At 37.1% G+C, this 274,476-nt stretch overlaps 16 protein-coding genes across 20 annotated transcripts in view; 9 read left to right on the top strand and 7 right to left on the bottom strand.

Moving 5' to 3' along the window:
- LOC137399703 (cysteine-rich, acidic integral membrane protein-like) overlaps window positions 1-5,107 on the bottom strand; it is a 12,055-nt gene extending 6,948 nt beyond the window's left edge. The window contains exons 1-3 of the mRNA XM_068085903.1: window positions 3,670-5,107; window positions 3,163-3,489; window positions 373-462 (exon numbers count right to left, since the gene is read on the bottom strand). Of these exons, the coding sequence (XP_067942004.1) occupies window positions 373-462; window positions 3,163-3,489; window positions 3,670-5,107 (1,855 nt within the window). The remainder of the gene's footprint in view (window positions 1-372; window positions 463-3,162; window positions 3,490-3,669) is intronic.
- Window positions 5,108-14,588: 9,481 nt separating this feature from the next.
- On the top strand, window positions 14,589-32,860 carry LOC137399701 (monocarboxylate transporter 9-like). The gene is made up of 9 exons (XM_068085901.1): window positions 14,589-14,772; window positions 16,542-16,685; window positions 16,762-16,944; window positions 25,220-25,425; window positions 25,573-25,689; window positions 25,783-25,890; window positions 28,310-28,472; window positions 28,925-29,092; window positions 32,317-32,860. Exons 1-9 carry the CDS (start codon window positions 14,589-14,591, stop codon window positions 32,493-32,495), a joined length of 1,452 nt encoding a protein of 483 aa, XP_067942002.1. The 3' UTR covers window positions 32,496-32,860.
- A 20,218-nt stretch (window positions 32,861-53,078) lies between these two features.
- LOC137400048 (monocarboxylate transporter 9-like) lies at window positions 53,079-68,297 on the top strand. Its single transcript, XM_068086359.1, has 10 exons — window positions 53,079-53,141; window positions 57,142-57,331; window positions 58,416-58,559; window positions 58,636-58,818; window positions 62,313-62,527; window positions 62,675-62,791; window positions 62,902-63,009; window positions 66,019-66,181; window positions 66,602-66,769; window positions 67,521-68,297. Exons 2-10 carry the CDS (start codon window positions 57,148-57,150, stop codon window positions 67,697-67,699), a joined length of 1,461 nt encoding a protein of 486 aa, XP_067942460.1. The 5' UTR covers window positions 53,079-53,141; window positions 57,142-57,147; the 3' UTR covers window positions 67,700-68,297.
- Window positions 68,298-73,564: 5,267 nt separating this feature from the next.
- Window positions 73,565-90,091, top strand: LOC137399699 (monocarboxylate transporter 9-like). Its single transcript, XM_068085899.1, has 5 exons — window positions 73,565-73,748; window positions 86,035-86,178; window positions 86,255-86,437; window positions 88,358-88,431; window positions 90,080-90,091. Exons 1-5 carry the CDS (start codon window positions 73,565-73,567, stop codon window positions 90,089-90,091), a joined length of 597 nt encoding a protein of 198 aa, XP_067942000.1.
- A 76-nt stretch (window positions 90,092-90,167) lies between these two features.
- Window positions 90,168-94,455, top strand: LOC137399642 (uncharacterized). Of its 2 annotated transcripts, none has more exons than XM_068085831.1 (6): window positions 90,168-90,294; window positions 90,441-90,557; window positions 90,668-90,775; window positions 92,770-92,932; window positions 93,389-93,556; window positions 93,877-94,455. In XM_068085831.1, the coding sequence occupies exons 1-6, from the start codon at window positions 90,259-90,261 to the stop codon at window positions 94,053-94,055; spliced, it is 771 nt and encodes a 256-aa protein (XP_067941932.1). In that variant the 5' UTR covers window positions 90,168-90,258; the 3' UTR covers window positions 94,056-94,455. The 2 variants fall into 2 exon arrangements, with proteins under 2 accessions (XP_067941932.1, XP_067941931.1); XM_068085830.1 differs by having other exon boundaries at window positions 93,389-93,559.
- A 3,160-nt stretch (window positions 94,456-97,615) lies between these two features.
- Window positions 97,616-100,642, top strand: LOC137399697 (monocarboxylate transporter 9-like). Its single transcript, XM_068085897.1, has 6 exons — window positions 97,616-97,799; window positions 98,275-98,418; window positions 98,579-98,761; window positions 99,050-99,264; window positions 100,341-100,451; window positions 100,637-100,642. The coding sequence occupies exons 1-6, from the start codon at window positions 97,616-97,618 to the stop codon at window positions 100,640-100,642; spliced, it is 843 nt and encodes a 280-aa protein (XP_067941998.1).
- A 9,293-nt stretch (window positions 100,643-109,935) lies between these two features.
- On the bottom strand, window positions 109,936-119,104 carry LOC137399826 (uncharacterized). 2 transcript variants are annotated; one of them, XM_068086060.1, is made up of 6 exons: window positions 118,966-119,104; window positions 118,114-118,401; window positions 117,086-117,320; window positions 112,812-112,947; window positions 112,328-112,464; window positions 109,936-110,554 (listed from the first exon to the last, which is right to left on the bottom strand). In XM_068086060.1, exons 2-6 carry the CDS (start codon window positions 118,391-118,393, stop codon window positions 110,410-110,412), a joined length of 933 nt encoding a protein of 310 aa, XP_067942161.1. In that variant the 5' UTR covers window positions 118,394-118,401; window positions 118,966-119,104; the 3' UTR covers window positions 109,936-110,409. The 2 variants fall into 2 exon arrangements, with proteins under 2 accessions (XP_067942161.1, XP_067942162.1); XM_068086061.1 differs by having other exon boundaries at window positions 118,948-119,065.
- A 4,207-nt stretch (window positions 119,105-123,311) lies between these two features.
- Window positions 123,312-138,245, top strand: LOC137399696 (uncharacterized). The gene is made up of 14 exons (XM_068085895.1): window positions 123,312-123,404; window positions 123,954-124,034; window positions 125,002-125,090; window positions 125,635-125,797; window positions 128,927-129,010; window positions 129,600-129,803; window positions 130,383-130,527; window positions 130,642-130,754; window positions 130,921-131,013; window positions 131,204-131,339; window positions 131,529-131,605; window positions 133,224-133,301; window positions 136,038-136,175; window positions 137,847-138,245. Exons 1-14 carry the CDS (start codon window positions 123,312-123,314, stop codon window positions 137,970-137,972), a joined length of 1,620 nt encoding a protein of 539 aa, XP_067941996.1. The 3' UTR covers window positions 137,973-138,245.
- A 3,944-nt stretch (window positions 138,246-142,189) lies between these two features.
- On the top strand, window positions 142,190-166,522 carry LOC137399280 (uncharacterized). 2 transcript variants are annotated; one of them, XM_068085315.1, is made up of 14 exons: window positions 142,190-142,343; window positions 145,396-145,571; window positions 154,295-154,428; window positions 156,721-156,841; window positions 158,602-158,670; window positions 159,772-159,872; window positions 160,174-160,252; window positions 161,353-161,526; window positions 162,324-162,410; window positions 162,826-163,031; window positions 163,288-163,456; window positions 164,261-164,397; window positions 165,510-165,679; window positions 165,888-166,522. In XM_068085315.1, exons 1-14 carry the CDS (start codon window positions 142,307-142,309, stop codon window positions 166,070-166,072), a joined length of 1,845 nt encoding a protein of 614 aa, XP_067941416.1. In that variant the 5' UTR covers window positions 142,190-142,306; the 3' UTR covers window positions 166,073-166,522. The 2 variants fall into 2 exon arrangements, with proteins under 2 accessions (XP_067941416.1, XP_067941417.1); XM_068085316.1 differs by lacking the exons at window positions 165,510-165,679; window positions 165,888-166,522 and having other exon boundaries at window positions 164,261-164,401.
- Window positions 166,303-204,195, bottom strand: LOC137399279 (WD repeat-containing protein 81-like). The gene is made up of 30 exons (XM_068085314.1): window positions 204,070-204,195; window positions 201,023-201,149; window positions 200,499-200,648; window positions 199,678-199,728; window positions 198,070-198,267; window positions 197,789-197,875; window positions 197,343-197,488; window positions 196,397-196,593; window positions 195,993-196,242; window positions 194,466-194,591; window positions 194,025-194,203; window positions 190,657-190,771; window positions 189,443-189,631; window positions 188,868-189,057; window positions 188,583-188,752; window positions 185,916-186,090; window positions 185,377-185,525; window positions 184,170-184,292; window positions 183,512-183,776; window positions 181,784-181,921; window positions 181,420-181,630; window positions 180,760-180,863; window positions 176,856-177,039; window positions 176,329-176,462; window positions 172,795-172,915; window positions 169,249-169,351; window positions 168,204-168,343; window positions 167,554-167,764; window positions 167,042-167,245; window positions 166,303-166,672 (listed from the first exon to the last, which is right to left on the bottom strand). Exons 1-30 carry the CDS (start codon window positions 204,139-204,141, stop codon window positions 166,535-166,537), a joined length of 4,647 nt encoding a protein of 1,548 aa, XP_067941415.1. The 5' UTR covers window positions 204,142-204,195; the 3' UTR covers window positions 166,303-166,534.
- A 7,272-nt stretch (window positions 204,196-211,467) lies between these two features.
- Window positions 211,468-213,391, top strand: LOC137399694 (uncharacterized). Its single transcript, XM_068085893.1, has 2 exons — window positions 211,468-213,126; window positions 213,341-213,391. The coding sequence occupies exons 1-2, from the start codon at window positions 211,468-211,470 to the stop codon at window positions 213,389-213,391; spliced, it is 1,710 nt and encodes a 569-aa protein (XP_067941994.1).
- A 20,072-nt stretch (window positions 213,392-233,463) lies between these two features.
- On the top strand, window positions 233,464-243,875 carry LOC137399231 (glycine amidinotransferase, mitochondrial-like). Of its 2 annotated transcripts, none has more exons than XM_068085245.1 (9): window positions 233,464-233,607; window positions 235,632-235,727; window positions 239,865-240,011; window positions 240,616-240,811; window positions 242,062-242,252; window positions 242,580-242,717; window positions 243,057-243,288; window positions 243,379-243,512; window positions 243,737-243,875. In XM_068085245.1, the coding sequence occupies exons 1-9, from the start codon at window positions 233,548-233,550 to the stop codon at window positions 243,827-243,829; spliced, it is 1,287 nt and encodes a 428-aa protein (XP_067941346.1). In that variant the 5' UTR covers window positions 233,464-233,547; the 3' UTR covers window positions 243,830-243,875. The 2 variants fall into 2 exon arrangements, with proteins under 2 accessions (XP_067941346.1, XP_067941347.1); XM_068085246.1 differs by having other exon boundaries at window positions 233,483-233,584.
- Window positions 243,876-243,884: 9 nt separating this feature from the next.
- LOC137399230 (polypeptide N-acetylgalactosaminyltransferase 1-like) lies at window positions 243,885-249,721 on the bottom strand. The gene is made up of 7 exons (XM_068085244.1): window positions 248,763-249,721; window positions 247,247-247,425; window positions 246,491-246,671; window positions 246,116-246,241; window positions 245,279-245,405; window positions 244,751-244,931; window positions 243,885-244,238 (listed from the first exon to the last, which is right to left on the bottom strand). Exons 1-7 carry the CDS (start codon window positions 249,602-249,604, stop codon window positions 244,012-244,014), a joined length of 1,863 nt encoding a protein of 620 aa, XP_067941345.1. The 5' UTR covers window positions 249,605-249,721; the 3' UTR covers window positions 243,885-244,011.
- Window positions 249,722-253,031: 3,310 nt separating this feature from the next.
- On the bottom strand, window positions 253,032-257,220 carry LOC137399414 (chorion peroxidase-like). Its single transcript, XM_068085516.1, has 13 exons — window positions 257,149-257,220; window positions 256,728-256,946; window positions 256,299-256,529; window positions 256,089-256,192; window positions 255,758-255,900; window positions 255,407-255,546; window positions 255,209-255,279; window positions 254,989-255,083; window positions 254,624-254,748; window positions 254,378-254,509; window positions 254,038-254,137; window positions 253,799-253,923; window positions 253,032-253,686 (listed from the first exon to the last, which is right to left on the bottom strand). The coding sequence occupies exons 1-13, from the start codon at window positions 257,201-257,203 to the stop codon at window positions 253,535-253,537; spliced, it is 1,692 nt and encodes a 563-aa protein (XP_067941617.1). The 5' UTR covers window positions 257,204-257,220; the 3' UTR covers window positions 253,032-253,534.
- A 120-nt stretch (window positions 257,221-257,340) lies between these two features.
- On the bottom strand, window positions 257,341-259,034 carry LOC137399415 (chorion peroxidase-like). Its single transcript, XM_068085517.1, has 7 exons — window positions 259,019-259,034; window positions 258,830-258,872; window positions 258,668-258,684; window positions 258,437-258,465; window positions 258,099-258,243; window positions 257,784-257,839; window positions 257,341-257,672 (listed from the first exon to the last, which is right to left on the bottom strand). Exons 5-7 carry the CDS (start codon window positions 258,236-258,238, stop codon window positions 257,467-257,469), a joined length of 402 nt encoding a protein of 133 aa, XP_067941618.1. The 5' UTR covers window positions 258,239-258,243; window positions 258,437-258,465; window positions 258,668-258,684; window positions 258,830-258,872; window positions 259,019-259,034; the 3' UTR covers window positions 257,341-257,466.
- Window positions 259,035-263,978: 4,944 nt separating this feature from the next.
- On the bottom strand, window positions 263,979-269,713 carry LOC137399695 (chorion peroxidase-like). The gene is made up of 19 exons (XM_068085894.1): window positions 269,658-269,713; window positions 269,472-269,514; window positions 269,083-269,326; window positions 268,745-268,889; window positions 268,419-268,474; window positions 268,121-268,303; window positions 267,781-267,960; window positions 267,360-267,578; window positions 266,931-267,161; window positions 266,721-266,824; window positions 266,387-266,499; window positions 266,036-266,175; window positions 265,839-265,909; window positions 265,619-265,713; window positions 265,334-265,458; window positions 265,088-265,219; window positions 264,755-264,854; window positions 264,516-264,640; window positions 263,979-264,403 (listed from the first exon to the last, which is right to left on the bottom strand). The coding sequence occupies exons 3-19, from the start codon at window positions 269,174-269,176 to the stop codon at window positions 264,252-264,254; spliced, it is 2,265 nt and encodes a 754-aa protein (XP_067941995.1). The 5' UTR covers window positions 269,177-269,326; window positions 269,472-269,514; window positions 269,658-269,713; the 3' UTR covers window positions 263,979-264,251.
- Between the last annotated feature and the right edge of the window lie 4,763 nt (window positions 269,714-274,476).

Below are 274,476 nucleotides of genomic sequence, written 5' to 3'. Positions count from 1 at the left end.
CTACATGTAAGTGTCTATATAAAAAGATTTACTGTTGCAGCAAAAGCTCGTGTATTCAAAGCTTTCCTGTATGAATCTAGTAACTTTCGATGCTGGTACAAGCATAAAAATGAGATATCGGACTTTCTTTGTCTGATACTTTGTTTGACCGAATGGAGAGAGAATGTAGAGGCAATTCCTACTCTAGATAATACGCCCTTACTCCTTTGTGCCCTTGCACCTTTATGCTCTTGCGCCCATATGCCCTTATTCCTTTATAGCTACAGGTCTCATAGTCCTGTAGTTTTGTAGTCTTGTCTTTTTATAGCCTTCTACTCTTGTAGTCATATAGTCTTACAGTCATACAGTCGAGGCAAATACAGTAACACTTACTTTTACTTCCTTTGAAACACATCACAATGATGGCTACTGTTGCAATAAAAGTAGCACCTCCAGTGAGACCTCCAAAGACTAGCGTTGAAGCTGAAAATGCCAAGACCATTTCCGGCACTGTGGTTGCTAAGTTTCACAATCTATGCCAATTGTCTGCCTCAAGCCCAGACTACATCTAACTAAAATAAAATCTTCCATGTAAAATTGATGCATGTTAGAGCCAGCTAAGCCGCTGTTAAAAGCTTTGCTACTTTTGGTGATAGGTGAAGAAATCAGCTGCCCTAGTGTTACTGTTAAGCATCATTTTACAAATTGTATCTTGATTGAGCTGGCAGGAAGTAAGTCTCAAGGTGCATCTCAAAGTAAGTTTCAAGGTAAGTATCAAAGTAAGTCTCAAGGTAAGTCTCAAGGTATATATCAAAGCAAGCCTCAAGATAAATCTCAAGGAGTTCAGAATAATTTTCAAGGTAAGTCTCAAGGTATGTCTCAAAGTAAGTATTGGCGTAAGTCTCAAGGTAAATCTTAAGATAAGTCTCAAGGTATATTTTGAGGTAAGTATTAAGATAAGTCTTAAAACAAATATTGGGATCAGTCTCAAGGCAAGTTTCAAAGTAAATCTCAAAATATATCGCAAGGTAAATCTTGAGATGAGTCTCAAAGTAAATCTTAGAGAAAGGTTTAATGTAAGTATCAAAATAAGTCTCAAGATAAGTATCAAAGTAAGCCTCAAAATAAGTTTTAAAGTAAGTCTCACGGTAAGTTCCAAGGTAAGTATTAAAGTAAGTCTCAAGGTAAGTCTTGTGATAAATCTCAAAGTAAGTCTCAAAGTATATCTCAAAGTCAACTTAGAGGTGAGTCTCAAAATAAGTTTCAAGGTAAGTTTCGAGGTAAGTCACAAAGTAAGTCTCAAGGTAAGTCTCAAAGGTAGTCAAAAAGTAAGTATCAAAGTTATTCTCAAGGTGAATCTCAAAATAAGTTTCCTGGTAAGTCATGGTAAGACCTTTATGGTAAGTGCAAGTGTAACATAGACCTCTACTGTAAGTGCAAGTGTATCACAGACCTCTACTGTAAGTGCAAGTGTATTATATACCTCTGCTGTAAGTGCAAGCGTATCATAGACCTCTACTGTAGGTGCAAGCGTATCATAGACTTCTACTGTAGGTGCAAGTGTATCATAGACCTCTACTGTAAGTGCAAGTGTATAATAGACCTCTGCTGTAAGTGCAAGCGTATCATAGACCTCTACTGTAGGTGCAAGCGTATCATAGACTTCTACTGTAGGTGCAAGTGTATCACAGACCTCTACTGTAAGTGTAAGTGTATCATAGACCTCTACTGTAAGTGCAAGTGTATCACAGACCTCTACTGTAAGTGCAAGTGTATCATAGACCTCTGCTGTAAGTGCAAGCGTATCATAGACCTCTACTGTAGGTGCAAGCGTATCATAGACTTCTACTGTAGGTGCAAGTGTATCACAGACCTCTACTGTAAGTGTAAGTGTATCATAGACCTCTGCTGTAAGTGCAAGCGTATCATAGACTTCTACTGTAGGTGCAAGTGTATCACAGACTTCTACTGTAGGTGCAAGTGTATCATAGACCTCTACTGTAAGTGCAAGTGTATTATAGACCTCTGCTGTAAGTGCAAGCGTATCATAGACCTCTACTGTAAGTGCAAGCGTATCATAGACTTCTACTGTAGGTGCAAGTGTATCATAGACCTCTACTGTAAGTGCAAGTGTATAATAGACCTCTGCTGTAAGTGCAAGCGTATAATAGACCTCTACTGTAGGTGCAAGCGTATCATAGACTTCTACTGTAGGTGCAAGTGTATCACAGACCTCTACTGTAAGTGTAAGTGTATCATAGACCTCTACTGTAAGTGCAAGTGTATCACAGACCTCTACTGTAAGTGCAAGTGTATCATAGACCTCTGCTGTAAGTGCAAGCGTATCATAGACTTCTACTGTAGGTGCAGGTGTATCATAGACTTCTACTGTAGGTGCAAGTGTATCATAGATCTCTACTGTAGGTGCAAGTGTATCACAGACCTTGATTGTAGATGAAACTATATCATATATATTTATTTTAATTACAATGTATTTAGGTTTTGAGAAATGTAACAGTATCTTATAGAACGACTCTGAGATTAGGCTGTTAATTTGGGAACAATCGCTGAAATGCTTTATAAATGTGTCGGCCAGACAGCTTGATTGGTCGGCAATCAATGAATGAGGATAATTAATAAAAAAATGCACAACTGGATTTATTAATAAAATGCATTTTATATAAACTTGATTATAAGATAATCGTCTCTAGCCGAAGACCTCAGTGGATGATCATAGTCCATGATCATGGACCTCAATTTCTTATTCGTAAGACAAACTTTTAAAAGAGAAATAAATCATTGGAAAGGCTTAAATATTGACAAAACATTTAGTCATGCTTGCTAATGTAACCTTGACATTAGTAGCAGTTTCAGGGAAACCACAAAGAGATGGCCGACACGGAGGTAAATTTTTAGAAACAGTAGACAACACAGATAACTACATGCACATCATATGTAAATGCTACACTGGTGTGAATAAAGCAACACATTATCAACACCTTTGGCTATGTTACCGTATTACTAAATACTTTGATAACTACACGTGAATAGAAATATACAACAGCAGGAAACGCATGCAATTAAAAACTAACAAAATGATTATTTCATTCTAGTTTCCACGCTTATTAGGAGTCTGGAGGAATCAGAAGAGAACGTGTGCAGATGCTGAACTTACAAACTTACATATTTTTCTTTTTTTCGCACCGCTGGTTACATTCGCACCAGAGGTTGCATTCACACCAGAGGTTACATTCACACCAGTGGTTACATTCACACCAGTGGTTACATTCACACCAGTGGTTACATTCACACCAGAGGTTACATTCACACCAGAGGTTACATTCACACCATGGGTTACATTCACACCAGTGGTTACATTCACACCAGAGGTTACATTCGCACCGCTGGTTACATTCACACCAGAGGTTACATTCACACCGGTGGTTACATTCGCACCGCTGGTTACATTCACACCAGAGGTTACATTCACATCAGAGGTTACATTCACACCTGAGGTTACATTCACACCGGTGGTTACATTCACACCAGAGGTTACATTCACACCAGTGGTTACATTCACACCGGTGGTTACATTCACACCGGTGGTTACATTCACACCGGTGGTTACATTCACACCAGAGGTTACATTCACACTGGTGGTTACATTCACACCGGTGGTTACATTCACACCAGAGGTTACATTCACACCAGTGGTTACATTCACACCAGTGGTTACATTCACACCAGAGGTTACATTCGCACCGCTGGTTACATTCACACCAGAGGTTACATTCACACCGGTGGTTACATTCGCACCGCTGGTTACATTCACACCAGAGGTTACATTCACACCAGAGGTTACATTCACACCAGAGGTTACATTCACACCGGTGGTTACATTCACACCAGAGGTTACATTCGCACCGCTGGTTACATTCACACCAGAGGTTACATTCACACTGGTGGTTTCATTCACACCGGTGGTTACATTCATACCGGTGGTTACATTCACACCGGTGGTTACATTCACACCAGAGGTTACATTCACACCAGTGGTTACATTCACACCAGAGGTTACATTCACACCATGGGTTACATTCACACCAGTGGTTACATTCACACCAGAGGTTACATTCGCACTGCTGGTTACATTCACACCAGAGGTTACATTCACACCGGTGGTTACATTCACACCGGTGGTTACATTCACACCAGAGGTTACATTCACACCAGTGGTTACATTCACACCAGTGGTTACATTCACACCAGTGGTTACATTCACACCAGAGGTTACATTCGCACCGCTGGTTACATTCACACCAGAGGTTACATTCACACCGGTGGTTACATTCGCACCGCTGGTTACATTCACACCAGAGGTTACATTCGCACCGCTGGTTACATTCACACCAGAGGTTACATTCACACTGGTGGTTACATTCACACCGGTGGTTACATTCATACCGGTGGTTACATTCACACCGGTGGTTACATTCACACCAGAGGTTACATTCACACCAGTGGTTACATTCACACCAGAGGTTACATTCACACCAGTGGTTACATTCACACCAGAGGTTACAATCACACCAGTGGTTACATTCACACCAGAGGTTACATTCATACCAGAGGTTACATTCACACCAGAGGTTACATTCGCACCGCTGGTTACATTTACACCAGTGGTTACATTCACACCAGTGGTTACATTCACACCAGAGGTTACAATCACACCAGTGGTTACATTCACACCAGAGGTTACATTCATACCAGAGGTTACATTCACACCAGAGGTTACATTCGCACCGCTGGTTACATTTACACCAGAGGTTACATTCGCACCGCTGGTTACATTTACACCAGTGGTTACATTCACACCAGTGGTTACATTTACACCAGAGGTTACATTCACACCAGTGGTTACATTCACACCAGAGGTTACAATCACACCAGTGGTTACATTCACACCAGAGGTTACATTCATACCAGAGGTTACATTCACACCAGAGGTTACATTCGCACCGCTGGTTACATTTACACCAGTGGTTACATTCACACCAGTGGTTACATTTACACCAGAGGTTACATTCACACCAGTGGTTACATTCACACCAGAGGTTACATTCATACCAGAGGTTACATTCACACCAGAGGTTACATTCACACCAGAGGTTACATTCACACCAGTGGTTACATTCACACCAGAGGTTACATTCACACCAGTGGTTACATTCACACCAGTGGTTACATTCACACCAGTGGTTACATTCACACCAGTGGTTACATTCACACCAGTGGTTACATTCACACCAGAGGTTACATTCACACCAGTGGTTACATTCACACCAGTGGTTACATTCACACCAGTGGTTACATTCACACCAGTGGTTACATTCACACCAGAGGTTACATTCATACCAGAGGTTACATTCACACCAGAGGTTACATTCGCACCGCTGGTTACATTTACACCAGAGGTTACATTCGCACCGCTGGTTACATTTACACCAGTGGTTACATTCACACCAGTGGTTACATTTACACCAGAGGTTACATTCACACCAGTGGTTACATTCACACCAGAGGTTACAATCACACCAGTGGTTACATTCACACCAGAGGTTACATTCATACCAGAGGTTACATTCACACCAGAGGTTACATTCGCACCGCTGGTTACATTTACACCAGTGGTTACATTCACACCAGTGGTTACATTTACACCAGAGGTTACATTCACACCAGTGGTTACATTCACACCAGAGGTTACATTCATACCAGAGGTTACATTCACACCAGAGGTTACATTCACACCAGAGGTTACATTCACACCAGTGGTTACATTCACACCAGAGGTTACATTCACACCAGTGGTTACATTCACACCAGTGGTTACATTCACACCAGTGGTTACATTCACACCAGTGGTTACATTCACACCAGTGGTTACATTCACACCAGAGGTTACATTTACACCAGAGGTTACATTCACACCAGTGGTTACATTCACACCGGTGGTTACATTCATACCAGAGGTTACATTCACACCAGAGGTTACATTCGCACCGCTGGTTACATTTACACCAGTGGTTACATTCACACCAGTGGTTACATTTACACCAGAGGTTACATTCACACCAGTGGTTACATTCACACCAGAGGTTACATTCATACCAGAGGTTACATTCACACCAGAGGTTACATTCACACCAGAGGTTACATTCACACCAGTGGTTACATTCACACCAGAGGTTACATTCACACCAGTGGTTACATTCACACCAGTGGTTACATTCACACCAGTGGTTACATTCACACCAGTGGTTACATTCACACCAGTGGTTACATTCACACCAGAGGTTACATTTACACCAGAGGTTACATTCACACCGGTGGTCACATTCACACCAGAGGTTACATTTACACCAGAGGTTACATTCACACCAGTGGTTACATTCACACCAGTGGTTACATTCACACCGGTGGTCACATTCACACCAGTGGTTACATTTACACCAGAGGTTACATTCACACCAGTGGTTACATTCACACCAGTGGTTACATTCACACCAGTGGTTACATTCACACCAGTGGTTACATTCACACCAGTGGTTACATTCACACCAGAGGTTACATTTACACCAGAGGTTACATTCACACCAGTGGTTACATTCACACCAGTGGTTACATTCACACCGGTGGTCACATTCACACCAGTGGTTACATTTACACCAGAGGTTACATTCACACCAGTGGTTACATTCACACCAGTGGTTACATTCATACCAGTGGTTACATTCACACCAGTGGTTACATTCACACCAGTGGTTACATTCACACCAGTGGTTACATTCACACCAGAGGTTACATTTACACCAGAGGTTACATTCACACCAGTGGTTACATTCACACCAGTGGTTACATTCACACCGGTGGTCACATTCACACCAGTGGTTACATTTACACCAGAGGTTACATTCACACCAGTGGTTACATTCACACCAGTGGTTACATTCACACCAGTGGTTACATTCACACCAGTGGTTACATTCACACCAGTGGTTACATTCACACCAGAGGTTACATTTACACCAGAGGTTACATTCACACCAGTGGTTACATTCACACCAGTGGTTACATTCACACCGGTGGTCACATTCACACCAGTGGTTACATTTACACCAGAGGTTACATTCACACCAGTGGTTACATTCACACCAGTGGTTACATTCATACCAGTGGTTACATTCACACCAGTGGTTACATTCACACCAGTGGTTACATTCACACCAGTGGTTACATTCACACCAGAGGTTACATTTACACCAGAGGTTACATTCACACCAGTGGTTACATTCACACCAGTGGTTACATTCACACCGGTGGTCACATTCACACCAGTGGTTACATTTACACCAGAGGTTACATTCACACCAGTGGTTACATTCACACCAGTGGTTACATTCATACCAGTGGTTACATTCACACCAGTGGTTACATTCACACCAGAGGTTACATTCACACCAGTGGTTACATTCACACCAGAGGTTACATTCACACCAGAGGTTACATTCACACCAGAGGTTACATTCACACCATTGGTGTTGCTCGACTTTCCTAGTTTTTGAACTTTACTTTTAACAACTGAACTAAGGATACCTGATCTAGATCATAAATACAAATAGCAATTTTAACGAGGCTCATGACTGTGCCCTCCAAACGATCTACGACCCATCCAAACAATACCGGTTTGTATGGTAGCTAAGGCTACACTTGAATGCACCTCAGCTATTTCATCATCATTCAATAGATTATGACGCTCCTAGAGAGTAACCAACTATTGGCAAAAGAGATAACAATTGTAGACTGACCGTGTACATTAGTGATCACCTCACTATGATTAAATGTGTTTAGTCGTCATTCTGGACTTAAAATAATTCTAAAATAAGAAAGTTTTTTAATTTGTGCAATATTCATCGCCGAAACAAATGGCTGTAAAACAAAATCGTATCAGTTTTGACTCAATTTTAACTGTTTGAGCTGCGCTACTTTTTTTCGAGTGAATGCTGCTTCCATTTTAGCTAATGACTACAGCTCTTCAATGATACTCCAAAAGTAGTGAAATGGCATTCGATTTTGATGAGTATGGAACAGCTAGTTTCAGTGGTAGCCTTGTACAGCTAGTTACAGTGGTAGCCTTGTACAGCTAGTTAAAGTAGTAGCCTTGCACACGAACCACGAACGAGTTTTACTTTTCAGCTATTTAAAAAACAGTTAACCAGCGTTACATCTGTCGCTGTGTGTTTCACTCTGACAGGGTTCAGATTGAGACATATATAATTAGAAATTCTATAGATTTAGTTTGATTTTACAAGTATAAACTTACTAGTGGTGCTTGTGAGTACTCAATAAGTATTCCCTGTGTGATAGGCAGGCTATAGCCTAATGTAACAAGTTTATTTCATTGCAGATCATGTGAAGTGGTCTGAGATTCTTTAAATTCTTTAACATGTCAGAAATACTTGTAAACAGCTCCTAGGGACTGAAGATATTTTAGTAGGCCAAGTATGTTTATGTTAGAATCTAAATCTCTATATATAAATCTGAGTGTTTGTCTTTTTGTTAAACCCTGTGTCCGGTTATAGCAATTAAAATCTAGCAAAGAAAAATCTGCACGGCACTAGTTTTGATCTAGGAACCTCGGGATCTCGAGGCTGTGAACTTAACCATTAAGCTACACTGGGCACTGGGCAAATAGCCATTACATTGGTTAACATACCCACTTTTAAAACGCTTCTTGAGGTTAATAACTAGCACTGTTGACCATTACATGTGGGTGTAACAAAAATGTGGGTGTTATTTTAGCAAAGATTTTGGTAAAAATCTAGCTTTTCAGGCAAGTAAGTCAAATTAATTGGGTAATTATTCTATTACCCTTGCAATGCCGAGAATTCGGCTAATCTGAGTATCAACTCTGTTATAGCCCCGAGTCAATTGTCCCATTTAAAGAACCTTTGATTTCTCTAAGAAAATTATATTCATTTTGTGAACTCACAATTTCAGCACAATTCAAAAAGATGACAAAAAACTTCTACTAAAAGTTGACAGAAATTAGTTGCTTCAATTCCGCGCTAATTCTTGAACCGAGAGAGAGAGAGTTTAGCATCCTGTAATCGAAACAATAGTGTTGCTCATATTATAATTGTATATAGTAAAAAGTCAAGGTCATTTGTTAAATGGTTTGTTCAAGACAAAAATATGTCCAGGGTTTTAGATATTAATAATGTAACAGTTTTAAGCCTGGTTCTTACCCCACCATGAACAGCCGGCAATGTGCCTGCAATCATCAACAATATCTAATGAGGCTATGTTCTCAGCACCTATGGTAGCGGTGGTGATCACGCAATGAAGGATTTTTTTGCTCCTAGACAATATATTATAGCATCTTTTACGCATGGAGTTAAGACATAACGTATGTGCCTAGGTCAAAGTCGTATAAATTCCTTTATGCCCGGGTCGAAGGGATGAAAAAATTTGTAGTATGGTAGAACGGTAACTGGTGTATTGCTAAACTTTTGAGCAAAACTCCTTGTGGAATTTGTATGCACAATGCATTCTGGGTGCGCGGGCCGCTGGTGCCAAGTTTGCACTACTGGCAACATCCGGCAACATCCGGCAACTTGCGCTTGGGACTGTAAAAAAGTTCAACTTGCTGGCGACTGGCAAAAGATTTTTTGCCAGTCGCCGGCAAAAAAATTGTCACCGACTTCCACCAACCAGCCTGCTGGTTTTCAGCAACCGCTGACAGCCACCGGTTGCACCGTCACCATTCCTTACGGTGAGGTGAGAATCAGGCTTTAGCTAGAGCAGTGTTGTTATTTCACATGTAATATGTGCTTGTACTTATCAATCAATTTATACTGTATATAGACAATCACATCTACAGATAGCAGAGACAACTGGTTCAATCTGCGGAGACAGACTACACCTCCATCTCTAAAGTTCATTTAGTCTTCAAGGCAATTAATTTACTGAGATAAAGTTGTCCAACTCTGCATAAGAACACACTCAAGTGTAACTGAATGATCCCAGTTAAAGCTAAGAAGTCTCCTCCAGCCAAGCAGAGCCCGGAGTGTGTTTATCATTACAATTTTCGCTGAGTTATTCTTGAAATTCATCTAAATTCCTTCAGGAAATGCTAAAGCTGAGCACGCCTTACTCTTGCCTAAAAGGAGGAAACAACTCCAAGATCATTACTCACTACATGTCTTTCAGCTATACATACATGTATATGTAGACACAGGCACGCGCACAGGCACGCACACAGGCACGCACACGCGTGTATGGCCACACCTGCACACATGTACGCACGGGCATTTGCATACATCTATAATTTCTGCCATTGTGTGATTATTGAAGGGTTAGTCAATTTCCACCACCTACTAATCCACAGCCTGTGTTACAAATGAAACTGTATTCAAACCATTTTTGATTTCCTGATTTTTTGTATTGAAGAATTCTTACATGCGGCAAAATTCTTCACTCCTTTTTTTCTATTTGGTTACATTTAATCCGCTGCCGTCAGCAGCTCTTGCCAATGCAAATTTTACCCCTCCTGTATTATAGATCTGTAGTTTGTCCACCTGTGACTACAGTAAAATGGACACAACACTGACTCATGAATTATATGCTCTCTGTGCCTTGCCTTTCGTTACAGAATCTCTTCTCTGCAATCTTATGTGAATAAGCAGGACTACAATTCCTCAGTTGTTTACTAATAAATATCAATGCTAATTGTGGAATGTACACTTAACTTAGCAAAAAATCTTGTGCGTAACTATGACAACTAATAAGGATTGCATTTCTTAAAAATAAATATATACTTCAGTTTTACCCTAATCATGCAAACCATTTAAAACTGCCTGACACCTGCATCTACTTGTCATATTACAGCCAGTTGTAAGTTTGTTGATGTTTATATGTCTTCGTTTATTTTGGTTTTGCTCTGATAACATCAGGACTTAAACATTTGAGCTCGGTTTGTTATTTATTTACATTTCAAAGGTTTAATTTATGATAAAATTTATAAATAGCGTTCTTTCAATATTAAGCCTTTGCAGATGTTTGATTTTGCTGTATGTTTAGTGGTGATCAACTGTAGAATATATTTAAACATTTGCTGTATTTTACGGTAAAATGATGACAAGTGTAGCAACTTTTGAAAGCAGCTGGAGAGTAAGAATGCTTCGTTTGTGCACCATAAATACTCATTACCTTTGTATCTAAGTCTTAAAGAGACGTACACGTATAAGCCTGGTTGTAGCCTAGTAAAATACACCACTTTTTATCTATATATGGCCGTGTTCATAAATAATTATGGGAAATTTAGAGTTATTTGATGCCAACTACACATACACATTTTGCCCCATTATAAAATTCTTTAAATTAATTGATGCAGTATTTCCTTGGCTTTCAGATAATATAAAGTTTACTGCTTTAAAAATAGTAGTTTCGGAGCTATGAAGTGCAACATGCGTAAATGATGGGACACCACAAAACATTGTTATTTATGCCTTGTATTCAACTTTGTAAAACTTTTGTGATTTGGTTTAGTTTTTCAGCCTTTCAGGCTGACGCTCAATCAACTGAGCTATTCAGCCAGCTTTTGAAACCCAAAAATAATTTAGCCATCTCCTTTACGTAAGTTGCTTATTTCAGAATTTTAAAAATATTTCTAAATTTCAAAATGTACCATAAGTGGGTATTAGAACGCATAACTACGTTGTGGAGAGGGAAAGCCTAATTAGAATACATTTTAGACCTCTGCTATAGGTAAGTGCGTATTAGAACGCATCACTACATTGGGGAGAGGGAGAGCCTTAGAATATTCTTAAATAGCCTGAAACTCTGTCAGAATAGCCTTAGGTAAACTCTGTCGGAATAGCCTTAGGTAAACCAAATTCTGAAAGAGATCTTTTGATCTTCCCTCTTTTGAGATTGATGAAACAAAAATGTTTTTTGCTCTTTGTACTCAGGAGTTATCTGCTCTACACCACAATATGCAGTAGGTCAAACCAGAGTTGAGCAGCACACATGTATAAATAAATAATACCTTTATTTACACTGGCCCATGTCATTCAATGCAAATTAGATCATTAGACAAAAACAGAAAATAGTAAATTAAATTATGTGTTTCGAAATAGAAAGCTATTTTTGTATAACTCTGTTGTATAATGTAAATTGGCAATGTGTTGGTATCTGGTATAAGGTGCAGTGGTTTTTTGGGGAAGTAGGAATGTAATTAATAGTCAGACAGATTTAAGATATGGTTTAAGTATTTTTAACACAAGACTTGATATAAAATGCATACTCTCAAATAAAAAGCTATTAACTGAAGCCATTTAAGAAGACATATTTATTGGAGATGGTTTAACCTTAACTACAGCTCAATAGTATAACACAGCCTATACTGCTACCAATATTATTTGAATCCTTGGGAAAAACTACTTAATGTTTATTTACTTAAAAACCAGAACTTTTCGGCTATAGTGACATTGACCAAGGTGACTTTTGCTGAACTGGCATCTAATACAAATAGAATATTGGTTACAAGATAAATAACAAGATTATGGTTAAAGTGAGGCATTGAGGTCATCTTTTAACACAGGTAATTCATGGAAAGAGTGAGTTAATATTTATATTTTTTATCTATTGCCTAGTTTATCACAGTTTTTTGCTTTTCTTGCGAAATATCAGCTATAAATATTTTTTCAGAGCTGTTTTGCTAAAGCTATGAAGAATTGAATGTTTGTTTTTAAGTATTTAGTCTTTTGCCAAAAGTAGCCCACATTCTAGTATAACTGGTCTCAACCTTTTTACTATTCCAAACAGCACATATAATTGGATCTTTCTACCTCCACTTCCTGACCTCTCTCCCTCCTTCATCTTCCTCCCTCCTACCTCTCACCTTTTCCCTACTTTCTATCCCTCTCCACCTCACTCTTTTTTATATTTCTCTGTTTGAAGATGAATTTTGGCATATGGAATTTTAATAAAATCTAGTAATATACAATAACGCACTCAGTTGCAGTATAGCATTAAATACAATACTGTATATCTGTTGTTCAAATCTACATACATGTGCATCTATGCAAATGCAGTCTGTTGGCATAGTTATAAAAATATAGTATAACATAGCTAAAGTACATATAACACATAGGAACCCTAACCAGACCACCACAATCTGAAAAATTTATAGCTGTGTATGAGAGCTTATCTTGTTAAAGCTCAGCCAACTCATTGCAAAAATGTGCAGATTTCAACCACGCCTGTTACCACTTAAAAACGATGAAAAGGCTTGGGTGCACCTTAAATTTAACAAAGCATTTCTTGGAATAAACAGCCACTGACTGACATATATAAAAGGGTACTAAAGATAGGGGTAAGTCAGTACATCAGTTAAACTCACTGAGTGACATGTATAAAGGAGTACTAAAGATAGGGGTAAGTCAATACATCAGTTAAACTCACTGAGTGACATGTATAAAGGGGTACTAAAGATAAGAGTAAGTCAGTACATCAGTTAAACTCACTGAGTGACATCTATAAAGGGGTACTAAAGATACGGGTAAATCAGTACACCAGTTAAACTCACTGAGTGACATCTATAAAGGGATACTAAAGATATGGGAAAATCAGTACATCGGTTAAACTCACTGAGTGACATGTATAAAGGAGTACTAAAGATAGGGGTAAGTCAGTACATCAGTTAAACTCACTGAGTGACATGTATAAAGGAGTACTAAAGATAGGGGTAAGTCAGTACATCAGTTAAACTCACTGAGTGACATCTATAAAGGAATAATAAAGATAAGGGTAAGTCAGTACATCAGTTAAACTCACTGAGTGACATTTATAAAGGGGTACTAAAGATATGGGTAAATCAGTACATCAGTTAAACTCACTGAGTGACATGTATAAAGGAGGACTAAAGATAGGGGTAAGTCAGTACATCAGTTAAACTCACTGAGTGACATCTATAAAGGAATAATAAAGATAAGGGTAAGTCAGTACATCAGTTAAACTCACTGAGTGACATTTATAAAGGGGTACTAAAGATATGGGTAAATCAGTACATCAGTTAAACTCACTGAGTGACATCTATAAAGGGATACTAAAAATAGAGGTGAGTCAGTACACCAGTTAAACTTATTGAGTGACATGTATAAAGGAATACTAAAGATAAGGGTAAGTCAGTACATCAGTTAAACTCACTGAGTGACATGTATAAAGGAGTACTAAAAATAGGGGTAAGTCCGTACATCAGTTAAACTCACTGAGTGACATGTATAAAAGAGTACTAAAGATAGGGGTAAGTCAGTACATCAGTTAAACTCACTGAGTGACGTGTATAAATCTAGGTAATAGCTAGACAGTACCCGTAGAAACTGGTATGTGCTTGCAATCACTTCACAAAATAAAATAAGTACTATCTTGTCTGAACATACAGAACTTGACAGCATTTTGTGACATTGGCTACAAACTACATTTTATTTTGGTTCAACCATGAATCTTGTGATTGCTGTACATTCTAATCATCATAGCTGACGATGGCAGAGCCGATATGGTATAAGTGGGTGATTCTGTTGGCAACTAGCGTCAGCACCTTTGCCTCCTACGGCTACATCACTGGCAGCTCCTCTATCGGGACTGTCTACTACATTCAGATATACAATGAGAGGATTGTCAGCAGTATGGTTGGCCCGATTCAGACAAGCATGCACAAGATATCATGTACGCTGATTAATATTGTCTTGAAATTTTTATCTTCCAATTACGTGCACTATATGCTACAACACATATTTCCTATATACCAGCCATATGTATTATATGCTACAGCACATACTTCATGTGTACCAGCCATGTGTACTATATGCTACAACACATGCTTCCTATGCACCAGCCATATATACTATATGCTACAACACATACCTCCTATGCACCAGCCATATATACTATATGCTACAACACATACTTCTTATGTACCAGCCATATGTACTATATGCTACAACACATGCTTCCTATGCACCAGCCATATATACTATATGTTACAACACATACTTCCATGTACCAGCCATATGTACATAGTGACATAGTGACATATTGACACATGTGTAGAAATATTAGTATGACAGCAGTAGCTAGTGACATAGTGACACATGTGTAGAAATATTAGCATGACAGCAGTAGCTAGTGACATAGTGACACATGTGTAGAAATATTAGCATGACAGCAGTAGCTAGTGACATATTGACACATGTGTAGAAATATTGGCATGACAGCAGTAGCTAGTGAAATATTGACACATGTGTAAAAATATTAGCATGAGAGTAGTAGCTAGTGACATAGTGACACATGTATAGAAATATTAGCATGACAGCAGTAACTAGTGACATAGTGACACATGTGTAGAAATATTAGCATGACAGCAGTAGCTAGTGACACATGTGTGGAAATATTAGCATGACAGCAGTAGCTAGTGACATATTGACACATGTGTAGAAATATTGTCATGACAGCAGTAGCTAGTGACATAGTGACACATCTGTAGAAATATTAGCATGAGAGTAGTAGCTAGTGACATAGTGACACTTGTGTAGGAATATTGTCATGACAGCAGTAGCTAGTGACATATTGACACATGTGTAGAAATATTAGCATAACAGCAGTAGCTAGTGACATATTGACACATTTGTAGAAATATTAGCATGACAGCAGTAGCTAGTGACATAGTGACACATGTATAGAAATATTAGCATGACAGCAGTAGCTAGTGACATAGTGACACATCTGTAGAAATATTAGCAGGACAGTAGTAGCTAGTGACATAGTGACATGTGTAGAAATATTAGCATGACAGCAGTAGCTAGTGACATAGTGACACATGTGTAGAAATATTAGCATGACAGTAGTAGCTAGTGACATAGTGACACGTGTGTAGAAATATTAGCATGACCGCAGTAGCTAGTGACATAGTGACACATGTGTAGAAATATTAGCATGACAGTAGTAGCTAGTGACATAGTGACACATGTGTAGAAATATTAGCATGACAGTAGTAGCTAGTGACATAGTGACACATGTGTAGAAATGTGTAGCTATTGACATAGTGGCATGTATTAGAAAACTTAGCAAGCTAAGTTTTCATAAGGCTGTTGACAGAAATTTGTTTTCACTTGTCCACTGTTAATTCAATAATGCTTGTCATGTCACTTTGGTAGCATCTAATCATCACAGCCTATTAATCTATAAAACAATTTGAAAAAGTTGGATGAATATTTACCAAATGCGTAAAGATTGCAAAGCACCTGGACTATCCAGTTGCGTGTGTTTTTAATGTTTTAGCTCAAAATATTCTCTCAATGTTTGTCTTAGCATATCATAGGAATATTATTACACCATCGTTTGACTCACTATTTATTCACCAGAGAACATTTACTAGGAACATAAGTAACAAACAGGTCATTTTCAGCAGTAGAACTTTATATTCAGCCGTGTTTCAGGCTTGCCCTCATTCTACCTACACAAGAAATTGGGTAGCAAGTGGCTGCAGCTGTTAGGAGGCACTTTTCTCTCAGGAGGGATAGCTCTAACGGCTGTCACTTCTTCCTCATGGCAAGCGCTGTTGCTGACCGGAATTGTCTCAGGTAAATCTGGCAGCATGTTTCCTCGGCATTAAACGATTCATATTTACCCAGTTTATAAAATGTACCGATATTGAAGGTTCTGGAAGTGGGATGGTACACGTAGCCACTACCAACATAATAAAAGAGCATTTTCCAGGCAAACAGATCGGGCCATTTGGTGCCACCTGCTTGTCGTTGTTCTTAGCTACAATAGTGGCCCCTCAACTCTGGAGATATTTGATGACTGCTCTGACCTGGCAACTGGCTCTCGTTACTATAGGTGAGTTTATCAACTTGCATTTCCATCGCCATCTTAGACAGGGTGCACCCTTTGCGTTTCATTTTAGCAGCGGTGTGACAGTCAATACCCTTTCAACAGTTTCAGTAATTAAGATGGTGGAGTGAGGCTATTGTGCGTCGCCTTGGTAACTACATAGCAGCCCCTACTAGAGATGGCAGCTAGACTAACAATAACACCAAATTTACAGCATGGTTGTGATAAACCTCAAACAGCTTAGCTGTTTAGATCAGGGCCCAACCTAACTGGTTAGAAGTGGCCCAGACAACATTTTCCTAGCAAATTTGTAAAACTCAAACCTTGACATATTGTTCCTGATTTGGTATATAATTGTAATTATATATTATATTATACGTACTACTAGCTAACGTCCGGTGTTACGTGAGTAATAAAAACAGCTAATAAACCTTGGCAGATAATGCAGTTGCCATTGGCTAAGCTGACTAATTAGCAAATGGAAAAATTAGCAACTTGGTTAGTTTGAGTAACTTAAGCTAGTAACTTAAGCTTGCTTATAAATATTATTAAACTTATTATAATAAGAGCTTTGAGCCGTGAGCCATGAAGCCAGCTTGTGTGACATTAAGCATCACACAACGTCATAATGTGTGTTTTACCTGATGTAATAAGTATGTTCACAATTATTTATCACTATGACCAATCGGATACGTAGTCTAGCAATTCGATTTAGCGTGCCTGTCTGCAGACTGGCAGACAAGCACGCTAAACAGGTGCATTGAATTTGAACTCGGAGGTTTCGAATTGAAATATATAAATTAAGATTTATATATATATAAGCAAGATATATATATATTTTTGTTGTTGTTAAGGAAACATATATATATATATATATATATATATATATATATATATATATATATATATATATATATATATATATATATATAGTAAATGTATATTACTAGACAATTTTTAACTAGTCTTTTTGCGGCAGCTACAATGTTGCTTTGTGTTTGGCACTGGTTAGGTTGTCACTGATGGTTTTGATAAGATGGCGCAGTGTAGAGGCAGTGCTTATAAAATTTCGAAATGATAACTCTTGGCATGCCTGCGTGTTGATATTAATTCATCCTTTCTGTTTAGTGTTGTTAGTTCTGGTTTGAATATTATATAACATTTTTAGTAGACATAACTTGCAGCAATGTTTTGGTTGTTGTCTTTCAAATTCCATATGTATTTATTAGGTTTTGTCTAATTTTGTTTACTGTTCTAATTGAATGAAGCTGTGGGGTTATTGTATTTGGATTTGCATTCTGTTGTACATAATCCAATGTATGATTCTGTTTTTATATCAGTTTTATTTGTTACTTCAGCTTGGTATATTATGTTTTTTGGGGATGTTTGATGTTTCTCTGGTGTTATTGTCGCTTTGTCTGCATTTGCAGTCTTTTTGTTTGCAATTGCAGATAAAAAGACCAACATGTCAACTAAAAACATAATATATATCTATATACACACAGTAGGTGCTCTTACAACGTAAATAATCTGTTCCAGGAATGTTTACGTTATAAGAACAGTAACATACATGTTGTTATATGTGTACTAAGTATGTGTGACCTTGAAGCAATGTTATGGGTGGTCTAGCTGATGTTATCTTTATGACTCATCAGTACCGATCAAGCAGCCTAGCTAAGCAGTCGTCTTGAATTATCCTTGTCAACATTCATACAATAAAACCACCTTGAGGAAACTCCACATTATAATATGGTGTCAGGACGTCTATAGTATATAGTGTGGATTATCGCTTCTGGATAGTAATGGCAGAGGGTGGTTTGCGAGCTCCAGGTTGCTTTATATCTAATGCTGGCAACCCCAGTGAGACTAGCAGAAGCTGGCACGAATGGCTTGAACAATTTAACTTTTATATGCTAGCAACAGAGAAGTCAACAAAAGGGGGAGAAATCCAAGTAGCCATACTGTTAACCCTACTTGGACCACAGGGTCAGGAGATATTCCGAACTTTCAATCTTCCTGAAGAAGACCGCAAGGATATTGAAAAGGTTAAGGAGGCATTCACCCGGCACTTTACACCACAAGTGAAAATTATCTATGAACGGTACAAGTTTCATAACAGAACACAGCTTCCAGGTGAATCATTCGACAATTTTTTAACTGCACTACGCGGACTCTTGTCTACTTGCAATATACATGCTGATGAACAAAATAGTGCTCTGATAGACAGAATTGTATGTGGCATTAACTCACCAGAAGTCAGAGAGGACATATTCAATTTAGATGGCAATCCGGATTTGAACAAAATTATACAGCTGTGTCGTCGGGCGGAAGCCACCAAACATTATCTTACAGATATGAAAATCGACAAAGAGAATGCTAATATTAATACAGTACAACAACCGAACCATCTAGCTCACAAGAATAAGAACGGCGCCAGAGTAAATAACTGTAAATACTGTAAGTCGAGTCACCCTAAAGGAGCATGCCCTGCATACGGCAAAGAGTGCCGAAATTGCCACAAGATGAATCATTTCAGCATAGCTTGTATGGCACCACAGCGTAAGTCTGCTGCCAAAGCTGCATATGAGCTAGTAGAGACCAGTGGACAACAGAATGACATAACTTTTACTGTGAACAACGACAAGAGCCGAAGAGAATGGTGCATCACCACAAGGTGCAATGAAAAGCCGCTACATCTCAAAGTTGACACGGGAGCTTCATGCAATGTCATGCCTAAAGGGATATTTGACTCTTTATCGGTGCATACACCTCTACAAAAGTATGGCAAGTCATTAGTTTCATTTAGCAACCATGAACTAGATGTACTAGGTAAAGTAACATTGTTGGTGGATGTTAGCGCTCGTTTTGTACCACTAGATTTTGTAATAGTGTCATCAAGTGCAGGTCAGAAGACCTTGTTAGGATTACCAAGTGCAATGGAATTGGGTTTGGTCAATGTCTCAAATACAGTCAGCGATGACCTTGCTAAAGCTTACCCAGATGTGTTCAGTGGTTTGGGGTGCCTCCCATGCAAACATGCTCTGCAACTGAAAGAAAATGTTTATAATAGAGTTTGGAGCTGAGTTAACTAAAATGTATGTCGGTGGATGTAGCTTACTAAGCGAGGTTAATGTTACATGCTCAATTTTTAAAATTAGTTTTCTGGCTGGGGGTACCTCACTGGTGGTTTGGATATGCGCCCTGACCTAGTTGTGTGCGTTTGCGCAGATGGAAGTGACTGATAATTACTACTAGGCTGGTGGGTGGTGTGTGAAGACTGTGAGGTATCTGATGAGGTTAAAGGCTGTGTGGCCTCTGACCTTGTGTCATTGTGGTCTACACCTTGTGCCGGTCTATGTTCCACTGCCATAAAATTACGCATGGTTATATTCTCTAATTGCAAAGATTGCAGGGTTGTTGGGGCTTCCTTGTATGGCCTCAAGAATTTTATGTTCCTTCTAAAAACTCTACCCTTGCCGATATTCACATAAAAACTCCTGGGTGTCTCTGCTCTCCGGATGATCACACCATCTACCCAACGCCGATGGCCTAGTTGGCACCAAACTCTCATGCCCACACACATCTCAATAGGTCGCCTAGCTGGGCTTGTGTTGAACATATCTTGCGACTGGCGCTCTCTGAAAGCTTTCTCAATCAGGTTAATGTCTACTTTTTGAAGTTTGAGCTGTTGAGGCATGAACTGAAGATTGTTTCTTAGATTTCTTGACTGTAATAGAACTGAAGGTGATGGTAATTTACCCCCCAGTGGTGTAGATCGAAGGGAGGCTAAGACATCAAACAATGTTTGATTTGACTCATGGGCCTTTTTCAGGCTGCTTTTGATAGTTTGATTCATCCTTTCAGCAAGGCCGTTAGAACGAGAATAGTACGGGCTAGATGTGATGTGCTGTATCTCAAGTTCTTTTAGAAACTGTTCAAATTCAAATGATGTAAAATACGAAGCATTATCAGAAACTAGGATCTCAGGTCTACCAAAGTCAAGGAACTGCCTACGCAGTATCTCGACAATGCTACTTGAGTTTGCATTCTTCAGCTCACAGCAGGTAGGCCATTTGGAATATCTGTCTACCGTGACTAGATACTCCTTGCCAGCTAAGTGAAAAACATCTATGCTTACTGATTGCATTGGATACTGCGGTGTGTCATATGGTTCGTAAGCACATTGTGCATTTGCCCTCACATTCTCCTGGCATGTTGCACAACTCAACACCACATCCTGTATCTGCCCCTGATAACCTGGCCAGTACACGGAATTTTTGGCTTTCTCTATGCACTTACTAACCCCTAAATGTCCTATGTGAATGATATCTATTACCTGCTTGCGCATAGACACTGGGATAACTATTTGACTGTTTTTAAGTATCAGACCATCGTGTGTCGTCAAATCATATCTCGCTGCCCAAAATGGTTTCAGTGGTTCAATGCACATTCTCCTCTTAGCTGGCCAGCCATTTCGTATGTAGCTGCTAAGGATTTGTAGAGTGCTGTCTGATTGCACTGTGCTAAGGAGCCGGTCTTTGAAGGTTGGGTTTTTAAGGACACCGCTAGTGACTGAATGGATTTGTTCTGTATCTAGTGAGCTTAGAGCTTCTGCATCTTCACATAAATCTGCCAAAAAGGCACGCGATAGTGTGTCTGCAAGAACTAGAGCTTTACCTGGTTTATGCACAAGTGTGTAATCATATAATTGATTGCGTAGTCTCATTCTCAATAGTGTAATTGAGATAAGTGCAATTGAGCGCAAATGAGACCGTATCAGAATGAGACCGCGAAAATGAGACCGCAAATGAGACCGCAAAATGAGTCCGCAAATGAGACCGCGTATCAGACCATCGTGTGTCGTCAAATCATATCTCGCTGCCCAAAATGGTTTCAGTGGTTCAATGCACATTCTCCTCTTAGCTGGCCAGCCATTTCGTATGTAGCTGCTAAGGATTTGTAGAGTGCTGTCTGATTGCACTGTGCTAAGGAGCCGGTCTTTGAAGGTCGGGTTTCTAAGGACACCGCTAGTGACTGAATGGATTTGTTCTGTATTTAGTGAGCTTAGAGCTTCTGCATCTTCACATAAATCTGCCAAAAAGGCACGCGATAGTGTGTCTGCAAGAACTAGAGCTTTACCTGGTTTATGCACAAGTGTGTAATCATATAATTGATTGCGTAGTCTCATTCTCAATAGTGTAATTGAGATAAGTGCAATTAAGTGCAAATGAGTGCAATTGCAGATAAAAAGACCAACATGTCAACTAAAAACATAATATATATCTATATACACACAGTAGGTGCTCTTACAACGTAAATAATCTGTTCCAGGAATGTTTACGTTATAAGAACAGTAACATACATGTAAATTACCTAATCTGATCCAAGATCTTTCCAAACTCCTTTCTTTGTAAAAAGAAAAACTAAACTTATTATTTTAATTTGTAAGCTGTACTGTAACTGCAGTATTATCAAATCGGACTGACAACTTTTCTCCTTTTTCTGACAAAGTTAACTGGTTTCATAGACAAAGATTGCGGTAATTTTGCAATAAGTTGATTGGGAGCCCACATCTTCCATGTTCAGCTACACTGATTTGCTTAGTTTTCTAAACAGCAAAGTCTATTCCACAAAATAAAACTAATAACAAATATTTTACACGTGTACAATAAAGCAAAACAAAATATATTTTTACTATAAAAAGAGTGGTAATAGCTGTTCATCGTCTACGTGTGTTCAGGGCTCAAAGTTAGGATAAAAGATAGCTTTCGACGATACCCAACTTGTGACATTCAGACTGGTAGACCAATACTATAACACCTGCACCAATCAATTGGCTTCAAGTATTTATGAATAATTGTGCAGTTACCTGTTCTTGTTTTTCGACACATCTGACAACTTATCACGATGAAGTAGAATGTCATGGAAGTTGTATACATAATAGACTAGCTGAATGCCCGGCGTGGCACTGGTGATAATATAGATGTAGTTACCCAATGAATTTGAGTAACTTACCTGGTTAACCAGTAAAGGTAAGCTTGCCTATACTAAAACAATTGCTGTGGTTGCAGATGGCTTAATAATCACTACGTTTAGCATAACTGCCATCTGTGCTAGTTAATGACCCCCAGAGATTCAAACATGATTATTTTAACTAATGTAATGAATGGTATGCTGTAGTTTACAGCAAAGGGATACATGTTTTCACAAATTTTTTATTCCAAAGGAAATGAAAGACTTTGAAGGCGATGTATGATTATTTGGTTTCCTGCTACAAAATTAGAAATATAGAATTAGTTTGTGTTGTCATAAGTGGTTAGGAAGAAATTATGTTATGCATAACTTTTCTGAATCCACACACAACATCAGTGTTGAAATTGTTTTGTCATTTTATTCTATTTTGAGTATATTTAGTTTGTGCATTTTTGCTTAGCTTGTGTGAACTGGTTTGATTATAACTGGTTCACGCACTAATGAAGGTGTTAAGGTCCGGCCACACGTAACGAATTATTCGTTCAATCTGACCGAATCCACGAATTTCACAGAATTCACAGATCTATTCTGCCGAATATCATAGATTCGTCTGAGCTGTGCATGCACACCGAATTCGTTACCAAAACGCGTTTAATTGGCTAACCAATTTTTTTAGCGAGCACGATTCTATTAGCTTTGACAAGTGATATAGTCCAAGACACGTACGACGACACACAATAAAAGTATCACCGCGATATGACTTGATACATACGATGCAACTGCCTATATGCGCTAGAGATAGCGACTGTTTTTGCGACGGAGCTTTTGCTGCATAAAAAGAAATTATTATTATTGAAAAAGAAATAATTCATAACTTCTAAAATATCTAAAAAAAAATTCTAGATACACGATGAGAAGTTCCTGTCATGGTGAACCAACGAGAGAGAACCAACAATAGCGCATATAGGCAGTTGCATCGTATGTATCAAGTCATATCGCGGTAAAACTTTTATTGTGGGTCGTCGTACGTGTCTTGGACTATATCACTTGTCAAAGCTAATAGAATCGTGCTCGCTAAAAAAATTGGTTAGCCAATTAAACGCGTTTCGGTAACGAATTCGGTGTGCATGCACAGCTCAGACGAATCTATCATATTCGGCAGAATAGATCTGTTAATTCTGTGAAATTCGTGGATTCGGTCAGATTGAACGAATAATTCGTTACGTGTGGCCGGACCTTAAAGCTATTATATCCAGTACTAATATTTCCCAGTAAAGGTTACTTTTTTATTCTACAAGTTCAACAATTAAATACACAACAAACAGAATTCTATCCAATAATATTAATGACAAAAAATTAAAACAACCAATTAAAGTTACACCCTTATTCGAACGGTTGTCCATGATTGCTTGCTCGGTCCTGTAGTGCTAGGAGTTTGACAGTCAAATGAAAGCCATGGCAGTCCTTAGATATAGAGGCTCGGCAGTTGAGATAGTTAAGTAGAAGAAAATCAGCTGATGATGGAGGAGGAGGTTCCGTAGGTAGAGAGAAGATAGAAGTTCCACGGGCAGAAGGAAGAGAGATGGAAGTGAGAGGAAAGAGGAATGGCAGAGAGATGGAAGAGAGAGGGAAGAGAGAGGGAAGTTAGAGGAAAGAGAGATGGAAGAGAGATGGAAGAGAGAGGTAAGAGAGAGGGAAGTGAGAGAAAAGAGAGATGGAAGAGAGATGGAAGAGAGATGAAAGAGAGAGGGAAGTGAGAGGAAAGAGAGAGAAAAGAGAAAGGGAAGAGAGAAGAAAGAGAGAGGTAAAAGAGAGAAGAAAGAGACAGAAGGAAAAGAGAGGGGAGAGAGAGGGGAGAGGGATGGAAGAGAGATGGAAGAGAGAGAGAGAAGTGAGAGGAAAGAGAGAGGGAAGAGAAAGGGAAGAGAGAAGAAAAAGAGAGGTGAAAGAGAGAAGAAAGAGACAGAAGGAAAAGAGAAGGGAGAGAGAGGGGAGAGGGATGGAAGAGAGATGGAAGAGAGAGAGAAGTGAGAGGAAAGAGAGAGGGAAGAGAGAGAAGTAAGAGAGAGAAGTAAGAGAGAGAAGGAAGAGAGAGGGGAGAGAGAGGAAAGAGAAGAGAGAGGAAGGCTCCGGATGAGTATATGATGACTGTCTTTATTGCTGGTCCTTTAATGTATTAGGTGTCATATTCATAGTAATATTGCGTACATCTCCGGTGTTTAGACGTTTCTCCATTATGCTATCTGCTTTTGCTAATAGTTTCATACAAGACTGTAATTATCTGTGAGACAAGTCTATGCTCTTGTAGGGTGTATGCTAACTGTCAACATAGCCTGTGGTCTTACATATGTCAAAAGACATAAGGACTTTCTTCGAGTAGACCAACAAAGGGAAGACAAGAAGCTCCAGCTCTTCCCAAAAAGAGCATCATCCAGCATTTACATCCCCGATTCATACGAGCTTGTTAATAGAACCAACATGGACATTCGTCTGTCTCAGAGAAGCCTTACTGGAGTAAGTGTTTATTTTCGGAGAAATTGCAATGCATGTCATGATAAATACAGTGAACGCATTCACAGGAAGTTGCTTCTGAGTAAGGAATTGAAGTTCTTGATGCCAGCTTACACTGCGGCCATTTGTAATTGTTCCTCATAATGACAGGAGGATGTTGGCTCCAAAGATAAGACTAAATTCTCGGAGGAAGAGCTATCAGATTTAGATGAAAACTCGGAGGAAGCGAAGGATGGTACCATGTTACAGACTTTGAGAAGACCTGAGGTAGGTCATTCAACAGTTGTTCCATTTTTCATATCACAATCAACAGCTTTTTCTGCTCAATGATCTCTCATCAGATCTGCCTGACTATTACAGTCAATAGCCCTGCTAGTGGTCTCTGGCTTGTACTCTGGCGGTGTTGACTCTTGCTTCACAGTACTGGGAGACTATGCAGAAAGGACACTTGGGCTGACTAATGACCAGGTAGATGTTAATAATAGTTATAATATACCACATAGTTTGTTAGACTGCGTTCAAGTGATAAAACTAGCTCTACCTTATGATAGAGTACTGATATATCTATTGGTGGTTGCAATGGTAGACTTTAGTTCAATTGTAATAGTCATTTTTTTCACCTTTTTTCATTATTAGAAATTTACTTAGTTCTTTTGATTAAGCATTAAGGAAAAATAATTCAATAAAAAATTGTAAGAATAAAAATATATGACATTTCGCATGAAAAAACCAAAATGTTACCTCAGGAAATCAATCAGAAGGAGTGATCAGGAACAACTCTATACCAGCTTATTCATATTTATTTTCTTCAGTTTCATCAACTGGTTACTATTTGACTCACGTTAGTATCTGACTCAGGTTACTATCTGACTCAGGCTAGTATCTGACTCAGGCTAGTATCTGACTCAGGTTAGTATCTGACTCAGGCTAGTATCTGACTCAGGTTACTATCTGACTCAGGTTGGTATCTGACTCAGGCTAGTATCTGACTCAGGTTACTATCTGACTCAGGCTAGTATCTGACTCAGGCTAGTATCTGACTCAGGCTAGTATGTGACTCAGGTTAGTATCTGACTCAGGTTAGTATCTGACTCAGGTTAGTATCTGACTTAGGTTAGTATCTGACTCAGGCTAGTATATGACTCAGGTTAGTATCTGACTTAGGCTAGTATCTGACTCAGGCTAGTATCTGACTCAGGTTAGTATCTGACTCAGGTTAGTATCTGACTCAGGCTAGTATCTGACTCAGGTTAGTATCTGACTCAGGCTAGTATATGACTCAGGTTAGTATCTGACTCAGGTTAGTATATGACTCAGGTTAGTACCTGACTCAGGTTAGTATCTGACTCAGGTTAGTATCTGACTCAGGTTAGTATCTGACTCAGGTTAGTATCTGACTCAGGTTAGTATCTGACTCAGGTTAGTGTTTGACTCAGGCTAGTATTTGACTCAAGTTAGTATATGACTCATGTTAGTATTTGACTCAGGCTAGTATCTGACTTAGGCTAGTATCTGACCAGGTTTTGATGTTCAACTGGCAAAAACACTGGTGTTACTCTGGAACACATTCGAAGGAGTTTTTGATCAGATATGAAGAAAAACAGAGTAAAACTCTCTAGACATCCTGGTTGGTACAGGATGCACTAGTAAATAATACACGCTTACATATTTGCCTATTGATATAGCGCACAAAATGCCTCCAACCATAAATCAAATATATTAGCTATTATCAAACTACGGTATGTAAATTCGTTTTTCATTGTTTTTTACCTCTGAAGTAGTTATTCATTCTAAGAGAGTTTTGTTTTCGAATAAAATTTAAAAATTAAAAGCTGCATTAAGTTTTATGCCGCTCGTGGAATTATAAATAAAGCAGCAAATTACCTATAAATAACTTTGATGCTTGGATACCTGATGAAACATGGGAGTGTATGAGCTATGGCTCATAGGCTACAAGCTCATTTATGGCTAATTCTTGCCAGTAATAGGTCACAGAGGTCGTGAGTGGGAGGGGGGTTTACGTACATTAAAGGCTATGTTGAAAGTATAAACGAATGATATAATGACTCTCTCTCTACATGGAGCAATCTACATGTAGTATAATTCACTACTTTGTAGTATAATATAGCAAAAACATAGTATAATATAATAGATTACAATATATTATGAAGTATAGTATATTATAGTATAATATAAAGTAATAAAATAGAATACAATATAAAATAAAACATGTTGTAAAACAGAATGATGTAATGTAATCTACTATAATATAATAGACCTACAATATAACATAGTATAATACAAAATAATATTATATGATGTGTTATAGTACAAAAATGTACAATAAAATATTACCAGTATAAGATAATATAATATTAGTTTATATAATTACAATTTAATCATCTACCATCAAATATTATGATGTAATACAATATAACAGAGTAAGGTTATAATATATTATAATATAGCATAATACAATTGAGTATAACATATCATTGTGCAGTATAAGATAATATAAGTTAATAAACACATTATTTAATACAATACGATACAAAATAATACAATATAGTACAATATATAACTTATTTATACCATGAAGTATAATATGTTGTAGGATAATACAATAAAATATAATTTCATATAACATCTTAGCATATAATATAGTATATCAAAGAATAGTTTGTAATAAATATTGTAATATGATATAACATATTAAAATACACTATATGACAAAATACCAAAAAACAATGTGTTATAATAGGATATGAAAAGATATATTATATTATAGTAAGTATATTATGATGTAATACAATATCATAGGACTATATAATATAATTAAATGTATTATGCTGAGATATTACGCATATACGTATATTCTTTTTTACAGATAGCCAATGCTCTATCCGTCCAAGGAATTACACAGATTATCTCTGCTGTTGTCTATCTTTTACTGACTGCCTGTACAGAGTTCAGTGCTGTCTTACTACAAACTGTCAGCATTTTTGTTCTCGCTATTTCCATCTTTACCTTGACCTTCATAAAGTCTGAAGGTATGTATAACTAAATTAAATACAAGGCCACTTGAGTATTGCCTATATTCGAATAACAGCTAATCGCTTTTTGGTTTAGAAAGGAAATTTGTACCTCATAACTTTACGCTGTACGTATGACCTTCTTGCTTATTCAAACTATTGGTTTTTTATTGTTCCGAACATCCAGAAGCTGTGGTTTAAATATCATACCGTTAAAAAATTATCATACCACTTCCTAATAGTTTTGTCACTCTGACGGCGGTGGAAAGTCATAGTAACTGTGATTATGAGCCTGGCTGTAGTTGAGATGAGTGTTTGTACTGACATCACAGACATCTTGTCACTTGAGTTACGTAACATTTCTTTATGTTTTCTGATAGGACCAGGCTGATGCTTCTCAACAGCACTTTAAATTTCACTGTTCTACTCCTAAATCCTTTGCCTCTCACTGCCTCTCTTTTCATTTACAGTGCAGCTTTATGTCATAATTGGAATCATAGGGTTCTTCAAAGCTTTTACCACAGGAAATGCTGTCCCTCTGACCTTAGAGTTATCCAGTCCCCAGAGAATGATGCGACTGTATGTAGTCAAGTGTCTTATAGATGGTTTGGGAGTCGCAGGAGTACCTTTCCTCGCAGGTGGTAACCGATGTATATTGGCTCTCTATCTATTTATCTATCTACTCATCTATCTCTTTAGCTATCTACTCATCTATCTGTTTATCTATTTAAATGAAGTGCCAGTTGAATTGAGGCCATCTCAGTGACTTGTATATGATATTAGTTGAATGCCAGAAGTTGTGTACTCTGTGTAACTGTGTACTTTAGGTCTTTAAAGATGACATGTATATGACAATGTTTAAACAGAAAACGCATACTATGGTATACTTACAACTAATTTATATATATATATATATTCTGCTCTAACTCGGGTCGGAGACCCGAGTTAGAGCAGAATTTACCACCCATACGGGGTATCCGGGGTGAGGAAACAATTTTTTTTTTTTTTTTTTTATATATATATATATATAAAATTTATTCATGTAAAACCTTAGATAAAAAACAACTTCATTACTATTAGGTTCATGTCTGTTACGCAGACAATCATCAGATAAAATTGTTTTGGTCCAACTGAGTTATATATGTAAGAGAGGTGTAATTACTATAACGACTGATAGCTATGTAATTGCATTTCGTAGTGTGTATTTAGTAGAATGACGGCATGTGGAAGCTAGCTCGTTACGCTTGTTGAGTGAGCTCATTTCTGGTTTTGTGAGGATGATGTACTTTTCTGATATGCACAGGTTACAACGCTTGGTGGCTGGGTCGTATGGCCTTGCGTGTTGAACGATTTTCCATTTAATTGTATACGGTGTGTTCAGGCCTTTTAGCTGCCAGATGTAGTTACTAAGCTCTGTGGCAGATTGCTTGTCCTGGTGCCTGAAAGATGATATGTGGCCGCTGAGTCGTGTCTTAAAGGTATTTTCTGTGAGGCCAATATAACTTTCTGTAGGTTTGCTACCGTCGTCTGCGGTGACTACAGCTTGGTAAATGAGCGACTTGCTAAGACAGTTTCCTCCGAGAGGGCATTCATTTGGTGCGCGACAGTTGCATGTTTTGTTGTTTGCTGGGTGCGTCGAGGCGTTGTTCAAGAGCTTCTTATTGTGATTGTTGATGGTTTGTTTGATGTTAGGCATGCAGCTGTAGCCAATCTTTGTGTTGTTTCTATTAAATAGCTTTCTTAGAGGGTGATTGCTCGGAAAAGATTTATTTAATATTTTGATGAATGTCTGGCCGATGTTATTTGCCACGTTTCTGCTATATGGTGGGTATATAGCAGCTGGTGTGTATATCCGCTTGCTGTCAATGCCTGCTGGTACGGTGGTGCTGCTCGGTTGAACTCATTAGCATGGGATGAGATTGCTGATAGTCGGTGGTTGATTGCTTGAGGTAGCTGCTTTATAATGTAGGGTGGGTGGTTGGATTGAGTGTGGATGTATAACGGGATGTTATTGGGTTTGTTGTACGGTGAGTATTTCCCAGTTGTTAGGTCGGAGGTGACGTCTAGGAAGTGTGTCACTTTTTTGTTGGTTTCGGCTGTGATGTTTAGTCCGTGCTTCTTGAATATAAGGCAGAGGTCTTTTTTATTTTTTCGGCTTGGCGGGGTGCAGATCCTGTTACTGCTAAACCGTCATCACTATACAGTCCTAGGTTGATGCTGTGCTTCTTACTGATCTCGTGTAGTAAGAATGAGTCAATTAATTCGCACGTTTCTGCTCCATCGTAACTCCCCATTGTCACGTCAAAATGGGAGTTTTCTCCCCTTTTGCCCCACATTGTATTTCCATTGAATAATACTGATTGTTTGGTGTGCATGATGATGTCTGTGTCCTCAGCTGTAATGTTATCGTAGTTCGATGCAAATTTCAATGCTGATTGGAGGAGTTCGGCGAGCTTAGTAACTACATCTGGCAGCTAAAAGGCCTGAACACACCGTATATAATTAAATGGAAAATCGTTCAACACGCAAGGCCATACGACCCAGCCACCAAGCGTTGTAACCTGTGCATATCAGAAAAGTACATCATCCTCACAAAACCAGAAATGAGCTCACTCAACAAGCGTAACGAGCTAGCTTCCACATGCCGGCATTCTACTAAATACACACTACGAAATGCAATTACATAGCTATCAGTCGTTATAGTAATTACACCTCTCTTACATATATAACTCAGTTGGACCAAAAAAATTTTATCTGATGATTGTCTGCGTAACAGACATGAAACTAATAGTAATGAAGTTGTTTTTTATCTAAGGTTTTACATGAATAAATTTTATATTTAAGCTCTGACCACTCATTGAGCACTATCTGGCAGCTTTGACACACTACATTGGAATATATATAAATATATATACACACATATATATATATATATATATATATATATATATATATATATATATATATATATATATATATATATATATATATATATATATATATATATATATATATATATATATGAGTACAAACAACATACATGTACATATATATTACCTATATATGTATGTTGTTTGATAAATGTGTAATATATATGTATGTTGAAGCAACATGTATGTAACATATATATGTAAGTTGCTTGTAATATTATATACTCGTATGTTATTATTATTATGTACATACGAAAGACTTATGTATTACAATGTATATACAGGAAACATATACTACATTTTATATACAACAAACATACATATTACAGTGTATATACAAAAAACATATATGTTACAGTTTTCATATGACAGCCATGTTTACAGTGACCCCCGGGTTATGGCTTACCTGCCTTACAGTTTTTCGCCTTACAAAGTGGAATGCCAAGTTTTTTCAGCCTACCGTTACAGCATTTTCCCCGCCATACGGCACTCACAAAATTAATTTTGAAATTCGAGTTTCGACAATATTGCACGGTCTTTCTTTTCGAATTATTTTGAAAAACATTTTAATAAGGTCGGCTAAAAGTTATAGTGAAAGTGAAGCAAACTGGACACAAACAGGTAATAAAAATTCAAGACGATAACAAAACTAAAGTAAATTTTGTAAAATATTAAAGCTTAGCTTCGTGTAAGTAATCTTTAGTAAGTTAAATTGATTTAAGTTAAATTTAAAGTTTATGCTGTGTTACATAGCGTCACAGAGAGCAAGTATTTAGCTCTTATTAGTAAGTTTACTCAAATTAGCCATTGAAAATGTGCCACACTAATAGCAAGTGGCAGGCAACTACATTACTTCTCATTGTATATAAGCTGATTTTTAATACCCGTGCAATGCCGGGCATTCCGCTAGTAAATACATGTATATATTACAGTGTACATACAAGAGACAGTCAATGAGAAAGCAGCTCTCTACCTAGGATCAGCAGCACTTCTTACCTCTGCCAGCGTACTCACACCTTTCCTAAAGAAAGTTCTTCAGAAGCCAAGACGAAAATGGAATAACGAAGTTACCCAAGACTCCATTGGGATCACCAGTTTTGTTAGCTATTAACAAAAGTTGGCTAGTCCTACACGTTTGTCTTACACTATAAATGCCAAAGTTGTTTGGTGTTATTAGACGAGGGAGAGAGCTACTGTATAGACCCATTTATCCTTTATGAATGTATTTTTGTGTCACATTGTTAGTGGCCTATCTGTTGTCTACTGAATTTCATAGAAGTATTTCTGTGTCACATTGTTGGTGACCTATTTGTTCTTTACTAAAATTCATAGAGGTATCTTTGTGTCACATTGTTAGTGGCCTAATCGTTCTCTACTGAAATTCATAGAAGTATCTTTGTGTCACACTGTTAGTGACCTAATCGTTCTCTACTGAAACCCATAGAAGTATCTTTGTGTCACACTTTTAGTGATCTATCTGTTGTCTACTAAATTTATAGTACAAGTATGTCAATCTATCCTGTTTACGAAAATGAATTAGAATAACACACAGAGACAACGATCAAACCCCTCAAAAGAGAGATACAAGGCTTGATAGGGAGAGCCTTATACAGCGCATCAGCCTTTGGACCAACAATGCTAAGCCTCAGTTTAGCGAAAATGTCCAAAGCAAGCTTGCCATTTAATGTTCTATATAAGGCTATGCTCTGCCATGTAAGTTTTACATCAAAAAGAAAAATAGCTGCGTATAAAGATGTATTTATATACATATTCACAAAATGACCCGTCTCAGAAACGACATGGCATGCTACACTGGTTAAAACAATAAAATCTCTTGTTTTTGTCAACAAAGCTGTGATCTCAGTCTAAAGAGATGCTGGGTTTCTATTCACTTGTCATTACATTCATTTCAATACATGACTCACTAACTCGATGAAAATCTTACATACCTCTCATTCTCTCTCACAGTCTTGTCTATTAAATATCAGCTTTGTCAACAAAGCTGTGATCTCAGTCTAAAGAGATGATGGGTTTCTATCCACTTGTCATTATTCATTTCAATACATGACTCACTAATTCTATGAAAATCTTACATACCTCTCATTCTCTCTCACAGTCTTGTCCCATAAAATACCATGCAGCAAACTCACTTTTGTCTTTGGGATCAATGTCTGATCGAACCACCATCCATATTGGCTAAGAAATCTTTACAATTATTTCAACTCTGTAATATATTTGCTTTATTAGAAGGTAAAGTGACGCCGTTGGCTGGCGGAGGTCATACCTTACGCAGCTTTTGTTGGTCTTTTCAAACACTGCAAGCAACGATTGTAACTGTTGCACCCGTGTGACAGGAGAGACTCATTATTTTAAATTCACACTTTCAGAAAATGATTAGGCTACTACTATTCCCATGACCAAACACGAGCGAAGCAATGGTTTGGGAGATTTATGATAAATGCATATGTGCACACAACTCCCGAAAAGTATTCATCAACAACGTCGCAAACCCTTGTACCGAAATCCCACCAATGAATTTAACCATTTTTCAATGTAGTCGTTAAAGTATAATAACGATACAAAACACATATAAACCTATTTAAATATGTTACCAAGTCTTTATTGTTTGTAAAAAATTTCCTAAACCTTACCCATCTGATCAGATTATACATAAATAGACAGATTATATCGGCCTAAAATCGTTATTAAAACTTGACAAGCCTTATTTTTTATCAAAAGTAAGACCGACAACCGAAATACCGAGCGACAGAGAATAGAACCATTAAGTCGTGCACATTTCACAAAAAAAACGGGCACATTTCACCAGTCTGTATCATTGTCCAATTGCCGAAGGTTTCTGTAATTAACGTAGAAGTTCTGAAAAGCAATCGTTTCTTTTTTGCCGATTTCAAAGTAACTGACATTTTGGACACTTATGAGTACTTTGGTATTTCAACTGATATCCAAAGCAGTGAAAGTGAAGGAAATGACGATGATAATTTTTTAACGATTCTTATGAGATTATTGCAATATTTAATAATTATAAGAATAGTTATTCAATTTTATAAGATTTAATTATTGTTGGCTGTACATAACTAGCTCATCTACTATTCTACTAACTCTATTATTATACTGAATGCCCTTGACCTTGTTATTATACATTGTTGTAACCTTGACCTGATTAAATAAAGAGAACTTCCTGTCTGAATATCTAACAATTATAGGAATAATTATTCGATTTTATAAGATTTAATTATAAGAATAAGCATTCGAATTTACAAGATCGAAGTATATAGTGACCGATGTTGGGCAATATATTACTGTTATTATTTTTTACTACTACATTGCTACTACAGCACCAGTTAACTATGGATTATGTATGTGCATGTATTACGGACCTGTATGTATGTACTGTAGGTTCTGGAAGCGGTATGCTTCATGTAGCGACCACCAACATCATTAAAGAATATTTCCCTGGGAAGCAGATTGGCCCCTTTGGTGCCGCTTGTTTGTCCTTGAACCTGGCTACCGTGGTTGTGCTCCAGCTGTGGAGATATTTAATGACTGCACTGAGTTGGTAACTCGCTCTCATCATTATAGGTAGGTCGTGAAAAAGCTTTCTGGCATTTATACAGCTGCAGACAGGTCGGAATGGGACCAGGATTTGAATAAAACCAACCTAGATATTCTTCTGTCTCAGAGTGAAGATGCTGAGGTAAGTGTGGTTTGTATCAGTTGAGCTTACTGCACGTCCAAATACATGTATACAATATCGCTGAACATTTTGTGCATAGAGACAGGCGCAAGTATAATTATTGTACAAATGCCTGGTCAAAGCTGAAATAAATATATATTAAAATTACCTTAACTAGGGTAAACAATACACAAATCTACAGCTTGCATCAAGGTGTTTTAGTAAAGGTTTCAGTCACTGCAACCAGCCTTATTGTTACTAATCCCTTAGTTGTGGGTAGCTAAGAGCACTTTTACACCAGCAACGATTCTGTGATCTTGGCTTGGCCCAGTTGCGACGGAACCGTGAGAGACGGAAGCATGCCCAGTTGCAGTTTGTGGTCTTAGCCCAGTTGCAACGAAACCGTGAGGGACGGAAGCATGCCCAGTTGCAGTTTGTGGTCATAGCCCAGTTGCAACGGAACCGTGAGGGACGGAAGCATGCTCAGTTGCAGTTTGTAGTCTTAGCCCAGTTGCAACGGAACCGTGAGGAATGGAAGCATGCCTAATTGCAGTTTGTGGTTCTTTTTAATTTGTTGCTATTAAGTATAATATACCATAAAAAACATAATTTAATTTACTAAATTCTGATATAATATAGTACAATACAATATATCATAATAAATCACTATATAATATAATAAATTGCAATATCATATTATATAATACTGTATAATATCATGTAATATACACGTTATATAGCATAGCATATGTTATACTAGTTGAATGCCAGGCATTGCCCAGGCAATAAAAGTCTTTGCACAAAAAACTTTTTTTCATTTAACATATAACAAAAGTTACCATTCTAACTTTCAAACTTCATATCATAAGAGAAGTGTTTTGTGTAGTTGAAATAAATTGAGAGAAAAAATAAAACAACTGCAAAAGTTTTCAAACTTTGTCAAACAACTGTAACTTTCGAAACTGTAACTAAAAAATGTTTGCTGCTGGTCAAATAAATTGAGAAACAAAATAAAACAACTATAATAGTGTTTAAATGTGAATGTGAAATAATTAGCAAGTAATAGCTAAATTAAGTTGGTTTAGCTGTGATTACAATAATAACGACTTGGTAATGATACAATTAGTACGAACTGAGAAAACAAAATAAAAATCCTGAATAGGTTGAATTAATAATAACCATTCGTTAACCATAGAAGTGTGTGTATAAACAAGGTTAGTGTTCCAGCAAAGAATATCTATCAAAACTTTGAATACGACGATACTGATACCTCTTGACACTGGTACCTTTTGATACTGGTACTTCTTGATACTGGTACCTCTTGATACTGGTACCTCTTGATACTGACACCTCTTGATACTGGTACAAATGTAAAAATGAGATACCGCACCGTCTTGTTTGGTACTTTGTCTGACCAAACAGAGAAAGAATGTAGAGGCTATTCCTACTTGAGATAATACAATTGCTCGCGTGAAACGTGTTGGCCTTGACCAATTTAGCAATTAAATCTATTAGACCAATTAAACCATATGTTATAACATAGTAAAATACACTATTATGACCAAAAATCATTAGATTTTAATAGGATAAGAAAAGATATATTATATTATAGTAAGTATATTATGATACAATACCATATCAAGTGACTGATATAATATAACTAAACATATTATAGTGAGATATTACACATGTATTATGTATATATTGATTTTTTTTTTTACTTACAGATAGCCAATGCTCTCTCCATCCAAGGAATTACACAGATTATCTCTGCTGTTGTCTATCTTCTACTGACTGCATGTACAGAGTTCAGTGCTGTCTTACTACAAACTGTCAGCATTTTTGTGCTCGGTATTTCCATCTTTACCTTGACCTTCATCAAGTCTGAAGGTGAGCTACTATCTAAAAGGTGAAGGTAATTTTGTCCTATGGACATCAGAAGCTTCCAGTAAACACTAATATGTCTCTTTAATAAGCAGTAATTATTACCAACTTAGAGAACTTCAGCTCTCTCAGCCAAGATTCTTGCTGAATGGACCTGACGCTATTATGAGAAAGTACTGTTGACATCTCATAAGACTACCAACTATTTACAATCCTGTCTTCTTGTGATATCACTATTTACGAGTTCAAAACCCATCCAATGTAATTTTTTTCTAACCGCCAACTGTTGCCTCAGACAGATGGATAAACGCCGCTCTTGCTATAATAAAAATTACTTCGGTACTTTTAAATTAGACTAATTCTGGTTGTTTCCGATTGTATTCTGAATTCAGAATGAAGGATTGGGTGGGCTAATAGTGACGAAAGCCAAGAGCTTGATATTAGTCAGGAGACAGTAGAGACATTCATCCAGGAGACAGTCAATGACAAAGCAGCTCTCTACCTAGCATCAGCATCACTTTTCACATCTGCCGGCATTTTCACACCTTTTTTAAAAAGATTTCTTCAGAAGCCAAGACAAAAGTTGAAAAGTGAAGTTACCCAAGACTCTATTGAATTCATCAGCTATGTTACCTGATAGCTGACTGCTCAGCTCTTAACTTCTTACAGTTCCTCAGAGCTCTAATAATTCTATTATCTTTTGGTTTGTTATTGACTAAATGCTGTTGGATTGCTTTTTGTTTAATCTATCCCCTATGCCTACCCCATGGACAGTCATATATTCCCTATGCCTACTCCATGGACAGTCATCTATGCACTATGCTTACCCCATAGACAGTCATATATGCCCTATGCTTACCCCATGGACAGTCATCTATGCACTATGCCTACTTCATGGACAGTCATATATGCCCTATGCTTACCCCATGGACAGTCATATATGCACTATGCCTATCCCATGGGCAGTCATCTATGCCCTATGCTTACCCAATAGACAGTCATATATGCCCTATTCTTACCCCATGGACAGTCATCTATGCACTATGCCTACTTCATGGACAGTCATATATGCCCTATGCTTACCCCATGGACAGTCATATATGCCCTATGCCTACCCCATGGACAGTCATATATGCCCTATGCTTACCTCAAGGACAGTCATATATGCCCTATGCCTATTCCATGGACAGTCATATATGCCCTATGCTTACCTCATGGACAGTCATCTATGCATTATGCCTAACCCATGGGCAGTCATCTATGCCCTATGCCTACTCCATGGACAGTCATCTATGCCCTATGCCTACCCCATGGACAGTCATCTATGCACTATGCCTATCCCATGGACAGTCATCTATGCCCTATGCTTACCCCATAGACAGTCATATATGCCCTATGCTTACCCCATGGACAGTCATCTATGCACTATGCCTACTTCATGGACAGTCATATATGCCCTATGCTTACCCCATGGACAGTCATATATGCACTATGCCTATCCCATGGACAGTCATCTATGCCCTATGCTTACCCAATAGACAGTCATATATGCCCTATTCTTACCCCATGGACAGTCATCTATGCACTATGCCTACTTCATGGACAGTCATATATGCCCTATGCTTACCCCATGGACAATCATCTACGCACTATGCCTACCTCATGGACAGTCATATATGCCTTATGCCTACCCCATGGACAGTCATATATGCACTATGCCTACCCCATAGACAGTCATATATGACCTATGCTTACTCTATGGACAGTCATCTATGCACTATGCCTATTCCGTGGACAGTCATCTATGCCTACCCCATAGACAGTCATATATGCCCTATGCCTACCCCATGGACAGTCATCTATGCACTATGCCTATCCCATAGACAGTCATATATGCACTATGCCTATCCCACGAACAGTCAGTCATATATGCCCCATGTCTATCACTTGGAAAAACATCAACGGTGTATAATGTATACTGTATACCTACCCCATAGAGAGACATCAATGCCTTATATCTATGCACTGGAAAGTCATTTCTGAGACAAAGTTTTTCAAGCACAGACAATATAGGAATTATGCCCCATCTACACAATTTTTCAAGTTAATGAGAAAATAATTTCACTCACTGAATTTGAGTTTTTCAAGGATAGCATACAAATAATTATACAATAGAACAGTTAGTCTGCTGCAATATGTACAGAGTATGGGACAATGCATAAGTTCATTTGATACTCTGACTCTTGCAGCAGGTGCTCCATTTAATAAAATAGTTGATAGTGCTGCCTTCAACCTGTTAAATAGTTTCCATTCTTTAGTCTGGGTAAACATCATTAAAGGATTTCTTTGTAATAGCGTGCTTCAAGAAGGGTGTTTCTGAAACTAAAACAATGTTTCGACTTATTGTGAATGTAACATGTGGATTTTAGTGCTGCGGGGGACAACAGCTCCTGCACCTAATAGTATTATTAAAGTTTATCTGCTTTTGTGATGTAATCGTTGCACAATTCTATATACTCCCATAATTGCTGTTCAGTTTCCTTTTATCAGCATACTGCTATCTGTGTACCCACTTTCTGTTGTGCCTTCTTCAGAGAACAGCCATGTTATCTGATTATTTAGAAAAGACAGCAGAGTTCAAACAAACGTGTTTATTCTTGAAGTTGTTTACACAGCTGAAACTTGACTCACTCATTAGACTAAGGACCTACCAGGTTTATTGTCTTTTTAAGCTGAAAGTGGGACAATCTATTAAAGGAGTAGAGCTGGATGGTCAAGGATGAAAGTCTTGCATGATAGGACAAAGTAGCTTACAACACACAAAAGCAGTGAGCCTACCTGATAGGCTTTAGAGATAGCCTCAGGATCTTGACTGTATTTCTAAATGAAGGGGATTACCTTTTTGCCTCGATAGCTCAGAGGTCACTCTTACAAACTGCTTGGTGTTTCTTAAATAAGTTCAAACCCTTTCTAAGCTGGAAAAAAAGAAGAAGCCTCTGCATGATCATCATAATAAGTGTTTCTAATTGTGAAAGCACAACTCCACATTAAGAAATGCCAAAGGGCTCGAGAGCACTCAAAAGCGGAAACAGTGATTAGTTTCAAACTGGAAAACACTTTTTAAGGTTTTCTTTCAGTGTGCAATGAGCTTCGTTTTCAATATTGAGACTATGTTGATATGTAATATCATTACACCAATAAAGGAGGAAGCATGTGACTTATAAATATACTTAGTTTAAACTCTAGATTTAGTATTGAGCAGATAACTCCAGCATACATACAGTCACCTTCAGTCAAAATAAATTGATGGCATGCAAGGCAAAGGAGTTGTGTTTCACCAACCTTTTGTAAAATATTTTCTCAAGCTATACTGCAGCTAAACATGGTGCATAGCAAATTGGTTATTATGGCCAGATACGAGCGCATATAAACTAGTATCATCCGAATCATAAAACGGTGTTTTTCATCTCTCAAATTAATTACAATAGTCGAGCCATTAAGTTGTCTTCAGGTTTGTTCCTCATGGTGTGCCTATGCTTGAGTCAATATTGAACAGGCTCAGTACAGTTACTTTTAAAACAGGCTACTAAATGCCACTTAGTGCCCATTATTATTACTAGAAATTCCCCTGTCATACAGCCCACGACCAAAGTGATATTCCACTGTCATACAGCCCACGACCAAAGTGATATTCCCCTGTCATACAGCCCACGACCAAAGTGATATTCCCCTGTCATACAGCCCACGACCAAAGTGATATTCCCCTGTCATACAGCCCACGACCAAAGTGATATTCCCCTGTCATACAGCCCACGACCAAAGTGATATTCCACTGTCATACAGCCCACGACCAAAGTGATATTCCCCTGTCATACAGCCCACAACCAAAGTGATATTCCACTGTCATACAGCCCACGACCAAAGTGATATTCCCCTGTCATACAGCCCATGACCAAAGTGATATTCCCCTGTCATACAGCCCACGACCAAAGTGATATTCCCCTGTCATACAGCCCATGACCAAAGTGATATTCCACTATCATACAGCCCACGACCAAAGTGATATTCTCCTGTCATACAGCCCACGACCAAAGTGATATTAGAAAAAGAAAGGGTACTGCTGGTTGAGAAATGCAATATTAGCAGTCAAATGGCGCTGCAGTGCAATAGGAGAACTGCAATGGTAGCTGCAATGGTAGCTGTAATGTACTGGGTGTTATTATGTACAACAAACAGCAATAATGAAAGGAAAAGATTATATGTTTATATCTCTCCCCTGCAATTGAAGAAATGCAATATTAGAAGTAAAATGACAAGCTGCTATGTAATATACACAGATTGAAAGTTGGTTGTGTCGAATGTAGAATGGTTTTGTTAGTATCTGTAACAGAAAGCAAGCATGTGTGTGTCTGGAAGTTTTTTGCAAACTGGAGCAAAATAAAGAAATAGGTCATGTCACAGAAACCATGGTTAAGTTAGGTGTGTGAGATTTAGAGTTATCTACACTAGCAGAAGGAGAAAACTCTCAGTTATTTTGCAAAAAAAAATTTGATTCCAGCTTAATTACAGCAGATTTTATGGTCAATAAACTGAATGCATGTTTACCATTAGTGCAAAAACATAGTTCTGAGAAAACCGGTGTTAAAGTTTGAGAAACGAAAACCAACGCACAATTTTGTTTACATTTCAAAACGTCATAGCAACCAATATTAAGAAGTTGTGATATTTATCTACATTTCTGTATTTATATCCAAAAAGTGATGCTGAATTTAAAAATCTAAACAGGTTTTAGCTGGTTGTCATAGAAATAGCTGTATATCTATAAGAAAATGTAGGCCTATTACTTAATTTTGCAAATATTAAAACGGCTTGGCAGTGCCGCGATATTGGGCACAGCCGTAGTATCATCAACAAAATCTTTAGAAAAATAATAACAGTAACATATTGCAAACCATCGGTCACTATATACTTCAATCTTGTAAATTCGAATGATTATTCTTATAACTAAATTTTATAATAATCTTGTAAAATCGAATAATTATTCTTATAATCAAATATTGTCTTATAAGAATCGTTAGAAAAAAATCCTCGTCATTTCTTTTACTCTCACTGCTTTTGATATCAGTTGAAATACCAGAGTGTTCATTATAAGTGTCCAAAATGTCAGGGTTATCTTTAAAATCGGCAAAAAATAAATGATTAATTTTCAGTATTTCTACGTTTATTACAGAAACCTTTGACAATTGGACAATGCCATAGATTGGTGAAATGTGCACGTTTTTCTTGTGAAATGCGCAAGGCTTTGTGGTTCTACCATCTGTCGCACGGCTTTTTGGGCGTTTTGTTGGCCGGTTTTAATTTTGATTAAATAAAGCTTGTCAGGTTTTAATGGCAATTTTAGGCCAAATTAACCTTTCTATTTATGTATAATCCGATCAGATGGGTAAGTTTTGGGATATTGTCTACACTTTTCAAAGACTTAAATTGGTAATATTTTTAAATAGGTTTATATGCGTTTTGTATCATTATTATACTTAAACGACTCCACACAGAAATGGTTGACTTTTTGAATGGGATTTCGATACAAGGGTTTAGGTACGGTCGTTGATAAATAATTTTTGAGAGTTGTGTGCATATATGCATTTATCATAAAGCTCCCAAACACTCGCTTCGCTCGTGTTTGGTCGTGGAATTATTATCAAATTCATATCTTCTCATTTTATCAATTAGGGCTAACGGATTGAGCCTGTCATAGGCTTCAGAAAAGTCAACTCCAGCCAATCAAATAAACGAGATTTTAGGCTGTACAAGTCAGGTGTCTAAGGTACTTGGAAATAGACTAATACTTAGAGATCTGTACTGTTGGTCTCTTTCGGAGACTAAAAAGATATTGGAGTGAACAGCAGGACAGCTGAAAGGTTTCGAAATAGTGAGGTATGTAATGCCATATCTGTTTAGTGACTAGTAGAGTTGATTATAAACAGGCAACATGAAATTTAATGTTCAACGTGCGAAGTTGTCTTATCTCTAGTCATTATTACTAAATATCTGGAAGATCTGATTAACTTGGGCTTACTTTCATTCTGCTAATAAATTATGAAAGGGTATCATGTTTATAAAAGCATAAAACAAGTGTATATTTTTGGTATGCAAGTGCATTACTACAACTGATACTAGAGCAGATCATAAGATTTGGAAATTTTGCTTTTTCATTTGAGCATAGTAACAGATAATGGTTGTGTGTTAAAGCTTCAGCAGAACTCAATGAATAATTGATATCATCAGAAGATCGAATTCTATACAAAAACACATAATTTCATACATAGTTAAACTGAATGAATGTGCTGTATCGCCTGGGTAATAAAAACACTACCTACTGAAATACTTGTAAACAGCTCCTAGGGACTGAAGATATTTTAGTAGGCCAAGTATGTTTATGTTAGAAATACTTGTAAACAGCTCCTAGGGACTGAAGATACTTTAGTAGGCCAAGTATGTTCATGTCAGAAATACTTGTAAACAGCTCCTAGGGACTGAAGATATTTTAGTAGGCCAAGTATGTTTATGTTAGAAATACTTGTAAACAGCTCCTAGGGACTGAAGATACTTTAGTAGGCCAAGTATGTTCATGTCAGAAATACTTGTAAACAGCTCCTAGGGACTGAAGATATTTTAGTAGGCCAAGTATGTTTATGTTAGAAATACTTGTAAACAGCTCCTAGGGACTGAAGATACTTTAGTAGGCCAAGTATGTTCATGTCAGAAATACTTGTAAACAGCTCCTAGGGACTGAAGATATTTTAGTAGGCCAAGTATGTTCATGTCAGAAATACTTGTAAACAGCTCCTAGGGACTGAAGATATTTTAGTAGGCCAAGTATGTTCATGTTAGAATCTAAATCTCTATATATAAATCTCAGTGTTTGTCTTTTTGTTAAACCCTGTGTCCGGTTATAGTAATTAGAATCCAGCAATGAAATATCCACACTATACTGGATTTAGTCTCCAAACCGCCAGACCTGGAGGCGACGAACTTAACCATTAAGCTACACAGAATACAATTGAGTCCTTGGACAAATAGTCATTACATTGGTTAAGATACTCGCGCTTCAAGCGAGATAAATAACTAGTACTGTTGACCGTTATGCGTAACGGTCAAAACCATTGATAGCCAAAATGTGGGTGTTGATTTAGCAAATATTTTAGTAAAGATCTAGCTTTCCAGGCAAGTAACTCAAATTCATTAGGTAATTATTTTATTACCCGTGCAACGAGAATTCGGCTAATCTTAGTATAAACTCTGTTATCGCTCCAAGTCAATTATCCCATTTAAAGAACCTTTGATTTCTCTAAGAAAATTTTTATTCATTCTGTGAACTCACAATTTCGGCACGATTCAAAAAGATGACAAGAAACTTCTACTAAAAGTTGACACAAGTTAGTTGCTTCAATTCCGCGCTAATTCTTGAACCAAAAGAGAGTTTAGCATACTGTAATCGAAACAATAGTGTTGCTCATATTATAATTGTATATAGTAAAAAATCAAGGTCATTTGTTAAATGGTTTGTTCAAGACAAAAATATGTCCAGGATTATAGATATTAATAATGTAACAGTTTTAAGCCTGGTTCTTACCCCACTGTAAACAGCCGGCGGTGTGCCTGCAATCATCAACGATATCCGACGAGGCTATGTTCTCAGTGCCTATGGTATCGGTGGTGATCACGCAATGAAGGATTTTTTTGCTCCTAGACAATATATTATAGTATCTTTTACGCATGGAATTAAAATATAATGGATGTGACTACACAGAGAGAAATTTTGATTGAATTTTAAATCATTAATAAATCTAAATTCAGGGTGACAAAACTGTACTCAAAATTGATTTAATTTGCATTTAATAATGATTTACCTATGCCAACGCATACTGTGGCTATTAAATCATATTATGATTGATAGCTGAGCTTTTGTACAGCTTTGCTAGTGCCTTTTCAATCATATAATGATTGATGGTTGAGCTTTTGTACAGGTATGCTAGTGCTTGTTCAATCATATAATGATTGAAAGTTGAGCTTTTGTACAGGTATGCTAGTGCCTGATCAATCATATAATGATTGAAAGTTGAGCTTTTGTACAGCTTTGCTAGTGCCTTTTCAATCATATTATGATTGATAGTCGAACTTTTGTACAGGTTTGCTAGTGCTTTTTCAATCCTATTATGATTGACTGTTGAGCTGTGGTACAGGTATAATAGGGCTTATTCAATCATATTATGATTGATAGTCGAGTTGTTGTACAGGGATGCTTTTTGTGGAAATAACCAAAACTAAATCATTCTGTGATTCAGTGCTGTGCTGCTATAGATGCTCCCTGTTCACTCATGGTACTGTCTGTTTAAATCACAATAAAATTGTAATTTTATACCAGGAGAAGACAATTACACACTTGAGTGAACTGATTACTATGAACTTCTTATTTTTATTTTCATGAAATACTGAGGTTAAATATATGTATAAGCAAAATATATTATGATAACTTTAAAGCTATAATATGAATAAAAAGGTTAAAAATGAACTGTTTTGCAATGAAGTATTTACATGTAAATGTTTACAAATAATTATAAAAGAGAAAATATTTTAATTGAGTACTAGCGACACCAGCCGAGATACCATCAGTTGGAGTTCTAGAGAAGCTGTTTCTTGACTATCCCCATCATTTAAAGAAGTCCCATCTGCAATGCAGAGGTTGTTGTCATCAATGATGAGAGCAGCCGTAACAGACGTTCCACCAGAACCCCAACTGATGAATGGGCTTGGATGTGGTACCTCTGGTTAACCACAAACAAACACTTAACATTGGCCAGACATGCATCTACCTCAGTTGCCATCAGGAACACTGCTCCCGTTGGCAAAACCAGGTAGATGCATTCCTGTTCATTTGTCAATACAATGGCTCCTCTGCTGGTTTCATCCAAGGTACTTTGCGAAAGTCTCTCCATAAACAGGCTGGTGGCTGTCGACTTGTCCCTCAAAACACATTGCTTTTCATCATCAAGCTTGTCACCTATAAAACCACAAAGGTAAATTGGTAATAATTGGTACAAAGGTAAAAATCATATAGGTAATAACACAGTTCCTAACTAATAGCTCATGTAAATGGGCTAAAACTAGCAATATAGTGATGTGGGTAGGTAGGATTAATGATTAGGAGTTACCTTACTCTGTGTTAAGGATTGAGTAATAATTATAATACAATTCATAACTAAGAGCTCTGGCTACAACTAGTAATATAGTTATGTGGGTAGGTAGGGTAAATGATTAGGAGTTATCTAGCTCTGCGTCAATGATTAGGAGCTATCTAACTCTGTGTTAAGGTCTGGGTGATGATAATAATACAAGTCATAACTAATAGCTCTGGCTACAACTAGTAATATAGTTATGTGGGTAGGTAGGGTAGATGTTTAGGAGTTATCTAACTTTGCGTTAATGATTCTGAGTTATCTAACTCAATGGGGAATATTGATTTACTCAACATACTCTTACAATTTGAATTAATTTTTTTCAACTTACTCGTTTTAACTCCTTCTGTTTCCTAATAAGGAGAGTTTGAGTTCTTGAGATCATGTTAGGCTGAAGGTTGGCCAGCTGGTGTTCCATCAGTTCTATAAAAATATCTTCATCGACGCCTTGGTCTAAAATTGATAGAAAAATTTAAATGATATATTCTGGTTGAATATGTGAGCAATTTCTTCATAGTTGTTCTGTTGTTTCTGTGAGGTTAAATATTTTACTATATGTTTTAAACAACAGACAATATACATTAAATTATAAAAGATTTGAGATTGTGAATATAGTCTTAAAAATCCCAATACAGCCACCATTACTCTTGCTCCAAGGGGTGTGCGTGTGTTCTATGATTTTTTGTGATATCCAATGATGTAGTTCTCAGAAATTTTACATTGCTTAGTGACAGAAACATTAGTATGACATTTATGATAAATTTTTGGCTAAATAGTGCCATGTTGTATGTTATACAAACTCACCATGGCAGGCTTTCACGATTGATTATCCAAATGACTGCAGAAAGTGTGATGGCACAGATGGCACAAGCTCTTCATGGTTACTTGCTTCAATATTGTCTATGTCGTCACTACGATATATTTTGTAATTATCTGAATAGTTGTCTATTGTGTTGTGTATCCTACTAGGTGATCGCTTTAACAGTATCAAGTGCAAAATGACCATTGCCAGCTTTAATTCTACAAGGATGATTTGAAAATGCCTCCCTTGTTTTCATTGGTCAATGCGATGAATAGGCTGCCCAGCGCCTGAGCCGCTTATCATCATCATAGATATTGGGTTTTTATAGCTTTAAAGCAAGGCATGGCCAATTTGTTGTACATGTATTGAGCAAAAATACTGTGAATAATAGTTAACCGTCGAATGCAATGATTTTAGTTTGTATTTTTAAGCTAGGAATACAGAGAATTTAAAAAACCCCAAGATGTCAACATAAGTAAAAAAAGACATAATGAATATGAGTTAGTCTGGATAGGCTCTCTTGGAGAGGGAAAGAGCCGTGCCTCTACCCCACCACGCAATATGTGTAGCGTAGCTACTTGAGTTGACTTAAAAACAAATTGCTTATCTTATACTGAATATTGTATTATGGATAAATTAATCATTTCAGTTGGGTTGAGTATCAGATAGATGTTGCAACAGTGGCGAAGATGTGCGGTGTTAGGAATGCATTACTATCAGGGTTTTTCCTTATTACCATGGAAATCAAATTTTGTGTATATACTGTATAGCACCAATAAACAGCGAAATCGACATCTATATGATACTGTGAATAAATGTCAGCTCATGGCAAACCATGGCCACCCCCTTGGCTCACATATAACCACCTTAACTCCATGTTTTAAGCAACACTTACAAAAGTCAAATAAACATACAGATTACAGATTTTCTGAGCACTACAAATGACGATGCAACTTAATAGGAGAAATCAATCTTCACTCAGTAAAATAAAATACACTAAAGGTTTCTATGTATCAGATTAAGTGAAAACAATTGCCAGATCATAGCTCCTAACCAAATGTTTCGCTGGTAATAAGTGTATTTTATCGATATCAAGCAAGGCAAAACATCCTAAATAAGTGTAATGTAGTAATTTAATCTAGTATTTCATCATTTTAGCTTTAGTAGAAAGCTTACAGATGGCTCAACTAATACTATACTATTCACTTATATTCGACTCCACAAACTACATTTTGTTTGTTGAATTAGGAAGTGGAATTAGGAGATTTGAGTCAGACAATGGCTATTGAATGGGTTGTTTGAAGCCATCATTCAAATAGTATTAATTATATCCATGAAGCATTGGTTAAACAACTGTGACTGCATTGCACAATAATTTTGTATGATTAGCTGAAACTTTATTTTTGTTTTCATTGATAATGGGAGAATGGCTTCAGTTGCTTCAAAACCTGACATACAATAAGCTCTACCAAAAACCACTTTTTCAAAAGGCCACCATAATTGAAGTGCCAAGCCATATAGAAATTTACATTTAAATCATAATCATTTCAAGGCATCATGAGTTTCGCTGTCGGTCAAGGGGTGGTTTCAACTACCTGTTTCTACTGCAAAAGCACATTACAGAATACTAGTATTATGGCTGCTTGGTATCATAGTGTACAGTGCTCAGCAAAACATCCTGATAGCTAAAAGAACAAAGTGACCAACAATAATAACTAAATGCTTGTCTATAAAATGTTCTTCTCAGCTGTGGTTGTAATATTACCAGGTCGCTCTAGTTGTTGCGCTGGCCCATACTGAAAGCAAGCACTCCCAATAACTCACAGCGTCATTGTTTCATATACAACATAAATCCCATCATTGAATTAAGTTATGTAACTCATAGCATCTGTTAATAATAAGACAAGGTATAACCATGCTATAAATAAGCAATCATATAGTATTAGATAATTGTAGTAGAAGATTGTGGAAGATAGCATTTTATGCACAATCCAACAGAGGTTTTAGGCATTGGCTAGTAGATAGTATTGGGCTCGCTGAATTAGGAAGGCTGTAGCATAACTGCCAATGAGTTTACCATCTAGCATGTATATAAAAATATATCAACTGCAACTAACCTGAGACAGGCTGAGCTTAGGCTACAATAAAACTAAATAATAAATAAAACAATAAAACCAATAATATTAGAGGGTTTTTACCATTGATATCAATTATATCTAAAACTGTCTACAAAAGCAATGTTTGACTGATTGCTTTGTTTTCAACATTCTTTTATTGTAGCTCATTCCAATTTTCTGCAAGTGTGAAAAGGTGTGATACTATAATTTTACTTGGTTTTACATGTACAACTATTTAGTCAAGAGATTCACAACACAATTCTATGTTTATCAAGAAGAATATATACAAAGCTCTAATTATTAATATGTACACAACTTAGTCATGCTTGTGAAATTTCAATTGCTTCAAAATAAATTTTTTCAATATCAAAGAAGTCTAATAATAATAATTATACTGTTAACATTCCAGAGTAGACCAATAATATGCAATAAGGCAATTTTTCAATTATTCCAGATTTGAAACTCAACAACATTCTGATCATAGCTATTTCCTTACTACAACAGTCCAAGGTTTAATAGAAAATTTAAAACAACTATTGCAAGTTGATCATGTCAGTCCTTGGCCAGCTATTTCATTGGATTCATTAGATAGAGAGCATGCCTAAAGAGCTTTCATTGCTTCTGCATAAGCTCGTTAATAAACAGCTTTGTAAATGACAGCTCAATTTTGTGTTGCTGGTAGAACGCGAGATATGACTTGCTGCAGTCTGTGCAGCTAAGTCGATGATATGGTGGTCTGGATTTATTAATGAGATCTCAGTATTGGCCCTTATATTACTAGACTTTTGACATCCAAGCTAAACATATTATGATGAGATAAGTTGCTAGAGGAAATTTCGTATTTTACCATTTTACATTTTTTAGGCAAAAGGTTAATGCAATTACCAAATTCTCAATAATTTACTCTGTTGTGTAGTCTTATTCCAGCATTTCATTACCCCAGCGATCAGACCAAAGCAGTCTTGGGCCAAAAACGGTGTTTGGCTACACACCATTTCTGCAAAGTTGTGCAAAGGAACCTTAGTTCAGTGAACTCAACAATGCCATGTTGAAAACCTTTCTTGAGAGAATATCTAGCTAGGTTTGAACAAAATGACGAATGAATATATTTATAATTCTCCAAATGTATAAATTGTTCATATGAATCAATCAAGGGGGCAGTGCCCAGATCTCAGCAAGGAAGGATGTCCAGTACTTTTTATTTATTGACTGTTAGTTTCCACTACCAAGTTCAAATCCAATGCTTCTGTCTAGTTCCAATTAGGGAACAGATAATTTCATGAACTAACCCCAGCTTGATGCGGTTCAAAATACAATGCATTGCATTTCTTAGCTCAGTTCACTAAACTGCCATGCAGGGCCGTATCCTTCTATACTGCGGTTTCTGCCATGGCAGTACCATTTTTTAAAACTCAAATCCTGGAATTCACGTCATTTTTGCTTGACTTCAACCCTTGGGCTGGGGAAAGGGTGTCATTTACCGTTTATCGTTTTAATGTCGTTTATCGGTTGCATGGAGAAATGAACTTTACGTCGCTTTCAGTAGACGTTTATAAAGCTGTCGTCTAGTAGCGTTAAACAAAGGATGTGAATGCTAGTAAGTTTTAAATATCATCAACAAGATATTAGTCGATGAATTACAATATGAAACGATTATCTGAGAGACGTTGCTTTGTGCTAAAAGCTAAAAAAATCGTGCCTTTTTGGAAAAGAATAAAAATTGAAAAACCTAGTCAACATAGGCTCAAATTTTAAAATGGTAAAATAAAAGTTATTTGATCCTGCGATCGTTAGTGATTTTTTGTCAGATAAGAATAAAAAATAATTCAGATGATAGAAATGATGTAAACTTATTGAACTTTTATTATATTTGGAATATACAGAGAAAAACAATTGTTATGGTAGCTCACACGGCAACTTTATAGCGTTAGACTCTAGCAAATTGAATGCTTGTAAGCATTTCATACAAAGACAATTGAACAATTTAACAATATTTAATATGTGTAACCAGATTAAAGTGGGAACAACTCTTGGTCTAAACTGCTGTGGATTGTGGAATCAATATTAAATGGCAACTGTTTGAAATTTGATTTATTTTAACAATGATTTAAAACAGATTCATGAGAAAGTATCTGATTGAATTTTGATAGTCCTGGCTGTCAACAATTAATTAGCGATCATAATTAAATCAATCTTCAGTGTCATATGATTGACTTTTTCATTTTGCTTCACTGATTTAAGAATGATCAGTTGTGATTGAAGTTTGAGTTGTCAGTTGAATGTAGGATAGACTCACTATTTACTCCAGCTCTTGATTAATTTGCCATTAATTATCATTATCAAATCATTTTTCAATCAGTATGGGTATGTGTTATGGGTAACAGTGACTTTTAGATCATTATCAACATAATATTAAATCTTAAGCCTGGCTAAATCAAATTACAATCATTTTTTTCTCTCTGTGTAGGTCAAAGTCATATAAATTCCTTTATCCCCGGGAAAAAAGACAAAAAAAATGTAGTATGGTAGAATGGTAGTTGACGTATTGCTAAATTTTTGAGTCAAACCCCTTGTGGAATTTGTACACCCAATACATTCTGGGGGCTCAAGTCGCCGCTGCACAAATTGCACTACCGGCGACATCATACAACATACGCTTGGCACCGTAAAAAAGTTCAACTTGCTAAGCTTTGCTGGCGACCACCGCTAGCAGAAAAATTGTCATCGACTCTGGCCATCCGGCTGGTTTTCAGCAACGCAGGCAGCCACCGGTTGCACCGTCGCCATTCCTTACGGTGAGGTGAGAATCAGGCTTTAGCTAGAGCAGCGTTGTTATTTCACATGTAATCTGTGCTTGTACTTGTCAATCAATTTATACTGTATATAGACAATCACATCTACAGATAGCAGAGACAACTGGTTCAACCTGCAGAGACAGACTACACCTTCATCTCTAAAATTCATTTAGTCTTCAAGGCAATTAATTTAGTGATAAAGTTGTTCAACTCTGCATAAGAACACACTGAAGTGTAACTGAATGATCTCAGTTAAAGCTAAGAGGTGCCAGCTAAGAGCTAAGTCCAGCCAAGCAGAGCCCGGAGTGTGTTTAGTATTGCAACTTTCGCTGGGTTATTCTTGAAATTTATCTAAATTCCTTCAGGAAATGCTAAAGCTGAGCACGCCTTACTCTTGCCTCAAAGGGGGAAACAACTCCAGGATCATTACTCACTACATGTCTTCCAGCTATACATACATGTATATGTAGACACAGGCACGCGCACAGGCATGCACACAGGCACGCACACGCGTGCATGGCCACACCTGCACACATGTACGCACGGGCATTTGCATACATCTATAATTTCTGCCATTGAGGGATTATTGAAGGGTTAGTCAATTTCCACCACCTACTAATCTATAGCCTGTGTTACAAAGAAACTGTATTCAAACTATTCTTGACCTCCAAACTTGTTGTATTAGAGAATTCTTATATACCGCAAAATTCTTTATTCCTTCACTCCTTCACTCCTTTTTTTCTATTTGGTTACATTTAATCTGCTGCCGTGAGCAGCTCTTGCCAATGCATATTTTACCCCTCCCGTATTATAGATCTGTAGTTTGTCCACCTGTGACTACAGTGAAATGGACACAACACTGACTCATGAATTATATGCTCTCTGTGCCTTGCCTTTCGTTACAGAATCTCTTCTCTGCAATCTTATGTGAATAAGCAGGACTACAATTCCTCAGTTGTTTACTAATAAATATCAATGTTTATTATTGTGGAATGTACATCAACTTAGCAAAAATTCTTGTGCGTAACTATGACAACTAATAAGGATTGCATTTCTTAAAAAGAAAATATATACTTCAGTTTTACCCTAATCATGCAAACCATTTAAAACTGCCTGACACCTGCATCTACTTGTCATATTACAGCCAGTCGTAAGTTTGTTGATGTTTATATGTCTTCGTTTATTTTGGTTTTGCTCTGATAACATCAGGACTTAAACATTTGAGCTCGGTTTGTCATTTATTTACATTTCAAAGGTTTAATTTATGATAAAATTTATAAATAGCGTTCTTTCAATATTAAGCCTTTGCAGATGTTTGATTTTGCTGTATGTTTAGTGGTGATCAACTGTAGAATATATTTAAACATTTGCTGTATTTTACGGTAACATGATGACAAGTGTGGCAACTTTTGAAAGCAGCTGGAGAGTAAGAATGCTTCGTTTGTGCACCATAAATGCTCATTACCTTTGTATCTAAGTCTTAAAGAGACGTACACGTATAAGCCTGGTTGTAGCCTAGTAAAATACACCACTTTTTATCTATATATGATTTGTTTTTATTTATCTGTCTTCTCTGGAAACTAACTTCTAGTTAAACAGTTTGTCTGAAAATTTGCATGTGACTTTTTTAGCAAACCTCCAGACTTTAGGCACAAAAAGGTATTGGTGTCACCACTCATATGGTGTGTCGTGGCCTACATGCGATTTTGCGACGACATGACTAAAAAGTTGCGCACTACAGGGTTTGATCCTATGACTGATGTTCAATCAACTGAGCTAATCAGCCACCTTTCATAATGCAAGAATAGTTTTAGCAGCTCCCTTAGGTAAATTACCTACTCCAGATTTTTAAAGATATTTCTAAGTTTTTTTAAAGGTATATAAGGGAAATATTTTGAGTTGTCAGCTTCATTTATAGTTTTTTATTGAACAGGACAACATAACTTCAAAGTATATCCAGTGATTGGTGTTTACAGTATATTCATTAGGAGTGATAATGATTTTGAAGCCATATGCAAATTTCATTTTTTGAAAGTGACCCAAACAACTGTGGGTATTTCTGTCAGTCCAGTTTTAAAAAGAACATAAATTGAAGTTTTTGTTACAATTTAACCAAAATACGTACTTGTAAAGTCTGAACCAGAGCTTTCATGTGTTTGTTTTACGGCACTCATTTCTGTGTTGCAATTTTATTTGGCAAATCAAGCAAAGTTAAGTTTCAAAAATATTCTGTGGTATAAATATAAGTAAACGATAACCTTAGAATATGTATTAGACCTATGTTATAGGTAAGTGCGTATTAGAATGCATCACTACATTGGGGAGAGGGAGAGCCTTAGAATATTCTTAAATAGCCTGAAACTCAGTCAGAATAGCTTTAAGTAAACTGAGTCTTGAAAGGGATCTTTTGATCTTCCCTCTTTTGAGATTGATGAAACAAAAATGTTTTTTGCTCTTTGTACTCAGGAGTTATCTGCTCTACACCACAATATGCAGTAGGTCAAACCAGAGTTGAGCAAAACACATGTATAAATAGATAATAAGTTTATTTACACTGGTTCATGTCATTCAATGCAAATTAGACCATTAGACAAAAACAGAAAATAGTAAAGTAATTTATATGTTTTGAAATAGAAAGCTATTTTTGCATAACTCTGTTCTATATTGTAACTTGGCAACTGTGTTGGTGTCTGGTATAAGGTGCAGTGGTTTTTTTGGGGAAGTAGGAATGTAATTAATAGTCAGATAGATTGAAGATATGGTTTAAGTATTTTTAACACAAGACTTGATATAAAATGCATATTCTCAAATAAAAAGCTATTAACTGAAGCCATTTAAGAAGACATATTTATTGGAGATGGTTTAACCTTAACTACAGCTCAATAGTATAACACAGCCTAAACTGCTACCAATATTATTTGAATACTTGTAAAAAACAACTTAACGTTTATCTACTTAAAAACCAGAACTTTCCGGCTATAATGCCATTGACTAAGGTGACCTCTGCTGAACTGGCATCAAATACAAATAGAGTATTGATTACAAAATAAATAACAAGATTATGGTTAAAGTGAGGTATTGAGGTCATCTTTTGACACAGATAATTTATGGAGAGAGAGGGAGTGATGTAATATTTATATTTTCCATCTATTGCCTAGTTTATCACAGTTTTTTGTTTTTCTTGCGAAAGATCAGCTGTAAATATTTTCCAGAAAATTTTTGTTTTGCCAAAACTGTGAATGGCTGAATGTTTACGTTTTTAAGTATTTAGCCTTTTGCCAAAACTGTGAATGGCTGAATGTTTACGTTTTTAAGTATTTAGTTTTTTGCCAAAATTAGCACACATTCTATTGTAATTGGTTCCAACTTTTTTTACTATTCCAAACAGCACATATAATTGGATTTTTCTACTTCCTGACCTCTCTTCCTCCTACCTCTTGCCCTTTCACCACTTTCTTTCCCTCCCCATCCCTCTCTTTGTTGCTTTCACTGTTTGCAAATAAATTATAAAAACATAGTATAACATAGCTATAGTACATATAACACATATGAACCCTCACCAGACCATCACAATCTGCAAAATTTATAGCTATGTATGAGAGCTTATCTTGTTAAAGCTCAGCCAACTCATTGCAAATCTGTGCAGATTTCCACCACGCCTGTTACTATTTAAAATGATGAAAAGGTTTGGGCGCACCTTAAATTAAACAAAGCATTTCTTTGAATAAACAGTCACTGACTGACAGATATAAAAGAGTATTAAAGATAGGGGAAGTCAGTGTAACGGTTAAACTTACTGGGTGACATGTATAAAGGAGTACTAAAGCAATGGGTAAGTCAATACATCAGTTAAACTCACTGAGTGACATGTATAAAGGGGTACTAAAGATAGGGGTAAGTCAGTGTATCAGTTAAACTCACTGAGTGACATGTATAAAGGAGTACTAAAGATATGGGTAAATCAGTACATCGGTTAAACTTACTGAGTGACATGTATAAAGGAGTACTAAAGATAGGAGTAAGTCAGTACATCAGTTAAACTTACTGAGTGACATGTATAAAGGAGTACTAAAGATATGGGTAAATCAGTACATCAGTTAAACTTACTGAGTGACATGTATAAAGGAGTACTAAAGATAGGAGTAAGTCAGTACATCAGTTAAACTCACTGAGTGACATCTACAAAGGGGTACTAAAGATAGGAGTAAGTCAGTACATCAGTTAAACTCACTGAGTGACATGTACATGTATAAAGGAGTGCTAAAGATAGGAGTAAGTCAGTACATCAGTTAAACTCACTGAGTGACATGTATAAAGGAGTACTAATGATATGGGTAAATCAGTAAAGCAGTTAAACTCACTGAGTGACATTTACAAAAGGGTACTAAAGATATGGGTAAATCAGTACATCAGTTAAACTTACTGAGTGACATGTATAAAGGGGTACTAAAGATATGGGTAAATCAGTAAATCAGTTAAACTCACTGAGTGACATCTACAAAGGGCTACTAAGGATAGGGGTAAGTCAGTGTATCAGTTAAACTTACTGAGTGACATGTATAAAGGAGTACTAAAGATAGGGGTAAGTCAGTACATCAGTTAAACTCACTGAGTGACATATATAAAAGGGTACTAAAGATAGGGGTAAATCAGTATATCAGTTAAACTCACTGAGTGACATGTATAAAAGAGTACTAAAGATAGGGGAAAGTCAGTGTATCAGTTAAACTTACTGAGTGACATGTATAAAGGAGTACTAAAGATAGGGGTAAGTCAGTACATCAGTTAAACTCACTGAGTGACATGTATAAAGGAGTACTAAAGATAGGGGTAAGTCAGTACATCAGTTAAACTCACTGAGTGACATGTATAAAGGAGTACTAAAGATTGGGGTAAGTCAGTACATCAGTTAAACTCACTGAGTGACATGTATAAAGGAGTATTAAAGATAGGGGTAAGTCAGTACATCAGTTAAACTCACTGAGTGACATGTACATGTATAAAGGAGTACTAAAGATAGGGGTAAGTCAGTGTATCAGTTAAACTCACTGAGTGACATGTATAAATCTAGGCAATAGCTAGACTTGCAATCACTTCACAACATGAAAGAGTTACTATCTTGTCTGAACATACAGAACTTGACAGCATTTTGTGACATTGGCTACAAACTACATTTTATTTTGGTTCAACCATGATTCTTATGATTGCTGTACATTCTAATCGCCATAGCTGACGATGGCAGTGCCGATATGGTATAAGTGGGTGATTCTGTTGGCAACTAGCATCAGCACCTTTGCCTCTTACGGCTACATCACCGGCAGCGTCTCTATCGGAACTGTCTACTACATTCAGATATACAATGAGAGGATTGTCAGCAGTATGGTTGGCCCGATTCAGGCGAGCATGCACAAGATAGCATGTACGCTGATTAATATTGTCTTGAATTTTATCTTCCAGTTACGTGCACTATATGCTACAACACATACTTCCTATATACCAGCCATATGTATTATATGCTACAACACATACTTCCTATATACCAGCCATATGTACTATATGCTACAACACATACTTCCTATGCACCAGCCATATGTACTATATGCTACAACACATACTTCTTATGTACCAGCCATATATATACATAAACACAAGACATGTTTAGCTAGTGTCATATTGACATATGTATAGAAATATTGTCATGACAGCAGTAGCTAGTGACATAGTGACACATGTGTAGAAATATTAGCATGACAGCAGTAGCTAGTGACATAGTGACACATGTGTAGAAATATTACCATGACAGCAGTAGCTAGTGACATAGTGACACATGTGTAGAAATATTAGCAGGACAGTAGTAGCTAGTGACATAGTGACACGTGTGTAGAAATATTAGCATGACAACAGTAGCTAGTGACATAGTGACACATGTGTAGAAATATTAGCATGACAGCAGTAGCTAGTGACATAGTGACACATGTGTAGAAATATTACCATGACAGTAGTAGCTAGTGACATAGTGACACATGTGTAGAAATATTAGCATGAGAGTAGTAGCTAGTGACATAGTGACACATGTGTAGAAATGTGTAGCTATTGACATAGTGGCATGTATTAGCAAACTTGGCAAGCTAAGTTTTCATAAGGCTGTTAACAGAAATTTGTTTTCACTTGTCCAACTGTTAATTCAATAATGCTTGTCATATCACTTTGGTAGCATCTATCCATCTCAACCTATTAAGCTATAAAACAATTTGAAAAAGTTGGATGAATAATTACCAAATGCGTAAAGATTGCAAAGCACCTGTACTATCCAGTTGCGTGGGTTTTTAATGTTTTAGCTTAAAAATATTCTCTCAATGTTCGTCTTAGCATGTCATATGATTAATACTACACCATCGTTGGACCCACTATTTATTCACCAGAGAACATTAAATTTTACTAGGAACATAAGTAACAAACAGGTCATTTTCAGCAGTAGAACTATATATTCAGCCGTGTTTTAGGCTTGCCCTCATTCTACCTACACAAGAAATTGGGTAGCAAGTGGCTGCAGCTGTTAGGAGGCATTTTTCTCTCAGGAGGGATAGCTTTAACGGCCGTCACTTCTTCCTCATGGCAAGCGCTGTTGCTGACCGGAATTGTCTCAGGTAAATCTGGCAGCATGTTTCCTCGGCATTAAACGATTCATATTTACCAAGTTTATAAAATGTACCGATATTGAAGGTTCTGGAAGTGGGATGGTACACGTAGCCACTACCAACATAATAAAAGAGCATTTTCCAGGCAAACAGATCGGGCCGTTTGGTGCCACCTGCTTGTCGTTGTTCTTAGCTACAATAGTGGCCCCTCAACTCTGGAGATATTTGATGACTGCTCTGACCTGGCAACTGGCTCTCGTTACTATAGGTGAGTTTATCAACTTGCATTTTTATCTCCATCTTAGTCAGGGTGCACCCTTTGTGTTTCATTTTAGCAGTGGTGTGGCAGTCAATACCCTTTCAACAGTTTCAGTAATTAAGATGTTGGAGTGAGGCTATTGTGCATCGCTTTGGGAACTACATGACAGCCCCTACTAGAGATGACAGCTAGACTAACAAGAACACCAAAGTTACGCCATAGTTGTGATAAACCTCAAACAACTTAGCTGTTTAGATCAGGGCCCAACCTAACTGGTTAAAAGGGGTTCCGACAACATTTCTCTAGCAGATTTGTAACACTCAAACCTTGACATAGTGTTCATGATTTAATTTATTTTTGTAAATATATATTATGTATCATATATATGATATATACATTGTATACTAGATGAATGCATGTTGTTGCATGGGTAATTAAACCAGCTTATAAACTGTTGCAGGTAATGCAGTTACCATTGGCTATGTTGACTAATTAGACAATGGAAAACAACTTGGTTAGTTTGAGTAACCTAAAGGTGGACTTGCAACAAAATTCACATTACAGTTATTTGGTATAAACAGATTCACCATGCCTTACTCTGTTGTGTTGTAAGTGCAAAATATGTGGGAATGTGATTACAAGCTCTTAAAAGCTAAAAAAACGAACAGTTTATCGCAGCCACAAAGACTGCCGTAGTTTGGATTCTCGTTCCAAAATGGCTCAAATGTGACGTAGTTGTGGTAGATGGTTTCTGTTCACACTTTCATGCAACCTTATTCGACGAAATATTTTCACAAATATAATTCACGCATTCAATAAAACCATGTCTATTGTTCTTACGCGTATGTTTTATCGTCATTGTAATGCAGTCACTTTCAGCACTGATATCTTATAACTTACCGTAAAAATTCATTTAATTTTTCAACCTTACTTTGAAGGAGTACATATCATTGTTTGATAAACAAGATGAGCCTGTTGGTCACCTGTGATAATCGAAAAGTGCTGCAAAAACTATTTGCGAAGTATTGGGTCACGTGATCAGATTACGACTTGAAGATTAGATCAAGCCGAAACAAAACTGTAAAGGAGCGAGTATCTATATTTGATACGGGGTCTTCAGTAAAACCCGGAGTGTTTGTCATAAACTATTGCTACGATAAGTTTTATATTGAGCTTTATACTGGCTTTTCAGTTCACGTGAGAACATCACGTGACAAGACAATAACCAAACTGTAATGACTACGTCAGAGAAATAAAGAGATTCCAATCTACGGCGGCTTTTCATTTTTGAGCTTTTAAGAGCTTGTAATCACATTTCCACATATGTGGCACCTACAACACAACAGAGTAAGACATGGTGAATCTTTTCATATCAAATAACTGTAATGTGAATTTTGTTGCAAGTCAACCTTTAAGCTAGTAACTTAAGCTTGCTTATAAATATTATTAAACTTATTATAATAAGAGCCTTGAGCCGTGAGCCATGAAGCCAGCTTGTGTGACATTAAGCATCACACAATGTCATAATGTGTATTTTATCTGATGTAATAAGTATGTTCACAATTATTCAACACTATGATCAGTTGGATACGTAGTCTAGAAATTTGGTTTAGCATGCCTGTCTGCAGGCTGGCAGACAGGCACGCTAAACAGGTGCATTGAATTTGAACTCGGAGGTTCCGAATTGAAATCTAGTGCAAAGCAGATTCTTCATTTCTAAGCTTTTATCGCTATAACTGGACACACAAACGACAGACCAACAAACAGACAGACAACAACCCCTAAGATTTGTATATATAAATAAGATATATATATATATATATATCTAGTATATGTATATTATTAGACAATTTTTAACTAAAGTCTTTTTGCGGCAGCTGCAATGTTGCTTTGTGTTTGGCATTGGTTAGGTTGTCACTGATGGTTTTGATAAGATGGCGCGGTGTAGGGACAGTGCTTATAAAATTTTGAAATGATAACTCCGTGCCTGCCTGCGTGCTGATATTAATTTATCCCTTTTGTTTAGTGTTGCTAATTCTCGTTTGAATATTATGTAATATCTTTTAATAGACATAAATTACAGCAACCTTTTGTTCTGTTGTTGTAGGGCTGGGTAAGTGCTTTTATTATCCAAGTTGCATGTATCTCAAAACTTTGGTCATTGTCTTTCAAATTCCATATGTATTTATTAAATGCTGTCTAATTTTGTTTACTGTTCTAATTTACTGACGCTGTGGTTATTGTATTTGGATTTGCATTCTGTCGTACATAATTCAATGTATGATTCTGTTTTTATATCAGTTTTATTTGTTACTTCAGCTTGGTATATTATGTTTTTTGGGGATGTTTGATATTTATCTGGTGTTATTGTCTTTTTATCTGCAATTGCAGACAAAAACACCGCATTAGAGACCAAACACATAATATATAAGTACAGTAGGCACTCCTACAACATAAATAATGCGTTCCAGGAACGTTTACGTTACGCTGTAGGGATTTTATGCTAAATGAACAGTAAAATACATTTAAATTACTTAATCTGTTCCAATATCTTTTCAAACTCACTCCTTTGGCCATGCAAAAAGGAAAAAATAGACTTAACTTTTTGATTTGTGGGCTGTACCATAACTGCAGTATTATCGGTTTGCCCCAACAACTTTTCTCTTTTTTTGACTAAGTTGACAGGTTTTATAGACAATGATTGCGGTAACTTTACAATAAGTTGATAAGGAGCGCACATCTTCCATATTCAGTTACAATGATTTGCTTATGTTTTTTAAACAGCAAAGTCTATTCCACAAAATAAAACTAATAACAAATATTTTACTCGTGTACAATAAAGCAAAACAAAATATATTTTACTATAAAATGAGTGGTAATAGCTGTTCATCGTCTACGTGTATTCAGGACTCAAGGTTAGGATAAAAGAAAACTTTCAACAGTACCCAACTCGTGACATTCAGACTGGTAGACCATTATACTGTAACACCTGCACCAATCAATTGGCTTCAAGTATTTATGAATAATTGTGCAGTTACCTGTTCTTGTTTTGCTACACATCTGACAACTTATCACGATGAAGTAGAATGTCATGGAAGTTGTATACATAATAGACTAGCTGAATGCTTGGCGTGGCACTGGTGATAATATACATGTACTTACCCAATGAATTTGAGTAACTTACCTCGTAAACCAGAAAAGGTAAGCTTAACTTTACTGAAACAATTACGTGCCTGCAGATGGCTTAATAATCGTTACGGTAAGCATAACTGACAACCATACTAGTTAATGACCCCCAGAGCTTCAGACGTGATTATTTTAACTAATGTAATAAATGCTATGCTGTAGTTTACGGCATAATTATAAAAGTTTTCACAACTGTTTTATTCCCAATCAGATGAAAGACTAATGAAGATGTAGGATTATTTTGTTTTCTGTTACAGAATCAGAAATATAGAATTGGTTTGTGTGTTTATCTCCAAGACAAGTCTATGCTCTTGTAGGGTGTGTACTAACTGTCAACATAGCCTGTGGTCTCACATATGTCAAAAGAGATAAGGACCTTCTTCAAGTAGACCACCAAAAGGAAAACAAGAAGCTTCAGCTCTTCCCACAAAGAGCATCATCCAGCATTTACATCATCCCAGACTCAGAGGGCAGCGAGCTTGTTATTAGAACCAATATGGACATACGTCTGTCTCAGAGAAGCCTTACTGGAGTAAGTGCTTGCTTTCGGAGAAATTGCAATGCGTACTATGATAAATATAGTGAAAGCATTCACAGACAGTTGCTTCTGAGTAAGGTGTTGAAGTTCTTAATGTCGACTTACACTGTGGCCATTTGTAATTGTTCCTCATAATGACAGGAGGAGGTTGGCTCCAAAGAGAGGACTAAATTCTCAGAGAAAAAGCTATCAGATTTAGATGAAGACTCAGAGGAAGCAAAGGATGATAACATGTTACAGACTTTGAGAAGACCCGAGGTAGCCTTCAAACTGTTAGCCATTCAACAGTTATTAAACTTTTCATATCATCACAATAAACAGCTTTGTTTGCTCACTGATCTCTCATCAGATCTGCCTGACTATTACAGTCAATAGCCCTGCTAGTGGTCTCTGGCTTGTACTCTGGCGGTGTTGACTCTTGCTTCACAGTACTGGGAGACTATGCAGAAAGGACACTTGGACTGACTAATGACCAGGTAGATGTTAATAATAGTCATAATATACCATGCACATAGTTTGTTAGACTGAGCATGTCTATGGGGACATTACAAAAAGTGAGCATGTCTATGGGAATATTATAGAAAGTGAGCATGTCTCTGGGGATATTACATATAGTGAGCATGTCTATGGGGATATTACAGAAAGTGAGCGTGTCTATGGGAATATTATAGAAAGTGAGCATGTCTCTGGGGATATTACATAGAGTGAGCATGTCTGTGGGGATATTACGGAGAGTGAGCATGTCTATGGGGATATTTCAGAAAGTGAGCATGTCTATGGGGACATTACAAAGAGTGAGCATGAGCAAAGAGTGATAAAACTAGTGCTACCTTATGATAGCGTACTGATTTATCTATTGGTGGCTACAATGGCAGACTTTAGTTCAATTGTCATAGTCATTTTTCACCATATTTTCATTGGTAAAAATTTACTTAGTTCTTTTGACTAAGCATTAAACAGAAAATAATTTACTAATAAATTGAAAAAATTAAAATTTATGGCATTTGCATGAAAAGACTAAAATGTTACCTCTGGAAGCCGACCAGAAAGAGTAATCAGGAACAACTCTATAATAGCTTATTCATATTTATTTTCAGTTTCATCAACTGGTTACTATTTGACTCAGGCTAGTATCTAACTCAGGCTAGTATATGACTCAGGTTAGTATCTAACTCAGGCTAGTATCTAACTCAGGCTAGTATATGACTCAGGCTAGTATCTGACGCAGGCTAGTATTTGACTCAGGCTAGTATATGACTCAGGTTAGTATCTGACCAAGGTTTTAGTATAATATAGCAAAACATAGTAGGCCTATAATATGATAGATTACAATTTAGTATAATAAATTACATTGTAACATAGTATAATTTTTGGTAATATAGTGAAATATAAAATAATAAAATAGATTACAATGTAAAATAAAAAAATAAATCATGTTGTAAAATAAAATGATATAACGTAATCTACTATAATATAATACAATATAACATAGTATGACACAAATACAATATAATATAAAATGTTATAGTACAAAATAGTACAATAAAATCTTACCAATGTAGAATAACATAAGATAACATAATATTAATTAATATACATGTAATTACAGTTTAATCATATACCATCAAATATTATAATGTAACACAATATAACAGAGTAAAGTTGTAATATATAATAATATAACATAATACAATTGAGTATAACATATCATTGCGCAGTATAAGATAATATAAGTTAATACCACATTATTTAATACATTATGATATAAAATAATACAATATAGTATAATATATAACATATATATCATAAGGTATAATATTTTATAGGATAATCCCACGACCAAACGAGCGGAGCGAATGTTTGAGAGTTATATGATAAATGCATGTGCACACAACTCACGAAAATTATTCATCAACAACGTCGCAAACCCTTGAACCGAAATCTCATCAACAAATTTAACCATTTTTGTGTAGAGTCGTTTAAGTATAATAACGATACAAAACACATAAAAACATACCATGTTACCATGTTACCAAGTCTTTGAAAATTGTTGACATATTCCTAAACCTTACCCATCTGATCGGATTATACACAAATAGACATTAATTTGGCCGAAAATCGTTATTAAAACTTGCCAAGCCTTGCTTTTATCAAAATTAAGACCGGCAAACGAACCGCTGAGCGACACAGAATAGAACCATTAAGTCGTGCGCATTTCATGAAAGAATAATGTGCACATTTCCCCAGTCTATAGCATTGGCGAATTGCCAAAGGTTTCTGTAATTATCGTAGAAGTACTGAAATATAATCGTTTCTTTTCTGCCGATTTCAAAGTAACTGACATTTTGGAAACTTTTGAGTACTTTGGTATTCTAACTGATGTCCAAAGCAGTGAAAGTAGAGGAAATGACGATGATGGTTTTTTCTAACGATTCTTATGAGATTATCACAATATTTAATTATAAGTTTGGATGACTATTGAAGTGTTATAGTCACACTAACAACATCGATGATGGGCAATATGTTACTGTGATTATTTTTTCTAAATAATTTTGTTAAATAGATTTTCTAAAAATCTATATAAATATCACAACTTCTTGATATTGTTAGCTATGACCTTTTGAAATGTAAACAAAATTGTGCATTGGTTTTCTATTATTACTGTATTACTATATTAATAATATTGGTTATTCTAATAATATCAGTGCACTTTACTTCTAATATTGCATTTCTCCTATTGCAGGGGGGGAGAGATATAAACATATAATCTTTTCTTTTTATTATTGCTGTTTGTCATGACCAAACATTTTTTAAAATAGATTTTTTAAAAATCTATATAATTATCACAACTTCTTGATATTGTTAGCTATGATGTTTTGAATTGTAAACAAAACTGTGCGTTGGTTTTTTATTATTACTATATTAATAATAATGGTTATTCTAATAATATCAGTGCATTTTACTTCTAATATTGGCCAATATTGCATGTCTCCTATTGCAGGGGGAGATATATAAACATATAATCTTTTCCTTTCATTATTGCTGTTTCTTGTATATAATAACACCCAGTACATTACAGGTACCATTGCAGCTACCATTGCAGTTATCCTATTGCACTGCAGTGCCATTTGACTGCTAATATTGCATTTTCAACCATCAGTACCCTTTCTTTTTTCCAATATCACTTTGGTCGTGGGCTGTATGACAGGAGATTTTCTAGTACAATAAAATATAATTTCATATAATATCATATCATATACATGTAACATAATATAATGCATCATAGAATAGTTTGTCATAAATATTGTAATATGATGGAACATAGTAAACTATATGACAAAATACCAAAATATAATATGCTATATGAGGATATGAACAGATATATTATAGTAAGTATATTATGATATAATATCATGTGACTGATGTAATATAACTAAACATGTTATACTGAGATATTAAACATATGTGTATATTCTTTATTACAGATAGCCAATACTCTATCCGTTCAAGGAATTACACAGATTATCTCTGCTGTTGTCTATCTTCTACTGACTGCCTGTACAGAGTTCAGTGCTGTCTTGCTACAAACTGTCAGCATTTTTGTGCTCGCTATTTCCATCTTTACCTTGACTTTCATAAAGTCTGAAGGTATGTATAACTAAATTAAATACAAGGCCACTCGAGTATTGCCTATATCAGAATAACAGCTAATCGCTCTTTGGTTTAGAAAGGAAATTTGTACCTCATAACTTTACGCTGTACGTATGACCTTCTTGCTCATTCAAACTATTGGTTTTTTATTGTTCCGAACATCCAGAAGCTGTGGTCTAATTATCATACCACTTCCTAATAGTTTTGTCACTCTGACGGCGGTGGAAAGTCATAGTAACTGTGATTATGAGCCTGGCTGTGGTTGAGATGAGTGTTTGTACTGACATCACAGACATCTTGTCGTAACATTTCTTTGTTTTCTGATAGGACCAGGCTGATGCTTCTCAACAGCACTTTAAATTTCACTGTTCTACTCCTAAACCCTTTGCCTCTCACTGCCTCTCTTTTCATTTACAGTGGAGCTTTATGTCATAATTGGAATCATAGGGTTCTTCAAAGCTTTTACCACAGGAAATGCTGTTCCTCTGACCTTAGAGTTATCCAGTCCCCAGAGAATGATGCGACTGTATGTAGTCAAGTGTCTTATAGATGGTTTGGGACTAGCAGGAGTACCTTTCCTTGCAGGTGGTAACCGACGTATATTGGCTCTCTATCTACTTATCTCCTTATCTACCTATCTACCTATTTATCTATCTACTCCTCTACCTGTTTTTCTATCTATCTATAACAGAAATATATATTACAGTGTACATGCATATATATTACAGTGTACATGCATGTGTATTACAGTGTACATACAACATACATATATATTACAGTGTACATACAATAGACATATATATTACAGTGTACATACAATAGACATATATATTACAGTGTACATACAACAGCCATATATATTACAGTATACATACAATAGACATATATATTACAGTTTACATACGACAGCCATATATTACAGTATACATACAATAGACATATATATTACAGTGTACATACAACAGACATATATATTATAGTTTCCCTACAACAGACATGTGTATTACAGTGTACATACAATAGACATATATATTACAGTGTACATACAACAGCCATATATATTACAGTATACATACAATAGACATATATATTACAGTTTACATACGACAGCCATATATTACAGTATACATACAATAGACATATATATTACAGTGTACATACAACAGACATATATATTATAGTTTCCCTACAACAGACATGTGTATTACAGTGCACATACAGGAAACATATATATTACAGTGTACATTCAACAGACATATATATATATTACAGTGTACATTCAACAGACATATATATTACAGTGTACATTGAACAGACATACATGTATATATTACAGTGTACATCCAGGAGACAGTCAATGAGAAAGCAGCTCTCTACCTAGCATCAGCAGCACTTCTTACCTCTGCCAGCGTACTCACACCTTTCCTCAAGAAAGTTCTTCAGGAGCCAAGACGAAAATGGAATAATGAAGTTACCCAAGATTCCATTGGGATCACCAGTTTTGTTAGCTATTAGCAAAAGTCGACTAGTCCTACACGTTTGCGTTACACTATTAATAAATGCCAAAGTTGTTCGGTGTTATTAGACGAGGGAGAGAGCTACTGTAGAGACCCATTTATCCATTATGAATGTATCTTTGTGTCACATTGTTAGTGGCCTATCTGTTGTCTATTAAAATCCATAGAAGTATCTTTGTGTCACATTGTTAGTGGCCTAACTGTTGTCTACTAAAGTTCATAGAAGTATTTTTGTGTCACATTGTTAGTGGCCTATTCTTTCTCTACTGAAATTCATAGAGGTATCTTTGTGTCACATTGTTAGTGGCCTATTCTTTCTCTACTGAAATTCATAGAAGTATCTTTGTGTCACACTGTTAGTGACCTATTTATTGTCTACTAAATTTATAGTACAAGTATGTCAATCTATCCTGTTTATGAAAATGAATTAGAATAACACACAGAGACAACGATCAAACCCTCAAGAGAGAGCTACAAGGCTTGATAGGGAGAGCCTTATACAGCGCATCAGCCTTTGGACCAACAATGCTAAGCCTCAGTTTAGTGAAAATGTCAAAAGCAAGCTTGCCATTTAACGTTCTATTTAAGGCTATGCTCTGCCATGTAAGTTTTACATAAAAAAGAAAAATAGCTGCGTATAAAGATGTATTTATATACATATTCATGAAATGACTCGTCTCAGAAAAGACTTGGCATGCTACACTGGTCAAAACAATAAAATATCTTGTTTTTGTCAAAAAAGCTGTGATCTCAGTCTAAAGAGATGATGGGTTTCTATCTACTTGTCAGTAACTATTGCAACCCACCATTTTAAGCCCTCAAACAAATGGACGTGCTTGGATCACATTTTGACAAACTTTGTTAGTCCGACAGTGACATCTGGAACTATAAGCGCAGACTTTAGTGACCACTTGCCCACATTTTCATTTTTTCACAAATTTAAAAATAATCAACCCATCTCCCGAAAAACTACTAATTCATATCCTGTAATTGATTATAAAAGTCTAAGAATCATGCTTGAAAACACTAATTGGGACAAAATCTTTTCAAATGATGTCGATTACTTCTATAACGCTTTTTTTGACAAATTATCTGATTGTTCCCAGAAATGTAAATACCAAAAATCAGTAAACACTAAATCTAATCAAACTTTCTTAAAGCCATGGATGACTGAAAACCTTTTGTTGAGCGTTAAAAAGAAATATCGTCTTCATAGAAAACTTCAATCTAACCCACTTAATTTAAAATTGAAGTGCCAATATAACAAACTTAGAAACGATGTTAGCAGGAATTTGAGGGACTCCAAATATAATTATTTTTCGCAAGCTTTCAATAGCTGCACCAGCTCAAAGCAGATTTGGCAGCTTGTAAACTATGAGCTTCTAGGAAAACAAAAGACAAATAGCCATAAACAGCCTTCTAAACTGATTTGTTATCTTAATCCTGATGAACTAGCCATAACGGATGTTGAAAAAGCTAATGAGCTCAATTCCTTTTTTAGTAATATTGGTAAAAGACTGGCCTTGAAATTTGTAAACTTAGTACCTCAACCCCCTATCCAAAATCAAGCATTGTGGCTTGAAAATAATGCTGGTGAAGCTTTTGAATTCCAATACATCGATATAACTGGTTTATTAAAAATTGTAGATACAATAAATTCAAACAAAGCCTCTGGCCTAGATCAAATTACTGCAAAATTTATGAAATCGGTTTCACAGAGTATTGCTTACCCTTTATGTAAGATTTTTAACAAATCACTAGAGACTGGGAAGGTACCTGATGCACTTAAAAAAGCTAAAATATTACCTTTGCACAAAGGGGGTTCTTTAAATGAATGCGGTAATTTTCGTCCAATTTCAATTCTACCAGTCTTTAGTAAAATATTGGAAAAACTTGTTAATCAACAAATTGTTGATTATTTAGAAAATAAATCACTTTTACATAAAAACCAATTTGGATTCAGAAGAGCTAGAGGCACATCTGATGCCATCTCAACTTTTACTAACCAAATTCTAGAATCGTTTGACCGAAGTGAATGTGTTATAGGAATTTTTATAGATTTCAGGAAGGCCTTTGATACGATCGATCACGCAATATTATTTAAAAAACTAGAGCAATTTAATTTTAGTGAGTTAACCATCAGATGGATACAAAGCTATTTAACCCGCCGAACCCAAACAACAAAAATTAATGATACTTTTTCTAACGCTGACAATTTGACTTGTGGCGTACCTCAGGGCTCGGTGCTAGGCCCGACTTTATTCTTAATTTACATAAATGATCTTTGTGATTGTTTAACTCATCTAACTCCTATATTGTATGCTGATGATACCAATTTGTTTATGAGTTCAAAGAACCTAAACGACGATTTACCTAAAGTCCAATCTGATCTTGAAAAACTAGCTGATTGGTGTCAAACGAACAAATTAACCATTAACTTTGACAAAACCTGTTTTACTGTTTTTAAAAATTACCAGAGCAAAATTAAATTTGATCAGCCTATTCTTTTTAATAACACTTTTATTAAAGCAATTGATGAAGTCAAATTTCTTGGAGTGTCAATTGATAAAAATTTGAACTGGTCTTCCCACGCTCGTAAGCTTTTATTAGATTTACGGCCTATATCAGGCATCTTTTACCGCATAAGTGCTTTCATTCCAAAAAAATTGCTGATTATGCTTTATTACACACTTATTCACTCCAAATTATGCTATTCAATAGAAACTTATGGCAATGCATCCAAAATTCAGCTTAGCAAAATAATACAGTTTCAAAAGAAAATTGTCAGAATCATTAACCGTAAGCCATTTGGATTTCCAACAAACGATTTATTTAAAACCTCTGATATTTTAACTATTGATAAATTGCATAAATATAAGTTGCTTATTCAAGCCCATAAATTATTTTACTCAAAATGTGATCCAGCACTGCCATTTTATAATACTCGTCATCAATTACTTTCTCTTCCCGTACCTAATCATCTAACTTTAGCCGGTCAACGATCCTCAAACTTTGCAACACCTGCGCTGTGGAATCGACTACCTAATTCAATAAGATCAATAAAATGTCTCGGTAAATATAAGGTGGAACTGAGGCACCATCTCCAGTCTGGAGAGTGAGTGTTACGGTCTGGTTTTTGTGCTGCTGACTCGGGCTCGCGTACCACTGGCTTTGCCATTTCGCAATGGGCCCCATCATCATTTCTTACTTATTGTTATTTTTTTCACGCATTGGTTAATTATATTTTGTCTCGAGTATTAATTCAATTGTGTAATCTTTAAAGGTGAAATAAAACACACACACACACACACACACACACACACACACACACACACACGCACACACACACACACACACACACACGCACGCACGCACGCACGCACGCACGCACGCACGCACGCACGCACGCACGCACGCACGCACGCACGCACGCACGCACGCACGCACGCACGCACGCACGCACACACACACACACACACACACACACGCACGCACGCACGCACACACACCCACACACACACACACACACACACACACACACACACACACACACACACACACGCACACACACACACACACACACACACACACACACACACACACATTCATTTCAATACATGACTCACTAATTCTATAAAAATCTTATATACCTCTCATCTTCTCTTACGGTCTCGGTCCTAATGAATATCATGCAACAAACTCACTTTTGTCCTTGGGATCAAAGTCTGATCGAACGACCATCCATATTGGCTAAGAAATCTTTACAATTATTTCAACTCTGTAATATATTTGCTTTATCAGAAGGTAAAGTGACGCCCTTGGCTGGCGGAGGTCATACCTTACGCAGCTTTTGTTGGTCTTTCCAAACACTGCAAGCAACGATTGTAACTGTTGCACCCGTGTGACAGGAGAGAGACTCATCATTTTAAATTCACACTTTCAGAAAATGATTAGGCTACTACTATTCCTAATATTGATTTTACATGATAGTTACACAATGACAGGAAGGGTAACCATCCACCCTACCTACTCAATGACTCACTCACTGGCTGCCCTAAAAACTGACAAATCTACACGAGTTACAGTTAACTCAAACTACTGCAAAAATATTACCAGTCGCGGTAAAAGATTGTTGCAAAAATCAATCTATGAATAATAACAAGTCCTGTTGTAGGGGTAGCTGAGGACCAGACAAGTAGCAGACTATGCCTCAATGTGACATCTGACATTTCATCCTTAAACTGCTTTGTCCATCTTATGCTGCGACAACTACGAATGAGATGAAGCCCTTGACCTTACTTGAGCATTTAAGAATGCTATAAAACGCTGACCTTTCATTTGAACTGTGTAAGGTTTGATTACATAATCAAGGTCAGCATATGACAGCATCTTTCGCAATGCATTCATCCTGCAGAATGTGAAATTCAAATCATATCAGTAAAGTATTTGGCGCTGTTTTGGACTGCAAGAAAGAAATGTATGTATACCTATTATATATTGCAAATATAACTATAATATATTACGAGTATAACTATTATATATTACAAGTATAACTATAATATATTATATGTATAACTCTTATTATTGAGAGCAAACTTAGTAGAGGTAAGCTCAAATGCTACTTTACCAACTGAAGCATTCCTATTTCTGTCTATCAACAACACACTCAGGTGTAACTATACCTTCCTAGACCAGAGGCTATTTCTCTCATTACTCAATAGACTGGGCTGACCTTTCCGGCAGCTGTGGTATGTTTGTGTGGATACCGGATGCAGCTATTACAGATTATCAGCCAGCCTCTTTGTATTTGCAGGCATTTACCCACTATCTACCCACTATCTACCCACTATTTACCCACCATCTACTCACTATCTAGCCACTATCTATCCAATAGCATACTAACTGTACACTGTTGTGCACCAATATACCGTCAATTGTCTGTCCACTATCTGTTCAACTATTTGTCTTCTTGTGATCAGCTAGCTACCAACTATCTGACTCCTTGCTCATCACTAACCACCAACTAGCTGTCCATATATTGGAGAAGAGGACAGGAGTGCAATTCTCAGTACCAAAACTGCCTTTCTCACCAGCCTTCTGATCACTATTGTTTGGCATCTACGCTAAACGTTAGTAGGCTTCATTCAACTACCAAACTAAATCAATTGATAAGATAGTCAAGTTAATATATTTCAAATCAGTTTAGTATATTTCTTTGTGACTACTAAACTATTTACAGGTCAGAAGAATGACTGCAGCATAAGTGAAACTTGTTTGTGTTGTGACATCATACATTAACTACTTGCATTCAGTTTAAAACCAAAATCTCCTATTGGTCGAATTGAGCTAACACAAACTTTATTTGCGTTCTTGTTTTGCGATGTCTTGGTTGTCAAATCTCTAAAAATTTGAATGATCAGACACCAGACAGCTTGTATCAGCAGTTTAAGCTATTTCCTGAATATCATTTAGACAGCAACTACTCAAGTTATTAGGGTGTGCAGAACATGCTGTATTGTCTCATCTCAACTTCTCCGGTTATCAGCAAGCAAACTTGATTTGTGGCAACTGTTGACTTGACTTCAGAATATATGATATAGTGTGATATACACAATACAACCTCTTCAGTTAATCATTGTGTAATGTTCACCCATAGACCTATTAACTATACTTAATAATAGTATAGTTAATAGGTCTATGTGTTCGCTATTGCTTCAGCAGGAGTGAATGATGAGATATCTGACAAGTGTAACTTCATGTGCCAGTGAGGGTTAAACTCGCTTTGATATTCAGAGATACCCATGCTGAATCTTATAATGTGCATCCTTCTTTATGTTGTGCTTGTTAGATAAATCAGGCTGAGATGGCAGTGCCGATATGGTATAAGTGGGTGATTCTGGCGGCAACTAGTATCAGCACCTTTGCATCCTACGGCTACATCACCGGCAGCGTCTCTATTGGGACTGTCTACTACATTCAGATATACAATGAGAGGATTGTCAGCAGTATAGTTGGACCGGTTCAGACGAGCATGCACAAGATAGCTTGTACGCTGATTAATATTGTCTTGAAATTTTTATCTTCCAATTACATGCACTATATGCTACAACACATACTTCCTATGTACCAGCCATATATACTATATGCTACAACACATACTTCTTATGTACCAGGCATATGTACTATATGTTACAACACATACTTCTTATATACTAGCCATATGTACTATATGCTACAACACATACTTCCTATGTACCAGCCATATATACTATATGCTACAACACATACTTCCTATGTACTAGCCATATGTACTATATGCTACAACACATACTTCTTATGTACCAGCCATATGTATTATATGCTACAACACATACTTCCTATGTACTAGCCATATATACTATATGCTACAACACATACTTCCTATATACTAGCCATATATACTATATGCTACAACACATACTTCTTATGTACCAGCCATATGTATTATATGCTACAACACATACTTCCTATGTACTAGCCATATATACTATATGCTACAACACATACTTCCTATGTACTAGCCATATATACTATATGCTACAACACATACTTCCTATGTACCAGCCATATATACTATATGCTACAACACATACTTCTTATGTACTAGCCATATGCACTATAAGCTACAACACATACTTCCTATGCACCAGCCATATATACTATATGCTACAACACATACTTCTTATGTACTAGCCATATATACTATATGCTACAACACATACTTCCTATGTACCAGCCATATGTACTATATGCTACAACACATACTTCTTATGTACTAGCCATATGCACTATAAGCTACAACACATACTTCCTATGCACCAGCCATATATACTATATGCTACAACACATACTTCTTATATACTAGCCATATGCACTATATGCTACAACACATACTTCCTATGTACTAGCCATATGTACTATAAGCTACAACACATACTTCCTATGCACCAGCCATATATACTATATGCTACAACACATACTTCCTATGTACCAGCCATATGTATTATATGCTACAACACATACTTCCTATGTACCAGCCATATGTACTATATGCTACAACACATACTTCCTGTGTACCAGCCATTTGTACTATATGCTACAACACATACTTCCTATGTACTAGCCATATATACTATATGCTACAACACATACTTCCTATGTACCAGCCATATGTACTATATGCTACAACACATACTTCCTATGCACCAGCCATATATACTATATGCTACAACACATACTTCCTATGTACTAGCCATATGTACTATATGCTACAACACATACTTCTTATGTACTAGCCATATGTACTATATGCTACAACACATACTTCCTATGTACTAGCCATATATACTATATGCTACAACACATACTTCCTATGTACTAGCCATATGTACTATATGCTACAACACATACTTCCTATGTACTAGCCATATATACTATATGCTACAACACATACTTCCTATGTACCAGCCATATGTACTATATGCTACAACACATACTTCCTATGCACCAGCCATATATACTATATGCTACAACACATACTTCCTATGTACTAGCCATATGTACTATATGCTACAACACATACTTCTTATGTACTAGCCATATGTACTATATGCTACAACACATACTTCCTATGTACTAGCCATATATACTATATGCTACAACACATACTTCCTATGTACTAGCCATATATACTATATGCTACAACACATACTTCCTATGTACTAGCCATATATACTATATGCTACAACACATACTTCCTATGTACTAGCCATATGTACTATATGCTACAACACATACTTCCTGTGTACCAGCCATATGTACTATATGCTACAACACATACTTCCTATATACCAGCCATATGTATTATATGCTACAACACATACTTCCTATGTACTAGCCATATATACTATATGCTACAACACATACTTCCTATGTACTAGCCATATGTACTATATGCTACAACACATACTTCTTATGTACTAGCCATATGTACTATATGCTACAACGCATACTTCCTATGTACTAGCCATATATACTATATGCTACAACACATACTTCCTATGTACTAGCCATATATACTATATGCTACAACACATACTTCCTATGTACTAGCCATATATACTATATGCTACAACACATGCTTCTTATGTACTAGCCATATGTACTATATGCTACAACACATACTTCCTATGTACCAGCCATATGTACTATATGCTACAACACATACTTCCTATGCACCAGCCATATATACTATATGCTACAACACATACTTCTTATGTACCAGCCATATGTATTATATGCTACAACACATACTTCCTATGTACCAGCCATATATACTATATGCTACAACACATACTTCCTATGTACCAGCCATATATACTATATGTTACAACACATACTTCTTATATACTAGCCATATGTACTATATGCTACAACACATACTTCCTATGTACTAGCCATATATACTATATGCTACAACACATACTTCTTATGTACTAGCCATATGCACTATATGCTACAACACATACTTCCTGTGTACCAGCCATATGTACTATATGCTACAACACATACTTCCTATGTACTAGCCATATGTACTATATGCTACAACACATACTTCCTATGTACTAGCCATATATACTATATGCTACAACACATACTTCCTATGTACTAGCCATATATACTATATGCTACAACACATACTTCCTATGTACTAGCCATATATACTATATGCTACAACACATACTTCTTATGTACTAGCCATATGTACTATATGCTACAACACATACTTCTTATGCACCAGCCATATATACTATATGCTACAACACATGCTTCCTATGTACCAGCCATATATACTATATGTTACAACACATACTTCCTATGTACCAGCCATATGTACTATATGCTACAACACATACTTCTTATGTACCAGGCATATGTACTATATGTTACAACACATACTTCTTATATACTAGCCATATGTACTTCATGCTACAACACATACTTCCTATGTACCAGCCATATGTACTATATGCTACAACACATACTTCTTATATACCAGCCATATGTATTATATGCTACAACACATACTTCCTATGTACCAGCCATATATACTATATGCTACAACACATACTTCCTATGTACCAGCCATATATACTATATGTTACAACACATACTTCCTATATACCAGGCATATGTACTATATGCTACAACACATACTTCCTATGTACCAGCCATATGTATTATATGCTACAACACATACTTCCTATGTACCAGCCATATGTATTATATGCTACAACACATACTTCCTATGTACTAGCCATATATACTATATGCTACAACACATACTTCCTATGTACTAGCCATATATACTATATGCTACAACACATACTTCCTATGTACCAGGCATATATACTATATGCTACAACACATACTTCCTATGTACTAGCCATATATACTATATGCTACAACACATACTTCTTATGTACCAGCCATATGTATTATATGCTACAACACATACTTCCTATGTACCAGCCATATGTATTATATGCTACAACACATACTTCCTATGTACTAGCCATATATACTATATGCTACAACACATACTTCCTATGTACTAGCCATATATACTATATGCTACAACACATACTTCCTATGTACCAGGCATATATACTATATGCTACAACACATACTTCCTATGTACCAGCCATATATACTATATGCTACAACACATACTTCTTATGTACCAGCCATATATACTATATGTTACAACACATACTTCTTATATACTAGCCATATGTACTATATGCTACAACACATACTTCCTATGTACCAGGCATATATACTATATGCTACAACACATACTTCCTATGTACTAGCCATATATACTATATGCTACAACACATACTTCCTATGTACTAGCCATATATACTATATGCTACAACACATACTTCCTATGTACTAGCCATATATACTATATGCTACAACACATACTTCCTATGTACTAGCCATATATACTATATGCTACAACACATACTTCTTATGTACCAGCCATATATACTATATGCTACAACACATACTTCCTATGCACCAGCCATATGTATTATATGCTACAACACATACTTCCTATGTACCAGCCATATATACTATATGCTACAACACATACTTCCTATGTACCAGCCATATATACTATATGTTACAACACATACTTCTTATATACTAGCCATATGTACTATATGCTACAACACATACTTCCTATGTACCAGGCATATATACTATATGCTACAACACATACTTCCTATGTACCAGCCATATGTACTATATGCTACAACACATACTTCCTATATACTAGCCATATGTACTATATGCTACAACACATACTTCCATGTACCAGGCATATGTACTATATGCTACAACACATACTTCCTATGTACCAGCCATATATACTATATGCTACAACACATACTTCCTATGTACCAGCCATATGTATTATATGCTACAACACATACTTCCTATGTACTAGCCATATATACTATATGCTACAACACATACTTCTTATGTACCAGGCATATGTACCATATGCTACAACACATACTTCTTATATACTAGCCATATGTATTATATGCTACAACACATACTTCCTATGTACCAGCCATATATACTATATGCTACAACACATACTTCCTATGTACCAGCCATATATACTATATGTTACAACACATACTTCTTATATACTAGCCATATGTACTATATGCTACAACACATACTTCCTATGTACTAGCCATATATACTATATGCTACAACACATACTTCCTATGTACTAGCCATATATACTATATGCTACAACACATACTTCCTATGTACTAGCCATATATACTATATGCTACAACACATACTTCTTATGTACCAGCCATATATACTATATGCTACAACACATACTTCCTATGCACCAGCCATATGTATTATATGCTACAACACATACTTCCTATGTACCAGCCATATATACTATATGCTACAACACATACTTCCTATGTACCAGCCATATATACTATATGTTACAACACATACTTCTTATATACTAGCCATATGTACTATATGCTACAACACATACTTCCTATGTACCAGGCATATATACTATATGCTACAACACATACTTCCTATGTACCAGCCATATGTACTATATGCTACAACACATACTTCCTATATACTAGCCATATGTACTATATGCTACAACACATACTTCCTATGTACCAGCCATATATACTATATGCTACAACACATACTTCCTATGTACCAGCCATATGTATTATATGCTACAACACATACTTCCTATGTACTAGCCATATATACTATATGCTACAACACATACTTCTTATGTACCAGGCATATGTACCATATGCTACAACACATACTTCTTATATACTAGCCATATGTATTATATGCTACAACACATACCTCCTGTGTACCAGCCATATGTACTATATGCTACAACACATACTTCCTATGTACCAGCCATATGTATTATATGCTACAACACATACTTCCTATGTACCAGCCATATGTACTATATGCTACAACACATACTTCTTATGTACCAGCCATATATACTATATGCTACAACACATACTTCTTATATACTAGCCATATGTACTATATGCTACAACACATACTTCCTATGTACTAGCCATATGTACTATATGCTACAACACATACTTCTTATGTACCAGGCATATGTACTATATGTTACAACACATACTTCTTATATACTAGCCATATGTACTATATGCTACAACACATACTTCCTATGTACCAGGCATATATACTATATGCTACAACACATACTTCTTATGTACCAGCCATATGTACTATATGCTACAACACATACTTCCTATGTACCAGGCATATGTACTATATGCTACAACACATACTTCTTATGTACCAGCCATATGTATTATATGCTACAACACATACTTCCTATGCACCAGCCATATGTACTATATGCTACAACACATACTTCTTATGTACCAGCCATATGTATTATATGCTACAACACATACTTCCTATGCACCAGCCATATGTACTATATGCTACAACACATACTTCCTATGTACCAGCCATATGTACTATATGCTACAACACATACTTCCTATGTACCAGGCATATATACTATATGCTACAACACATACTTCCTATGTACCAGCCATATATACTATATGCTACAACACATACTTCCTATGTACCAGGCATATATACTATATGCTACAACACATACTTCTTATATACTAGCCATATGTATTATATGCTACAACACATACTTCCTATGTACCAGCCATATGTACTATATGCTACAACACATACTTCCTATGCACCAGCCATATGTACTATATGCTACAGCACATACTTCCTATATACTAGCCATATATACTATATGCTACAACACATACTTCCTATGTACTAGCCATATGTACTATATGCTACAACACATACTTTCTATGTACCAGCCATATGTACTATATGCTACAACACATACTTCTTATGTACCAGGCATATGTACTATATGTTACAACACATACTTCTTATATACTAGCCATATGTACTTTATGCTACAACACATACTTCCTATGTACCAGCCATATGTACTATATGCTACAACACATACTTCTTATGTACTAGCCATATGCACTATATGCTACAACACATACTTCCTGTGTACCAGCCATATGTACTATATGCTACAACACATACTTCTTATGTACCAGCCATATGTACTATATGCTACAACACATACTTCCTATGTACCAGCCATATATACTATATGCTACAACACATACTTCCTATGTACCAGCCATATGTATTATATGCTACAACACATACTTCCTATGTACTAGCCATATATACTATATGCTACAACACATACTTCTTATGTACCAGCCATATATACTATATGCTACAACACATACTTCCTATGTACCAGCCATATGCACTATATGCTACAACACATACTTCCTATATACCAGCCATATATACTATATGCTACAACACATACTTCCTATGTACTAGCCATATGTACTATATGCTACAACACATACTTCCTATGTACCAGCCATATGTACTATATGCTACAACACATACTTCTTATGTACCAGGCATATGTACTATATGTTACAACACATACTTCTTATATACTAGCCATATGTACTTTATGCTACAACACATACTTCCTATGTACCAGCCATATGTACTATATGCTACAACACATACTTCTTATGTACCAGCCATATATACTATATGCTACAACACATACTTCTTATGTACTAGCCATATGCACTATATGCTACAACACATACTTCCTGTGTACCAGCCATATGCACTATATGCTACAACACATACTTCCTGTGTACCAGCCATATGTACTATATGCTACAACACATACTTCCTATGTACTAGCCATATATACTATATGCTACAACACATACTTCTTATGTACCAGGCATATGTACTATATGTTACAACACATACTTCCTATGTACCAGGCATATATACTATATGCTACAACACATACTTCTTATATACTAGCCATATGTACTATATGCTTCAACACATACTTCTTATGTACTAGCCATATATACTATATGCTACAACACATACTTCCTATGTACCAGCCATATGTATTATATGCTACAACACATACTTCCTATGTACCAGCCATATGTACTTTATGCTACAACACATACTTCCTATGTACTAGCCATATATACTATATGCTACAACACATACTTCCTATGTACCAGCCATATATACTATATGTTACAACACAAACTTCCATGTACCAGCCATATGTACTATATGCTACAACACATACTTCCTATGTACCAGCCATATGTACTATATGCTACAACACATACTTCTTATGTACTAGCCATATATACTATATGCTACAACACATACTTCCTATGTACTAGCCATATGTACTATATGCTACAACACATACTTCCTATGTACCAGCCATATGTACTATATGCTACAACACATACTTCATGTACCAGCCATATGTACTATATGCTACAACACATACTTCCTATGTACCAGGCATATATACTATATGCTACAACACATACTTCTTATGTACTAGCCATATATACTATATGCTACAACACATACTTCCTATGTACCAGCCATATATACTATATGCTACAACACATACTTCTTATGTACTAGCCATATATACTATATGCTACAACACATGCTTCCTATGTACTAGCCATATGTATTATATGCTACAACACATACTTCTTATATACTAGCCATATGTACTATATGCTACAACACATACTTCCTATGCACCAGCCATATATACTATATGCTACAACACATACTTCTTATGTACCAGGCATATGTACTATATGTTACAACACATACTTCCTATGTACCAGGCATATATACTATATGTTACAACACATACTTCTTATGTACCAGCCATATGTACTATATGCTACAACACATACTTCCTATGTACCAGCCATATGTATTATATGCTACAACACATACTTCCTATATACCAGCCATATATACTATATGCTACAACACATACTTCCTATGCACCAGGCATATATACTATATGCTACAACACATACTTCTTATATACTAGCCATATGTACTATATGTTACAACACATACTTCCTATGTACCAGCCATATATACTATATGCTACAACACATACTTCTTATGTACCAGGCATATGTACTATATGTTACAACACATACTTCCTATGTACCAGGCATATATACTATATGCTACAACACATACTTCTTATATACTAGCCATATGTACTATATGCTACAACACATGCTTCCTATGCACCAGGCATATATACTATATGCTACAACACATACTTCTTATGTACCAGCCATATATACTATATGCTACAACACATACTTCTTATATACTAGCCATATGTACTATATGCTACAACACATACTTCCTATGTACCAGCCATATATACTATATGCTACAACACATACTTCCTATGTACCAGCCATATGTACTATATGCTACAACACATACTTCCTGTGTACCAGCCATATATACTATATGCTACAACACATACTTCTTATGTACCAGGCATATGTACTATATGTTACAACACATACTTCCTATGTACCAGGCATATGTACTATATGCTACAACACATACTTCCTATATACCAGCCATATGTACTATATGCTACAACACATACTTCCTATGTACCAGCCATATATACTATATGCTACAACACATACTTCTTATATACTAGCCATATGTACTATATGCTTCAACACATACTTCTTATGTACTAGCCATATGTACTTTATGCTACAACACATACTTCCTATGTACCAGCCATATATACTATATGTTACAACACATACTTCCTATGTACCAGGCATATATACTATATGCTACAACACATACTTCTTATATACCAGGCATATGTACTATATGTTACAACACATACTTCCTATGTACCAGGCATATGTACTATATGCTACAACACATACTTCCTATATACCAGCCATATGTACTATATGCTACAACACATACTTCCTATGTACCAGCCATATATACTATATGCTACAACACATACTTCTTATATACTAGCCATATGTACTATATGCTTCAACACATACTTCTTATGTACTAGCCATATGTACTTTATGCTACAACACATACTTCCTATGTACCAGCCATATGTACTATATGCTACAACACATACTTCCTATGTACCAACCATATATACTATATGCTACAACACATGCTTCCTATGCACCAGCCATATGTACTATATGCTACAACACATACTTCTTATGTACCAGGCATATGTACTATATGCTACAACACATACTTCTTATATACTAGCCATATGTACTTTATGCTACAACACATACTTCTTATGTACCAGGCATATGTACTATATGCTACAACACATACTTCCTATGCACCAGCCATATGCACTATATGCTACAACACATACTTCCTATGCACCAGCCATATGTACTATATGCTACAACACATACTTCTTATGTACCAGCCATATGTATTATATGCTACAACACATACTTCCTATATACCAGCCATATGTATTATATGCTACAACACATACTTCCTATGTACCAGCCATATGCACTATATGCTACAACACATACTTCCTATGCACCAGCCATATGTACTATATGCTACAACACATACTTCTTATGTACCAGCCATATGTATTATATGCTACAACACATACTTCCTATATACCAGGCATATATACTATATGCTACAACACATACTTCCTATGTACTAGCCATATGTACTATATGCTACAACACATACTTCCTATGTACTAGCCATATATACTATATGCTACAACACATACTTCTTATATAATAGCCATATGTACTATATGTTACAACACATACTTCCTATGTACCAACCATATATACTATATGCTACAACACATGCTTCCTATGCACCAGCCATATGTACTATATGCTACAACACATACTTCTTATGTACCAACCATATATACTATATGCTACAACACATGCTTCCTATGCACCAGCCATATGTACTATATGCTACAACACATACTTCTTATGTACCAGGCATATGTACTATATGCTACAACACATACTTCTTATATACTAGCCATATGTACTTTATGCTACAACACATACTTCTTATGTACCAGGCATATGTACTATATGCTACAACACATACTTCCTATGTACCAGCCATATGTATTATATGCTACAACACATACTTCCTATGCACCAGCCATATGTACTATATGCTACAACACATACTTCCTATGCACCAGCCATATGCACTATATGCTACAACACATACTTCCTATGTACCAGCCATATATACTATATGCTACAACACATACTTCCTATGCACCAGCCATATGTACTATATGCTACAACACATACTTCTTATGTACCAGCCATATGTATTATATGCTACAACACATACTTCCTATATACCAGCCATATGTATTATATGCTACAACACATACTTCCTATGTACCAGCCATATGCACTATATGCTACAACACATACTTCCTATGCACCAGCCATATATACTATATGCTACAACACATACTTCTTATGTACCAGCCATATATACTATATGCTACAACACATACTTCTTATATAATAGCCATATGTACTATATGTTACAACACATACTTCCTATGTACTAGCCATATGTACTATATGCTACAACACATACTTCCTATGTACTAGCCATATATACTATATGCTACAACACATACTTCTTATATAATAGCCATATGTACTATATGTTACAACACATACTTCCTATGTACCAGGCATATGTACTATATGTTACAACACATACTTCCTATGTACCAGGCATATATACTATATGCTACAACACATACTTCTTATATACTAGCCATATGTACTATATGCTACAACACATACCTCCTGTGTACCAGCCATATGTACTTTATGCTACAACACATAATTTCTATGTACTAGCCATATATACTATATGCTACAACACATACCTCCTGTGTACCAGCCATATGTACTTTATGCTACAACACATAATTTTTATGTACCAGCCATATATACATAAACACAAGACATGTTTAGCTAGTGACATAGTGACATGTATAGAAATGTTCGAGTTGCAGATAAACACATGACCGCTGTAGCTAGCGTAATAGTGACACATGTGTAGAAATATTAGCATGACAGCAGCTGTAGCTAGCGTAATAGTGACACATGTGTAGAAATATTAGCATGACAGCAGCTGTAGCTAGCGTAATAGTGACACATGTGTAGAAATATTAGCATGACAGCAGCTGTAGCTAGCGTAATAGTGACACATGTGTAGAAATGTGTAGCTATTGACATAGTGGCATGTATTAGAAAACTTGGCAAGCTAAGTTTTCATAAGGCTGGTGACAGAAATTTGTTTTCACTTGTCCACTGCTACTTCAATAATGCTGGTCCTATTATTTTGCTAGCCTCAACTCGTTTCAACTTATAAAACAATTTGAAAAAGCTGGATAAAATATTACCAAGTATGAAAAGACCGCAAAGCAATTGGATTTTACAGTTGCGTGTGTTTTTAATGTTTCAGCTTGAAAATATTCCCTCAATGTTTGTCTTAGCATGTCATAGGAGTAATATTACACCATCGTTTGACCCACTATTTATTCACCAGAGAACATTTACTAGGAACACAAGTAACAAACAGGTCATTTTCAGCAGTAAGACTTTATATTCAGCCGTGTTTCAGGCTTGCCCTCATTCTACCTACACAAGAAATTGGGTAGCAAGTGGCTGCAGCTTATAGGAGGCATTTTTCTCTCAGGAGGGATAGCTCTAACGGCCGTCACTTCTTCTTCATGGCAAGCACTGTTGCTGACCGGAATCGTCTCAGGTAAATCTGGCAGCATGTTTCCTCGGCATTAAACGATTCATATTTACCCAGTTTATAAAATGTACCGATATTGAAGGTTCTGGAAGTGGGATGTTACACGTAGCCACTACCAACATAATAAAAGAACATTTTCCAGGCAAACAGATCGGGCCGTTTGGTGCCACCTGCTTGTCGTTGTTCTTGGCTACAATAGTGGCCCCTCAACTCTGGAGATATTTGATGACTGCTCTGACCTGGCAACTGGCTCTCGTTACTATAGGTGAGTTTATCAACTTGCATTTCCGTCTCCATCTTAGAAAGAGTGCACCCTTTGTGTTTCATTTTAGCAGAGGTGTGGCAGTCAATAATACCCTTTTAACAGTTTCAGTAATTAAGATGTTGGAGTGAGGCTATTGTGCGTCACTTTGGTAACTACATGACAGCCCCTACTAGATATGGCAGCTAGACTAACGATAACATCAAAGTTACACCATAGTTGTAATAAACCCTAAACAACTTAGTTGTTTAGATCAGAGCTCAACCTAACTGGTTAAAAGGGGTTCAGACAACATTTTTCTAGCAAATTTGTAACACTCAAACCTTGACATATTGTTCATGATTTAATGTATTTTTGTAAATATATATTATATATCATGCTACAGACAGTACTGTTTCGGCTATTTAAGCCTCATCAGTGCAGCTCAGAGCTTAGGCAAGGGACACAAATCCCATTACCCATGAGAGTTGACTTCCTGCCACGAAACAACTAAGTTGCCTCGCAGACTTTAAGAAAGTCAATGTGCTGACACCAGAGTGCTCAAATCACAAAAGTGATGAGCTTTGCACAAAGGCTAATAGTGCCGCACCTCTCACAGAGTGCTCAACCAAACCGAAGTGAGGGAGCATATACTCATATATATATTATATATCATATATATTATATATACAATGTATACTAGATGAATGCATGTAGTTGCATGGGTAATAAACGCAGCTTATAAACAGTAGCAGGTAATGCAGTTGCCATTGGCTAAGCTGACTAATTAGCAAATGGAAAAATTAGCAACTTGGTTAGTTTGAGTAACGTAAGCTAGTGACTTGAGCTTGCTTATAAATATTGTTAAACTTATTATAATAAGAACTTTGAGCCGTGAGCCATGAAGCCAGCTTGTGTGACATTAAGCATCACACAACGTCATAATGTGTACTTTACTTGATGTAATTGTGAAAGTTAGCTCTGTGTTCACGTATGCGTGTATGTCTATTATAGAAGAGCAGAAGAGGACAGCTGTATGTATAATGTATTGAACTGTAATGTAGAAGTGTAATACTGAACTGATTTGCCATAACCAGGAACTTTGCTCATATAGTAGGAAAACATGTTCTAGAATATGCCAGAATAATAGTAAACATGACTTGCGCAATTCTTGTCATGCACACAAGTGTATAACAGTATAACATATAAACAAGACTAGTAAATGATGCAATAATGTAAGCATGAGTAATAGTCTAGAAGGTTCTGGATTATACTATACTATGACAGTAATAAGTATGTTCACAATTATTCATCACTATGATCAGTTGGATACGTAGTCTAGCAATTTGATTTAGCGTGGCTGTCTGCAGACAGCCACGCTAAACAGGTGCACTCAATTTGAACTCGGAGGTTCCGAATTGAAATCTAGTGCAAAGCAGATTTTTCATTTCTAAACTTTTATCGCTATAACTGAACACACGAACGACAGACAAACAACAACCACTAAGATTTATATATATAAACAAGATATATATATATATATCTATATATATATCTAGTATATCTAGAGATCATTTTAATTTTACCTGATAAATGGTAACAACCATGAAACTTTAAGTAGTAAAATGTTTTAAAAGTTTTCAGTTCTTAATATATTTTATATCTAGTATATGTATATTATTAGACAACTTTTAACTAAAGTCTTTTTGCGGCAGCTACAATGTTGCTTTGTGTTTAGCACTGGTTAGGTTGTCACTGATGGTTTTAATAAGATGGTGCAGTGTAGGGGCAGTACTTATAAAATTTCGAAAGGATAGCTCTGTGCATGCCTGCCGTTGATATTAATTCATCCCTTTTATTTAGTGTTGCTAGTTCTGGTTTGAACATTATGTAATATCTTTTAATAGACATAAATTACAGCAGCCTTTTATTCTGTTGTTGTAGGGTTGGGCAAGTGCTTTTATTATCCAAGTTGCATGTATCTCAAAACTTTGGTTGTTGTTTTTGAAATTCCATATGTATTTATAAAGTTCTGTCTAATTTTATTTATTGTTTTTATTGAATAAAGCTGTGTGGTTATTGTATTTGGATTTGAATTCTGTTGTACATAATTCATTGTATGATTCTGTTTTTATATCAGTTTTATTTGTTATTTCAGCTTGGTATATTATGTTTTTTGGGGATGTTTGATATTTCTCCAGTGTTATTGTCTTTTTATCTGCAATTGCAGACAAAAATACCGCATTGCAGACCAAACATATAATATATAAGTACAGGCACTCCTACAACATTGCAGATCAAACACATAATATATAAGTACAGTAGGCACTCCTACAACATTGCAGACCAAACACATAATATATAAGTACAGGCACTCCTACAACATTGCAGATCAAACACATAATATATAAGTACAGTAGGCACTCCTACAACATTGCAGACCAAACACATAATATATAAGTACAGTAGGCACTCCTACAACATTGCAGATCAAACACATAATATATAAGTACAGTAGGCACTCCTACAACATTGCAGACCAAACACATAATATATAAGTACAGTAGGCACTCCTACAACATTGCAGACCAAACACATAATATATAAGTACAGTAGGCACTCCTACAACATAAATAATGCGTTCCAGGAACGTTTACGTTACGCTGTAGAGATTTTAAGCTAGATGAACAGTACATGCCTAATCTGTTCCAAGATCTTTCTTAACTCGCTCCTTTGGCAACACAAAAAGGAAAAACTAGACTTAACTTTTGATTTGTGGGCTGTACAGTAACTGCAGTATTATCGGTTTGCCCCAACAACTTTTCTCTTTTTTTGACTAAGTTGACAGGTTTTATAGACAATGATTGCGGTAATTTTACAATAAGTTGATAAGGAGCGCACATCTTCCATATTCAGTTACAATGATTTGCTTATGTTTTTTAAACAGCAAAGTCTATTCCACAAAATAAAACTAATAACAAATATTTTACTCGTGTACAATAAAGCAAAACAAAATATATTTTACTATAAAATGAGTGGTAATAGCTGTTCGTCGTCTACGTGTATTCAGGGCTCAAGGTTAGGATAAAAGAAAACTTTCAACAGTACCCAACTCGTGACATTCAGACTGGTAGACCATTATACTGTAACACCTGCACCAATCAATTGGCTTCAAGTATTTATGAATAATTGTGCAGTTACCTGTTCTTGTTTTTCTACACATCTGACAACTTATCACGATGAAGTAGAATGTCATGGAAGTTGTATACATAATAGACTAGCTGAATGCCCGGCGTGGCACTGGTGATAATATACATGTACTTACCCAATGAATTTGAGTAACTTACCTCGTGAACCAGAAAAGGTAAGCTTAACTTTACTGAAACAATTACGTGCCTGCAGATGGCTTAATAATCGTTACGGTAAGCATAACTGACAACCATACTAGTTAATGACCCCCAGAGCTTCAGACGTGATTATTTTAACTAATGTAATAAATGCTATGCTGTAGTTTACGGCATAATTATAAAAGTTTTCACAACTGTTTTATTCCCAATCAGATGAAAGACTGATGAAGATGTATGATTATTTTGTTTTCTTTTACAGAATCAGAAATATAGAATTAGTTTGTGTGTTTATCTCTAAGACAAGTCTATGCTCTTGTAGGGTGTGTACTAACTGTCAACATAGCCTGTGGTCTCACATATGTCAAAAGAGATAAGGACCTTCTTCAAGTAGACCACCAAAAGGAAGACAAGAAGCTCCAGCTCTTCCCAAAAAGAGCATCAACAAGCATTTACATCATCCCAGACTCAGAGGGAAACGAGCTTGTTAATAGAACAAACATGGACATTCGTCTGTCTCAGAGAAGCCTTACTGGAGTAAGTGCTTGCTTTCGGAGAAATTGTAATGCATGCCGTGATAAATATAGTAAAAGCATTCACAGGCTGTTGTTTCTGAGTAAGGAATTGAAGTTCTTGATGCCAGCTTACACTGCGGCCATTTGTAATTGGTTTTTTAATGACAGGATGATGTTGTCTCCAAAGATAAGACTAAATTCTCAGAGAAAAAGCTATCAGATTTAGATGAAGACTCAGAGGAAGCAAAGGATGATAACATGTTACAGACTTTGAGAAAACCCGAGGTAGCCTTCAAACTGTTAGTCATTCAACAGTTATTAAACTTTTCATATCATCACAATCAACAGCTTTGTGTGCTTACTGATATCTCATCAGATCTGCATGACTGTTACAGTCAATAGCCCTGCTAGTGGTTGCTGGCTTGTACTCTGGCGGTGTTGACTCTTGCTTCACAGTACTGGGGGACTATGCAGAAAGGACACTTGGACTGACTAATGACCAGGTAGACGTTAATAATAGTTATAATATACCACATAGTTTGTTAGACTGCGCGTAAGTGATAAAACTAGCTCTACCTTATAATAGAGTACTGATAAATCTATTGGCGCCTACAATGGCAGACTTTAGTTCAATTGTCATAGTCATTTTTCGCCATATTTTCATTGGTAAAAACTTACTTAGTTCTTTTGACTAAGCATTAAACAGAAAATAATTCACTAATAAACTGTAAAAATTAAAATTTATGACATGTCGCATGAAAAGACTAAAATGTTACCTCTGGAAGCCAACCAGAAAGAGTAATCAGGAACAACTCCATAATATCTTATTCATTTTTATTTTCAGTTCCATCAACTGGTTACTATCTGACTCGGGCTAGTATCTGACCCTGGCTAGTGTCTGACTCATGTTAGTATATGACTCAGGCTTTTATCTGACTCAGGTTAGTATTTGACTCAAGCTAGTATCTGACTCAGGTTCGTATCTGACTCAGGCTAGTATCTGACTCAGGTTATTATCTGACTCAGGCTAGTATCTGACTCAAGTTAGTATTTTACTCAGGTTAGTATCTGACTCAGGTTATTATCTGACTCAGGCTAGTATCTGACTCAAGTTACTATCTGACTCAGGTTAGTATCTGACTCAGGCTAGTAATTGACTCAGGTTACTATCTGAATCAGGCTAGTATATGACTCAGGCTAGTATATGACTCAGGCTATTATATGACTCAGGTTAGTATCTGACTCAGGTTAGTATATGACTCATGTTAGCATCTGACTCAGGCTAGTATCTAACTCAAGCTAGTATATGACTCAGGTTAGTATCTGACTCAGGCTAGCATCTTACTCAGGCTAGTATCTAACTCAGGTTAGTATCTGACTCAGGCTATTATCTGACTCAGGTTAGTATCTGACTTAGGCTAGTATCTTATTCAGGCTAGTATCTAGCTCAGGTTAGTATCTGACTCAGGCTAGTATCTGACTCAGGCTAGTATATGACTCAGGTTAGTATCTGACTCAGGTTAGTATATGACTCATGTCAGTATATAACTTAGGTTAGTGTCTGACTCAGGTTAGTATCTGACCAAGGTTTTGATTTTTGAAAAAGCTATAATGAAAGTATGAAATAAACAATGTAATTACTCTCTCGCTACTTGTAGTATAATTCACTCCTTTGTAGTATAATATAGCAAAACATAGTATAATATGATAGGTTACAATATATTACAATAAATTACATTGTAACATAGTATAATTTTCGATTGTATAGTAAAATATAAAGTAGTAAAATCGATTACAATGTAAAACAATAAAATAAATCATGTTGTAAAATAACATGATTTAATGTAATCTACTATAATATAATACAATATAACAAAGTATAACACAAAATTAATATAATATAAAATGGTATAGTACAAAATAGTACAATAAAATCTTACCAATATAAAATAGTATAAGATAATATAATATTAATTAATATAATTACAATTTAATCATATACATGTACCATCAAATATTATAATGTAACACAATATAACAGAGTAAGGTTATAATATATTATAATATCGCATAATACAGTTGAGCATAACATATCATTGTGCAGTATAAGATAATATAAGCTAATATCACATTATTTAATACAATATGATATAAAATAATACAATATAGTATAATATGTAACATATATATCATAAGGTGTAATATTTTATAGGATAATACAATAAAATATAATTTTGTATAATATCATATCATATACATGTAACATAATATAATGCATCATAGAATAGTTTGTAATAAAGATTGTAATATGATATAACATAGTAAAATACACTATATGACAAAATACCAAAATATAATATGCTATATGAGGGTATGAACAGATATATTATGTTATGGTAAGTATATTATGATATAATACAATATCATGAAACTGACATAATATAACTAAACATGTTATACTGAGATATTACACATATACGTATATTCTTTATTACAGATAGCCAATACTCTATCCATTCAAGGAATTACACAGATTATCTCTGCTGTTGTCTATCTTCTACTGACTGCCTGTACAGAGTTCAGTGCTGTCTTACTACAAACTGTCAGCATTTTTGTTCTCGCTATTTCCATCTTTACCTTGACCTTCATCAAGTCTGAAGGTATGTATAACTAAATTAAATACAAGGCCACTTCACTTGAGTATTGCCTACATCAGAATAACAGCTAATCGCTCTTTGGTTTAGAAAGGAAATTTGTACCTCATAACTTTACGCTGTACATATGACCTTCTTGCTATTCAAACTATTGGTTTTTATTGTTCCGAACATCCAGAAGCTGTGGTCTAATTATAATACCATTAAAAAAATTCTCTTACCACTTCCTAATAGTGTTGTCACCTTGACGGCGGTGGAAAGGCACAGTGACTGTGATTATGAGCCTGGCTGTTGTTGAGATGAGTGTTTGTACTGACATCACAGACATATTGTCACTTGAGTTACGTAACATTTCTTTATGTTTTCTGATAGGACCAGGCTGATGCTTCTCAACAGCACTTTAAATTTCACTGTTCTACTCCTAAACCCTTTGCCTCTCACTGCCTCTCTTTTCATTTACAGTGCAGCTTTATGTCATAATTGGAATCATAGGGTTCTTCAAAGCTTTTACCACAGGAAATGCTGTCCCTCTGACCTTAGAGTTATCCAGTCCCCAGAGAATGATGAGACTGTATGTAGTCAAGTGTCTTATAGATGGTTTGGGACTAGCAGGAGTACCTTTCCTCGCAGGTGGTAACCGGGATATTGGCTCTCTATCTACTTATCTCCTTATCTACCTTTCTACCTATTTATCTGTCTACTTCTCTATCTGTTTTTCTATGTATCTATAACAGACATATATATTACAGTGTACATACAACAGACATATATATTACAGTGTACATACAACAGACATATATATTACAGTGTACATACAACAGACATAAATATTACAGTGTACATACAACAGACATATATATTACAATGTACATCCAGGAGACATATATTACAGTGTACATACAATAGATATATATATTACCGTGTACATACAATAGACATATATATTACAGTGTACATCCAGGAGACAGTCAATGAGAAAGCAGCTCTCTACCTAGCATCAGCAGCACTTCTTACCTCTGCCGGTGTCCTCACACCTTTCCTCAAGAAAGTTCTTCAGAAGCCAAGACGAAAATGGAACAACGAAGTTACCCAAGATTCCATTGGGATCACCAGTTTTGTTAGCTATTAGCAAAAGTCGGCTAGTACTACACGTTTGTGTTACACTATAAATGCCAAAGTGGTTTGGTGTTATTAGAGGGAGAGAGAGAGAGAGCTACTGTATAGGCCCATTTATCCTTTATGAATGTATCTTTGTGCCACATTGTTACTGGCCTATCTGTTGTCTACTAAAGTTCATAGAAGTATTTTTGTGTCACATTGTTGGTGACCTATTTGTTCTCTACTAAAATTCATAGAGGTATCTTTGTGTCACATTGTTAGTGGCCTATTCTTTCTCTACTGAAATTCATAGAAGTATCTCTGTGTCACACTGTTAGTGACCTATTTGTTGTCTACTAAATTTATAGTACAAGTATTTCAATCTATCCTGTTTATGAAAATGAATTAGAATAACACACAGAGACAACAATCAAACCCTCAAGAGAGAGCTACAAGGCTTGATAGGGAGAGCCTTATACAGCGCATCAGCCTTTGGACCAACAATGCTAAGCCTCAGTTTAGCGAAAATGTCAAAAGCAAGCTTGCCATTTAACGTACTATATAAGGCTATGCTCTGCCATGTAAGTTTTACATAAAAAAGAAAATAGCTGCGTATAAAGATGTATTTATATACATATTCATGAAATGACCCGTCTCAGAAAAGACTTGGCATGCTACACTGGTCAAAACAATAAAATATCTTGTTTTTGTCAAAAAAAGCTGTGATCTCAGTCTAAAGAGATGCTGGGTTTCTATCCACTTGTCAGTACATTCATTTCAATACATGACTCACTAATTCTATAAAAATCTTATATACCTCTCATCTTCTCTTACGGTCTCGGTCCTAATGAATATCATGCAACTAACTCACTTTTGTCCTTGGGATCAAAGTCTGATCGAACGACCATCCATATTGGCTAAGAAATCTTTACAATTATTTCAACTCTGTAATATATTTGCTTTATCAGAAGGTAAAGTGACGCCCTTGGCTGGCGGAGGTTATACCTTACGCAGCTTTTGTTGGTCTTTTCAAACACTGCAAGCAACGATTGTAACTGTTGCACCCGTGTGACAGGAGAGAGACTCATCATTTTAAATTCACACTTTCAGAAAATGATTAGGCTACTACTATTCCCTAATATTGATTTTACATGATAGTTACACAATGACAGGAAGGGTAACCATCCACCCTACCTACTCAATGACTCACTCACTGGCTGCCCTAAAAACTGACAAACCTTAACTCAAACTACTGCAAAAATATTACCAGTCGCGGTAGGAGATTGTTGCAAAAATCAATTTACGAATAATACCAAGTCCTGGTGTAGGGGTAGCTGAGGACCAGACAAGTAGCAGACTAAGCCTCAATGTGACATCTGGCATTTAATCCTTAAACTGCTTTGTCCATCTTATGCTGCGACAACTACGAATGTGATGAAGCCCTTGACCTTACTTGCACATTTAAGAATGCTATAAATCGCTGACCTTTCATTTGAACTGTGTAAGGTTTGATTACATAATCAAGGTCAGCATATGACAGCATCCTTTGCAATGCATCCATCCTGCAGAATGTGAAATTCAAATCATATCAGTAAAGTATTTGGCGCTGTTTTGGACTGCAAGAAAGAAATGTATGTATACCTATTATATATTACAAGTATAACTATTACATATTACAAGTATAACTATTATCTATTACAAGTATAACTATTATATATTACAAGTATAACTATAATATATTACAAGTATGACTATTATATATTACAAGTATAACTATAATATATTACAAGTATAACTATTATATATTACAAGTATAACTATTATATATTACAAGTATAACTATTATATATTACAAGTATAATGATTATATATTACAAGTATAACTATTATATATTACAAGTATAACTATTATATATTACAAGTATAACTATTATATATTACAAGTATAACTATTATATATTACAAGTATAACGATTATATATTACAAGTATAACTATTATATATTACAAGTATAACTATTATATATTACAAGTATGACTATTATATATTACAAGTATAACTATTATATATTACAAGTATAAATATTATATATTACAAGTATAACTAGTATATATTACAAGTATAACTCTCGGAATTAAAAGCAAACCTAGTAGAGGTAAGCTCACATACTATTTTACCAACTGGAGCATTCCTACTTCTGTCTATTAGCAACACTCTTAGGAGTAACTATACCTTCCTAGACCAGAGGCTATTTCTCTCATTACTCAATAGACTGGGCTGACCTTTCCGGCAGCTGTGGTATGTTTGCGTGGATACCGGATGCAGCTATTACAGATTATCAGCCAGCCTCTTTGTATTTGCAGGCATTTGCTCACTATCTACCCACTATCTACCCACTATTTACCCACTATCTACTCACTATTTACCCACTATCTACTCACTATCTACCCACTTTCTACCCACTATCTACTCACTATATACCCACTATCTATCCACTATCTACCCACTATCTACTCACTGTTGACCCCCTATCAACCCACCATCTACCCGCTATCTATCTGCTATCAACCGACTATCTACCCACTGTTTACCCACTATCTAGCCACTATCTATCCAATAGCATACTAACTGTACACTGTTGTGCATCAATATACTGTTAATTGTCTGCCCACTATTTGTTCAACAATTTGTCTTCTTGTGTTCAGATAGTTACCAACTATCTGACTCCTTGCTCATCACTAACCACCAACTAGGTGTCCATACATTGGAGAAGAGGACAGGAGTGCAATTCTTAGCACCAAAACTGCCTTTCTCACCAGCCTTCTGATCACTATTGTTCGGCATCTAGGCTAAACGTTAGTAGGCTTCATTCAACTACCAAACTAAATCAATTGATAAGATAGTCAAGTTAGTATACTTCAAATCAGTTTAGTATATTTCTTTGTGACTACTAAACTATTTACAGGTCAGAAGAATGACTGCAGCATAAGTGAAACTTGTTTGTGTTGTGACATCATACATAAACTACTTGCATTCAGTTTAAAACCAAAATCTCCTATTGGTCGAATTGAGCTAACACAAACTTTATTTGCGTTCTTGTTTTGCGATGTCTTGGTTGTCAAATCTCTAAAAATTTGAATGATCAGACACCAGACAGCTTGTATCAGCAGTTTAAGCTATTTCCTGAATATCATTTAGACAGCAACTACTCAAGTTATTAGGGTGTGCAGAACATGCTGCATTGTCTCATCTCAACTTCTCCGGTTATCAGCAAGCAAACTTGATTTGTGGCAACTGTTGACTTGACTTCAGAATATATGATATAGTGTGATATACACAATACAACCTCTTCAGTTAATCATTGTGTAATGTTCACCCATAGACCTATTAACTGTACTTAATAATAGTATAGTTAATATGTCTATGTGTTTACTATATTGCTTCAGCAGGAGTGAATGATGAGATATCTGACAAGTGTAACTTCATGTGCCAGTGAGGGTTAAACTCGCTTTGATATTCAGAGATACCCATGCTGAATCTTATAATGTGCATCCTTCTTTATGTTGTGCTTGTTAGATAAATCAGGCTGAGATGGCAGTGCCGATATGGTATAAGTGGGTGATTCTGGCGGCAACTAGTATCAGCACCTTTGCATCCTATGGCTACATCACCGGCAGCTCTTCTATCGGGACTGTCTACTACATTCAGATATACAGTGAGAGGATTATCAGTGGTATAGTTGGACCCATTCAGATGAGCATGCACAAGATAGCATGTACGTTTCCTCTCCAGATGATTCGTACTTGCAAGTTTTGGTTTATTCCAGCATAAATAGCTCTACCTAAGGAAACAGACAGAGTCATAGAATGCCACAGCCCAGTACCATAGAGTTATATAACACCATAGAGTTATATAGTACCATAGAGTTATATAACACCATAGAGTTATATAGAACATCATGTCTTGTCTCGTGGTGATTCTTTCAACATTGCATCGTGTAACCAAAAACCATAAGTTTGACCCCTCTTATGGTAACCTATTGTTTAACTAGTTCAACCACTGAGCATCGTACTGAAAAACTGTGAATTTAAATTTTCAAATTTGAGTATTGAAATTTCTTGGGTGTAGCATGGGTAGAGAGAATAAAAAGTTTTAGCTTTACAGGCTCCCTAAGAGTTAGTAGTTGACACCATGTATAACTTTAAACTGTTATGACATTAGAGATCTTATATTCTCTTGGTATATATAAGGTCTCCCCGCATTCTACATGAATAAGAAATTAGGGAACAGGTGGCTGCAAGTGATAGGGGGAGTTCTTCTATCAGGAGGGATAGCCCTTACTGCTGTCACTTCTTTCTCATGGCAAGCATTGCTACTATCAGGGATTGTCTCGGGTAAGTCAATGAAATAACTCCTGTAGAATGATACACGTTTTGTGCAGAATGTAAAAAGGCTGAAAAATACAGCCTATCTATGCGCTGTAGGTAGCGCAGCACCAGTTAACTATGGATTATGTATGTGCATGTATTACGGACCTGTATGTATGTACTGTAGGTTCTGGAAGCGGTATGCTTCATGTAGCGACCACCAACATCATTAAAGAATATTTCCCTGGGAAGCAGATTGGCCCCTTTGGTGCCGCTTGTTTGTCCTTGAACCTGGCTACCGTGGTTGTGCCCCAGCTGTGGAGATATTTAATGACTGCACTGAGTTGGCAACTCGCTCTCATTACTATAGGTAGGTCGTGAAAAAGCTTTCTTCCACCGAAATCTGTTTCATCAAAATTATGAAGAATTAGTCAAATATATTTAAATAAAAGACAGACCTGGTAAACTATTACAACATAAAGAAACACGGATCAATAATATTCTAGAGAACTAAACTGATCATAAATACTTTATTGAGTATCTTTGATTGGCACTCAGAAATAAACAAAGTCCAATTATTATATTCTTATCTGCTTATAGAAAATATCAAGATGACAACTCCTTAAATGTTTAAGATAGTCGTAATGGAACATTTCAGGTGCGATACTGTCAATCAACATAGTCTGTGGCCTGACATTCTTAAAGTCAGATCACTTGTCAATGGGTGTCACATCGAAACCTAGACAAAAACTCAATCTATTTCTAAAAAGAAAGTCGTCTGGCATTTATACAGCTGCAGACAGGTCGGAATGGGACCAGGATTTGAATAAAACCAACCTAGATATTCTTCTGTCTCAGAGTGAAGATGCTGAGGTAAGTGTGGTTTGTATCAGTTAAGCTTACCGCACGTCCAAATACATGTATACAATATTGCTGAACATTTTGTGCATAGAGACAGGCGCGAGTGTAATTATTGTACGTATGCCTGGTCAAAGCTGAAATAACTATATATTAAAATTACCTTAACTAGGGTAAACAATACACAAATCTACAGCTTGCATAAAGGTGTTTTAGTAAAGGTTTCAGTCACTGCAACCAGCCTTATTGTTACTAATCCCTTAGTTGTGGGTAGCTAAGAGCACTTTCACACCATCAATGATTCTGTGATCTTGGCTTAGCCCAGCTGCAACAGAACCGTGAGAGACAGAGGCGTGCCCAGTTGCAGTTTGTGGTCTTAGCCCAGTTGCAACGGAACCGTGAGGGACGGAAGCATGCCCAGTTGCAGTTTGTGGTTCTTTTTAATTTGTTGCATTTGGCATATATGAAGCATTTTGAACTCGAATGCTTTGTTGTCCTCACTGGTGGCATTTCTAGTAATTGAACTTTGACCTGCAGTTCACAGGTCAAGGTCTTAAAATCAATTGATCTAAGCTGCTCTAATAGATATATATCATCATGGCAATATACTACATAGGTAATTACAGGGGGCAGTAAAACAGTTGTATGTGTGAATGCTATAGTCACAGTTGCTGAACAACCTAAGCAGCAAATGTTTTGGTTTTGCATCAACTGCTTTGGTAAGCAGCAAATGCTGCCAACCAATATTGCAAATGCTGAAATGATACTCAGAGCAAATGCTGAAATGATACTGTGCAAATTCCAAGTCATATATCTTGGAATTTACACAGAGCTCACACGTATGATTGCTAAGAGATTTACAACCCATGGAAGGACTGGTGAGAATGTGGGAAAAAACTAGAATGTGACATTAAACTGGAGTTGGAATATGAGAAGGCAGGGAATAGCTGGGTGCCTTACGGCGTCCTTACGGCGTTCTTGCGGCGCCCTCACGGCGTTCTTGCGACGTCCTTGCGACGTCTTTATGGTGTACTATGGGCTTTATGGTGTACTATGGTCTGTGCCCATTCATGTTCTTTCTGTTAAAACAGTTTGAGAAACTTTCGGAAGAAGCTGAGAAGCGATCAGGTAATGGGCTGCCAACTTCTAATAAAGAGGAAGGTAGTGATGACGGCATGCTACAAACTCTGAAAATGCCCGAGGTATGCTGGGTTCAGACTAGCCTCTCTAAAACCTAAAAATCTGGGCCCCCTTCTTGTTGACGGGCTGAGTAAAATCTGAAATGTTGATATCTGATACTTCGTATCTACTTAGCCTCTGAATGCCTCAAGCTAGAGATGTAAGCCACGCACCTGTACATCTTTTTTAGCTTTGAATTTATATGTAGGTGTAAGATGTTTAGCACTTTATACCAAGTTGCATGCTAGCTGTCAATTGGCGAAGGTAACATGGGGTTTGTCAATAGCTGTCGTAAAAATCACTAGTTTGGCAGGTAATAAACAGCTTTGATACACTCCACCCTGGAGGTCATCAAGGTCATCAGGGTCATTGGCTGTTGTAGTCCATAGCACTGTTGATGGTCTCGGGTCTATATGCAGGAGGCATAATTTCTTGTTTCACGGTCATGGGAGACTACGCTGAGAGAAGTCTTGGATTGACTAATGACCAGGTATGGATGTGATGGTATTGATGTATGTGAATGTGTTGTAATACGATTTAGTTCGACGATGAAACACAAGCTAGTTGATTGTGACACACTATAGTATAATATACCATAGAAAAATATAATTTAATTTGCTAAATTACGATATAATATAGTACAATAAAATTTATTATTATAAATAACTATATAATATTATTTAATGCTGTTTAATATCATGTAATATAATACAGCATAACATATTTTATATTAACATAGTATGTTATAACATGGTAAAATACACTATATGACAAAATACCAAAATACATTGTGCTATAACAGGATATGATAAGATATATTATAGTAAGTATATTATGATATAATACCATATCATGTAACTGGTGTAATATAACTAAACACGTTAGACTGAGATATTACACACACACACACACATATATATATATATATATATATATATATATATATATATATATATATATATATATATATATATATATATATATATATATATATATATATATATATATATATATATATATATATATATATATATGTATATATATATTCCTCATTTACAGATAGCCAATGCTCTCTCCATCCAAGGAATTACACAGATTATTTCTGCTGTTGTCTATCTTCTACTGACTGCCTGTACAGAGTTCAGTGCTGTCTTACTACAAACTGTCAGCATTTTTGTTCTCGCTATTTCCATCTTTACCTTGACCTTCATCAAGTCTGAAGGTGAGCTACTATCTAAAAGGTGAAGGTAATTTTGTCCTATGGACATCAGAAGCTTCCGGTAAACACTAAATGTCTCTTTAATAAGCAGTAATTATTACTAACTTAGAGAACTTCAGCTCTCTCAGCCAAGATTCTTGCTGAATGGACCTGACGCTATTATGAGAAAGTACTGTTGACATCTCATAAGACTACCAACTACTTACAATCCTGTCTTCTTGTGATATCACTATTTACGAGTTCAAAACCCATCCAATGTAATTTTTTCCAACCTCCAACTGTTGCCTCTGACAGATGGATAAACGCCGCTCTTGCTATAATAAAAATTACTTCGGTACTTTTAAATTACGCTATTTCTAGCTGTTTCTGATTGTATTCTGGCAAAGCTGTACTTTCAGTATGAAGGATTGGGTGGGCTTATAGTGACGAAAGCCAAGAGCTTGATATTTGTCGTATTTCTTACAGTCCAGTTCTGTGTACTAGTTGGGGCAATTGGATTCTTCAAAGCCATTACCACAGGAAATGCTGTCCCTCTGACCTTAGAGTTATCCAGTCCTCAAAGAATGATGAGATTGTATGTAGTCAAGTGTCTTATAGATGGTTTGGGAGTCGCTGGAATGCCTTTCTTCGCAGGTGACCACAAAGTATTTACTAGTTATTCTATGAAATTGTGAGTAAAATAGAATCCGGCCACACCCAATGACGTGTGTCAAGATAGTCACTCTGTCCAAGTTTTGTCAAATGCCACATTAATCAAATGGCATAATTATGAAAATGATAGCAGCAAGTTGTCATCTTAAGAAAACCTTGTAAACGTTAATGGACTTATCTTCTTTTAACTTACAGAGTAAGCAACTCCTGAATAATCAGCTTCTGGACAGCTAATTATACAACTACTGTACATACCATGTATATATTACACTGTACACACAACAGACATAATTATATATTACAATGTACTTACAACAGACATGTATATTACAGTGTACATACAATATACATGTGCGTTACGGTGTACATACAACAGACATATATATCACAGTGTACATACAATTGACATATATATTACAGTGTACCTACAACAGACATATATATGTTACAGTGTACATACAACAGACATGTGTATTACAGTGTACATACAACAGACATGTGTATTACAGGGTACATACAACAGACAGATATTACAGTGTACCTACAATAGACATGTGTGTTACGGTGTACATACAACAGACATATATATCACAGTGTACATACAATAGACATATATATTACAGAGTACCTACAACAGACATATACATGTTACAGTCTACATACAATAGACATATATATTACAGTGTACATCCAGGAGACAGTCAATGACAAAGCAGCTCTCTACCTAGCATCAGCATCACTTTTCACCTCTGCCGGCATTTTCACACCTTTTTTAAAAAGATTTCTTCAGAAGCCAAGACAAAAGTTGAAAAGTGAAGTTACCCAAGACTCTATTGAATTCATCAGCTATGTTACCTGATAGCTGACTGCTCAGCTCTTAACTTCTTACAGTTCCTCAGAGCTCTAATAATTCTATTACCTTTTGCTTTGTTATTGACTAGATGCTGTTGGATTGCTTTTTGTTTAATCTATCCCCTATGCCTACCCCATGGACAGTCATATATCCCCTATGCCTACCCCATGGACAGTCATCTATCCCATATGCCTACCCCATGGACAGTCATATATCCCATATGCCTACCCCATGGACAGTCATATATGCCCTATGCCTACCCCATGGACAGTCATATATGCCCTATGCTTACCCCATGGACAGTCATCTATGCACTATGCCTACCCCATGGACAGTAATATATTCCCTATGCCTACTCCATGGACAGTCATCTATGCACTATGCCTACCCCATGGACAGTCATATATGCCCTATGCCTACTCCATGGACAGTCATATATCCCCTATGCCTACTCCATGGACAGTCATATATGCCCTATGCCTACCCCATGGGCAGTCATATATGCCCTATGCTTACCCCATGGACAGTCATCTATGCACTATGCCTACTCCATGGACAGTCATCTATGCACTATGCCTACCCCATGGACAGTCATATATTCCCTATGCCTACTCCATGGACAGTCATATATGCTCTATGCTTACCCCATGGACAGTCATCTATGCACTATGCCTACCACATCACTGTCCATGATGGACAGTCATCTATGCACTATGCCTACCCCATCACTGTCCATGATGGACAGTCATTTATGCACTATGCCTACCCCATCACTGTCCATGATGGACAGTCATCTATGCACTATGCCTACCCCATCACTGTCCATGATGGACAGTCATCTATGCACTATGCCTACCCCATCACTGTCCATGATGGACAGTCATCTATGCACTATGCCTACCCCATGGGCAGTCATCTATGCACTATGCCTACCCCATGGACAGTCATATATGCTCTATGCCCACCCCATAGACAGTCGTCTATGCACTATGCCTACCACATCACTGTCCATGATGGACAGTCATCTATGCACTATGCCTACCCCATCACTGTCCATGATGGACAGTCATCTATGCACTATGCCTACCCCATCACTGTCCATGATGGACAGTCATCTATGCACTATGCCTACCCCATCACTGTCCATGATGGACAGTCATCTATGCACTATGCCTACCCCATCACTGTCCATGATGGACAGTCATCTATGCACTATGCCTACCCCATGGGCAGTCATCTATGCACTATGCCTACCCCATGGACAGTCATATATGCTCTATGCCCACCCCATAGACAGTCGTCTATGCACTATGCCTACCTCATGGACAGTCATATATGCCCTATGTCTATCCCATGGAAAGACATCAATGATAAAGTCATTTCTGACCTATGTCTATCTCATGGAAAGACACAAATATCCTATAACTCCCATTAAGAGTCATCAATGACCTATACGTAGCCATATAGACATAATTGCCCTACATTTACCCCTAGTGTGTTATCTATGCCATATACATAACCCTTGGAAAGTCATTTCTGAGACAAAGTTATTCAAGCACAGACAATATAGGAATTATGCCCCATCTACACAATTTTTCCAATTAATGGCAAAATAATTTTACTCACTGAATTTGAGCTTTTGAAGGATAGCGTACAAATAATTATACAATAAAACAGTTAGTCCGCTTCAATACGTACAGAGTATTGGACAATGCATAAGTTCATTTGATACTCTGACTCTTGCAGCAGGTGCTTCTTTTAATAATTATACAATAGAACAGTTAGTCTGCTGCAATATGTACAGAGTATGGGACAATGCATAAGTTCATTTGATACTCTGACGCTTGCAGCAGGTGCTTCTTTTAATAATTATACAATAGAACAGTTAGTCTGCTGCAATATGTACAGAGTATGGGACAATGCATAAGTTCATTTGATACTCTGACGCTTGCAGCAGGTGCTTCTTTTAATAATTATACAACAGAACAGTTAGCCTGCTGCAATATGTACAGAGTATGGGACAATGCATAAGTTCATTTGATACTCTGACGCTTGCAGCAGGTGCTCTATTTAATAATTATACAATAGAACAGTTAGTGCGCTGCAATATGTACAGAGTATGGGACAATGCATAAGTTCATTTGATACTCTGACGCTTGCAGCAGGTGCTTCTTTTAATAATTATACAATAGAACAGTTAGCCTGCTGCAATATGTACAGAGTATGGGACAATGCATAAGTTCATTTGATACTCTGACTCTTGCAGCAGGTGCTCCATTTAATAATTATACAATAGAACAGTTAGCCTGCTGCAATATGTACAGAGTATGGGACAATGCATAAGTTCATTCGATGCTCTGACGCTTGCAGCAGGTGCTCTATTTAATAATTATACAATAGAACAGTTAGTGCGCTGCAATATGTACAGAGTATGGGACAATGCATAAGTTCATTTGATACTCTGACTCTTGCAGCAGGTGCTCTATTTAATAATTATACAATAGAACAGTTAGTCTGCTGCAATATGTACAGAGTATGGGACAACGCATAAGTTCATTCGATGCTCTGACTCTTGCAGCAGGTGCTTCTTTTAATAATTATACAATAGAACAGTTAGTGCGCTGCAATATGTACAGAGTATGGGACAATGCATAAGTTCATTTGATACTCTGACTCTTGCAGCAGGTGCTCCATTTAATAATTATACAATAAAACAGTTAGCCTGCTGCAATATGTACAGAGTATGGGACAACGCATAAGTTCATTTGATACTCTGACTCTTGCAGCAGGTGCTCCATTTAATAAAATAGTTGATAGTGCTGCCTTCAACCTGTTAAATAGTTTCCATTCTTTAGTCTGGGTAAACATCATTAAAAGATTTCTTTGTAATAGCGTGCTTCAAGAAGGGTGTTTCTGAAACTAAAACAATGTTTCGACTTCTTGTGAATGTAACATGTGGCTTGTAGTGCTGTGGGGGACAACAGCTCCTGCACCTAATAGTATTGTTAAAGTTTATTTGCTTTTGTGATGTAATCATTGCGCAATCCTATATACTCCCATAATTACTGTTCAGTTTCCTTTTATCCGCATACTGGTATCTGTGTACCCACTTTCTGTGTTGCCTCCCTCATTCTGCAAACTAGAGAACAGCCATGTTATCTGCTTATTTAGAAAAGATAGCAGAGCTTAAACAAACTATTTATTTTTGAAGCTGTTTACACAACTGAAACTTGACTCACTCATTAGAGTAAGGACCTACCAGGTTTATTGCCTTTTTAAGCTGAAAGTGGCTCAATCTGTTAAAGGAGTAGAGCTGGATGGTCAAGGATGAAAGTCTTGCATGATAGGACAAAGTAGCTGAAAACACGCAAAAGCAGTGAGCCTACCCGATAGGCTTTAGAGATAGCCTCAGGACCTTAACTGTAGTGCTACGGCAAGGAGATTCCCTTTTTACCTTGATAGCTCAGAGGTCACTCTTACAAATTGCTTAGTGTTTCTTAAATAAGTTCAAACCCTTTCTAAGCTGAAAAAAAGGAAGAAACCCCTGCATGGTCATCATAATAAGTGTTTCTAATTGTAAAAGCACAACTCCACATTAAGAAATGCCAAAGGGCTCGGAGAGCACTCAAAAGTGGAAACAGTGATTAAAGCTTCAAACTGGTAGACACTCTTTAAGGTTTTCTTTCAGTGTGCAATGAGCTTTGTTTGCAATATTGAGACTACGTTGAGATGTAATATTATTGTGCTGGTAAAGGAGTAAGTCTGTGACTTATAAATAGTCTTAGTTTCAACTCTAGATCTAGTATTGAGCAGATAACTCCAGCACACATACAGTTATCTTCAGTCAAAATAAATTGATGGCATGCAAGCCAAAGGAATAGTGTTTCACCAACCTTTTTGTAAAATATTCTTTCAAGTAATACTGCAGCTAAACATGGTGCATAGCAAGTTGGTTATTATGGCCAGATACCAGCACATATAAACTAGTATCATCCGAATCATAACATCATGTTTTTTGTCTGTCAAATTACTTACAATAGTCAAGCCATTAAGTTGTCCTCAGGATTGTTCCTCATGGTGAGCCTATGCTTGAGTCAATATTGAACAGGCTCAGTACAGTTGCTTTTAAAACAGGCTACCAAATGCTACCTAGTCCCCATTATTATTATTATTACTATTATTAAATTCATATCTTCTCATCTTATCAATTAAGGCTAACGGCTTGAGCCTGTCATAGGCCTTGGAAAAGTCAACTCCAGCCAATTAAATAAACTTGGTTTTAGGCTGTACAAGTCAGGTGTTTAAGGTACTTAGAAATAGACTAATATTTAAAGATCTGGAGTGTTGGTCTCTTTAGGGCGGGAGCCTCTTGTGCCTGATCAGAGACTATGTGGGGTTACCATAAAAAAGCTTCCAATTTTCAATTTTGACTCACACAAAAAACTGATACATAAAAAATGCCTTTGGATGAGAGAGCAATTCTTTAAGTTTTTACTAGGCATAGATTTCAAGGTCTGACAGTTTCTAATGAGCTGCAACATCTCAGAGAACTACACGAGGTTGGTAGGGAAAGAGTGACGTGAGGGTGTGATATTATTTTAGCGAGCGGACAGCGTTGCTAAGATCTCCTACTTCTTGAGAGCTGAGTAAATATCACCTTCTTATCTCGGCAACAAACTAGAACCAGGTAATAAACACGGGGTATGATAGGGTTGCTCTGTAGCGAGTCCATTTCACAATCATTCTTGTAAACAGTGAGACGGCGAGAGGCGCTGACTCTTCCGTTGTCTCTCAACATGATTCCAATTAATACTATTAGAGAGCATCAAGAGGGCAACAATTTTTATGGCGCATCAGCTCCTAAAATCAACCTAGGTTCTTCTTTGGCGCGAGGAACTGAGGGCGTACCCCGAGCACCAACGACCGCTAAAACTTCCCCCAGAAGGTCAGTGAGTACGACTATCAAAAAAATAATCACCGCACGACGTGTGTCAGATGTATTCATCAGCGGACTGCCACGGCTGTCAGATAGTAGGCTGACAGAGAATAAGGATCAGCCAGACAATTCGAAGCCTACCAGGAGACACACACAGCTGGGAAGAGATGATTTGCGAATGCGAAGGCTTCGACTGAGAGATATCGGAGTGAACAGCAGGACAGCTGAAAGGTTTCGAAATAATGAGGTATGTAATGCCATATCTTTTTAGTAACTAGTAAAATTGATTATAAACCAACAACATGAAATTTAATGTTCAACGTGAAGTTGTCTTATCTCTAGTCATTATTACAAAGTATCTGGAAGACCTGACTAACTTGGGCTTACTTTCATTCTGCTAATAAAACTATGAAAGGGTATCATGTTCATAGAAACAATACAAGTCAGTGGATGTTTTGTATGCAAGTGCATTACTACAACTGATACTCAAGCAGATCATAAGATTTGGAAATTTTGCTTTTTCATTTGTGCATAGTAACAGATAATGGTTGTTTATTAAAGCTTCAGCAGAACTCAATGAATAATTGATATCATCAAAAAATTGAAGTATATACAAAAACACAAATAATTTCATATATAGTTACACTAAATGAATTCGTGGCATTGCATGGATAATAAAAACAGCTTATAAACAATGGCAAGTAATGCAGTTGCCATTTGCTAAGTTGACTAATTATCCAATGGCAAAATTAACAAATTTGAGGAACTTAAGCTAGTAACTAATTAACAATGCTAGTAACTTAAGCTTGTTTATATGGCTAAACTTTACATAACGAGTGCTGTGAGCCATGAAGCCGAATCGTGTGATTTTATGCGCCATGCAATGTCGTTATGCATATTTTAGCCGATATAGTAAGTATGTGTGCAATTAGTCCATTGTATAACAAGTAGGTCAATGGCTTAATGGATAAACTCGCCTGTCTTCATAACTGGAGGTAATGAGTTCAAATTTAGCGGAAGGCAGATTTTTCATTCCTAAAACTTCATCCCTATAACTGGACATGAACGACGGACCAGCAGACAAACATGGAGATATATATACATAGACGAGGCAATGATGCTGTACATTGGCTTTTTTTCTCTCTGCCAGACATAGATAATGCTTCTAGATTAAGCTACAATCATTTTCTCATGTTTTCAGTCATCTAGAAGATTCTACAAGATTGCCACCGCTATCAGAATCGTAATCAGACTCAACAAGTCATTGAAGAATTACCTGACGGAGGAGGCAAATCCCAACTGGTCACTTCTGGAAATGAAGTTGAACATTGAAAGCTATTTTGAGCGACTGTTGAGCTTCCGACCAAAAGAACGATGGGTGAGTGGGTTGATTGGTCGACATTGAGCTTATGGTGGATAGTAGCTAGTCCTATCCTGCCTGCTGATCCATTTAACATTTGAATTTCAAGGTACTTATTGATCATAAAGTCTATGATATTAGACATTGTGATTGCAGTTTCTGCTTTCTCAATTTTTAGATTGACATTTTGCGCTTGGTAATATTTTAAGTGGTTTTAAAACTTCAGACATTTCATATCATGTTAATAAGAAGCCATGCATTGTGACGGTTAGACAGGGACCATCACTGCCAATTCATATAGTTATTTACCGCTGCCAACTGGCCTATAGGTGAGAGCAATACTTTGGGCAAACAAATATATGATCTTGTTACATCTTATCTTAATATCTTAAGATATCTTAATTGATAACTTAGCATCAAAGTTGCTCAATGCTAGCTTCCATGTCTATAGCAAGTACAAGGCAAGTTAAACGTTGTTGAAAAAACAATTCATCGTACACCAACTTTTATTTATTTATAAAATGATTTTCTTAGAAATAGAGCACAGAAAATGTTTAATAAAATCAAATAGATACAAATAGCAACAATAAAAGACCTGAATGTCAATGTCCATGCATATAGCAGCTTTCTGGTGCTGTCAGGGTCAACCGGACAGACCTCTAAGGTGACCAAGTACAATGACAGTTATGGTAACCAACTAGAATAATGCCAAAGAGCTACACTTCGAACATAACAGCTTCTATTCGGACAATCATAGCCAATAATGCATGTGTCAATATCAACATGCACAATTAACCACCAATTAATGTAACAATATATCATATATAAATTGATCATTCTATAAATAAAAGCTACAAATTTAAAAAAAATGAATAAGTAAAGTCTGTTTTGTATTTCTTCAAGTGAATGTTGTGATACCATCATACTGAACAGGAGAACTTCAGTTAAAGACAAACGTTTTGCTAGTCATAAAAGTTATACGTCAGCTGTGGGGTCGTCGTGTGAAAACCAACTGGATTTCGCAGCACAAGAAATACATGTTTAGGATCATGGATATCCTCGGATTTCTTTTCACACTCTGAGCAGAGATCGTAGTCTGCACAGATTCTGAAAACAAACATTTATACAGCTCAGCAAACACCAGCCTCGATGAATTACACGTGAATGTCTCATTGATGTTTTAGCAGTTTTAAAGAGTGGTCTTGGAGACTGCCAAAACATCAACGGTATTTCATTTCTTGATGTATTTGCCAATACATTATGGTATCTATGGCATCTCGGTATCTATGGCATCTCGGTATCTATGGCATCTCGGTATCTATGGCATCTCGGTATCTATGGCATCTCGGTATCTATGGCATCATAGTGTCTATAGGCATCATAGTGTCTATAGGCATCATAGTGTCTATAGACATAATGGTGTCTATAGGCATCATAGTGTCTGTAGGCATCATAGTGTCTATAGGCATCATAGTGTCTATAGGCATCATGGTGTCTATAGGCATCATAGTGTCTATAGGCATCATAGTGTCTATAGGCATCATGGTGTCTATAGGCATCATGGTGTCTGTAGGCATCATAGTGTCTATAGGCATCATAGTGTCTATAGGCATCATAGTGTCTATAGGCATCATAGTGTCTATAGGCATCATAGTGTCTATAGGCATCATGGTCTCTATGGCATCATGGTGTCTATAGGCATCATGGTATCTATGGCATCATGGTGTATATAGGCATCATAGTGTCTATAGGCATCATGGTATCTATGGCATCATGGTGTCTATAGGCATCATGGTCTCTATGGCATCATGGTGTCTATAGGCCTACTCAAATGAGACATTCATAAACTTCATTTCAGGCAGCAATCTCACTGGTACCAGTCTTCTATATCAATTGAGCTGCTGCCATCTCCCAGCGCCATTTACATAAAACTTGCATGAGTGTGCCACACCATAACCCAAATTCTTAAGGTTAAACCATTTCAGGTTGGACACGAGTTACTGAGCCTTAAGCTTAAGTCCAACAGCGTCGACCATGCAAACTTTGGCTCAGTTGTGCACAACTGATCCTTGGGTTTGATCGGATCGCATATTTTTAGCGAACCAACTTTTTCTGCTATTTTTTCACTACTTGTTTGTTTAATTCGCTTTTTTGCTAAAACTAGAAATACTCAAAAATATAAAAAGAAATAACAGCAACAATATTGTTGAGAAGCCGACACTTTGATGAATTTGATGAAAAGATTTATTATTAGTGAACACAATTTTCACTTTTCAGTATTGGCTAAACATGTTCTTTGGTTCGTGTTTGTACAACAACTCAACATAAAGCGTTGTTGCATGACTTACAACCTGTAATGTTAGAAAGTACTGGTGTCTAGCCCCATGAGAGTGGGTGTCTAGCCCCATGAGGGTGGGTGTTTAGCCTCAGTGGACGGGTGTCTAGCCCCAGTGGACGGGTGTCTAGCCCCATGAGGGTGGGTGTCTAGACCCAGTGGGTGGGTGACTAGCCCCAGTGGGTGGGTGTCTAGCCCCAGTGGATGGGTGTCTAGCCCCAGTGAATGGGTGTCTAACATGAGAAAATAATTGGCCTCTGCGAGAAATAGGAGAAATGCTCAACTTCTTATCTTGATGAAGCCCAGTTTTGGTTACTTAAGATAAGAGACCTCGGACTTCATTTAAAAAGTGCAACAAGTCTTTGCTGTTTGATTAGCTCAACTATCTACACAGTGTGATATCATTCGTGTTTAATAACTCTATGGTTACTATGTCCATATACTCACATTATCAACATGCATATAGGTGCTAACTATATACACACCTACATTTTGTACCCGCATGCACTTGTAAGTATGCATGCAAGTGTTAGTTATACACTTACCCACACTTATACCGTGTTCCGACTATAGGAGACGTATGGCAGTTATCACAACGGTAAGTAATTGTTCTGCTGTCGCTGACCTTCAACTTGTGCGAGTTTGAGCTCATGTCCTGGCTCATTCCCATGACCACCGAGTCCTGGTGAGATGAAGATTGGTAAAGACTCTGAAGATTCACTCTCGTGAACCCAAACCTACTTTAATGTGTCTTACAGCTAGCAGCATTGAGCCATAGAGCTGGTATTGAAGCTTAGAGGGGAGATAACTTTTGAAATAACTGATAGAATTACAGGGGTGTTAACACAAGCAAACAATCTTAGTTAGAATGTTTTGGCGACAACTGGTGAAAGGCCTAGAGCCAGGTGAACCCTATATAACATGCTTGTAGAGAGAACCAATGTTAGTCTAGTTACTCTAGTAGACAGAAGTACAAGGTAACAACAAGAGGTAAAGAGAGAGCAGGTAATAATATCGTAGTGTGTGTACCTCATGCAAGATGGTTTTAAAAGGTGGAGGCGCGGTTCGAGGCTTCTTCATTTGAATGAAAAGGTGGTCCTCATCGTGCACCATACCTCGAGGTTTTGCTTCACACGCTTCGCACAGGTCGTAGTCTTCGCATATGCTGTCATAAGAATAAAGAGAAACATTATCAAGTCTCTTTCCGGCAGCGACAAAAACCTGTGAACTCAGTACAGCTGCCCCGACGCTAAGGTTGCTGAGAAACAGCTTCCATTCGTACCTATTTATAACTAGAGGCTACCACAGCTTGGTGATGACAAGGTGGGCTCAGATATTCCTTGTAAGAAATGGACACACCTCCGATTTGCCACAGCATTTTAGATGAAACTAAGGCTAAGGATGAGTAGGACTATGCAGGTCACACAACTCAAGGTCACTTTTGTGTAGGATCCCTGACAAGCAACTCTAGTATTTTGTGGCAACTTGGATCTCTTGCCATCTCCCTGCCTTACCTCTGTCCACTGCGAGTGGCGACTACTCAACCCTGTCAGCACCTCGCAAGCCTTCGCATGAGATATAACCCATGTTCCACGAGGCTGTACATCCGAACAAATCAAACAATTTTGTTACTCACAAATATTTATTGAATATTCTATGGTTGCAAAAGATGGAAATGGCACTTCGTTTGCGAATGATGCGCAAGAAAATGCCGCACAAGCTATTCTATTTGAAAGCTTTTAACACTTCTGTCATTTCTACTTTGAAAGCAAGACAGGAGTGTGCACTACGACTTCTGACATAGAATTCCATTTTTTTAACAAAGCGTCTGAGCCCACAACATCCGAATGTACATTAAAAAACTTATCGCATGGTAACTCAATGTGCACACAATTCCAAATTCACACAATGGAAACATAGATGATATATATTTATATATCACTATATATCGTGAAATAATATATCACTATGTACATGTATATTAATGATATATATCACTATATATAGATGATATGTATATATATATAGATTATGCATATACATATATATATATTAATGAACGCCGGGCATTGCCCTAGTAATTAAAAGGTTTTTGTGCAGAATACCTATTTTTATTCAACAGGTAAAATATTTACCATCGGACAAGGCCATTATTGGTGTGATTGTGACGCGCGAGACATTTGAATGCTTCCTCGCCCACTTTACAGCCCAGATGTAAACTTTTTCTGTCATTTATGCTGTTTTAGGCACCAACTATCACTGAAGGAGATCATCCTTGTCGCGCAATGCATTAAAGAATTATTAAATATTAAAGCTGGTGTGACGCGCGGGACCATAATTTGACATAAAAAACTAATTTGTGATCAATTGCAAAAATCTTCTTAAGTTTTTGACTCATGACATTATTGTTCGGCAAGCTCATATCTACTTCTATTAGAAATATGTACCGTTTTGTTTTCAGGCCCAAGTTTAATGATTCTGTGAGGTTTGAAAGAAGGCACCACCTGTAACGCGCGGGACTGTGACGCGTGAGACAAAAATAAAATTATGAGAAATCCAGAATTTTTCTACGTTTTGGCAGTTGTTAGACACCAAATTGTCATGATTTCGAGTTACAACATCTACCCATATACATGTAGTAAACCAACTAATAATTTAAACTTAGTAAACATTATACTTATTTCATTTAAACACGAAAAATTAAACACATACGACTAAAAGATTGTCAAACTTTTATGCAGTAAATCATTTTTTCTTAAAATCATTATATTCTGCCATTATTATTTCCTCATTTTCTAGTAAAAAAGTATCTCTGTGACCTAATAGTTCCCACTGGTGTAATAACTGGAGATACTTTATAAGGAAAGCTCCTCTGGGTGGTTCTATGTCGTTGGGGGTTGGCCACATGAAATTTTTGTATGCACGGTGCATGTACTTTATAGTGTAGCTACTTACATTCGCTTCCGCTGTGAGAATTTCTCCAATGTTGACTTCAAAAACAGGCCAATGCGACCAGCAATTGTGGTGAAAACTGAAAACTGTGTTAGTGAAATATCTCTTGTGGTTACCTCTTGACTAGGTTTGCTGAGCTGTGTGTGTTGAATTGGCTGCCAGGGGGAAGGACACCATTCCAACAGAAAAACATCACTATCTTTTTAATTGCTATGTGATGGCACAATCGAATGCCATGGATTAAAAACACCATGGACCAGGGTTCTTTGCAGATCTGTGCTGTTTCAGTAATCTTATCTTTCGAGATGGAGAATATCTTTATTGATTCCGCTGATTTGGAAGTTATTATTATTGCAGCTTCCGCCAATGACTTTGCCGAGTGTACGACATACTTTTTCCGGTACCCTGCCATTAGAACCTGTTTCCCTCAATACCATCTATTGAACCTTCGCCATGCGATGTAATTTTTGTAATCACACGTTAAAAACACACATTTGGTTCAAAGACTACCTCGTGATTTGACGGCACAACGCCAGGTGTGTGTATCAGTAGGGTAATCTTGACAAACTCCATGCTCTGGAGTTATAAATCATCACAAATTGATTGCAATTTTTCATTTCTTTCAAGGAAACTGGATTTTTTGACTTGGAATATCCAGCGTTGCTTTCACATGCAGACTATCAAAATGAAATCTCAAACAAATCGTCATATTATATTATTGAAAATGTCCCGCGCATCACAAATGCTCGACGTGCCTATAAAATGGAAACTTGCCATATTTTCAGCAAACTGAGAAGGTTGACTGAGACAGCAGCCCAAAATCGCAATACATGTATAGATAAAATCTTTTTACCTCAGATAGCTTAGGAAGAACAGACTGCAACTGAATGCACTAAAATTGCGACGCGCGGGACAAACAATTTTTTGCTCGTCTGAATGGCAAGGAAAAATAGTATTTGTTAGGAAAAAACACCTGGACTAAAAAATCTACTCTTGTATTGATTATAAAAGAAAAGCAAAATTTATTTCAGAATGAATAGAAGATTTGAGAGATGACCTATTGTCTCGCGTGTCACACACCATACTAGAAAAATCTACTTGCATACTTCATAAGAGAAAATTTTGTTATAAAATTTTTTATGTCTCTGTATGCCTGAATATGTTTACTCACTAATTGACAGAAAATTATGATCACAAAAGGTAGAAAAAAATGCCTATGTGAGTGACACTACGCTTGGCCTTGCCCCATTCTAACTTTTAAAATTTGTATCATGAGAAGTGTTTTTGTGCAGTTCGAATCAATTAAGAGAAAAAATAAACTCCTTTGTCTGACTGGATGGAGAGAGAATGCAAGGGCACTTCCTACTTCAGACAATATGACTGCCCACGTGATGGAGAGAGAAGGCAACTCCTACTTCAGATAATATAACTGCCCATGTGAAAAGCATTTAGCTTTTACAGATTTACCAAAACTGAAAATATGAGTGTAACGGCACATTTGAAAATCACAAATTAAAAAACTATGTTATGGCAAAAAAAGCCTTTGAAAATATTTCAAAAAATAACAAAAGGTAATATTAATTGAAAATAAAAAGTGCACATATACCGTGTGCAATCCGAAAAGGATATACAGTACATGGTAAGAGAAATGGGAATGATAAGAACAGCTTATCCTTGTAGTTACGCGTGCTGTTAGTAGACTTGCGATTTGAATGTCGGGAGTTCAAATCCCTTACGGAAATGATTTTTCTTTGCTAAAAGTTATTGCTATAACTGGACAGATGAATGACAAACAAACATCAAGATTTATGTATATCATCAAGCATTGTTCAACTCGTGTCACTTGTCACACAGTTTGTGATGACACTACTTTTCAGAATTCACTGATGTCTTCTATATCCCAAACTGAACACACAGACTACACAGTACAGATCCCACAGTACAGATCACGCAGTACCAATCACACAGTACAGATCCCACAGTACAGATCACACAGTACAGATCCCACAGTACAGATCCCCCAGTACAGATCCCCCAGTACAGATCCCACAGTACAGATCCCACAGTACAGATCACACAGTACAGATCACACAGTACAGATCCCACAGTACAGATCACACAGTACAGATCCCACAGTACAGATCACACAGTACAGATCACACAGTACATATCACACAGTATAGATCACACAGTACATATCACACAGTACAGATCTCCCTGCACAGATCACACAGTACAGGTCACACAGTACAGATCACATCACACTGCTTCAGTTTTTCCGCTAGTCAACCTATGACTGAACCTATAGGTATTTGGTAGAGCTCTTTAGAGAAACAGAGCTAAGCACCCACCCACACTTGTACCGATGTCCTTTAATGTTATCTCTCCTGCACTCATCGCAAGTGATATGCTTGTGCACAACATCTGAACCACTAGGGGGAGGGCCGCTAGGACGCTCACTTGAACGCTCACGTCTGTCCAGCTGCAAGCGCTGTAGCATCTCTAGCATTTGTTCTACACCCTGTCGTCTTTCAGTTCGAGCGGGGCGAGGAGCTTCTTTCTTTGGTTCCCATTTTACCGGAGGCTCTACGTAAAAATATACAGTTAATTGATCTTTTATACGTAAGAAGAGTAACATGCAATAAATTAGCTCTCTAGTAGGAACAAGGTAGTTTTGAAGTAATCTTTGATCTTCAAGTGTTGTCTTCTTTCTCTTTGTGTTACAAACACCGAGTGAATAGCGAAAGGGCTAGTAAAATAATTGCTGCCCTTGAGCTGACTCGAAAAATTTTCCGTGATGTTCAAAACATTTTATGAGGTACAATGACACAATGACACCCAGTTTTACTCCATTCCTCAGAACAAACTACGGTTTTGATTTCTTTGCTCAGCACACAATGGTTCTTGTAGTTCTGGCAAACAAGACAACAATGAATAGGAGCTGTTGACTGTTGGGGTGCTGCTTTTTCTGTGAGACACTTTTTCATCCAAAGCTTGAAAGCAGCTAGACAGGTTCTCCGTCAGTAATAAATAATATAAAATCAAACAAAGCAAAAAGTTTTTATAAAAATATCAAAAACATTTCTACTTTTATCTAAAGATGGAAACTACCTGGCTTATGAACAATTTGGCTCATTGCGATGCAACAACCTTTACCTCAACAGTGACAGATCCTTCTGTTGCTGTCCTAAACACAGCCTTCAAACCACGAGTCAATATCATCAATCCATTGCAAGCGATTATGTTTACCAAAACTAGTAACTCTGCACTCCTTGAGGATAATATCGGTCTAAGCCTGTGTTGTTTGGGTGGTACTTAATTTAACAGTTGATTTAATTAAAATTCATTTTCAATACGTTACTGAATGACCTTGACTTACCTTTGCTGCTTGGGTCATAGGTGTGAACTAGTTTAACGAGGTCAGATGCTAACTTGTTGACTGGCAGCAGATCGAGGTCTTGTTTGCCAGGAACCGTCATAGTCCTGCATAGCGGACACTCAGCTCTCTCTGTTGATCCTTGAAAGCCTTTAAGGCATGGTAGACAGTAAGTGTGACCGCAAGTCAAGGCTCTCGGATCAGAAACTAATTGAAGACAAATTCCACATGTGATAGACTGCTTGACATCCTCCAACTGTATATGTTGACCGGAGTCGGCCATCTTGCTGCCTGCCAACACCAAAGGCTTAAGGCTGTCGCAAATTCAATTGAATGACTGACAGGTAGTTGCCAAGGTAACTGGAAAGGCTGTTGCCCGTTAAGTAGCTGAGCTCACCAACAAGAGCATAATTTTCTTGATTAATTGTAAATGATAGACTTGACAACAAGCAATACATACTGAGCTAAGTCATAAGTGCATGTGACTCTTACTGAAAACAATGATACAAACCCCAACAGGTTTTATATCATTCCTGAAAATAACTTGCCACGCTCCAGCAACTATTTGCTTATTTCACTCACAAATACCAGAGCTCGTTAGCGAACACTTGTTTGAAATGTCAGCAGCAACGTACACTAGGAAAAACTACGTATCGAGAGAGACTACTATCAAACTAATGACCATTAATTTGAAATTAAAAAATATCTGATCATAATTTATAGCAAAGGCCAAATAGATAGTATAAACTATCAGATTCCAAGTTGCACCAAGTTAGATATACTTAGTTAAAAAATCTTATTTCTTAACAGTTAACCTACTAACAAAAAAGAACGCACAATTGTTCTTATCTGTACCTCTGGTCCTTCGACAGTTTCGCTTTAAGCTAGTGACTGTCAAGCCAGCCTAGTTGAGCGTTACAGCTCATTCAACTAAACTATAGAAATGTTATCACAGCTTTGTTACGGGAAATACCGTATATTCACTATACTTCGTGCTATTCAATCAATGGCGTGAACATTGCGTAAGCAACCAATTTGATTGGTTATTCTTCTATCATTACTCGCAAGGAAGCCGAGTGCTACAGTAGCTGCGCCTGATTATGATTCTATCACACCCGCCAGTCGTGCAATTGGGAAAGAATAAAGTTTACCAACTAGCTAATGGCTTTTCCAATTGTCAGGCCAGATGGATGAATCCGGCTTACAAATTGTGCCCAACCATAGAGTTATCTCCCCCTAGAGTGATAACTACACGAGCGTTTCCGGTGCCATCGAGGAGCGTCTAGGCCACGCCCCTTTTTTGTGTTAGTCAGTCGTAGTGATTGACTAGATCAATAACATCAGCCATGAGAAGGGTTAAACAAGGATCATGAATTTCCAGTTAAGATTGTAATTAATGCTCATATTAAAGAAATGATGAGTATATTTTATTACTCTAATATATGCTTATTATTTAAAGCAATTCAATACCTACCAGGGATCGCTAAACATATTATGGGAATGTTTACTTTTTCATATCCATTTCCATCAATGATATGCGGCCCCCCACAGCCCCATACAGCAATAATATACAGCCAATGATATACAGCCCCCTGTCTATCATTGTTTCCATAAGCATAAATATTTCCATAATTCTAGGGAGCTGGATATGGAAATTTTATTTTAGAAATATGGAAATGTTATTGAAATGGAAATAATATGGAACTGTTATTGAAATGGAAGTAATATGGAAATGAAAATAATATGGAAATGAAGTAGGGAAATGTTATGGAAATGGAAATAATATGTAAATGAGTTAAGGAAATGTTATGGAAATGGAAATAATATGGAAATAAATTATGGAAATGTTATGAAAATGGAAATAATATGGAAATGAAGTAGGGAAATGTTATGGAAATAATATGGAAATGAATTATGGAAATGTTATGGAAATAGAATTAATATGGAAATAAATTATGGAAATTTTATGGAAATGATATGGAAATGAATTATGGAAATGGAAATTGTGACATACACGTAATCCCTGATACCTACTTGACTTGCAAAGGCACTGAATAGATAGTGTTAAGTAAGTGAGTTAATGCAATCAGTTACTCATAGATAAGATAGATAGTCATACTGGGGTTGTATTGCATTGGTGTGATGGGAAGCTAATCGACTGCCATCAACTATGAGCTGTACTACCCGAGTTGCCCGAGTAATAAAAAAGTCTTTGGACAGAAAATTTATTTTTATATAACATTTACCATTCTAACTTTTAAATTTCATATCATGAGAAAATATTTTTAAGCAGTTTAAATGAATTAAGAGGAAAAAGAAAACAACTGTAAAGATTTTCAAGCTTTTTCAAATAACTACAACTTTTAAATTTCATATCATGAAAGAAGTGTTTTGTTGAAATAAGTTAGGAAAAAAAACTGTAAATGTGTTTAAATATAAAATAATTAGCAAGTTATGGCTAAATATAATCTGTTTAGCTATGATTACAATGAAAAATTATTTAATAAATAAGGTAATAAAAGAGTCTATTTTATTTTTATATAATTATAATTTAGTATAATTAAGTACGTTATAATTTATTTTTATTGAACATATAACAACATTTGCCAATTTAACTTTCAAACTACATATTATGAGCAGTGTTTTGTGTAATTGAAATAAATTAAGAGAAGAGAGAAAATAAGAACAACTGTAAATGTTTTCAAGCTTTTTCAAACAACTACAACTTTTAAATTTCATATCATGAAAGAAGTTTTTTGTTGAAACGAATTAGGAAAAAAATGAAACTGCAAATGTGTTTAAATGTAAATGTGAAATAATTAGCAAGTGATGGCTAAATATAATCTGTTTAACTATGATTACAATAAAAAATTATTTAATAAATAAAGTAATAAAAAAGTCTTTTTTGATTTTTAAATAATTATAATTTAATATAATTAAGTATAATTTATTTTTATCTAACATAAAGCAACATTTACCACTCTAACTTTCAAACTTTTTGCTTGCTTACATCAAGCAAAGATGTCCACTAACTAGTGGACATTTTTGCTTCAAGCTAGTCTATGTATTTGATTGATATGTATTGAAATCTAATATTACATGCAAGGGCTGTTTGTGAACTGAGGTGACAATGAATCACTCTATCACCATGCAATGTCAATACTTTCAGTTGATGGCAGTCGATTAGCTTCCCATCACACCAATGTAATACAACCCCAGTATGACTATCTATCTTATCTATGAGTAACCAATGATATACAGCCCCCCATGTGTGGGGGCTGTATATCATTGGAGTAACCGATTGCATAAACTCACTTACTTAACACTATCTATTCAGTGCCTTTGAAATGCATGTAGGTATTGAATTGCTTTAATTAATAAGCATATATTAGAGTAATAAACTATAATCATCATTTCTTTAATATGAGCAATAATTACTATCTTAACTGTGGAAATTCATGATCATTCTGATGGCTGATGTTAGCGTTGTCAATCACTGCGATTGACTAGCACAAAAAAGGGGCGCGGCCTAAACGCTCCTTGTTGGCACCGGAAACGCTCGTGTTGTTGATGGCACAGTTATCCCTCTAGGGGGGAGATAACTCTATGTGCCCAACTAAAGCTCTCGCAAGTGTCTGCTTAGAGCCTTAGACCCACCGTTTAGTTAGGCATGACAAGTTTGGGCTACAGTCGAAAACAGACGTAGCGCAAAAAGAATGAGTGATAATGATATATCTTGCTTCACTGACTAACCTTTACCAAAAGTAGGTTGTCTTGGGCTGCTTTGAAACATTCAAACTACTCTATAGAGGAACTGTTACAATAGGTAAACTCTGTATCTGTTAACCAACTAGAACAGCTTGTAGGAAGATCTGGCTGATAATAACCTTTCTCAATGCTTATGATAAGCTTTGCTATTATTATGGTTACATTATTATGGTTATTATGTATCTGATTCACCACAGAACACCAGCTTAGTCATGCAATGCATAGTCTACCTATGGCCCAGTATGGATACACCTTTCCCCTCCCCTGAAGTAAGCTTTAACAGAACGTCTTAGTCATGTTGCCTCTTGCAATGTTAGATGAAAATGTGTCTGAACTTTTTGTAATATGTAACAAAAGTTTTGAACTGTTTGGTTGCTTTCGAGTGAAAATATGACTTCAATACAAAGTCCTCAGACCCGATGGATCACATTAAAATGGTGTAAGAAGTGAGAGAAACAGAGATAGCAAACAGCATTTGCCCTGAAAGTACAAACTAGGAGAACTAGAAGCCAAGATCTAGGATGTTGTACATCTTTCCCCGCACCATATAGAACCTTTTGCCATGACTCCCACAACTCTATTTAACTCTCTCCCTTCCTTATGAGAATCTTCACTCTTTATGTCTCCTTCCAACGCTCTTTTTCTTCCTTTTGCTACCCTAAAGCAAGCATACAAAATATTGTAAACATAATTATTAAAAATTTCTTATAGAGTTGGCATTGAAGTACATTGATTATCTGTCTATCTCTTGGACTGAGTTGCTACCTGCACATTATCTCACCCGCTAAAGTTGTCATTCTTTTGTGAATGATAGATAGTCTCTCCTGATAGCCCATACCTATGCTTCCTTACAAATATGACATCATTTTACACTACAATAGAGACACTAATCAAATCACCCCTTTGCAGTCTTTACCATGTTCTACATTAGAATGCAGCTAAATTTATCAGTTGTCCATTTGTTTTTCTGCCTTGTACACAGTCATAGTCATGCTTGTACATAGACCTATTAATTATACGTTAATATATACTATAGTATAGTTAATAGGTCTATGTAAAGTTAGACACCTTTGATTCCAGTTATGCATGTTTGTTAGTTTCTCCTTGTGTCTGTTTGATCCTGAAGAAGTTCCTTGATTTTGTCTTGATGCAGTGACCTCTGTAACCTCTGACCTCTATGGCCTCTGTACTGACATTTCAGAAGCACATCGGCAGCTCAGAACTAATACTTAATTTCGACTTAAAAGTTCAAGTATGCCCATAGAAACTCATCAGCTCACTCTAGTATATCACTATGGCTCATAATCCTCACTCAATAATCAAAGACTGGCCTTAGATGACAGGTTGCTGCCAACTCAGCATTTAGTTACACAGTAGGTGGTCTCACTACTCCAATTTATAATGTTATGTAGAGACCCTTTAGCATTCTGATGATGGCTGATGTAGAAGATGATTATTTCCTTAGCATTGAACTTCAGTCTAAGAAGGCCATGAACATTTTTAAAGATATGGACAATGTCCTGTTGGCTGGTTAGGACGACAGCTACACTTATCTGCCGGTACTGTTCTCAACCTCTGCTGTCAGTTTCATGATCCGTTTTGGTCAATTCTCAGTTAGATGTAACTGACAGGAGAGGATAATAACAAAACTAACAGTTAAACATATCTGCCTTATTAACCGGCTTATATTGCTCCGTGGAGTTTAATGCTGTGCCACCCTTAATTTGTAATTGCATTACTAACTACAAGGTAGTATTTTAATGTTTTTATATACAGCTGGATCTGAGATGGTTTTGCTAGCTCTTAAAATGGACTAACAAGAAGCGGATAGAATGTCAAACTTGAAGACCTTCTTGTCCCTGAAAAATGGCCATAATTGTCAGCCATTTTTATACTGAGCCATTAGTATTTGCACATTTAAAAATAAATAAAGGCTATGAAGGCAACTTAGTATATTACATTTGATATTATAGTTGTCACAGTCCTGTGTTACTACTGCTCCATGCATACATATATTAGACACTCCTTTAACAGCACTGCATAAAATCTTTCAATTTTGTGTTTTTACTTTTCAGACAACTCCAAGTTACAATGGAAGGTTGGCAACTGTGTTAACAGTTCCACCAAGGCTAAGAAGTGATGAGCACATTCGAACAGTAAGACATTTCTAATATTGCAATAAAGCTTGAAACAACAGGTTAAGTATTGAATACCTACACAATTGACACATGAGTTTGTAAACATTAGAGGGTATAATACAGTCAACTCAAACAAACGTCTATATTCAACTGTAGGTTGCTGTTTAGCCAATAACAACAGAGTTTACATTCAGCTATGGATTGCTGTTTAGCCAATAACAACAGAGCTTATATTCAGCCATGGGTTGCTGATCAGCCAATACCAACAGGGCTTATATTCAGCCATGGTTTGCTGTTCAGCGATACCAACTGAGTTTATATTCAGCCTTGAGTTGCTGTTCAGCCAATACCTACAGAGTTTATATCCAGTTATGAGTTGCTGTTCAGCCAATACAAAGAGAGTTTACATTCAGCTATGAGTTGCTGTACAGCCAATACAAAGAGAGTTTACTGTATATTCAGCCATGAGTTGCTGTTCAGCCAATACCAACAGAGCTTATATTCAGCTATGAGTTGCTGTACAGCCAATACAAATAGAGTTTACTGTATATTCAGCCATGAGTTGCTGTTCAGCCAATACCAACAGAGCTTATATTCAGCTATGAGTTGCTGTACAGCCAATACAAATAGAGTTTACTGTATATTCAGCCATGAGTTGCTAATCAGCCAATACCAACAGAGCTTATATTAAGCTATGGGTTGCTATTTAGCCTATTACAACAGAGTTTACATTCAGCCATGGGTTGCTGTTCAGCCAATACCAACAGAGCTTATATTCAGCTATGAGTTGTTGTACAGCCAATACCAACAGAGTTTACTGTATATTCAGCTAAGGGTTGCTGTTCAGCCAATACCAATAGAGCTTATATTCAGCTAAGGGTTGCTGTTCAGCCAATATACATGTATATGAAGTTTATGCCATAAAAGTCAGGGTATATACCGGTAACGTGCATTACAGCTGGTGGTTGCAATACTCTGTTTGTAGATAAAAGCATTATTGCGAGGCCACGCAGCATTTGAAGATTATCCTGACCATGTCAAGGATCAACTCTGCCAAGCTATGATTTATCAAAGGTAGTTGATTAGCTATCCACAGTGTACCAGTGTAGGTCGTCTTTTACTTTTTTGCTGCATGTATGCATAAAGCATACTTTGCTTACCTCTTACTATGGTTTGTTTGTATATATACAGTATGCGATACTTTCCTCTCATTGGGTTTATGTATGTATACAGTATAGGTTGCTCACCTCTCATCGGGGTATGTCTGTGTGTGTGCAGTATACATTGCTTAGCTCTCATTTGGGTATGTATGTGTGTATACAGTATACATTGCTTAGCTCTCACTGCAGTGTGTTTGTACATGTAGGCTCAGTATACATTGGTTAACTTTCATTGGGGTTTGTATATATGTTCGGTATACATGGTATATCATTGCAGTTTGTATGTGAGCTCAATATATATTGTTTACTTCTCATTGTAGTGTGTATGTCATCCTGCAGTAGTACTATTATAGTACTACTACAGGATGTCATATAGTACTACTATTATGTCATCCTGTCATCCTATTATAGTACTAAAGGCCAGTGTTTAATCCTCTCAGTGTACTTACACTTTGTAGGTATGAGGCGAGACGGGTTATCACAAGGTTGGGTCATGAGGCTAGAATATTTTACTTACTTCTCTCTGGAACCTTATTGGTGAACATCAAAGAGAGAAGCGAGCAGAATGGTCAAGAGTTCATGCGAACTGTAAACCAGCTAACAGGTGGAGAAGCATTTGGGGTAATTTTATGTTCAATTTATTATAAACACATCGTTTGCAGGATTAGCTGGAAGTCTTTCTTTCTGAGCTCTAGGCAAATGAGAAAACATATCTTTACATTTTGTCAGACGTGCTACGGTGCGTAGACAGAGATACCCGCTAATGGAACTATTATGTTTGCCCACTTTTGAGAGATTGCATTAGTTCTCAAGTCTCTCCTCACTGATTGTATCGATATTACAATAGCACACCGGTCTGCTGTCACCAGGATAGGGGGCCTGTTTCTTGGTATATTAGCTATGATAGCTGTAAGGTTTCTCAGCATTGACATTTCTAATGCTAAATTATTTTTCAAATTTGATGACTAGTGGTAAAACTGTCATCAAGGTATGAATCAATTACAAATCTAAGTAGATAAACCTGCGCCTCTAAATAGGAGTTTTCCGTCCCTACATGTATGTGCTGTCTTTTCAGCTTCACGACTCCTTACTTAAACTAGTCTAAAGATTGCCAGATTTTTCAGCTAGAAAAGTATGTCTATTGTTATTCAATCCTGATTAACTTCGGCTATACTGAAAGTACATCTATGGCTATTCAACTCTGATTAACTCTGGCTATACTGAAAGTATGTCTAATGTTATTCAATCCTGATTAACTCTGGTTATACTGAGAGTACATCTATGACTATTCAACCCTGATTAACTCTGGCTATACTGAGAGTACATCTATTACCGTTCAACCCTGATTAACTCTGGCTATACTGAGAGTACATCTATTACCATTCAACCCTGATTAACTCTGGCTATACTGAGAGTACATCTATGGCCATTCAACCCTGATTAACTCTGGCTACACCGAGTTGCTCATGTAGTAGGAGTAGACACATAGTGTAGCACACTCCACATGTGAGTGAGCAATGGAGGGGTGAAGTTGTTCGTGTTGAAAGTGATGAGTTTAAATTCCGCATGATGCAATATTTCTCTCAACTTCTAAGTGTGGCTTCAAACAGATGGACAAGTCTCTTATGATAGTAAAACTTACTACTAGTGCGGTGTTCTGCCCACTTTGAAGTCTGTTATTAGCATGGTACTACATCTGTTTCAAACCCTAAGGTTCCTAAGACCACATTCTCTATTTGTTCTTAGCTGTTGATCTCTAATGCCTTCTGGTAATCTCTGTGGTTTATAATGGAGCAGAGTTTCCTGCAGTCTAAAAAGAGAGATCATTACTCTCAACATAAACAGCAATCAGCTTTCAGCTGATTGCTGGACATAGTGCCAGTCTTGAGACCTCCTCTCTAGTTCTGATACATCTGTTGTTTCATCATTTTCTTTCATAGCTCCTACTATTCCTGTGACAACAGCATCAATGATGACACAGCCTGGATTATTTTAACTAGGAAGTCTGGCTAGATTGACCCTTTGAAGTTGTTGATACGAGCAATAAGGTTCTACAGACACTTTTATTTCCTCATTCTTTGCCTCCTCTTTAGCCCTAGATTCATGCCAATAGTTTGTGCGTAGTAGCACACGCACCTTCATGAGCAGTCAAATGGCTCATTTCTTCATATCTTCATGAAAAATGATAAATTTTCATCTTTTTAATAGCCTGTCTGTTCCACTTGACTGCCCGCCACTTATGTATTGCCATTTTATCCTCACCTGCTATCATTATCAATACTAATATCCTTATTAATATTATCATCAACTGTATTATTGAATAACTTAGTGAGGTTCCTCGTAACCGGGCTCTTTGCAGAACTTACTATGTTTACCTCAGTACCGTATATATAGGTTGAACTGTACGCACTGAACTCAGCTCTTCTGAACTGATACAATTGAAGCAAGAGCAACAAGGAACTAGGTCTGTCAGATGGTTACTAAGTCTATAAACTACTGTCATTGTTAATGCCGTAACACCTAATACAGGAGCTTGTCACCTTACTTACACCCAATACAGGAGCTTGTCACCTTACTTACACCCAATACCGGAGCTTGTCACCTTACTTACACCTAATGCAGGAGCTTGTCACCTTACTTACACCTAATACAGGAGCTTGTCACCTTACTTACACCTAATACAGAAACTTGTCACCTTACTTACACCTAATACAGGAACTTGTCACCTTACTTACACCTAATACAGGAACTTGTCACCTTACTTACACCTAATACAGAAACTTGTCACCTTACTTACACCTAATACAGGAACTTGTCACCTTACTTACACCTAATACAGAAACTTGTCACCTTACTTACACCTAATACCGGAACTTGTCACCTTACTCACACCTAATACAGGAACTTGTCACCTTACTTACACCTAATACAGAAACTTGTCACCTTACTTACACCTAATACAGGAACTTGTCACCTTACTTACACCTAATACAGAAACTTGTCACCTTACTTACACCTAATACCGGAACTTGTCACCTTACTCACACCTAATACAAGAACTGGTCACCTTACTTACACCTAAAACAGGAGTTTGTCACCTTACTTACACCTAATACAGGAGCTTGTCACCTTACTTACACCTAATACAAGAACTTGTCACCTTACTTACACCTAATACAGGAGTTTGTCACCTTACTTACACCTAATACAGGAACTTGTCACCTTACTTACACCTAATACAGAAACTTGTCACCTTACTTACACCTAATACAGGAACTTGTCACCTTACTTACATCTAATACAAGAACTTGTCACCTTACTTGCACCTAATACAGAAACTTGTCACCTTACTTACACCTAATACAGGAGCTTGTCACCTTACTTGTGAAATGCGGTGCCAAGGGATCATTTTTAGCTATTACTGCTTCGTATTTCTTTGCGGTTTGGGTGATGAGTGTTTGCAGACTGCAATGGAAAATAATTTCATTTTATTATTCCGGAAGCTCATGAATCCTAACAGCTTACGAGTTTGCACCAGATGGTGTACTTTTGGCTGACTAGCCCGGTGGGAAGGAGACTTCATGAGCAGTCACCTGTCTGACCTTGTTTAACCCAATAGGGAACAGTCACCTGATCGAGTGTCTGGCTGGTTTCAGTGAGGAGCAGTCACCTGTCTGATCTTATCTGACCTTGTCTGACTCAGTGATGAGCAGTCACCTGTTTTAAGTGTCAATTTGGTCTCGTTGACAGGAAGTTGGTCTGATTACTGGAAGTAAAAGAAATGCCACAATTATTTGCAAGACAGACACAGAGTTACTTCTTATTGAAAAAGAGGTACTTACCATTAAGTAAACTTTAGCTTATATTTTTACTGCAAAACCTGTAGCAAGTTTGGGTGGATGGGTAGGTGCGCTGTTAAAACTAGCAGCTAGGATGTGAGAGTTGCAAAAGGTCAGTAGGAAAACAACAGTTATTTTATGTGACAATAAATTTGAGGTAGGACGAGATATTGATAGAGTTGCCTTCCCTTAAGAGTACACGCGACTTCACCTCCTCAACATATTATAAAATGATCAGCAGAGATAAACAAGGATGCTGACTGGAAGGGGAGGTGAAGGTGTGATGTAGCCTATTCATTTAGGAAAAGATTGATAGAGCTTGATCAAACCAACTTTCCATATTTTACACGAAGAAGCAAAGTAGAAAAAAATCAATTCCTTACATATATTATAAAGAATTTGCATTGAGAAAACAACTCCATGAAACAAAGCCAGGCACAAAGCATAAGTAGGTTAGCAAGACACAATATCATACAGAAAGCGCTCTTCACCTTTACTTATAGGTTTAATATCAGAGGACTTTGAGTTTGTTCAGCAGAAATATTTGAACACAATCCTTTTACAGATTTGGCTGATGTTTGTAGGACTTTGATAAGATAATACGAAACCCACTGGCAAAGCAAAGAACTGGGCACGTTGAATACATTAAAGAAATGGAGCTGTTCAAGTACTTTCCATGTGAAGTGCTCGTCGATGACTCCCAAGATTTCTTCTATCAGTACTTCAAGCCAAATACATTAATACTGTCAGACTCGGTGGACAGTGACTACTTGGTAGTTGTCATCTCGGTGAGTAAATAGTTTTAGCACTCGTCTCAAAACTCGGTAAGATATGGTATGTAGGTGTGTTCCTACTGTACTTCAACTTGCAGACAATGGGGCTATTGAATAGAACTTTCACTAACTTCTACATGTATTAGCCGCACCACTTTGGGAACTGTAAGCGTACTTTGAGTGATGTAGTGTATAGCAGTGACTGCACACACTACAGTATATAGTAGCGATTACATACCACAGTATATCATAGTAGCGATTACATACCACATTATATCATAGTAGCGATTACATACCACAGTATATCATAGTAGCGATTACATACCACAGTATATCATAGTAGCGATTACATACCACAGTATATCATAGTAGCGATTGCATACCACAGTATATCATAGTAGCAATTACATACCACAGTATATCATAGTAGCGATTACATACCACAGTATATCATAGTAGCGATTACATACCACATTATATCATAGTAGCGATTACATACCACAGTATATCATAGTAGCGATTACATACCACAGTATATCATAGTAGCGATTACATACCACAGTATACATCATACATCGGTGACTGGAATTGCAGGGAAAGTGCAAAGCGGTAGTAGCATATGATGCCGAGCAACGACAGAATAAAAATAAGCGGAAGACGGAGCTCGGGAAGCAGCTAGAGGCAAAGTTCCCTCTCTACTCGCAGAAACTAAGACGAGAGCAGACGGACAACTTGAGGAGTGGGTCGTATCTCTAACTCTCATCATTTGGGCATCATAATGAATTTTTATCGCTGCTTCCACTACCTGCAAATTATTACTGTATTTGCTGACTCGCTGACGGTCATGTTTCAGGAGATGTTAGTGCTCTAGAGAACACAGCCGCACTTGAGTTTGACCTTAAAGCCAAAGGTGGTGTCAAGATTAACATGAATGTAGAACGATTCAATAAGGAATATCCTCCAACCGTAAGTTGTAAGGGCTTTTTCTTTGGCAATCTCTTCAAACTTCTAGATATATCCTGAATAGTTGTTAGTCAGGAAGAAGTTAATCTTTAGCCAGGTCCTTCGTAAGGTAATACGAATAACAGAGACAAAGAGTTGTGAGCCAACCTGTACTTTACGATATTGACAGGGTAGGGCTAAAGGACCCATAAAAAGGAGACGATCAAACTCTTTAACTGGTTTCTTTGACTTGATGGAAACCAAGAGAAAACAATCCGGAGAGGTAATGGTTCATATTTGGATAACTGCAGTAGACATGGTCTTACGCCGCATTACTGGATAATGCAATACATGGTTAGAGTAAATGTTGCTAGCATAAATGATAAAGAACTTGGAATTCTAGCTGCTAATGCATTGTAGGAAGAGATGTTTTGTTTCTAAGAAATTTTACGGTAGCTTATTGTTGGGTTTAGTTAAACACATCCTTCTGGTCAGAGGCACTCAGCGAAAAGAAACCAAAAAGCGTAACGATGCCGCCAATAGAGGAGCAAAAGGGAAGCAGCGAGGCAAAAAGTAAAAAGACCCCAAAACGAAAATGGACCCCATATGGTAGGTGAACCTGGACATAACTGTTTTTCATGCATTTTATATACATATAACTATAGTAGAAATAATTACTGCGCCTTTGCTACAATCATGGCATGGTGCTAGTATAAGCCCTCGCGATGCCATTGCATGTTTTGGTACCATAGCATGTGTTAGTACTATAGAATGTTTTATTACCATTGCATATTTTAGTACAAGAGCAGCCTAAAGTGACCCAAGGTGGAGTGAGAACGTGGAAGAGAGTTGCAGCAATGCTGGGGGCTCAAAAGGTAAGCTATGAGTGTCAATTAGTCTTAATGTATTATAAATGTTTAATCCACTTTCGTCACAGTGCAACAGGGTGAAGTCTCCAGTTCAGATTGGCGTCTACTAAAGATCTTTGATAGAAAGTTCACTTGAATTATGCCTAGTTCATATAATAACAGCTATGTATACGTATAGCATATATTGTAAGGCTTATCGTGAACAGAAAGCAGGGCTGCATGAGTTGGAAAGGAGGAGAGAAACTAAAATAAGGCACCGTGTACCGTTTTAGCTTCGACTCTTCAAATCAGTTAAGAAAGACATGCTATTTAAATACAGTCAAACATGGATAACTCGAACTTCACGGGACCGAGCGAAAGTGTTTGAATTATCAGAGCGTTCAAGTTATCAGAGCACTGTCACAAGTCCATGTATTTACTTATTTATTAGTAGATACATGTACATGTACATGTACATATACAAACTATAATATAAATCAAAAGCACAATTGGCTTGTTTCAAATTAAATGCTTCTAATGTAAAGTTTAAAACGTTTTTATGAAAAAGTATAGAGATTTTTCTATCACTTGAGATTGGTTTGTTGTTTGAGATGATGTTATTGCCAGGACGTTTTTTTAGATTGACATTGGCAAAACTTGGTCAAAAGAAAAGACATCTTTTTCTTTTGAGCGTTTTACCCACGATTAATTTTGCCGATTTTTCTTGAAGTTTATGCAAAGATTACCTTACTTTACCTGGGATTCGTTAAGAGCAACACTCCGAGGCAGTTCAATTAGAAGTTTTACGAGGTTTTACAGTACATTGTATATCATTCACGCTTTTTGAATGGATACTTATTGAATGTACACACGTATTCTGTGTTTAGGTCAAACGATGAATAGTTTTTTTTAACTAAGACAACGTATACGTTTAATTACAACAATTTTTAAGACGTTTTAAACATTCAACATTCCGACGTTGATTCAACACGGAATCAACGGCGGAAAACTATTCATCGTTGGACCTAAACACAGAATACATGTACATTCAATAAGTATCCATTCAAAAAGTGTGAATGATATACAATGTACCATAAAACCTCGTAAAACTTCTAATTTAACTGCCTCGGAGTGTTGCTCTTAACGAATACCACTTTCCTTGCTTCCGAAGAGCGATAGCTAAGCGGATGTTTGGTATAAATCAAATTTCACCAAACCTTTAGAAAAGTCATTGACAAAAATATTTTGCCGATAGTGGTAATAACGACGCTTATGAATTACGAAAAGATGAGGTTTACCTCTATGGCTTGGAATAAAGTGATTTTCTAAAGCGATAACAACCGTTTCGGTAGCCGTTGGGCAAGAAACAGTTCGAGTTAACAGTATTGAGTTCGAGTTATCTATAGCAATTTATCATTACATGGGAACGGACCAAAGAAACCGTTCAAATTAACCATGTGTTCGAGCTATCCGTGTGCCAGTTATCCATGTTTGACTGTATAAGATCTTATAGCTGATAATCTTGGTGATGGATGAGAAGATAACTCCCAAATGTTTAAGCAGACATTTATCCCTGACGTATGCATGTACCATCAATCACACTGATCGTGTCTGCTTGGCTACAAAACACTAATATTATTTACAGTCAGCAGAAGCCAAAGCTCGTGCAGCAGCTATGACCAGATTTGCTCAGTTGGCGGAATTCAATGAAGGCAAAGTGTTTGTGAGTGGCACTTGTTTCTCAGCTAGTTTATACACATCTCATTTCCTCAATTAGCTTTACGATTACAACCAGGTTCTGTCAGATTGTAAAGCTTTGAACAACTGGTTTATACAAGGAGACATAATCAGTCTACCATTGGTATATGGAAATTTTCAACTTGGACCAGTGATAGATTTGGGAAACCAGATGATTTGTTGAATTTTAGCCGACATTTCGGCGAATAGGGATAGATTACAACTGTGTATTGCAAGGAGTTGTCTTATCTTTTTCTAACAAGAAATAAGGTAAGAAAAGAATTCTTTAGTTTATATTTCAGTGATGAAAATGGACAACTATAATATTCCTTTCCTTCTGTCCCATTTGTCATACAACCACATTGATCTTCCATAACCATTTGTCAGACGGGTTACTAATGGTCAACTATTTAATGGTACTACAACATCATCAGAATCTTCGTAGACCAAAGTTTTATGAGCATGCACATAACAACTAGAGGTGGAACGAGACACGAGACGTCTCGAGTATCGACCTGTCTCGTCTCGTATCGGTCTCGTCTCGAGTTAACTATAGCCAAACTCGAGACAGGAAATAGAAATAAAGCGCCTGCGCACGGTCGTTAAAACATGGCTTCTTGCGGTAGCAACAACTCCATATATTGTAACGGATTGCGGGCAGCTGCCTTTAAAGTTATACCCAGTCCGTTACTACCTGTTGCTATTGATGATGTTGGCCACTGAGTCTAATCATGTAGTCCGGACAACGGCCCTGTTATATTTTAGTTCGATCTGTGTTCTTAAAACAGATACCGGGTCGTATCTAATTACTCTTCGGATAATTCAATTTAATAAATTGGATAACTTTTGCGGGTAAAATGTCTGTATTTTATCGTATCGTGTCTAAACACCAACTGACCTTCATAAAATTCGGGCCTCTTTTACGTATATACTACCAATCGCGGGTAAAACTTGCCCGGACACGGAGAAACGAACGAAAGGCCGTGTCGACCATAGTCCGTGTTCGGTTAACAATGACGTTTTGTTAACTCAAAATAAGAATATACATGTGCATGTATACAGTAATTGATATAATTTCATGAGTACAATTTAAATATAATTCACATACTACATTTAATACATAAACAAAACTTAACAATAATGAAACGATAAGAATGAAAGTGTTATCGTGTGTTCTTTTAGTTGCGGTATTTCTTTGTAGAGCGACGGCTATCGGTTTCATCACACATTACATTAAAAAGTAAGAACTATTCAATAGATGGTAAAAATATACATTGTACAAAGCAATATGTTTATAATAATTATGATCAATCAAGCTCAAAATTCTTAGAATATATAACTTCGGTATTTTAGAGCTGTTTGTGTCACTTTTGTTTACAAAAACTACATGCATATCACTATAATAATTAAAATGTTGTATTTAAATCGTTTACACCAGGTGAAAATTCAATTTAAAAATAGAATTATTAATTTATATATACCGAGTAGCTAGTACTTGTGTAGTGAAATCATCACCAAATGCTCATTATTTTACTGTCTCGTGTCTCGAGTCTCGAATTTTCACAAGACAGTGTCTCGAGTCTCGTCTCGAACTTAAAAAACCTGTCTCGTTCCACCTCTAATAACAACCACTTTTATTTTTCAAGGATGCTCAGTTGGGCTGAAAAAATTTCTTGTATTTTATAAATCTTAGTCTTCAAAAAGAAGGCAACTCCAACATAGTCAACTCCTGATCATGTACCGTATTTAAGCATGCAATTTTACTAGGAGGCTTAAAATGAACTTACACAGAATTCTAGTAGATTTTATCAGAAATTATTGGTATTTTTTATTATTTGCGAATCGTTTTGATTTTTGAAGTGATCTGACTGCCAGGATGTTTGAAGATTAAAATCCACAAAACTTGATCACAGTTGAAAGGCTCAGATCAAGCGAAAGTATGCTTATGACATCTATAGCTGTAAAGAGACCAACAGAATAGAAATGCGCAATGCTACAGCTTGAACGCAATAGCTAGTATCAACTATAACAACGATAGCAACTAGTCATTTTGTCACACTTTTTTTCTTCTGAGCTTTTTTTAACTGTAGTCAAAAACATTTAAAACTCTGAGCTAAAAAAAAAGCAATGACATTATCGAGCTTGCTTTGACGGAATTAACAAAATGTGTCTATCACCTGGAGTATACATAGACTCAGCATAAGCTAGCTAATACGGATGCAGTTACCCGTTGACTAATGTATCTGAATTAGCTAGGTAAACACCAGTATGTAAATAGTTTCACTCGTCAGTTAGACATCTCCTTTCGTATTCTACTGCTCTACTAGAAGTAAGGTAACCTTCAGTTAAGTACTTCATTTATACCGGACTTTATATAGTGACTTTTATGGAATAGCAGGCTATGCAATTGTATTCCTAGGTATGTGCTTATATGGTATGAGAGAAGTAAGAGTAATTTATTGTGAGAGAGAACAACTCCATAGTAACTTTTAGTTTTTCCTTCTGATTAGTAATAAGAAACTTTTATATTCTTTAAATTTAATAGTTCATATTCTAATAAATTAAAAGTAGCTATTAGTGAATTTTTGAAATAAAATTTGTATCGATGTCTTTATACGTTATTTTGAAAAATGTTCTACAATCGTTGATGCAGTAGGCCTTACTGTCTTGCAAAACTTACTTGCCCAAGACTAGTTTAAAAATGAATCATAAACTACTGTAGGGCTTGGAGACGCTGCTCCACAAGGATGCATCTCTTCCCATTGGCTTGGTGAGTGAAGGAGCGGAGTGCCTCTTCATCTCTAAAAAGATTTTTCTTGAACACGCCAACTCCAAAGTTCTGCGAGTCGTCAGCGATCTCGTATGTCACAAAGTATCTACGTAGGCTATGACTGCATTTCTGTTTTAGAAGAACGTCTTGATTTAGTTGGAAGTTAAACATAGATGAGCTGCCAGCAGCTTAGCATAACTTACCGACAGCATTGAATAAGCAGTATAGGCTCTTGCTGTTTTGGTATTTGCTGCTGGCAGTGTGGTGTATGATGCCATGTGGCTAATGCCTTACCAAGTGCACTTACTAGCTCCTTTCTAGAATTCCTTAATCATGTGAGATTCTCCAGTTTTTTTTTGTTTTGACAAGCATGCCTCTCATAAGAGTTCCTGGAAGGTTGAAAATGCTGCCGTATTGAGTAAGCTATAAAAGTTGAGTTGTGACTATGATATGTTTGGCATATCTGTCAGCTGTTAGAACAATCATATATCATTTGGGACACTCCACCAACCTAGGCACAGCTATGCTTTTCATGACTTGATAGAGCCTCAAATTTACCGTAGGTTGGTGGTAGCTCTGGCTGTGTGAGATGGGACATAGTTAGGTTGGTGATAGCTTTGGTTGTCTGAGATGGGACATAGTTAGGTTGGTGGGTAGCTTTGGCTGCGTAAGATGGGACATAGTTAGGTTGGTGGGTAGCTTTGGCTGTCTGAGATGGGACATAGTTAGTTTGATGGCAGCTTTGGCTGTCTGAGATGGGACATAGTTAGGTTGGTGATAGCTTTGGTTGTCTGAGATGGGACATAGTTAGGTTGGTGGGTAGCTTTGGCTGTGTAAGATGGGACATAGTTAGGTTGATGGTAGCTTTGGCTGTCTGAGATGGGACATAGTTAGGTTGGTGGTAGCTTTGGCTGTCTGAGATGGGACATAGTTAGGTTGGTAGGTAGCTTTGGCTGTGTAAGATGGGACATAGTTAGGTTGGTGGGTAGCTTTGGCTGTCTGAGATGGGACATAGTTAGGTTGGTAGGTAGCTTTGGCTGTCTGAGATGGGACATAGTTAGGTTGGTAGGTAGCTTTGGCTGTCTGAGATGGGACATAGTTAGGTTGATGGTAGCTGTGGCTGTCTGAGATGGGACATAGTTAGGTTGATGGTAGCTGTGGCTGTCTGAGATGGGCCATAGTTAGTTTGATGGCAGCTTTGGCTGTCAGGGAAGAAATGAAGCTAGATTTGTGGTAATGTTGCCTGTCTGAGAAGGGAGCAAAGATTCTTAACTCTTAAGCAATAATTTACTGAAGACAAAGGTGCATTGTCATCAGGTCGGCTCAAGAATATTACCTTTTGTGCCCTTATCCGAGGGAAGTAAACATTCTACAGTAGCTTCTGCTCAAAGGCTGTACATACAGTTTGTCTAAAACAGTGAGAGAAACCTAGAGACTCTGTTAGTGAATAAATAGGTCTGAGTACAGCACTGTATGACACTATAGCCTGTGTTCATATAGATTTCGTTGCTACTATTTACAAAGATGTTACAAGTTTGATGATGAATTTACGTGAACAACAATTATTGAGAGTAAACTGAGGCTCTTAGAAGCATTCCAATGATCTATAAGTTGATCATTTGAAAAACAAATTATAAATCAAAATTATTGCTCGAATGAATAGATCAAACATTCAGAGATATCAGGTCTATAGCTTTACTGCAGAGACCTTCATTCCACCCTAATTACAATTCATTTGCAGGTGATAATTTACATTTGCAGGTGGTAACCTATCCATCTCAGGAGTTTATTGGTACATACATACAGCGACAGAAGAAATGGAAAGAGTACAAAGCACTGCTGATCAAGAGGCATGCCAGGAATATCAACTCTGCATCTATCAACTGATGATGCAATACATGTTCCTCGCTGAGAAACTATTTACTAAGTTAGAAAGAGCTTTCGAGAATTTCTAAATACATATGATAAGTAGATTTTACTGCAATTTTGTTTTTGAGAAATACATTATAGAGCTTATTTTGTGTTTCATATTGTGTTTCATATCTTTTATTGTGTTCTGCGTTTCTAGCAGTTCTTCAAATAGACTTTGTAGTAAATCAGTTATCTCAAGTAAGTGTAATATTAGAAAGTAAGTTTATCTGAGAATATGGTAGTTCAAATAAATTAGGCACGCAAAAACGTCTACCAGTTTCTACTTAAATTCTAAAGATGCTATCAAAAAGAATCGCACAAAAGGAAAGAAAAGGAAGACCTTTAACCACAATGAATGGCGGCCTTACTTACGAATCATTCAAACACTTGTACACCTGCTTAGACCTGCTTACACACATCTAAATGTTTCTATGCCTGTGGGAATCATCTGGGCCCGGGTGCGTAGATGCTAATAATGGCCTGATCAAAAGGGGCAAGAGTAGTGTTTCCATATTTGACATCATACTACTGTATCTCCAGAAACTGTTTGATACATTTATGAAGAGCTAGTTTTCTCATTAACCACTTTGTCCTATTAATAAAAAACAAGCTTAAGGAATGGGTGTCTGTGGGGGCCCCCGTCCTTCTCACAAACTCTTAGATAAGCTACTTCATCTCTGTTGAATCTAAGGTTCTGTAGGTCTGATCAGTAGGTATTTTAGTTAAGATTTATTGCACAAATAAATCAACAGCATATAATATATATTATACACTGTTGATTTATATGTATGTGCCACTGAATGCCCAGAGTTGCCCGGTTAATAAAAAATGTCTTTGCATGGAAAATTTCTTTTTATTTGACGTATAACAACAATTACCATTCTAATTTTCATACTTCATATCATGAGAAAAGTGTTTTGTGCAGTTCAAATAAATTAAGAGAAAAATAAAACAACTGTAAAGATTTTCAAACTTTTTCAAACAACCAACTTTTAAATTTCAAATAATGAAAAAAGTGTTTTGTTTAAATAAATTAAGAGAACAAATAAAACAACTGTAAAGGTGTTTAAATGGGAATGAAAAATAATTAGCAAGTAATGTTATATAAAGCACGTAGATATAAATAAGGTAAATAAAGTTTGTTTTGCTATGATTACAATGAACGATTATTTGGTATACAGTTATATGACTTTAATTTGTTTCAGTGTTGGCATCGGTAAGGCGAAAATATTGTATAGAGTGGTATAGAAACCCACTAATAGTTATCTAATGCAAATACCAGCTGATAAAAATCTTTAAAATTTTCTATATGTGCTGTACATATTAAAACTTTATACAAGAGCTGTACATATTAAAAATTAATAACAAAACAATATGTTAACCTTAGTAACTATAGTTACCTACAGTAACTTTAATGGTTAAGATCTGCAAGAAAATATAACATTACAATGTACTACGCGCAGTATGGGCAGTAGGAAGTTCTTACCTTCAAGACAGACGTATAACATAAACGTTGAATTAAAGTTGAATAAATTTAGCTTACTAAACACATACTTGAAGGAAGTTTTAGTAAGTATTTTACTATGTTTCAACTTTCAAACTAAAATTCTATCACTATCTGTTATCGAATTCGTTTTTACTATAACTTATAATGCTGAACTGTAACCATAATATATCTTAATTTATAATCTATAATTTATCCAATTCACTACACTGTCCAACTGGCTATACCATGGGATAAGTTTGGAGCGTACTTGGAACACATGCCAATCTTTCATGACTTCACACTGCAGCTAGGGTTATGCATAAAGCCATACCAGAAGAAGAATCCGTGAAGCCATACCAAAAGAAAAATGCATACCCCTAAGTGAAGAACAATGCCTAAACTCATATAGCCAGCAAGGCTATTGCAATCAGTATAGATCTGTAATAGACACTGCAGCCAGTACAGTATGGATAACACAGAAATAAACACAGTATACTAATATAGCACAAACAATTTCATTTAAAAGTTAGAATGGTAAATGTTGATGTTGAATATAATTATTGATTCAAAGTAAGTTTTCTGTACAAAACCTTTTTTATTACCCGTGAAACGACTGGTATGCAGCTAGTGTACATATATATACACTAGCTGCAACGCAGGGCATGCAGCTAGTATATATATATATATATATTATATATATATATATGTAGGTAAATACCAAAGCTTGTCATCTATCCAGTTATAGTGATTTTGATCTGATTGAAAAATCCACAGCACAGATGATTTGAACTCACAGCCTCTCAGTCAGCAGACCAACGATACAGTAGCCACGATAGTAGTAACGATACTACAGTAGTCAAGCTGTCAATAACTATTATCACACCTATAAATTTCAAAGCCTGTAGTTCAGTTTGTCTAGCTATAGCTATTGAAATCTTGAAAATGATAGCTCACATCCTGCTGGGTTCAAACTAACGAAGATGGTAACCACAAGTTTCAAACCACGTGTTTAACCACTGAGCTATACAGTCCTTTGCATTCTATTGCTCTTATCATATACCATGTATACCGCATGCACACGCATACGGTGCAAAATTACGCGCCAAATGTGCACTTTTGATTATTAACTAATATCACCTTTAGCATTTACTATTTTTTGAAATTGTTTAAAAACTAATTTTTTCCTACTATTACCTGTTTTTTTAATTTGTATTTTTTAAATGGGCCGTTTCAATTTCAAATGTGCGTTAGTACCAGACAAAAACAGTCCGATATCTGATTTTTACCAGTATCTCATAGACAGTAACAAGAGGGATGAGTATCGTCGTATTCAAATTTTTGAAGAATAGCTTCTACTGTAACAGTAACCTTTTTTATTCACACAGACACTTCTATGCACGAATTGTTAGTAATTCAACATATTCAGGATTTTTATTCTGTTTTCTCAGTTCATATTAATTATATCATTACCAAATCGTCTTTTATCGTAATCATAGCAAAACAGACTTAATTTAGCTATCATTTGCTAATTATTTCATATTTATCTTTAAATAATTTTGTAGTTGTTTTAATTGGTTTCTTAATTTATTTGACCCGCACAAACCATTTTCCTCATGATATGAAGTTTGACAGTTACAGTTGTTTGACAAAGTTTGAAAACCTTTACAGTTGTTTTATTTTTTCTCTTAATTTATTTAAACTGCACAAAACGCTTTTTTCATGATATGAAGTTTGAAAGTTAGAATGGTATTTGTTGATATATGTTATATAAAAAGTAAATTTTCTGTGCAGAAACTTTATGTATGTATACACCAACAATAATCAAGTAGTTGAGAATTACGTCAACCAATCAATTTGCTTCAACTAGCTATGATTATTAAATATAAAACGTAAAAACTACTGCAAGTCAGTAAGGTCAAAGGTCAGCTAGTGGATGCTGTAGCTTTTACCTTACTGATACAAAGTATCTTTACCTTAAGATACAATGTAATGCATACTATAACTCCTATTAGGAAACATAAACATATGTCCATGTTTACAGCTGCTACAACCTCATGATATGCCCTCTGTTTGTGTAAGAGACCACAAGATAATTAACTTGGTACAAAACAGTAAAACGAGGACAGATCCTCAGCTGTGTAAACAAATAAGTTATTTATAGATTTTAGCTCAGTAGTAGTAGTAGTAGACATGTCAGTAGTAGACATGTCAGTAGTAGACATGTCAGTAGTAGACATGTCAGTAGTAGACATGTCAGTAGTAGACATGTCAGTAGTAGACATGTCAGTAGTAGACATGTCAGTAGTAGACATGTCAGTAGTAGACATGTCAGTAGTAGACATGTCACAGTTTGAACTGACTATCGCTGATCTGTCTTGGCATGATCACTGTGCTATCTCTACACTCTACAGTAGGTACACTCTATGTACCTACATACGTACTCTCTGTCTATAATTCATGATATATATATCTCTACAGCAAGGGATATGTACCTACATACCTACTCTCTGTCTACAATTCATGATCGCTGCGCTATCTCTACAGCAAGGGATATGTACCTACATACCTACTCTCTGTCTACAATTCATGATCGCTGTGCTATCTCTACAGCAAGGGATACGTACCTAAATACCTACTCTCTGTCTATAATTCATGCCAGGATGAAAAGCATTGGTTAGCACTGAGGTGAATAGATATGCCACAGTAAATGTGATGAGGCGTGTCCAATTACAGATCAACATTTGTATGCATATGTGGGCCTTCACTTGCATATGAAGATTTGGCAGCGCATATATGCATCAGGTTGCCAGCGGAAATAGTTGAGATGAGAATGCTGTCGATATGCTTGCTACTATTATTTCGTAAGTACATAGTTCTGCTGCTTCATAATCAATATATATTGAACCGCACAGCTATAGCTATATAGACAGTATAGCTATATAGACAGTATAGCTATATAGACAGTATAGCTATATAAACAGCTGTAGCTATATAAACAGCTGTAGCTATATCGGCAGCTATAGCTAAATCGGCAGCTATAGCTAAATAGACAGCTATAACTATAATATATAAAGCTATTGCTTTCTAGACAGCCATAGCTATATAGGCAGCTATAACAATAGTTATATTAGTGGTTTCATAGCCATAACCGTACATATATGCGTGTCTCAGCTGTCTGCGAAAGAGAGAGTGATGTCCTTGCCATTTCGATGGCATCATGTTAGTAAATTTTCAATGAATGAAGCTTAGAAATGATCAGTAATGGGCTAGCCTAAGGATTCTTGGAATGTTGTGAGAGTCGGTGACTTATAAAAACTAAGGCTATACGATTATAGCCTTAGTTTATGTACAGCATGTGTATTGTGTACAGCATGTGTATTGTGTACAGCATGTGTATTGTGTACAGCATGTGTATTGTGTACAGCATGTGTATTGTGTACAGCATGTGTATTGTGTACAGCATGTGTATTGTGTACAGATTATTAATACACCGTAGTTGTGACAACTTTTTACCTTTTTCTGCCCACTTCTGTTATACTTGTCTAACAACACAAGATACAGATCAGCTGGTAGTTGTTATCTAAACTGAATAGCCAACTAGTGGTGCTCGTCCTTAATGTTATATACTAAATTGTATTAAATATTATATTACCAGCATTTCCCTACTCTGTTACTCATTTCCGTCTCATGCTATTGCACCATTGATATTGTTATTTCCATTTTTTGTACTTGAATGTTTTATAAAATGATTGTGTAAAAATGCAAGTACAAAACAAACCTACAGAGTAGGGAAATACTGGTGATATAATATCTAACAAAATTTAGTACTTAATATAAATGACTGGTCACTGGTTAGTTATTCAGTTTAGACAACAATTAGCTGATGTGTATTTTGTGTTGCTAAACGGGTACCCAGAAAAGATTACACTAGTTCATTTAGCCAAACATTCTAACTTGAACAAATGTATTTGTAGATCATAAAAAAGTTGTTAAAACCACGGTGTAGCAGTAACCTGTACAAAATAATACATTCTGTACCAATATAATCATATAACCTTATTTCTCAAAAGTAAGTTTGTTAGCCTCACAAATTACTGGACTAGTCAAAATATTTAAAAGAATATCCATTACATGTACTTGCTTGTAGTTTCAACTGAGGATCCCGTTATTGAGAATTTCTGTTCCTTTTTGAATGATTTAGCAGAAAGTCTTCAAATTTTTTTAGCTCTTTTGCCTTGTTACTTCCTCAATCACAATTCCAGTATACATGTACGTATTGCATGTATTGTACGTATTGTATGTGTTGTACGTATTGTACGTATTGTACGTGTTGTACGTGTTGTATGTATTGTACGTGTTGTACGTGTTGTACGTATTGTATGTGTTGTACGTATTGTACGTGTTGTATGTATTGTACGTATTGTACGTGTTGTACGTGTTGTACGTATTGTACGTATCGTACGTGTTGTATGTATTGTACGTGTTGTACATATTGTACGTGTTGTACGTACTGTACGTATCGTACGTGTTGTATGTATTGTACGTGTTGTACATATTGTATGTGTTGTACGTATTGTACGTATTGTACGTGTTGTATGTATTGTACGTGTTGTACATATTGTATGTGTTGTACGTATTGTACGTATCGTACGTGTTGTATGTATTGTACGTGTTGTACATATTGTATGTGTTGTACATATTGTACGTATTGTACGTGTTGTATGTATTGTACGTGTTGTATGTGTTGTACGTATTGTACGTATTGTATGTGTTGTACGTATTGTATGTGTTGTATGTATTGTACGTGTTGTACGTATTGTACGTATTGTATGTGTTGTACGTATTGTACGTGTTGTACGTATTGTATGTGTTGTATGTATTGTACGTGTTGTACGTGTTGTATGTATTGTATGTGTTGTACGTGTTGTATGTATTGTACGTATTGTACGTGTTGTACGTATTGTATGTATTGTACGTAGTGTATGTATTGTATGTATTGTATGTGTTGTACGTATTGTACGTACTGTACGTATTACTGTTTAATTGACTTCCGTTGCTAACTTCGGCAACATGTCATACAGCGTCATTGCTGCCATTCATCAGATGCTTGGGAAAAGTGATGCGTCAACTAATATTGGAAATCATGTCGCTTTTGATAACTTTTCTGAACTGTTGTTGCTGCTAACCCTACTCTGCACCCTTTAGACAGCAATTAAAACACTTTTGATGTCCTTGATGAGTCTCTCACACCTCAGCAAACTATCAGAACAAATATATCACTGTTTATACCCTGTCTCACTTCAGGTGTTGCCGTAGTGGGAATAACTGTTTCTAGTCTTACTAAAGACAAGAATTGAAAGGATTTTTATGTTAGCACCTAACTTCTTGCATATATAAAGCTATTCACTCACCTAAATTTTTAAAAAGCAACAATTTTATGGCTTTTCCAGGTTTTGATGATGCAAATGTTATATGGTTTGCAATTTAATGGTATTTTCTGGTTTTCTCATATAACCTTACCCCTATCATAGAATGCTCCCATGAAAAGTACAATTATTTGAATGTTTTAGAAATTCTTTCCGCTCCCAGTTCAAAGCAAACGAACATGAATCGCTCAAAAAATATTGTGATTTTTAAGTTCTATATACCAGAAACCATAAATAAGGTTGGTTGGTGTACTGTTGTAGCTAGGTAGGTCACCACCAAAGTAGCATTTTCAACTTTTCAATTGCAATATGCGCTTGTCTCTTGCAACTTTGCTGGTAATGAAGCTTTTAAAAATTTGAAACTTATTCTATTGATAAGCGTCTATGTGTTACGGGAAAAGGTATCACTTGGTTTTGTAAATTTAACCCTGTCCTCAAAGCGGTCATACTTTGTTTCCATTGTTCATCATCAGCTTAACTTCTGCAGCCACCTTCAAACCGCTTAGTGGTAGCGATGTGAGCAAGGATGCAGCCAATAACTTTATAGAGGATTACTATGACTTTCGGCTGAGAGAGAACCCTGGCTATGCTCTTGACCATGGAATTGCCAAGTACCAAGACCAGGTTGAAGAGTGGAATTATGCTGCTTTTGACAGGAGGAAGGTAAGTAGTACCTACGGCAGTGTAAGTAAAGAGCTTTCGACAGGAGGAAGGTAAGTAGTACCTACGGCAGTGTAAGTAAAGAGCTTTCGACAGGAGGAAGGTAAGTAGTACCTACGGCAGTGTAAGTAAAGAGCTTTCGACAGGAGGAAGGTAAGTAGTACCTACGGCAGTGTAAGTAAAGAATATGGACATTGTATTTGTTTGTGCTCAAACATCCTTGCTTCACTTCTAATAGATTTGTTTGTTGAACAATCTAGTCAATCCTAGAGGAGCACATGTCTCGAGGTGTCTCGAGATCCTGCAGTAAACACCAGCCAAACATACTCAGCAAGTGGTCAATCCTAGAGGTGCACATGTCTCGAGGTGTCTCGAGATCCTGCAGTAAACACCAGCCAAACATACTCAGCAAGTGGTCAATCCTAGAGGTGCACATGTCTCGAGATCCTGCAGTAAACACCAGCCAAACATACTCAGCAAGTGGTCAATCCTAGAGGTGCACATGTCTCGAGGTGTCTCGAGATCCTGCAATAAACACCAGCCAAACATACTCAGCAAGTGCACATTTTACAATAAAAGAAAGAATAAACATTTTTTGGTTTAGTAGTCAAACTGCATGAAAGAGAAGACCCAAATCACATACCTGCAGTCACCTGCGTTATGAGTTGACCCAGATCACATATCTGCAGTCATGGTGCATCATCAGTTGGCCCAAATCAAATACCTGCAGTCATGGTGCATCATCAGTTGGCTCAAATCCCATATCTGCAGTCACGCTGTATTATGAGTTGACTCGAATCACAGCACTGTAGTCAGACTTCCGGAGAGACCTGATTTAGATCACACGACTATCAACAGACTGCAATCAAACAAATAGACACGCATTGCTTTCTAGTAACTCTTCAATTTGACTAAAAATGAAAATATGCATTGTATTAGCTCAACATTACGCAACAATAAAATAATTTTCAACAAAGAAAACTTAAAAAGTACAAAATTATTTAGTAACAACTGGATGGATCACCCAAAGGATCAACATCCTCATAATCGTCATCTACAGACCGATCACCTACGGGATTATCACTTACCAATTCACCAGCCACAGCATCCACAGAATCATCACCCACAGCACCTACAGACTCATCAACCGCAGACTCATCACCCACAGACTCATCACCCACAGACTCATCACCCATATCACCTGCAGACTCATCACCCACAGACTCATCACCCACATCACCTACAGACTCATCACACACAGCACCCACAGACTCATCCCCTACAGACTCATCACCCACAGACTCATCACCCACAGACTCATCACCCAAAGACTCATCACCCACAGACTCGTCACCCACAGACTCATCACCTACAGACTCATCACCCACAGCACCCACAGACTCATCACCCACAGACTCATCAACTACAGGCTCATAATCCACAGACTCATCACCCACAAAGTCATCGTCCACAGACTAACCACCCACACGACCCACAGATCCATCACCCACAGCACCTACAGGTTCATAACCCACAGCACAAACAGACTCATCACCAACAGCATCCACAAGTTTATCACCCACACACTCATCACCCACATACTCTCAAGCCACAACACCCACAGCCTTTGCATCCATAAAGTTATTGCCCATAGAGACATAATTCCTAAGCTCATCGCTGAAAAAAATGGGAAACCTTTTGTGTTTGATAAACGTTTCAATAGAAAGTAATATGGAAGATCACAAAATATAGGCATATGAATTGGCAGATTTTACTGTATTGACAGCAGAGTGCACTATTCCAGGGACCATTTATCAGATGACTTGAGCTGTGCTAGAAAAAAATACTTCCCTGAACTCTAACAAGCTACGGCAGGTGCTCTTAGCAAAGACAAACCTATCAATCTCAATATCACATTTGCTTCACTAGAAATCATAAACACATATTATATTTAATATATACTTTATATATTATAAGTAGTAGGTTATTCCACCCTCTACAACTTAACAACATAAATAAGATAAAGTAAAAGTAAAAGTAAAGACACTTGAGTACAGTGTTTTGACTCATAGCTGCTTCATGAGACACTCACCTTGAGTACAGTGTTTTGACTCATAGCTGCTTTTTTGAGGCAATCACCTTGAGTGAAGTCAGGACTCATAGCTACCTTTTGAGATACTTACCTGTACTGTACTTTTGAGTACAGTCATGACTCATAACTGCTTCATGAGACACCCACTTTGAGTACACTCATGACTCATAACTGCTTCATGAGACACTCACTTTGAGTACACTCATGACTCATAACTGCTTCATGAGACACTCACCTTGAGTACACTCATGACTCATAACTGCTTCATGAAACACTCACCTTGAGTACACTCATGACTCATAACTGCTTCATGAGACACTCACCTTGAGTACACTCATGACTCATAACTGCTTCATGAGACACTCACCTTGTGTACAATCATGACTCATAACCGCTTCATGAGACACTCACCTTGAGTACACTCATGACTCATAACTGCTTCATGAAACACTCACCTTGAGTACACTCATGACTCATAACTGCTTCGTGAGACACTCACCTTGAGTACACTCATGACTCATAACTGCTTTATGAGACACTCACCTCGTGTACAATCATGACCCATTACTGCTTCAGTCTAAAACCTGATCACAAGAAAATTTCTGAGTATTTTCAAGCTCTGGTTGTGCTAAATGTAAACTGATGCCTTTATAGTACATGTTGAGGACACAGATCTGCTACAGATACATATTCCTTTCCTCATTTAGCAAGTACTCATTTCTATAGCAAGTTCTATATTCATACAAAATGGCTTACAACTTGCAAAGGACAGAAAATCCGAAATCAGATTCCTGCTAATAGTAGAGACAACATCCAAGTTAAGTCAGCATCAGATTACGTCTTATTACTTGTTTGTCATTCTGATATTACTGTTGATAAACTCTTCTACCCTAAGAAACTTCATTGGATCAGCAAAGTCAAACTGTATCAGGTCACAAATAAAAGCTGGCTTGTAAGTCAATTGATATAGAGTTACTTTGGAACCAGTCTCTCAAGTTGATCTTTTCCCCGCCTTTGGACGCATGCAACTTTATATAATGTATTTGCTGTGTATATATACCTTCTCTTTACATAGTTTTGAAAATTAGCCTGCATATCCCATCATAGAAGTTTTAGAGATTTGAACGCGATAGACCTTTCATTAGCCGCTAGCTTGTTCCTCAGACCATCAAGATTCCACTTGAGAGACAAAAGTGGGTGTTTGGTTTCAGCTGTATCAGCCTAAGCTCATTTAGTCACTGACGAGGTCCCTCCAGAGTCAGGAAGCGTGCCTCATGCTGTATGGGCAGGCGTGTCTCATGCTGTATGGGTAGGCCCCCTCCAGAGTCAGGAGGCTTGCCTCATGCTGTATGGGTAGGCGTGCCTCATGCTGTATGGGTAGGCATGCCTCATGCTGTATGGGTAGGCGTGTCTCATGCTGCCTCATGCTGTATGGATAGGCGTAACCATACTGAAGGAATTTAGAGATGCTATTAAGTACAGAGTGCAAGCTCTAATATTTCCGCCTACATCAAAGGAGTGCAGTCAGTAAATCAACTCACCATTAGAAATGACCTTCACCTCTACAGTGAGGTTAATAACTAATAACTTAGTAATGTATGGCTGATTTCTGAGATACCAGATGCAAGTTATAGGATTCAGTTCGAATGCCATCAACCAGTAATACCCCAAAGCCATATTGGAGATTAATCCGATTACAGAATTAAAGCAGGTTTCCATCACCGCAGCAATACCCTGGCAGCTGTACCTCTGTTGAATGCAACTTGCAAAAGTTGAACAGTTTTCAACTCTTGCAATCATCATTGGCACTGACAATTCAGAGCAAAGGCAGCCTAGCGACCTACATAGGAGCCTTTATTTAAATACTTGTAATTAGCAGCAGGCTGCCTCAAGTTTTTCTAGTAGCTCCTGGCAGAAAGGCAGCCATAACTTATTTATTATCTATGAGGCTATTGTCTGGCTGCAACAATCTCTTCTGTAGCAGATGGTCAAGTTAGCAGCAAACACACGTAACTTTTTTATGCATTTGCTGACAAATTGTTCACCCGCCATAGACCGGGTGGAATGTGCGTGGCCTCAGTTGCTAATTGTTACAAGTTATGCTGAGAAGATAAAGAAGGCAATTAATTTACCCTAGGACACTTAAGTATTCGCGGCATCTAACTTTCGCGTTTTCGCGGAGTCATCATCACGCGAAAAATTCATGCGCGAAACTAAACTATCATAACGAACTAGCGAAAATTCGAAATTAAATAGCTATGTTCTACACAGGCCTGTATTCACTGGTTGCAAGTTGGGGGGCTAATGTTAGACGACTAGTTATGAACGTCTGGGGTGTGGAGAAGGAGGGGGGGTGCTGTAAGCTCCCAACAGGTTTCTCTTATGTAGGGCCTCAGCCGGGCCTCTCACGTAAAGTTTTAAAAGATTTTATTGGCAAGTATCAACATTTTTCTATTTTTTGAGATTTGCTTTGTTTTAGCTGATGTGACTGACAAAACATTTTAAAATTAAAACAGGCAAAACTTGTATGCAGTTAAAAAGCTCAGAAAGAAGACATCTTTTTCTTTTAAGCGTTTTAACAAAGATAATTTTTGCCGATTTTATTTTAAGTTCATTAAGTAGGATATGGGCAAGCAGATGTTTGCTAAAACTTGATATTTTGCAAACCTTTATAAAAGTCGTTAACAAGAATATTTTGCCGCTGATGAAGATAATAATGACGCCTAAGAACTACTAAAAGTTGATGTTTGTATCTATGGCTTCGAATAAAGTGATATTCTACAGCGATAAAAACCTTTCTATAGCCGTTGGACTATGAAATTCCTAAAAAGTTGGGGCGTCTTAGCCGGCCAGCTGTCCAAGGGAATACGGCCCTGTAGTTCATTGATATCCACAACAAAATCGTGATATTAGAAATGCAGATAATTTTGAGTGTGATTGAGCTCATTGGGAAATTTCTAGTAAATTCGTTAATACACCGAATGAGCAGCATGGCAAAGCAAATTAAGATAACAAGTTTTTTTGGAAAAGCCAAGACAAACGAAGAAGATGATGATATCAGTTTAGTCACCGAATTTGTAACTGATGAGGATGAAAGTCTGGTAGGTGAAGTCATACAATTAAATAATACTTATTGTAGTGATGAATTTTACTGCCAACCAAAAACGATAACAACCCTCACCAGGTCCAACCATGTTATACAGTTCTGGTTGTGATGTTGGTTGTTATCTATTTTCTTTTTTATGAGACATGTACTGTATTTAATATTTTTAAATTTGAAATATTGTGAACTCAAAACGTGCCATGGCCATCGCTTGCTATAAATACTTGAGATATAATATCGGTACCATATCGGTCACGACGGAAAGGACCGAGACGTCATTGATAGTCCAAGAAACAAATGGCAGCAAGCGATCACGTTGAATTATCGATTTCTGCCATACATTTATACCTGCGGGTTACAAATACAAACTAGTCGCAAATATAAAAACTTTTTTTACTAGAGGACCGGACCTGAGGAATCTAATTTGTTTGTTCCGCTGTATTTATTTTCACATCACTATATTTTCGCACTCATCAGAGCTGCGAAATTAAGTTGCAGCGAAATTTTAGTCTGTGTGCTACTCACGAAACTAAATACTAGCGAAATATAAGTGTCCTAGGGTATTGATGTTATCAGATCTGCTTGATCTGCTCCACATAATGGCAACATTGCTCTGAAGTCGGTAGGAATGGAATGGGAGGAGAATAGGAATGGAAATGGAGGGACTCTAGACTCCATGGGACACTCGTTGTCAAGTGCTTGCTGGTTTATGTAGATATCTCAACTAGTTTTCAAATTTGCCTCACAGTCGTTTCAATGCAGCGAACCTGGTAGTGAGCCTAACAATTGGTAGTTTTAAATGTGGGAGTATTTCTGTTAGATTGTGATACGAGAATTAGATTTGAAAAGCCAGTGTACTACTTATTAAATGACTGCAAATTAATTTAAATCTATAAAAAACAACAACAATGCAAAACGCGTTAATCACCTTACCTTAAACAACTAGCAATGCTGTTATTAAACAATTAGCTAGCTGCCTGTTGCAAAAGTATGAATGCACGAGAGACATGGAATATAGCAACCTTTTTGTTGTTCGTTAAAAATTTCGATAGGAAGTGAGTGGATGATAACAAAATATAGGCCTGTGAACTGATAGGTTTTACTGTATTGACAGTAGGAGAGTGCACTAGTCCAGGGGCCATTTATCAGACTGACTTGAGCTGTACTGGAAAAAAATACTTCCCTAAACTTTGACAAGCTATGACAGGTGCTCGTAGCAAAGGCAAACCTGAAAATCTCAAAACCGCATTCGCTTCACCATCACAAAACATAAATATACATTATATTAAATATGCACTTTATATATTATAAGTTGTGGGTCATCGTACCTTTATGTTCAAAAGTAGTCTTTGACTAAACGTAAATAAATAAGATGAAATAAAATTCAAAGCTACAGAAAAACTCTTCACTGACAGTAACTAGTGGTGACTGATCGTAACTAGTGGTGACTGATAGTAACTAGTGGTGACTGATAGTAACTAGTGAAGACTGATAGTTACTAGTGATGACTGATAGTAACTAGTGGTAACTGATAGTTACTAGTGCTGACAGATAATAACTAGTGGTGACTGATAGTAACTAGCGTTGACTAATAGTAACTAACAGTGACTGATAGTAATTAGCGGTGACTGATAGTAACTAGTTGTGACGGATAGTAACTAGTGGTGACTGATAGTAACTAGCATTGACTAATAGTAACTAGCAGTGACTGATAGTAACTAGCGGTGACTGATATTAACTAGCAGTGACTGATAGTAACTAGCGGTGGCTGATAGTAGCTAGTTGTGACTGATAATAACTAGTGGTGACTGATAGTAACTAGTGGTGATTAATAGTAATTAGTGGTGACTGATAGTAATTAGTGAAGACTGATAGTTACTAGTGATGACTGATAGTAACTAGTGTTGACAAATAATAACTAGTGGTGAACTGATAGTAACTAGCGTTGACTAATAGTAACTAGCAGTGACTGATCGTAACTAGTGGTGATTGATAGTAATTAGTGAAGACTGATAGTTACTAGTGATGACCGATAATAACTAGTGGTGACGGATAGTAACTAGTAGTGGCTGATAGTAACTAGTGGTGACTGATAGTAACTAGTGGTGATTGATAGTAACTAGTGGTGATTGATAGTAATTAGTGAAGACTGATAGTTACTAGTGATGACCGGTAGTAACTAGCGGTGATGGATAGTAACTAGTAGTGGCTGATAGTAACTAGTGGTGACTGATAGTAACTAGTTGTGACTGATAGTAACTAGCGGTGACTGATAGTAACTAGTTGTGACTGATAGTAACTAGCGGTGACTGATAGTAACTAGTTGTGACTGATAGTAACTAGCGGTGACTGATAGTAACTAGCGTTGACTAATAGTAACTAGCAGTGACTGATCGTAACTAGTGGTGATTGATAGTAATTAGTGAAGACTGATAGTTACTAGTGATGACCGATAGTAACTAGCGGTGACGGATAGTAACTAGTAGTGGCTGATAGTAACTAGCGGTGACTGATAGTAACTAGTTGTGACTGATAGTAACTAGTGGTGATTGATAGTAACTAGTGGTGACTGATAGTAACTAGTTGTGACTGATAGTAACTAGTGGTGACTGATGGTAACTAGTTGTGACTGATAGTAACTAGCGGTGACTTATAGTAACTAGTGGTGACTGATAGTAACTAGCGGTGACTGATAGTAACTAGCGGTGACTGATAGTAACTAGTTGTTACTGATAGTAACTAGCGGTGACTGATAGTAACTAGCGGTGACTGATAGTAACTAGCGGTGACTGATAGTAACTAGCGGTGACTGATAGTAACTAGCGGTGACTGATAATAACTAGCGGTGACTGATAGTAACTAGCGGTGACTGATAATAACTAGCGGTGGCAGATAGTAACTAGTAGTGGCTGATAGTAACTAGTAGTGGCTGATAGTAACTAGTGGTGACTGATAGTAACTAGTTGTGATTAATAGTAACTAGTGGTGACTGATAGTAACTAGTGGTGATTGATAGTAACTAGTGGTGACTGATAGTAACTAGTGGTGACTGATAATAACTAGTGGTGACTGATAGTAACTAGTGGTGTAATTGATTGAAGTACAAACAACATCTGAGAATTCAGATTTTTCTTCTTTGCTAATAACCTGTTCCTTAATGTCGCTTGTCAGGTCTCTATGTTTCCAGCATAGACACCTGACAAGCGACAACGTGAAACAAGTTTGTAGAGAAATCAAAAATCTGACTTTCCCGATGCAGTTTTACTTTACATATTACATAGTTATTTTATGAGGAAAATGACACACAATTTCACATTTGGCACAATAGTGAAGGTTTTAGAAGTTCCTATCATACATTGCTTTTAGTTTAATTTTTATGAAATAACTTGATAGTTTTTTTTTCTAAGAGAATTATTTAGGAAAGTGAAAAGAAAACAGAGTAGATATAAACATGTGGGAATACAAAGGTAAGAAAGTAAAAGTTTGGATACAGAGCTGGAAAGGTATAAGACTTGCATGGTTCAATTGCAGATGGAGTCAGAGGATCTCTATAGGAGAGTCAACTCATTGCTGGAAGATGGTGTCGAGAACAGAGATGATGAACTCTCCCTTAAGATCATCCAGTTTAATCTTCGAAAGTATATCGAGGGCTCCGCCTACTTAAAGTGAGTCTCTACATACCGGCATTTCCAGCCAGTCTTGCAAGTTCCAGTCTGAGTCTAACTTACCTTACTCTTACAAACTCACATTGCACTAGTTGGTAGGGGGAGCTAACTTACCTTACTCTTACAAACTCACATTGCGCTGGTTGGTAGGGAGAGCTAACTTACCTTACTCTTACAAACTCACATTGCGCTGGTTGGTAGGGGGAGCTAACTTACCTTACTCTTACAAACTCACATTGCGCTGGTTGGTAGGGGGAGATAACTTACCTTGCTCTTACAAACTCACATTGCGCTAGTTGGTAGGGGGAGCTAACTTACCTTACTCTTACAAACTCACATTGCGCTGGTTGGTAGGGGGAGCTAACTTACCTTACTCTTACAAACTCACATTGCGCTGGTTGGTAGGGGGAGCTAACTTACCTTACTCTTACAAACTCACATTGCGCTGGTTGGTAGGGGGAGATAACTTACCTTGCTCTTACAAACTCACATTGCGCTAGTTGGTAGGGGGAGTTAACTTACCTTACTCTTACAAACTCACATTGCGCTGGTTGGTAGGGGGAGCTAACTTACCTTACTCTTACAAACTCACATTGCGCTAGTTGGTAGGGGGAGCTAACTTACCTTGCTCTTACAAACTCACATTGCGCTAGTTGGTAGGGGCAGCTAACTTACCTTGCTCTTACAAACTCACTTTGCGCTAGTTGGTAGGGGGAGCTAACTTACCTTACTCTTACAAACTCACATTGCGCTGGTTGGTAGGGGGAGATAACTTACCTTGCTCTTACAAACTCACATTGCGCTAGTTGGTAGGGGGAGTTAACTTACCTTACTCTTACAAACTCACATTGCGCTGGTTGGTAGGGGGAGCTAACTTACCTTACTCTTACAAACTCACATTGCGCTAGTTGGTAGGGGGAGATATTGCTAAGAAGGTTTCGTCTGCTATTTCATTATTCTATTGGACAGATTAATTGTGCATTCCTGTGATTCACAACTTTCGGTTTGTAACCAAATACTGGTCAATTTTAATATTGAGTTTAATATTAATCCAGAGATATAATTACAATATTAACACAAGAGATATGCAGACATGACTGTTCTAATATGTCAGGTTTAGAGCATCATTATTATTATTATTTCGCCTCTTTAAGAATGTAAATGAAATTATCAAAATATCATATGCCTATGACATTAGTATTGCCAGTTTAGAGGAGCAACACAGACATTAATAAGGTAATCTTACTTATTAGTATTGGAAAATAAAACCTATATTGTATAATAGGTATATATTGTATATGCTTATAAAACCTGTTTTAAATTATATTGTAATTGTTCTATTTTGGTGGTATAATATAATTCAATTATATTATTGAAATATTAATGTATCATTATGCAATGTTTTACCATACTATATGATGTTATACTACATTATCATGCAATATGGTGTTATATTATATTATCATGCAATATTATGTTATATTACATTATCATACTATATGATGTTATACTATATTATCATACTATATGATGTTATACTACATTATCATACTATATGATGTTATACTATATTATCATACTATATGATGTTATACTATATTATCATACTATATGATGTTATACTACATTATCATACGATATGATGTTATACTATATTATCATACTATATGATGTTATACTATATTATTATACTATATGATGTTATATTACATTATCATACTATATGATGTTATACTACATTATCATACGATATGATGTTATACTATATTATCATACTATATGATGTCATACTATATTATCATACTATATGATGTTATACTACATTGTTATACTATATTATCATACTATATGATGTTATACTATATTATCATACTATATGATGTTATACTACATTATCATACGATATGATGTTATACTATATTATCATACTATATGATGTTATACTACATTGTTATACTATATTATCATACTATATGATGTTATACTATATTACCATACTATATGATGTTATACTATATTATCATACTATATGATGTTATATTACATTGTCATACTATATGATGTCATACTATATTATCATACTATATGATATTATATTATTATACCATATGATGCTATACAAAAACAGCTTTTCCTTTCAATACACATAATTTACTTTATTATTTTTTGTTTTAGTTTTTTGTTTCCTGTTCTAATTTGCTTTAAATGGCATTGACCAGTGTAAATAAGGTTGATATCTTACACCAAAGCTTGTTATTGCTAAAAGAGAGAAATAAAGAGTGAATGTTGTAGTTACACAGTGACGGTGAATGGTAACCTGGCTGCCATCGCTAACCAGATAACATTCGAGCCAATAGATTCAGTTGAAGAGCTAAGGAGGTGGTATAAGAAGGTTATTGCTTATCAGTCTGTTGTAAGTATCTACTACTCTGAGCCACTATAAACTACCTGTTGTGACCTACCACATCTCCAACTAATCTAGGCCTAACTGTACCTGCCATAACTGTACCTGCTATAGCTTGTCACATACCCACCTAGATTTGTTCTTGCCAAATGCCAGTGCACCATTTATTGTTGTTATAATGCGTGATATAACCACAGATGCACCAACAGGTACAACCACCTATAGAAGTCGCTTCTAGGAAACATTGGCATACCTTTGAAGGGCCCACCTACTGTAGCAGTAATTCTCAAGCATGCTTCCTGTTATCATTTCACCACTAAAATGAAACATGTGAAGTGTATTTAATCTTTATAAATTTTCATTTGTTAGTTTTGAGTAATTAATGCATTTTAACTTTATATGAAACCTAGCTTGAGATGCTTTTTACACCTCTTAAAAAGGTTCAGAGCCAGCTGTGGTAATTGGTATCACCGTAAAGAGTGAGGTCGGCCACTGAGCTGACCACGGTGTTATAAGAGCAGACCTAGCAGCTATCACCTTTGAACTGAGATCATCGTTTACTAAAGGTTGACTTGCAACAAAATTCACATTACAGTTATTTGATATGAAAAGATTCACCATGTCTCACTCTGTTTTGTTGTAGGTGCAAAATATGTGGAAATGTGATTACAAGCTCTTAAAAACTAAAAATCTTAAAAAATAAAAATGTTTTTGGTACAAGTTGAAGGTCAAGGTTTTTAATAGATTTATTAATAAATGCCACTTTGTTCACTGTATGCATGTCCGTTTGTCTGTCGATGTAAACGTTATTAATTTCCACATTTTTGGCTGATGTCATCAAAACTTTACATGCGCAGGCTCTATATGCTCCATGCGTTCTGTCAGGCCACTAAAACTCCTGGATCTCAAAACTCCATCTGGTCTCCGGTAACCAGCCTCTCAAATATCCAGCTGCAGCCTATCTGATTAAAAATTAAGGAAAGCCTGAACATCACCGGGCTTTCCGCTATTCATGACAAAATTCAGACAACCATTTATAGGACAGATAGCGCAGTTGGTATAGCTACCTACTGGTAACTATATACTTTGCATCAAATAGCTCTCCTACAAATAGCTCCGCTGTAGATATCTATTTTCATAAAATAAATTGTGTGATTATATGTATGTCAATCTGTCTGTTAGTCCATGTAGGCAATATCTTTGCCCAGTTTTATCCAAACTTCACACTCATATGCTCCATGCCTTCCGCCAGGTCGATAACAATATTTAGTTTCAAAATTCTGTCTGGTCTCTGAAAGTCGGCCTCTTTAGACACCCACCTGAAGGCTGTGAGTAAAATTGAAAGATATTCTGAGGATCGCCTGGTTTACTGCTTGCACTTTTACAAAAAAAACTTCAAGTACAAAATCATTAATAATAGATTGTCGCTACAAAGACCCGTTTAACAATTCTTTCAGGAAAAAATGTCAAAAAAGTTATGAAACAAGATTCCTCTGTTAATAAAGTGATAGTGAATACTTATAGCAAGTCTGAGGAAGTCACATTACGCTATAAGACTTCCTAAGGTTCTAAATCTCCGCGGTGAGGTTATCGATATAACTGGAGTATAACCTTGATGGGGCAGAGCTGAATATGACAACATAATCAACATCAACCTCGGTTTACCAGCTTCTACCCCTGGCATGAAACACAGAGCACAATTTTTTGTAAATTCAATTTAGTTGATGTCACAGATGATTGACTGACTGATGAGTTTGTGGCTATTGCAGTTTGCTGATCAGATAGGACTGCTGGATGTAGGGCTACAGTCAAGGCTGACACAGGCACAGCTAACAGTTGTGAGTATCACTCTAGCTGGCAGCGGTCAGCTCAATATGGTTTCAATTATTTTAATAAATTCCTTTCTCCCCATGTCGCTTTGACCATAAAATAAAATGTACCAGTAATGATTGTGTCAACAGCAAAACACTATTAAGTTATTGTGATAGGTTTATGTGATAAACTCACAACATGACGAAGGAGAGGTAGAAATATTACTATAAGAGTGGATATATAATATACTAGAGTGCTTATATGTAGCAGTTAAAACAGGATGTCAAACTATATGAAAATAGCAGCGTAATTTACAAATGATTTTGATCTACAATAGACGGTAACATAGAATATGTAATAGTTTCTGTAAGGCCACGATTTTATAATCATAACTTCGGGGTGATAACTCCAAGCTGTGTAAGTCCCAAACAAGTTTTACATTTGATTGGCTGTTGAAAACTGAAGGTTGGCACGGTAAACAATACATAATTCTATTTTCACATTTTTCTGTTTGCCAACCTTTCAATAAAATAACCAGATTCCAAATTTAAAAACTAAATATTGTGAGCCGCCAAGCGTAAGGGCATTAGGCGGTCATGGGAGAAAGAAAGAACACAAAGTTTACAGAAAATTTGTTATACAAAAAAGGCGCGTGACCGCATCACGTTTTACAATATATTTTATTGAACTCTCCAGACACAAAACTCTCATGATTTTCGATTCATTACAAATAAGATTGCTGACGCATTCTCTAACTAAACTCTTTATATGTATTTCTTCAGTATTTGTAAATTTAGAAAAAAAATCTTGGTTTCAATTTGAGCGATGTATTATTTTAGGAAGCAACTTTTGTGAAGGAATTGTATGATGGAAAAATAAACAAAACAGTTTATTAAAGTTGTCATTAGTGAGTTTGCTAGAAAGAAGTTACTCCTGTCTCTCTCGCTATAAGTAAGGCATACCTATAAGCATCTACTTACGTTTTGATATTTGAGTTGAAAGTTTGGCAATAAACTGAGCCATTACCCTGATATATTATACACATGGGCTATTGCATTTACATGTTATGCTATGCGCCCGCTTGCTAAAAGATAATGGGGTTATTGTAATGACCAGGCGTGTTGCAGCAAAAATATGTGACAAGCTACAAGGCAGCGATTGGAGATTCTTTTGACAATTTCTTTGCCTTTAAACCATGGAAAGACCTCAACATCGAAACCTCCAACAGGTGAGAATGTCCAAGTATTTAGAAAGGAAACAACTCCACATGTGGGTGTGTGTTACTGTGAGGTTATTACTAAATGTTTATTTCACTGTGAGCTTTAATACCAGAATATGCAAACCAGATGTCTTTAACCCGTTGTGGTTGGAATTAAAAACAAGGAATCATCTATGGTGCTGTTGTGCTTGCGTTTTTCCTGGACACTACTGCAGCACTTGCCACTTTAGCTTGCATATCTTCAATACACTAGCGTCATCTTTTCTTGAAAATAAAGAAGACTCACTGTCATGTTCTTGATACCCTGTAGGACCTTTTATGATGAGGGTAAAGAGGAATGTGAAAAACTCAGACAGCAAATGGAGAACTTTGTGAACAAACTGGAGAATGTAAGTGAAAAGCGTTGCCTTTGGGTCAAATCTGCTATCCTATTTTAAAAGCGCCGTACTTTAACTAGCTTATTAGTTAAGTTCACCGTTTTTCAGAAAAAAAAACAGTGAACTTTGAACGGCCAGGTCAATGTTAGCCGAGTTATGAGTTGGACAGTTTGCTTGCCAAGTCTGTTGATTGTAATTGAAAATGCAAACATTGGCTGACACCAGACAATGTGGAACGCTTGATGAATGTGCCAAGACTGATGCATCTTGTAAATATATCTGATAGGTCGTATCATTTTCATTACAAGTGCGGCATTTCGTATAGAGCTCAATGGGCTCCCAAGGTGAAACTTGTCAATGTGGCTTAGACTTTTGTGAAGCCAAGTCATTCCCAACATTCATGAAAATGTAATGTTTGTAGCCTGCGGTTTCTATGACCTTCCTAAATGAATAATACTGTTTAAAATCCAATCCATCTTCTTTGATGACAAATTTTTCAGTTTGTTGTGTTGACCATACTGACCAACACCACCTTCGACAAACAGCTGTATCTCAGGTTAAATTGCTTTGATTTCAATTTTGAAAACAGTTTTCACAAGCTGATAAATTTCTCTATTGCATAGGGCTAAAAAACAATTTTGTGATCAGACCTCATTTGTATTGAAAATGCTATGACCTGTAAATACATGATCTGCCTATAACAACTCCAGTATTACCATGGTTGTGTTAGCCATTTTAAAAAGCTATGTGGTAAACCTTAAAATACACGATGTAAGGTTGTTTATGAGACTTATTTAAGATATATGATAAAGTTATCCTCCCAAAGGTTTGTTATTGCCTGGTGTCGATGCAAAAACAAACAGGCTTTTTAGACTACGCCAACCAAACCTGAGCGCATGGAATTAGAGATTATTAGGACAAAATGAGGCTTGGTTTGAGATTTTGGATTATTCTAATGCTGGTTAAATAGCAAGCATTAGCTGTAATATCACATCCTATCAAAGATTGACCTTATTTGTGGTGCCTTACAAACTGTCAATGTAGTTTGAACTTTATTCCCTATAAACCAAAATAAAATTTCAAGACTGCCACTAAATCTCAGGTATTTTTAGGATTATCTCCCACAATGCAGAGATATAAACCATGCTGGTTTATCCTCACTACCAGGAGGAGATAAATTCTATGAAGCGACTTTGCAATATTACACATCTGATGAGACAACGTCTGAAATAGCTCATCAACTTGGTTTGGATGAAGTAGACAGAATTTCAGTTGCTATGCAGAAGGCTAGTTTGACAGATTAAGCAATAATGTCAAAGTATCAAAGCATTTGATTAATATTAGAGTATATAATAGTAGTAGAGTGATATCAGACTATATAATAGTAGTAGAGTGATATCAGACTATATAATAGTAGTTGAGTGATATCAAAGTATATAATAGTAGTAGAGTGATATCAGAGTATATAATAGTAGTAGAGTGATATCAGACTATATAATAGTAGTAGAGTGATATCAGAGTATATAATAGTAGTAGAGTGATATCAGACTATATAATAGTAGTAGAGTGATATCAGAGTATATAATAGTAGTAGAGTGATATCAGACTATATAATAGTAGTAGAGTGATATCAGACTATATAATAGTAGTAGAGTGATATCAGAGTATATAATAGTAGTAGAGTGATATCAGACTATATAATAGTAGTAGAGTGATATCAGACTATATAATAGTAGTTGAGTGATATCAGACTATATAATAGTAGTAGAATGATATCAGAGTATATAATAGTAGTAGAGTGATATCAGAGTATATAATAGTAGTAGAGTAATATCAGAGTATATAATAGTACTAGAGTAATATCAGAGTATATAATAGTAGTAGAGTAATATCAGAGTATATAATAGTAGTAGAGTAATATCAGAGTATATAATAGTAGTAAAGTGATATTAAAGTATATAATAGTGGTAGAGTGATATCAGAGTATATAATGGTAAGAGAGTGATATGTACAGTGTACATGTATGCTCATTTTGCCCGATTGTGAAAGCCTTGTCTTTTATGTTGGTTATTAAATCTTGTAGATAATAAGAAATGAGAATTTTCAGGGAACAATAAGAGACTTTGTGAACACACTCTACCAAGATCCAAATGAGTACTTTTCCACGCAGGTTAGGCTTAACTAACAGAGATAAGGTACTCTAGCCATTTGATTTTTATTGCAGCCCCTGGCTCCAAATGTGTATGCTAGCTGATACATGTTTTTGAAGCTATAATCTATAAGCTTTTGTTATAAAGCTACATACAGATTTGAAATCTTTCATTTTTAGGAAACTTTGCTTCAAGGTTAATTTGATCTTTTTTATTAACGGTTACTAGCATGCTTGAGCAGGTGAGCATTACCAGCTGTATATCTGGCTGTAGGCTTTGTGATACACACAAGCAGGTGCTTTTTATTGTAACTGCTTTGCGAGTTGATGATAAACTAGCACACTTGTTGTTCAAAGAAGCGCATAATAATATGCTGTCAATACAGAATGTGTTGAAAGATAATTTAGCTTGAAATTAAATTTATTTGGGTTGCAGTCAGCACTGAAGCAGGGCTATAAAGACATGTTGAATAAGCAAGTGCGACCAAAGCTTGGCAAAGAGTTCAACCCTGAGCCTCCCATAGCCTTGGAGCTAATAGATGACCCATATGGATCATTAGGCGTGTACAACTCTCCCAAATGGAATGGAACTGGCTGGACCCCAGGCATATTTATCTATGACGGTAGCAAGCCAACTGAAATGCAAGTATACTACCCTACATAGACCATGTAAAATATTTACTTCTCAGCTCTCGCGTATTTCTGGTATGACTTAATTTCAAAATTGGGATCACTGCCCGTTCAATGTTCACTGATCATTTAGTGAGTATTTTTTAAGAAGTTGGTTAGGCTACTAGCACAAAATATTTTAGGTTTTTATGAATTTATTCAACTCATCCAGCTGTGTTAGCTAAGCAATAGTATATTAACTCTTGTAACGCTATACATGATGCCACAGGCTCAAAATTACGATGCTCGCTGTGCTAGTACACGAAGCGCTGCCAGGACATCATTACCAGTTAGCCTCTGTACTCCTCACTGACCTACCCGACTTCAGGAAGTACTCCGAATACGCCCACCATGACCAGGGTGCATACAATGTTCCATACCACGGAGCTTACATTGAGGTATCTGCAGCGGTATTTAGTATACCTGGCAATGCCATAATTGTCAGCTAATGTATGTTTATACTATGGTATACTACGGTATACTTATGGTATACTACGGTATACTTATACTTACGGTATACTTATACTTACTGTATACTATGGTATACTTATACTTACGGTATACTTATACTTACGGTATACTCCAGTATACTTATACTTACGGTATACTCCGGTATATTTATACTTACGGTATACTATGGTATGCACTATGCTTACGGTATACCACGGTACACTTATACTTATGGTATACTATGGTATACTTATACTCATAGTCAGCCGAAAGCCTACCTAAGACTCTCTCGATTTTTACTAAGTAATTTTTTTGTAGAAAAGGCTCAGCAAATTCATGATAAGTTGTAAAACAAGGCCAAAATGGTACATGATTTCAAAATTGAAATTACACTCTAAAGTATTTTCTCCGATGCAATTAATAATTAATTATCTATGACATGGAACACTTTGACTGATATGTAACAGAATGGCTTTAATATTAGTATTAAAGCCATTCTGTTACAAAATTATGTATAGCAGAATTAGAGAAAAATTACAGAATTATGTCTGTGAAGTGAAATACATATCCCATACACACGATATACTATATGCAAGGATTTTTTAAAACTAATGTTGACATTATAGTAGAGGTCAGATAAATCCTACGAGGAAGAGACTACCTTTGTACTAATCATGTAAATAATTATATCTAGTACGGTAGTTTTCCAGAATTGCATTCCTGAATTTAATATTATATTAACCTACTTACAGGGCTGGGGCCTGTACTCAGAGTACATCAGCGAAGTTATGGGAATCATCAGCACTGATAGAGAAAAACTAGGGAGGCTCTCATTAGAGAGTCTGAGAGCCTCTCGCCTTGTTGTCGACACAGGTATTCACCACTACAAGTAAGTTACAGCAATAACATGATGGAAGATATAAATCGAGATTTAAAGTCCAGCCTGTTTATCTTAAGTTACTATTAGACTATATCTCCAAACCCTATATCTCTAGGGTATCTCTGACATTTGATAGAAACACTCAGCCTCTTCCTACGCAATAAACCTTACAGTTAAAATTTTTCTACAACTGTGAACATCATTATCTAGACATGAATAATTATGAGAAAATAGGTGGAATATTGATTCACATTTTATCAAAAGGAGGTTCAATGAGCTGTACATTATACGTAAGATAAAGTTATCAGTAGTATAGTATACATAAGATAAGGTTATCAGTAGTATAGTATACATAAGATAAGGTTTTCAGTAGTATAGTATACATAAGATAATGTTATCAGTAGTATAGTATACATAAGATAAGGTTATCAGTAGTATAGTATACATAAGATAAGGTTATAAGTAGTATAATATACATAAGATAATGTTATCAGTAGTATAGTATACATAAGATAAGGTTATCAGTAGTATAGTATACATAAGATAAGGTTATCAGTAGTATAGTATACATAAGATAAGGTTATAAGTAGTATAATATACATAAGATAATGTTATCAGTAGTATAGTATACATAAGATAAGGTTATCAGTAGTATAGTATACATAAGATAAGGTTATCAGTAGTATAGTATACATAAGATAAGGTTATCAGTAGTATAGTATACATAAGATAAGGTTATCAGTAGTATAATATACATAAGATAATGTTATCAGTAGTATAGTATACATAAGATAAGGTTATCAGTAGTATAGTATACATAAGATAAGGTTATCAGTAGTATAGTATACATAAGATAAGGTTATCAGTAGTATAGTATACATAAGATAAGGTTATCAGTAGTATAGTATACATAAGGTTATCAGTAGTATAGTATACATAAGATAAGGTTATCAGTAGTATAGTATACATAAGGTTATCAGTAGTATAGTATACATAAGATAAGGTTATCAACAGTATAATAGTATACATAAGATTATCATGAGTAGATCCAGTATATGCTACACGTTGTCCTGCATAGCAGCAGTGGTAGAAACTGAGTCTATGGTTTGCTGTTTCCATAGCTGGAGCTATGAGAGAGCAGTAGAATATTTAATAAACAACACCCTTCTCAGCCCAGACATGTGCCGTGACCAGATAACCAGGTATGTCAGGATGCCAGGCCAGGCTTGCGCTTACAAGATAGGGGAGTTGAAGATTAAGGAGATCAGAAGTGATGCGATGAAGAGACTGGGTAAGTGAATCGTGGCCAACAACTATCTATAGATCACTGAATTGCTAGTTGATACAGTAAGGGTACAAGTCAGTGTTTAGAACTTACCTTTGTCTTACTTATTTTACAAGAATACTCTGGACTAGTCTAAAAGTAATACTCAACCCATGAGAATATTTTAAAGTCAAATACTCGTAGGAGGTAAATTAACATTTCCTTTCTTTATCAGGAGATGACTTTGACCCCAAAGCGTTCCATCAAGCCATCATAGACTTAGGAGCAGTGCCCTTGCAAGTTCTTGAAGAGGAGATGAACTATTGGCTGGAACGACAGCCAATGGCAGCTATTGCTAGTCAAGACTGTCCAGGAATAGGAATGATGATTGCAGCATTTATTTTAGCATCAGTCATGTAGGCAGCTGCATAATATTACAAACCGAACTCAGTTTCACAGTCCCATTATTTTATTTTGTATTATTACTGAGCTGACAGTGCCATATGTATCTCTTCATGATAGTTTACCAGTTTGAACTTCTTCATTAAACAATCAATGAATTTAGCAAGTAATTTGTAAACCCATGCTTGCCATGGGACATACTAAGGCTGTCTCAGCCCACCACCCCTACCAATAAAAACTTAATCTCACTAGCTGAGGAATCTCTTTATTGTAGGATCCTTAAATTCACCGAACTGAAGTGATGAACTGTTTGAAGGCAAGTAAATGGTGGCTGCTATATAACTAGCAGTTTATCATACATAAAATAGGGCTGATTAGGGGTGTTGAGCATCATCACGCCACATATGAATAGAACATAATAAAAAGTAAAAAAATAAAATGCTGCTTAGTATCAACGACATCTGAAAGAGTCGCCGTCAGCTACGCCGTAAGATGGATGCTGCCATTGTCAGTACCGAGGATAAGCTGTCTGTTCATCGGTAGAATGTCCATTGATGTCAGAGTTCCTTTGAATATGTCTGCACGCAGTTTATCTCCCACGTCTGACTGCACTCTAGCCTACAAAAGCATCGGACCAGACCTTAGCCTTATGTCCATTAAGTTTGTAACTAACTACAGCCTAGTTAGACAGAATCAACAAGAGACCAGACTGGAAATTTGTTCAAAGGCCAAGCTGAAAACAAGAATTTCAAACAGAATCAAAGCTGCTATTGGTTTCATATGGCACACCCATTAAGACTGGAAGGTTGATCTCAGCAGCGCTGGCTTTCAAGCTGCCGATGAGTGTGACTTACCCTCCCCTATAACCTTCTGATCAGTAACTCTCCACTGTCTTGGATGATTCTGTGAAGCCATGATTCTTTCCAATGAACAAAGGCTCATTTCAATGACATTATTAGACAATGAGGCAAGGTGTGGCTACTGTACCTCTTGAAGGTAGGGCGTGTGCACAGATATCCTGTTTGCTTGGCTGGCACTAACTATTGAATTGGCGAACTTGCTCATAGAGCATATCTGCAACTCATTAGTTAACTTCGACTGACATAGAGGAGTTGAGGAATCACACCTCCAGAGTGCAAACTGGCCATCTGTTGAGCATGTCACCAGCTCTTTAGCCCCGTAGCTCACAATCTGTAAACGGAGATGTCAACAAACTGTAGCAGCATTGACATTCTAAATGATATGAAACGCTGACAACATGCTGCCAATAAAACAATTCTAGTGGATTGACACTCGCTTAACCATAGCAAGTACATTAGTCATGGAGTAATGCAAAAAAACTGAAAAACTAGTAATTGAAAAAACACTACTGTTGAAGTCGCGATACGTGGCAAGCAATTGCATCATATGGCAAGCTCTTGTACTGTATGACAAGTTCTGGTACACATCTTTACCATATACATGTAAGGTTCTTGGGCACACAAGTCCTAGGAAGTTACCTGATTCAGATCTCCCTCCACTCCTCTGCAAGGACAGCAGACGAGATTAAAACCAGTTCTGATGTCAAGAATGGAAAGGACCCCGATAGAATGAGTGACTGCCACCCAAGTAGAGCCGACAGCTATAGCAGATATGTATCCAAGTGTCGTAGCAGATGCACAGTTTAGGCGGAACTCATGCGCGAGCTTGTCCGACCGGACATCTATAAACCTTAAAAGAAAGGTACCAGCTCCAGAGATCAGTGGTGATAACTCACAGATACTTGTGGCCATGACACGAAGACGAAAAGGTAGAAAATACTGATCACTTGTGTCTGGTGTTTGCCAATGTTCATTCAGAACATAATTATGTAGAAGAGGAAGGAAACTGAAACTAACAAACAACGTTATGGATTGAAACTTAACACACAAGCCTTACTGGTGATATTACATCCTCAGTACCTTATCGTAGACTCGGTACCTTATCGTAGACTCGGTACCTTATCGTAGACTCGGTACCTTATCGTAGACTCGGTACCTTATCGTAGACTCGGTACCTTATCGTAGACTCGGTACTTTATCGTAGATTCGGTACCTTATCGTATACTCGGTACCTTATCGTATACTCGGTACCTTATCGTAGACTCGGTACCTTATCGTAGACTCGGTACCTTATCGTAGACTCAGATGTAGCTGCTACTATATAGTGATCCAAGAAAGGATTTTCAATTGTCTGCACAGCCGTGACTCCTCCTGGTGTTTTACTTGGTTCATACTGATTAAGGAGAGCACCTGTCACAGGATCCCAGACCTGCAACATTACAGGTGCTTACAGGTAGTCATAGGTAGTTACATGCAGTTAGAGCTACTTACAGGTTAGTTACAGGTGCTAATCACATGAGAAAAAAGTAGAGGTGCAATATGTGAACGCTAACTAAAGTACCACGGCTAAAACACTTGACAGAGGCTAGTCTTCAGTCTGTACATGTTTGAGTTGAGCACATACATGTGTGGCGGCGGATGATAGCTGGGCCCAGTACCATCATGACCGGCCAGCGATGCCACGGCAAAGAGGATGGCTTAGTCCCTGAGCTGCTAAAGACTCAGATAGGCCCCCGCCGGACTGAGGCAAGGAAAGGACTGAGCCAACCCTCAACCCGGCCAGAAGTACAGCCGGCAAGCCGTTGGCTAGTAGGGACAGCTGGGTTAACCACCGAACCGGTAAAAATGAAGACCTGCTACCGAGCCGGCAGATAAAAAACCATTTTGCAGATCATTTTTTCGTATCATGAAAAAAATCCCTTTCCTCATGATACGAAGTTTGAAATTTATGAACATACTGATTACTCATGATGATCTTTCACAATGCACAAGACGGCCAAGCATACTAGTAACAATAATAATAGATGATAAGGAGTGGCATCACAAATTAGGCACTTGTGGAATTATCTGCTCAGTAATAGACTGGACATGGATTCGCAATGCTGCCATGAACCAGTGAAGCGGATTTGTCTCTAGTTTGCAATAGACAAGCATGAATGTACTAACAAATTTGCAAAACAACTTACATTTAGACTTGAGTATTTTTGCTATTTATACAAACATGCGTGAAAACAACAGGCAGGTAGGAATAAGTGCATAGGTAAGATAAACAAAGTGTTGATCACAGATTGCAGATTGAGCGCAGAGGTAGGTATATGTATGGGGATTACGTACGTGTATTGCACCATCACACGAAGCTATAAGTTTAACCGAATCCAAATAAGCTGCGGAGAATACTGGCCTCTTGTGCTCTACGTAGGTGAACTGGGAGGTGCACCTGTTAAGAGAAAGCTATCCATGTATAACAGAAGGTGATACAGCGGTTTTTGCATGTCATTAGATGGTTATACTAGGAGTCCTCATATGTCAACTCAACTTGTCCTCAAGGATAAACCTGTACAAAGTTTTAGTGTTTTCATCAGAAAGTGTCGGTATTTTTTTATCATTTGTCATTGTTTCTGATGTTTCAGGTGATCTGACTGCCAGCATGTTTCAAGACTAAAATCGACAAAACTTGATCGCAATTAAAATGCTCAGAAGAAAAAAAACATGCTAAATGACGTCACTAGTTGTTATCATTGATATATGTAGTTGATATCGGTTATTATGTTCAAATTGCAGCGTTACGCGTCTCTATTCTGCCAATCTCTTTGCCGCTATAGACGTTATAATCACACTTGCGCTTTATATAAGCATGTTAACCGCGATCAAGGTAATGTCGATTTTAATTTTAAACTTGAAACATCCTGGCAGTCAGATCACCTCAAATATCAAAAACAATCACAAATGATAGAAAAATACTTATACTTTCTGATGCAATCTACTAAAACTTTGTGAAATTTCATCTTTAACTAGGAGTCCTCAACTAGTAGTCCTCAGCTAGGAGTCCTCAACTAGAAGTCCTCAACTAGGAGACCTCAGCTAGGAGTCCCAATTAGGAGTCCCCAATTAGGAGTCCTCAACTAGTAGTCCTCAGCTAGGAGTCCTCAACTAGAAGTCCTCAACTAGGAGACCTCAGCTAGGAGTCCCAATTAGGAGTCCCCAATTAGGAGTCCTCAACTAGGAGTCCTCAACTAGGAGTCCCCAACTAGGAGTCCCCAACTAGGAGTCCTCAACTAGGAGTCCTCAGCTAGGAGTCCCCAACTAGTAGTCCTCAGCTAGGAGTCCTCAACTAGGAGTCTCCAATTAGGATTTCTCAACTAGGTGTCCTCAACTAGGTGTCTTCAGGTAGGTGTCTTTGTCTAGGTGTCCTCGACTAGGAGTCCTCGACTAGAAGTCCTCGACTAGAAGTCCTTGACTAGAAGTCCTTAACTAGGAGTCCTCAACTAAGAGTCTCCAACTAGGAGTCCTCAACTAAGAGTCCCCAACTAGGAGTCCCCAACTAAGAGTCCTCAACTAGGTCTCCTCAACTAAGTGACCTCAACTAGGTGTCCTCAACTAGCAGTTTTCAACTAGATGTCGTCAACTAGGAGTCTTCAACTAGGTGTCCTCGACTAGGAGTCCTCAACTACATGTCCTCAACTAGGTGTCCTCGACTAGGAGTCCTCAACTACGTGTCCTCAACTATGTTACCAGCTGCTCAAGATAACAGCTATTGACAGCTGTTGAGATAACTTACCACGTTTGTTGTATCTATACGCATGATGAATATGCCAACAGCTTATCGCTATGAAGTGTTTCATAGACTAATCTTACAGATATACATGTACAACCAAAATAAAAGAACTATGGAAACATTTAATAATCACTGAAGCAAATTGCACAATTGTTTTATAAACACTGCATAGCTCTCCAATATAATACAAACACATACAGCAAGTTCTTCCGATCAATCATCTCTTTCTGTGAATTTTCCGATGTCTGTGCCTATTGACTGTTGTTCTCAACCTTTGAGTAAGATTATTTGCAGTAAATCATGAGCTCGATTGCGTTCAACCACTAATTTACATAGAAAACCTTTTCACATTAGGACTAAAACTGAGACTACAAAGCAGGCTAAGCAAGGGCATACTACAGAATTGGCAGGTGAACAACAGGTGTCATTTAATAACTGTAGTGTATTCCTCTTAAAGCAAATCAATTACATAATTTTTTTATGATGTATTTCAATACATCAGAGTCTTGGCTTTTGAATGAGCCCTTGTTTGACTTGATGAGACAGACATTGGTTAGTGTTTATAGGATTTCCCCAGAGCTCTACCGCAGAAACGTTCAATGGTATAGACTCGAAAATTGTGATGTCACAATTTTCCTATGCGGTGTTGTGTGTTCTTACCGCTTATTTTATTGCTTACCACTGATATTTATCAACTACGATAATGACGCTAGTGGCAGGCGAAGGTAGGACACTCCAGAGAACCAATGAAGATGACAACGGAATCAGTGTCATTAGCTCTCCATGTACAGATCATTTCTATGATAAATAACTCAGATTCCAAGCACCATACTATGTTTTCCCGACAATATTATGCACTAGCCCTCTCTTTTTATTGTGATGTTGAGGGTCACGACTGAGACTAATTAATTTCAAGCATTGCGTGATCTCGCGAAAACGTGATTGACATATAATCCTAGGGCCACGCAACCGCAGGTCACAATTTAATCGATATGATTTCATTACCTTATTCAAGGACAGTATATTTATTGAAGCATAATTAATTAACCCAAAACATACGTTTGTATTGGTCGTTTGTATTGGTCGGGCGTTAGCACGATCCCCGGGCATCGTTGATTATCTAGAATCCTAGTTTATTATTAGCGCTCTCTGAGTTTAACAGCACCGATTGTCACAGTAAAGCGCAGCCTCAATGGCAGCGAAAGGGATCGACTACCTAAGGCTAAATAATAATTGTGACATCACATTGTGGGAACCACAACCAAGTGTTTTTTATTGCAGGACATACTTTTGACACCCTGTTTTTCATAGTTCTATTATTCTTTGTGTATTGAATATAGGCTCATTTGAAAGCCAAGACTCTGATGTATTGAACTATACGTATAATAAAAAAATTATGTAATTTATGTGCTTTAATAAAGTTAGAGTCAATAGCTGGGAGTGGTGGTGCACTCTTGTAATCCAACTACTTGGAAGCTAGGTTTGGTGGTAGCATGTTCCAATAGCTTGTAGGCAGCTATTGGCACATGCTACAAGCTGTCATGACATCTATACTCTGTTGTACGCACATGATACAAGTCATCATGGCTTTATACACTGCTGTAAGCACACGCTACACGCTGTCATGACATGTACACTCTGTTATACGCACACGCTAGAAGCTGTCATGATATGTACACTCTGCTATAAGCACATGCTACAAGGTATCATGCCATATATACACAGCTGTAAACACAAGCTGCAAGCTGTCATGGCGTGTACACTCTGCTATAAGCACATGCTACAAATCATCATGACATTATATACTGCTGTAAGCACATGCCATAAGCCGTCATGACATGTACAGTCTGCTATAAGCACATGCTACAAGTCATCATGGCTTTATACACTGCTGTAAGCACACGCTACACGCTGTCATGACATGTACACTTTGTTATAAGCACACGACAGAAGCTGTCATGATATATACACTGGGCAATAAACACATGCTACAAAGTATCATCACATATACACATTGCTGCAAGCACATGCTACAAGCCGTCATGAAATGTATAGTCTGCTGTAAGCACATGCCAGAAGCTGCCATAACACATGTTCTCTGCTACCTCGTATCACCAGCGCCTGTGTTCCTTAATGACCATAGCCTCACTGTCTTGTCCTTTCCACCAGAAATAAAAGAATTCTCATTCTCCAGAGCATGTAGACTTTTTACAGCTCCGACATGACCTATTGAGAAAAACTGCTTTGTAAACACTTTGTGGTATGAACTGTGTTGTAAGTACTGTGTTGTATGTATGTGTTGTAAGTACTGTATTGTAAATACTGTATTGTATGTACTATGTTGTAAATACTGTGTTGCAAGTACTGTGTTGTATATACTGAATTGCATGTACTGTGTTGTATGTACTGCGCTGTATGCACTGTGTTGTAAGCACTGTAATATAAGTACTGTGTTGTATGTACTGTGTTGTATGTACTGTGTTGTAAGTATTGTGTTGTAACAGTACATATACAGACTAGAGTAGGAACTCTAAGAATTATACCAATATCATATATAGACTAGAATAGGAACTCTAACAATGAAACCAATATCATACATAGACTAGAGTCGGAACACTAACAATGTTACCAATCTAGTATATAAACGGCAAAAAATCGGTCTGTATATTTGTGTGCGCGTGTGTGTGTATGTGTGCGTTAGTCCACCTTATAGAGCAGTCTTTTCTTTTTTCGATTCGGTTGTATGAAGCGAACTGAATTGATATGAGTACCGTAATTTCGGACTATTAGCCGCTAATTTTTTCCGATGATTTGAGGCATGCGGCTTATATAAGGGTGCGGCTATTCTGTGGCCTTTTCTTTCACCGCTAGGGTGCATTAACCGGAATCTCCAGTTAGTACGCCTCTAGTGGTGAAAGAATAACGAAACAATACCTAACGGTACTGTTCCATTAGGCACTAGGTTAAAAAGCGCCGGTTAATACGGAACAGTGCCTAACGGCACTGTTCCGTTTTAAACAGCAAAGTTGCTGTCGTGTTAAAAAGCACCGTCCTGAGTTCTGCGGCCTATACAAAGGTGAATTAATATTAGTATATAAATCAATAAAATTAAATAAAATTTACTACTCATTAAATAAACTAATGAGTAGTAAATTTAATTAGTAAATGAGTAGTAAATTAATACTTGCTGCAAACGGAACGTCACGTGAACGTTTTTCTTTTCCGGCCACCTAAACAATTGTTTTTGCTTCAAAAATTACCTACTAAATTTCTACTTAAAAATGGGTAAGTACTTCTCATTCAATGTTGTATTGTCTATGAATTGCCACATCTCCATTACTTAAAAATGTTGCATTTGCCACAGTTGGTGATAGTAAACGTGTTCATTTCCTTCCGCAACTGAGTTACTTTTATTTTTTTCCAGCTACGAGTACTACAGCTACTACAGAACTTGCATGGGTACTCCTAGCGTTGCAATAGGCGACAGTGAGAAGAAAGAGAGCAGCTGGTATCGACTTACTGTCACCCTGCTTTAATTATGGCCAGCTGTACGTTGCCTGCTCAAAAGTAGGCACAGGCCGAAAACTGTTGGTTCATACACCCGACAGAAAAACAAAAAATGTTGTCTATCTACAAGTGTTGCATTGAATTAACATTGTGTTATTGTTATGTCATGCTTGCATTGAATTAACATTATGTTATTGTTATGTCATGCTATGTTCTTCATGTTCTGCTATACCTACATATTATCCATGTGCAGCATGTTCTAACATATTTTTAAGCATATATATATTTTCATGCATTCATTTTCCTCATTGTATCTCATAAAAAGGCTATTATGTTGGCGCTGTTTTAATATTGTAAGGTGCTAATGCTGTGTCTGCCTTGACATCATACTGTCTGTGCTGTTATATATATATAAATTTTATCTACACAACCACATTACTGCTGCACTGTTTGTGTATACCATGCCAAAACACAGGCTATTAATAGACGAAGAACTGGTGAGCCACGATTAGTGTTTTAAGCATGTTGAAGTCTCCATTCAATAAATGCTGGCAATTGCAAAATATTTTGTAGAATATCGTAAAAGATGCAAAAATTTTTAATACTGCCAGTTTGAAGAACTTCAGTTTGCCTAGCAATGTCAATTTCATTATCAGTTCTCTGCACAAAAATAGGACAACACCAATTTGAGTGGTTTGAGACTGATGCATTGTAGACTAGCTGTAAAACACATCGCAGATTTCTATTGTTCTCCCCAACATTATTGACATGTTTGACTGCATATGTGTATGCATACTCTGATCAGAGCAACAATTTCAGTAGACTGCATATTTGGAGTTGTTTTACAGTATGAAAGACAACTCTCAAGAAACCGCTTGCTGTATGTGAATCTGTTCCCATAGACGGGTAATGCAGCTAGTATCATATATAAACTAGAGTAGGAACTCCGACAATGATACTAATATCATATATAGACTGGTTAAATAAATGCCTGGCATTGCTCAGATAGTAAAAGTCTTTGCATAGAAAATTCGTGTTTATTAAACATATAACAACAGTTACTAAATTAACTTTCAAACTTCATATCATGAGAAAAGCGTTTTGTGCAGTTGAAATAAATTAAAAGAAACATGAAAACAACTGTGAAGGTTTTCAAACTTTGTCAAACAACTGTAACTTTCAAAGTTCATATCACGAGGAAAATGTTTTGTGCAGGTCAAATAAATTAAGAAACAAAATAAAATAACTATAAAAGTGTTTAAAGGTAAATGTGAATTAGCAAATAATAGCAAAATTAAGTCTGTCTCTGCTATGATTACAATAAAAGATGATTTGGTAATGATATAATTAATATGAACTGAAAAAACAAAATAAAATCCTAAATATGTTGAATTAATAATAACAATTCGTGCATAGAAGTGTTTGTGTATAAAAAGGTTACTGTTCCAGCAGAAGCTACCAATCAAAACTTTGAATACGCCGATACTGGTACCTCTCGATACTGGAACAAATGTAAAAATGAGGTATCGGACTGTTTTTGTCTGGTACTCTGTCTGATCGAACGGAAAGAGAATGTAGAGGCTATTCCTATTCGAAATAATACAATTGTCCACGTGAAAGTAGCCTTTACCGATTCAGCAATAAAACTTCACGAAAAACCGGAAATAGAAGGGTAACGGCACATTTGAACTTGAAACAGCACATTTACAAATTAAAAAAATAGGTTGTGGTAGCAAAAAATTAGTTTTTCAACAACTTCAAAAAACAACAAATGCAAAAGGTAATATTATTTAATAATCAAAAGTACACATTTAGCGTGAGCATACGGTATACGGCACTGGTATATAGTAAGAGCAATAGAATGCTAATGACTGTATAGCTCAGTGTTTAAATGCATGGTTTGAAACTTGTGGTTGCAGTCTCCGTGAGTTCAAATCCAGCACGCGGCGAGCTTTTAATTCTAAGATTTTAATAGATACAGCTGGACAAACGGAAGTACACACAGACACACACAAACTTTGAGATTTATATAGATAGATATAGAAGAAGCAGGAACTCTACCAATGTCAGATGTGTTGTAAACAGTGCAGTGTGACAGAGGATGCTAAAACTGGAAAGCTGTCAACACATACCTATGAAGCTCTGCAGTGCAATCTGCTTGAAGTTGAAAGGTCTGTTGGAGTGGTGACCATGACCCAGTTCGTGCTCCCAGTATGCTATCCAATCACCTTTCAGGTGCCGGAGGGTATCTGTCTCCATCTCACTCCTATACAATTGATGTTACAGACATGTTACAGAATGTTACAGACGTGATACAGATCATAATAAACAATGATAGAGTTCTAGTTTGAGCAAGTGATGACCTGTTCAGCATGTCATGGAAAATGATTGAAGATTTGGAAAAAATAAGGAGAATGGTTGGGCAGCCATTTGAAGTAGACCAATAGTGCAAATGAATATATGTCATGACAATCAAAAGCAGGCGCCTGTAGGAGTGAAAGCAGGCAAGAAGATGGCGAGGTAAAGAAAGTAGATTTTCCTGTTTAATAAAGGATAAGTAGTCCCTGATATAATCTTCTAAAGAAAGCATGATAAGCGACGAGGGTAAATGCTAGGAAACTAACATCTCTGACTTTATTATTGCTACTACTAGCCGCACCTCATGAGCTTGTCAGCTGATATAGCCCGATATTTTGATGAGGAGTCAGTCAAGAGAGTTGCGCTATCCGCCACAGGTCTCGCCTCCTCAGCGACTGGCGGAATGTAGACTAACTTGTTACCACTTACGGAGTCGTACGGGCTCCCAGACACTTGAGTGTCCGACTCCGTCTGACCCACTGGAACTGTATAAGAAACTCTCGATATATATCTAATAGTGACGAAATGTGATTCGCCATACAATGGGCTTCGTCAACACAAACTTTAAAGTGACTGCACTTTAGCGATAAACCTTGGAGAAATTTACAAAGATGTAAAACAGACTACAGAAATGAACAATGGCTGATGAATATGATACTAACTCATCTCCACTGGCTATAGGAAAAAAGAGGTAAGGGGCTGATTAGTGATAAGTGAAATGAACAGAAAGGCGGATAGCAGACTATATTGTCAGTAAGCAGTCAAACTATGACAAGTTGAAGTCATGTTACATTGAGGTAGTATTGTCAGTAAGCTGTCAAACTATGACAAGTTGAAGTCATGTTACATTGAGATAGTATTGTCAGTAAGCTGTCAAACTATGACAAGTTGAAGTCATGTTACATTGAGATAATATTGCCAGTAAGCTATCAAACTATGACAAGTTGAAGTCATGTTACATTGAGATAGTATTGTCAGTAAGCTGTCAAACTATGACAAGTTGAAGTCATGTTACATTGAGATAGTATTGTCAGTAAGTTGTTAAACTATGACAAGTTGAAGTCATGTTACATTGAGATAGTATTGTCAGTAAGCTGTCAAACTATGACAAGTTGATGTCATGTTACATTGAGATAGTATTGTCAGTAAGCTGTCAAACTATGACAAGTTGATGTCATGTTACATTGAGATAGTATTGTCAGTAAGCTGTTAAACTATGACAAGTTGAAGTCATGTTACATTGAGGTAGTATTGTCAGTAAGCTGTTAAACTATGACAAGTTGAAGTCATGTTACATTGAGGTAGTATTGTCAGTAAGCTGTTAAACTATGACAAGTTGAAGTCATGTTACATTGAGATAGTATTGTCAGTAAGCTGTCAAACTATGACAAGTTGAAGTCATGTTACATTGAGATAATATTGTCAGTAAGCTATCAAACTATGACAAGTTGAAGTCATGTTACATTGAGATAGTATTGTCAGTAAGCTGTCAAACTATGACAAGTTGAAGCCATGTTACATTGAGATAGTATTGTCAGTAAGTTGTTAAACTATGACAAGTTGAAGTCATGTTACATTGAGATAGTATTGTCAGTAAGCTGTCAAACTATGACAAGTTGATGTCATGTTACATTGAGATAGTATTGTCAGTAAGCTGTCAAACTATGACAAGTTGATGTCATGTTACATTGAGATAGTATTGTCAGTAAGCTGTTAAACTATGACAAGTTGAAGTCATGTTACATTGAGGTAGTATTGTCAGTAAGCTGTTAAACTATGACAAGTTGAAGTCATGTTACATTGAGATAGTATTGTCAGTAAGCTGTCAAACTATGACAAGTTGAAGTCATGTTACATTGAGATAGTATTGTCAGTAAGCTGTCAAACTATGACAAGTTGATGTCATGTTACATTGAGATAGTATTGTCAGTAAGCTGTCAAACTATGACAAGTTGAAGTCATGTTACATTGAGATAGTATTGTCAGTAAGCTGTCAGACTATGACAAGTTGAAGTCATGTTACATTGAGATAGTATTGTCAGTAAGCTGTCAAACTATGACTAGTTGAAGTCATGTTACATTGAGATAGTATTGTCAGTAAGCTGTTAAACTATGACAAGTTGAAGTCATGTTACATTGAGTATTTTTGCTTATAAAACCAAGACTTAGTAAAACATATCCAAGCAATGAAAGGTCATATTTATAGAAAGGAGAGTTAACTTTGTAAATTACAAAAAAGCCAACAAAATACTTTTATACCATTTAAATAAATTCACATAAATAGAGAATACATGAACCTGAAACCATACATAAGCCTCTGAGACAATTTAGCCTTAAACCCATGAAAGTACATACTCTTTTAAATCATCATTCCATCATGACATAGCCGAATAGATCAAGAGCTTACAACTGAACAAAACTATTATAATGCACCCATTAATTCCATTAATTCATTCTTCTGTTTTAATTAAAGCTTTAATCAATCAGCAATAATCAACTCAATAAACAAATTCAAAAATATCAAGTAATCAAATCTTGTGAACACAGATTTGTCAAAAGTTACATTCTTCTCTCAGGATGTTAAGATATGCATGGCAAAATCTTGGCATTTATGAGAATGTGTTATTACAATCAAAGAAAAAATAACTCCAGCAAAAGTGCTGTTAATAGTACTACCTCAGAATTTGAACTACTGTTCAATTGCTTGGCCGTCATTATCAAAAAACAAAAGCTAACTACCGTACAACCTTTATTTGAACACAAAGGTTTTCTATTTTTCAATTCTTCTCTTCGAGTGGTGCTTTATTAGAGGTGAAGTTCAATTAAAGGGCGGCATTGTATTTTTCAAATACCTTGTCAGAATGTTGAGAAGGTAAATTTAAACTTTTACAGGTGAATCGAATGTCGCCCATATTTTGCACTCTCCTTCAGGTGGTGCGAAATTAACCCTTTGAACGCAAGAAATTTGCTCACTTACCTCCAACTTGTAGTGGACCTTTAAATAAATATACATGAAGAAGCTGATAATGTATCTACCAGTTGATATCTATTGCGTACAATTAACCTACAACAATCTTATAGTCTGCCTTGCAATTTGTTGGAGCTTAAAAGTTTTTTATTTTAAATTTGAAAGCATATTTTCATTTTATAATTATATTTAACAATGTTGCATAAAAGTTCATTAGATTAATTGATATGTTGATTACAGTTTGCGGCCAAAACTGGTTTGTTATGTGCAATAGAACAGGAGTTACAATCGTCGAGCCATTGTAAGCTGAGTTCAGATTACCGCAATCATGCTATTAAATATGCTATAAATATGCAATTTTATAAGTTTTATAATAATAATTATCAAATGCTAAAATATGTATTAAAAAACAAATGGCATAAACAAAGCATAATTATAATACATGCAGAGCCAAAAATTAACCTTTTTGAAACAAAAATATTTGCATCATTTGCTCGGCAACTTGCGTTCTGATTGCCGCTTTCGTATGGAACCATTTCATTATCTTCTGGCTGTTCAATACCTTCCAGTGTCTGCTGACCTGAACTCTTCTTCTGCACTGCTGAACTAGTCGATATCAGCATCCAAACAATTTTTCGCAAAACAAAACTTTTACGCATTGCTATCTGAAAACTTTTTGCGAAAATAACGATGAACTTTTAGCCGGATGCGCCTAGTACAAGTCATCCAAAGCATCGTAATTGCTAAAACATTTTTCACATATGTCCAAAGTATCAAGACCGCGTTAAACATGGAACTACTGCTATAAGCCTGACACAGTTAGTGATTATTTTTATAGTGTTGCAATCAAAGATTTTAACGGAAAAACCTAAACTCGAAGTTGGCAATGGACTTCGATATGAACAGAAACAACGAATATTAAATGTAACTGTTGTTGATGTAATTGAGCCATTATTAGTATGGTTTTGTGGACACTTTTTTACTGATCACATGCTATTATTGACTCGTAAAGATTAAAAATGTTAAATAATGGCGGTCAAATAGAAGTGGCGTTCAAATAGAGGTGGCGTTCAATTAAAGGGTGGCACTCCATCATTCAACCTTCCCTCATATTAGCGCTCAAATAGAGGTGAAATTAAAATAAAGGTGGCGTTCAAATACAGGTTTTACGGTAAATGCAAACGGTAAACATATTTAGGAAGTTGTCTTCTTGATCAATAGTAATGAGGTCAATCACCTGGGACAAACCAATTAGTAGATTTTCTTTTCTCTTCATTCTTTTGCTTATCATCGGCAGTTCCTCCAGGCAGCTCACCAACGTCGAAATCTGTGTTACTCAGCCTATGTATAGTGATTTCAGTTATCAATATTATGTACTATTCATATGCTATCTACATTTATTTACTATATGTATACAGTATGTCTATATTTATATACTACATATATACAGTATGTCTAAATTTATATACTACATGTATACATTATATCTATAATTATGTACTACATGTATAGAGTATATCTATACTTATGTACTACATGTATGGAGTTTGTCTATAATTATGTACTACATGTATACAGTATATCTATATTTATATACTACATGTATATAGTAAGTCTATATTTATGTACTAAATATGTACAGTATGTCTATATTTATATACTACATATATAGTATATCTATATTTATGTACTACATGTATACAGTATGTCTGTATGTATTTACTACATGTATTTATATAATATGTCTATATTAAAACTCTTCGAAGGGTTTCCCTCTTTATAGATTATACTATTAGTATATTTACCTCTAAAAAGACAAACATGTCCCCTGGCTACTCACTACCACTCTCAGAGCCAGTGACTGGTTACTAGTGACCCTAGCAAAGGTTACACTCACCGCTTGTAATGCTTTTCCATCTGCAGCTCATGTTCAGTGCACAGTCTTCTGATGAGGTCATCATTAGCTAGTTTCTGTATGTAGAACCCCCCAGCCAGTTGGCAGCACTGAACATAGGCCCTGTGAGCCAACTCGGGAGTGAAAACTTTCTCCAATTCTGCCATCACCTCGAGCGCTACACTCGACCTAGATATGTCACTCTCAGAAAGACCTACAATTTAGGTTGTGTCAATTGATTATAAGTCTTCAATTGACAGCCGTCGACCACAAAACTTGAAGATATAATCAACCACCTGTGAACCACATAGCCTTTTAGCATCAATAAATATGATAGTTTCAAATACAAAGACTTGAGAACGCGTACCTTGTGAGTTAGAGGTCTCTTGTGGTGACTGACTGTAGATGGATACAGGAGTCCCGATATAATACTCATTAGTGTTAATAGCAGACTGTTTGATGTCCATGTACTCGCTAGAAGGACCTGTATCAAGCCCACTCTTACCTGTCATAAACACACCCCAAATTTTACTGCGCAGTAGTAAGCACTGCACATAACATGCTAAGAGTTATCTTCTCTCCACCTACGGCTGAACTACATGTATGCACACTGGAACCTCGAAGCTGTTTCATAAGTAGAAAACTTTGTAAGTAGAAACCAATTCTACCATATAAATGCCCTAATCCGTTCCAAGCTTCTACAAAACTTGGACATAATATTTATTTCTAGAAATTATAAATACATGCAATAATCAAAACCTGTAACAATTACTTGTTAGAACTATATTACTACATAATAAATAAAAAAGTACATTTGGAAAGAAGAAATAACAGAGAAACAACGAATACAAATTACGAACGTTTGTTTGCTTTTGGCGTGGGCCACGGAGAGTGGGAGGAAGGCAGTCAGGAGTTGGATATTGTATTGTTGTCTTGGTTTTGGCGTGGGCCACGGAGAGTGGGAGGAAGGCAGTCAGGAGTTGGATATTGTATTGTTGTCTTGGTTTTGGCGTGGGCCACGGAGAGTGGGAGGAAGGCAGTCAGGAGTTGGATATTGTATTGTTGTCTTGCTTTTGGCGTGGGCCACGGACAGTGAGAGGAAGGTGGTCAGGAGTTGGATATTGTATTGTTGTCTTGGTTTTGACGTGGGCCACGGAGAGTGGGAGGAAGGCAGTCAGGAGTTGGATATTGTATTGTTGTCTTGGTTTTGGCGTGGGCCACGGAGAGTGGGAGGAAGGCAGTCAGGAGTTGGATATTGTATTGTTGTCTTGGTTTTGGCGTGGGCCACGGAGAGTGAGAGGAAGGCAGTCAGGAGTTGGATATTGTATTGTTGTCTTGGTTTTGGCGTGGGCCACGGACAGTGAGAGGAAGGTGGTCAGGAGTTGGATATTGTATTGTTGTCTTGGTTTTGGCGTGGGCCACGGAGAGTGGGAGGAAGGTGGTCAGGAGTTGGATATTGTATTGTTGTCTTGCTTTTGTTCAGAATAAAAGTTTTGAGAGCGCGAGTAGAAAGATATAATTGCATCAACTCAAACTGAAAACACTTCGCTATTGTATTGCAAGAAACTAAAGTTGTCCTACTCAGTATGTTATATATGATAACTCCAAATTATACAACAGCGCAAGGAGGGGGCTAATGGTTGACAGCTGAGAGAAACCAACATATAGGAAAATGAGCACACACCATAGATATAGTAAACACCATAGATATAGATATAGTAGGGTTTACTATATCTATGGCACACACTAAATTCAAAACATACCGAGTAAATTCAAAATAAACACACAAAATGAAATCGATTTTTTTTCTTCTTTCTTCTTTTGCTTTTTTTTATTTTTGTTTCACTTTTCAATCAAATGAAACAAAGAGGCCAAAAGACGAAGCGCTTTTCATTCTTTCTAATCTAGAAACATCTTCATAGGCCGAAGCAATATTTCTACAAATTTTTATAATTTGAAAATTTCATGTCAGGTTTTTCCCAAGTAGAGGTTCCACTGTACAGGTGACTACTCTATTTTCAGTAACCAATTCATGAGCTCAACCTAGCAACCCGCTCATACTTGTCACGCATAGCGGAAACAAGAAGCGACCAACCTTCCTTGTACCGACACCATGTGCCTGTCTCCGAGTGTACAATGTCAAATGACCTGAAGAATGCGAGCAAAGTGCGTCGAAGGAAACGCCTCGTCTGGTCATAGCCAATCCGCTGACTCACGAGAATGATGAGGTCAAGGATTCTGAAGGCGAGCAGCCTACGACAGGAAGTGCCATCGTATGAGGAGTTGATCAACGGGAAACAGTGGAACGGAGAGGATACGATGGTTATTAATGGAAGCAATATCTCTCCAATAACCCGGATCTATAACAAGTTTCAAGTGCACATTTACAAACCTCACATGGAAGAGCGCGACACTGAAGATATTGGAGAGAAGATATTAAATTACTGATCAAAGCAAACCAGAATCAAAGATGACAACATGTACCAACATTCGAGTACTCGTGTAGTATACATAGCTTGATCTAAGTAAAGCACAAAGTAAACCTCACCCTGCTCTAGGTGCTTGAGAAGTACAAGAACATGGTTACATGTATCTCCAATGCTAATGCAAATAGTCTAAACAGCATTCACATTGTAAAACTCAGCGTTAAGGTAAATGGGTACAACAGAAATTGAAATACTGTTTCATAACAATCATTGCAATTGACCTCCACAATAAGAATAAAACTGAAACAAGGAATGGGAACTGCATACCTCTAGGAGGTCAAGCAAGGTGCTATCTGTTATGCAAGGTATGAGATGCAACAGCAAAGTGCAGCAAGATAGCAAGCTGGCTGGAGAAGATTCTTGGAGCTCATGAGTTTCACATGATGAAATCTGAAAAGAGACCATTAGATGAGGTAAATATGATCAAGGAGAGGACAATTACATGTAAGTATTGTCTTTCTTCTCTGACATTCTCAATTTACACTCGGAATGTTTAATGTCACAGCTTAGAAGCTAATAGAAGCGAATACTAAATAGACTGACATCAAGTTGGTTGATGCTGACAACATTCATCCTTTCGCATGAAACATAAGTAACTATCGTCTATAGAAACCTAAGTAACTATCATCTATGGAACAATGACACAAGTTATCTTACATTGTCACAAGAAAAACTGAAGAGTGATGAGTCTGCAATTTCTTAAACTGGAGGAAGGGGTGGGAATGGAGGTATATCGAAGGAAGGTGTATGGAAGGGGGTGTATGAAAAGAGTGGTGTATGAAGAAGGGGTCGTGAAGTGGGGTTATAATAATAGTGATGTATAGAAGGAGGGCTATATGGAAGAAGGGGTATGTGGAAAGAGGAGTGTATAAAAAGGAGGGTGTATGGAAGGGGGATATATGGAAGGAGAAGTGTATGGAAGGGGTGTATAGAAAGAGGAGTGTATGAAAGGGGTGTATGAAAGGGGTGTATAAAAAGATGGGTTATGGAAGTGGGTGTATGGAAAGAGGGGTTATAAAAGGAGCGATGTATGGAGGACGGGTGTATGGAATGAGTGGAGGGATAGAAAGAGGGGAGGGGGAATGAAAGGAGTGGAGGGGTGGGAAGAGGGGAGGGGAATGGGAGGGGAAAAAAACTAGAACTAAAAGCAAAACTATGTGAGGAGAAGCAACTGTTGAAATGAGGCAAGTCAGCAAATAATAGACTCACTTGGTGAGTTACAGATACAAGTAATCTGATACCTCACGTAATCAACAACCTGTAGTCTTGTATATAGCCTATAGCGCCATCTCACATAACCTCATCTCACGTAGCATCAAAGGGGAAGAATGATAATGTATCATAGACTCCATTAAGCATAGACAACATGCATCATGAGAAAGTAACTACTTTGGGAAGAATCATGAGCAGCAGATGGCAGCAGGTGAGAGTAGAGTGTGACAAGGTATGTCCTGGTGTAGGAGAGGTAACTTACAACACGCTTGATAGCAGGTATATATTGGAGAAGAATAAATTGCTCTCCATAGAGGAATGAAATCTCTTCTAGACATTGTATGGCAGGCATCAGCATCACATCTCCATACACCGTCTTTGATATCAGATCAGACGTCAGCCCTGTTCGACCTACAAATAACATTTCCTGCAGAGTAGCATGACCTACCTACCGTATTACCTAAAGAACACTTCGACCTACTTAGAGTATCGCCTATGGAGTAGCATGACCTACATACTGTATTACCTATAGAATACTTTGACCTACTTAGAGTATCACATATCGAATACCATGACCTACATACTGTATTACCTAACGAATACTTTGACCTACTTAGAGTATCGCCTATGGACTAGCATGACCTACATACTGCACTACCTAAAGAAAACTTTGACCTGCTTAGAGTATCCTTTATGGACTAGCCTGTATGTGAACAGAAGTGACTGAAAAAGTCACTTACGAATATAGTGCAACAAACTCTACTAAAGCATGCACAAAAAGATACAGTGTGAACAGCCTACCACTGGACTCAGCAAAGGCGAGGGGCGTGCTGTAGCTCTCCTTCATGGTCAGCAGAATTCGGGAGGTCAAGTATTTAGCGGTCAGCAAAGGTCCGAGTCTAGCAGCGAGCCAAATTACACAATCAACAAGGACAGAGGGCAGGTCCAGCCCATCCACTAGTGAGACAGATTTGCGCTATGGATATACATATAGAGTCTACGCTAACAGGACTTCCAAATATTGTAATTTCACACATACTGTGTGTTATAAGGTTCATAACATACCTTCACTAAATCACAAGGCATTGAGCATGGCCTAACCTGCCATAAACACACAATCACTCAATGGTAATCTTCCCATCCCTTCCTCTAATACTCTGGCTCCCAACCAGAAGTGCTACCACTCCCAGGGGGTGCTCGCACCCCCAGGGGGTGCGAGACATCCTTCCAAGGGGTGCGAGAAGCAGGGCTGCAACTTTTAAGAAATTTCCTTAGTTTAATGAATTGTTTTGCACTTTAAAGGATATCATATCTTTTGAGGAAACTCTTAAGAAAGTTTTCAAAAACTTAGGTCGATAACGTCACGGAAATCTTAAGTTAATAGTATTTTCATTTTTGATTTCTCTTTCATATGTACATTCACTACATTGATGATGAATTGATCTTAATCGGATAAAAACATCATGTCACCAAACAGAAAAAGGATTCCCAAGATGTTACTTCTTTGAGTCCTTGCTGAACGACTTTTCCGCGTTTAAGTGCGATACTGCAAAACATACAAAATTTCATCATATGATCTATATAAAGATATATATTTCTAAGTGTTGGTGTGTGCGTCCAGCTATAGATATAGCTATAGCCCACGCTGATTATTTTACAGATGCGGCCACGCGTTACGACGCCCCTGTTAAGAACTTTTTTCGTAAGGTTCGATTACAATAGCTGGGGTCAAGGCTAATTCTTCTCACGCGGACAATTACATTAAAATATTTTGGGACCCAAGTATATGCAACGTGATGCTTCTTCGTCTTTTTCCGTTAAAGCTAAGAGTTTCTTCGACCTGCGAGAAGGAATCAAAGTCTTTCTGGAGGAACGCCCGCTACTGTGATCTGCTTGAAGAGTTGAAATCGCAAGAATTCAACCAATTCTTAGTGTATTTGAGTGACATATTCACCCGTATGGATGATCTGAGTTTATCATTTCAAGGTAAAAATGTAAACATGTTGAATTGCTATGAAAAGCTAAATGCATTCATTGATAAGTTAAATCTGTGGTGTCGGAGAGTGAAAAATTGAAATGTTTCAACTTTTCCATCATTTGAAGAAATAGTTGATGGCAATGAATCTTCAAGTTTGATCCCTACTGTTTGTGGAGAAATTGTGGCTCCCTACTGTTTGTGGAGAAATTGTGGCTCCCTACTGTTTGTGGAGAAATTGTGGCTCCCTACTGTTTGTGGAGAAATTGTGGCTCCCTACTGTTTGTGGAGAAAGTGTGGCTCCCTACTGTTTGTAGAGAAATTGTGGCTCCCTACTGTTTGTGGAGAAATTGTGGCTCCCTACTGTTTGTGGAGAAATTGTGGCTCCCTACTGTTTGTGGAGAAATTGTGGCTCCCTACTGTTTGTGGAGAAATTTTGGCTCCCTACTGTTTGTGGAGAAATTTTGGCTCATTTGAAAGTGTTATCGACGTCATTTGATAGATATTTTGGAGTTGGGAAGCTGGAATCTTCTGAAGAATGGATTATGAATCCATATGCCTTCGATTTGAATAAAATGTCAGATGATGTAGAGCTGAAAGAAGATCTTATAGAACTGCATTCAAACCGTGCTCTTGAAATGCAATTTGAAAGTAAAACTTTGGAAGCGTATTAATGCTCGGCTATAGTTTCATTTCCAGGGCTTTGTGAAGCTGCACTTGCGGTGCTCATTCCATTTGCGATGACATGGTTATGCGAGTCAGGATTTAGCACCCTTTTGTCAATTAAGACAAAAATCCAGAAATTGTTTGAATGCACAAGCAGACATGCGTGTTGCTATCAGCAACATAGTTCCACGATTTCAAAGACTAATAAGCATGAACCAGGAACAAAAGAGTCATTGAGTTGAAATTAGCAAACGTTTTGGATGTCAGCCTTTTGATTCTATTATCTTTTACATATTTTAAGTAAGCAATTATTTTTTGTCAGGTATATTCAAATGTAGATCTGGGATATCCTTTCTAGTCCATATTTTTGATTTTTTTACATATTAAAAAAATAAATTCCTGTCTAAGTATTTCGAAGCTAGTTCCTGATTTTACTGTTTTACATTTCAAACATATGTTATTATTTTTGTAAAGTTTGTTCAAACATCAATCTGTGATGTTTCTTGTCTAAAAGTCTTTTTTACATATATTTCAGTAAAATAAATATCTTTTTTGATGAAATTTTGTACAATTCCACATCTTTTATCCTTGAACAAAAAATAAAATGTACGGGGTTCGAGGTTAGAGCAAAGTTTTTTCAGGGCTGCAGGAGTAAATAAAGGTTGGGAACCACTGCTCTAATAGGACCTAATACTTGGGTACTCAGGCTCGATGAAGGCACATAGTATTAAAAGTGTAGGACTGAACTGTTGTCTGACCTGCACTCCAAAACATTCCTAGTGCCGCTCAAACAGAAGTAGCAAGAACCCGCTGACACTTTTACCAACCTGTCCATGCTGTTCAAGGTCAGCTTCAACAGCGGCGAGTGAGGAGGCGCAAAGAGCTGAAGCGAGTGGAAGTGTGTATTCCTCAGCAAAGTGAGAGACACCGAGTTGCATGATAAGCTGTTGAATAAAGGCTTTGTGGAAAAGCTTGACTTTACGTACATTGCTGACATCTGAGGAGAATAAAAAGGGAAGTAACACTTAACTTGATGAGGCGCGGACCCGAAGGGGAATGAAGTAATGATCTATATTTGTTCTTTGATCTGCTGTCTAGACCAGTGAACTCACCTTTGTTGAAGAGATCAAGTATAAGACTAGAAACATATTTCCTAGTCAGGGACTTTCCAAGAATCTGTGAGAGCTGACCAAAGATATACCAAGCCGCCTGCATACAATGGTCTCCTTCCTGCATCGCCAGCAGTTCGGTGACATAAGGTAGGTAAAGCTCCATACCCTCCCACTGCAGCCTTGTCCCAAACTACCAACAACAATACCAGATGGTGATTGATCAGCACTCTTTAACCAGCCAGCATAAAAAGGTAAGATGTTAGAGTTGTAGTCAAATAAGACAGAGGTAAAATGTTAACATGTAGTAAACTGAGGCATAATTAGGACTTTATATTTCTAAATAAACAAGTTATAGATCTTACCAGCTACATATTTACAGCTCATGCATTTCCTAAGCATACAGATATTCGCAATTACATAGTTACAAACACTGTCAACCACGAATGAACTCCCGAACTGACCAATCATAGGATCATATATAGGATGCAGATAGCTTGCTTAGAACTCAAAATAAACTGTTGATCATCAGCCTATAGCTAAAATGGCGCAACTTGATCTTTAGGTTAAATATGTACTTCAGACAAAAATTGAGTGTGAAGGTTAATTCGCTCCTTTAACCTCAGTTCCACCTCTTCACGTTCGTTTTCTTTTTGTATGTAGCACAGCGCCGAAGTAAACTCATCCTTGTCTGAGAGAAAGCTAGTAAGACGATGGTAGGAAATCAGCTCATACATATGCTGGAAGTAGAAGGGGAATGGCAGCACCTAAAATATTATACGAGGTGGAATGTAAGGAGACAACACAGACTAGATGTGCCAACGAGCAAATGAGCACTTGATTTGCGCTTGACTTAAGGCTTGATTAGTTGAGTAAATGAAACCGCAACTCGCATATATGCAAGCCTGATACATGGGGACTGATTTGAGCAAAAGTTAAGTCTGACCAGAGTGGGCTGGCCATACGTGAAATCTACTAGGAGCCACTTGAATAAAGGTGTAATATATTATAATTAATTTAGTTAGAGGTGTGGTATATTAGAAGTAACTTGAATAGAGGTGTGATATATTGGAAGTAACTTGAATAGAGGTGTGGTATATTGGAAGTAACTTGAATAGAGGTGTGGTATATTAGAAGTAACTTGAATAGAGGTGTGGTATATTGGAAGTAACTTGAATAAAGGTGTGGTATATTAGAAGTAACTTGAATAGAGGTGTGGTATATTTGAAGTAACTTGAATAGAGGTGTGGTATATTACAAGTAACTTGAATGTAAGTGTAGTCTATGAACAGCAACCTGAATATCGGTTTGATCTACCAACTACGATCTATCAAAATCATATGAGCTTAGGCGTGGTCTATTAAGGATACTGTGAACATGGCTGTGGTGGAATGAAATAAATAAATCTAACTAAATTACTTATTCTATTAAACATGCATCACTAAAAATTTGATTTTTTTGATTTTTGATTCATATCCATCAACATCAGTAATAAAACAAAAAAAAAAAGCTGGAAGAGTGATGAAGCCCATAATACACATTAGCATAGCTCGCCGTAGCGTAGGGCTTGTAATCAAGATCAATTTTTATGAGTAATTAGGTTTTATTCACTTGTTAATAAAACCGAATTATATATATATATAGGTTTTATTAACAAGTGTATTTAATAGAACTAGATATAGTTCTATTAACTACACTAGATATAGTAATACCACAGGCTACCAATCACTCGGAGCAATGTATACAATACTAGAACAAAACGGAACAACACAGCATGTAAAAATAAAACTACCGATGGGGCAAGCAAAAGGTCAGGAATGACTGGAGGGAGTTGGTAGTTGCAGGTGAGATTAGTTTCAAAAGAGTCATCTATCTCCAAAGCTGTTCGCAGGATCTCATACAGAGCCCTACAACATTAAAATTTCTTTTTAACTTTAGATGCGGTTCTTAAATAGGGAAAATATTTTTATTAAATTGATTTCAGGTAAAACATGTTTCCTACACATATACCGTAAAACACTTATTTGAATGTCATGACGCCCTATTTTTCAACCCTTCTTCTATAGTGGCGCTTTATTAGAGGTGACGTTCAAATAAAGGGTCATGTTGTATTTTTCAAACACCTTGTCACAATTTTCAAAAGATAAACATGACCCTTACACGGGTGAAATGAATGTTGGAAACTCTCCTTTCTGCAGAGCGACATAAACCCTTTTGAATGCAAGAAATTTGCAGACTTACCTCCAACTTGTCATATATCTCTAAATAAATATGCACGGAGAAGCTGATACATATCTCTACCAGTTGATATCTATTGCTTGCAATTAACCTATTATGATCTTATATTCTGCGTTGTAATTTGTTGGAGCTTTCAAGTTTTTTATTTCATTTTAAATTTGAAGGCATATTTTCATTTTATATCTATATTTTACAAGTTTGCATAAAAGTTCATTGCGCCCATTGATATGTTTGCAACAATTGCAGCCAAAACTAGCTTTTTATGTGCAATAAAAGATGAGTTATGAGCGCCGATCCATTGTAAGCCGAGTTTATATAACCGCAACGGTGCTATCAAATAATATGCTATAAACCTGCAAGCTTCTAAGTTATATAATAATAATCTATCAAATGCTACAAATATATATTCAAAAACAAGTGACCTAAACAAACCATATTTATAATACATTTCGAAACCAAAACTAACATTTTTAAAACAAAAATATTAGCATTGTTTGCTCGACCAGCTGCGTTCTGATTGTTGCCTTAATTTGGAACCATCTCAGATTCTTCTGGCTGTTCAATGACTTCCACAGTGCCTTGTGACCTCAGCTCTTCTTCTGCACAGCTGAGCTAGTCGATATTAGCGTCCAAATAATTTAGAGCACAACAAAACTTTTACGCGATGCAATTTATACTTCTCGCGCAAATAAAGAGAAACCGCGTGTAATCAAAACCGCTCCAAAATTTTAGCCTCAAAATATGTAGTAGCAGATTCAATCGTAAATGAGTAAAACTTTTTCAAAGATACTAAAGTATCAAGACCGCATTAAACAAGGAACTACTATTAGCCTGATACAGTTACTTATTATTTTTATGGCATTGCATTCAAAGTTTTAATGAAAAAACTGTAAAAACTTAGAGTTAGAAAACGGACTTCGATACAAACAGCAACAACGAACGAATTAAATGTTATTGATGTAATCGAGTCTTTATTAGTCCGGCTTTGTGGACATTTTTTTACTGATCACTCGTTATTATGGGTTCGTAAAGACCAAGAATGTCTGATAATGGCGATCAAACAGAAGTGGCCTTCAAATAGAAGTGGCGTTCAATTAAAGGGTGGCGCTCTATTTTTCAACCCTTCTCTCAAAGGTGGCGTTCAAATACAGGTTTTACGGTATATTTGAAATATGATGGTTTTAATCATGTCACAAAACCATTTGAAGTAATGATATGTATACAATGAACTCACCATATGTATATCATACCATAAACTCGCTATATGTATACCATAAGCTCACCCTATGAGTACCATAAACTCGCTGAGTGTATACCGTAAGCTCACCCTATGTGTACCATAAACTCACTAAATGTATACCATAAGCTCACCATAGGTGTACCATAAACTCGCTAAATGTATACCATAAGCTCACCCTATGTGTACCATAAACTTGCTATATGTATACTATAACATGAGTTTTGTAACCATTTTCCTTGAAGCCTGATTTATGACAATATGGCCTTGAGATTTTTTATATGAATGTCTAAAAGGGGTAGGTCCAATTTTGATACTGAACAAGTTAACCCTGGCTTAGATAACACTTTCTGATTCTTACTAGCTCAAATTGGTTATTTCTATAAATGATGCTTAAAAATGTCATACACCAGAAGGTTATGAACTATAAAAAAGGATTTTTAATTTTGCAGACCATAAATTATTTCAAATTAATTCAGTTTTAAAATTTATTCTCAATAATTGAAATCATTTCAAAAACTTGTACCACATAACACAGTGGTAATAATTCAGTGCTACATAAATAGAAGGAAGGGGCCTCTTTGAGGCTCCCCTCTAACCTTTAGTTTGATTCTTGACTTGCTCCAACTACGGAGGTATAAAATAGGAACATATGTACAAGTTTTCCTAACATTTACAGTAAGTGGATACTAGACAATGCATACTCGCCTGTTTGTTAACATCTACAGTAAGTGGATACTACACAATGCATACTCACCTGTTTGTTAACATCTACAGTAAGTAGATACTACACAATGCATACTCACCTGTTTGTTAACATCTACAGTAAGTCGATACTACACAATGCATACTCACCTGTTTGTTAACATCTACAGTAAGTAGATACTAGACAATGCATACTCACCTGTTTGTTAACATCTACAGTAAGTAGATCCTAGACAATGCATACTCACCTGTTTGTTAACATCTACAGTAAGTCGATACTACACAATGCATACTCACCTGTTTGTCAACATCTACAGTAAGTAGATACTAGACAATGCATACTCACCTGTTTGTTAACATCTACAGTAAGTAGATACTAGACAATGCATACTCACCTGTTTGTTAACATCTACAGTAAGTCGATACTACACAATGCATACTCACCTGTTTGTTAACATCTACAGTAAGTCGATACTACACAATACATACTCACCTGTTTGTTAACATCTACAGTAAGTTGATACTAGACAATGCATACCTGTTTGTTAACATCTACAGTAAGTTGATACTAGACAATGCATACCTGTTTGTTAACATCTACAGTAAGTGGATACTAGTCAATGCATACTCACCTGTTTGTTAACATCTACAGTAAGTGGATACTAGACAATGCATACTCACCTGTTTGTTAACATCTACAGTAAGTAGATCCTAGACAATGCATACTCACCTGTTTGTTAACATCTACAGTAAGTCGATACTACACAATGCATACTCACCTGTTTGTTAACATCTACAGTAAGTAGATACTAGACAATGCATACTCACCTGTTTGTTAACATCTACAGTAAGTGGATACTAGTCAATGCATATTCACCTGTTTGTTAACATCTACAGTAAGTCGATACTAGACAATGCATACTCACCTGTTTGTTAACATCTACAGTAAGTCGATAATAGACAGGAGGTCGCATACTCACCTGGGAATAATCTGCTCATGTTTGAGTACAAGCTGCCGTATGCAGCTTAGATAGCCATCAAGGCTCATCGATGTGTGATCAGGTATCAGTCTTGTTTGCATAGGCAATATCATCTTAGCCAACAGACACCCGAGGTAGAGAGTGTCGTTATGAAATGGACAGTCACGGCAGGTGCAAGTCTATGACACAAGGAAAATGACATCCAGAAGACTGACAAACGTTTTAAAAAAATGTGAAGAAGCAAAAAAGCGCTTGATAAGAATGTAAGCGCAAGCCGAATGTTTATTCACGAAGTCAGATATTAACAATCACTCAGAGGAAGTAGGTGCTAGTAGTGACTAGTAGGTGCTAGTAGTGACTAGTAGATCAAAGGCAGCTGTAAGATGTAGTGAAAAGTCATAAAGAGGACTATGCTAGGGTAGCTGAGTTAGAGAGAGTCACCTTGGAAAGTGTGCGAGTCTGTGGATCCTTCTCTATCCTCTCTATCAGTTGGGTCGGGTCAAAGTCCGGTGGAAGGTGAATGGGCTCTGATGACAATGTCTCCATAGACTTTACTAAATTGTCAAACTGCAAAGGAGACACTGGAAGTGTAGTAGGATGGCATAGTTAGGTGGCTAGTACATAACTTCTATGACAGTAATGACATTAGCAATAAGACTACAGTTGGATTCGGGAACCATGCAAGCCACTCCAAAATAACAGAAATCTCATTAAGATATCTGTGAACATTTCGTGAGCCTGAGGGTATGTAATGAGTTCGCTCCGCTGCGTATGTTTCTCCCCTCCCTGTACATGAGGTTAATAAAGTCTGGTTCCCATATCGATTGTGAGACTCCAGTGGTAACTTGCGCAGCAAAACGTTTGCGACGTTTGGCTCGGCGGCATCTGTTCACATATAGGCTGCATCGCTAAACATAATCGCGTAATCAAATAAAATGTTCGCTCGCCATGCCGTTTCTATAATGGCGACCTTCACCTGTACAGTGCGTTTCGGGAAGGTTTTGCCTGCAGCCTTTTGCGAAATTTGAACAGCACTAAACTATTGCGTCACCGCCGGCAACTACCGGCCATCCTCGGCGGTACCCGGCGCATAGGTTCTCATTTCACTGCTAATAGCCTGCGGTGCTGTCGCCGGTGCTTTGCGACGTATATGGGAACCAGGCTTGAAGTCATTAAATGCACTAATGCTAAAGAGTATACTCTTCATGTTCATGTCATGTTCTTTATTCACAGATAAGCTAATATGCCCCCTAAATTAAATATGAGTAACAAATCTCTGTTAGATAAAGATAGAGTCTGTAGACTTGACTGCATGGAAAATTCAAAAAAAGTTTAGGTGTTTTAAATTAGCCTTTTCTTTGATTCCAAGAAGGGGTGAGAAGAAATGAGAGAGGGTGGGAAACCAAAAGAAGGGATGGGAGGGAATAAGAGGGATCAAAGGAGATGAGATGGAATGAGAGAGAATGAGATGGAATGAGAAGGAATGGAAGGGAGCAATAGGAGATGAAAAGGAAGAAGAGGGTATGGGAAGAAAAGAATTGAGAGGAAATGAAATAAGATGAGATGGGAAAGGATGGGCTGAAAAGACAAGATATAGAACGAGAAAGGGTGAGATAGAATGGGGAAAGGATGGGAAAGGATGGGCTGAAAAGACAAGATATAGAACGAGAAAGGGTGAGATAGAATGGGGAAAGGATGGGAAAGGATGGGCTGAAAAGACCAGATATAGAACGAGAAAGGGTGAGATAGAATGGGGAAAGGATGGGAAAGGATGGGCTGAAAAGACCAGATATAGAACGAGAAAGGGTGAGATAGAATGGGGAAAGGATGGGAAAGGATGGGCTGAAAAGACAAGATATAGAACGAGAAAGGGTGAGATAGAATGGGGAAAGAAGAAAAGAAGGAATATGGAATAGAAGATCAGAAAAGATATGGTGCAATAAGAAAGTGAATGGAGATAGAGTTCACCTCTGAACTATCCAATAGAGACTCTGGATTGTCTGCATTACGGGTTGTCATTGGCTGACGTGGTGGCAACTGTTTGTATAAAATATCTGGTGCCTTGCAAGAGATATACTTGCTAGATGCGCAGACTCTCTCAGGATGGGCTTTACTAAAAAGTTGGACAACTCCATGATCTGTAAAGGTCGTGTGACCGTCTACCAGCTCTAGACAGACATTCTTAGCGTCTACTGCGGCCTTTCCGCTCAGCTTGTACCTGTCAAGTTACAGTCATCTTGTTATATTCACAGCGAGGAATATGGATGAATAGATCACTCTTTATTATACACAAATACATTTCTGTAAACTCCTCAGTCTCCATTTTAATGACAAGTTACGATGGCAAAGTCTATGATGATGTTCTGTCACACCCGAAGGTCAGGTCTATCCAGTGATGAAGACTCTGGGAAACATAGTCACTCTCCAGAGCATTTCTATGCTTTTCTATAAAATCCTCCGGAGACTCGGCCCATGAAGGTACCTCGAGGTCAGGCAAGTCAGCGTGAATTGAACGAAAAATAGAAGGATCCGTAAAGAACTCGGGAATGCATTCATCTGGCGTCCACTCCTGCAATGAAAAGGCAGAAACCCTTGCTGTAATTCTCTGTTTGCTTTCTGACTAGTATGGCTATAGTAACAGCTACCATATGAAGCAATGGACTAAAAATTCGATATCGCTAGGCATCAAACAGGGAGAGTAAGTAGATGGTGGTAATGCACAACAACTACTAAAATATTCTAACAACTAATAAACTAGGTTTTCCTAGACATAACTGACCAATGGGATGACACAGGCTACGCAATTGTACTATCATGTGACTTACATTAAATAATTGGCCATAATGTGACACAGATTGCATAACTGACCAGCCATGTAACACAGGTAACACAACCAGCCAATTGTGTGGTATAGATTACATAACTGGCCAATGTGTGATACCGATTATATAGCTGGCGAATCGTGGTTGTGACACATTTCACATGACTAGCCAATCATGTGAAACAGGTTAAATCACTGGCCAATCATGTGACACAGGTCACATAATTAGAAAATCATGTGAAACAGGTTACATCACTGGCCAATCATGTGACACAAGTCACATAACAGGCCAATGGTATGTAATTTGCTGAAGCCAAATCAAGATAAGTTTCAAAGATTCAACACAGAAAAATACATCCTATATTTATCTTACACATCAAATATTTATTGAAAAAGCTACAAAATAAAAAAGTTTAAAATATTTAACCCTTCGCAATTCTACTCACAGTATTCTCATTATTAATCTACCCAAAAACCCTATTAAGGTGAATGAGTACCTGCAAACGTTGTACAGACAATGGATACTCATGGGGCACCCACTTCTGTCTAACAAACTGGCAAAGGGTCTCCTTTGGAGTTTTTCTGGCTTTGTATGTGTAGTAGGTGATGTCAGAGAGCACATCAGAGATGTGGTGTGGAAATACTACACGAATCAACCATTTCTTAGCTTAATACAGACTGATAGAGATGTGGTGTGGAAATACTACACGAATCAACCATTTCTTAGCTTAATACAGACTGATAGACAGTCTGACCACATGAACATTCTCATGGGAAAATGCAATAAATGGGGCTGCTGTGCTGCGACAGAACAGTTTGTTACCAGCAAGGGAATGCTCAGAATCTTTATGGTGTTAGGAAGGTTTACTGATGAAGTGACAAGTAAATGTGAAAAAATAGGGACAGATGGAAAAAAATGTGTGATTTAGACAGCATGACTGACCTGCGGGAGAATCCTCCTTCTCCTCATCCTGCTGCTCCTGCAAGACCTGCTGAGCCACTTCAAATGTCTGATCCAGTTGAGCATCACCTGGCAGCAAAAGCTTGTTGTGAAAGCACATGCTTTAGCATGTCTAGAGCGACAATCAGCAGAGAGCGTATTGTCAGCCATAGTCATGGTGAAATGAACAAATTTGGTTAGGACCTGATGATGGTAGGGTTGAAATACAATGCAGAGTTGACGTCTTACTATTAAAAATAAGCGGATATTTCAAACCTCCAAACCTTTGTTTAGACGGAATTTAGACTGTGTAAGATCTCTCCAACCTCCTAGTGGTTGAGAAAAGTCCATGATCCATGGAAAAACAGGGTGGTGGTTTGGGTGTCCCGACATCCTGCCACTGCATTTGTTGATATGCATGAGATAGTCAAAATTGGAGATATCCCCATGAACCCACTTCTCTGTCAGTTCTGACAAGCTACCTGCTTTGCATGCCAGAATAAGGTAGCATATAGATCTGATACCAACTTAATAGGCATCGTTGAATACGTTGCGCTTACACAATTAATCGGTGTTATATATAACAAAGATCCTTATATCCATATCAAGCAAATAAATCATATACTACAGACTAGAAATTCCACTGTCATACAGCCCACGACCAAAGTGATATTGGAAAAAAAGAAAGGGTACTGATGGTTGAGAAATGCAATATTAGCAGTCAAATGGCACTGCAGTGCAATAGGATAACTGCAATGGTAGCTGTAATGTACTGGGTGTGGGTGTTATTATACACAACAAACAGCAATAATGAAAGGAAAAGATTATATGTTTATATCTCTACCCCTGCAATAGGAGAAATGCAATATTGGCCAATATTAGAAGTAACATGCACTGATATTATTAGAATAACCAATATTATTAATATAGTAATAATATAAAACCAATGCACAATTTTGTTTACATTTCAAAACATCATAGCTAGCAATATCAAGAAGTTGTGATATTTATATAGATTTTTAGAAAATCTGTACTACGTAGTCATTGTTCTGTAGTCATCCAAACTTATAATTAAATATTGTAATAACCTCATAAAAATCGTTAGAAAAAAATATTGTCATTTCCTTTACTTACACTACGTTGGACATCAGTTAGAATACCAAAGTACTCAAAAAAAAACTCTAAAATGTCAGTTACTTTGAAATCGGCAAAAATGAAACGATTTCAGTACTCCTGCGTCAATTACAGAAACCTTCGGCAATTCGACAATACTATAGACTGGTGAAATGTGCACGTTATTTTTTTCATGAAATACGCACGACTTAATCGTTCCATTCTCTGTCGCTCGGTGTTTTAATTTCCGGTCTTAACTTTGATAAAAGTGAGGCTTAGCAAGTTTTAATAACGATTTTCGGCCAAATAAATCCGTCTATTTATGTATAATCCGATTAGATGGGTTAGTTTTAGGAATTTACGGTAACTTTTCAAAGGCTTGGTAACATATTTAAATAGGTTTATATGCGCTTTGTATCATTATTATACTTCAACAATTTTACAGAAAAATGGTTAAATTTGTTGGTAAGATTTCGTTACAAGGGTTTGGTGACGGCTGTTAACGGATAATTTTTCGGGAGTTGTGTGCACATGTGCATTTATTATAAATCTCCCAACCAATCGCTCCGCTCGTGTTTGGTCGGGGGAAAACCTGAGGAACTAAAACTCGCAATTAACACTTTAGAGGTAGGTTGTTACCTAGAATACACAAGTTTGGTGCCCAAAATAGGTTCATCAAGGGGTCGAGAATGAGTCAACTGAGAGCTATATGTAAAATATTCTAACAGCATACAAGTAGAAAAATTTAACAAGTTACCCTAGTCTTTATTCACTCTCACCTCTAATTATGTTGTTCATGTTTTCCAGTAATTTTCCTTCTGATGATTCGTCTGCAGTCAAAGAGAAATTCAAATATTCAGATCTATAGTAATGGCAGCCAGTCAAAGTCAGTGGTTGGCCAAGTTATTTACACATTCAGACACTAGCAGATTACTGAGTAAAGGAAACCTCAGTCATACACTAGTAAATAGATGAGATGTTAGACTAGAACTCTGCATGAGGAACTACAGCTATTGTTGCTTAGTAACCATATTAAACGAGTATTCAATGAATCTGAAGCGAGTGCTATATTATTGGCTTAACTTCTAACCTTCTGATGTCATAAATGACAAACCGCAATAAGAAAATAACTTGATGCTAGCCAAATACGGCAAGAATAAAAAGGATTCTTTTTACCATCTGGCAGATCATTGACTTAGTTGCTGTCATCTAGTGTTGGTTCACTCAAACATGGAACTTGGTTTCAATGTACAAATGTTAAGCAAAAGGCCGGACATAAAGTGCGAACATCATGATAAAACCTGATCAAATGATGGCAAATATGTAATTAATTATTTCCGATCAGACCAATATGGTGGAGGCCGACTAAATTACGATTTATGGCTGTCCGGGAAAAATAATAATAAACTTTGCGCAGTTAATTCATCCAGTTAAAACTGCTTTCGCAACACAAACATGTAGAAAGCTCAGTAAGTTGACTACGCGTACAGCCACTGGGCGAATGGGTTCATAACCACACATTTTCTAGTACTTTTTGTTGTATTTTACACTCTTGTTGTCTGGGCCTTTGCATTAAGAGGAACAATTGAAATAGACCTACCCGCTTCGTTATTCACTTGAGTTTGACTAGGGGAGTTATGTGATAGACTACGATCGTCCTCAGATGATGAGAGAAAGTCAGAGGAGAACTTCGGGCACATTGATATCCATAAGTTATCATCTAGGTAGATATCCTTTAGTGTAATGGTGCCTGGTCAGAGAAGGAAACAGATAGATTAACCTGGCTACTGGTCCTTATAAATAGCTTGTCATCCAAAATTGCGTATTCTGAATGAGCAAGCATATTCTATTGCCCGAGAAGAGGCGAGACCCTGGACTGACTCAGACTCTGCGATAGAGGTGTCTGTCAAATAAATTGTTACACATGACACGGCTCAGTAGAAAAACTATCTCAGCTTTGCCTCAGCTAAAAAAAGTTCAGATCCATTAAGACTGCACACTCATGAGCGACCATGCGATAGCATAGACATCAAAATTGCTACTGACTATACCAAAGCAATAGATATCAAGACTGTCACTCGCTAATGCTTATACAATGGCATAGACATCGCTATTGTTACTCACCCATGATTGTACCGTTGCTATGGAGGAAGTGCTGACACTGCAGCATCTGATAAATAACAAACTCGAGCTTAGCGAGAGAGTCTCGGAACACTGCAGGGCTGTAGGTGAGGGCATCATGAAGAGAGTACTGCAGGAACACAATCAGTCATGGTGAGTAACAATGAGGAATTCCTACAATTATTTGCTATGCTTACAGTGCTATGCTTACAGTGGTTGGCATATCATACATCATCTATATATTCTATATATATAATCAAGTGTCTGTCTGTCTGTCGTCATGGGTCCAGTTATAGCAGTAAAGTTATAGGAATGAAAAAACTGCCTCACATTGGATTTGAACTCGGACAGGTTTTGCATACAAGCACACTAACCCATAAGCCACGCTGCCACCTTGCCATACTATGGAATAATTGTTTGGTTGCTACAAGCATGCTTGAAGATCATGATGCATAACAACTGTACGTACAATTATTCCGCGTCCTGGCAAGCTGGCTGCATGGTTGGTGGTAATGCACATGGCTTAACATCCATGCATTCGAATGTACGGGTTTGATTCCAGTGAGGTGAAATTTTTTTTTTAACGCCCAGACAGAAGGACGGACACAGCTTTGATTATAGTAAAAACTTAGGCTAGCTTAAAGGTTGACTTGCAATAAAATTCACCTTACAGTTATTTGGTATCAAAAGATTCACCATGTCTTACTCTGTGGTGTTGTAAGTGCCAAATATGTGGAAATGTGATTACAAGCTCTTAAAAGCTCAAAAACGATAGATTGGAATCTCTTTATTTCGATGACGTAGCCATGAAATTTGGTTATTGTCTTGTCACATGATGTTCTCACGTGAATTGAAAGGCCAATAAAAAGCTCAATATAAAACTTATCGTAGCACTAGTTTATGACAAACACTTCGGGTTTCACCGAAGACCCCGTATCAAATATAGATGCACGCTACTTTACAGTTTTGTTTCGGCCTGGTCTAATTGGCAAGTCGTAATCTGTTCATGTGACCCAATGCTTCGCAAATAATCTTTGCAGCCTTTTTCGATTATCACAGGTGACCAACAGGCTCATCATGTTTATCAGAGGATGATATGCAATCGTTCAAGCTAAGATTAAAAAATTAAGCAGATTTTTATGGTAGGCTTTGAGATATCAGTGCTCAAAGTGGCAGCATTACGATGCCGATAAAATAGACGGGTAAGAACAATAGACATGGTTTTATTGAATGCGTGAAGTATATTTGTGAAAATATTTCGACGAATAAGGTTGCATGAAAGTGTAAACAGAAACCATCTCTCACAACTACGTCACATTTGAGCCGTTTTTGAAAGAGAATTCAAACTACGGCGGTCTCGAGTGGCGGCGATTAACTGTTCGTTTTGGAGCTTTTAAGAGCTTGTAATCACATTTCCACATATTTTGCACCTACAACACGACAGAGTAAGACATGGTGAATCTCTTGATATCAAATATCTGTAATGTGAATTTTGTTGCAAGTCAACCTTTAAGTTATTCAAATTTATTAAGAAACTTAACAAATGACAACTACATTGCCTGCCACTGTTTATAGGTTTTTTAAAATCTTGAACGAAAGTGTACAAGACGAAGAAATGTTTTTAACAATCTGTTTTACCTATGCCTCGAGCTACCTAATATTTAAATTTTGCATTGGCCGGACACACAGAAAAATAAACAAACACCTTCATTTAAAAGTTAGAATAGTAAATATTGTATATGTTGATTAAAAATAACTTTGTTATTGCTCATGAAACACCGGGCATTCACCAATTATTGTAATAAAATCCGTTTCACAAATAGCTTGCTCCGCTTTCCACCCGATTCATGTACCTATATGTCCTTCGTGTGTAAATGATGCTCAGCAAGCAGTATATAATCAACCCGGAGAGATTGTCGAGTCTTATTCCCTAACTGTGACACAAACGGTTGTACAAACCAAATCAGTTTCGTAATTTAGTACTAGTGGCATTCTAAACTGACAAATCATCGCTCGACAACTGAAATCCTTAGATAAAGAATTAAATTTATACCAAAGTTATGAGCAATAAATAAAATATTGACACAATAAGTCTCTCGCTATTATGGAATGCTTTGGGCCAGCTTTTTCTCTTTATGTGGATAAGCAGCAATTCAACACTTTCTCCAGAGTTGTCCAGAGCGCCGGATAATATTTGTCAAATTGAGTGCTCTTTTTAGCTGACACTCGCTTACCACTTAAGTGCTTCATAGTAAGTAGAAATGTTTGAGGTTGATAGCATTGCCTAGGCCTGAATCAACACAAGTCATAATATCGATACAGTTGTTTGCTGAGAGGAATTTCTTGCAATAATTTACTCAAAAATGGCATTCACAGGTTCCTTAGAAAATTTTTAGTATACATTGATTTGAAATCTTCATGGATAGATCTAATAATGTATCTTCTCAAAAATGTGTAGTAAACATTTTGTTTAAAAATAACTAAAATTACTAAAACACTAAGCAGCCCAAGTATGGGTAGTTGAAATTCCCTAGACATACCCCAGAGAGGGTATGCATACATACAGGGTTTTGTTGAATGATGGTATGCATACAATAAGAGGTCGGCCGGTGGCAAAGATACAACCGTTTCATCAGTTGGAACCAAAGGCTACATTCTAATTCGCTGATACTAAAGAGGGTCCTGTCCCACAGCTGTGGCTAGTCTAGTGTATCATTGCAGCTCTTGGTTTGCAGTAGGCATTTTCAGTATGTCCTGCATGTTATTTACATGTACTCTCCTAGTATATGAAGCCATAGATGATGTGATGCTCTGATAACTTGCGCTTTGCTACTATCTACTCAAAGAAGTGTCATGGTATTTCTCAACCCGTAATCTTTACAAAAGCACACAATAAAACGTGTGGTTATGCCAAACTCAAGATCCATTTTGCACGACAAACATTTCATGCATGTGACAATGTTTAACAGGAGGCGTGAAGCCGTCCAATATAAAATGTGTTACATCAGCCTCCGATAGTAGTCTCAGTCGAGCAAATAAGGAAGCCAAACCTTGGGTGCTTTAAATACGACGTCTATCGTTCCTCCCTTGTCCTCTATTGCACACACTGTTGGAATATTCATGCTAGAGCAACTAGCTAAAAGGGACTTCAAGTAACTCAGTAACTCATTCTCATCTTTCACCTAAACAGCAATAAATCTCTGAATAATTTAATACATTAACAAAACTTCGAAAAGCTTCACCTGAGCTGACTAGTCCAGCTTAGCATCTAATAGTCGATCTCAATAGAGCTAATGTATAGCTTTTTCCTTGACCTTACATTCAACGACGCTTACATAAAACGCTGGTAAGCGGGCAATAGATAACACAACAACTTGATATCGTCTCTGCAATGTCTAGGTTGTCAATAAGGGACTGGGAGGCAGGCTTTGGCAAAGACTACATAGGGAGCCAAAACAGCATCTAGCAAAACAGCAGTAGACTGTGTTTTCTCCAATACTAGTTCCTTAGAGGATTAAATTTAGCATGGCACAGAACTATGTCTAAATCAGATCCACTAAGCTAAAGGATATTAATGTGAATGCATAAAATTACAAGCTGACTAGATGAACGTTGATTTCCTACAGCAAATCAATAATATCATATAATTGTTCAAAATCAACCTCCTTGAATCCCTATAATAAGGAGAAAACAACCTACTTGAATCACTATAATGGGCAGAAAGCAACCCGCTTGAATCGCTAAAATGAAAAAATTTGAGAGGTGGTGCACCTGAGAGGTTCCTTCCGTAAGCCTGAAAGACAGAAGTTTCCCAGGGATGGTGAAGTAGGACACTAGGAAGAAGTCTAAGACAGTCTCCAAAACAATATCACACAAAACTTGATAGATCAGCAAGAAACATACATGTGTATCAAAACCTATGAAATGATCACTAAAGAATGTACCGGTTTAGCATGCTGAGCAGTATAAGTGGAACATTTGTGCAGATTAGCTCTATGAAATTGCTGTGACCAGACATCATTCTTTCTCTCCTGATCCATGTAGGCAAGGAGCTCAGCTACTGAGGAGGTCGGTGATATGTTTCGCCTGCTCAATGCTGCGCATCTGTGTAAAGATACAGCCATTAAATAAAGTAACACGTTAACAGAACTATATTTGTGTTCAAGTTTGGTTCTGTCATGTACTTACCTTTTGATGTCTGACTTGGTATAAGAATACTTGTGTGTCGTGAGAGACATGGTGGCAGACAACAAGGTTATGACCTATAAGTAGATAGGAATGCAACAACAGGCATGCTAAGGCACTAGCTGAGACTTATTAAATATCCTTTTACATGGCAAGTTCAACCTTCTAGTCATGTCATAACATGCCATGTTTTTTAAGGCTGGTTAGCACTACATAGCAGTATATGGGGGGGGTTAATTCCACAATACATCGGTGATCGTTTATGATAACATTGTTTATACTATAACAACCCCATCCGTGTTCACATCGGTGAATAGTCCATGACATAGCGTTTTCATTACATAACAACTAGTTTGACAACAATTATCATATCGTGAAAAGAAATATCAATTGAGCAATCGGAGACAACCAATCACCATTGCCCAAGTGCTGCAGGCTGTCGTGGATGCAGGGTGAAATATCGGGAAAGTGTGACAGTTGCAATGTTTCCCGACATATCCACATTGCCTAGGTGTTTCAACGGTTGACAGTGCATGTAGTTGACAAATAATTGCGGAAAAGACAACCTCAACATACGCCGGTACAGTGTGAACCAGCCTTTAGGAATATATCAAATGTTTCTGTTAGCAACAGCTTTAGTCTATAACTAGGGTGTATATCATGCATATTTTTGCAGTCACTGGCAGGTAAGACCTAGTATAACATATATCGGATAGGGCACAACTCTCTATGCTAATGTTTCAGTTTTTAAGATCCTCCACTAATCCCACCACATAGTAGCACATTAAGATAGCTCACCAACATAAGGCTAGCCTTTACTAGACTAGCCATTTTATATGACTGGCTCATAATAGAATTATTATAATAATTTATAAAACACTATTAAATATGATATACAGTGTATATGCAATATTATGGTTCTGTCTGATTTCTTGATTAAAGCAATGAATTTACCTATAACCATCATATGACTTAAGACAAATAGGAACTTTCTCACACCAGTATAACTTATGATTTGCCTCTGTCTAGTAGCGAGCAAAAACTACCGTTAAAATGTAAGTGGCCAAAGACTTTCTGAAAAAGACAGCATTAGTATTCACCTGAATTCACACGGTCACACGGTCTGACTTTTGCATGTGACTTGCAGGGTACCTTTATTTCCCAGTGTTATGATACAGGATACTTCACCCATCTATGTAAATCATGTAGGTTTATCAGCCTATGTAATTTTTAGTTAATTATCGATCAATTATCACACTCGCATGATAGTTCAAATTTCAATACCTACAGAGCACTGGTTTTTTATTATTTTTGTGTTAAAATAACAGAAAAGCTCATCTCTAACATGTGCCCATGTTGTAACTGCTTTGTTTTCTAAATTTCAGTGCCAATTTTTGACACTAAAACCTTAATTGAGTCACTCTTCTCTACAGATTGAAAGGTCATCTAGTGTGTCATCCAGCCTAGAGTGACAAACAGGGTTCAGATTCCTAATACACATGATGTGTATGCCAGGCTGAAAACCATGTTCACCAACAAACCAGTCACTCGTCTCAAGCACCGACTTTTTATTAAAACGTTATCACTAGTCTTCCGTGCATGTTTAGCCTCTACGACCGATTGACAACTTCATATCACCTTTAGTTCTAATTTTGGCATTATTCCTTATTTCCTAGGTATCCCGTCTTAAACCAGAGGTTCAAATGTCATTCTTTAAAGCTGTCAGTCCTTAGTATGCAATTTCCGAGATATTTTGACTAACTAAAACTTGGTGAATCCCGATAACATCAATAAAAAAACTCAAACGAGTCATTACTACTACTGAATACTACTATTGAATAACCATGTTGGTTTGTTCAAAATACATTGCAACTGCTGAGCAGCATGGTAAAACATGATTTTGGCATATAACTTCAGGTGCTCCTGCACAAACAAATATTGCGGAAACCAGGCCCTTCCGCACATTTTACTAACGAATATTTTATGAGAAAGTGGGTTTGGTAAAATAGCCATCGCCTACCTACACGCGCGGTTTAGGTTTTCTTATTTATTCGAAATGTTTCTCGTTTTCACCGACAGGACTCAGATCCAATGATCACAGGCTTCATAGGCTGAATGCAAATTAAATTGACTAATGTATGGTGCGTTAGGAGCATTACATGCATTCGCAAACGCCTCTGTATTGTTGTGATGCATAATTTATTATTGAACGCATGCAACTATAATATTCTGTTCTTCATTATTTTTTTGTTTTATAATTTTTTTTCTAAAACAACACCGTCAAAAAACTATCGAAAACTTGTAACAGTGCGTAAATCGTCTCGGCAGGTACAGAGCCTAAATATTTTTTGTGTGATAATTTGGAATATTTGCGAAATGTTTTGATAGTTCAAATTTTTTGTTATCTGTTTAGCGACTATTTCTCTTTGCTATTAAAAATACGTTTAATATTCACTGCTGTTTGTACAAGCTTTTGTCAAATCTGTATGATGTATTCTTTATGAACCATATTGTTTAGGCTGTTGTTTAGCAAAAGCAGATAGTGTAATGGAGAAACGACTAAACAAAGGAGAAAAACATATGCAATATCACATTGAACATAGTGCTGGGACGATATCAAAAGTTCGTTTCGGTACGATATGATGGCGTAGTCAACCGATATATCGAAACATTGGTTATGTTATTCAGAGTTGTCCTATCTGTCAGAAAAGGCTGCCATGAGAGAAGAACTCCCTAATAAATCTATGTACCAGTATAATTCTGTGAAGAATCGGGTGTCAAATAGAGTAGAATATCCATAGATATAGTAAACCCTAGATATGCGAATAATCAAAACAAGTGAGGCCTATAATTAGCATGACGCAACGTCACAGTGATGTGCAAAGCTAATCAGCTGATCTATTAACTCCTATTGACTTAGCACTCACTTAGCTGCTCAATTTTTCCATAGTTTGTGCATCTGAGACTGCATATTTTATTGATAACATATAAAACTGACTTTGGATGAGAAAGGCAAGAATCTTACACACATGGTAATGGATAATACCAATGATTTAGAAACTCCTATATCATTGATAATACAAAGAGTAACCAACTAGAAATTAAACTAATAACTACTGAATCAAATGAGATTTAGAAGCAGTTAAGTTGGACCACTGTATTAAACCATAACTGTCACGTACCACTTAAATTGTAGTTTATAGGTAAATCAGACATGCTGCTTCCGATTTTGTACTTAAAATAAAGATTGGTTCACTAACTTTCAAAGTCATGAAGCTTTTTACAGCGTTTTAATTTCGGTCTCAAAAACAACACAATCGGCACAACAAGCTCTGCCCATAGATATGTGATGTATGCTAGCTTTTTAGGATTGGAAGTTGGAAATGTTAGACGATGATGATAGACATGGGTGGCTCAAGACCCATTATTATCTAAATTCAGTCATCAAAATCTTCTCAGTTTTTTTATGAAAGGACTGAGAAGATATTTAACATTTACAATGTTATTTTAGGACATTTAAAATTTTAAATGTCATGAGAGAACATTTAAAATTGCTTGTAGCTTGTTACAGGATGTTTATATGCTGAACGCCAAGAAAAGCACAAGCTAGCGTTGATATTGTGCTTTTTTGAGATCATTTTTCTCGGCGTTCAGCCTATTAAACATCCTGTAACAAGCTATGAGCTGTAACAAGCCATGAGTTTTAAATAGTTTATCTACTTTTCCCAAAAGACTAAGTTAATTTTTAAGGCTGAATTTAGATAATAATGGGTTTTACGACACCCATCTTTATCATTCTAAACCGGACTAAACATATCCCCAACTTCTGTTCCTAAAAAGCTAGTATACGTCACATATATCTATATGGGCGAAACTTGTTGCGCCGAACGTGTTGTTTTCGAGACAGATATTGAAATGCTGTAAAAAAAGCCTTCATGAATTTGAAAGTTAGTAAGCCAATCTTTATTTTGAGTACCAAAACGGAATCGGCGTGTCTCATGTACATAGATGCAACGATAAAGGTTGTACTTGGCAGTTATGGTTTAAACACCCATTAGACATGACTGAAAATAACTAGACGAGATAGTTTTTAACCAATTGGGCTTCTCTGCCCCCCACATACTGGAACCAGAAGAAAGACTAAAGCTTCAGTTGCCATCATATTACTATCACCAATAGAAACATGACCTAGTACTTCATTTGTTGCCTTATCTACAATCAGTCGTTTACGAATTGCCATACTGTCAATGACAAGGCTGTACAGATCTGCGGTGGCATTCTTCAAATTCCTGATGACATCTGTCAAAAAGCCAGGCTGGCACTCTACTGTTTCAAACCATGATCGGATAGTGCGTGCATTTGGCAATGTAAACTGTGTCCGCAGGTATTCATAAGCCTTGGGAGAATAATAGAACAATGTTATGGCAAACTCTTTTACCTTTTTGCTGTAAGTCTTTTTAGTCTTTCTAGCTTTGTTTGTGGTTTCATTTGACAATAATTCTTCTAGACATCCATCCATCGATGTAAGCTCTATATTGTCAAGTTTATTGTCCTTTTTCAGTATTGTGATCAAATTATTTTGAATCCAATTCCTCTGCTCTAATCGACGGACTCTCTGCTGTAGAGTTTTGATTCTTCTTTTTAATATTGAGATACGTGTGACAGCAGGCTGTTTAGGTCTACCACCATGTCGGCAGCTCGTTGTTGAGGCTGTAGGGGTGTCCTGACTGCCAGAAACTGCAGGTTGCTCATCATCATGGATAGTAGTATCACCAGGTGTAGTATTGTCAGGGTTAGGTATTATGGTACTGGCTGCTGTCTGAGATGTTCTTCCACATTTTGGCAGGCTTTCTGTTCTTATGGTTGGTGTCCGTCTTTTCACAGCTTTTGGCTGAAGGTAGGTTGGATAAGCTGTAAATATTGTAGGTATTGCGTCAGATTTTAGCATTGGTTTTCTTCCAATACCTGGTGGAATCTTGTAGCAGTCTTTCTGAAAATGTCCACTGCATAATACAGCTTGATGTTGGAGTCCAATCCTGTTGTCGCACCGCCTTTACCCAAGCATTACGGGTTTCAGCACGTTTCTCGTTTGGAAACCGGTGAAACGCAAGATCTGGGCATTGCTTAGGATTGCTTGTACATCCATAGGCACAGCACCAGCTGCGGCTTAATTTTTTCTTAGCCTAAACATTAACAATACATACATGTAATAGAATGAATATCATTACATTACTTGGAATGAAACACAAAAGACATTTGATCAATCATACCAAGCTAGATTACAACCTTATCAGCTGAGAGACAAGTTTGTAATATTTGTTGTTGCAACCTGTCTAGACACTCGTTCTTTTGATAGTCCTAAGCATTCATTCACTTCACTTTCAATTCAGAACAATCATAGACCATGATAAGACAAATAAGTTCAGTTGAGTTGGTAATTAGTTTGTTTCCAGTGGTTTCTTACATAGTACAGTATAGTACATGTGCAAAGGTTAGGTTTACCAAGTATTTAAAATTTTTATTGTGGGTTCACATACCTGAGGTGTTGTAGTATCCTCTGATGACATTTCACCAAAAATTTGGTCTTATTGTAACGTTTATGGCTTACAAACTAGTAGGACAAGCGTGCTTTCATTACTAAACTCATTGCACGGCTGAATGCTCTGATGCTGGATGCACATCACTGCGACGTAACGTCGTGAGAACAACAGCCAATTATAGGCCTCACTTTTGCTGCATTGTAATGATAGCTATTCGCCAATCTAGGGTTTACTATATCTATGAGAATATCATTCGTTTTTCGTGACGTCATTCTATCGTTGTCCGCCGTCTTTATGGAAAACTTTTATCGTTAAAAACACGAAGCTTCTGCAATTAATTATTGCAAACAATGCTTTTGTTTGCAAATTTTTTATTTTAGTATCAAAACAACATCAAAAAATACTATTAATCATGTAAACATCAACGATACTTACACAGTCAGATGGTACAGACCATATTATAGTCATCATATTATTAGTAACAATAAATCTTGCCACAACCAATACTCATAGAAGATCTATTCTTCAGACCTGAATTCTTGTATATAGTGTTGTATAACTTGGTTATTCTATCGAGTCAAGGAATATGACTTGTAGAGAAGGGACTTCCGGTTGGGATCCGAAATAAAGTTGGCCGCACTATTCACTCTTATTAATTATTGATCCAGACGCATCGCCCTTACTACCCATATTCACACATGGTGGCAGCGATATATTTGTGAAATGGGAGATGAAGAAGACACCCAACAACCACAAACCGTTATCGTACAACGAAATGCTCCTAGAATTGAGCCTCCTGGTGAAATCGTTCTTGATTGTGAACGTGAGCTTAACTTTAGACGTTTTAAGAGCAGGTGGCAATCATATTACATTTTGTCTAGGCTTTCAGAAGAGAAGGAAGATTACCAGCGTGCTCTGCTATTATATACAATTGGTGACAATGCTGCTAGAGTAGTTGAAAATAGCGATAAATACACAACAGACCAGTCACTCAACACTATATTAGATATTCTTGAACAGTATTGTATAGGCGACAGAAACATTGTGCATGAGCGTTACAAATTTAATGTGCGAAATCAACTACCTAATGAGCCATTTGATGCTTTTTATGCTGACTTACGTTCGTTGGCAGACAAATGTGCATACAACTACCGTCCTGCAACTACAGGGGGAGTTGCTCCACTAGACGAGATGTTGAGAGATCGCATAGTGCTAGGTATTGTAGATGACAATGTAAGAAAGAAACTAATTTCTCAAGGCAACAATTTGACACTAGCTGAAGCAGTTAGGGTTTGCAGAAGCAATGAGGTTACGTCGGCTGTCATGCAATCGGTGGCAAAAAGCGCAGGTCCTGGGGCAATAGATGCTGTAGTAAAGAGGTCAAGTATTGCGTCGCAAGGACAGAGGCCTAGCCAACCAATGAGACAAAGAGACTATAACCAGCACACTTCACAAACACAACAGCAACAGCCTCGAGTTGCTCCACTCAGCACCAACACATACCAAAGCCAATGCTATCGATGTGGGAAGCAATCTCATGCTAAAAGAGATTGTCCTGCTAAAGAGGCGAAATGCAGAAACTGTGGCAAGCTTGGTCACTGGCAGGCTATGTGTAGGAGTAGAGCAATACATGAAGCTTCTGCAGAGATTGATCAGGAGTTCTTGTTTACTGGAGAACTCTGTATAAATCAAATTACAGAGAAGACCTGGATGGCTGAAGTAGATGTTAATGGAAATAAAACCAAATTCAAACTAGACACTGGTGCCGATGGTACCATTATTGGTGATCAAGAGGCATGGCTAAAAGACCAACAACTGGAGAAATCACATGTTACTTTACTAGGACCAGGTCGCAAACGGCTTCCTGTTCTAGGTACCCTGAAGACTCGGCTGACTTACAAGGAAAGATCTATAACAGAAACAGCATACGTCATCAAAGACCAACCAGTTTCGCTTCTGAGTAGACATGCCTGTGAGAAGCTAGAGCTGGTCACTTGTCACATCAAAGACCAACTGGAAGTGACAAAGGAAATTCGAGCTGATTTTCCAAATCTGTTTAGAGGGCTTGGACTTCTAAAAGGTTATTGTTACAAAATCTCACTTCAACATGAGAGCAAACCAGTCTGTATATTCACACCAAGGAAGGTACCACTGCCTCTAAGAGAAAAAGCTAGGCTAAAGCTTGAGGAGATGGTGCACCAAGGAGTGATATCCCCTATGACTGAGGCCACTGACTGGTGCAGTGGCATGGTGCCAGTTTTAAAACCTTCAGGCGAAGTACGAATCTGTGTGGACCTAACTGGCCTAAACAGAGCTGTTAGAAGAGAAATCTTTCCTATGCCAGCAGTTGATGATAGCATAGCTCTCTTAGGAAACAGCAAAGTATTTTCAAAACTTGATGCCAACAGTGGGTTTTGGCAGATATGTCTAGATGAAAGCTCCAGAAAGCTCACAACGTTTTTGACACCGTTTGGCCGGTACTGTTATAACAGATTACCTTTTGGAATCTCCAGTGCTCCTGAAATATTCTCCCGAGCCATGTCAGGGTTACTAACGGGCATAGATAATGTTATATGTCACATGGATGACATCTTAGTTCACGGTGCTGACGCCGAGAGTCATGACAGAACTCTGCGCTTGGTGTTAGCTAGGTTGGAACACGCAGGGCTCACCCTCAATGAAGCAAAATGTGACATCGGCAAGACTTCTGTAAAGTTTCTTGGTCACATAATTGATGCTGGAGGAGTGAGCGCAGATCCTGCTAAGATAAAGGCCATACAAGAGTATCCAGCGCCGACTAACAAGACTGAGCTAAGAAGATTAAATGGAATGCTCAATCAGCTAGCTCGCTTTATACCTCATCTTTCATCGATCAATGCACCAATGAGGGAATTGTTGAAAGAGAGCAAGACATGGGTCTGGGGACTCCCACAAGAAGCTTTCCAGGAGACTAAAAAGGTCCTCACCTCAACAGCAGTCATGTCTCATTATGACTGTTCACTACAAACCATTGTAACTACTGATGCTAGCCAATACGGAATCGGGGCCACCATGTTCCAGATTCAAAAGGATGGAACAAGGAGACCAGTTTATTATGCATCTAGATCTCTTACTGACGTCGAAAGAAACTATGCAGTGATTGAGAAGGAGGCCCTCGCGATGGCTTGGGCTTGCGACAAGTTAAATCAGTTCTTGAGAGGTCTAGTTTTTACTGTGGAAACTGACCACAAGCCGCTCGTTCAGCTTATGAATGTGAAAGACCTGGATCAGGTGCCAGCCAGAGTTTTGAGAATGCGTCTCAGATTGATGCGATATGCTCCCAAAGTTGAGTATGTTCGAGGCAGTCAGAATCATCTCTCTGACGCTCTATCTAGGGCACCTGTTGAGGAACCTTCTGTTGTAGATCTTGCCTTTGTCTCGGAACTGAATATCTGTACTACACCAATAGTAATTGAAGATCCACAGATTAGCAAGATCAAAGAAGCACAGCGTATTGACACTATTTGTCAGGAGGTTCTGAAGTCAATGAGACTAGGATGGTCCACTTACAAGACAGACGCCAACACGGCGTTACACCCGTACTGGGACGAGAAGGGACACTTCACGGAGGTTGATGGCTTACTGTTATATAATCAACGGATTGTTATTCCCATCGAGATGCGGCTAGAGGTTTTGGATCAGATTCACCAGGCTCACCAGGGCATTACAAAATGTCTGGGAAGAGCCAGGAGATCTGTTTGGTGGCCAGGAATGTCAGCTCAGATAAAAGAAATGGTACAAAGCTGCCGCCAATGCAAGATCAACTCACCCACTCCTGTTGAGCCTCTCAATCATTCAACGTTTCCTGACATTGCTTGGTCGAGACTGGGAACAGACATATTTGAGTTTAAGAAACAACAATATCTATTGGTTGTGGACTATTATAGTCGCTATATAGAGGTCAGACGATTGGACTCAATGGGGACTCTTACTGTCATAGACAAACTTAAGGCTATTTTTTCAGCGCATGGCATTCCACAAGTCATGATATCTGATAACGGTCCCCAGTTTAGCTCAAAAGAATTTTATGAGTTCTCTCGTTTTTATGGCTTTCAGCATATTACTAGCTCTCCCCGCTATCCTAAGTCAAACGGAGAAGCTGAGAGAGCTGTTGGCACTGTAAAGAGAATGTGGATGAAATCAGCAGATCCCTATTTGAGCTTAATGATCTACAAAGCTACACCCTTAGAGAATGGCTTTACTCCATCGGAGCTCTTGATGGGCCGACTTCTCAGAACTACTCTGCCGATCCTTCCTGCTCAATGTTCTCTGCAGAGGGGCACTGAATCAGTAGTTGACAAAGAGAAGGAAATAAGAGAAAGGACCATGACGAACTACAACAGAAGACACAGAGCACACCAGTTACCGGAGCTCAAGCCTGGCTCATCAGTTTATGTTAGGGACATGAAACGGGAAGGCACAGTACTAAGTAACATTGCTCCACGTTCTTACAATGTGCAAACTGCTAAGGGGACAATCAGAAGAAACAGGAGTGCTCTGGTGTCTGTCCGGGAAGAGAGCCCCGAGGTGCCATCACCTAAAGCTTCTCTGCCGGGTCCTGAGAGTACAGAGGTGCCAGGTCCTATGATTAACATTGAGGCCGACTCTTCAGGACTGCAGGCACCTGATCTGGATAGCGCAGAGGGCACGAGTTCGCATCTAACTCACTCCGCCAGTTATCCTAGATCAGGTAGAGGTTATGCTCTAGCTAGAGAGCGAAGAATACCTAAAAGACTAGAGGATTACCAGCTCTATTAATATGGACATGCATTCTAAAGACAATCAATGCTACATGCTACCGACCGCTTAACTTTCTTCAAAGATAGCTGACTCCTAATACTTGAGGATAGCAATTAACACAACCTTAACTAAGACTCTCATTTTACTGTTTACTTTAGTACTATTTGCTCAAATTGTATACTTACTTTATAAGCTTTCAAGTCGTACGCTTACTTTAGCCTCTGTATCTAGTTTTCCCCAAAAGTGCCTGTGCGATTCATTTAGTTCAGATGGTTACCCGCTTAGAAAGGGGGATGTTGTATAACTTGGTTATTCTATCGAGTCAAGGAATATGACTTGTAGAGAAGGGACTTCCGGTTGGGATCCGAAATAAAGTTGGCCGCACTATTCACTCTTATTAATTATTGATCCAGACGCATCGCCCTTACTACCCATATTCACACATATAGTATCGATCAATTTATTTTTTGTAAAAGTTATCCTGCATTACTTATTTGAAGTCATCATCTCATGTAAATTTTCTTTTAATTTTCACACCAATAATCTCAAACTAAACAAGAATTGTTCACTACTATCTTGCATTCAGGATACTTTCACAGTTTCCATTTTATTTGATAATATGCTTGCAAATAGAGGCTTTTTGTTATTTTGTTATCAGCAAAATTAAATATTACTAACTAACATACTATTAATCAAGAGAATGACGATAGTTTTCTACAAAGATGGCGGCTTTTTCGTAGACGGGCGCAAATTCAAACAGGTCGATGACGTCAACAAACCGATGGATCTATATTATCGTCGATATCGTCAAATATTGACGATATCCGATATTTCGATATGGGCAGAAAGCACTCGGTACGGTCGGTATCAGAAAGTGATATCGATGATATACCGAAATATCGTAATATCGTCCCAGCACTAATTGAACATGACACCTAATACATTAAAGAACCAGCAATAAAAACAGTCATCATATACTCATCTACAAGCAGCCCTGAAATAGGCCTGCCAACCCAAGTGTGGGGCAATGCTTGAGATTTGGTTTTAGGGCAATTGATGTATCAGTGATAGCATATATAAAATTGTGGAAATTGGGGCAAAAATCTCACGCATCTCTCACACGTTTTCAGTTTTTCTTTGGTGTAAGTCTCACGCCCAATGCTTGAGAGTTGGCAGGCCTGCTTAGAAACCTCCTGTGGAAGTAGCCCATGAGGAAAGAGATATCAATTGACATGCCAGAAAACCATTAAAAGATATCAGACCTGTACCAGACACGACCAAGACAATTGGAGCTAGTCATCATTTCCAATCATTATACTCTCATTATGTACTTAGACAAGTTCACTTGATTGCTAACCCTCTGAGACATAAAGAGCAGAGCCTGAGCGCCTAAACTCCTTCTCACAGGCTAACAGAGACATCTATAAAAGAAAACAGCTCTCACGACTCAGTGCAACAACTATCGAGCTCCAACAACTATCTGCGCTTGATCTATCCATCTCTCCTTTCTGGTGGACCTGCTGAGGCTCCCTCCGCCTGCTGAGGCGCGTTCATCTGCCTTTTGGAGCCTTCCTCTCTCTTTCCTTTGCCTCTGGAGCCTCCTTGGCCATCATCAGCTGATCCTCTTCTACTTCTCTATCTGAACTATCGAGCCTCTACATATAAGGACTGCCATGACTCTCATCTGACCATCTGATGTGATAAAGCCACAGCAAAGCAACCGGCAATCCTAGCATACTCTCTGCCAAGTTGAAGTAAACCTGTTTCACATTGAGTTATTTGTATGGATTTTTCTCAACCTTGAACACATAATTCTTTGTTCTACATGCCAAGTCAGTTGACAAGATCATATTTTCTTGGGCATACCTTCTGCTCAGGCCTTTATTTCTATGTTAGATATGCTTAAAATATAAACAAGTGATAATAGGCCTAATCGATGGTATTGTGATGAGTCTACATAAATGTTTTTTCTACATTTTATTTTAAAGTGGCCTATCAACTTTTTCTACTGTGTTATGAGAGTCCAGCTCGTTTTTAAAACTTACTATAGATTTATAAAGGTCAATGGAACTGATCGTCTCTACGGAAGCATTCTTGATTTCTACCTTCGGGAAGTTATCATCTCCTGCAGTCGTTGATTGTTTGCTGGTTGTTGGTAATAGCTTGCTGTCAAATAAACCAAGAGACTCCGTTGTAGCTAATGTGATTTGATTAGCACCAACCTTCATAGCTGGTTCTGCTGAATCTATCTTTTGTGTGCTTGATGGTTCAGCATGTACGCTTAATTTTGTAAGTAAGTGAGAATAGTCCTGCAATAATATGCCTCCACTAGTGATGGCGCCTAGTTGCTTGTTGTGCTCTGGGGTGTCCTTAGTAAGGCTCTCAAGTGTGTCTAGTGATTCATTTGGCTGTGCCACTGGTACCGAAATCTTAGGCTCATCCAAGACTTTTTCTGTCGAGTTTAAAACCGCTTCTTCTATTGTCCCATCAGTATCGAGCTGTCCAGATTGAACATCAGCCATAACCTTTTGTTCAGTATTGTTGTTACCACTCTGACTCGATGTTTTGTTGCTAGTTTTTTTATTTGAGCGTTTGTTAGTTTTGCCGCTGCTCGCTAAGTTGTCAGCAGCAAACCGATGCTGACTCGCTGGAATTGATGTCTCACCAGCTTGAATTGTGTCATTTCTGATGACATCATGAAACTTTATGCTTGTATCAGTTGATTTTTTCTTTTCTTTTTTTTCTGTGTTTTTTAGGCTATAGCGTTGTAAAGGGGAGCAGCAAGCGGCATTCTTTCGTATGTTGTACTTGGAATCATCTGGATGCTAAAAAGATAACAACTTCTTTCACATTAAGTATACCACTTGAATCCTATGTTTTATATATATAATATAAATAACACATATATAATATATTATATATATAATATATATATAAAACATAGGATACAATATAATTTATATATACTGTATATATAAATTGGAAAATTAAATAGTTCACTTATCTTTTTTTCAGCTACTGACAGTTTTCTGCTAGTGCCTTCTTCAGGCTGTAGACTTCAACCTATAAGTCTACAGCCTATTGAAGTCTGTAGACTTGTAGCCTAAGTTGAAGTCTACAGCCTGAAGAATGCACTAGCAGGAAACTGTCAGTAGCTGAAAAAAAGATAAGTGAACTATTTAATTTTCCAATTTATACTGCTCCCTCTTATGTTGAGCACTCTGATTTTAGTTCTAAGTATTATACATTTAAATATATATACATATATATATCTATATATATATATATTTCTCAAAGTCTGTGTGTCGTGTGTTCATCGGAAATCCGGCTATAGCTATTATTAGAACAGCTGAGCTGGCCAACAATACAGGCTCAAAGTCATGGCTTACCATCATTGGAAGTCTAACCTTATTAACTAGCTTAGTGGAGTTTTCCATTGACAATATGCCAGGCTACTAGCCTGAAAGGTACAGTTGTTTGACAAAGTTTTAAAACCTTTACAGTTGTTTTTATTTTTCTCTTAATTTATTTCAACTACATGACACACTTCTCTCATAATATGTACTATGAAAGTTATAATGGCAAATGTCGTTATATGTTAAATACAAATCAATTTTTTGTCCAAAGACTCTTCTATTACACGGGCAACGCCGGGTGGCACAGCTAGTATATATATATATATATATATATATATATATATATATATATATAAGCTTAGCAGGTGAGTGGCAGTAAGTCACTGTTAGCAGTATTTATGCAAATCCCCAGAAGATTTTAGCTGTCAAATATTGTATACATTCAGTCTTTAGATTTCTAGCGAATTTGGTTCGGTCGAGTCATCAGACTTGCGCACGCAGACCTAGGTGAAATGTATAGCAATCCGTTACATTGTCAGATAAGAGAGTACAGTAAACCCTTGGGATACAATTTAATATGTTCCAAGGTTGGCATCATACGCCGAAAAGATCGTAATTATATAATCCCTTGGTAGAAATCATCAAATTTTCATATAAGTATTTTACATATTAAAAATCAGTAACGAGATAGTAGATTAACCTTAGTAACTACAGTTACCTACAGTAACTTTAGTGTTTTTATTGGTTATGATCTGCATTAAAATGCAGCAATGCAATGTGCTATGTGCAGCACATACGAAAGACGTACGTATAACATGAACTTACTAAACACACGTACGTATAAAGACGTACGTATAACATGAACTTAGTAAATACACACTTAAAGCTAGGTTTTGGTAATTTGTAATTATTTTACTAAACGTCAACTTTGTATCACTAAAATTTTATCACAGTTTGCGGCTTCATTTTCATTATAACTTTTAGCTGACCTCATTAAAACCTTTTTCAACAAAGAAAGTCTGAGAATGTTGTTCTCGAAAACCTTCTGTTGAATACGCAATGAAGTGCCTTTTGGTTAGCAAGTTAAGAGAAGTTGTCTGAAAACTGACCTTTTGTTTGAAGAGATCGCAAATCCAACTTTGGTACTGTTTTAAATGGAAAACAACTGTTTTTCACACGAAAAAATCAGTCATCGTGTCTTTTTCAGGCATTGTGAAAATGTTCTCGGCAAACAGCATTTCGGTGTCTTTGTTATTTCAACATATGCAATAAGCACAGCGACTGCCAAATTTGAACTCGGCCGAATGTTTGGTTTAATTCGTATGGTGAAATAAGATTTGTATGGCGAGGTGGAAAAATCATCATGTTCCACTTTGCTAGGTGAGAACATCGTATAACAGGGTAACCGTATCCTAAGTGTGCGCTGTATTTGCTTGACCTTTGCTAGTTTCAGTCTAGGCTCCAAAACGCTGCAACTTGTTGTCTTTTATTAAAGTGTTTTCTAATATTTCATCAGAACGCCTCAGTTAATATTAGAAATGTAACAGTTTCTTTTTCCAATAAGAAAATTTGGTTTTGAACAATTTTTTTATAATTATAAAAATATATAATTTCAAACTTGTAACCCTCACATCAAGTGAGACAAGTGCTAATAAAGCGAGTCAAGTCTCGTTCAAGTGAGACAAGTGCTAATAAAGCGAGTCAAGTCTCGTTCAAGTGAGACAAGTGCTAATAAGGCGAGTCAAGTCTCGTTCAAGTGAGACAAGTGCTAATGAGGCGAGTCAAGTCTCGTTCAAGTGAGACAAGTGCTAATAAGGCGAGTCAAGTCTCGTTCAAGTGAGACAATTGCTGATAAGGCGAGTCAAGTCTCGTTCAAGTCAGACAAGTGCTAATAAGGCGAGTCAAGTCTCGTTCAAGTGAGACAAGTGCTAATAAGGCGAGTCAAGTCTCGTTCAAGTGAGACAAGTGCTAATAAGGCAAGTCAAGTCTCGTTCAAGTGAGATAAGTGCTAATAAGGCGAGTCAAGTCTCGTTCAAGTGAGACAAGTGCTAATAAGGCGAGTCAAGTCTCGTTCAAGTGAGACAAGTGCTAATAAGGATCTCGAGTCAAGTCTTGTTCAAGTGAGACAAGTGCTAATAAGGATCTCGAGTCAAGTCTTGTTCAAGTGAAACAAGTGTAAATAAGGATCTCGAGTCAAGTCTTGTTCAAGTAAGACAAGTGCTAATAAGGATCTCGAGTCAAGTCTTGTTCAAGTGAGACAAGTGCTAATCAGGATCTCGAGTCAAGTCTTGTTCAAGTGAGACAATTGCTAATAAGGATCTCGAGTCAAGTCTTGTTCAAGTGAGACAAGTGCTAATAAGGATCTCGAGTCAAGTCTTGTTCAAGTGAAACAAGTGCTAATAAGGATCTCGAGTCAAGTCTTGTTCAAGTGAGACAAGTGCTAATAAGGCGAGTCAAGTCTCGTTATGAGGCATAAATACAAACCAATAAATATTTAAGGAATTCTTCGTTAATGCTCTCGTCGTCTTGTTCATTGGATCTTTTTATCAATGTTGTTGTATTGATAATGCATGGTATTATCCCAAGGATTACAATAATGGCTGTGACCAGTAGCCAAAACTGCCAGCTTTTCTTCTTGACAACGCTCGCCACTTTACCTGTAAGAACAACACTCTGTCACTTTACCTGTAAGAGCAACACTCTAGTACTTTACCTGTAAGAACAACACTCTGTCACTTTACCTGTAATAGCAACACTCTATCACTTCACCTGTAATAGCAAAACTTCATCACATACAATAGCTAACCTTGGTAAACACGACAGTATAATAGAAACTACAAGCGCTTACTTTACTAGACAATCCAGTGTAACGGGAGTTGTGGGCACCTGCCACACAAGCCTGTTTTTTAATGAAAGTTGTGTGTCTGCAATTATTATTCATAAAGTTAAGCTCTCTTTTCTTTGTCAGTCAATTGTTATATGCAAACTCTGCTTTTATGTTGAGTTGAAGAATATGTGTTTTTAAGAGTATTCACTCAGACTATGCATTTAGTTGTAAGGCAGTGAAAGCTATTAGCTTTCATAGCTATTATGGTCACAAACTACAATCAGAATTCACTATATGCAGATGAACATACATAATGTAAAGGCACACAACATGCATACGTGTCACTTTTTTCATTAGCGCTAACAAGATTTTTGCTATAGCAAGATAATCTATAAAAGTATTTGTATTACGATTAAAAAGAGCAGGTAGTTGTTTGTCTTTAATTTAAGGCTATTTCCAATTTGTCTCATTTCTAATTCAACACATTATTTATTGAATTTTGACATAACATTTTTTAATAAATAAATTATAAAAGATGCCTTCCTAATGACAGCAAAAAAAGGTGAAGCAAGCAGTCGGTAGAGGCTACTTTTTGTGCCGTTGACAGTCTGTCCTGCTCAACATGGCAGCATAAGAGAGGAATGCGTAAGCGGCCGTACGCATAGATGATTATACATTCTGGGTATCTGAGGCAAATAGTCAACTCTACGGGGTATCGCCAAAGTGGAGGGTCATCCCTACGTGGTATCTGAAGCAAAGAGTCAACTCTACGTGGTATTGCCAAAATGGATGGTCAACCCTACGTGGTATCGGAGGTAGAGGGTCAACTCTACGGGGTATTGCCAAAGCAGAGGGTCAACTCTACGTGGTATCGGAGGCAGAGGGTCAACTCTATGGGGTATTGCCAAAGCGGAGGGTCAAGAGCGAGTTGTAGATTGAAATGTACGTGATCATATGCTAAGAGTGTGTAGATATCCGGCTCATTGTCAAAAAGTTAGCTACATTATTAACAGAATAAGTTCAACTGTCTACAGTGGAAGCAAAGTCAGCAACCAGATTTTATAGTGAGATTTAACATGTCAGTAAATTTGACCGTGGTCTGTTTATGTATGTCACGAGCGTGATACTGGCTGCAGAGGTTGTACTTGTACATCATATTATCTCTGCTGCATTGCGATACCTGCTGATAACACTGGCTGAGTGGACAGTCTTAAATGAACCGAGCAGCATTAACTAGGTCGTTGGTCATTAACTAGGTCGTTGGTCATTAACTAGTTCGTTGGTCATTAACTAGGTCTTCGTTCATTAACTAGATCTTTGTTCATTAACAAGGTTGTTTGAGTTGTTATATACAGTAAGTCACATTGGCTATGGCAAGGCAACCTAAGCAAATCAAGATCTGGATGCTGATATTTGCTGTTTTAGGTCTCTCGTAACGGCAGGACTGCAAAGTTGGTTACCATGGTACGAAACATGCCTAAAACTCAAGCTAATCCTGTCAAACTTTGGCGAATCTTGTATGATTATTGCACCATATTGTGGTTGAGTTCTAAAGATGCTGTAATTTTTCACTTGCATCGTTAATCACAATAAACATCCTATACTAGCCCCATTGTAATAAATACATGAAGTTCATAAAGCAGAAACTATCTTCTGTGTTATATTGCATTGCTGCCGAAACCTGTCAGACAACATACCAAAAATAAGAAAATGGTAATAGATACAATAGCTTAGCTTGGCAGCGTTCTGGAGTTGCTTCCCTACAAATGCTGGACCATCATTTTTTTTCATGGTGCTCACACAATACATCAAGCGCTGCTCTAAGAGCACCAGTAATGATTTGCCATAATCTATATACAATATATACATCTCAATGTCAGTCCAATTATAGCGATAACGTTTTAAAAACGAAAATTCCATTTTGCAGACGATTAAATCTTGGAACTTTCAGGAATGCAGACCCGGGAGGTAACCACTATGCTACATTGGCCTTGCCAAGCTGCGAATGTTTTGGGCAAATACTTATGCAGCGCTTGCTAAAATACTCGCGCGCTTGGTTGTTAGCTTGCCTGCCACTATCATTGAATATGAACAAAACATTGCCTCATCTATTTAGAGTTGTCGCATTATATTTTAGTTGAAACTAATTTTTTTATAATTATCTTTAATCAATATCATTTGAAACATTGTCATTTGTATGATTATTGTTTATTTAGTATGGCTATAGTATACCAACACACGCCATTTCCTTTTCTCAACAGTCGAATATTGAGGTCATTATGTACATTTATCGCAAAGTTCATTACAGTACTTGCACGTGTATTATTTACCTTTCATAATTTTTCCTTCAAATTCCATGAATTCGTAATTGAATCAAATTGTAGAACAAACATTCTTACTGTACTATATTACTGTACTATCGTATAAGGTTATAGTTTTCAGTTATTCCTCACTCTTATATTTGTTAAATAACTATTACAATTTTAAAATTTATATAAAATAATAAGTTTACAATATAAGTTTGTAAAGTTCGTTGTATTATTATTTCATTTGCCATTTGTGTAATAAACTCAACGTTCGTTTCATCGAACGTTGAGTTTATTACACACTTTCATTACGAAAGTTCATTACAGTATTTGCTTTGTGTATTACTGTAGCTTACACATTTTTTTCTTCGACTTCAACGAATTCGTAATTCGGGATTGAATTGGCTCAAGTAGGTGTCAGTCAGCTCAAACACATTGGCCGAATGTAAAAATAATCAAATATATAAATAAATAAACACCTATATTTAAAAGTTAAAATAGTAAATGTTGCATATGTTTAATAAAAATGAAATTTTTGTACAAAAATTGTTTTATTACCGGAGCAATGCCCTGTTAATTCACCTAGCAAACTATTACAAGAAATCAATTGATGATAGTGAACATTTTTGCCCCAGCTACTTCATATTGTAAAAACATTAGCTATGTCGATAATAATCTTTAATACAGCATTGCATGCATCAGCAATTTCTTTCCTGTTTATCTGGTACCAAGTCTACCAATAGGAATATTGACTCGCTGATTTATAGTAGCTACTCCATTTATCTCTTTTCTCACCTGGTTGATTGCAGTCCATCTCTTTCAGCCCCTTAAACATGCTCTTCAAGTACCCAACCAGGACCTTACTGTCACACAGCAATCTCTCAACTTTGAAAAAAAAGTTGCTCTGTTTGTTGAGCTGGCTGTCCACTATAAAAAGAGGAAATACTTCGTTGCTAGTTTTACCAACAGACGATTCAATCGCCAATTAAACACAAACTTCTCCCCCTGTTTGCTATCTAAGCTGATGACACTCGCTGTGATTATAATGAGTTCCTACTGATCTTATTCCAGAGGAACATAATACTAACAGTAGTTTACCGGGTGACATAGCACTGAGTCAATCTACAGCAGAGGAACATAACACTAACAGTTGTTCACCGGGTGTCATAGCATTGAGTCAATCTACAGGTTACATATTTTTAACTTTAGTTAATTGTTTACAATTACGGGGCCAGAAACTCAACAAAACAGTTTTATATTTACTGCTTTCGAAGACCCTGAAAGTTGTGAATACATTGGCTAAGCCACCTTTAGCTTGCATATATATATATATATATATATATTTATTGAGTAACGTGAGATGAGAATGGAGGGAATGCGGATACTGATTCAAACTAACTGTTTGGTAACCTTAACTTAAGACACTCTTCATCCGAGAATGTAATAGAACCAAGTAAAATTTCGCAATACTTGCATACATTGACCTACAAATCAGAAATGTCTATTTACCATTACTGTAGAACCGTAACTCGATCACTTTTGTATATTGTTTAGACAAGCAGAGTCAAGTCATAGAAACATTAGTCAGAGATTTTAGAGTTGTAGAGGCTTTAGAGTCATAAAACTTTAGACTAGTGTTGGGCGCGGGTAATAAAACCCGTTGAACTCGTGGGTTTATCTTCCCTCGGGTAATAGAAATATTTGAGTATTTCGATCTAGCGGATTCGAGTTTTGACTTGCGAGTCCGAGTTTTGGTACACGAATCCGTACACGAATACACGAATACACGAAGCACTTTTTAACATTCCGCCTGTTAACGTTGCTAGCACGAATATCGGTCAATGGAAAGTAGTAAAAATTATAAATAAATTGAACAGATTTATAATTGCATGGTAAATTTTAAGATGTGTTCAATGTTTGGAAATTTTCGACAAGAAATCTGTATCAACAAACCCAGCACCCGAAAAACCCGTTGGTCAAGTACTCGTGCCAATCACTACTAGCTACCCAATACTCTAAAAACTCAAACGGAAAGGCGTGAGTCTAAACTCGTTGGCCAAAAATTAATTGTGCCCAGCACTACTTTATAGTCGTAGAGGCTTTAGAGTTGTAGAGATTTTAGAGTTGTAGAGACTTTAGAGTCATAGAAACTTTAGAGTCATCAGGACTTTAGAGTCGTAGAGACTTTAGAGACATTATATTTATAGCCATGTTTACCCTGGTGTATGAATGTGTCATCTAATACAGTATCTCCTAGTATCCCAGCATTCAGGAGAAGTACTTAGCAGTAATTCGATAAGCAACATATTACAAGACTGACAGCAGCATCCTTACTCGGTAACAACAAGTTTAGCTATTTTCGGATTTCTTACACATTTTCTAGCTATGAAGATGCTCAAACCATGTTTTGTTTCAATGAACAACATCTATAAAGATCAGCCAAAAGTAATTTATTAATCATTTCATGAAAATAGGGAAACCTTTCTATTATTCTTTAATAGGGCCGCTCCCTTTCAATACTCAAGTTGGTCTTGATATAAAGCTTATAGAATAGAATGACCCACCTTGTTTGGAGTTGTCATAGCACTCGCAGTTTTTGGTAATTTCACCTATGCTACAATACTCATTGGTCTCTGTGCTGTTCGGAGATGTTACATTTTTCTTTATGCTGCACTCAACTGATATATTCCCTAAGATCATGGCTAAAACAGAATTCATGTACTCTCCTAGAAACAAAAGCAGAATTCATGTACTCTCCTAGAAACCAAAACAGAATTCATGTACTCTCCTAGAAACAAAAGCAGAATTTATGTACTCTCCTAGAAACAAAAACAGAATTCATGTATTCTTCTAAAAACAAAAGCAGAATTCATGTACTCTCCTAGAAACAAAAACAGAATTCATGCACTCTCCTAGAAACAAAAACAGAATTCATGTACTCTCTTAGATACAAAAACAGAATTCATGTATTCTCCTAGAAACAAAAACAGAATTCATGTACTCTCCTAGAAACAAAAACATAATTCATGTACTCTCTTAGAAACAAAAACAGAATTCATGTATTCTCCTACAATCAAAGTATGTTGTACAAGAGTTATGTGCACATTTTCTAGGGAATAGGTAGTCTTTCCTTACCCTTAAGATACCTACACTTGTTCATCTTTCTCTCTGTAGATTTACTTAAAATATCAAAGTACGTACCATAAAACCTTTAACTGAACGCCATGGTGCTCTATTTTTCAACCCTTCCTTTATAGTCGCATTCAAATGAAGGTGGCGTTCAATCAGAGGTTTTACGGTAATCATGTAAAAGGTTAAAAAGAGCAACCTGCAGTTTACGCTATGACTGGTTCCTCTGTTCTTCCTAAATACATTTCTGTCATATTTTTAAAAGTAAGCTGTACATATCCACTGTTAGCATGAGTTATGTGAAGTTGCTTGTACATATGTATCTAGCATCATTTAATACCATTATACAACTGGAAAACGTCAACTTATTACAATTAAATTGAGATTTTGCGAACAGTAGTAAGATGACTCCAAACATCCTGTTAACTATTAGAGATATTGTGACTCTCTGTTGAGGCAACTTTAATACTTAGCTTGATATCTATAGAGATTCATTTTCACAATGCGAAATAAACATTTTATATCAGCAGTTTTTATTGTTGCTTTAAACAAGAAGTTATAGGTTGTCCCCTCCACCTGCGACATCTTGGAAATACCATGTAAACACGAAGCCTCGTGATTATGACCCCGCCGGCTACTGGTGTAAGCCTTACAAGGTTACATATCTTACTTACGATAGACTGAGCAGTCACAATGCAGAGGATTGTTCTTTAGATTGATGTAAAAATAGACATCGGTGTCCTGTAGGGGACCGAGCTTGCACCTGTCTATGTGGACTATACTGTTTCCTTGCAGGTCAAGTGTTTGCAGCATGGTAAGATACTCGAATCCACCACAAGGTATCACTCTATGTAACAATAGACATAGAACACGTTTGCCATATGTGTAGGTAAGCGGATTAAGCTAAGCAGTTTTATTTAGTATTTGATACAGAAAGGTTATTTTGCTGCTTGTGCAAGACAAAAGCGAGAGTTTATAACAGAGAGGCCTGTGACTTACGAGATGTTGTTGAACGCGAGGTAGAGGTGTGTCAACTCACTTAGGTTGGCATTTCTTACAAAAGAAATATTTGCCAACTTACTATGATTTTCCACCGCTAAAATCCTTAATGAGGTGAAGTTTTCTACAAAAACAAAAATATTATTTTTGGAGTTATCATACCTTGGAACTCCTGTACATTCCATTCACTATGTTTCCATGGTGCGCAGTACTGCGAAGCAGCCCCCCTCCGAAGTCGAGGGGATTGTACGTTTCCATGCTGCGCAGTGGTTTTCAGAATTTCAGCAAATTAGCCAGAGAAGAGAAATTGTATAAATCGAATCGCCTGATGGAGAAATAGAATCGATCACGGATACCGAACGTCATAAACGGTCTTTTTATGATTCTGTCGTCATTATACTTTTATTTACAATACACATTCACAAGGTTTTACAAACCTTAACACACTTTTTACAAAATAATATATTTTTAATAAGTATTTTTAAGTAATATTTATACGTTAATTTAGGACTTGCCACCTATTTTTCGAAATGTGTTGGCATCGATAACAAAGTCCAGGAAAGTAATCACCTCATCATCCTCGTGAATGCAGATCATAATTAAATTTAGGTGAAAGAAGATCGGAAGAATAAAAAAACAAGATTAGCAGGACAACCTTTGTACTAGTGTATGGCCTTCGAAGAATCTGTATCCACGGCATGAGAGCTATGCGCAGCCACTGCGCAGTCGCTGTTTCTTTGCTGCGAATTTGCACTGGCTTCGCACTGATCAGTGCGCAGTGATTTCAGTGCGAAGACGCCGTTTCCATGATTCGGAGATAGCGCAACTCCGAAGCACTGCGCATCATGGAAACATAGTGATTGTTTCACGCGCTACAAATACAGCATAGGTTTAACAAAATCAATAACATAGTTAATTTGAATAACAAGTTCTCTTGATTTTTTGATATAATTGCTGTCTAGCTCTTGACTATGTACTGAATTACGCTGTTTGTGCAAATATAAATTGCACTGTCTGTATAACCCGTTAAAAGCTCCAGTTTATGGTGGATGTAGGGCTCCACTACGCACATTTCCACGATTAGCCTGTTTTTCATTGTTGTCCAATGATAGGTTAATATAACTAACCTTTAAATAGACTGATGTCCAGTGTTTGCAGTTTACTGTTGTCACGAATGTAAACTTCCTCTAATGAGGGAGCGATTGGCGTGAAGAAACGAGGCTCAATGTTTTGCAGGTTGCCCATATCTCTTATTAAGATGTGGTAAATACTCTGTTTGCATACTCCTATCAGGCTCTAGTAATTAGACATATTGACACTATGATACATTCTACTGAGGGGTAACAGTTGCTGAAAGATTAGACCTTGTCTCTTGGACAAACATCTAGTAGTAAACTCTGTCACGTCAACAAGAATAATTATAGCTAATTAAACTTACTCTTGATAATCGGTATTCTGACTTGTGGCTGGCTACTAAGGCCAATGCCCTTTTTAATTCATTTAATAATATTCACTCATAGCTCTATTACCATAGCAACCCTCACTAAATCGTTTATAAATATAGGTAAGCAAACCTTCGACGAGATGGCATTAGATTTCCTAGAATCGTCTGCTATCTAATCACTGAGCCTGTTTAATACCTATCAGTTAGAGTTGTCTGCTCTCTAATCACTGAGCACATATAATACTTATCAGTTAGAGTTGTGGGAAAGGTGATCAAACTAAATATCATACCTGTGAAGACAGAGTCGTGGCTTGTGGACCTATGTAGGATGTTAAGGTAAGCGTCCCCAAGCATACTGGATAGCCTTTAGAACATAAGACTACCGTCGACGTGCAGTCACACCCTTGCATGCAGCCAGGCAAGACAACTCCGGACTGGCAAACTACAACAATCACAAATAGTCATGTCTCTTATCAACCTGGATGTGAATTAAAGCAAGAAATACTGTCTGTGCATTATGGTAATAAGTTATGGCATGACTAAATTACTCATAGTTGTGAAAAGTTATGGCATGACTAAAGTGCTTCTTTGACACACCAAGAAGTGTTTGATCAGACAGGTCACTCAGATTTGTTCACTCCAGTGACACTCACGGCATATGTTTCTACATTTGTAAGCAATACTCTTTTTCTTTGCTAGGTTTAAAAGAAGGCAAAAAAGATAATTATTTGATTCCTTCATTTCATGGAAACGATGTTCATCGAATGCGTGCCCAGATTTTCAAATCCATTCGATATAAACACTTACAAAATTCTAATAAATATTTGACTGGCTGATCTCATCAGATTTTGACTAGAATCAAAAACACAAAGTAAAAATACAAAGGCTAAATGTTAGGTAAGGTTACAGAAGACATCAAAGGCTAGTGCAATACTTGGATACTGTTTCCAAGGAAATCAGCAACCAGTGTTGTCAAGGTAATTAAGGAGTGGTATAGTCAAGGAGAACTAGGAAAGGTGCTGTCAAGGAGACCAAGGAAGGATATTGTCAAGGAAACCAAAAAAAGATATTGTCTACGAAACCAATGAAGGGTGTTATCAAGGAGACCAATGAAGGGTGTTATCAAGGAGACCAAGGAAAGGTGTTATCAAGGAGACCAAGGAAGGGTGTTATCAAGGAGACCGAGGAAGGGTGTTATCAAGGAGACCAATGAAGGGTGTTATCAAGGAGACCAATGAAGGGTGTTATCAAGGAAACCAAGGTAAGGTGCTGTCAAGGAGACCATTGAAGGGTTTTGTCAAGGAGACCAAGGAAAGGTGTTGTCAAGGAGACCAATGAAGGGCGTTATCAAGGAGACCAAGGAAGGGTGTTATCAAGGAGACCGAGGAAGGGTGTTGTCAGAGAAACCAAGGAAAAAAAACCAAACTAATGCAAAATCTAATAATTGAACCATTCTTAGAAAGGAACACTCAGCTCTACGACCAGCAGTATCAGCTCTAGACTTGATCCAACTCTCCCGCTAGTCTAAGTGATCAGATGACATTACTAAAACTCGTCATGTTTGCATAGGCTGCTGTAGCCTGTGCGGCTGGTGCTCCAATGCTCCTAGCCAATAGACTGGGTTACAAGAAGGCCTGGGCTTGACAGATCACAGTGATCGCAGACAATGAGCACCTTGACAGCTAAACAAATTACTATATAGGCTATAGTAGTACATGTATGTGCTTTGAGAAATAAGTATAGTATAAAACAGTAGATACATGTATCTCAGCCTTATTATCAGAAGGGCTACTACTTTGTATTGTTTACCGACTGCAATGAAAATTCTCATGTAGTTTACTTTAACAGAAAATTTATTAAAGTTTGACCTCAAATCTCCTCGCTTACGTAATTGAAAATTTCGAGCATGTGTCTCATTTAAACAGCTGACATAAGATGTATAGTATTTTACGTAAGCTCTAGCTTAAGTTGGCCTTGATATATTATTTTGAACTTTAGGTAGAACTTGCTAAATGTCTGGTGTTGCACGGCTCATAGAATAATTACCTCATGAATTTGAGTAACTCGCCTGCAAAGTTAGATCTTTACTAAAAGCTGTACTAAAACAATACCTGTGTTTTGGGCAAGATTAACAATCATTACATGTAACAGTCAACTGTGCTAGATATTAACCCCAGCAAGTGCTTCAAGCGTGAGTATCTTACCACGGTAACGACCATTTGCCCAAAGCCTTTATTGTGGTACGTGTAGCTTAATGGTTAAGTTCACCGCCTTCAGAACCGGAGGTCCTGAGATCAAATTTAGTGCCGGTGCAGATTTTTCATTGCTAGGTTTTGTATCATTATAACTGGACACAGAGTTTAACAAAAAGACAAACATTGAGATTTGTATTTGTAAATTAGGAGAGGCAAAAGCAGGCTACAACCAGCAATCCCTTGAAAACTCATTATGAAAACAGGCTAATTAAACTTTACTGTACCGCAGCAATACTTAGATTGTTGCAGTCTGCGTAGATTAAAACACTTTCTTAAAATGGTTTCAAAAAGATCAATTACAATCTTGCAAGCAGCAGCTGCACCAGTCTTCCAACCTTTTTGCGGCAAGTCGAACCGCCAGTCTAAACAGAAAGTAGCAGAAGTTGAAATTTGGCTCGGAAGCTTTTCACCGATGCCGTTTTCTTTCCTGCAATTCAGTTTCGAGTGCTTGATTGAAGATTAATAAAGCTTGCTAAAAACTCACGAGATGCCCCCTTGCACGTGTCTTCAGCCTTCTCCATGGCAAAAAGCGTGACACAAATTATTCCTAGAGTGATATATTTCGCCATCATTGAAATATATCTTTGTTTATACGCTGTGTCATAACATTGCGTGAAAACGCAATGCCTGCTCACTGATGTTGTCTTAGCATGGCTACCTACTGTATATCCCTGGCTAGTGACCTTAGCATGGCTACCTACTGTATATCCCTGGCTAGTGACCTTAGCATGGCTACCTACTGTATATCCCTGGCTAGTGACCTTAGCATGGCTACCTACTGTATATCCCTGGCTAGTGACCTTAGCATGGCTACCTACTGTATATCCCTGGCTAGTGACCTTAGCATGGCTACCTACTGTATATCCCTGGCTAGTGACCTTAGCATGGCTACCTACTGTATATCCCTGGCTAGTGATTGGTGTCAATAGCTAACGTCTGTCAGCATTATTTTCACAGCGCTGATACTGATGTTTTTGGAAAAAGTGAAGCAGATTTTTCTTTTCAACAATAAAATATAAAGTTTGCTGTCAGGACTTGCCCTTGCACTTTTATTTATTCTACTGAATGATAAAAAGTTGTGTTCTCTCACCAGCTTGAAATACCTTTGATTTAGGGAGCGTGAGACTGCATGCTTAGCCAGAGTTGACAAACATTGGCAACAATCCAGTTTTGTTGCCGGCTTGTTGAGCTTTCGGCTAGAAATTGACTGGCCCATATAACTTCCTCGACAAAATAAAAGGAATGTCCAGTATTTTTAAGAATAAACCAAACTTACTGAGGGTTCACTTCTTGCCGAAGCAGCCTGCCACTCGCTTTTTTGTTAGATTGTTTTAAACACCCTCCTGCCCCGCGGTACCTTTTATTAAGTTACAAGAATACACTGGCACCCAGCTACGTAAACGTGGAAGACAAAAGCCTTCCTCTCTCTATCAGTTATGTAATATAATTATTATTCAACTAGTATGTGTATTATGCTGGCTGTGGGCCATCTAATAATCCTCCGCAACGGAGCACAGTTGAACTTGTGAAGGGCTACTTACCATTGGCCAGCGGACGTGACCTTTATCTAGGTGACATAAGATCACGCATGAGCTTACTGCGCTCATTTCTTGTTGGGCTGCTAGACAGTTAGCTGCATCACTGGCTTCCTCAACGCAGTTGCACTTTTGCAAGTTACTTTTTGGTGAATGATCTCTACCTCTCAAAGATGTTGGGAATTCGCACAAGACTTGGCGGATGCAGAGGTAGATTACCCCTTATTCCTCAGGTATGGTAGCAAGCCCTCGGTTTCTATGATAGCTAGCCCGTGTTTCCTATGATAGCCTTTGTTCCCTGTGTAGACCAGTCCTTGTTTTATACTAATCTGATTAGGAAGTGCTTCTCGATTTAGTTGATTAGCTTCTGCTTGTTAATAACTTTTTTGCAAAAAGCTTGCTGCTCTTTAATCAGATACGCTCAGTGAATAATGTTGTTGGAGCTCAGGCTATGCTGTCATAGGATTTGTAAACAAGACGCCTTACACTCAACTTGGTTGTATATTTTTTCAACTGCTAATTGATATTTTTGCACACTGACACATTCTGGTTGGCAATTCAAGTGAAGGTAAAAGTCTAAAATTATGCGTCATAAATTCTTCAAAGACATATGCTATCTTCTCCTTCTTACCATCGAGTACTGCAAGCGGTTATAACTGGTGGATGTCAAAAAAGTTGGCTTTATTTTTGTGGGCAGAATTGGCAAGCATGCTCTTTGCCCAAGTCTGCAAAAGCTGCATGTTTAAATCTATATACTATAGTGTTGGTTGTAAGCCAATAAGACATGAGTTTCCCGAGAATTAACCAATCAGACCGAATTGTGTAGTGGTTTGATGCATGAGCCTTAGGATCTGAATTGAGAATGGGCAGGTGAAATCTAAATGTGTGCAGAAGAGGAAAAAGTTCATAAAAACAAGGTAATATGATAGCTAGTGTTGATCGACAGAAACTACGACTGAAACTACGTGTAGTTCTAAGGCTAAGCTTATTGTAGGAGACAAGGATAAACATTCATGAATACATAATGCGTTAGGTCAGTAACAATTTAGAGAGACAATAATTAAAGTAAACAAACTGGTGGCTTAAGACAAATGTGATGGGTGGTAACTCCATCCTGTGAGTGCCATGTAGTACTAAGGTGAGGGAAGATCCGCTTGCATTCCTATCAATTGCTTCGAGCATGGTCCACGAGCTATGCGTGATGTTAGGCTAAGCAAACTTTTCAGTAGCCCACAGCAAGCAAACTATCTGATAGTGTAACTATTTGAAGGCAATTTTTGTCATCATAAACATTAAAGTGTATAATAAACAATAGATATATCATAAACAGTAGATATATCATAAACAGTAGATATATCATATACAGTAGATGTATCATAAACAGTAGATGTATCATAAACAGTAGATGTACCACAAACAGTAGATGTATCATAAACAGTAGATGTATCTTAAACAGTAGATGTATCATAAACAATAGATGTATCATAAACAGTAGATGTATCATAAACAGTAGATATATCATAAACAATAGATGTATCATAGACAGTAGATATATCAAGGAGAATAGATGTATCCTAAGCAATAGATATATAATAAACAATAGATGTACCATCAACCATAGATATATCATAAACTATAGATGTATCATAAAGTAGCAAGTAATTAACTTTCTATAAATTAAGACCTATCAGGTTATTCATTATAAGCAGCTGGTAGCACATCTGGCTCTTTCCTTTCTACATAGTAATACATCTTACTGTATCTAATTGAATATTATACGCAAATGTAAGTATTTCTTATTGTTATTGTATGGACGCCTCAAGATATCAATGTCTGTGAGCATGGAACTCAGCATATATATAAAGTTTTATAAGCTGAAAGGATGTGGAAAGGTATGAAGAGCTGGTTACAACAGCTGAAATGAGAGGAGATTAAAACCATATCAATAGGTGCTGCCGGATTAGGCAGAGAGTCAACTTGAGAGCAAAAGTACATTGTGAACTCAGTAGCCAGGACTCTGTAGCTAACCTTGGTGTAAGTTAAGGCGCCAAATGCAATATTTTGCTTTTCATAAGAAGCTATTGCTCAGGTTTATCCGTTGACTTTGGAGGTTTATATTCTTTGTTTAAAAATCGATGAAAAAGACAGTTATTTGACTTCTTTTACTTTTCTTGCATTTCCAGCCACTAAAACATTTCTGCGCGCGCTGACCTTTCTGACCTTGACCCGAAGCATAACCAATCAGTTGTTTTTGCAGCTTCGGTTGAGCAGCCAGACACCCTCCAAGAGGAACATCCATAGCAAGAGCGGGGATTTCCAAACAGGCCAGCTCAGCGCTGCGAGTGCTATCCAGGTAAGATTTCCCGCACTTTCAGTCAGCTGGTAGGCTATCATAAGAGTTGTGATGGTAGGATGGTAGGGGATGAGTTGTAGAGTTGTGGATAGTAGAAGGTGCTGCTGATGATGCCAAGAGATGCTGATGATGATGCCAAGAGGTGTTAGGCTGCATCTTAGATTATACTTGCACGTGTGTTCAGGCAGACCTCGATATGCGAACAGAATATTCAAGCAACCCTTACTAGGGATAAGCAATAACTAAATTTGGTGTCAAGTTGATTGATAAAACATTTTTTGTCAATGAGGGCTTGCCTATGTTAGTGTGCAACCCTTCTGTTCATGAAACAAGAGGCGACAAGTAATTGGATATTGCGGAAGTGGTGTGAATTACGTCTATAAAGAATCTACGTAGCCTTCGTGATGAGGAAATATTTACTAAATTGCTTTTGGCTGTCCCTAAAAAGATTTTCTCTGGTAATTTGCTGATCAAAGTTTTTGACCCCTACATTCATGAATCGCTTAGGCCAGGCGTCAGCAACCCGTGGCTCCGGAGCCACATGCGCCTCTTTCATCCCATCACCGCGGCTCCCTCTGACTTTGATTTTTTCCCTTTTTTACCATATGTTGAGTAATTCATAAAAATATAGAAGTTTTATCACTAAATTTTGTAATATAATTAAAAAAAATTGTAATTATGATAGCTGAAACATTTTTGCTTGTTATGCGTCATTATTTATGCGCCAATAAAACCGCCAAAAATACACCAGCTGGCACGACACTTATTGATTTTTTTACCCCAGGTAGGCAAACTATGGCGAATACTAAGGAAAGAGAAATGAGAGTGAAAATAGAACATTTAATCCTAGGTGGGCTGATTCTAATCCTAGGTGGGCTGATTCTAATCCTAGGTGGGCTGATTCTAATCCTAGGTGGGCTGATTCTAATCCTAGATGGGCTGATTCTAATCCTAGGTAGGCTGATTCTAATCCTAGGGGGTTGATTCTAATCCTAGGTGGGCTGATTCTAATCCTAGGTGGGCTGATTCTAATCCTAAGCGGACTGATTCTAATCCTAGGTGGGCTGATTCTAATCCTAAGCGGGCTGATTCTAATTCTAGGGGGCTGATTCTAATCCTAAGCGGGCTGATTCTAATCCTAGGTGGGCTGATTCTAATCCTAAGCGGGCTGATTGGTTTGCTTTCACTGCTCATGAGACTGGTTCACCAATTTGCTTAATATGTAATGAGAAATTTGCAAACAAAAAGTCAAATATCGCAATACACTTTCAGAATAAACACGCAGCCTTTGCTCAAAAATATCCAGAGGGAGATGAGAGAAAAAAGGCTATTTCGGAACTGATGCGTAAGGCTAATTTGAGCAAAAAATGCTGCATGAATGACATTTGTTGCAGTTAGAATTTAAGTTCAGCGTTTTATTAAAAGAAGGACTGAATTAAACATGAAATTGAAATTTTTCTTGAAAGTGACTTTATAAACAAACAAGTTATTATTATTATTGTTATCATTAGCTATTTTATTGTTATCATTAGCTATTTTATTGTTATCATTAGCTATTTTATTGTTATCATTAGCTATTTTATTGTTATCATTAGCTATTTTATTGTTATCATTAGCTATTTTATTGTTATCATTAGCTATTTTATTGTTATCATTAGCTATTTTATTGTTATCATTAGCTATTTTATTGTTATCATTAGCTATTTTATTGTTATCATTAGCTATTTTATTGTTATCATTAGCTATTTTATTGTTATCATTAGCTATTTTATTGTTATCATTAGCTATTTTATTGTTATCATTAGCTATTTTATTGTTATCATTAGCTATTTTATTGTTATCATTAGCTATTTTATTGTTATCATTAGCTATTTTATTGTTATCATTAGCTATTTTATTGTTATCATTAGCTATTTTATTGTTATCATTAGCTATTTTATTGTTATCATTAGCTATTTTATTGTTATCATTAGCTATTTTATTGTTATCATTAGCTATTTTATTGTTATCATTAGCTATTTTATTGTTATCATTAGCTATTTTATTGTTATCATTAGCTATTTTATTGTTATCATTAGCTATTTTATTGTTATCATTAGCTATTTTATTGTTATCATTAGCTATTTTATTGTTATCATTAGCTATTTTATTGTTATCATTAGCTATTTTATTGTTATCATTAGCTATTTTATTGTTATCATTAGCTATTTTATTGTTATTTGCAAAAGTATTAATTTTTGTTCTCAGCAGGTAAATCATTTTACATGCCACACTTTTTCGTTTTATGTTGTAAACATGGTATAAAAGCATTAATTTAAGCTAAACAAAAACGTTACATGTAGTATTTATGTATTTTTTAATTTAAAATATCAAAGGGGGTTTGTGGCTCCCATTGCGGGTCCAAATGGCTCTTTGAGTGGAAAAGGTTGCAGACCCCTGGCCTAGGCAATACTCGGCAGTCTGACAAAAATCACTGATGGGTGGTGCCATACGGAAATCATTTGCAAACATACCCTGGAGATAGCGGTAAATGTCTGATCATGCTCCCCCTTCATGATTCGAAATGGGCGTACGTGATGTGATGAAGATATGCATGAAAGAATGCAAGGTCATCCTATCTATTAGTGGATGACTCCATGCTCCAGCGGCACACATACTCCACAGGCTCACTACGCTGCTACAACCCTCAACCTTGTCATGAACCATAATTATTTATTTTGAGCATCTAAAAAATTAATTCTATTATGATTCATAAAATATATAATTTATTTTTGTAGTAATTGTTTCTAATAAATTTATTTATAAATAATTTTCTATTCAGGATGACATGATGTTATTTTATAGCGACAAGGTTTTGTATAAGTACCCTAGGACACTTATATTTCGCTAGTATTTAGTTTCGTGAGTAGCATACAAAGTAAAATTTCGCTGCAACTTAATTTCGCAGCTCTGATGAGTGCAAAAATATAGTGATATGAAAATAAATGCAGTGGAACAAACATAATTAGATTCCTCAGATTCAGTTTACCAATAAGAAAAATTTTTAATTTGGGACTAGTTTGTAATTGTAAACTGCGGGTAGAATGGTGTAGTTAAGATTGATAATGCAATTTGATCGCTTGCTGCCATTTGTTTCTTGGACTATCAATGAACAAAGCTATTTAATTTCGCGTTTTCGCTCGTTCGTTATGATAGTTTAGTTTCGCACATGAAATTTCCGTGAGAAGATGACTCCGCGAAAACGCTAAAGTTAGATGAGGCGAATACCTAAGTGTCCTAGGGTAAGACTAGTTTCTTTCAGTGCATTTTAAAACTTCGCCGCTGACGATCAGCTAGCCAATCATGAAGAAAGACATGTGTGTCGCTGATGATCAGCTAGCCAATCATAAAGAGAGACCTGTGTGTCGCTGATGATCAGCTAGCCAATCATAAAGAGAGACCTGTGAGTCACTGATGATCAGCTAGCCAATCATAAAGAGAGACCTACGAGTACGCCAGACCTCAACTCCAGCACACCGCCCACAAATTCGCTCACCGATTTGCTTGATAGTTTTCCAGTATGTTTCAGTTCTGCGCTAACCTCTCCCTCTAATTGTTTATCACCATTTCTTTTTTTGCTAAACTTTTTGTTCAGTAAAAAATCTGTCACATTTTCCTGATTTTAAACATTTTCATAATTTTGAAAAATACTCTAAAAGCTAGGACTCACACTTTAAACTAACCCATGAATAAAGCTGTGACTGAAATGATTTTGCCAAGATCTCAATCAGCTGACATATTTTAAAGAAACTTTACTATGGGGTGACTGAAATTGTCCCAAAAATTGACCTCACACTAGTTTGAACTAGGTCAATCTGCTGACTATGGTGTAGTTATAACAGCCTATCAGTGCAAAGCATGCTGGTTTCCAATTCTACCTTTTAATGCACTAACAACTAACAGTTTTGATTGGTTAACACACTCCCTTACAACAACAATTGGTTGTCTCCAAAGTCAGCTCATAACTAACAGAGGATCATTGGTTAAAGTACACGTAACTCCTATCGATTGGAGAACTATTCTTAAAAATTTGTTATGGAGAATTATTAACATGAATTATTACTATTTGTGTGCATATCAAGCCATCACTTTTCACAGCAAACAGCCGAGCGGAGGTTTCTGGAGGAGACGAGTCTACAGAGGAGCTCACCTGTTTGGTCTTGCAATGAGTGGGATCCACTAGAGGAAGTAATTGTTGGCCGAGTGGAAGGAGCTATGGTTCCTCAGTTTACTGTTGAAGTTAAGGTATTTATTTCAGGCTTATAAAGAATGCAATGCGGGTGTCAAGATTAGCACGGGGCAGATCATACAGCCAGTTATACGTGTTCTTTTCTGCTAAGATATCACATGAAAGTTTGCGATCATCTTATGGTATTATGTGGAATACTTATCAATAGTAGATGTTTACTGTTAACATCTGTAGGGTAACCACAGATAGCCTCAACTCTACCGGATTCCAATCTCTAGTATGCCCATTACCAACAGTTACGAGACCTATTTACTAGCTGTTGAGATATTCACCTGTACTATCCCGCATATTTTACTTTACTGATCCACTATTGTTAGTTTTCAATTCTGCGTTTTATAGATGTAGTGATTCCAGTTATCACATTTGAGGAGTTTTATGCATATTATATTTTAACACAAGTGTACATCACTGAGGTAAGTCACTAGCTGACAACGATAGGTGTTTCCGATGTTGTTTGAGGTTTGACGGTCTTTGCTCAGAGACTAAACATGCACTCCTAGTTTGAATCCGCACCAGCTAATGATTTGCTAGTCCGTCTGCAGGTGCTGTAGGTTGACGATACCGCAGGGCCTTAAGCACAGAGTATATTTCTTCTTTCAGGCAAACACGAGCGAGAAGTACTGGGACTTTTACAAGAGCCACGGCGGCTCGGGGTTTCCTCAAGAGCATCTGAACAAAGCTCATGAAGAGATAGAAGAGTTTTGCAGAATTCTAAAGCATGAAGGGGTCATGGTTAGAAGACCCGACCAAATGGATTGGTCGAAAGGCTACGAGACTCCAGACTTTTCATCTCAAGGTAAGATTCATCTGTGAGAAAGTGCTGGAGCAGCTTTAGATCTAGAACAGAATTGCGGTGCTCTTGGATCCCTCTGCGTGGCAAAATATTGAAAAGATGTGTATCGTCAAAAAGGTACGCGATAAGCCTTCATCTAGCTTTGTGTATCCATAAACTTGGAGTTTTCCTCTACCTGTCGCTTTCACTGATGGGGGATTACTCCATCGAATTACCTGTGAACAAATCCAAGGAAACCTTTTTGGTAGACGCCAAATGTGTTTGTTGTAAAAAACATTTGGTTGTCATAGTCTACAAACATCAACTATTTACAAAAGCCTTTGGACCATAGCATTTAATGATGCATCAGCCTGTACGCTTCCACTCACTGTTAAAGAATCCAACTCCACAGTTACCATGTTATGACCAATCACAATTATCCTATAATCGTAATTGGTCTGTGACTCAACTCTGAGTGGTGCATGCGTACTCCGATCACAGGACCCGTATGTCTAGAGAATCCTAACATCCTTGGAGCAAGGCCTGTGCGTTTGTTCAGCCTCACTGCTCCTTGTCTAGCCTGAGATCTAGAATTGGGTTAATCACACAATCTAGAGAGGGGCGCGCGCGTGTAGCAGCTGCGTGCTTGGCTGACTGTACACACATCCACAAGAGAGAGTAACATGCCAGCTGTTCATTCATTTATGATTAGCCTTTGTTTCTACTATGTTCTCCTCCAAAACTTGTTCAATATTTGTTTTCAATATTTTGCTCCCTAATGTTGAACAGTTTATACTACAGCGCAGTTTATATGACTATAACTATGACTCTCAGCCATATTTGTTGTAAGCAAAAGATATTTAGTTTAACTAGGATTTTCAGGGACTTTTGTTCATTTGTCGTATTAGCAGCTTTCAGTGAGGAGCCCCTCCATCTAGTTGTTGTCACAGTCAGATACAAAGTGTGAAAACTGCCAACTAAAAACTTCGCTGTTATGAAGGATGTAGAGATGGATGACTGCTGAACTAGACATATTGGTATTGTCCTCGGTTTAGCGAGGCTAGTTGTATGATTGTGAAGACAACTCCTGATTATAAGTTCCCACAGTTTACAATTTGCAGGCCTATTTTTAAATTTTACGTACTTTCATGTCAGTTATGATGAATATAATTAACAGTAAATGAGTGCGAAATGTCTTTCCGAGTATCATGAAAGTGTGTAGCATATCTGTAGGTGTGAATATGTGGCAGTAAATATTGGTCTTTGTTATGTAGGTCTGTACGCAGCCATGCCCAGAGACATCCTTTTGGTGGTTGGAGATGAAATAATAGAAGCTCCAATGGCGTGGAGGTCCAGGTTCTTCGAGTACCGCGCTTACCGCTCTCTGATGAAGGAGTACTTCCAGAAGGGAGCGAGGTGGACTACCGCTCCAAAGCCTCAGATGACGGATGAGCTATATGACGAGGTAGATGGTTATGATGGAGGTCATTGGGAGCTGAACAACTCGGTCAGCCGAGTAAATATGTCCGGCCCAGATTCTGGTGCTGGGGTGGTTATCCAGTGTCACTGATATCAACACATCAATCAAATATCTATTAGATTTAAAATTCCAATCAATCCTCACTTTTACTCTAACCATTACCTTGGCCATGTTCCAAAACGCTCCGATAGTATTGCCATTCTTTGTGCCAACTGATAGAATGATCGGTTGCCAATTTTTACTGAGCTTGGCCAGTGGTCAGGGTGGCGTACTTGTAACCTTGAAATGTACACTGTATCTGTTGGAATGCAGGACTATCCGGTAAAGACGGTAGCCGAGCGCCACAAGCTGGCGGCGGAAGGACGGTTTGTCACAACAGAATTTGAGCCGTGTTTCGATGCCGCAGACTTTATCAGAGCTGGTTGGGATATATTTGCCCAGAGAAGCCAGGTAGATAAACCCACCTTTACACATTTAGTTGAGAATAAACCTCAAACTTACTCTTAGAATTAGTGCGAATTAACTCAAGGTATTGCCAGATGCTAGGGTTCCAGCTTGACATCAAAAAAATGCATACTTGCATATCAACACCGGGCCAAAGAGACTGAACTAATGCTAATAATATGCACCTATGTGCATGTCGTTTGATAGTAAGTGTCAGCAACTGTGTTGTAACCATGGTAACACGGCGCTATGTATGTCATATCTAGTAGACTTGAGTGTTTGCCAGTTTCCTCATGATGTATCGATGTCAATTTGTGGTGGTACGATTTACCTCATCTATTCCAGGTGACCAACATGCAGGGAATTGACTGGATGAGGAGACACCTCGAGCCAAGAGGCTTCAGGATTCACACTCTGCAATTCAAAGATCCGAACCCGATGCATATCGATGCCACCTTCAACATCATCGGGCCAGGCCTCGTTCTCTCCAACCCTGACAGACCCTGTATTCAGGTTGACATGTTCAAAAAGGCAGGATGGAGAGTTGTCAAACCACCCAAGCCCCTGATGCCTGATGGTGGGTTGCGTATCTCTATCAAATGACTTCACTGTGCCTGTTACTTGAATGAAATTTGAAATATTTGACAACTGGTTGAAACTGTTGCAGAGCACCCTCTCTGGATGTCATCCAAGTGGCTATCAATGAATGTGCTCATGCTTGACCCTCATCGTGTCATGGTTGACAAAAACGAGCTGCCAATCATCAAAATGTTTGAGGACCTGGGCATACAGTGCATCAAGGTAGGATAATTCCACAACTTTCATGCATTTCTGATGCGTCCTTAGCAGCAATCTGTTTTCAAACTAAAATTAACAAAGCTTTTGATGCTAGTTCAACATTCCGGTGTTAGTTATCTTCTCAATCCAGTTTGTGAGAGAACAGTGCCTCTGGGTGGACAACTCACCAAGTTCCAATATAACTTCTATAATAACTTCTGTCAGAACCCACTATTCTACCCTTGTAGGTGGATATAAGATTTGCTAACAGCCTGGGGGGAGGTTTCCACTGCTGGACCACTGATGTAAGAAGAGATGGTGTAATGGAGTCATACCTTTAGACATTTCAGACTCAGCATTTTATTGTTAAACTTTTGACAATTATAGGTGGTAAGGTTAACTTTATGTGCATTTATTCCCGAGATGTTATACGTATATACTACAACATGAGCACCATATACTTTTGCATCTGTATAAAATAAACTACATGAAATGATGAGTTGGATGAACTTGTCACACTGTGTCACACAGGCCTGTTCGGCACGAGATGATAACCTAGATTGTATGTGATGTACCACTTTTGCCATATATCACCGCTCCTACATGCCAAGAGCTGCGGCATCTGCTCTTTCAAATGCACCTCAACTATGTTCGTAACCTGCTGGGCGCACTTGACTCTTCCATCACTGAATGTGTACTTTAAAACTCCGACTTGCTGTCCGAGCTGCTCATCCACCTCAAAAGACCAGCCTAAAAGACAGAATAAAGGTCTCAGCTTCTATTTCACCACCAGTAGACGTTCATAAAGCTAGCAAACAAAGCACAAGTTTCAGAAAGATATGGCACTCTCATTGCCTCTTGCTTGCACCAAATTCAAAATTACTTCTAGACTCCCTAAAAGTAGCATCGGCAGGCAACAATTCGCCCTAAACTAATGCCATTGCTGTGAAAGATAAAAGTGATCATTCTTGACATCTGATCCATTTGAGAACGGTTAGCAAAATTATTCATTTTTGTTTTCCTTTTCTGAATAGCGTGAGATTCACAATCCCCTGGAAGTTGGCATAATCTTGGTCATTGTCCATGTCGCTTTACTGCCTAATGAGCTTCAATATTTTATGAAAATGAAACAATTTTTTCAAACTTTAAAACAAAAAGGGGTTAAAAGCGCTTTCCAATTTAAAGGGGGTGCAACTACTAATGCCATGCAACAGAAAAGACAACTCTGCATTAGCCTTGATACCGATGTAAAATAAACTCACCATTCTCATTGGTCGAAGATCCACAAGTGCCAGCGCGAAAGAGCAAATGCTTTGTTACAGCCACACATTTACCATAGTACATGAGTTGTCCACCCCTCGTCAGCCCGAACTCCTGGTCATGTTTCAGTCTGGAGTAAGTATAGCAATCGAGGGTGGTTGTTACGTAGCCATCAGCATGCACCTGTTACAAACAAACTATACATTAATAAGGCCTTCATTTGAAATTATTTTATCAAAGATACAGACAAAGCAGGAGTGGAGTGACACCCCCACCCCAAACCCCACCGCAGTTGATTTACTAGTTCATCGCAGTGTTTGGGAAGAACTTGTCCTGTCAAGTTATGCAATATTCACATAATATGAAGAAGTTTGTATTCTGAATCAAAGTTTACTCTCAGTCAAATCATGAGATTATACAATAAAGTGATATAGGCACGGATTGATCGGGGTGTGAGACTTCATGAAAGCACGTGTCAACAATATAAAGCAGCATGCGAACAGCTGATGATGACCTCATGATTCACTCACCAACCAACATGCTTTGGATTTGAAATTTTGCACTTCGCCGAAGTGAATCATATCTTTAGATGGCAGGTTCATTTCTGGTAAGACATTCTCCAAATACCAGCTGAAGGATTTGCAGTTTAGCTTTTTTCTGTAAAATAGGTCATGCTATGTGGCATTTACTAACTCATCCATGCAATAACTAGAGCATTAATTTTATTAACTAGAGCATTTATTAACTAGGGCATAGATTAACTAGGGCATAGATTAACTAGGGCATAGATTAACTAGGGCATAGATTAACTAAGGCCTATATTAACTAGGGCATATATTAACTAGGGCATATATTAACTAGGGCATATATTAACTAGGGCACGTACTAACTAGGGCACGCAATAACTAGGGCACGCAATAACTAGGGCACGCAATAACTAGGGCACGCAATAACTAGGGCACGCAATAACTAGGGCACGCACTCACTAGGGCATACATTTACTAGGGCAAGTACTGAGACAGCAGTAACTACAGAGTACTTGAGGCTGCTCTTTGCACTATTTGAGTATTTGTGACATGCATTAACAAAGCATGCACTGAGCTAAATGTTGTTTGCTGGCTGTATATACTGCTTCAAAGTAAATTGATGAGAATCGGTAATTTGGAGTTGTTGACACTTGTTAAAATTCATGTTGATGCCAAATTTATAGAAGACTGCTTAGGACATGATTTGGTAGAAAAACAAATTCCAACCACTACAGAGCAGCCCAAAACACACTGAGATAGCAGATCAGCCAATGCATAGCAACTGCTAAACAGTTTTATCGCATAGCAACTATTAATGACTTAGAGCCCATTGATACGTACCTTAAAGCTTTGTGCTTTCTCAAGCTTTCTTTTTCCTCTTCATCCAGTTCTACTTGCTTGTATGGATAGATATAGTTGGTGGCATAGAAATAGTCCCTCTGTTCATCCATCCATGTTTCCACAACTCTGCCATAACATACAGACATGCACAAAACTTCCAGCACACACCAACCTACAGCTCTGGCAGGAATGTCAGACCTAGCTCTAAATGATTAGAATAAGTTCCATGAATAGAAGTAAGGGACACTCATATAAACACCTATCAGGCTACTCAGCAGTAACGTTAAAGATCAGTTTTGTACAATTTTGCTTTGTTTTCTGTAGGGAGGGTGCGATCAAATAACTTTGTTTGTTACACTAGCACCTCTGTCTTACCTTACGCTATTTTTAGCAATTATCGTTTCTTTGTCTCCGTCAAATGTGTAGGAAAATGGTTTAAACACGTGTGCGATTCTGCCACAAGGGTGAATCACCATTCGTCCTCCACACATCCAAGTTCTAAGAGAAAGCTCTATGTTTTCTCCACCCCAGATGTTGAGTCCCTGATCAAAGCCACCTGCAACATTATCAAGCCAAGATTAAACAAAGGTTCGTTTATGCTGGTACAGATGTGTGCTAGCAGGTTTTATTGGAAATATTCTGATAACCAACTGGAGGGTTGATGAATATACCTTAAAGTGGTAGTCATTCAACACTGTACATGTAAGCTTTTAAAGTTCTGAGTGTGGGCATGCCATTATTGTTGTTATTATCGTTATTATTATTTCTCGCTTTGAAGACAGTTTGGATACAATTGAAGCGGCAAACAACTTTTCATGTTTTGATGATGAATCAGTCTCATGCAAAACATTACATTCCCCGACTCATCTGAGGAACAGTTGATTACGTTCCTCGATTACTCATCTGAGGAACAGTTGATCTGGTGATCTTATGTCCTCGTCATCTGGAAAAATCACAGCTTTTGAATCACTAAATGTTAATTGTAACACATTATGGTTAATTCAGTGTATATCTGCCAGAATAGCCCAGAAAATGTTTAACAGAGTACCAAATAGGAAAACATTGATTCCGTTCTTCATAAGGTATAAGTTTATCTTAAGTTGTCTTAATGAGGCAGCGTGAGCGCCTTACCAACAAGATCAAACCATTCTCTGCTGACAGCTAAAGAACAGCCCACAAGAACAGGATTGGGCCACGGCTCAGCCTTCGTCTGCTGCCAGCTTGAATATTTCTTTGGTATCAAATTCCATGCATACCTCATGTCCCACATGAACACTCCTCTCCACATATCATCATGTGAGATTTCATCCCTGGTAAAACAACATATTATAAGGTAAGTGAATTTTACTCACTTCTATGAAATTGCATGTGCTTATAATCGGTTATTTTTGAGAAGACAACTCTACAAGAAGCCATGATAGGACAACTCTGAAAGGTGTGAGTTATGAAAAAAGCAAGTCCAATGCTAATTTGACTAAGTGTAAGCCTGAGAGTTTATTACATGTGACATGATGTTGCAGGACAGCCAGTGTAAATTATGGCACACATGTCCAGAGGCATGTGATTTACCTCAGTCTGGCAGCAGAGAACAAGTGCTCACACCTATCAATGCAACATGTGACTGCTGCACTGAATGGTTTCTATATGGACGGCAGCTGAGCATTATCACTTGGCTTATAAGAGTCATTTGTATGACGGAAACTAAACATTCTATCTTTACTAGACACATTTCATCTCATGTCATTTAGCAGATGCAGGTAAATCATTAATTAGAAAAATCTTTGCAGTTTCAGCACCTAAGAAATTGTGATTGAAGCATGTGAAAAAGGAAGCTACTTGGATTGTAAATGTTACGGTTTGTGGGTGAATGCATCTTAGCTTGCTCTCAATCATAACAGTATAATGTCCCAATATTAAACATATTTTTCAGCTACAGACTACTGGTAACCTGACCAATCAAGTAAAAATTAGAAGTTATCCTCTCTATGGTGTCTAAGATAAGATGCCATTAAAGCTGTCAGTTCAATTTGAAACAGTTGAAACACTGTCAGTATAGTAATTGGTGGCTTTTTGGGAGTTATCTTAATTTTTACATTCAGCTATTTGCCAATTTTGTAATTTTCAGAAATACTTTTTTCCATTTTATGTGCTGAATAAGTCTTATAAGCTGAATATGTCATTTAGTCTGTTAGTCTGTTTAGTCTGACTGTATTGTGCCTGCATGTGGGACTCTGACACTGAACATTGTGAAAATGTCTGCAAGCATTCTAGAAATCTATCTGCAAATGACTACTAATACATGCATTTGCATTTCAGTTAGTTGTGTAACCATTTATACACTTTTGATATATATATGTTTATTATTACTTTTTTATTTATTTTTAGAAACTTGTTTTGGTCATCATTTAGAGATCTTCCATTTTAGACAGTGACATCATTTATTTTTTGTAGAGTTGATATAACTGGTCAGCTCTGTTCTGATGCATGTACAGAAACAAAGACTAATGTATTTTTGGCCTGTCTTGTGTCTTGGATAACTTTAGAGAGCATATCAGTTTAGATTCCATGTCCTATTGTACTCTAATATAACCTTTGAAAGTGTATTTAGTAGGAGTATGTTAGTAACAGAGATATTCAGTTCACTCACCGCTTAGGCCACTCTATTCTGTTGACTTGCAACTCTTCTACCAACGGCTGTACGACAGTCTTAGGATGAGACTGTATGTATGATAAAATTGGCTCTGCCCAACCTTCTGACATTTCTGTATGCACGTCTTGAAACATCAAAACCTCTCCCTTGGCCTCATTCGCGCCTCTCATCCTCGCTCTTATCAGCCCTTCCCTCTTTTTATTACGTATAATTCTCACTTTGGAGGGCAGCAAGGCTACATAACGCTCTAAAGGTTCTTTGAGATTTTCATTCTTGCTATCATCATCTACCAGTATGACATCCACGAGCAGGTGTTGCGGAGTGTTGTTGATGACACTGTGTACAGCCCGCAGCAACATGCTTAGTGCTTCGTTATAGATTGGAAATATCACACTCACCGTTGGCAGTGAATCTATATCATATTTGATGATTTTGCAGGCCTCCGGTCTGAGATCATTTGGTTTTCGATCTAGGTCTATAGTCCTACTAAGAGATTCATTCAGTTTGTACACATCGTCCCCAGGGTGAGGCACAGCATATATTTCCTTTAATACTTGCAGCCGCCTAGCCCTGTCAGCTTCAGTTTGGTCTATAGCTTGGAATACTGGCTGCGTTTCTTTTTCTGATTTTCCTTTTACCGAAATTTTTTGCTGTTCTTCATAGCTGTCTTTAAATTCTGATAGCTCTGTTGTCTGTTCTTTGTCAAGGTGAGAGGCTGGCTCTTCACTAGGGCTCCCAAAAAACCTTATGGCAAAGATAAAGTAGGTGACGACTATAAGGAGGACAATTCTGGTGAAATGCCGCCTACAGAGACGAGACAACATGAGATTAATTGACATCCTCGCGAGTTCTTTCTCTTCCTCTTCAATCAAAGATGAGTGTCCTTTTCACTGTCTCACATCTTGTTCTTCTTTTTCAACTCTCTACTTGCTACTAAATCGTGTCAGAAAGGATGTGACGCCACGCGCGTAATCCTCTTCATGCATGAATGCCAGTAGCTCATTTGCATGACAACTAGCTAGCTGAAAGCTTTGCCAACAGGTAAATAGCTGAACAATGGAGAACATCTGATTCACAACACTCTATGGTTTCCTATATTCAAAATCGGGGCACTCAGCAAGCTGGCCTGTGATTGGTCATAGGCTATTCTATTGGGCATTTTCTGATAAAAGGGCAGCTATCTGAATACATCTAGAGATATGCATGCGTATATATAGAACTATACAGTAGTATTCATGGGTATTTATATACAGTATATTATTTTACTGGCAATAATCTTAATTCAAATAGAAATGTTTTTTTCAAATTATGCTATACAATAATACAACAACAAAAACTAAAAATGGGCAACAGCTAGTCACTAAGATTAAATAAAAAGCTTGATATATAGCGTATAAATGCCTTTTGCTGCTAAAAGAACAAATATTAGGTGAAAGATTGTTAAAGCAGCTGGCAATGATATTTTCCAAATAATTGTTGGATTTTGTATGCAATTTGTTCATATCACGTAAGTTGAAATGAGTTGAGAACCTGTAACTGTCACGTAAAAAACAAAGGCACAAGCCAAGGTACTTAATAGTATTCAGGAGTACGTACATATGTACATACAGACGTACGTACAGATGTCCGTACATATGTACGTACATACGTACATACAGATGTATGTACATACATATGTACATACGTACATACGTATATATGTACATACATACGTACGTACATACGTACGTACATACGTACATACATACGTACGTACATACATACGTATGTACGTACATACGTACATACGTATATATGTACATACAAAAATGCACATATATGTATGGACATGTATGTATGTACATGTATGTAGGTACATACATACATAGATGTATGTACATGTATGCATTTGTATCATACCACTATGTATAAAATAAAGATATACAGTATATATAGAGTATATATGTACAGTGTATATAGAGTATATATATACAGTATATATATAACTAGAGTGTTAGAATAAGTTAATGTTACTTATCTTTCTTCCAGATTGGTGTTTTTATCTGGTGTCACGACAGGTCTGTTTCGTGCTTTTGCACTTGTCAGGTGACTTGTGTTCAAAAGCCCCCTGTATTTTAACGCAAGTCACCTGGCAAGTGCAGAAGCACGAAACAGACCTGTCGTGACCCCAGAGAGGTCAGAAAGTCAACTCTATTATATATATAATTTTGTATATATATTATATATATAATATTATATAGATATATCTCTATACAGATCTCTATGGATGCTTTTAAAATGTCTCCATTGCGCCCTTTCTGTACTATAAAAATATATTGTACTTTCTCTAGTATTTCATTTCTTTGAATATATTTTTAACAATGCGTTTAACTACAATAACTCTGGTCTTTTAAAGGAAATAAAAGGGTTCGGAAGAGAGGGTAAGCCTTAGAACCTCACAACTAGCTATAGCGAGTTCTTACAAGATCACAGCATTCTTCATACACAGTTTGTTAGACTCGCTGTGCCCTTTGTTCTGTAAGGTCATGGCAGGGATCGTGTGATGGAACATAGAACTCTGAGGACATGATGAGACTGGGTGGAATGACATTGTTTTTACTCCCAAACTCTTAGTACAAGTTTGCTAGTCTTGCTATTTAACCTGAGTCTTTTAAAAACTTGCAGTCTTGACTGCTGCCCGCAAAAAGAGACTTTCAGATACTTGAGCTAATGCGCAGGCAAAAGTAGCTAAATTTTCCAATGAACTAATAGGATTGTACCTGCCCCACCCGCAAAAAACCTGGCATATCTGAGATTTACGGCACCCTCTAATGCTACTAGTTATACTAGTGTATGGAGGTTCTACCAAAGTTCTTATGCTTACAAAACCTTTAGCATAACTTTATGAACTTTGCATTGCAAATTGTGATATTTCTTTAAATTCAATCTTTGAAGTAAACCAAAATTACATGCTAATGTAATTTCTTTGGAAAATTTTGTTTTAATCCAAACTGCTTCTTTTCGATGTTATTTTTTACATGAATTTAACACTCTGAGGTAACCGTCAGTGTTATAATCAAGAACAGCATATGGTGATTAGATAGAGTCAAATCATATTTCTTTACTATTGAAAATTACAATAAATTACAAACTGGACAATGAATGTTTTATGGCAACACAAAAAACAATATTTGAGTTCATATGAAACTCAACAGCCTACTAAAGTTATCATGTCACACAATTCAGAGATCTATGGAAGAGCTGCTGACAATGTTGTAAGTTCTACACATGTTAGTAGGATCACTTTAAAGTCAGCGACTCCTAATTCTAACTATAGAGAAACCATCTTTGTTAACATACATTTGAAGCCTTTTATTAACCTCCCCAAAGATCTGCTTGAACACAAAGTAACAACTCAATTGGTCAATAATTACAAGCAGCAAACTGATGATTCTTACTTACTTTTGGTACTGTCTGGGTGGCGTCCGTATTTATAAAGTATTTATTCTGACAGCTAGTTAGGCAGTATGATGATATCGTTCTGGATGCTCCAGCAAAGTCAAATTTTAGAATAAACTCAGTTGAGATTTATGAGTTATCATCTCTTATCAATGTAATTATTAACAAGTTCAAAAGTCTTTGGCCTAAAATAATCTAACAATTCAAGTCAAAACATAAATTAAATAGTAAATTTGTAAGTAAACAGCATTAGTATCAGTATTGAGCTGCAGACTTTCTACCAAACTTATATTTGAATAAAGCAGCGGGCAGCTGTTACAGTCTGGTAATCATAACTGGCAATACAGAAAAACAAATGCCCAATTTTTATTAAGAAAGGCAACTTCTGTTGTTGCAAGTGGATGCTCTATTTCAACAAGATCTTTGACATCCTGATTTGTGCAGGGTTCATAACCTATAAATAATGTACTCTTACTGCCCTTTATTATGAATAGAATTTGATGATGTAATAATTTGGGCAGGTTCAAATGCTTCGCAAAAGGTTGTAAGTGTTGAGCAGGTGGTACAAATTTTTGTTATAATCAGTAACAAACTGTAAATAAATAAAACTGATTGATCTAGCTACATATTGACTGGTGCAATTAGTATATTCTCTATAGCATACAGAGTTGGTATCAGCAAGAAAGAGTCTGTGGTGATCAGTGATAACATGCTGACAATGCTACCGTATACCATGTGATGAACCAATTATGTTCTACACATGAGCCTAATTAGATAATAAGATGATTATATGAATGGTAAACAAGCTTGGGTCAGGAGACTTTAGAGTAATATTATAGTTATATTATATCATAGTTAGTATAAAAAAGAGTTTACTGATAATTTCACCGGATGAGGTCTTGAGACAAAAACAATAAAACAATAATATATAATTGCTTTATAAACAGGTAATAAATAATTATGAACATGAATGAGAGAGTAAGTGAACAACTTACAATAGACATAATGATGTGTAAAAATATATTCTGCTAGATTTGGTCATAGAGAAGTAAAGCACTCAAATATCAATCAGCTATGATTTGTATAGGAAAGAAATGTCTTTCTTGAGCAATGAGATACAACTGAGTTAAGAAATTGTGGCATTGTGGTTGGCCTAGGTAAGATTCTCTTATACATAATTATTTCTATTTGTCTACACTAAGTGACTTTGCATATTCTATAAAAATAAAATCTATCGTGCAACAAATTTCACTGCAGTAAAAAATTGCAAAGTGGTACAAGATGATGGTACGGAGGGCAGTAGTTGGAGTAGCATGAATATTTTGGTCTCTCTACCATCTCTCTCTCAGCTTGCTTAAACATCTGCGCCATAAACTCTTCACACAGTCAGGAGTGACACAGGTGCATGGTTCCTCAATGGCATCAGAGCCCTCACAGAGGCAACCGACATCTCCTTCACAGGTTCTTGTCAAAGTTTGGCTGCCTACAAAACGGATCATGTCCAGTTAGACCCTGTTTATCAAGTAGAAAACAGAATGGTTTCTCGTGTTGAAAATTCAGCAGAAGATTTGTAGGTAAGTGTGACGGTAACCTACCAAAGCAACAGGGTCCCTCGTTAGTAACCCTCCAACTGCACTGAGGGGGTGTCTGAGTGTTTTCTCTCCAGAGCTCCAAGTCAAGTTCTGGAAGGCTGTCACATTCAACTGTAATCGCCCCTTTTCTGTAATCCAAACAAACAACAATCAAAATAACTGCATAGAGTACTGTGGTTCACAGGCTATACGCTGTAATGTCAACATTCTCGACAGCATTTTAAAAGATAAATTCAACTCACCGTCCAGCGATGATGAAAGCGTTGCTGCTTATGTTAGCCATGCCTCCGATGTCACATAAGAACTTGTTGTATTTGTATCCCTTGATACTGTCTATCTGAGCTGTAAGAGAAAAAGGAGAGCCGTGAGAGCAGTAAATATCAGAAGACTTATGATGGTTAGACTCAGTTACTCTAGAGCAAAGTTAGTCATCACCTTTCTATGTAAACTTATACTTTTCATCTCCCATAGTTGTATAATCTAGCTCACAGTTTTTTAATTTTGTGAACAATGAGAGGACAAATCTAAAGTGATAATCTCAAAACTAAAAACTGAGGAGAAACTAGAGGTGAATATATTTACCTTGAGTGAGGCCGCTCTCTGGGCTTTCAAAAAAGAGTCTGTCTCCATTCCTAATTCTGGCAAATCCATCACCTATGATATTGGCAAAGAGTTCTCCGACAGAAGCTCCGGTGAGTGGCTTCTCTGTGATACCTAAAGGTTAGTTCAAACTTTATGATTATTCTGAACCAAAATCAATAAAATGGACCACTGGTCATACTCAGTGATGACTTTACAGCCGAAAAAGTGAATGATATAGTTATTTACCTCCGATATAGAGTTCTACATCAGTGACAGTTGTATAAACTTTACGTAGGGCCTCTACAACTTCTTCAGGGTGTGTGTCCTTGAGATCTTCAAATGTTCGTGGAATACTCAGCCCGTAGTGACGTCTATAATAGAGTGAAACAATGTCATGTATAAAAGGAGTCTCCTGTCTATCGACTCAGCAGTATAATAAATTCTTATATTCCACTCGTTTATTATCTAAATATTTACATCTATTATTTTATAGCTCTGTCTCAATATGAAGTAAAAAGAGAGGTCAAGGTGTTGGTTGAGATGGTAATAGAGACATTTATGAACGAACAGACTATTGGTATTGAGAGAAACACCACTGAGCTGTACCATACCTGTATGCCACGTAAGGAGGAAAACCATGATCTCTTCCTCTGTTGATGTTCAATGAAACGATATCCTTTTTGACAGCAAACAGGGTGTCTCTCATCTAAATATTCAAGAGCAAACTGTCAGGTATGGACGAGGTCACAACCATTGTATGGCAATAGACAGCTGATTGCAATGAACTTGACATAAATAGAGGTACTAGATGTCTATAAAGAAAATACTCACTGCTACTGGGTAGTTCCTGTCAACCAACCATGGTACATCTTTCTGTAGACCTTTAAGACACTGCTGGTAATCTGTAACATGAATGACTAGTATTAGAAAATATAAGTTTAGAAGAATAATTAGCTATCACTATCCACTTCCCGTAGTGCCATCCGCATCTACTAGTTGATAAATATGTCAGTCAGTATGAGATCTCACCTCCATCATAGAGAAGATCAGGGTTGTTGAAGTTCTGTGTAAGGTCTAAGAAGTCTTCTGAACCATCATCTTTGAGAACGGAGAACCTGCCACCTACTGTCGAATGTCCGAATCTGAAAGCTGCGGGTGCCAACTCATTCCTGAAAGCAAAGGCAATGTCATTCTGTTATAAACTCATATGTATTGTGTCATATAGGATCTGATTTGGAACTGAATGATTTAGAGAGTTTTATTAAACAAGCAAGTAGTTATAGCCTGAGGACCCTACATGTAGGTCATTGAGGGTGGTGATGAAGTGTCCCGCCTGAACTAAGTAGAAATAACTGAGAGTACATTTAGAGTGACACTTACAGTGAGGAAGGGTTGACTTCATGGTCAAATCCTGTGTAGTTGTTCAACTCGTACTTGCTTATTGTCCCATTGCCAATGATGAGTGGAAGATATTCATAGTAGTGTGTGCTGCTCTGGATACCTGATATAATCTTCCTCGTTTCCTGTAGAAAGGTTTAACTTATTTTAGGAATTGCTTACTCACGGGGAGACAAACATAAGACATGCGTTTACTGAACCAGTTGTTAAGTTGCCTTACATCGACATCAATATCTGTAGCATTGTTGCTGAGTTAATGATTACATATCGAATGTACATCAAACAAGTTTGTGAGAAGCTGCTAGTAACTAACCTGGAAGAGACGTTCATGGTCCCAGTGAGGGTTGATGCTACTCAGTCTCTCGGCTATCTGGTTGTGCTTGACAAGGAAGGCCGTATGAGTTGAGACCAGGTTGGCTGTAAGAGAATTTAAATATATATTTTTCACAGCTGAATATCACAAAACTAGCTTTAGGTGAGAAGAGTATTTTACCATGTTAGTAGCGTTATAACAAGTACTCACGAGTCGTATTAATCCTTGTATCTCCTCCAAGAAATGGACATTTGTTAGCAGCCTGTCGTGCCACAGGACACCTGCTATTATCTGGTGGGGGTAGTATTGTACCATTAACAGTCTGGGTTTTCATTTTCCCACCTGTAGAATCTCTGAGACTGTCTAGCTCCTCTTGAGAGCTGCCATAGATGGCAGATGCGTCGAAGACATGAGTAATACTGTTCATCTGCTGTCTTGGACCTGTAACAAGCACCATACATGTTGATATACAACCAATTTGAACGATAAACTCAAGGAAAATCAGGTTTGCCTCTGTCCCTCTACCCAGAAGTAAGTTCTGAGCTACAGAAATGAAGCTTATTATTCGCGTTATTCAGGAAACTTTCACTGAGAGAATGTTATGAAAGTTCAAGGCCACGAGTTGTAAAATGGACATACCTAAAGAGCAGTCGTGCAAAGGGGCGGGGCTAGAGCGTCGTTGAGTCATACAAAGATACCCTCCGTAGTGAGTGTCATTCTTTGTCTCCACCTGCATGCATACATCTTTTTTAGTTTCCTTTAACTCCTGTCTGATAGCCTCCAAGTCTTCTTCCGTCGGCTGCACTGCGGTTCCATTTCTTGACACGAATATGTGATCAGGGCAGCACTCGGTTTCTTCTAAAATTGTGATAAAATATTTTGCTCTTCAGTAATGCAACAAGCTTCATGTTTACAGTTATGTATCTACTAATCAGCAGATTATGCGTCGAAAGTAAGTCACACAAAATGTTAAGACAAATTTACTCAAAACATTGAAATTGATCTTAACCTACTATGATTGTAAGCTTTCTATATATTTCACACAACGAGTGAAACTTACGTTCTACTTCAGAGAGATGAGTGAACTCGTGGGCTGTGAATTGACCCCACTGCATGATCTCAGCATTGAACCCCTTAAAGTCTAGAATTAATTCAGTGGTAGTTACTGTTGTCGAGATTGTTCTTGGGGAAGCCAGAGGTTGTCGGGAAAAGTGTTCGAGTTTACGAAGATCCCTGACACCTGAAAAATTGTACGATCGACATTGAGCAGTTTGATTGGGTAGAAAATTGCCCAATCATAAAAAGGTAAACTTACAATATATAACTAAATCAAATAGGTTAAGATTTTAGTAACATCAAAGTTAAAAATAGACTTTAGCTAAGAAGGAGAATGGTACGTACCATCTTGGTAGGCAGCGGGTAGAATTCTGGTGTATGGAGTTCCAGACATTCCCCATGTTTTCCTGCCTTCTTGCCTATTTGTACATCTCGCTGTTGGCTCTCTATAGCCACTGCTGCAAGGCAGTGAGTTGGCTTGGTCATATTCACAAGATGTACGTAGCTCGGCTGACACCTGCATTACTTCTGTAAATAAATGTTGTCATAGGGTTTAGATCTTGCTTAGGAGGTATTTCGATCATAAACTTCAGTTTATTAACATAAGAATAATTTTAGTTTATAGAGTGAAAGACTCACCTGGATCAACTGGATTGCCATTAGCATCAAAACTTGTTGTTACATTGATTCCAGTCCTACAAGAATATAAAAGTTGTACCTTCTTTACCAAAGAGTCAGAGACAGCCAAACAGATTCGAAACCAGTTGATGCTGAATGTTCTGAAGGCTTATAACCAACACCACTCTATTTCTATATACCGAACACTTCTATGAAGACCACTCTGAATAACTCTATGAAGACCTCTAGGAAGATCACTCTATGAACACCTCTCTGACCATCTCACTGAACATCCCTATGAACGTCGTTGTCATGGATATAACGAAATGCACTCACTGATCAACGATACTCCTTAGTATGGCAGCATCTGTTTGTGCTGCTGAAGAGGCATTTGAATTGTCGATGAACTCATTTCCGGTGCTACGGCTAAATATCGTATTGCTGAACCTTTTCTCAGCTCGTTCTCTCTCAATCATCTCAGCTATCAACAAATAATATGAATGCAAATGGATAGCTAGACCCAGGTTGAAAATTCGATAGCCAGTTAATCTAACTAAACATTTAGTTAAGAATGCTAAAATTCTTCTGAACCGGCAGCTATTCTTATACGGCAGCTCATGATAAAATTGATGTTGTACTTGTTGATAGTAGGAAGAGAAAGAATCAGTGCTTACCTGTAATGTTACGTTCTCCATCTAATGTTCTACAAAATACAGAAGAACTATGACTAATAGTAATGATGATCGTCTCTAGCTACCATACACGACAGCGTCAGCGGTAATGTAGCACCTTCACCAAAGTTTCATCTACAGGTATTTACACTGAGAATCATCATACAACCCGAAACCTCTCATAACGCAGATACCAGTTGATTAGAGTATAATGGTTCTCTAAAGTATACATACCCTTGTGATATTGTGACCTACAAAACATATTCCATTAGGTTTATACTATGGGTAACAATTATATAAGTATATAGGACAGATGGATATGTGTTTATGACATGGAAGTGGTAAATTATAGTTGAGGCCGCAGCAGAGTCAATAGAATTTGAAATCTTGACCTACCTGTATGTTCAGAGTCAGTAGAAGTACTTCTGCTATTAGTAACCTACAACAAAGTACAGCAGATGTAACCACCATCTCACCATAACACAGATTGTAGATACTAAAATGTATTCACATGTGATAATTAATAACATAAGTAGAAATTATTTGTAACTGATCTCTCTAGACTGTCTCAGAGATGGTACTTACGAATGGAAAAAATATTTTAGAGATCCCATTTTTGCTTGTGTGTTACTTGGTGTATCTATTTGATAATGTCATCAGCTGTATGGCTCCTTGCTTTTATACTAGAGTGTGTGTTGAGTGAAAAAAGGGTGGATGTAAGCCTGTTGATGTAGGAGTTGTTAATATATTTATAGACACGAGTAGATTCTGTTAAATTGGTAGTCTTTTTTGCAAAAATATGACTTAATCCACTCCTATATTTAACATTAATCATCCTTACCCTATCTCTTCTATGACAGGTGGAAGAACTCCAACTACATGTTGCTAGACAAACTATATAGGACATCATTAATCAGGATTTTAAGGAGCTTTTTAAAAACATGGCAAAGTTCACCATTGCGAAAGTGTGACTGACGATATTCCTGTGCTAGCTGGCTCAGGGTTACAAACTGGCTGAAAATATGCAGGAAAACACTTTTTTTGTGTGAGGTATGATGTCACCCCTTAGGTCAGCCCTCCTAGTTTAACATTTTAAATATGTGAGGAGAACAAGTAGGAATTTCCAAGCTGGTGTGTAGACATTAGACAGCTAGAGGAAGTGATGCAGGTAAAGACTAGGAAAGCATCCTAATCAATGCAGGTAAGAGCTCGATAAACTGTTCTTCAGAAAAGCAAATTGTCACATAATATTTACTTTCGCCATATGTAAGTTCACCTGTCATAGCACTCAGTAGATCTTTAGTTTTATTAGGAACACATGCTGGCATGTATCAATTGTGACACCTGCTGGCTATTGTCATTTCTAGAATTTTATGCTTATCTGATTGGTTCATTTAAGCTAATAATAACAATCATGTTATACATGTATATGTTTCCAATTACTAAACAAGACAGAGCTGTCTCTGGAAACACAGGCTCTTGTAGCCTTACATCGAGTTGGTAATTTTGGTAACTTAATTTCATGACTGCAATACTGTCAATGTTAGACTTACAAAATAGTACAATTTAACTTGATTTCTGCTTAGTTGCTGAAACTTAATAAAACAAACAATTTTTACCGAATTTGAGAGAAACTTTTGTATTCTCTAACTGAGACTATATATTAGAGAGTTTATCTTGACAGCCAATGGCAATGAATGCAGGTTGGAAAGTTATACCTGCGTATACGCGTATCTGGCTACAATGTGCAGTGATACTACTGACAGCAAGAGTTTTAGCTTCAGAATATTAGGAATATAAAAACAGTGTCAGATATGAATATGGATGAGAATAAGTAGGAGTGAAAAGTGGTAGAGAGTATTTATAAGAGTCAGTTGAAAGTAATAAATACTGAGTTTGCATAGTATCCTCACACCTGGGTGTGCCAGTCTATAGTATAGTGACACCTGAGTGTGCCAGTCTATAGTATAGTGACACCTGAGTGGGCCAGTCCATAGAGTGGTGACACCTGAGTGTGCCAGTCCATAGAGTGGTGACACCTGAGTGTGCCAGTCCATAGAGTGGTGACACCTGAGTGTGCCAGTCCATAGAGTGGTGACACCTGAGTGTGCCAGTCCATACAGTGGTGACACCTGAGTGTGCCAGTCCATAGAGTGATGACACCTGGTTGTGCCAGTCCATAGAGTGGTGACACCTGAGTGTGCCAGTCCATAGAGTGGTGACACCTGAGTGTGCCAGTCCATAGAGTGGTGACACCTGAATGTGTCAGTCCATAGAGGGGTCACACCTGGGTGGGCCAGTGTGGAAGCACTACGCTAGGCTAACAACCAGTTCCCCCGGGCGCTATAGTAGACCGGTAGTCGTGCGACGCCTTCTGCAAGCCTCAACTTCAACATGAGAAAAGATAATAAAGAAATGCATAAAGACTTGACGGGTAAAGAGCTCAAATATCGCTATTCTATTTCTATTCACCTCGGCAGTTGCATCCTCACATTTATTAAAAATTCAATTTCTATTACTTAATTTCATGGCTGTAACACTATCAAAGTGAAAACTACAAATATTTCATTTTCAACCGAATTAATCATATTCAAAGATCCTCCTCACACACTTGCTCTTCCAAGAAATGCCAAATACCAGATATTAACATTATTACAATATTATTATTTCAGTGTTTACCTAACTGGAATTAGATTGCAGCAACTAGACAGGTGATGCAGGTGCTTGCTTTGTTATTCGTGCTGTTGCAATCAATGCTTTTTAATCCCTAATCTATGCAGTGCGCACCCCCTAAAGACCTACATGGTCCTAATGCTATAAACACTTCATCAACAGAATGTCCTCACTGCTTTCTCAGCTCTCTCATCAAATTCCATATATTTCCTATCATCATTCCTCCGTCACTCTATACTTCTATGCCAGTAGCCTTGTATGTCCGTGTGTGCTACCGTTCACAATGATACCTGCTCTTTTTACTCGTATCACCTGATCTGTTTCAATATTCATGTCCTATTATATAATTCATTACTTATCCTTTTCCATAACAAATTTTCTTTCATGATAGTACTACTTTCTTGCTGGTTTTACAATAGGGTTCTTATGGTTTACCTGGTTGTTACGGTTTACCTGGGTCTTATGGTTACCTGGGTCTTCTGGTTTACCATTTTTTGCCGAGCAGTAGTCAAGACTGCAACCTGTAGTCTTGACTACTGCTCCACAAAAAGTGAACGTTAGTATACTCAGACTGATGTTCAGATAAAATTAGCTAAGGTTCCCAATGAACTAATGGGATTGTACCTGCCCTCCTGCAAAGAACCTGACGCATCTGAGGCTTACGGCACCAACTTCCCTCTTATGCTACTAGTTATACTAGTATATGGAGGTTCTACCAAAGTTCTTATGCTTACAAAACCTTTAGGATAACTTTATGAACTTTGCATTACAAATTGTGATATTTCTTTAAATTCAATCTTTGAAGTAAACCAAACTTACATGCTAAAATAATTTCTTTGGAACCTTCGGTTTTAACCCAAACTGCTTCTTTTCGACATTGTTGTTTGCTCTAATTCAACTCTCTGAGGTAGATAACTGTCAGTTTTATAATCAAGAACAGCACATGGTAATTAGATAGACAGAGACCAAACTTGTTGGGGGAATAAACAGTAGTTATATTTAATACAATAGAACTGTTAGAAATGAAATAAAGCAGGCATGTAGGAGCTGTGAGGCCAAGTCACAAAAAGTCTGTATAATATAAGTAGTCTGGGTCATCTTGTCTATTACTAGAGTCGAAGTCTGTGTATAGTTACAAGTAGTTGAGTCAGCTTGAGTTGCTTCATTCCAAGTATTTATCAAGTTGATCCTAGTGTTTGTCATAGAGTCGATAGTCGGTGTGTCGGGTAGTGCTAGTGCGTATGTCCTGAGATTGCTGTCATTTTCATAGTCTCAAAAACGCTAGATGAGACTGGGCCTTGCAGTGTCAGTAGAGTTGGTTGGAGTAGTGATTGAGGAACTGAAATTAGAAAGCACAGAAAAAGAGAAATTGTTTGTTGAGCTTGTGGAGAAACATTCTATCAGATTTTGAAGATTTCGTTTCATAAGGCTAACAGAGTTAAGTTTTTACAAACAGATAGAGTCAAATCATATCTCTTTAATATTGACAATTACAATGAATTACAAACTGGAAAATGAATGTTTTATGTCAACATACCCAAAATAATATTTCAGCTCATTTGAAACTAAACAGCCTACTAATGATATCAGATCACACAACTCAGAGGTCTATGGATGTTGTAAGTTCTATACAAGTTAGTAGGATCACCTTGAAATCAGCGAGTCCCAATTCTAGCCGGAAAGAAACAAACTGTGCTAATTTACTTTTCTAAAATTTTCATTAATTTTTCCAAAGATTTGCTTGAACACAAAGTAACAACTCAATTGGTCACTAGTTACAACAAGAAGCAAATTTAACATCCTCACATACATTTTGTACCGTCTGGGTGCCTTTTATATTTATGGTTGCATATTTTGCAGTATCTTTTCTGACAGTGAAATAAGCAGTATGATGATATCATTTTGGATGATAGTTTCAACAAAATCAAATTCTAAAATAAAATTAGTAGCGATTTATGAGTTATCATCTTTTATCAATGTAATTGTTAACAAGTCCAAGACTCTTTGGCCTTAAATAATCTAATTCAATTCAAAGCAGAAATTAAATAGCAAATTGGTAAGTATACAGCATTAGCATCATCATTGAACTGCTGACATTCTACAAAACTTTTATTTTAATAAAACAGCAGGCAGCGATGGCTGTCTGGTAATCAGAACTAACAACAGAGGAGAACAACTTCCTAATCTTAAAAAAAGCAGCTTTTGTTGTTGCATGTGAATGCGCTATTTCAACAAAATCTATGACATGACTAATTTGTGCAGAGTTCATGACCTACAAATAATGTACTCTTACTGCCCTTTATTATGAATAGAATTTGATGATGTAACAATTTGTGCCGATTCGATTTAAAAGGTTGTAGGTGTTGCGCAAGTGGGACAAATTTTAGTTATAATCAGTAACAAATTGTAAATAAATAAAACTGATTGATCTAGCTACATATTGACTGGTGCAATTAGTATATTCTCTATTGCATACAGAGTTGGTATCAGCAAGAAAGAGTCTGTAGTGATCAGTGATAACATGCTGACAATGCTGCCGTGTACCATGTGATAAACCAACTGTGTTCTACACATGAGCCTAATTAGATAATAAGATGATTATATGAATGGTAAACAAGCTTGGGTCAGGAGACTTTAGAGTAATATTATAGTTATATTATATCATAGTTAGTATAAAAAAGAGTTTACTGATAATTTCACCGGATGAGGTCTTGAGACAAAAACAATAAAACAATAATATATAATTGCTTTATAAACAGATAATAAATAATTATGAACATGAATGAGAGGGTAAGTGAACAACTTACAATAGACATAATGATGTGTAAAAATATATTCTGCTAGATTTGGTCATAGAAATGTAAAGCACTCAAATATCAATCACCTATGATTTGTATAGGAAAGAAATGTCTTTCTTGAGCAATGAGATACAACTGAGTTAAGAAATTGTGGCATTGTGGTTGGCCTAGGTAAGATTCTCTTATACAAAATTATTTCTATTTGTCTACACAAAGTGACTTTGCGTATTCTAAAAAAATAAAACCTTTAGTTCAACAAACTTTTACTGCAGCAAAAAATTGTATATAAGGTACAAGATGATGACACGGAAGGCAGTAGATGGATTAGCATGAATATTCTGGTCTCTCTACCACCTCTCTCTCAGCTTGCTTAAACATCTGCGCCATAAACTCTTCACACAGTCAGGAGTGACACAAGTGCATGGTTCCTCGATGGTATCAGAGCCCTCACAGAGGCAACCAACATCTCCTTCACAGGTTCTTGTCAAAGTTTGGCTGCCTACAAAACGGATCATGTCCAATTAGACCCTGTTTATCAGGTAGAAAACAGAATGGTTTCTCGTGTTGAAAATTCAGCAGAAGATTTGTGGGTAAGTGAGACGGTAACCTACCAAAGCAACAGGGTCCCTCGTTAGTAACCCTCCAACTGCACTGAGGGGGTGACTGAGTGTTTTCTCTCCAGAGCTCCAAGTCAAGTTCTGGAAGGCTGTCACATTCAACTGTGGTTGCTCCTTTTCTGTAATCCAAACAAACAACAATAAAAATAACTGCATAGAGTACTGTGGTTCACAGGCTATACGCTGTAATGTCAACATTCTCGACAGCATTTTAAAAGATAAGATCGACTCACCGTCCAGCGATGATGAAAGCGTTGCTGCTTATGTTAGCCATGCCTCCGATGTCACATAAGAACTTGTTGTATTTGTATCCCTTTATACTGTCTATCTGAGCTGTAAGAGAAAAAGGAGAGCCATGAGAGCAGTTAATACCAGAGGCATTATAATAAAATAAACCTTTAGAGCAAAGTTAGCCATCACCTTTCTATGTAAACTTGTACTCTTCATCTTTCATAGTTGCTGAATTTACCTCGATTTTTTGAATTTTGTGAACAATGAGAGGACAAATCTAAAGTAATATATTCGAACCTGAACACTGAGGAGAAACTAGAGGTGAATATATTTACCTTGAGTGAGGCCGCTCTCTGGGCTTTCAAAAAAGAGTCTGTCTCCATTCCTAATTCTGGCAAATCCATCACCTATGATATTGGCAAAGAGTTCTCCGACAGAAGCTCCGGTGAGTGGCTTTTCTGTGATACCTAAAAGTTAGTTCAAACTTTATGATTATTCTGAACCAAAACCAATAAAATGGACCACTGGTCATACTCAGTGATGACTTTACAGCCGAATATGTGAATGATGTAGTTATTTACCTCCGATATAGAGTTCTACATCAGTGACAGTTGTATAAACTTTACGTAGGGCCTCTACAACTTCTTCAGGGTGTGTGTCCTTGAGATCTTCAAATGTTCGTGGAATACTCAGCCCGTAGTGACGTCTATAATAGAGTAAAACAATATTTACATATATTATTTTATAGCTCTGCCTCAATATGAAGTAAAAAGAGAGCTCAAGGTGTTGGTTGAGATGGTACTAGAGACATTTATGAATGAACAGACTATTGGTATTGAGAGAAACACCACTGAGCTCTACCATACCTGTATGCCACGTAAGGAGGAAAACCATGATCTCTTCCTCTGTTGATGTTCAATGAAACGATATCCTTTTTGACAGCAAACAGGGTGTCTCTCATCTAAATATTCAAAAGCAAACTGTCAGGTTTGGACGAGGTCGCAACCATTGTATGGCAATAGACAGCTGATTGCAATGAACTTGACATAAATAGAGGTACTAGATGTCTATAAAGAAAATACTCACTGCTACTGGGTAGTTCCTGTCAACCAACCATGGTACATCTTTCTGTAGACCCTTAAGACACTGCTGGTAACCTGTAACATGAATGACTAGTATTAGAAGGGATAAATTTATAGTATAATTAGCTATCACTGTTCACTTCCCGTAGTGCCATCCGCCTCTACTAGTTGATAAATATGTCAGTCAGTATGAGATCTCACCTCCATCATAGAGAAGATCAGGGTTGTTGAAGTTCTGTGTAAGGTCTAAGAAGTCTTCTGATCCGTCATCTTTGAGAACGGAGAACCTGCCACCTACTGTCGAATGTCCGAACCTGAAAGCTGCGTGTGCCAACTCATTCCTGTAAGCAAAGGCAATGTCATTCTGTTATAAACTCATATGTATTGTGTCACATAGTATCTGATTTAGAATTTAACAATTTAAAGAGCTTTATTAAACAAGCAAGTAGTTATAGCCTGAGGACCCTACATGTAGGTAATTGAGGGTGGTGATGAAGTGCCCCGCCTGAACTAAGTAGAAATAACTGAGAGTACATTTAGAGTGACACTTACAGTGAGGAAGGGTTGACTTCATGGTCAAATCCTGTGTAGTTGTTCAACTCGTACTTGCTTATTGTCCCATTGCCAATGATGAGTGGAAGATATTCATAGTAGTGTGTGCTGCTCTGGATACCTGATATAATCTTCCTCGTTTCCTGTAGAAAAGTTTAACTTATTTTAGGAATTGCTTACTCACGGGGAGACAAACATAAGACATGCGTTTACTGAACCAATAATTGTTAAGTTGCCCCACATAGACATCAATATCTGTAGCATTGTTGCTGAGTTAATGATTACATATCGAATGTACATAAAATAAGTTTGTCAGAAGCTGCTAGTAACTAACCTGGAAGAGACGTTCATGGTCCCAGTGAGGGTTGATGCTACTCAGTCTCTCGGCTATCTGGTTGTGCTTGACAAGGAAGGCCGTATGAGTTGAGACCAGGTTGGCTGTAAGAGAATTTAAATATATATTTTTCACAGCTGAATATCACAAAACTAGCTTTAGGTGAGAAGAGTATTTTACCATGTTAGTAGCGTTATAACAAGTACTCACGAGTCGTATTAATCCTTGTATCTCCTCCAAGAAATGGACATTTGTTAGCAGCCTGTCGTGCCACAGGACACCTGCTATTATCTGGTGGGGGTAGTATTGTACCATTAACAGTCTGGGTTTTCATTTTCCCACCTGTAGAATCTCTGAGACTGTCTAGCTCCTCTTGAGAGCTGCCATAGATGGCAGATGCGTCGAAGACATGAGTAATACTGTTCATCTGCTGTCTTGGACCTGTAACAAGCACCATACATGTTGATATACAACCAATTTGAACGATAAACTCAAGGAAAATCAGGTTTGCCTCTGTCCCTCTACCCAGAAGTAAGTTCTGAGCTACAGAAATGAAGCTTATTATTCGCGTTATTCAGAAAACTTTCACTGAGAGAATGCTATGAAAGTTCAAGGCCACGAGTTGTAAAATGGACATACCTAAAGAGCAGTCGTGCAAAGGGGCGGGGCTAGAGCGTCGTTGAGTCATACAAAGATACCCTCCGTAGTGAGTGTCATTCTTTGTCTCCACCTGCATGCATACATCTTTTTTAGTTTCCTTTAACTCCTGTCTGATAGCCTCCAAGTCTTCTTCCGTCGGCTGCACTGCGGTTCCATTTCTTGACACGAATATGTGATCAGGGCAGCACTCGGTTTCTTCTAAAATTGTGATAAAATATTTTGCTCTTCAGTAATGTAACAAGCTTCATGTTTACAGTTATGTATCTACTAATCAGCAGATGATGCATCGAGAGTAAGTCACACAAAATGTTAAGACAAATTTACTCAAAACATTGAAATTGATCTTAACCTACTATGATTGTAAGCTTTCTATATATTTCACACAACGAGTGAAACTTACGTTCTACTTCAGAGAGATGAGTGAACTCGTGGGCTGTGAATTGACCCCACTGCATGATCTCAGCATTGAACCCCTCAAAGTCCAGAATTAACTCAGTGGTAGTTACTGTTGTCGAGATTGTTCTTGGGGAAGCCAGGGGTTGTCGGGAAAAGTGTTCGAGTGTACGGAGATCACTGACACCTGAAAAATTGTATGATAGACATTGAGCAGTTTGATTGGGTAGAAAATTGCCCTATCATAAAAAGGTAAACTTACAATATATAACTAAATCAAATAGGTTAATATTTAATAACATCAAAGTTAAAAATAGACTTTAGCTAAGAAGGAGAATGGTACGTACCATCTTGGTAGGCAGCGGGTAGAATTCTGGTGTATGGAGTTCCAGACATTCCCCATGTTTTCCTGCCTTCTTGCCTATTTGTACATCTCGCTGTTGGCTCTCTATAGCCACTGCTGCAAGGCAGAGAGTTGGCTTGGTCATATTCACAAGATGTACGTAGCTCGGCTGACACCTGCATTACTTCTGTAAATAAACGTTGTTAGAGGGTTTAGATCTTGCTTAGTAGGTATTACTTACGATCATAAACTTCAGTTTATTAACATAAGAATAATTTTAGCTTTTAGAGTGAAAGACTCACCTGGATCAACTGGATTGCCATTAGCATCAAAACTTGTTGTTACATTGATTCCAGTCCTACAAGAATATAAAAGTTGTACCTTATTTACCAAAGAGTCAGAGACAGCCAAACAGATTCGAAATCAGTTGATGCTGAATGTTCTGAAGGCTTATAACCATTACCACTCTATTTCTATATACAAACGCCTCTATGAACACCTCTGTGAAGACCACTCTGAATAACTTTATGGAGACCTCTATGAAGATCCCTCTATGAACACCTCTCTGACCATCCCAGTGAACATCTCTATGAACGTCGTTATCATGGATATAAAGAAATGTACTCACTGATCAACGATGCTCCTTAGTATGGCAGCATCTGTTTGTGCTGACGAAGAGGCATTTGAATTGTCGATGAACTCGTTTCCGGTGCTACGGCTAAATATCGTATTGCTGAACCTTTTCTCAGCTCGTTCTCTCTCAATCATCTCAGCTGTCAACAAATAATATGAATGCAAATAGATAGCTAGATTCGAGTTGACAATTTGCTAACCAGTCATTCTAACTAAACATTTAGTTAAAAATGCTAAGATTCTGCTGAACCGGCAGCTATTATTATACGGCAGCTCATGATAAAATTGATATTGTACTTGTTGATAATAGGAAAAGAAAGAATCAGTGCTTACCTGTAATGTTACGTTCTCCATCTAATGTTCTACAAAACACAGAAGAACTATGACTAATAGTAATGATGATAGTCCCTACCATACACGGCAGCATCAGCAGTAATGTAGCACCTTCACCAAAGTGTCATCTACAGGTATTTACACTGAGAATCATCATGCAACCCGAAACCTCTCATAACGCAGATACCAGTTGATTAGAGTAATATGGTTCTCCAAAGTATACATACCCTTGTGATATTGTGATCTACAAAACATATACCAATAGGTTTATACTATGGGTAACAAATATATAAGTATATAGGACAGATGGATATGTGTTTATGACATGGAAGTGGTAAATTATAGTTGAGGCCGCAGCAGAGTCAATAGAATTTGACATCTTGACCTACCTGTATGTTCAGAGTCAGTAGAAGTACTTCTGCTATTAGTAACCTACAACAAAGTGCAGCAGATGTAACCACCATCTCACCATAACACAGAATTTAGATACTAAAATGTATTCACATGTGATAATTAATAACAGAAGTAGAAATTATTTATAACTCTCTTTAGACTGTCTCAGAAATGGTACTTACGAATGGAAAAAATATTTTAGAGATCCCATTTTTGCTTGTGTGTTACTTGGTGTATCTATTTGATAATGTCATCAGCTATATGGCTCCTTGCTTTTATACTAGAGTGTGTGTTGAGTGAACAAGGGGTGGATGTAAGCCTGTTGATGTAGGAGTTGTTAATATATTTATAGACACTAGTAGATTCTGTTAAATTGGTAGTCTTTTTTGCAAAAATATGACTTAATCCACCCCTATATTTAACATTAATCATCCTTACTGTATCTCTTCTATGACAGGTGGAAGAACTCCAACTACATGTTGCTAGACAAACTATATAGGACATCATTAATCAGGATTTTAAGGAGCTTTTTAAAAACATGACAAAGTTCACCATTGCGAAAGTGTGACTGACGATATTCCTGTGCTAGCTGGCTCAGGGTTACAAACTGGCTGAAAATACGCAGGAAACCCTTTTTTTGTGTGAGGTATGATGTCACCCCTTAGGTCAGCCCTCCTAGTTTAGCATTTTAAATATGTGAGGAGAACAAGTAGGAATTTCCAAGCTGGTGTGTAGACACTAGACAGCTAGAGGAAGTGACGCAGGTAGAGACTAGGAAAGCATCCTAATCAATGCAGGTAAGAGCTCGATAAACTGTTCTTCAGAAAAGCAAGTTTTCACTTAATATTTACTTTCGCCATATGTAAGTACATCTGTCATAGTACTCAGTAGATCTTTAGTTTTACTAAGAACACATGCTGGCATATGTCAATTGTGACACCTGCTGGCTATTGTCATATCTAAAATATTATACGTATCTGATTGGTTCATTTAAGCTAATATTAACAATCATGTCATACATGTATATGTTTCCAATTACTAAAAAAGACAGAGCTGTCTCTGGAAACACAGGCTCTTGTAGCCTTACATTGAGTTGGTAATTTTGGAAACTTAATTTCATGACTAAAATACTAGCAATGTCAGACTTACAAAATTAGTAAAATTTAACTTGATTTCTGCTTAGTTGCTGAAACTTAATAAAACAAACAAATTTTTAGTAAATTTTAGAAAAACCTTTGTATTCACTAACTGAGACTATATATTAGAGAGTTTCAGAATATTAGGAATATAAAAACAGTGTCAAATATGAATATGGATGAGGATAAGTAGGAGAGAAAGGTAGCAGAGAGTATTTATAAGAGTCAGTTGAAAGTAATAAATGCTGAGTTTCCATAGTATAGTCACACCTGGGTGGGCCAGTCCATAGAGTGGTGACACCTGAGTGTGCCAGTCCATAGAGTGGTGACACCTGAGTGTGCCAGTCCATAGAGTGATGACACCTGAGTGTGCCAGTCCAAAGATTGGTGACACCTGGGTGGGCCAGTCCGTAGAGGGGTCACACCTGGGTGGGCCAGTGTGGAAGCGCTACACTGGGCCGACAAACAGTTCCCATGGGGCGCTATAGTAGACCGGTGGTCGTGCGACGCCTTCTGCAAGCCTCAACTTCAACATGAGAAGAGAAAAATAAAGAGATGCATAAAGACATGGCCGATAAAGAGCTCAGATATCTCTATTATATTTCTATTCTCCTCGGCAGTTGCATCCTCACATTTATTAAAAATTCAAGTTCTATTACTTAATTTCATGGCTGTGACACTATCAAACTGAAAACTACAATAACTGTCAATTTCAACCGAATTAATCATACTCAAAACCCTCCTCACATACTTGCTCTTCCAAGAAATGCCAACTTCCACAACACATTAATATTATTGCAATATTATTATTATTTCAGCGTTTACCTAACTGGAATTAGATTGGAGCAACTAGACAGGTGACGCAGGTGCTTGTTTTGGTATACGTGCTGATGCAATCGATGCTTTTTAATCCCTAATCTATGCAGTGCACGACCCCTAAAAACCTACATGGTCCTAATGCTATAAACAATTCATCTATAGAGTGTCTACACTGCTTTCTCAGTTCTCTTCTCAAATATTCATATATTTCCCATCACTGTTCCTCGGTCACACTATAGAGCTATACCTCTAGCCTTGAATGTCTATGTGTGCTATCGTTCACAATGATACCTGCTCTTTTTACTCGTATCACCTGATCTGTTTCAATATTCATGTCCTATTATATCATTCATTACTTATCCTTTTCCATAACAACCTATCTTTTATGATAGTACTTCTTTCTTGCTGGTTTTACTATATGGCTGTAATGGTTTACCTGGTTGTTATGGTTTACCTGGTTCTTATGGTTTACCTGGTTCTTATGGTTACCTGGGTCTTATGGTTTACCTGGTTGCTATGGTTTACCTGGTTCTTATGGTTTACCTGGTTCTTATGGTTACCTGGGTCTTATGGTTACCTGGGTCTTATGGTTTACCATTTTTTGCCGAGCAGTAGTCAAGACTGCAACCTGTAGTCTTGACTACTGCTCCGCAAAAAGGTTAACTTTAAGATACTCAGACTAATGCACAGTTAAACTTAGCTAAATTTTCCAATGAACTAATGGGATTGTACCTGCCCTCCCCGCAAAAACCTGACATATCTGAGGGTTACGGTACCAACTGCCCTCTTATGCTACTAGTTATACTAGTATATGGAGGTTCTACCAAAGTTCTTATGCTTACAAAACCTTTAGGATAACTTTATGAACTTTGCATTACAAATTGTGATATTTCTTTAAATTCAATCTTTGAAGTAAACCAAACTTACATGCTAAAATAATTTCTTTGGAACCTTCGGTTTTAACCCAAACTGCTTCTTTTCGACATTGTTGTTTGCTCTAATTCAACTCTCTGAGGTAGATAACTGTCAGTTTTATAATCAAGAACAGCACATGGTAATTAGATAGACAGAGACCAAACTTGTTGGGGGAATAAACAGTAGTTATATTTAATACAGTAGAACTGTTAGAAATGAAATAAAGCAGGCATGTAGGAGCTGTGAGGCCAAGTCACAAAAAGTCTGTATAATATAAGTAGTCTGGGTCATCTTGTCTATTACTAGAGTCGAAGTCTGTGTATAGTTACAAGTAGTTGAGTCAGCTTGAGTTGCTTCATTCCAAGTATTTATCAAGTTGATCCTAGTGTTTGTCATAGAGTCGATAGTCGGTGTGTCGGGTAGTGCTAGTGCGTATGTCCCGAAGTTGTTATTCCCGTAGTCTCGGAAACGTCACATGGGACTGGGCCTTGCAGTGTCGGTAGAGTTAGTTGGAGTAGTGGTTGAGGAACTGGTGTTGGAAAGTGCAGTGAAAGAGAAATTGTTTGATGAGCTTGTGAAGAAACATTGTATCAGAATTTGAAGACTTCCTATCAAAGGGAAAACAGAGTTCAGTTTTTACAAACAGATTTAGTCAAATCATATCTCTTTAATATTGACAATTACAATAAATTACAAACTGGGAAATTTGCATGTTTTATGTCAACACAAAAAAGAATATGTGAGCTCATTTGAAACTAAACAGCCTACTAGAATTATCAGATCCCACAATTCAGAGGTCTATGGAAGAGCTGCTGACAATGTTCTAAGTTCTACACATGTTAGTAGGATCACATTATAATCAGCGACTCCTAATTCTAGTTTTAGAGAAACCATTTTGGTTAATATACTTTTTAAGATTTTCATTAGTCTCCCCAAGGATCTGCTTAAACACAAAGTAACAACTCAATTGGTCACTAGTTACAATAAGCAGCAAATTCAACATCCTCACCTACTTTTGGTATCGTCTGGGTGCCTTCTATATTTATGGTTGTATATTTTGCAATATTTACTCTGACAGCGAAGTAGGGAGTATGATGATATCATTCTGGATGCTAGTTTCAGCATCCAGAATTATATCAGAAATCATAAGAGATCATAAATCATAAATCTCAACTAACTCTAAAATAAAATTGGTAGAGGTTTATGAGTTATCATCTCTTATCAATGTAATTATTAACAAGTCCACGAGTCTTCGGCCTAAAATAATCTAACAACTCAATTAAAAACAGAAGTTAAGTAGCAAAATTGTAAGTAAGCAGCTTTAGCATCAGTATTGAACTGCTGACATTCTACAAAACTTATATTTGAATAGAGCAGCGGGCACCGGTTACAGTCTGGTAATCAGAACTGGCGACAACTTCCTAATCTTAGGAAAGGCAGCTTCTGTTGTTGCATGTGAATGCGCTATTTCAACAAAATCTATGACATGACTAATTTGTGCAGAGTTCATGACCTACAAATAATGTACTCTTACTGCCCTTTACTATGAATAGAATTTGATGATGTAACAATTTGTGCTGGTTTAAAAGGTTGTAGGTGTTGAGCAAGTGTGAAAAATTTTAGTTATAATCAATAACAGGTTATGAATGAATATAATTGATCCTCCTAACTACATATTGATTGGTACAATTAGTATATTCTCTATAGCATACAGAGTTGGTATCAGCAAGAAAGAGTCTGTAGTGATCAGTGATAACATGCTGACAATGCTGCCGTGTAGCATGTGATGAACCAACTATGTTCTACACATGAGCCTGGTTAGATAATAAGATGATTATATGAATGGTAAACAAGCTCGGGTCAGGAGACTTTAGAGTAATATTATAGTTTATTGATGACCTATCATCGTTGGTACAAAAACATTATACTGATAAAATCACAGGATGAGGTCTTGAGCCAAAAACAATAAAACAATAATATATAATTGCTTTATAAACAGGTAATAAATAATTATGAACATGAATGAGAGGCTAAGTGAACAACTTACAATAGACATAATGATGTGTAAAAATATATTCTGCTAGATTTGGTCATAGAGAAGTAAAGCACTCAAATATCAATCAGCTATGAT

The sequence above is a fragment of the Watersipora subatra genome, chromosome 7, assembly GCF_963576615.1.
Source record: "Watersipora subatra chromosome 7, tzWatSuba1.1, whole genome shotgun sequence".
NCBI classification, from domain to species: Eukaryota; Metazoa; Bryozoa; class Gymnolaemata; order Cheilostomatida; family Watersiporidae; genus Watersipora; species Watersipora subatra.
Note: the sequence above shows the minus strand (reverse complement) of the source record. Positions and strands in the feature narration are given on the sequence as shown.

What these genes read in the sequence shown, in the direction of transcription:
- LOC137399701 (XM_068085901.1), top strand. Translation starts at nt 14,589, where the DNA reads ATGGCAGAGCCGATATGGTATAAGTGGGTGATTCTGTTGGCAACTAGC. An exon ending in ACTGGCTCTCGTTACTATAG is followed by an intron (nt 16,945 to 25,219) that starts GTGAGTTTATCA and finishes ATGCTCTTGTAG; the next exon opens with GGTGTATGCTAACTGTCAAC. An exon ending in TTGGGCTGACTAATGACCAG is followed by an intron (nt 25,891 to 28,309) that starts GTAGATGTTAAT and finishes TCTTTTTTACAG; the next exon opens with ATAGCCAATGCTCTATCCGT.
- LOC137400048 (XM_068086359.1), top strand. Translation starts at nt 57,148, where the DNA reads ATGGCAGTGCCGATATGGTATAAGTGGGTGATTCTGTTGGCAACTAGC. An exon ending in CTCAGAGAAGCCTTACTGGA is followed by an intron (nt 62,528 to 62,674) that starts GTAAGTGCTTGC and finishes TCATAATGACAG; the next exon opens with GAGGAGGTTGGCTCCAAAGA. An exon ending in GACTTTCATAAAGTCTGAAG is followed by an intron (nt 66,182 to 66,601) that starts GTATGTATAACT and finishes TTTCATTTACAG; the next exon opens with TGGAGCTTTATGTCATAATT.
- LOC137399699 (XM_068085899.1), top strand. Translation starts at nt 73,565, where the DNA reads ATGGCAGTGCCGATATGGTATAAGTGGGTGATTCTGGCGGCAACTAGT. An exon ending in GCTGACCGGAATCGTCTCAG is followed by an intron (nt 86,179 to 86,254) that starts GTAAATCTGGCA and finishes CCGATATTGAAG; the next exon opens with GTTCTGGAAGTGGGATGTTA. An exon ending in ACTGGCTCTCGTTACTATAG is followed by an intron (nt 86,438 to 88,357) that starts GTGAGTTTATCA and finishes CTGTTGTTGTAG; the next exon opens with GGTTGGGCAAGTGCTTTTAT.
- LOC137399642 (XM_068085830.1), top strand. Translation starts at nt 90,259, where the DNA reads ATGGACATTCGTCTGTCTCAGAGAAGCCTTACTGGA. An exon ending in AGACTTTGAGAAAACCCGAG is followed by an intron (nt 90,558 to 90,667) that starts GTAGCCTTCAAA and finishes TGACTGTTACAG; the next exon opens with TCAATAGCCCTGCTAGTGGT. An exon ending in AGTACCTTTCCTCGCAGGTG is followed by an intron (nt 93,560 to 93,876) that starts GTAACCGGGATA and finishes TATATATTACAG; the next exon opens with TGTACATCCAGGAGACAGTC.
- LOC137399697 (XM_068085897.1), top strand. Translation starts at nt 97,616, where the DNA reads ATGGCAGTGCCGATATGGTATAAGTGGGTGATTCTGGCGGCAACTAGT. An exon ending in ACTCGCTCTCATTACTATAG is followed by an intron (nt 98,762 to 99,049) that starts GTAGGTCGTGAA and finishes GGAACATTTCAG; the next exon opens with GTGCGATACTGTCAATCAAC. An exon ending in CTCAGAGTGAAGATGCTGAG is followed by an intron (nt 99,265 to 100,340) that starts GTAAGTGTGGTT and finishes CTGTTAAAACAG; the next exon opens with TTTGAGAAACTTTCGGAAGA.
- LOC137399826 (XM_068086060.1), bottom strand. Translation starts at nt 118,393, where the DNA reads ATGGCCGACTCCGGTCAACATATACAGTTGGAGGATGTCAAGCAGTCT. An exon ending in CTATGACCCAAGCAGCAAAG is followed by an intron (nt 117,321 to 118,113) that starts GTAAGTCAAGGT and finishes ATTTTTACGTAG; the next exon opens with AGCCTCCGGTAAAATGGGAA. An exon ending in TTAAAACCATCTTGCATGAG is followed by an intron (nt 112,465 to 112,811) that starts GTACACACACTA and finishes TCATCTCACCAG; the next exon opens with GACTCGGTGGTCATGGGAAT.
- LOC137399696 (XM_068085895.1), top strand. Translation starts at nt 123,312, where the DNA reads ATGGCTGATGTAGAAGATGATTATTTCCTTAGCATTGAACTTCAGTCT. An exon ending in CAAGCTATGATTTATCAAAG is followed by an intron (nt 125,091 to 125,634) that starts GTAGTTGATTAG and finishes TACACTTTGTAG; the next exon opens with GTATGAGGCGAGACGGGTTA. An exon ending in CAATGCTGGGGGCTCAAAAG is followed by an intron (nt 131,606 to 133,223) that starts GTAAGCTATGAG and finishes TATTATTTACAG; the next exon opens with TCAGCAGAAGCCAAAGCTCG.
- LOC137399280 (XM_068085315.1), top strand. Translation starts at nt 142,307, where the DNA reads ATGAGAATGCTGTCGATATGCTTGCTACTATTATTTC. An exon ending in ATGCTTGCTACTATTATTTC is followed by an intron (nt 142,344 to 145,395) that starts GTAAGTACATAG and finishes TAACTTCTGCAG; the next exon opens with CCACCTTCAAACCGCTTAGT. An exon ending in TTTCAGTTGCTATGCAGAAG is followed by an intron (nt 161,527 to 162,323) that starts GCTAGTTTGACA and finishes TAAATCTTGTAG; the next exon opens with ATAATAAGAAATGAGAATTT.
- LOC137399279 (XM_068085314.1), bottom strand. Translation starts at nt 204,141, where the DNA reads ATGAATATTCCAACAGTGTGTGCAATAGAGGACAAGGGAGGAACGATA. An exon ending in TAGCAACGGTACAATCATGG is followed by an intron (nt 200,649 to 201,022) that starts GTGAGTAACAAT and finishes TTCTCTGACCAG; the next exon opens with GCACCATTACACTAAAGGAT. An exon ending in CTCTATTGGATAGTTCAGAG is followed by an intron (nt 194,592 to 195,992) that starts GTGAACTCTATC and finishes TCTCCTTTGCAG; the next exon opens with TTTGACAATTTAGTAAAGTC.
- LOC137399694 (XM_068085893.1), top strand. Translation starts at nt 211,468, where the DNA reads ATGGGAGATGAAGAAGACACCCAACAACCACAAACCGTTATCGTACAA. An exon ending in CTCTCTTAGGAAACAGCAAA is followed by an intron (nt 213,127 to 213,340) that starts GTATTTTCAAAA and finishes ATGACATCTTAG; the next exon opens with TTCACGGTGCTGACGCCGAG.
- LOC137399231 (XM_068085245.1), top strand. Translation starts at nt 233,548, where the DNA reads ATGTTGGGAATTCGCACAAGACTTGGCGGATGCAGAGGTAGATTACCC. An exon ending in GATTACCCCTTATTCCTCAG is followed by an intron (nt 233,608 to 235,631) that starts GTATGGTAGCAA and finishes TTGTTTTTGCAG; the next exon opens with CTTCGGTTGAGCAGCCAGAC. An exon ending in GCGCTGCGAGTGCTATCCAG is followed by an intron (nt 235,728 to 239,864) that starts GTAAGATTTCCC and finishes CACTTTTCACAG; the next exon opens with CAAACAGCCGAGCGGAGGTT.
- LOC137399230 (XM_068085244.1), bottom strand. Translation starts at nt 249,604, where the DNA reads ATGTCAATTAATCTCATGTTGTCTCGTCTCTGTAGGCGGCATTTCACC. An exon ending in AATCCAAAGCATGTTGGTTG is followed by an intron (nt 244,932 to 245,278) that starts GTGAGTGAATCA and finishes TGTTTGTAACAG; the next exon opens with GTGCATGCTGATGGCTACGT. An exon ending in ATCTTCGACCAATGAGAATG is followed by an intron (nt 244,239 to 244,750) that starts GTGAGTTTATTT and finishes TCTGTCTTTTAG; the next exon opens with GCTGGTCTTTTGAGGTGGAT.
- LOC137399414 (XM_068085516.1), bottom strand. Translation starts at nt 257,203, where the DNA reads ATGCAGTGGGGTCAATTCACAGCCCACGAGTTCACTCATCTCTCTGAA. An exon ending in TGATCTTCTCTATGATGGAG is followed by an intron (nt 255,280 to 255,406) that starts GTGAGATCTCAT and finishes TTCATGTTACAG; the next exon opens with ATTACCAGCAGTGTCTTAAA. An exon ending in CGAGGGACCCTGTTGCTTTG is followed by an intron (nt 253,687 to 253,798) that starts GTAGGTTACCGT and finishes TCCGTTTTGTAG; the next exon opens with GCAGCCAAACTTTGACAAGA.
- LOC137399415 (XM_068085517.1), bottom strand. Translation starts at nt 258,238, where the DNA reads ATGATTGAGAGAGAACGAGCTGAGAAAAGGTTCAGCAATACGATATTT. An exon ending in CTAAGGAGTATCGTTGATCA is followed by an intron (nt 257,840 to 258,098) that starts GTGAGTGCATTT and finishes ATATTCTTGTAG; the next exon opens with GACTGGAATCAATGTAACAA. An exon ending in TGGCAATCCAGTTGATCCAG is followed by an intron (nt 257,673 to 257,783) that starts GTGAGTCTTTCA and finishes ATTTATTTACAG; the next exon opens with AAGTAATGCAGGTGTCAGCC.
- LOC137399695 (XM_068085894.1), bottom strand. Translation starts at nt 269,176, where the DNA reads ATGCTGCCGTGTATGGTAGGGACTATCATCATTACTATTAGTCATAGT. An exon ending in GAAGTCAACCCTTCCTCACT is followed by an intron (nt 266,176 to 266,386) that starts GTAAGTGTCACT and finishes CTTTGCTTACAG; the next exon opens with GAATGAGTTGGCACACGCAG. An exon ending in ACAGGAACTACCCAGTAGCA is followed by an intron (nt 265,714 to 265,838) that starts GTGAGTATTTTC and finishes TTGAATATTTAG; the next exon opens with ATGAGAGACACCCTGTTTGC.